At 31.7% G+C, this 248,860-nt stretch overlaps 2 protein-coding genes across 2 annotated transcripts; one reads left to right on the top strand and one right to left on the bottom strand.

The window, feature by feature from the left end:
* Nucleotides 1-11,730: 11,730 nt before the first annotated feature.
* mfr (ferlin family C2 domain-containing myoferlin misfire) lies at nucleotides 11,731-177,759 on the top strand. The gene is made up of 27 exons (XM_088232989.1): nucleotides 11,731-11,800; nucleotides 12,661-12,764; nucleotides 118,454-118,518; nucleotides 130,117-130,302; nucleotides 149,739-149,959; nucleotides 152,329-152,745; nucleotides 153,378-153,567; nucleotides 153,897-153,959; nucleotides 157,868-157,952; nucleotides 159,090-159,246; nucleotides 159,376-159,562; nucleotides 160,233-160,419; nucleotides 162,979-163,102; nucleotides 164,558-164,820; nucleotides 165,789-165,964; nucleotides 167,101-167,289; nucleotides 168,545-168,661; nucleotides 169,053-169,205; nucleotides 169,283-169,483; nucleotides 169,567-170,901; nucleotides 171,025-171,159; nucleotides 171,823-172,256; nucleotides 172,340-172,650; nucleotides 173,048-173,246; nucleotides 173,494-173,732; nucleotides 174,627-174,906; nucleotides 177,459-177,759. The coding sequence occupies exons 2-27, from the start codon at nucleotides 12,695-12,697 to the stop codon at nucleotides 177,637-177,639; spliced, it is 6,165 nt and encodes a 2,054-aa protein (XP_088089115.1). The 5' UTR covers nucleotides 11,731-11,800; nucleotides 12,661-12,694; the 3' UTR covers nucleotides 177,640-177,759.
* Nucleotides 177,760-190,711: 12,952 nt separating this feature from the next.
* LOC148277337 (NPC intracellular cholesterol transporter 1 homolog 1b-like) lies at nucleotides 190,712-241,695 on the bottom strand. The gene is made up of 22 exons (XM_088233004.1): nucleotides 241,374-241,695; nucleotides 237,293-237,481; nucleotides 235,179-235,326; nucleotides 228,865-228,988; nucleotides 226,333-226,501; nucleotides 221,846-221,980; nucleotides 221,280-221,439; nucleotides 219,299-219,356; nucleotides 219,112-219,213; nucleotides 215,203-215,381; nucleotides 214,139-214,312; nucleotides 212,882-213,083; nucleotides 212,682-212,798; nucleotides 211,007-211,223; nucleotides 210,685-210,812; nucleotides 210,470-210,600; nucleotides 207,994-208,293; nucleotides 199,247-199,362; nucleotides 195,886-196,037; nucleotides 194,812-195,005; nucleotides 193,767-193,998; nucleotides 190,712-191,686 (listed from the first exon to the last, which is right to left on the bottom strand). Exons 1-22 carry the CDS (start codon nucleotides 241,597-241,599, stop codon nucleotides 191,372-191,374), a joined length of 3,768 nt encoding a protein of 1,255 aa, XP_088089130.1. The 5' UTR covers nucleotides 241,600-241,695; the 3' UTR covers nucleotides 190,712-191,371.
* Between the last annotated feature and the right edge of the window lie 7,165 nt (nucleotides 241,696-248,860).

Genomic DNA, 248,860 nt, shown 5'->3' with positions numbered 1-248,860 from the left:
ATACAATTATAAATTATGTAACGCTAATCTGCACTTTGCCTTAATAAAAATAATATAAAATCATGCTATCACGCAAAAAAAAAAATGGAATTGACGTGTATTTACTTGTAAATGTTAAATAAAGTATATATATTCATTAATTTGTCTCTTATTTGCATAAACCTACCTAATTAGATTAAAACCTTTGATGAAAAGCGAAATACAAAGCTTTTACCAGTTTTCGACACCTTTTGGTAATTTGGTCCCCCTGTGCGGCGGCGGCATTTAGCCGCTCGCCTAGAAGAGTATGAGACAGCGAAAGATGCTGCCAGATCTGACCAGCCCCGAAGCAGCCATTTTACTGACAAAATCGTGACTGTGGTTGAAGATGTCGCAGATGACCCCGGAGTATCGACTAAACGACGTGCCACGCAATTGGGCATCAATCGGCGGTCTTTAGAGAGAATTTTGGTAAAAAACTTGAAGGTGTTCCTTTACAAAGTGCACACAGTGCATCAACTGCTAGTCGTTGACCGCCAAACGCGTGTAACCTTTGCTCAAGCCATTCTAAATCTCGACCACGAGGAAGACAACTTTTTATCGAAAATCATCTTGAGCGAAGAAACCCATTTCCATCTTTGCGGTAATACGAACAAGCAGAATTATCGCTTCTGGGGCACTAAAAATTCATGTACAACCCACAAAAAGCCATTGAAACAAAAAAAAACATTAAAAGCCACGGAGGCCGCCAAAAAGCATTGGCGGCCTCTTAGGTGTAGTGGTCAAGGACTTGACTCACACACGGAAGATTTCGGGTTCGATTCCCGGTGAGAACACATAAATTAAATGTGATTTTCATCAAGCCTGTGTGTTATGTGATGTAATTTACCACTGTAATTGGGCCTCCTGGCCTGTTGTGGTACAAAAAAAAAAATTCGCTCAAAAATACTGCATGATGTGGTGTTTACGCTGAGGGCGTCTTTAGGCCTATTTTTTTTTAAATTGCCGCGGGCTAAACGACTACTGTGGACGCCATGCCATGGTAAAGAGCAGGCGCGTGAAGTAATTTTTATTAGTAGGGATGCTGACAAAAAATTACCATGTTCTTACTTTTAGTAGATATACTTACTTATATCATACAATTTACCCATCAATCAGTTATGTTGTATTTGTTTATTTATTCGTTTATGAAATTTTGATTTAAATAAATCCTAGGCGTGTGATGACAAAAAAATGTTTTTTTGAAAAGTTTTACTTGAATCTTATGTCAAATTAAATTCAGTATTGCATTTAATCACGTAATCACATAATCACGCGCTTGAGGAATTATATGAAAACGCCATGTAAGTTATCCATCACAATAATAATAATAAATATTTTACGATCAATAAATTGACGGAGCACAGGCGCATCTAGAGATGAAGGTGTATACATTCTTATTTTCTTCTTCTTTTTCATTAATTTATTCCTAAGTGGAGCAAGTGGGCATCACCAGACGCCTCCATAAGACCCCACCATTAGCCAGCACTTTCGCCTCCTCCAGCGTCAATTCTGCGTCCCTTAGTTCAGTTAAATAAAGCTGAAAGACGGTCTACGAGACAAGAAATCTAAAACGTTATGAACCTAAAGCGCGTGCGCAAAAATTTGGACATGTACTATGAGAACTAGACGCAACTCAAAAAACAGCATCCCGCGTATACAACGATAATATCAAGAACAAGATACCTAGATATTCAGTACTAAGTACACACCTTGATGCAAAAAAATGCGCGTACGTAGCTAAATATGTAAACTAAAAATATTAGTTGAATCGCATGCTCCCGAACGTTCAATGTGAGAATTTTAGGAATACATATTTGTAGATTTTATTTCGTATTTATAATGTTTTTTTTTAGTAAAATACATATTTAGTATTTTCAAATTGCTGCGCCGCATCTACAGTATTTTTGAACGGAACGCGCCTAGTACAGAGCCATGATTAACAACTTTTTCCTTCCTTAATTGAATAAATTGGGATTTGAAAACATGTGGTTCCAACGAGATGGAGCAACGGCCCATATTGCACGAGCCGTGACCAATATTCTGAGGGCTGCATTTCCGAGTAGCCTAATCTCTAGTTTTAGTGATTTGCACTTGCCGGCAAGATCGCCCGATTTAACCGTTCCAATCTTCTTTTTCTGGAGTTTCTTGAAGTCATAAGTATACGTTACGAATGCAAGAACCTATTGCCAGAAGTTCTGGAAAGAGTGATGGAAAATGCCATAAATTGGACCCGCATGGTCATCAATTCTGGAGGCGGCCACATGGCTGATATTATTTTATCGGCTTAACTCTCAAAGCCCGATTGTAAAAAATAACGCGAGTGGCGGAGTGGAATAAAAAAGACCCAGTTTAAAAACAGTCACTTTTTGGGCCTGTTCCGTGGTTTTTTTTTATTAAAAAAATACTGAAATGTACATTAAGGCATTAAAATGACATGTCATATGTTTTTTTGTAAGATTTCTTACGTTTCTTCTAATTATAATTAAAAATATCGAAGCGATTCAAATAGCCTACAAATACTGCTGTGCGCAGAGTTTTGCCTTCCAGACTATCGAGTACCAAATACCGTTTCGACTAGTAAAAATCTGACTAGTAACCAGTGGTTTAAGGTTTTTATTCATACATTTTTGATACATGACGGTGAAATGATCAGTCTTACGCTGCAGGTAGATTTTATAATGGTAAACAATTGATACCATAATGCGATTAAAAATTAAAAAAACCGATCCTGGAGCAGATATGGAATCAGACCATAATCCGGTTGTTGCTCAAATACGTTTAAAACTCTAAAAAACAATAAATAGGCAGACCCACAAAAAACTAGACACCGAAGAACTTAAATATGCCGTCACAAGAAATTGACTGTAGATTATATATATATCCTTATTATATATATTCAAGATTGTTATAACCCTAAATAATGGCATTGGAAATATTGATTTAAACATCAGCAATATAGGTGAAACTTGGAACGAACTATCAAAAGTCACTGTCATTACAGGAACCAAAAAACTGAGTAGTAAAAGAAGAAAGAAATTACAAGATTGGATGACAGATCACATACTATACCTAATGATAGAAAGAACAGAAAATGAACAGGATTGCGAAAAATATCATAACCTTTAAATGCTAATTAAATCAGGAATAATTATTTTATTTCATATAAAGCCATAAAACGCCGGCTGAGTATAAAACGTAAGAAAATGGAATTATTGGAGAATTGACACTATCGTTTTAATTTGCATAAGCAAAAAAAGAAAATAAAAGGAATCACGAGACAACCGACGACGGCAAAACTTGTCGATGAACGGCATAACTTAATAATTGATAAAGAGAATCAGGCTGAAGTGTTAAAAGCATACAAGGAAAACCTTTTTTATAATGAAACATTCATAATCGATATATCTGAAGAACAAAATGGTCGAAGTATTATAAAGGAAGAATTAGATAAGGCCATTTCACAAGTAAAACATTGCAAAGCAACATGTCTGGACGTAATTGAGGAAACCATTTTAAAACATTGGATTCAAGCGGCGTTGATCTTCTGCTTGAAATTTTTAACGAAATATTTGACACAGGACAGATACTAATAGAAAGGTCAATATTAACATTTATCACACTGCCTAAAAAATCAAATTCTAAGTCATGTAACGATTGCAGATTGATTAGGTGAATAAATCATCCGCTTAAGATATTTTTACGAATCTTGCACAACAGACTTTGGAAAAAGATTGATATGCACAAAGCCAGACACAATTTGGTTTATGCAATGATTTTGGCACAAGAAAGGCCCCCTTTTCTATTCAAAAGCTGACCCAAAAATGTCTTAACCACCAAAAAGATGTTTTCTTGTTTTATCGACAATGAGAAGGCATTTGATAATGTAGGACACGATAAGTTGATATACCTTCTTTACAAAACTGAATTGAATGGTAAAGATATAAAGATTCTATAACCTCTATTAGAATCAAATTGCACACGTCCGTATAAATGACATTAAAACTAATAACATAAATATCCGGAAAGGGTTTGCATATTTTCGTCCATGTTTTTTTATCTTATACTCCGAATTCGTATTTAGTAAGGCCTTGCAAGATGTTGACAAAGGAATTAAAATAAATGGTAAATTAATCAATAATAGGCTGATGATATTGCCATTATAACTGATACTGCTGATCATTTACGGCAACTTGTCAACGGTTTTAAGCATTATGAAGAAAGAGAGGGAGTTACTGACCACTGTCAAAAGAAAAAAAGCCTCATAATTTGGTCACATATTACGCAATGAGAAGTATGCCCTTATCCAGCTTATTGTGGAAGGAAAGATAGATGCTATTTTATCTTTCATTAATAAATCTTGAAAGTCCTGAATGCTCAAATCGTCAAAATCGCTACGTCGAATCGATTTCGCAAGTTCTTGTGTGCCAACAATTTTATTTTCTGGTGATGTAAAAAGGATATATTTTGTATATGTATTAAAAATATGTTTTTCAAACATTGCATATCAATAGATGTTGTATCAATACATGTATTTTAAATGTAAGTTTTGTCCACTGTTACATACATGCATACATGAAATCTAAATGTACGCCTTGTTTTAGGCAACCTGTACAGCAGCCCTGAAAATAAGCCTGCTTAACAAGTGAGCTCTATAAGGAAGTTATAGCGGCCCGTTTTCAGATAGAATAATTAATTATGGAATCAGGTAACTTGGCTAACTCGTCTGAGAAAATAAGTAAAAATTAAAATTTGTTTGAAAAATTATTAGCGAAATATTGAAATAAATCAGAACCTATATCTCGTGTTGACGGCAGGTAGGTAATCTAAAGTTTAAAAACGCGTGGTGTATCAGAATCCATTATTTCTTTAGAGATTTCCTATTAACAAAAAAAAAAAGATTAGTAAAAAACTTAAAAATATTAACAGATAAAACAATTAATAATAATAGCGGCCTCCGTGGTGTCGTGGTCAAGACGCTTGACTCACAGACGGAAGGTTCCGGGTTCGATTCCCGGTGAGAACACAAAAATTAAAATGTAATTTTTCTGAAGCCTCGGTGTTCTGTGACGTAATTCACCACTGTAATTGGGCCTCCTGGCCTGTTGTGGTACTAAAAAAAAATTCGCTCAAAAATACTGCATGATGTGGTGTTTACGCTGGGGGCGTCTTTAACAGATTGAACAGCCTTATAATTGTTTGAATAGATAACCTACAAATTAGCGAATGCATTTCTTTGTAGTTGTTAGCAAGAAAGTTAGACTAAATTCTTCTTCATACTTCATACAGAGCGTTTCGACAATGAAAAATCATACGCTGCGTTTAGAATAAGCTTTAGACGACAAAATTTTTCGACTCTATTTCATATATAGATAGAGGTCAAATTCCTTTCCGCCAATTAAGTAGATTGTTAAACATGGGACGGCCTAAACAAATAACATATAGTGGGTTTATAAATCATTATTTTTTTTATAATTTCATTTGTCGATTAGCAGGTAAACACACAAAATAGTACACCACGAGGCGGACTAATCTCCACTCGATTTTTTAAGCGAAATTTTTACCCGCGAGTAGAAACTAAATAAATAAAACCAAAAAAGAAAATAATCAATAAATATCCATCCACCTTAATTTTACCGGACCTACTTGATTGGTGCGATATGTGTGAAGTAGGTCCGTACATGACAGATTTAATTAATCATTTAAGGACTATTAATATTATAAATTACAGCTTTTACTAGTTGACAGGTTTTAAACCAAGTAAAAAAATATATTCAAAAAAAAAATTAAGATTATGTTTACAGTAGATAATATACATAAAACTATAGCAATCATAACGGAATATTTACGGAAAAAATATATAGATAACCTTTTTTTCTTTCTTTTGATAGTCGAATCTCAATATTTTATTACTGTGTATTGTCAGTTGTCTTTAAAATTCCTAAAAACATGAAAACAACCGTTGGCTGACGTTTGCAGCTAGAAAAAAGACTGCCCCTAACAAAAGCAACTGCATGACTGGCGTACTGCAGCAGTGGTACAGGTTACTTTACTACTGGCTTGCATGACGCGTGAATTTGACACAGCATTGAGAGTGAGACATAAATAGAGTGAGAGACAACCAAATATTCGTTACTATTATATACCACATACGTCACATCGGTAAACTTTTAAATGTAGTAAATTCATCTCCAATTTGTTACAAAATCCCTTTTCTATGCCTAATAATTATGTATTATTTAGTAATAAATTATTTCAATCACTATGAAAATGTGTAACGGAAGAATACCGAATATCTGAACCCAGTAAATTATATTAAATATAATTAAACTTAAGTAAATATAATACTAAAATTAAATTTTATGTGTTCTAGCTACACACCACCGGGAGAGATAAAGATATAAAGATAAATCATCTTTTTAATCGTTAGTCAAAATCAAAGTTGTTATCGAAAGTAGCTAAATCAATTATTAGTTTTTGAGAGTTTAATTACTAAAAAAATATCTGATTTTTGGTTATGATTGCTTTTTAAAAGTGTGATCGATGTTGACCGTAATCCATTTGATATTACAAAAAAGTTTTCAGATAGTCGTAATCCAATGTAGGAGTTCTTTCAATTTACATATTATATAAGATGAGTGACACCTTAATCTACTAATTTGGAATAATCAGTGATTGTTTTTGGAACATCTTGGAACTGGTAACTTATACCAAAAATCAAAAAAACCTGAAATATAAATGGTTTTCCTTTAGGCTTTAAGGCAAAATTAATTACCCAATTAAACACTTAAATAACAATCTTTTTATGAAATCTAAAATAAAACAAAATAATAAATAAAATGTGAATACCTTTTAATCCAACACCTTCTTATTCCTTTTCTGAAAATCTGTACCCTGGACTTAAAACATTGAACACATCTGTATTTAAGGTATCTACTAGTTATTTGATAATATTACAAATATTATTCAGTGTTCATTTATTTTTAAGTCTTGACAAAGAAACATTCATGTTCTGAAATCGGTTGGCATAGTAAATTGATTTATGTGATTTTTCACGAACAAAATACTTAGTTATATTGTGTGACACGAAAATAAGTAAATAATAATCATAAAAAATAAATGACTGCAAAATTACCAAAGTAGACTGTATTTGTCACCTTGGTGTATATTTAGATAAAAAAATTGACATAAAGAAGAACACAAAGAGAAGACAAAAAATGGACTTTATAATAAGACTCTGTAAACCATTTAACAATCCATTGCGCATTGACACAAAAAATATTATTGTTGAATATTTCTCCACAGTATGGTCTCCTCAATTTTCCAAACACATTTTAAGGATTTAAAGAATCAAAAAAAAAATTAAAGCGTTCAAACTTTTGTCAAAATGTGCATTTTAATTACTATGAAGAAGTTGCTCTACATCACAAAATCGATGCCTTGCAATCTAGAAGAACCATCACTGATACCTTCTTCCTTTACAAAATAGTTAATAACAACTTAGATTACCCTCAACTATTTGAGAGAATTACAATTCGTGTTCTTCAACGTACAACTTGGCTACCACAATTGTTTCATGTCGGTATATCAAGCACAAATAATAATAAGAATGTATCTTTTCTTAGAACCCTAATTTGTTTTCTAAACAACTCCATCTATAGAAAATGCTTGTGCTTTAATTGCAAATAATAATCATAATATAATCTAATTGTACTTCATAAACTTTACATATTCAATGTTATTGTGTACTTTTCATATCTATAATATTAATAGTCTTAAAATGATTGATTGAGTCTGGCATGTACGGGCCCGTTCACACGTATCGAGCAAATTCACTCAGTCCGGTAGAATTAGGGTGGGCGACACATATTTAAAATTTTCCTTTTTGGTTTCATTTAATTAGTTTCTACTCGCGGGTGAAATTTTTGCTAAAAGAAATCGTGTGGAGATCAGTTGACCTCATGGTGTTCTGATTCGTGTTTTTACCTGCCTATTGATAAATGAAATCATTAAAAAAATAATGTTTAATGAATCCACCCAATGCTCTTTCGTCGTTCTTGACAATGTTCATCACGTCAGCAGTAGAAGAAGACATACGTCGTTTGAAAAGGAATACACATGCGTCCATAATTGTTTTGTAAGGCGCTGTCTCTCTCTTGCGTCCGATTGCTGTCTCTCTAGCTGTCATGTCAAACGTTTTTAGGTTAGTTACCGGCAGCGTTGCTATTACTACCGAATTTTTGGTAGATCTACTTATTTTGGGAGCAATCTACCGAACTACCGAATTCTATCTATCTTGTTTTTTTTTCCATTGAACACAATTTCAATACAAACAAACCGAATACTTATTATAATACTTTATTGTTTGTTTGCTTACTTAGGTTGCCATATTATGTTGATTGTTCAAAAACTGCCCATTTTTCGTACATAAGTATATAATGAATGATATATTAATGAAATGAATTGGTGAATAGTGATTCCCGGTAATTTTTAAATTTATAATATTGTATTGTAATAAAACATGACATTAGAATTTCATGACATTATTGAAAAATTTAAATATCACCTTTCATATAAAAAATTATAGAAAAGGTTTTTCTTCAGTTAATTATCTATTTTATATTTAAATTTAGTTGAATCATTGTTTTAGGCAATTTGTTCAGTTCTTTAGTTAATTAATTATTTCTTTGTATGGAAATTTAGTTTGACAACAAAATTTGACTGATGATCATATAAATGACCAGGACTGATAGAGAAACAGAGAAGAGTCATCAATGTTAGGGCCTCTATTCTGCAAGACGCTTTTACCTAAAAAAAAAAACTATTTATACCGAGTCATTGCCAGGCTTACAATACACAATACTTGAATTTCCACAGAACGGCTATTAATATACACCATTGAATATATTTTATAAAAATACATTCAACCGATGTATCTTTGTGCATATTTTTTTTGCATACATAGATAATTTAGTGTGATTTCATTAATTTATTTCACAACATACACTTATATCAAAATATTTATGCCTTAAACCCTTGAAAAGTTTGTATGGTTACACAAAAATACAGTACCGTTGAGATAGAAATTGAAATATCAACATAACCTCAAAGTAATAAAACAAGATTTATCTGTGTTCTGGGCCAGTTTTGCAAGCCGGGATCAATATATTTTGGTGATTCACATATTGTAGTCTTTTCGGTTTTCAATTGTTCATTTATCAAGCGTTTTCAACAACTGTACAATCAACTTTTACCCCCCCCCCCTCTCCCCCCGAATCTACCGAAATCTACCGATTTATTTTTCTGAATCTACCTATTTTCGCTTGATCGAGTCTGGCAACTCTGGTTACCGGTGATGATACTGTAATTTTACTTTATACCGTATCGATATAATATACTGAAGTTTATATTACTTTGCGTTAGTTTGTTTATGACGTAAAAAATGCTGATATTAAGGTATGTATAGTAAACATATTATACAGATAAAATGGGTTGATTTCTGTTCAAACATGTTGAATTTTAATTTGGTAATGTATCCAAAATAAAACAAGTTTATTGGATTATAATTCAACTTTATTTTTTATAAAATATACAAAGTAATAAACTTGTTTTATTTTGGATACATTACCAAATTAAATATGGAATTCTACCAATTGTCTGCGTACACAATAAATATGTCGAATTTTGTTCAGAAGAGCGGTTTGAAGTTGTAAAATAGTTTCAAATGTTTCTTTCGAAGCAAAAACACAACTAATTGCTGTTTTTTTTATTTATTTATAGGCTGTTGATAAGGATATTTAAGAAAAAAACATTTAAAACATGGACTGTTTAAAAAACTGTGGGACTTCAATGTTTGAAGGAAAATATACGCTTACCTTTCTGTGCCTTACATATTTCGATGTGTTTCAACTGATATTTTTTTAACAACAAATGCAAAGAGCTGAAGTCTCAATTCCCAGGAGGGCAATTGCCGAAAACCGTTATAACTTTTGAGTACCAGCGTCTACTGCTTTTTTAAAGGCCAATTCCAACTTTTAAAACTCAATTGACAGCAAAAAAACATAACGAATTCACAGTCTAGAAAGCATGTAAATGGACGTCAGGATATTCAGCTCTAAAGTATTACTGGACTACTGGTGTTTTAGAACTAGCTATTTTAGTAGTGGTATACCGGAGGACTCCAATGTTTTAAGTATTATATAATCTGAAAATATGAACAAAAAGACATTCATAACTCAAATTCGTAAAAAATGACTTCTATCGTTTCAGCTTTAAGGTATAAATATATATAGGCATAAAAAATATAACATAATAGGCGGCCTCCATGGTCAAGTTGTTAAGACGCTTGACTCACAAACGGAAGGTTCCGGGTTCGATTCCCGGTTAGAACACGAAAATTCAAAATGGGATTTTTCTTAAGCCTGACTATTCTGTGTTACAATTCTTCACTGTAATAAGCCTTCCGGCCTGTTTTGGTGTGATTAAAAATAATAAAAAAACAGACAGGCAGAAACAATAGTTTGCTGAGAAAACAGAAAAAAGTGAGTATCGTTTATTCATTGATGATCGGTAGATTTCACCCAAATCGGTAGATTTTGTTGCCAAACTACCATTACTCGGTTTTTTGAGAAAAATCGCCTTTAATTCTTGTGTTCTCACCAGGAATCGAACCCGGAACCATCCATGCGTGAGTCGAGCGTCTTTACCACACTACGGAGGCCGCCGGGATATTCAATATATTATAACTGTGTAGTTTTGGAAGCATTATTTTGAGATTATTATTATGACAGATAATAATTATTTTTTATTTTATTTTTTTAATAAATATTTGTGTTCCTATGATTTACCCAAACTATTTATTTATTAGAAAATGAGAACCAAGTTGTGGTAGAACGGGGTGCGAAATTTGGACCTCTGATTCCTGGGTCCGCGACACTAGCCACGGAACCACACCCCGGCTCATTATATTTAGATTGCTTCTAACATCTAAAAATAAATTGTGAGACTCAAAAAAGTGAAATTTCACAGTGCCCGAGATTCTAATTAATCAACTGAGGCCCGTAGAGCCGATAAACCTAGGCTTGAAGGGCCGAATCTCTTAGCATGTAACAATCGGCGATAGCCGACTGTTGCCTTCTAGTTATATTTATTTTCTCATGTTTTAAAGAGAAGAGAAAAGGTAATTTAAGGTCATTCCGTGTGGATCCGTTGACGGAAAGGGTTTTTAAGACCGATTAAAAAAACTTTTTTCTTTCTGTATCAATTTAACATTGTTAAGCCCGATGAGAAATAATTATTAATTATTATATAATAATATATTCGGAATAAATTTAAATACCATCTTTTACCAACGGATAGAAAAATACAAAAAAACAGTATTAATTTGAAGTTATAAAATTTTTAATTTTGTGTAATTTTCAATAAAGGCTGGGCAAAGGGGCTGCGGCAACACGCGTTTGTTCGTACCATTCATTATACCTGGCAAGTTGTTACGTATTTGATGTTCTCGTTTCATTTCGGGAGATCTTGTCAGCTGTGAGAGAGAAGAGTGGAGATAGAAGGTGGATTTGGGTTTGGGTTGTATAATGCGCTGCGCGATGGTGGTGACGTAGACCTCCTCACACCCCGCTCGGCAAGGCGGGGCGGGGAGGGGAGGGGAGGGGAGGGTTGGAGCTACAGGCTAGCTGGATTCAGGCTTCCGTGCGAGAGGTTAGAGCATTGAGCGCCCGCCGCCAGGACGGGAAGCAGTGTCACTTGTTGATCTTCCGCAGCTTGAGATAAGGTATGCCCAACTTCATAACAAAGCGAACATTTATTCCACATATTAGTATAAAAAAAGGCACAATAGTTTAAAGCAAAAAATTAATGTCTAACAATTAGAGTTAGCGATTATTAATTGATTGATTATTACTTGAAAAAAATAATTCCGTTAGTTAAAATTTCAAGCATTTTCATTTTTTTTTGCTTATTCCATTTACATAAAATAAATTTATATTTTAAATTTTCAAATATTTAAAATTTCAGTTTCGTTTTATTATTTTTTTTAAATATTGATTAAAAAAAATGATTAAAAGTACATATTGTCACATAAAATACTTGTGCACGTTTATAAATTTACTTAATACAATAGTAAATTCACGAAATGAATAACGCCTAAAAGTATAACTTGTAACTTAAATGCTTTATTTACAACCGACTTTATTGATAACAATGAATTTACAACCGCAATGCGGCGCGTAGGAGTTATTTTTCATAAATTTTTATATTTACATGAGTTCCTAAGAGCTGAATATTTTAGACCTTATCACGTTTCCGCGTCAAAATGATTATCATACAACGATATTTATTATTCAGGATAGTAATTAATTAATTGAAAAAGGGAAGTATTGTTTTTTCACTTTATTAATTTAGATTACCGGTGTTCGTTTAATTTATGAGGGTGTACTGTTCACCTTTGTTCGTTCATTTAAGTTTTGTGTATCTTTTATATAATGGAAACGAGGGATTTGTTGGTACCTGTTGAATATGAGATTGACCTATTTTGATATACATACATATTGTATATAAGATACTCTGAACTTAATAAATGATTTCTTCTGTCTATTTTGAGAATTTTAAAATTATTCTTTGATTTTTTTTCAGTAATTGTTGACGGTCAACGATAAACACCGCCGAGATGGCGTTAGAAGTCAAATTAAAAACGCTTAAACTTCCCGGGGCAAAAAAGGTTCGGGTTCAGTTTCGGGGTAAGTATTTTTTTTTACTATGCACTAGACCAAATAAATTTACCGGTTGACGTTTTTGCGGCCTACCAAAGAAATTCCAGCATTCTTCAGAGGCGATATAATCATTTATCTTCATTTTCGACGAACTAAGTTCGAATGTATGCAACGACATGTTGAGAAATGCGAGGGTTTTTCTTGTTACGAGGGAAAATTATAATAATGTATTACAACCTTTCAAAAGGTACCGTACTTTTGATTGATTTCCGATCTCGAAAAATTTAAATAGATGTTTTTTCAATGTATGTTTGAAGTAAAATTATTACATTTTTTATTCACATAATATCTGCGATTTTAATTAAATTAGACTCATTTTTATTAACTAAGCAAAAAAACATGCACGATTTTCCCATGATTTTAAATATTTTATTTATATTTTTGATCTTTGATATTATAAAAGTTTGATAATGTCTTAAAACGTATCTTAATCCAAAATGCGGGAACGCCTTTATTTAAAAAAAATAAATATTATGTGAATCGATTTTTTATCAGAATAGTTACTTTATCGGGGCATTTTCAGTAAGTAAACTTAAAAGGGAAATTTATGTCAATATTATAATACTATTCCAGTAAACGGTCTTGGTATTTTACTATTAGTTTGTTGTTAGTGTGGGAATATTCCAATTTTCTCTACTAAATATATTTTAATCAAAACGGTTCATAGTATTTTGGCGCATTTACTGTAATGAATGTGGTTTAATTATTAAAGGGAATTTAATAATGTAATAATTTACTTGCAAAATACTTCACGCGTTATTTTCAGCTTCATAAATTTACGTTTAAATTATGATCTGTTATTAAAATATTTTACTACGAAATGGATAGATTTTTTAAGTTAGTCACAAACACTTTTTTATGTTAATGAGTTGATAAGTAATTTTTGTCGCTTTGATCAATCCGATTAACCGAGAATAAAGACTCAAATCAAAAATTTTAACGGATATCCAAGGCTTTGCTTTAGAACTTTATTAAGATTTGCATTTTTGTTTGTTTTAAAAAATATTTTTTAATTTTATGTTATGATTGGTAATAGATAATAGATAAATGTTTTGCTAATACTGATTTCTGTTTTCATTTATTGTCATGAAAATGCTAAGTGTATTGAAAAAGATTTTATAATTTTATAAAATTCCAAGTGTAAAAAAGTGCGACTCGAAAACCTTTGTTTCTATATAAATATATTTGATGTTAGCATGAGTTGTGTCCGTTTTTTTCCTAAATTTAAAAATTAGCATTAAAAGATTATACGTCACACTGCTTTACAAAACATTGTGTTTGCTTTTACGATATAAATAAATGATTTCATTCCATTAAAAGCTTTGAAAATATAATGTCAAGTAGACAAATGTGAGCATTTTCAATACATTTTTTTCGCATTCAATCAAAGGGATAAAATTGCCTAAGATCGCGAACAGAAGGACGTGTCGAAAATAATCACTTTTATCTACTTCGCATTCCATTTTAAAGGCATGTAATCAAATAAAATGTATGTAACGTAAAAGCATACAAAATATTTTTTAGCATCGATTTTCTCTCGAATGACGTATACCTTTACCATTTCGTTTTAATTTTGGTGCTCATTTATAAATTTGGGAAAAAATAGACGCAACCTTAACACCTAATGGATTAATGAAATCCTTTAACATAAAATACGTATTATACAAGTATACAGGTAATGAAATATAAAAAAAGTTAAGAATTTAAGTTTTAAGGTCAGAGGTTCTGACCCTACTCAACCTTAACTTGATTCCCATTTTCATTGAGATATTTTCAACTCGTTGAAAGTGGCCCCATAGTTGAAGTATTTTGGTGATCATAAGAATGGAAATATTAATCAATAAAAATATTGGAACGAAAATAACATTTTTTCCCTTGTCCAGGTGGAAAAAAAAATTTTGGTTCTGTGTGCAGAATAAAAGCAGAAACTTGAGCGTTTGCCTTGATGGCAACTCTCAGGAAAAAAATCTGAAAAAGTAAATCTGATTGGAGATTAGTCCGCCTCATACCACTGTATCATTAGTACTGGTTAGTGCATTTTCTTAACAAGCTTGGGGTTCTAGGTTAGATTCCCGGCTAGACTGACATGAAATATTCCTTCTAAACGGTGCGGTGGTTTGAAGCGTAAGGCTTATCTTTATGTAGTAGATGATTGAAATGCGCTGCGTTTGGCAAACCAATGTAGTGCCCTATGCACTACTGGGAGCGGATAGGCGAGTGATAACGATGATGAAACAATCTCGAAGATATGCTTATCATTTTGGATCAGTTCTGAACAGTCTATTTTTTTAAATATTAATAATGTAAAAACATAACAAGGATCCAGTCCGTATTACAATGCAAAGTAAATATTTATATTCAATTTTACCTACAAAGTAAAATTAAGTTATCTGTGTGAAAAATATAATATGCATTAATTTGTTTTCCTAACTTGTTCATTTAAAGTTGCCGACGATGAAATCTTAAATTTTCATACAAATAAACACATTTTCGTACATAAATGTCGATATTAGTTTATACCGTCTCGATATGTACCGATGAAGATAGCATTTATAATCATGCTATTCTGAACCGCACTCGCGGCCGTAGAAAAAACTTTTATCTCTCGTATTTACTTACAAAATACGCAAGAAAAAATTGTTTTCTACGGCCGCGAGAGCGTTTGGAGAATCACCCCTGGTCTCGGGAAAATTTATATATCTATTGAAAAAAAGTCAATACAAATGCTTCTGCGAGCGCTAAATAGTCCAATAAATTTCTGAAGCAAGAGAAAAATACGTTCTCTACGTCCATGATGGGCTTCAGGACACCAGCCCTGGAGCGTAAGCCTGATCATTTTCATATAACAAATACAAATATATATATATATACATTTAAGACGAGCCAAATAAGCCCTATGCACCATCGTGTGTGTAGTAGGTTTGATGATGCTTCGCATTTGATACGACAAAGTCATAAACGTATTGTGTTGATTTATGTCACTGTTTTTACAACGCACTTTACAGATGTTTTTTGTTTCTGGTCTAGCATTATTTTAACTAGCCAAGTCTTTTCAAAATTTTAGATTTTAAAAAAAATGCTGTCTCCATTACTACAGTAGCGAGCACTGAAATCTTTCCAGACTGAAATCATCCGTTCTTTTACAAATTTTTTTTTTGCTGTTATTTCTTGACAGCTTTTCAGTCCAAATTATTAAACATATTTGTTTAAAGATAATATAAAAAAAGTGTCAATTTAGTGATCAAAAATATTTTATTCATAATTTTATAGTAAATTTGTAGATTTTCGATTTTTTCGCACAAAAATGAAAAATGCTCATGTAATTTTAAAAACCATAAATTTATTTAAAATAAAATTACAAATGTACATTATACTAACAATTATCAAAAACCAACAAAATCAGTACTTTGTTGTTCCTCCTTTTTTTTATTACTGCTTCAATACGTTTTGGCATGGATTTCACCAAATTTTAAATATAGTCTTAGGAAAAAAATTCAAACCACCCTTTCTCGATGATGTTTTTAAGGTTTTCCTTTATCAAAGGCTATAGTTTATTTATTTCGATTGTTATTTTATGCCAAACATTCTCGGTAGGGTTTAGGTCAGGACTATTTCCGGGCCAATCCAGTTTTGGAATTCCATGAATTTTCATATATTATTTGACCTAAAAATGATTTTAATAGTGTTATATTTTTAAAATATTTTTTTTGAACAATTTAAATCACAGTGTCAATAATGCAGTAATAAAAAAATAATACCCTTAGTTTTTTGCTCGGTGACACGGTGCAGAGTCATTTTGGAAAATGCACTGAGAAATATAGGAATAGTGCATTTCAATTGACGGGAATAAATACTCTTCCAAATTTTTTTTGCAAACTTCAGCATTCACAGTTCCTTTTATGAATGCTTATTGCCCCACTTAAAAGGAGAAACATCCCCAGACTATTTGTCCTGCAGGATGCTTCACTGTTGGTCTAAGACACTCATCGCTTAAACGTTCTCCAAATTTTTGTCTCACGTACTGAATTCCATCAGAACCAAATAAATTATTTTTTCTCTCATCGGAGAAAATATTTTGTCGCCAATTGATTTCAGTCCAAATTTTATATTTTTAGCCCATTCTAAGCAAGATGTGCCCATTTTTTGGTTAGTAGTGGCTTTTTCCAGGCCTTCTGGCAAAAGTCGTTTTCCCGGATTCTTCGGCGTACGGTCTGAACACCCACTTCAAAACCACCAGCCTTTATGAACTCTGTCCTTATATCCACGGCACTTTTGAATCGATTCTGCAAACAGATTTGCTTCAGCAGTCGATCCTCAGCATGTGTTGTTTTTTATTTATGTCCAGTACCTTTTTTTCGCTCTAGACTTACAGAACCTTTACTTTTTTATACAGTCTAATACTGCAATGTGACTGCATCCAATCTGAACTGTTATATCTCTGGAACTCACCTTTTGCGTCGCCAAAGTTAAAATAGTATTTTTGTGTAAAACGCTTAATTGCTTAAATTTTGACATAATTCACAAAAATATTGATACTTGATGTCAACACGTTAAAAGTCACAATAAAACTGGTCTTATTATTTGAGTAAGATCCTATTCAGGTAAAAAGGGAAGGAGTACTTAGTTCTTAAAACTAATTTATACCTGCACTAGCTCTTTCTAATAGGTGGAAAGATTTCAGTGCTCGCTACTGTACGCTAGAGCGCGTATTTAAAAACATATTGTTATCAAAATAGTTTTATTCGTACATTTAGCGAATTTGCTGGAGTTATCTTTCCAAGTACCAGTATAAAAATATTGTTCAGTTAGCTCGGAGAGATAGCAGTAATTAGAAAGTTCTGTGGTTTTTTCAAATGTTTTTATTTGTTAATAGACTATTAAATTAAGCCAAAAATATTTTTTTATGAGTTGTGTGATTTTTATGAGTTGTGTGACTCGTGTGATTTTTAAAAATTTTGTTATTTTGAAATAACTCCGCCTGAGACGTCACTGGTTCAAGTCGGTGAGTTTTCCTTACATTTGAAAGGAGAACTCAGTACCTTTTCCCCGGAACCTATGGCGTTTTAGAGTAGTTAATTTTTATTTAAACCATCATCATGATTTTTCCCATACATTTTCGAGAAATTTCGCCGCACAAATAAATGCTTTAATTTTTAAATATTGTAAGAAAACATTTTTGTATCCTATTTCCCATAGCACTGATATTCCTCATTACTTCATTTTTAAAAAATGCAGCTTTTATTTTTTAATGTAGTATACGTTTTTTTAAAGGGATAGATCATATGTGTAAATTTTGTGTTTTAGTTCGTAAGACTGTGAACGCATTACGCCTGGACCATAAAAAGTTTAATCTTTTGTTAGGTGAATATTACGATACATTGTAGAAGCGAATATTAATAATGATTACAATATTAATAATAAATCTTTATTAACCATAATATACACAATATGAAAAATAAAATAAAAAAACATAAAAACAACACGGTTAAATGGTGGATTTATTGCCACTAGCAATTTCTCACAGTCACTCAGTCAGGTCAGAACCAAAAACAAATTATTAATTTTTTACATTTTCATTCTTTCAATTTCATCATCCAAATATTCATTTATACTATAGAAACACTTTTGAAAAAAATTTAATACAAATGATTTCTTTTATTTTTTTGGGAAGCTTATTATACATTTTTATGGCATGCATATGGACCCTCTCTGTAAAAATGATTGTTTCATCAATGGAAATTGTAATTTACTTTTATTTCCGGTGTTGTGAAAGTGGCTTTTTTCTTGTGTATTAAAATATTCAGGTCTTGATTTAACAGTAAGATTAAGTTTTATCATATAAATGCTCGTCAGTGTAAATAAATTTTATCCAATAAAACTTGGTCTACATGTTGCCAGGTAGTCGGCATTTACCATTTTCCTAACACATATTTTTTAATTTTAAAAACATCCTGTACATTAGTAGAGTTACTCCAAAAAAGAATACTATTTTAATTTGAATATTGAATATATATATATATATATATATATATATATATATATATATATATATATATATATATGCATAATAAGTGAACATAACACATTCATAATTAGCTATTTCATTCAGTTAACTAAATACAAATGCATAACTGCTTATTTTCGTGACAACAGTCTTCACGTCTTCTTAATAATTTTAGTGGTTATCTAATTTAATGCCTAAAAAAGAACAGTGTGAAGTTGTTTTTATTATTTTAAAATGAATTACTACAGTTTAATTAAATAGGGATGCTTGGTTTGACCGAAAATGTAGATTTTTTGTTTTCTCTGTATTTAAAGATAGGTTTATAGATGCAAACCAATTTGCTACTGATCGACAGTTTTTTACTAATATCTATAGAAATATTATTTTAAACACCTCTGCAGTAAAAAAAAATGCTGTGTTATCCTCAAAAATAGAACAGTGTGTTTTTATAATTTTGGCTAGCTCATTTATGTAAATTATAAATAGTAGAGGTCCTAAAATATTACCTTGAGATACACCCTTTTCCACAATTTTCCAATTAGATTAAAATGTTTTTTGAACACGAGATAGTTAATTTTTTTTTGTACAAAAACTTTTTGCTCTCTATTATGTAAATACGATTCGAATCATTGTAACACAATACCACGTATGTCTATACATTCTAGTTTGTTTTATAGTTGTATGTGATCAACATTATCGAAAGCCTTACTAAGATCCAAAATGACTCCAACTGTTTTTCTATTTTCATTTATTGAGCTAAATATTTCATTTACAAAAGACAGTGGTTGCACGTCCTTTTCTCTATTTGTTGAATTGAGTTGTTTTTTATTGTGTTCAAAATAATTGAAGACAGAATTATTTTTATTTATATCTAAAAAACGTCCTACGCGACTAGCAGTTACGTAGCGCATTTTGAATTGAAAAATTTTGGCCACTTTTCCAAAAAAATCTGGATTTAATTCCAAAATAATGTATGTTATATTGGCTTCTAGTTCTTCAATAGTTATTTGTTTGTTTTTTTAGATCATACTTAGACTTAAAGTTGTCTAATAGGAAAAAAATCCAATAGCGTAAAACCCCAGGATCGTGGAGCCCAATCAACCATTTTTGGAAATAATTTTGCCGCCAAATTTGTCGTTAAGTAATTTCATGGTTTCAAGAAGAGCTCTATACGTCTTACAGACTAAACACTCATTTTAAAAGTTAATTTCTACAACTTGCATGCTTTCTTCGAGTGTAACGCTTTCCAATATAAACTACAGTGTTCATTACAGAGCCCAAATGGAAACAAAAATCTGTCATCGTTAGTTTGACAAGACAGTATTGTTTTTCCACCACATACCGCAGACTGCATCTGAGGACATACGTCTGGTGGTGCCCACATTCACAGAAAAATTGCTCGTTTCCGAACGAGAAAAGCTGCTCGAAAGAGCACTCTGTAATCTGGTAGTCTTGGCATCTTTGTGTTGAAAGAAGGTTATCTAGACGTAAATCATATGCACTTTGTTGGATTAAAAAAAGAGGGAAGTGAATTATTCACGTACTGGGATTAAATTGAAGAGACCGTATTATCAATTAAAAGATCTGTTTCGACAAAAAAAAAAAACATTTGTTACAAATTCATGTCGGCCTCGTGGTGTAGTGGTCAGCGCGTTTGCTTACCATGCAAAAGGTCTCGGGTGTGACTCCAACATGGTTAACATTAAATATTGATAAAAAAGGGTTTTTTGCACTAGAATATTTCATAGTCTCTGGAAGCGTAAAACTAATAATCTTATCTTCATGTAACAAAAATGATCAAGGTATCCGACCGGATAGTCAAATTAGGCCGGATAGGCCGGATAGGCCGGATACCGGATACCGGATATCCGTAGAATTTCAAATACGGAGTTCATAAAAATTAAAAAATATTTTGAGAGCAAAGGAAAACATATTTGTAAATGGACATCTTAGTTTTTATGGATTGTAGACCATATTAGGTATGTTAAGTGATCACTTAACATACCATGTAATATTTTACGTTCTGTTTCTACTAATAAGGTGAGAAAAATAGTAAAATTTTGCATATTTTGATAAAGGTCTTAATCACTTTATTTTTTAGATCACACACCGGTTAATTTTAATTTTCGAACCCGGAACCTTCTGTGCGTGAGTCAAGCATATGAACCACTACACCAAAAAGGTCGCCATATTACACTCGAATTATCTCAATTAAAGCTTCAGTTTGTTTTTTTACAATTATTTAAGCAATAGCCATAAAAAGTTTGACATTAATTATGATTTAAACCTTGTACAATTTTATTTTTCAAATAATTTATGTTCATACACCGGACAAACGCAATAAAACCAAAAAGGTAATTGTGGACACACAATTTGTTATACGACTGTATATTATACTACTGTAAACATAAAACAACCTCGAACCATAAAATAAAGGATTTATTTAGGATAGGTAGCCGACGAGTGCTTGAAATATTTTCACTGAGAACTTTTTGGTAGTGTAAATATGCTCCCTGAATGTGTTACATCTCTCGTAACAAAATGTTTCAAGAAATATTACTTGGAACAATTTTATTCTTTTGTATTTTAATATAAAATACGGAAGAGATGTTGTTTTTGAACAAAAAAAATAAAATTTGTAAAAAAAAACTCTTTAACCTGCCATTATTTTTATTAACGGCTTAAATTTTAAGCACCAAAAGTGTGAAATTAAATAAAACATTTTCATATTCTCAATATTTGTACACAAAGGTTAAATTTTACCCCTAGCATCTGCATTGGCGTACATAATATTAATGTTGTTTTAATATTATTCTGTTCTCTCCTGTGACGAAAACAATATTGGGTATTTGACAAATTGTAATACGGAAGCCGATTTTAAACGCCGCGATATTTTAACATGGGGTAGATTGATTGTATTGTGTTTTTTATTTGCACAACAACAGGCCAGGAGGCTTAATTACAGTTGTGAATTACATCACAGAACACCCAGGCTTGAGAAAAATCACATTTGATTTTTTGTGTTCTCACCGGGAAACGAACCCGGAACCTTCCGTCCGAAGTCAAGCGTCTTGACCACTACACCACGGAGGCCGCGTATGCGTTTATTTAATGGCAGGGAACTCACTAACCAGTAAACCATGAGGCCAACTAATCTTCGTTTAATTTTCTTTGTAGAATTTTAACCAGAGAGTATCAAATAAATGTATTAACAACAAATATATCGATCCACCCTAATTTAACCGTATCGTGTAAATTTTGATGATACATATAAAATAAACCAAACTCTTAAACATGATTTTATATTTTTTTTGTTTAACTGCTAAATCACAAATGTATCACACTTTAAAAAGAATTTATAAGTGTTGAGTTTTTTAACGAAAATATTCTAATATACCAACAATATGTTTATTGTTCATGTACCACTGATTTTCTCAAATTGAACGGTTTGGCCCGCTCTTATGCATATGTTTGTAAACGGTTTGTTTTATAAAAAGTGTTTAAATAAATAATAAAATGTTGGAAGTCGAACATTCAATACCCAAAAACTGTTTTCTCCCTCTTAAATGATTTAAAACGATCACAATCTCGCTAGAGAAAACATTTATTACAGTAATAGAGTAAGTAGTACGAAGAACTTCTATATTTTTTTAGATTGAACAAAAAAAACAAATCAACAACATGTGTGTATTTCTTACCGAAAAATAATATAACTTTAATATTACGTATTAAAAAAAATGCGCCTTGTGTAAGTAACGACAATATCATCATCATTTCTTGTCCGCTTCTTAGTTGAAATGTACGGCATCTACAAACAGCCTCCAAGCCTTTATCAGGGGTCAGTTTCTGTGAATTTTTCTAAGAACGGCCATCACTAGAGCAATACTGACATCCAAGACGTCTTAAATCTGGTTCTTGTAATGCACTCAAAAACAGCTAAGGCTTTCGAAACGTATCCGCCTTAAAAGCAGTAAAAAAATGCATTAATTGTACCAGAAAATTTATTTGTCCAATGCAAAATTAAAAATTATTTAAGCGAAAATTTTTTTTAGTACTTTAGCAACTAGCTATTGAAATATATTTTAGTAAGAATCTCCGGTGGAAATCGAGTCGAGCACAGAAATCGTCAATGAAATATAGCGTTGTAATTTCCAAAGTCATTAACCTCCCCTCTACACCTTCAGGAATATCGAGGGATATTCTTGTGGAGGATGCTGAAAGAATTCCAATTATATTATTTAATTTCTTCATGCTTAGTGCTTTTGAAAGTAGTTTTTTTAAAATTATTTTTTGTGTTCTCAGTATAAATATTCCCATTCACGACATCGTTAAATAACAAGTTTAGATTTGATGAGAAAAGATGTATTGAAATGACAATCTTATTCCTAATATTTTAGATATGTGCCTAAACTTATTTTATCAAATACTGATATCTAGTGAATGAATTTATTAGCAGAATATCTGTTTTATTTGCAAGACATTTAGGAATGTTTTTGAAAACTTAAAAATAGCTATTTAATTATGTAGAAGTTTTTCGGCATTTTTTTCGTAGAATTTTGCAATCGTTAAAGGAGTTAATCAGATATGAAAAGATATTTTAACGTAAAATTGCACACTTTATCTTTATGTGGCTATTATCTCACATGCGTCTACATAGTAAACAAGACTTGAAATATCTCACAGATTAAAAAAAAAATAAGAAGAAAAATTATATCTATGATAATTGAAGCGTCTGATACATTACCTTACCTTTATGTAAAATAAATAACGAACAAGACACGCTGCAATTGGTGAACCAGTACAGTACCCAATGCACTATTCGGGGTGAAAAGGGAATAATGAATAAAAAAAGATATTTATGAATAATGGAAAATAGATTATTAAACAGTATGTCTCTATGTTTTTGTTGAAATATCTATATTTTGATATATCTTGTCTTCTGCTTAATGTAGCATGACGTTACGGCACAGTTTGCAGAGGGATTTATAAACAATGCCTTTTAAGAGTCAACGTGAGTTTCGTTTTTTTGGATTTGTTTTACTAAGTTCAATTTTGTTCATTACAATTGAACACAGGATGAAATTTTTAGTAGTTAACGTTGTAAAACTTTCCAGTGTAAATAATATTAATTTAAACATATCCATGTTGTTCGGAAGCAAAGCTTTCTAACTAAGCCTTTAAAATGAATCTACCCCCGAAGGGTGAATAAAATGTGCAGTATCTGGTGCATACAACAATTAACTCTTTGTAGACGTAATTTATTACAAACAGATTATTTTTAAAGGCATGTCATTGATATTTACGTTTCTGAGAATATTTTGCGAGAGGCATTTACAGTGAATAAAGCCCATTGGTTGCGAATTATGAGTGAATACATTGGTCAAGTATTATCGCAACTTCTACATCCTTTGTATTTACAACCACTGTTTACTTTTTACCACAGTACCCTTTGATCATCCGCCACATTAAGACCTCGTGTCCTAAATTGCGCGTTTATTTCGTTGAACGTGTGCCGCATCATAAACTTGATTTCCACCAACCACCAGTTTTGAGCTCCAGATTGAGGACTTGTTCTTGTGTTTGTGCCACTCACAATTGACTAGTCGGACTACAGCAATTCCATCATGAACGAAGATAAAGTTAGTGGCATCACTCCACTTAATAATATCGTAGAAGCCATAAGGCTTCGCCCCTTGGTATTTTGCGCCACACATCTACGTGGGAATTCACTTCCCACCACTTAAAACACGTCAGTTCACAACAACATTTTTTGGTAATAGTCTTGCTTTTATCTCGCCTTTGAAATTTTAGATGTATTTACTTATATGGGAAGGGATAATTTGTATACAATAGTTGTTTATTACAAAATTGAGAGTGCTTACCTATAAAATGTAATTTTGTATTAAATGTATTAAAAATGAATCTATTTTTACTCTATAAAAACTGAGTACTAAATAAAAGAAATATTGCCCCATATTTATCTTTATTTATTTATTATCATATTCCATAAATAAAATTATACATGTACTCGTATACAAAGTTGCTTTGACTATCTAACAAGGAATATTTACCCCGCTCTAAGCTTGTCAATAAAATATATAAAAAACAGTAGTCAATACGTAAAAATAATAAATAAAGGTTAAAAACGTAGTGAAGGCCATAGTAAAATACATGGCAAAAAAAACCAGTAAAATACGTAGTAAAAATAAAATACATAGTAAAAGACATTAAAAACATGTTCAAATCCCAATTAAATCCGTATTAAAAAAAGAAAAAAAATTATAGTAAGATTATCTACACAGTTTTTTTATTGAAATGGTAGTTGATTTAAGCCATGGCGTTAAAAGTCCTGTGGGCGGCATTTTTACTGACTAGTCGGAGTAAATTTTTTCCCCTTGTTATCCAAATTTTCAACAACTAGAAAACATTTGGAGCAAAGCCCGGCGAGTATGAAGGGTGATGAGGGTGATGGAGGAAAGTTTCCAGTTTAAGCTCTTGCAGTTTAGAGATCGTTAATAGCAAAGAACTATTGACCAGATACGGTTATTTTACTGCGAGCTTCTTAAAAAATATTTTCTTGAATGTGGTAAAAATCTGAGCATTTAATTGCACGCCGAAATTGCTCAAAAATGTATGAAATAAAAAAATAAAAAAATATTTATTGTAAATGAACTACTTTGTAACGTCACAGGTTTCAGTGACCAAACGTAAGCAGTAAATTAAAACGTTTTCATGTTGTTGTGGCATCCGGCAACAGATTTCCGGTTTCCGGCATAGCCATGTTTTTTGACCTGTGAAGTTTTAGAAATTCTCAAACGGTGAAAATAGGCTGATTTTAATATTGATTAATTTTTCTAAGTTCAAAGATATTTTCTATTTTCCCCGTAAGATCGAACTTTAAATATAAAATAGGCTAATTTTAATATTTATTAATTTTTCTAAGTTCAAAGATATTTTCTTTTTTCCCCGTAAGATCGAACTTTAAATATAATAGTGGAAATTAAAAGTTATCCATGGTTTAGTACGACAGTTTTATTTTATGAATAAAGTAACTCCATTTCGTAACTCATTATGATGCACTTTTTCTTATATGCATATTATTTTCTAATCATAGTTCTATTGGGTCACTAGAACTGCATGCAATCACGCATTTAGGCATGGCAAGCTTCTAAACTCTATTGCTTATTGGTACTCGCATTATGAATAAACCTTCGCAATATAACGTATGCCCATCGCACACTTATTTATCATATGAAAACATTTCAATAACAGATCTCACCTTTGTAATAAATGGTTGGTTGCATGATTTATGTGAGTTTTAAAAAAGTATTAAATTATAATATTCACATAAATACCAATTTTCCGGGCAGGCTAAAGTGAAAACAATTTGTAAAATTAATTTAAACTTTGCGTAAATATGAATTTTCATTAACATGTACGAGTACATGCTGTTATTATTGTTCTTCTTCCTCTTCATTTACAACTGTTAATTTGTTCTGGCAGAAATCAGGTGCTCTTGGGACGTTGAGTTCCAACTGTCCCTACATCTTTTAAGCGGTCTTCGAGGAAAACGTTGACAGGGTGAAATTTCATTAGCTGCAATGTAAGGGATTCTGGAGTGTTCTATTCTGTTTCCTTAATTTCTCCAGAATCTTATTCTTGCTCTGCTTTATCGCACAACATCTTCAGTACCACAATTCCGTCTTATTTCTTCATAGGAGATTCGATCTCTAAGCGTTCTCACTGCGAATTCGCTTGAAGTTTACATTTCTGATGTTCTAGCAGATTCTTTGTTCTGGTTGTTTCAGCTCTTACCCTATACGCCATGATTGGCCTGACACACGTCTTGTATATCAGCAATACATACTATGTTCATAAAAAATTCACCCAAAAAAAATTGTTCCACTCGGGGTGCACTGATAAACGTGTTTTCCTACCAACCATTCGTTCTCGGGTTAGATTACTGATATTTTTTAATTTTTATATTTGGTTTATAAACAATGATATGTAATATTTTAAAACAAAAACCTTCAAATAAAAAAAAAACATTTCACATTTTTCATCAACTACACGAAAAAACGCATAAAATACACATTATTAAAAATATTGCTTTTTATTAGAAAATAATATAACGTGTGTTAAATAAACGAATTAGTGATTAAAATTTAATAACTTATCAAATTACTATATTAATATAAAACTGCATCTTAAGTATTATTTCCATTTCTAAATATTATTTATTGTTTCAGCATTTACTCTGTGGTAAAACATTTTGAATTTATTTTAAATGAAACACTTTGTAGTTTTTACCACATAAGAGTTTAATATATTACAACATAACTAGTTTCAGGTATTTTGAATTACCCATCATCATATATACACTTGATTTTTCCTGAACTTTGATTTGAAATTTGATTAGTTGAACTTATAATTCAGAATATCTAAAACTAGTTGTGCCATAATACATTAAAATCTAATGTAGTAAAAATTACAAAATGTTTAATTTAAAATACATTCAGTTCTTAAACGTAAACAATCTGCCGTTAAAAAATCGGTCTCCGTGCTTTCAATATTATTGCATAATCTTATTTATTTTAAAACCGGTTTTTCTGTGCAATATTAAATACCTACAAATAGAGACCCAACGGTTTTAAACAAACGAGGTACGCTGCAAATATGAAGTTGGAATAAGATATTTTTTTTAGTATCTACTACCTTTTTAGTACCTTTAGTACATTTAGTACCTATCTAGGCTCACTGTTTCGCGATGTGGAACTACTTTTTAAAACGATTATTTCACGTACCTTTTGAGGAAACCAACACAGGACCTCAAGCGACTTAGGCGAATATGCCAACTACTTCACGCTATTTTCATTTTAAAGATTTTAAACAGAAAGTCATCGGATAAAGTAGATAGGAAATAATTATTTTATAATATTAAAACAGGTTAAAAAGGCTGCATTAAAAAAATAAAAATAACGTTTAAGAAATACTAATGTCTCGCTTAAGGCAAAATTGTCTTCTTGGGAACACATTTTAGAAGAGACATTTACTTGGCAGGTATTTTAAGTGAAACTGAGCGCTCCGCTTCATACTCCACATGATTCATACCCTTTAGCATTTTGTAAGGGTACAATTTAAAAACGATTTCTTTTGTGAACAAAATGGAACTCAATGTTCATTGTTTTCGTTCGCTTGCGGTGACTGTTTAGCTCGGGCATACTTGATTCAGTTAGAATGTTTATAATATTCTTATCTCACAAAATTTCATTAGCTCGCTGATCATTTTATAAAAGACATTTAACATTATCTTTTGATTTGATTTTGAATGTCTTTTCATCCCTGTGTATCAATTACTCTTAAAAGGTTGTGCTCCGAAATTCCTTTACACGCTGTGATGTATTATCGTGTTACCTCAAGCAAAAGACAGAATATTCCAAAGTTCAGACATTTAAAAAGAACATAGGCATACCGTTTAATAATTCCCTTTCCGCAGTATATAAGAATTGTAGTAAACTTAAGTATACTTTATTTGTTGCGGATGGAGATTCATTTAAGGACTTAAGTCTGGCAAGAAGCAAGCCAAAATCAATCGAGTTAAAAGCTATACTAAAATCAAGTATGATCAAAAGCAATAGACGTTTATTTTTTGTTATTCTAATATCGTCAGTGATTAAAACGGTAGTGGTACTGCGTCCAGCTCGAAAATCAGATTGCAGAGGATCAAGTTGACTCACAGAGTATCAGATAACAATTAATTTGTTTGTAGGCGATGGGTCGATAATTCTTTTTGGATGCCAATGAGCCATTCTTAGGAAGTGGAATGATGTGAGCAGATTTCCATTGGGTTGGAAAGTAACCAGATGCGAGGAAAAAATTAATAATATGAATAATAATGGATAAAGTAAAAGGCAAAATCATCTGAATTATCGAAAAACTTAATTCATCGCTGCCGGAGGATTTAGTTTTGGTAGAAAGCAGAATACACGATACTTCTGTTTCTTCAACGGCGAAAAAACGAAATTGAGAGACTTTGGTATTTTGAGTATTGTTCATATCATAAAGCAAAAAAAAACGTTTTAAAGCTTCGTCAATCACCACTTGAGGGGAAGAAAAATGCAAGTTTAGTTCTTTAAGGTTCGGCAAATCACTTTTATCGCAGTGGCAATAGCTTTTTCCACCTCGTGTAAATGTAGGAAGTTCCAAGAACGTGCGAAAGATAGTGTCTTTAATGTGTCTCAATCATAAAGGTAGATTATTCCATAGACTGAAAGCAACCATTAGCTCATAATCAATGCTTTTGCGGTTATGCTTGAAAAATACTCGTGCATTTACTTACAGTGTTATTGTTTAAATCATGTCAATACTAATTTCTGAGTGTTAAAAACAAATAAAATAATAATAACATACGTTACAACAGCGATTTAGTTTTTTTAGCATTCCTACATAGTTGTTGAGTATTCTAAAATTTTACCAGCCACGGACAGAATTGATTGATTTGAGTTTGGATTTAGTTTAGATCAATTTTAAAATGTCATTGGTTAGCCAAGGAGCTGGGGGTTATTTCAGTTTTAGTTGTCTGATAGGGGCATGGATTTCGAACAAGCCGATAATCGTACTGTTCAAATAGTCGAAAGCAATTATTTTGGCTACTACAGACACAGGTCTATCGCTGATCATTCTATAGTCTCTCGAGAGAATAGAGTCTTCTACGGGATACTATTTATTTATTTATTGAACTTTTTATTTTTTTTGTTAATTGTACATTGGCGGGCTTATTGCCAAATGGCAATTTCTTCCAACCAACCAATAAAATAAAAGTTTTATTTTTATAATTCAAGGTTCAAAACATATTCAATAGAAAATAAAAATAAAAAAGATAAGGAATTGTAAAAATATAAATAACTGTAATTGCATAAAAATAACCTTAAATCGATACTATTACTCAATGGGAAAAAAGAGGAAAGAGAAAAGGCGGAGAGATTAAGGAAGAGAAAAAGAAATTGAAGTAACACCTTTGATGGTGGATGGGAGATGATTCCACAGTCGAGCCGCATATACACTAAATGATTTAGAGAAGAAAGGAAACTATGAACTATACAACGGAAGTGAGGGGGAGTGATAGTCTCTCCGCTGTCTAACTCTGCTCCAGTGTACTATATCTTCTATTTCGCGTGTTTCTCGTATAAAATCATTTCCGACTCGGTCGCGCAGTGTTTCCGGTAATCGATCTGAGGACCCTCATTTCTGATGTTCTTAGCAGGTTCTTCGTTCTCGTGGTGTCCACTCGTGTTTCTACGGAATATGTTAAGATGGATCTCTCACATGTTTTATATATATTAACTTTGCTGTCAATTCGCATGTTTTTATTTCGTCATATTATCCTCTTTTAGACATCCTGACACTTGAGAGGCGTTCTTGACTTGATCTCGGACTTTGTTGTTCAAATTATTATGGCTGGATATATCGATTCGTAAATATCTGAAACTTCCTATTTGTTTTTTTTATTTCATTGTCAATAATCAGTTTACACCTTTTAGGTTGTCTTGCTATAACTAAACTTTTTATTTAGAAACTAAAATAGACATATTGAACCTTTTTGATATAAGATGGAATTTGTATAACATGCGTTGATGGTGGTCTTAAGATTTAGGCACTGTTGCCGCACCATCTGCATAACAGCGGCCTTCGTGGTGTAGTGGTGAAGACGCTTGACTCACACACGGAAGGTTCCGGTTTCGATTCCCGGTGAGAACACAAAAATTAAATGTGATTTTTCTCAAGCCTGGGTGTTCTATGATGTAATTCATCACTGTAATTGCGCCTCCTGGCCTGTTGTGGTGCAAAATAAAAAATAAAATAATGTAAATAAATAACATTTTAGATCAATGATTTTGTTGTCCATTTTGTAACCAAGACGGCTTCCTCTTCTATGTTTTCACCCATTATGCGGTTGAAAAGAGAGAAACTCAAGCTATCTCCCTGCCAAATACCACTATTTGCAGCTTTTGAAAGTATTTCATAATATTAAGGTAAATGTCAAAATCTCTTGATAGGTACCTGGTTTTCAAAATTCGTTATATCTTGTGTAAACAACTTTTCGATAGAAAGGGGAGGGGTTTAAGTCTCCTAACCATCTAAAAGTCTCCAAAACAGTTCTGGCGAAGCCTTAAATCTGTTCGTGGTGACTATGTAACAGACACCTAAGCGATACTGCTACTGATTTTATTTTATTTTATTTATTTATTTTATTTTTTCAAGAATTAACGGTACAAGTACTTTTATATTACACACATACATAAGTATTTACAGTGGCGTATATACAGTAACAACTTTTTCAATGCTTACTTAGAAAGAACATAATTAAAATATTGATTCCACACTAAAATGTTTTACAAGTAATTGTTTATAAGCTGGAAATTTCAATAAAAATATGTCACCTAAATCCGAATGTTTATTACCCAGCGCATGTAGACGATTCAGTACGGAATTGCTAGAATATATTGAGATATGATTGATGCAGTGATAAAGTTGAACTAGCCTAGTCACTCTTACTGGTACTTTAAAACCAATGAGGGCCAAAATTTCAGGGCTGTCCAATACTGAATTAGCGATTTTAAATAGAACTAATAAATCATTAATAGTTCTCCTGTCCCTTAATTTAATCAAATTTAATATATTTAATAAATAATCATAGTAACGAAATTCATCATATATTCAATATATCTCAAAAACTTATTCTGAACTCTTTCTATGGTAATTTGGTGAGAGGCATAATAAGGGCTCCGTATTGTAGAATTATACTCCAAGATGCTTCTCACCAAAGAGGTGTATAAATTTTTTTAAGTGTTTATAATTTTAAAGTCCTTAGTGATGCGCAAAATTAACCCAAGCGTCTTCAAAGATCTACTACTAATATCATTAATGTGACTGATAAAAGACAATTTCTGATCAAAAATCACACCCAAATCCCGCATCTCAGTAACTGAATCCAATTCAGTGTTACCGATTGAGTAGTCAAATAAAATAGGATTTTTATCCTGAAAAATTTCATGATATGGCATTTTTTTATATGAAGGTTGTTAATAGAACACCATACAGATAACTTATCTAAATTATTTTGCAATATAGCACAATCATCAACATTGTTAATAGTCCTAAAAATCTTCATGTCATCTGCAAACAATAGTACTTCGACTTCTTCAAATATGTCAACTATATCATTTATAAATATTAAAAACAGTAATGGGCCCAGGTGCGATCCCTGTAGAACCCCGCTAGTAGCAAGAAAAGGATTTGACAAAGAATCACAAATTTTCACTGTAAGTGTTCTCTCAGTCAAATAATTTTTAAACCATCACAGCATTGGACCACTTACACCAAATATTGATAATTTTTGTATGAGAATCTTATGATCAACCTTATCAAATGCCTTACTGAAATCTGTAAATACAGAATCAACTTGCTTCTGCAATAAAAACGATTTAGAAATATAGTCTTCATATAAAATTAAGTTAGAGAGAGTCGATTTTGACGACATAAAGCCATGTTGGGCAGAACTTATGATATTATTTACATTATGTAATATTTTATATAAAACAATTTTTTCAAAAAGTTTAGGGATAGCTGATTGCATACAAATAGGTCGACAATTAATAACATCAGTTCGATCACCCCTTTTGAATATGGGGGTAATGTAACCAGATTTCCAAAATGTTGGAAATATTCATTCAGAAAGTGACTTATTGAAAATTAAATTAAATAAAGTGGGAAAGTAAGGCAATCAACACAGTTCCTTAAGAATATTGAAGGAATTTTATCTGAACCATAATTGCATTTAGATTCTAGTTTGTTAATGCTCCTCTTTATATCAGACATTTCAACGTAAAGACAGGATAATTGTAAATCGTATTGATGCTGGATTCAGGTAAACGAGTAAATTGATTGTTACTATCATAAACACTGTTGAAGAAGTCACCAAAAAGATTAACTACCTCCACTAAATTTTTTCCAGTCTTTAAACCATAGTGATAGTTTTTGGCAAATCTATTTTATCGCTTCTAAGAGATTTTAAATAGTTAAATTTTTTTTTTACATAATTGTTTACGGAATTTTCGATGCTTTGTATATAATTTAAGTGACAACTAATTGAGAGCTTATTACACTCTTTTCTAAGCTTTTGATACTCATTGTAATCAGACGAATTCCTCGAAATTTTAAAATCTTTGTGTGCTTTTTTTTATAAATAGAGTTAATCAGTTCACCACTAAACCAAATTGGAAATGATTTTTTACTATTACATGTCACAGGTACGTGAGAATCGATAATTTTTGTGAAGATGTTATAAAACATAGCCAGTGTACTTTCTTAGTTACCTTCCTGCAAAAAAGACCAATTAATTTTAAAAGTTTACCACAAATGTTCCGATAATTAGCTTTATTAAAGTCAAGGAACGATTTATTTAAAGTAGCATTACTTGTTTGTTTGCTTATGATCTCTATTTTATTTTTCTGCGTGTCCACCTGTCATAATTGCGTCTCGCCTAGTGTTTTGCCGACTGTCATTTAAAATTTGCTCTACGATTCATGATATCTACAACTCCGGTTCGGCGCCTAATTTATTCATGCCTTATTCTGTCCTTTAGATATGCTATACATACACCGAGCATCTGTCTTCTATAGATCGTAGTCTGCATTTCAGTTTCTGTCTATAATAGTTTAAATAATTTAGTGCCAATCCGAAACCATCCAAAAATAACCAGGTTTTTGGTTGAGTTCGTGATTAAATCCAAGTTATTTCCATTTTGTTTTATTATTTGAGTAATTGAAGATCGTTAACATTACGCATTGTTGCTACTAATTAATTACTTTTTCAATAAACCACTGGAAAATCATTACGCCATTAGAGTTATTTAAGAGGAGGTCGTATATTCGAAACGTAATAATGAGATTTATAGATTTAGCTCATATTAATAACGGATCATTCTGAATAATAAACATTAAATGTTATAACAATGAAAAAACCTTTTATTCGTATCAACTAAAAATAATCATAATTATAATATTCATGACTAAATTAAGCCTTTGCCGGCCTCACGGTAAAGTGGTCGTTTACCTACCATGCAAAAGGTCTCGAGTTCGATTCCCGATATGATTGACATGAAATATTTATTTACACTAGAATACTTCTTAGTTCCTGGACTGGCACCTGAAGAGTATGACTGATTATCTTACCTTCATGTAACAAAAATGATCAAAATACGCTGCGAATGGTGTATTAATGCAGCGGCATATGCACAATTACCTGCAGAAAGGAAATGATGATAGTGACGAAATCCAACCTTTAGGAAGAAGTTTACGTAGCTTCAAAACCGGTGGATAATAAAATAAATATTAAGTGAAGCGTTAGTATTTTTATTATAATTTATTTAGTATTTTAAAAAGTAATTTTTTAGTCTCTAAAAACACACCTTTAATATTGTTATGTTTCAATCGGAGATAAATATTAACAGGTATTTTAACCGATGCTGGAGTATATTTATGAGAATAGAATATGGAACATTTCCTTTCTTTTCTTTATTTTTTCCCCTTTTCCCTCTATCTTTATCCCAATTCGCATGAAAGACTAGTATCGATATTAATTCCTTATTGCTACTTCTATTTTTGTACGTATCTAACTTTGTTTTTTCGCATAACCTTTAAAACTAAAATTGAACAAGAAAAACCTCTTTTATTAGATGGCTCGAAAAAAAATATTTGGCAATAAACTGGTTTTGTTTAAATGCACAAAAAGGTAAATAAATAAAAGAAGGCTCAACATTTGCTTCACAACATTAGGATTTTTAAACCAATGCTAAATGGTGAAAATGAAACAGTATTTAAAATAATTATCAGGCATTGATAAATCTCAAAGATGCCTAACAAAGTAAAGTGATGTTTCGGAAAAAACTTAAAGCCCTGTTTTTCCTGTTCTCCCGTTCTTTAAACCATTTAAAGCATTTGATGACAAAATAGTTTCCAAGTCAAATTAAAATCAGCTTTTATTTTATTACTTTGTAAAGCAACCATTGTAAGTATTACATAATAAAAATGGCGCTAAACAAGTCATACTTAATCATTTTTTCGAAAAAAATATATTCACAAAACCGGTCGACATCATCCCTTAGCTTCGCAATAGATATTAAACAATTCAAACAATTAAAAAAAAAAGTAAAGCTAGCTTATAGACAAAAATAATGGTATGTACTATTATGAAGCAAGAAGCCAGCATTTAAATAAGTAAAATGGTACCTGTGCTAAAGTATAGATATAGACGTTAGCTTAAATACAAATAGTGTGGTATGCTATGGTAAAGTATCGAAGCTAGCTTATAGAAATCATCATCATTCCACTTTGTCGACCCAGTAGCACATAGAGCACTGCAATTGGTTACCAAATTCAGTGTATTTCGATAATCTGTCACATGAAGGAAAGGCGATCAGTCCTACGCTTACTAGTCCAGAAACGACGAAATATCTTAAATAAATGTTTCATATTCACCTTGCCAGGAATAAAAGTCAGGGCCTCAAAAATGGTAGGCGAACGTGCCAACGTCTACAAATCGAGGTGAACTTATCTCCATTCGGTTTCCTTATTCAAAATTTTTGCCTGAGAGCAGCCATCGAGTCGAAAACACTAGTCCATGGTTCTGGTTCTATTTCACACATAGAACTGCATTCTTCATCCGCCGGAACACAGAAAAAAAATGAACCAGTAAATAGATATGGAACACCAAAAAAAAACATAATTGATGATTTAAAATGATGGGAGGGTCCGATGTCTTGCAGGGTACCCGCTGGCACAGCGCGGGTTTAAACTGTGTAACTCGGTTATAAGCTTTAACTTTACCCTGTCTGCGTAATCTATAAGTGTGAAAGCACTACAATTAATGATATGAATCATACATGTATAAAACATGTGAGTCAAGGTCCTCTATCAAACACAGTTTTAACCTTTAACATACTGTATGAAAAAACTTCCTCGAGTCACTGTGTGGTAACCTAACTCAAGATTCTTATGATAAGCTTAAATTATGATTTGAAAAAGTACCGTCGGATCCGTCAAATAATGAGTGTTACTAGCCAAGAAACGCTTCCATGTTGCCAGTCGATAGTGATCACTTGATCGGGTTCCGATTCTCCACAATGATTGTCAATAAATAGGAGATATGCTTATACGAAGTTCCTATAAAACGATCACAAAAGATTTACAGCTAGTCATTTATTAGACTAACAAGGTAAATACTTAGTAGATAAATTGAGATTAAATCTCCATTTCTCCATTAGTAATCTTCTCTAATGTATTTTTATTGGTTCCGCTTTATTATTATTTCTTGTATAAATTGCCTGCCGTAAATAGTTTAGCCGATATCAAGTTGATAAACGTATATTGCTGTAGTATTTTTATTTTATTAAAACAAATAACTGCAAAAGGCATCCACCGCATTCGTACCAATGCACATGAATCACAGCGCTTCTAGATTATTAAATGAATGCAAAATAGTTCAAGCTTATTTTAACTGGGTTGTGGTCCCGTGGCTAGTGTCGCGGACTCACGGATCAGAGGTCCGAGATTCGGACCCCGCTTTATTACAACTTGGTTCCCATTTTCTAGTGAGTGTTTTACAAATCGTTGAAAAAGGGCCCCAAAATCTAAATATTATGTTATATTAGGGTAAATCGTAATAACGCTAATATTTATTATTCATAAAAACATAAATATATATATATCGCTAGTTCAAAGCAACAGTGAGCTATCTCTGAAAAACATATTCTGAGATAATCGGACTTTGAGGATTGCAAAGTGTCTGACTGAATTGAATTATTTGCAGTAAATTATAAATACTATATGTTCACATTAGTCAACTGTCCAACCACAATATTTTTTTATTCAAAAGCATTAATTTATTTAATTTATTAACATATCTGCAGGTGTATCTCAAAATCAGAAATCTCGGGTTTATTTCATTGGTGGGTTTGTGTTTTTTCTTGTTCGTGCGGATCAAGAATACAGTTTTGTGTGAGAAATAGAACCAGAAATACAGGCATTCTAAATAAGTGTTTTTGGCTCGAAGCCTCTATTTCATTTTTTTTTCTTATGTAGATTAATCCTTTATATGATACGTAGAACAAAGTGGTAGGGTAAGTATAGGGTGGGCCTTAAATGTATACCTAGTTTAAATTACTAATAATTTAATAATTGTAAAACTTTCAAATGTTTTATTTATTTTTTCAGAAACTAAAATAAATAGAAATTTTAATAAAATCTAAGTTTTAAAAATTATATTGTCCAAATGAGTTCCACCAACTTGTTTACATTGTTTAAGGCGGATTCGCAAATTCTCAAAAAACACGTCGAAAAGTTGCCCTTGGGATGGCGTTAATTTCCCGTGAAATGTTTTGTTTTAACTGATTTATTGTTTTTTTACATTTTTTTTGCACCACAACAGGCCAGGAGGCCTAATTAAAGTGGTGAATTACATCACAGAGCACCCAGGCTTGAGAAAAATCACATTTTTAATTTTTGTGTTCTCACCGGGAATCGAACCCGGAACCTTCCGTGCGTGAGTCAAGCGTCTTGACCACTACACCACGGGGGCCGCACTGTTGTTGGATTGTCTTCAAAAACTTAAACTCAAAACTTAAGTATCCCTACAAAAAATAATCACACGGGCTGAGATCCGGGCTCCGTGGAGGCCACTCAATGTCTCCTCCTCGTGAAATGAGTTTCTCGGGGAACATCTCCTTCAAACAGTCGAAAATAGGTATCGTTCGGCTTCAATTCTCGCATCAGTTAAACTTTATAGGCATTTAGATGTAAACCGTGGAGTAAAATTATTCGTAAATGGTTCTCTTGTTGTTTAAAGCTTGACTTTTCTTGCGAGTTGATTATTGCGGATTTTCCCTTATTGATTCACTAACACGCTGAATAACTTCTGGTATCCTCGCCGACTTCGGGTGGCCTTCATTCATTATTCTTACTGTTGAGCCGGTTGTCTTAAACATTTTGATCAATTCCCGAATAGACTTTACGTTTGGTGCTTGACTATAATGTCTTGTAAACCGAAGTGAGCCCTGTACATTTGTCTCAAAATCGTCACGGAATAATTGTTGACGTAATATGCGCGAACACAAAACTTGCTTGCTTGCTTTTAAACTCTTAACACAGTTAAGGCCCACCCTGTATTACAGTACATTAATAGGCAGCTCCCGTAATTGTACGTTTCAAATCTAATAGTCAAAATAATTCAATGTAATTCGTTTATTTTAAGAAAAAACAAGCAAAAAAGTCTCAATTTAATGATGGAGATAAATTCTTGGGTTTAATTATTTCTGACCGTTAGATTTGCAGTGTCCAATTACTAAGGCACCCTTCCTACATAAATATACCACTAGCGTTCAGGTATTTATTTTCTGATATTTCATATTAATAAAAAGTCTTATGTCACATCATCATTATCATCGTTCCTTTTCCACACCGAATGATGCATAGGGCATTACATTGATACACCAATCGCAGCGTATCATGATCATTTTTGGTACATTAAGATAAAATAAACAGTTTTACGCTTCAAGCACCAGTCCAAAACCTATGAAATATTCAAGTGTGAAAACATAATTTAAATTAATATTTCATATTAGCCATTTCGGGATTTGAACCCGAGACCTCTGCATGGTAGGGTAGGCAAATGGGTTGACGATTACACAACGAAGCTAATGAATGTTTGTCACAAAAGCATCATTATCACTTGCACTGGTGATCAGTCTCCGTTCTATAGTCTATTAATAAATTATTTTTTTCAAAACCATGGAGCTTCCTCACTGTTGAAATGTATCAAGCATAGTGGTTTTATACTATGTCTAGTTTGTGCAATTAGTTTAAGTGCATTAATTTAATGTAATAACTATATTTAAAAACATTATCTAACATTCCAATAATAACAAATACGAGTCAAAAAGTATTATTTAATCGTTTGAAACAAACAAAAATCGTTTTAACAAAATCAAAAAGCATTGTGAATTTGTTTAGTAACCGCAATTTTTGTAATACTGTCTACAGCGAAATAAGTAAGTAGACATTACAAAATTATTGTAATATAGGTGAAAGTACCACAGTTTTTTTTAATCGCACATCGCCCGTAATAGTGTATAGCGTTAGTGCACCAAATGAAAGTTATTCCGATTATTTGTTTAGTAAAAATAGTCTTATGTTTCAGTGTAGACATGAAATCTACCTCTGAGACAATTGAGTTATAGCTGTTACTTTGATTATCGATAGTCATACTTTATACAAAAGTTATTTTCAACAACACTATTTGAGTATATCTAAAACCCCGATTACAATGAATTAACAGAGTTTCCTAAATTATCCATAAAGTAATATCGATCTGTACGAAAAAATGTATGTTGTTTTTATTTAAAACATTCAATTCATTAATATTACAAATATTATTTTTTTCGTTTAAAAGTTCATATTATTTATTTTAAATATATCCAGATGTAGAGGTTAAATGATTATAATAGAAACATTTAAAAAATATATTGAAATGGTAGTAAATTCAATAACATATATTCACTTAACTGATATGAAATAAAGCGACGATGGTTTGGTTGGACAACGGCCTCGTGGTGTAATGGTCAGCGCATTAGCCTACCATGCAAGAGGTTTTGGGTTCGATTACCGCCATGGTTGATATGAAATATTTAGTTAAAGGGTGTTTTTTCACTAGAATATTTCATAGTACCTGGACTGGTACCTAAAGCGCAAAACTGATCATCTTACCTTCATGTAAAAAAAATGATCAAGAAACGCTGCGATTACTGTAACAATGCAGTGCCCTATGCACCATCAGGTTCGGAAAGGGAATGACGATGATGACTTATACTATTTAGAAAATTAAATAATAAGTAATTGAAACAACGTTATTCAGGTAAATTAAAATAAAAGAAACATAATAAAACAAGAAGATAGTGGCAATAAAATTGATGAGGAGGGTAGGAGGGTGAATGAAGGAAAGTAAATGTGGAAAATCTCTTCTGTACCTAATAGATATCTATATGCTACTTCTGTACCTATATGGAGTGTTCAATATATCTAGACTATTTAAATTCTTATTAAATGTTTCATATATACGAGGGGTGGTAGAATGTTTCCGATTCCGTTTTAATGTTAGGAATATAGAAAATTCCAGACAGTCTAGTTGGTCTGGAGGAAATACGGTACGCAAGTAGATTAATTAGTTCTGGGGAATCATATTTATTATTTACAATTTGGTAAAGCAGGATCGAATCAAAAATATCTCTTCTATGTGTTAATGAATCAAGGTTATGACATTTTAAAGAAGCTATATTTTTTTTTAAATGCAAATAAAATTTGTGTTCTACTTGTTTTAGGATTTTTTTAAAGACTCTCAATTCTATTAATATTAAATTCATAAACAAGAGACCAGATAGCAGCGCAATATTCAAAATATTCAAAATAGAGGCGTACGTATGTTAAGCATTATGAAACATGTATTTTAATTTTTAAAAGATTTACACAGCCGTTTAATAAATCCAGTAATTTTACATGTCATGTTTAATAAAAGTAGAATTGTAATTTAATTTTTAGTCAGAAGAATTCCAAAGCCACGATTTCGTTTGATTCTCTGATTATATTTTTATTTATCATATAGTTATATTTAATTTTACTTTTAGTTCGAGTAAAAGACATTTCGGGACGTTTGGAAACATTTATATGAAGTTAGTTTTCAATACAGTAATTTGATAATGCACAATGATAATCTTGTTCTAATATTGCACAATAATCTCTACACCTAATTTTAAATGAAAAAAAAATATCATTTCATCACAAAGGTAATGGGAATTTTTAAAACATAATTGAATATCATCTCAAGTTGCATTTCCTGTGGTTCACCAGACAGAATGGAGATGAAATCGGATTTATATCCTTCAACCGTAATTGACTGAAGTCTATTATATAAAAAAAAAACATTTAAGTTTGTAAGTGAAAATTCTTGATGGAAGTTCATTGTAATTTATTATATAAATAAAACAGGAGTGATACTTTAATCCACAAATTCGGAATATCCAGTGACCGGTTTCATCGCTTTCGCGACATCTTCGAGACTGGTATCTTTATTAAAAAGTTAAATGTATTTATACAGAACAGAAGTAAGGATACTGTAGTAAAGATTCTGTTCTGTAAAAATACATTTAACTTTTTAATAAAGATACCAGTCTCGAAGATGTCGCGAAATCGATGAAACCGGTCACTGGATATTCCAAATTTGTGGATTAAAGTATCACTCGTGTTTTATTTCTATAATGTATTATATAAGTTTATAAAAAATGAAGGTAACTCTTACCACTGTAATCTAAGCCTTAGGAGATGATTAGAATTGGAAGTAAATAGAGTTATCTTCGACTGTCTATAAAGTAAAATCGATATTTAAAAAGAATGATAGTTTTCCATTGTAATACGGGGCCTGGTGTATACATCATAGGATTTTATCTTGATATTAACAATTCAATAAAGAAGAAGAACCTATGAGAACGAAATGCAGAATCGTGTTCTTTTTACATTTATCAACTTATTTTATTGTCTTATTTTTACTTCAATATGCCAAGATATACAATAACATGAATGTAATATAATATATTTTTTACAGCTAAATACATAAATTTTTATTTCATGGCAGACAAATGAAAATAATTTTGACAAATTCAAAAAGCAACATTTTGAGCTTTTATTACCTACTATTTTGTTTGGTTGTATTCAAATACACAAATCAAAGGTGTTTAAAAAATCAACCTGATCCTTTCTAGGGCTGATATACTAGCTCACTAAAATTAGTCATATATTAATGACGTTAGTAAATAATCGTATTATTTTTCAGTATAGATAATCAAAATTAGCTTCTAAACAATTTTCGACTCATGGATCAGACATTTTTGTATTGAATTTTTTTTAAATATTAATAAATATATAACATGTACACACAGAAGTAAAAAAAAAAAACTACTTTGGGACCGAACGTAATATTTTTTTGTTATGAAAATGTACAATATTAACACAATTTTGAGTTTGTAAAAATTCTTGTAGACATGAAATGTATTCTTACTTATCAATATTTTTTTGCACGTATTACTACGGAAAGGAAATGGAGTTAGCTCAATTCTTTTAAACAGTAAAATCGAATTTTCGGTTTTATTTTATAGAAAAATCAATCCCTTTAAAGGAATACGTTGGTTTTTGGGACATCCTGTATTAGTATCAATATATTTTCGGTAGAATGTGTAGGACAGAGGATTGTCTAATATCGCTCATCCATAGTAAAGTATTTAAGTTTGTTTCTGTGAACGTTGGTATGAAAAACTACTCATAAGCTTTAATAACTTACAGTATACATAGGTTTCCTTTACAAGCCTGATTAAATCCAAACTTTCTATTGAAAATAAGTTATTGATATTTGTTTACAAACAGTATAATTTAATGAGTATTTTGTTGATATAAATTCATTTATTTATTTACGGAACTGAAACTCAGACTTTTATATTACCTTCTTAAAAGGGTTCTCTATTGCTGTTCGAAGATACGAAATAATCTAAATATATTATTACTACTTCATAAATACATAAATTGGTTTTTGAAAGATTGCCTACCAATTATAAGCAGAACTCAATTATTTTATAAACGTATTTGTTAAGGTAGATTACTATTTATTTTTTATCTATTTCGGGATAGCTTTTAAATTTCATGTCAAAAAATATGCTGGAATTAGCGGTATTATAGTGTACGACAAAGATGAAGGCTTGTTTATACAAGTCTTTGTCTTTGTCATTTTTTATAAACGCAACGGAATTATAATGTGCCCGAGGCGATGCCAAAGCGAAATCAAAAGTCGTAATTACTTAATATAATAAATAAAATTGTTTTATTTTGTTAATCCCTCAATTTTTTCTCACCCTTAACTTTCTTTTCAGTGGCTAATATTGTTTTTTCCAGGTTTATTTTCAGTATTATTTATATTGTTCCGTTAATTTTTTGGGAAACATATGTGTCGTTTCATATTCTAGTTACTATGGATCAATTCTTCATAAGTCATTTATACTTATAATTTCGATGAATAAATGTTAAAACGTCATTTTCTTCTTTCATTTCAACTTTCTTTCTGATAATCAAAACAAAAAAATCTAATTTAATATTAACATAAAATATACGAGAAACCTCTTTTAAAATAAAAGTAGTAAACTTTTTGGATATTTAATTTTCATCCAATAATAAATATAAAGTTTTTTGGGGAAATACGCCGCGTTTGATAGACCGTTAGAAATTTAGCCCCCATTTACACATTTTAAAAAATGAAAAATAAATTTAGTGTATTAATGATATTTAAAAAAAAATTATAATATGAATAATAAAAAGGAGTAAGATTACAACACGTCTTGCAGCTACTAAGCGCATAGACGATTGGAATTCTAGACCCCATTTGCAAAATTTAGGTATTTTAAAGTTGATATATGAAAGCTAGATAACCAATCATCGTGCAACTACAAAGCGCATGGACGAGTGGAGTTCTAGAAAAGTTAAAATGATATAAATAAATGTACAAAAAATAGAACATAGTAGTAAGTTTGTCAAGTATTCGTGCCAAGAAGTAAGCAATGAAAAACTAAATAAATAAAGCACTGTATCAACTCCATGGTTAACAAAGGGAGATAGATGTCCCAAGAGAATCTTTTGTAGACAGTCGGTAGATACCGTCACCATGTGGCCCACTGGCTGCTTGATAATTTCTGGAAACGCACGTGTGTAGACTGGGTGTAGACTGGGAAAGTAGTAATATATATTAAAACTGATATTGAGAACATTTTCAAGAAGGGAATATGGCAGACTAGACATTTAAAGGGCTTAAAATCTGCCATAATCGGTATTTTTATTTTTTTGAGAATGAACCTCTCTTACATCCGAAACGCATCTCGTTTTGGTCATTTTTCTTTTAGTTGTAGTAATAAAAGTGACTTTAGAGGGTATAAAAATATTTATTATTTAAATTCGGAGTTGACCGTTCTTTGACTCAACCCACAAAATCTCTCGGATATAGTTTGGCGCTGTTCTACATTAATTTTTGTTTTGCTGATAAGTCTGTAGTTATCAGTAGGAGGTGGTTTAATTACTGAGTTACCTCTATGTCTATCCGTTAAAATGAGTATTTAAAAAATATAGTTAACCAATACCTTAGCAGAAAGTTCAGTAAAAATATTGATTATTATATACATCGGATATCAGTTTTATAAGTCATAATACGTTTAGTACGCGTTCTTCCTAAAACCATAGAAAGTTTTTGATCGGAAATGGAAGAGACAAAGAAACAATAAAAATAAAACGAACCGGAAGCGTTTCCTATAGCGAAATTTCCGCTATAGAATGAAAAAATAAACAATAAATAATTTTCTCTTGAATTTAGTGTTCAAAAATATTATGTGAGCTAGACATAATATATTGACGTAAACATAAAATATTTACACAAAATGTGAGAAACAAATACTCGAGAGGGAATTATAAATTCACGGTTAGGAATTATGTTGAATAATATATCCCACGTTTTTAAGATCGAAATATTTTTTTTTTTTATTTCCCACAAAAACAAAATACGTTCATCAAAATTATTTATTAAATTTTATAAACACATTAGGAATACAAAATATATATCAATCGTTTTGTTATTTTAAAATTTATTGCAAAAGAGAGGGAAAACATTTTTTAAAGGGGAATATGGAAGTCAAGACATAAACGTTTGAGCTCTTTTACTTCATAACAGTCAACAGGTGGAGCAGTTGAGGAAATTTGGATGTGCACACACAAGCATACTGGTGAGTCTTACGGTGTGTAAAGTGGGTACTTAAAACAGCCAATGGCAAATCACGAGCCCTGTAAATGCCTAGACTTCCATATTCCCTTCTCAAAAATGTTTTTCTTCTCTGTTGCGATAATTTTCAATCTTGATAAGTCCGTTGGAAATGAAATCCAGCCTTGTCTAAAAACATTTGGACATACTGGAAATATTGTTGATATATTTTTTGTTACTTATTAATTATTCCCTTTTCACACCTAATAGGCAACTACCCGTATCTTCACTAACTGCATCGTATCTCTTTCTTTTTTGTTACATGAAACTAAGATGATCCGTTTTATGGTTGAGGTGCATGGCCAGGAACTGCGTTAGTATAAAAACATATTTTAAAAGCAATATTTCATATTTTCCATGAACGAAAAAACGCGATGACTACGAGGCTAGCAAAAAAAGAATTGAAATGTATTACAGTTGGTGATTTTAAATTTACGAAATTCAATTTTACATTAAAAGAACGAGAAACGAGTTTCTTGATAATTTCTGCCAACTACCGCATGTTCATAATTTTACTGACTGCATCTGCGCATCCTATACTCATCTGCCCGCATCTTAACATCTTTACATCATCTGACCGCCGCTCCGCCACATTCATCTTTATATTTTGCAAACAGCTATAGTGAAAGTGCCGCGTTCACCAAAAAATGAAAAAACTACCCAGAAGCCAGGACTTGGAGATATCATCCGGATTCCTGTCCCCGATTCCCTTTCTGTCTTTCTAAAGGTAGAATATTTGTTTGGCTGCATACTGTTCTTTTACGCATGTTTCATCTCCGCGCAACGCATCTTTTATTTCCTCGCAAAAATTAACACAGATCAACGATTCAGTCAAATAATATCCACGCAAAATTATAATCGCTACCCCACCCCGTAAGGGTAAACAGATATGATAGAACTTCACACGACTTTTTTTGCACTTCGACTTTGCTTCATATGCATTCATAAGCCGCGGTGGAACAGGTCATGAACAGATGAAGAAAGCATTCACTGTGTCGGGGTGACTGAAAAATGTAATATAGAGGAATGAGGACATGCGTACCGATAGTGAGGTCAGAATATACAAGACATCTGTAAGATCCATCATGACGTATGCTGTAGAAGCACGGAGTGACACTGTTCTTACCAAAGAGCTATTGAGAACTGCTGAAATGAAGGTCTTAAGGTCAATTACTGAAAAAACGCTCCGACACTGAATCTGAAGTATTATAATTAGAGATGCGTGTGAAATAGAGGATATTGTGCATTGGAGCAGATCCAGATGAAGATACTAGAGGAATCACGTGGACAGGATGAGCAGTGACAGACTTGTGTACGCTGCAGCCAACGAAATCCCATCTGGATAACAACTGCCTGGAAGAGCACCCAAGGGATTGGGCCTTATCATCTCAGGAGAACAATTAGTTTTCTGTAACATGGATCTTAGGATCTCTTAAAAGATGAAGAAGAAGAAGTATTTATATATCTTCTCATGCACTCATGCCTGTAATTCCAACTTTTGACATGTTTAACTTTATTTTGTTCAGTATTGGTTGGATTTAATCATGTCATGTACTTCTCGGTCTTCTTAGTTTTATGTATCCATCAACATTGGCAACGTAAATCATTTGGCCGTTCTTTTGGTGTCTATTTGCTCTTCATGTCCGAACCAAGACGGCATGGCACTTATTGTTGATTTTGTGGGTAACGCTTGTCTCAGCCTTTTACTGATTCAACAATATTTTGCGTAGGTACTTCTCTATCCTTGTACATAAACAAATATTGAATTTAACCATTAAGATTGTTATACGTGTACGAGGTCTTATTAAAAAATATACGTAATTTGTGTACATTAAAAAAAACTTTATTTTTTTCTTAATATTAATATTGTTCCCTTCAAAGTATACCGGAAATAATACTCTTATGCTGGCGTTTATAAAAACATACCATTGTTACCAAAAATGACAAGTCTTTTATAATGTCTGTATGAAATGTGTTTGTTCTTCCGTATATTATTTCCAGAAATTATACGAGTATGATATCAATTACCATGACCCACATATAGCGGAGATCTTTGTTCATGGTTCTCGGAAGAAATGCGGTACTGTTGTACCGCTGCCAGGTTATGGTTTTTTAAAATGGGAGTTGCTTATTTTTTGCCTTGTTTATTATGTACAAGGCTTATATAAAGGAATTTGGTAGGATAATCGACTGTGGCCTTGTTAAAAAACTTCTCCGCATTTGTTTTAAGAAGAGCAAACCACAAAAAACTCATTCAGGAGAAGCCAGACTATTAACACACATCAACAGACTTTTAGTTCCACTTTGAGAGTTTTCTCAATAACTTTGACTATTTTTACCATATATGATATAACCTCACGTGATAAATCCTTCTGATTTATTACATTTACGATATCTCTAGGTCCCCATCCAGACTTTTATATCGCGCCTCTAGCTGCATTCGCTCTAAGCCAAAAATGGGACAATGCATCAACAAATGAGGGACATCTTGGGGTGCTTCATCATCACATGGAGAGCTTAAAACGGTAAAGGTAGCTTTTAAAACCACCGAGGCTAGTGAGGGTTTGAGTCAGTACAAAACCAACTTTCTGCGTTTTCCTGAAATCAAAGGCATGAAAAATTGCTGGATATTTTAGTTACCTGTCCAGTAGTCGTGAAAGTGTCGCGTCAATATTCACGAATAATAATAACCCTTGGAATTTTATTAGTGAAGGAGACTAAATGGCAATATTTTCAAATCATGTAAAGTAAAATAAAAACCAACGATGTTTTTTAGTACGACAAAAAGATAAATATGTGTATCAAAAGTATAAAATATATACACAGGGTAGAATAAAAAAGAAGTAGGACTGAATTATTATTTTATTTTTATTGAACGAAGGTAAAAAAAGGAGATGAGCATGGATTTGACCCTTGACTTGTCTTGTTGATGGGCGACCGGCGCGCTGGTCGCCTTTAACGAGATCCCACCCCTTCCGGAACAGCTTGTGCCACTGAAACACCGTTGAGCGGCTCATGGCAGCATCTCCGTAGGCGTCCTTAATAATTTCAAGGGTCTCCATCGCAGTTTTCCCGAGTTAGGTGCAGAATTTGATGGCGTAGCGCTGCTCGATATTTGTCTCCATCTTAAATCGTTTGCCCGTAGGTAAATGGAAAAAAAATCGGTCTCGTTGGAAAGCTCCCCACTACCACGTCCAGGTAGTCCAACCCCCCTTCACCGCTTGGTTCGCGCTGCAGAAATTCAATCCTACTACTTCTTGATCCTAATATGGATATATATTTATCGCTTACCCAAAACAACAGTGAGATATCTCTAAAGAACATGTTTTGAGATAATTGGACTTTGAGGTGTGAAAAGGGTACGAATGAATTAAATTATTTAAGGAAGATAAAACTGTATTTTCATATAGGTTAACTATCTAGCTTCAATATTTTATTTTTCGAAAACATTTATTTATTTAATCAATTCACATATCTGTATGTGTATCTCAGAATTTACAACATTGGGTTTATCTCACTGTTGCTTTGGGCAAGCGATTGCAAAAAAATAATAAATCGACAATATTTAGAGTACATTATGTCCAAATGTTTGTATATTTACTAATACTGGAATTTAGCCCCCATTGGGCTTTACCTATAATACCAATACCTCTAGAGAGATGAATGTAAACTTTTTGACACTAAATGCAGCCAATGACCGGTAGATAAAAAAACATCCTGTAAATGCTTAAACTCTACATATCCCTTTATCTCGATTAAAATGTCTTCGATATTTGTGTCTGTTGAGATTTTGGTCTCTTTAAATTTACTTAAGTTAATAATTTATCATCATCATTTCCCTATCCGCACTCAGTGGTGCATAAGGCACTGAATAAGTACTCCAATTGCGGCGTATCTTGATCATTATTGTTAGATTGAAACGAAGGTGTTCTGTCTTATGCTTCAAGTGGCATGAAACATTGTAGATTAAAAATATAGTTTTGTATGTGAAATAGAACCAGAACCAAGGACGAGTGTTCTCGATTCGATGGCAGCTTTCAGTGAAAAAATCTAAAAACGGAAATCAAGTGGAGATAATTCCGTCTCATAGTGTAGTAGTTAGTGTGTTCGCCTACCATGCTTGAAGTCCTGGGTTCGATTCCTGGGAACATGAAGTTGATAAGCCACGGCAATATTTCATTATCACTAGACTCGAACCTGAAGCGTAAGACAAATCACCCAACTTTCCTGTAACACGTGATCGAGGTACGCGGCATGTACTTTCATGCGTGTAAATATTCAGAAGAATGAATTATTAAACCAGAAATGTTAATGTTGATCACGCGCATTAAAGCGGAATAAACACCGAACAGCACTAACGGCGATGGCCGAACGTGCGCGAGGCGCGGAAGGGGCGGCATTTTCCTCGCCCGTACCTCTTGCCGTGCGAGTCATGGACGCAGACCCCCACGTGATACAAGTGGATTGTGAAACGTGGAGTCTAATGGAATCTAGTGGAGCTCGAATGAAGAGTGATACAAAATTTTTGGCTCAGAATTCTGATTTTATTTTTGCACGTTGCACGGTGCTATGCATAGCATACGTTTCAGACACCTCACATTGCAGACACAACCATGTAAAAATGGAGATATGGAGATATGTAGGTTTCACTTTCATAGTAACAATTCGCTCCCGCTTTAAGAGAAGCCTTAAAACCCTATTGTATTGAACAAAAGCGTTCAAAAGTTTGATAACAAACGGGTAACCGACGGTTTCAGTTTGGGATTGCAATACTCGACCGAGTACATAGTCACAAGTTGACAATGGCAATGGCATAAGCATGTGACTATTTAATGACATTTATCTATCGAGTTTTTTGCCGTCATTGTTGCTGTTTCTTAGTTTTCTCAACTGATTTAAGGCTAACAAAGCACGAAGTAACATAAAACGATTATAGAGATTATCCTTAAAGTCAACGCTGTTTTTTAAGAGGAACGGACAATAAAGGTGTCATTAATTCCCAACGTTTTTGTTGATTTAAGTAACTGGTATGAGAAGATAAAGGTTTAAGCTCTTTTACTTCATAAAAGTCAACACATGATAGAAACATGAACAGAATGTTGAATGTTACACAGTGTGTAAAATGGGCACTTAAACCAGCCAGTGACACACCATCGGCCTAGACTTTCATATTTCTTTATCAAAATTTGTTTTCAACAATTTTATTTTCTTTACCTTTATACTTATAGTCCTTAAAATATAGCTTGATTAGAATGACATTTGTCAGAAAAAGTGACAACATAACTTTGTAGTAACTTTAAAGGAGCTATTTATATTGACACACGAAAAATCATTCGTAACTGGCGTTTGAATTTATTTTTTTAATTCAATGCTTGATACACAAATCAACATTAATATATAAAATCAGCTTTAAAACTAAAAAAACAAAAATAAACCTATTTATTAACAACGTTCTTACAAGGTTACATCATTTTGCAAAAACGTTAGATATGGGAAAAATTGATCAGTGTAAATTGATCGAAAAAAAAAATAGTTCACTTGATGTTGTTCATGAAAAAAGTATAAATGTCTTATTTTTTGGTGAATACTTGTGTTAAACACACTAAAATAGCCTGGTTTTTGCGTTTTTTATATCAACTTTCGGAAACAGAGTTTCATGATTGCATGAAATAACTGATAAAATCTATTTGATCAGTGATCAGGAATTTCCCATCACCAATGAATTTAGTTTGACAGCTGTCATTCTAATCAAGCTATATTTTAAGGACCATAATTTATTTTTTTTAAAATTATTGTTAATTACACATTACATCACGTGAAAAATTATAAAAGGTCACGAGTCTTCCAATATGCTATAATATTTTGTAAGTAATCAATGAATGTCCGTCGAGTTGTTTGTCATTATTTCTTGATAAAATAAATAAAATCTAAAATATCTACCGAGTTTATTCTCGACTGTAATTATTTAAAACACACAAACCTGTATAGTTAGAATTTTGACATATTCACATTATAATTCATTGAAAAAATCACTAGTTTCCCATTTGAGTTCTCATTGAATTTCGATCCTAAGGATCAAAGTATCTCCATTATTAATACTTATTTTCAACACAAAAGGTACCCTCACAAAAGATTTCCTATGAATGTATAATTTATTCACATTTGTATCTACAAGGCATACGTTTATTGTTATCCCTTTTATCATTTTTTAAGTAGGTACCGCAGGTACTCAATTTTATCAAGACTTTAAGATACCATAACAAAGATGAAGAACATTTTTGAGAAGTGAATAACACCAGCCGAAAATTCTGTAAATGCTTTACCATTTATATTCATTTACATTAACAATAGTAAATAATTGTATATCATCACTTACGAACTTTCCAATGTTTACCGGTTTCGAGAGATACCCGTCACTTCGTCAGGACACTAATTACATTAACCCTTAAATCACGGACGTGTCATTCTGTAACACTACTACTGACGTACGAATGACATTCGTCTGTTTCTTTAAAGACCTCTGGGCCCCGATTACAATGGAAAGTTAACATGTATCTTAAATTTTATCTATAAAGTAAAATTAAGTTTTCATATGAAAAGCAGAATACCTATACATTTTTTCATGTTCAATTATAGGTTAACAATAAAAGATACTTTTAATGTTTAAGCAAAAATACTTATTTTCGTATACAAATATCGAATTTTCGTTAAAGACAGTCGAAAATAACTCTGCGAACTTTATTAAATTTAATTATTGTGTTTATTGTTATCACTGTATTTGAGTATTTCAATTGTATTTATGTGGAAAACTTTCTTTTATGTTTTTTTATAATGTTTATGTATTATATTTTGCTATTGTTTTTCTCAATAAACAAAATATAAAAAAATAAGGCAAAACATTTTTTTTAAAGGAAAAACCCGCTAAGCCTCTATTTTAGAGGCTTGTTATCAGGTGGTAACGAGGGAATATGGAAGGAGGTAATGAAAAATACACCATAACACCCAGACCAATTGAGAAAAAAACGTTTCTTGAAATTTTTTTTTAAACAAGTAGGAATCGAACCCGCCACGCCAGTTTCACAGTCGGCCGTCTAACCAACTGCGCCACGACGTCTGTCATATTTACATAATAATATTTATTTATCAATTAACTTAGATGTTATGAAGTAATCACGAAAGTAAAACAATTTCGGGGTCGTACAATATTCGAACGTCAGTGGTTAAGGGTTAAGCAAATCCCACTATACACCTTTACCGTAGTAGTAATAACATATTAATATAAAACCAACGTGGTGACAGGGCCCATGCTGTTACTAGCTATCGGCAATTGGTGGATGGTTTCATATTTTTGTGCAACTAGTACTATGATAGATATGTAAATGGTGGGATTAGCATGTTAATTTACATAGTGTCCTGACGAAGAGACGGTACGTTTCGAAACTGGCAGACACAGAAAACTTGGTAAGTGGCAGTATTAAAATATTAACTAACATTTAATACAATGTTTGACCACGAAGCTAATACATTAAATAATTTTTCATCTTCATTTTGGATATTTTTTTTCCCCTATTTTTCATATATTGTCCTATTTTAATCAAAAAGTTAATCTTTAATCTGATCTTCAGGGTAGTATAATATATTTTTCGATGAATATTCCAGTTATTCTTTAGCGAGCCCCTCTCAGCTTTACCTCTCGTACATTGAAAAAGCGGGAATCAATTCCTCAGTCATAACAAGACAAATTTATGATGAATTCCTGGCATATTTATTCGAAATGATAAGATAATGAATTCGGATTGGAACCTTTTGTTTATATCAACGTTAGCCTGGTTTTTAATTAATAAAAAAACAACATAACATCAACTAATGGAGAAATCAGTAAATATTATTGAAAAAGTATAAGCAAAAAGGTAAATGTTTTAAAGCATCAGAAGTTCCGTAATACCTAGAGCTTCATATTTCTTACTAAATTGTTTTCGTCTCTTGTAAGGTATAACAAAAAAAGTTAGGTTGAATTATGCTGTGAAGTTATTGCCCTGTTTTGTCTTTGCTAGACAGAATGATCATGTGCCGACCTTTATGTTTGAAAGAGAAGTATGGAAATGGAAAAACGAGGATGAAAGTAGACTGCTTACAAAATACGATCTCTCGGTCGAAAGTGTGATAAATTTATGTACGATAGGTGCATGAATGTCGAGATTCGTGCATTATGTAGTGCTGAGATAAGCATTATCAAAATTTTCTGTATTAGTTATGACATGTTAAGCGAATGGACGGCGAAAAAATGGCTAAAAGATTTAAGATGCGTATGTTGATCGATGCACAAAACGAGGAAGGCAGAGAAAGATATGGCATTACCAAATTCAAGTAATACTGAAAAATAAACGTGTAAAAAGTCGGTATAAACTTTCTTTGTATCTTCTACAGGGAAACGACGAGATGGCTTGTTAATTTTCACTATTATCATACATTTAAGAGTTCCGCTGTAATTAAAATAAGTAAAAAAATATTTGTTTGATAAACATTGTATTTATAAACACTGTACATATTTAAAATTGATGAATATTTGGAAGACAAATAAGCTTGATAATGGGTTGATGTTTTTTAGTATTCAATTGTAATTTTTAATTTTATATTGTACAAGTGTAATTGATTGACGTTTGTGGGACATTCTACTATGAATCCTATACTGAAATCAAATGTCTATGTTGAATGTAGAAATTAAAATTGAATCATTATGGTTTAGTCCTTTTGAACATTTTGTTGATAAAACTGCATGCCGATATATCTGGCAAAGTAGACTGGCACTGCGAAGTCCAAGCCTCCCAAGCCCCGAACCCGTGCTGTTTGTAAACTGTTGTGGCGCAGGTAGAAGCTTTTGAGATATTATCCAATAGTAAATCTGAAAACAAAAACAAGACTGCATAAGTATGTCGGTAAATTAATATTTATTTATGGACGTGCCCAGAGACATTCTGGAAATTGGCACCATCAGATGTGCGTATTTTGCTCTGTTCCGGCATTCTCAAATATATTTATCAGAACAGTTGTTTCAGTGTATAAAGCTGTGGAAAATTTTTATCAAAAAATGTATTTACACAATTTTTATCGAACAATATGGAGAGGTCTCGGCAAAATATTACGAGGTTTTCACAGAATATTAAACATGTAATAATCAAATCCTTTATGGTTTTGCTCAGACTCTCTACTCCTTTATCGCTCAGAGACTATTTAATATTTTGGAAGAGCTCACAAAGCAATTAACGAACAAAATTAATTTTCGAGAGAGTTCAGGACTTGGTTTTTCCTGAGGGGAGAGGGGATTTGAGTAAGATTTTGCTTGATGATTTTTCAATGATTTATGTTGATTATTTCATATAAATCAAATGTTTGAAGTTGTTTATTGTTTCTATATATATGTGCCTGTGTGCGTCTGTCTTCTAATAAAGAATACAGTTCTGTATTTGAAATAGAACCAGAACCCTGGGCGACTGTTTTCGACTCGATGACTGTTCTCAAGTAAAAATCTTGAGAAAGGAAATCGAGTGATATTGAAGACAAGTCCGTTTCGTTAAGCAGAGGTTGACGCGTTCGTCTTCTTGAGGTCAATTCCTGGCAGGATGAGCGTGAAGTATTGATTTAAAAGGTTTTTCAAACCGCAATATGTCTTTGTTCTTGGACTGGCATCTGAAGTTTAAGACTGATCACGTTAGCTACGTGTAACAGATGATCTTTCTTAACTACATTTGGTTTACCAATGCAGTACCCTCTTTACTACTGGGTGCGGAAAAGGGTGTTATTGTGGTCTTTACGTACATAGTACATTATTCGTCCCAACTCAACATAGTACTTCGGTCTTTATAAATGTAATTTAGTCAATTAGTTTTGTATGATTGTGATGTTAAACAGTGAAAAATAAAAAAATAGTAAGTATTAAAAAAGCAAGATACATTTATTCCGTTTTAACACACAAAGTCAGTTTGTTTTGAAAGCAAATAGAAAATATTATTTTGGCTTTAAAACAGATAATCAGTTTGTTTTCAAAACAAATAGAGTATACTTTTAGTAATCATATATTTGTTGTTTACATTTTATAGACATAACACGATGATTTGCTATTAGAGTGGAAATGTGATCAAATGTTTTCTCTCATTAAGAGACATTATATCTTTCCGAATGTTTCGGATTACTGCAAAATTCATGAAGATAATGCAAAAACAATGAAATCGGTCATAGGTCATTTAAAATTTGTCGATTTCTATTTCATTTGACTTTCATTTAACTTTCGTGTCATAATCGCTAGTAGTTAAAATTATTTAAGCTAGCCCATCACATTCTTCCACCGTTGTACGTCAATCAATCGCGGTAAATTAGAAAAACTAAGAAAAAAGTACTAAACCTAGGTATGTCTTAGTAAAGAATTAACTTTTAATCTTTTCAATTATCAACTAAAGAATATTCGTCAATATTAAGCAAGCTTAATAAAAACGGAATTTACTTTATGAAAACTGTCAAAGTTTTGATAGAAAGTCAAAAGAAGTAAGTAAAACTGAAGAATTCATCCAAACGTAAAACACTGGATTCCTGGAGAGATCTTTTTAGAAATAATTCTTTAATTTTTCAATAGTAATTTCACAGGCGATAATTCGATTATTAAGACGGGTGACACATTAATCCATGTTCATTTGATAAATAATGAATGCCCGGCTTATTAGCTCTAAAATTTATGATCATGATTATTTTATTAATTTAAGGAGGAATCAAATAGCACATTTAAGAAAAATAAATACGCAATACAATTTGAGAGCCCATTACTGAATTCCACGGTCATATTAATAACATTTACATATTATTTATAAAAAAGATAGGATATTGTAGGTATATAATGTTTGACTCTGTGCGTAAGAGAAAAATAGTGTGTGTATGAATTTATTTTTTTTAGTTAGTTAATATTACATTTATAAATATTTAAATTACTTTACACTTATTTTACTTTATACTTATTAGGAGAAAGGAAAGAAGTTGTTAAGAATTTTAGTCAAAAGTATGTGTGTATAAATTTGTTAAATGCAGACATTACATATTTTCACGAAATATAAAACCAATAGTCCCTCATTTAATGTAACACATGTTTTGATCTTCAATATGTATTAAGTTAAACGTAATATTTTACAACAGCAAGGTCTTATTAGAAGTTAGCATGGAATTGACAGGAGAACTTCTAAAAAATTGAGAATTTGAGAATAAGAATCATGTAATGTTATCATCCCTTGGCTTTTTCGTACCCTCGAGGTGAGATGTATAAAATTAGAAGCTTTATAAGTGTAACCTGCAAGCATATTTGTAGCCAATCAAGTTATTTTGAAATTGTCCAATATCTTATTGTTAAAGATTTCCCCAAGTGTGTAAAATGATTCGAATAAGCTTATTAAATTTTTACTGAGAAGACAAAGAGTTTTTGAGGATAAATGTAAAAAATTACCTCAAAAACAATTATTTATTAAAATGTTGAACTTACCTAAAAGTAATTTAATTAAAATATGAATAATAATAGTTTAATACAAAATAATTTCCAAAATTATCAATAACTGTGTATTTTAATGAAAAAATGTGAAAAATTGTAGATCGATTTTTTTTCATTTGCATCACTGCATCCCTGGCGGCCCAATTATAGTGACGAATCACAGCACAGAACACTCAAGCTTTAAAAAAAATCACATATTATTATATAAAACCCAAAACCCTTGTGCCCAAGACGACGGAAGCCGTCGTTTTACAAAAAATAATTTATAAAAAACGATTTTTTCGTAAAATTACAGTACATTGACGGATCTAAAAATTCTACGAATACATACGTAAAAAGTCAATTGAAAACCAGCCAGGGTAGGCAAAGAGAAAAGAATGCTACGCCAATTTGTATTTACATGCAGATCTCGCTTCCTCCTCATTCATACATCTTCACATGCACCCACGCCGATTATTCCGACTTTTTGTTTGTCGTCTTCAAAATTTTTTTTGTAGGATTCGGTCATAGTGTGTTTTTTTCGATCTTCCTTGTTTTTGCACATATCACTTCACATCTTTGAGAATTTGTTCACTCGCTCATTCTACCTTTGATATAAATTTAAATGAACACTGCTTTCAAATCTACAATATTATATTCTGTCAAGGTTGTTTCTTCTTCCTACTAAGCTTTATCCCATGTCGTGGTACATAGAGTGTATTTAAAATCATTGAAATCCGCTTCTACTTACCCAGATCCAATCTAGAGGTCTTTTCGCTTCTTTTAAGATTCGCTTAATGCAAAAGCAGAGAATAAATAAGAGAATGCCTTTTTAAAAAAATGACTATTTGTTCGCAAAAGATTTTACCAATTGGATTTACTGATTTCAATGTCCCAATCAGCGTTAGTGCACCCCGGTCCATATATAGTACATTTATTTGTCCCCATCAATCTTATTTTCCCAATTGTGGGGGTGATAGAGTTTGTTAGTTAATTAGCTTATTAATCGACTGGGAGAATCAAGCCGAACCGTCGCCACCCTTTCACCAGCCATTACCATATACTAGCAACCGACAGTGACATACAGAGCAACCCTTTCAGGACATTTTGTTTTTTTTTTATGACACAAATTCTAATGAAACCAAAGTGATTGATCTTAGGCTAGTAATATTAAATTTACATTTTTATTTTTTTATTATTTGGTTGTTTTCAGACAAAAATCTTGAATTAAGAGATTGAATTGAACAGCTTCGTAGTGTAATCGTTAGCGCCTTTGACTACTACTATTAAGATCCCAGATTCATTTTTTTCATAGAAAGGTCGACATATAATAGAGATTTAAAAGGAAGAATACGACTGATAATCTTATCGTCATTTAACGGATGTTAAAGATATGCGAAATTTGATGAACTAACGCAGTGCCTAATTCACCATTTAGTGACGATAAAGAAATTTTCGGAAGAAGTTAAATGATCCCTACCTAATTTTTTGAGAGAGTGCTATAATACCTTAAGATCGAAAGTCACCCCTTTATAAGCCTTACAATGTTATCTAATTAACATTACTATTGTTATTATAAATCAAATTTCTCTTTTGAAATTTATATTACTGCTAAAATCGCTTTCATTAAATTTTATCGACTTCTTTTGGTTTAAAATCTTCTCCTGATATTGCTTTTTCAAATTTTAAAGATTACTTGCTATACTTGTTATTCTTTCTTTATTCTTTTTTTTTCTTTGCTGCATTGGCATGTTTTTATACTTTTTAACTACTTTTAATTACTTATATTATATATGTATATAAAATCAATATATTGCTGCTCTTACTATAACGTGTCATAAATTTTGAAGCTGTTTTTTAAATTCACTTGAATTTATGGTCTTATATTTCACTTAAAGATTCTTCTCATCATTTCTTTGAATCCCTTAAAATATGTGTATGTATATTTATGTTTTTACTTTTTTTTTAAAAATGTTCTTACTATTTTATTTTATTTTTACATCTGAGCATGTTTTTCATTCTTTATTTCAATTCTTAACTTTTAATTAATCTTACAAATTTTCTTCATTTTTAATATTATTTCCATTTGTAAATACTCACTACAAACTACAAACTACAAACTTTAAAATATATTTTTTTTACTTAAATTTTAATGTTTAAACAACTTTCATTTATGTTTTTTTTCCCTTCTCTTTTTTATACTTTCATAATAAACCTTACATACAATTGCTTTATAATATGGAAACTTCACTGGTCCATTAGAGTTAAGTCTAATTGTGTAAAATATTAAACTTTGTAACTGTACTGTGTGTTTCCTAAAAAAAAGAAAATAAAAAAAACTAAAAACTACATAGTAAATTGTATTACATTTATTATTGATCGACATTGTTATTTATAACAAAGCACCAGCCAATATACGCCTATATTATGTGGAAAGAACTATCTTTAACTCCCGGCAGGGTCAGAATGAAATATTTATTTGATCAAAGTTTGTAGAAACTCACGGTTATGGCCGTCCTGATGCTGATGAATGATTAACGAGATATTTGACTGTGTGCGTGTGTCAGCTTCATATACTGGCGAAGCTGACGCCCGGCGGCGACGCGTTTTAGTTTTTGCTTAGTTTATCTTGGTATTTGGGAGGAAGGGTGTGAAAAAGACAGATTTTTTGGTAAAATACACGGAGATAGATACGTTTATGGATCTTAAAAAAGTTCCCTTCAACAACACACTAAAATTAAGTTAAACCATGACGCATGAACACTCGTGGCAGGCGGACATATTAACACTTTTTTTTTGTTTGTGTTAAAATGTGTAAATATTTATTTATATATATAAATTTATTAAACAAGTAAACACACGTAATTCATTAAAAATATTTTTTTAATCTTCCAACGTGTGCATATATACAATTTAAATTAGAAATTCAACTCCCGACGTTGTCAGAATAAAATATACATTGGATTTGAATATTAATTTAAAACGTCCACATTTCATCAACTCTTCCATTCAATGACTTTTGTGAAGTAAAAAAGCTGAAATTTTTATCATGTGGGTGAAATTCATCCGACTGAACCATTTGGCAAAAGTGTTTTTTTTCTGTATTACAAAAAAATTATGCCCATCCAGCCTGTCAACGAACATTTAGACTTACTCAAAATATTGTTAAGTTATTTCTGTTTATTTAGAAAAATAATTTTATAAGTTAGTTAAAACAACAGATTATTTTTTTACTAATATTTATTAAAATTTTTATGATTTAATAAACCGTGTATTAATCGGGTTGTGGTCCCATGGTAGTACTGTGGACTCAAGGGCCAAAGGTCCGAGGTTCAAATTCCACTCAACCACAACTCGATTTCCATTTTTCCAGCACAAGTTATTTGCGACTTTTAGGAAATGGTCTGAAAATTGAAGTAATTTAGTAAATAATAAGAACTCGAGTATTTCACTTTTTTATAAAAAAAATAAATTAAAAAAACCATTAAAATCTTATATTTTGTCTACCATTATCTAATAATATGATTATTTATAAAATTTAAAAAAAACGTCATGCCGTTTCTCATATTTTTTGTTGTTTAGTTATAGGATTTTTCTAACCCCGGTCCGTCACTACCGTAACATTATCACCTCACTACCAACGGGTTGAAATATCCTATTTTCCACATAATGGACGACGTATCACTGTTGAAAATGGGTTCTTTGATGTTGGACGCTGCAATGTGGACGCGGCTGTGTATGTATGTGGGCTTGTATTATAAATCTTTGTTTGACTGTTTTAACTTCTAACGTACATAGGTAGGCGGAAAACTTACAATGCAAAATAAATGTAAGTAATAGCTGGTATTAATCAATTATTAATTTATTTCCATAATATACTTGTGTTCACATAGTACAGAAATGTTTTAAAGAAAAATTATTAATGTGTCACTGAGATAAGCCCGAGTTAAGGATGCAGAATTTTTGCTTATTGATGCAGGGAGCTCCGACCCCAGTTGTGTATTGTGTGATGTATATTTATTACACGTTTAATAATAAAGCATGTAATCTGTAATGAAGCGTGAAAGTGATGGCGAGAATTGCAAACTCCTGCATTACTGTGCTAAAAACATTGATCAACTACTTCTCTACTGACTTTGTACAGACTATCACTGACAGCTAGAAGTAAGGCTTTGACGGTTTTTATAGTATTCGTCTTAATTTTACTAACTTCTTTTGAATGAAGAATTTAGGTTTTATTTTATTTCCCTGGATATTTTGGTAGAGATAATATGATTTTTCTGAATTTAAATGAGTAACTTATTAACTAAAGTAAACATAAGCAAAATAGTGAAGCTCGCAAACCATGCAAAGGGATCACTCAAACCAGCCAATGACTGATCATAAGCCCTGTTAATGCCTAGACTTACACACGTATTCACATCTCTGTTGAAATATTTATTCTTTTGATAAAATGTCTGGTTTCGAAATTGTTACCGCTGTACCTACTCGTATAGGAAATTTATTGGGTGTCCTGTTTTTTTATGATATATATTTCGATGAGATATTACTGATAATGTGAGAATATACAAATTTTATAAAACATGTTGAGATTGAGGGAGGTAACTCTAAAATTCGTGTAAAAAGAGAAGAATATTTAGTATAAAATTACAGCCAAACCATGTTTTCTTTTGCAATTTTTACACTAATATAATTGTGTACCGTCAATGTTACTAAAACATGTCTCCACATTTTGTAAAATAAATTATTTTACCTTCATCGTTTGAAATTGCAGATAAGAAATTATGGGTCGATTTATTTATTTTTCATCTTCATAGAGTTTATATTCCTGCTTTCGTATCGTATCTATACATTTCTATTCGAAATCACCATAATCTGAATAAATGTATATTTAAACTGCGGGTGCGTTGATACTACATTTCAAAACGTAAATAGTCCGGATGTTTTCCTTGGAGAAAATTTTTCGAATTTGAATTGATTGCATTTTAAAATAGTGTTTAAGGTTCAATCGATAAAAAAATAATTTTAAATTTTTACCTAGATACATATTTTCAAAAGATTAGTCTATAATTAAAACGGCACGGCCGAAATTATTGTCTGGTTCCAATTTTATATGAGAAATATGCATATAATGTGTCTAACCCCCATGGCTTGAATAATACTTGTAAGTATTATTCATATTAGGGCTGGGTGGGAGTGAATGCAAAGTTCCACGGGGAGAAAGTTCCACTGCAAATTCTTTTAAACGTTACATCTAAACGTGATTGTGAATATCACGTAATGTGGTGATATCCTCTTAGCCCCACTTTTTACTTTTAAAACAAGGAAACGAGCCGACTAAAGGAACAGGCGTCAATAATTACTTTTAGTGCCAGGCGAGTTTTATTTATTTTTTATATCGTGAAGAAACTGTGCTATTGATGATATTGTAGCATCGTATATATGTTTCTTGAAAGTTTCAAGCTGAGAACATTCTTTAAAGCAGCGAATGAGTTTTTGGTCTTACCAATTAATATGTCAATATGTGTTTCCCATCTGAGATTTTAGTCAGTAATTTAATTGCAATGCTCTAATACCGAATTGCTTTTAGATGTCGTATTGATTTACATTTCCATTTACCGTTGCTGTTTATTTCGCATGTATGGATCAGAATGTTAATATTGTAATATCGGTAAATACTTGCATATATCCACTTATCGACTATTTTATGTCTACCAGTTTCAAGACGTACTAGTCTCTTCAAAAGGATACTAATTAATTTGACATTAAATACACCTTCATTATTAGTTGCAGAAAATCATTGATCCATTTATGTATTTATCAAACTGTTTTTACTGCGTACATAGGTTCTTCATTTCAGGTCTCAAGTAGCTATGAATGCAATTCCTTAGAGTATATACATCTTATACTCTTAGGAATTAACGTGTTTAGGGAGGACCTTTTTTGTTACATGATTTTTTTAAATTAATAAAATAAAGATAATGCAAAAATAATTCACATCAGTACTAATAATAATAAAATTTGAAAAATATATATAAATAGGAGTTATAAATGTATATATATGATAAATTAAAAGCTAACACCAAGTGCACGTTGGACTTTCGTGATAGTGTAATTAGTGTACCGATGAAGAGACGGGTACGTCTCATACGAAACCGTAGACATAGAAAAGTCGATAATTACTTAGATACAAATATTTAAAAACATTTATCGAAATGTTTGACTATGTTAATGCTTTAAATATTAAAAAATAAATAAAATATAACACAAACAAAACAAAAGAAGAATGACGATTGTCTTGAATAGATAAAATAATTTGTGTATATAGGAAGCATGTTTTCAAGAGATGAAATATGAGAAAAAAATGTCAAAAAGAGAGCAAATGTGGGCAAAAGGAACGGTGCACTAAGCACAGTAATTGCTAATAAAAAAAATGTCGATCGAAGCTAGACTGGCAGTGCCCAACGGAGTTTTAGTCCCAACACTCATGTATGGAAGTAAAACATCGAATTAGCAGAAGTGGCAGAGGAGAATCAGAGTGAATGCGATCAAAATGCGGTTTCTTAGACAAATGTGTGAGAAATCAATGTATGACATGGTTAATAATGGTGAAGTACAAATCTAATACAGATATAATTAATAAGATTAAGAAAGGGTCACCGAGATGGTTTAGTCATGTTGAATGACGAAAAAATGGTAAAACAGATAAAATAAAAATATGGCGAGAATGAACGGTAACAAAGGACGAGGATGAAAGACGGAATTTGATCAGATAAAGAAAAGTTTTAAGTCTGGAAATGTCAAAAGCAGACAGCCGAAGGGCATGTATGACAAGATAAATGTGAAAGAAGCTAGGATAGACCTGGGTGGCGATTCATCCTCTCTGCCTACCCGGGAAATGGCGTGATGGTAGTAGTAAAAGTAAAATTGAGAAGTGCCATATTTACTGCTTAGACGTTTGATATTTTAATTTATTCATTAAATGCCGACATTTGATAGAAATACAGAATTAATATAAACTTGCTCAAGAAATAAATAAAATATATAAATCTTTTCCGCAGTGCAAGGGAAATAAAATAACCCAGAGGCATAGTAACGATCTCTTCACAAATAACAGACTGGATTAAATTGGCAGAGAAAATTACTTCAGGTACGTAGGCCAATGGGTGGTTCAAATATTAGTTTTCATTCTGATCTCCGATTCCCCGTATACTTGTATACCGTCATGGATCTCTCCTTCGCTTGCTTGAACATCCGATAGCTGATTTCATAGAATTACATCTTATATTTCTAGCTCAATCTATTTATTTTATTGGAACGGAATATAAAATAGGATAACAAAGTTTAGTAATAAATCGTTGCAAAACAGCTTATACACAATTTAATCAGCTGCCAAAATATTCAGAATACTAATCTTCAAATATAGTATGAATAATTTTAAAAAATTGATTTAAAAAAAAAAATCAGTTTAATTTAAAATTATCAACACAGTTATATCGCTAAAAAGGATAAACGACTTATGCTCAATAATTTTAATTTTGGAGCAGAGTCAATTAAATCAATTCCAAAACAATGTAGGTAAAACAGGTGTTATGTTAAACGTTTAGGGCTATGTCAACTTATATCTGTAACCTTAATTATTTTCATTGTTTTTTTTTTAATTTTACGTTTTTTAAAATATAACTGATGGAAAAAAGCGCCTTTTTTCTCTCCACTGCAATACAGGTAAGTATCCTATGTAAACATGTTTTTTCAAAAATAATTGTATATATATTTTTTTCTGAATTCATTTTAATTTGCTACTATTTTGTAAAACCATACATGTCTGACTTCATATCTTTATATTAAAAACATGTAAAAAGCCTTCAAAATGTTTAAATAATTCATCGATCCCTTTCCGCACCGAATGGTGCATACGTGTTGATATACCAATCGTAGCGTATCTTGATCATTTTTGTTACATGAAGGTAAGATGATCAGTCTTACGCTTTGGGTACCAGTCTAGGGACTATGAAATATTCTAGTGTGAAAACACCCTTTTAAATAAATATTTCATATCAACCATGTCGGGAATCGAACCCGAGACCTCTTGCATGGCAGGCTAACTGGAAAAATATTTTCGATGGGATAATATAAAAGTATAATACCTAAAGCAGATCATGCCTTGACAGAGAAACGGGTTATGTTTCAAACCTGACTAGCTCTTGTTGTTTTATTATTAAAATAAAATAAATAAATATGAAGTTAACAGCGATTTGAAGTATTAATACACATTATTTACTTAGTTAACTCAATATAAGTCCAAGGAAGTTGGTTAAACTTTATAAAATACACAAAGTTTAAGCTCGTGCTGTGAATACCAAACTAATAGACTAAGTACAGTATATACAACCCAAATATCCCATTTAGTAAAAACTTTAAAAAACATGAATGTACATACAAAGATAAATAAAATAAGAATTATACTCACATGCTTGCTTTTTTTCTCTATATCTTTCGCTCTCAGTTACAAATAAAAACAGCTCTACAGTTAATTACTACAGAGTAATAGTTCACACCCGCCAATAGAGACACCCTTTCACTCTATTGCATAGAACAAAAGCGCTCTAAATTTTGGGTTCAGTTTTTGGTTTAATAACAAATGTGTAACGGACGTTTCGGTTTGTAAACTGTAACTAACTTCGTGATTGACAATCACATAATAGTTTTTGTCCGTATGGGCGACTCTGTAAGCTAGTGATTTATTATTTTTCCGAGTTTATGTATATTTATTATATAATCTTTATATATATAATTCCTCTGTATGTGTGAAGTCACAGAACTTTTCCTAAACGGCTTAACCGATTTACGTGCAATTTTCAGAGAAAAGTCTTTTCCAAGCAAGCCAACGTTCGAGCAGGACCATGTCTGTCGGGTCCGCTAGTATACAATATAATTTTAAAAATTCTATAGTGAGCAGAAAATCCAGAAATTTGTGAGCAATAAATACTTTTCGGAGTTCATAACATAACTGAGGATAGTGGCATGCACAATGAGCTTGCAATCCACATAGGAATTGCTGAAGCAACTTTTAAAATGATGCGTGCCGTCAGGAACTCCATTCTCTCTCCGAGTATACGAAATGCTGATTTTTCTACTCTTGTATAACGCCAACACTCTAATACGGGTGAGATTTCTGGTATCTAACCAAAACTAAAAACACAATACTTCTGAGTTTTGAGAGTAAGCACTTCAAATCGCCTCTTTTTTACACCTGCGGGCCCAAACATCCGGGAAGGCCGTCGATGTCGATCTTTCAGTTTTATTTGTCGGAACTAAGGGACGCGGGATTGACGCAGGAAGAGGCGAGATTACAGGCTGACGACAGAGTCTCCTGATGGCGTCTGGTGATGTCCACATGCTCTACTTATGAGTGGGTGTGGAAAAGAAGAAGATGTAATTCCCAGCGATGAACGACGGATGAAGCATACATTAATAGTATAAATGCGATAGTGTGTGGGTCTGTTTCACGTCACAACGGAGCCCCCGATCGAATTATTTTTTTGCATGGAAATAGATGAAAAACAGAGAAGTGTAAATCCCGCAAAAAATATTACTCTCTTAGAAAAACTATTAATGTAAAAATGAATAATTTTATAATAAAATAACGGCGCTACGTCGCCATAGATTAACGGATATTTTGTTTTGCATAGCGATAGTCGGAAGACCAGCAATCGATACAGTCTATCATTATCTCTATAAAAATATATCATCCAATCTTTTATTTGCAAATAAGTTACAAATTAAAAATACTTGTTACAATTTCACTTATTTATTTGACCAATAGGTGCTTTCTATAATCACAACAGAATTCTATCAATAATTGTTAATAAATAACATAAATCAAACAGTTACGTGTGTTGAATTGAACCTTAACCCCGGACGAGTATTTTTCGTTCGATGGCTACTAAAAAATCGAACAGGGATAATTCAGCCTTGTGGTGTAAAGTTTGGCGTGTCGCTTACCATACCAAGATTTGATTCTGGTTTATAATATTGGTTTGAAAGGCGATTTCGCGGTGCAGTATTTAATTGTTCCTGCACTGCATGAATCATAAAGATAATAAACCCACTAACTGTCCTAATTGTCTAGTTCTCCCAGGCCGTGTTATCCTTCAGAAAAAAATAAGAGGCAGAAAGCAGAGCTTAGAGCCTTTTGGTATTACTCTGTATCCTAGGGGATTAGTTAGGGGAACATAGTTCTATTTTTTATTAATATCCCTACAGAGATGAGGTAGAATTTTTTTTTTTTTTTTTTCAAATTCAGGATTGTGGATATTCGAGCGTTTACAGGGCTTATGACCTGTCATTGGCTGGGTTAAGTGGCCACTTTACGTACTACAACATTCACCATTCCGCTTATTAGCGAATATCGACACAGGTAACATTTTTTTGATTTTTGTATATATGTTATTAAATGAGAAACCATTCACAAGCGTGTTAGAGTGCCATCTATGTATTGATATTGAAGTTAAGTATTTTTAATTAGCATATTACTTTATAAAGGAACATAGTTCTGTTTGTGAAAAAGAAGCGGAATCCTAGACAAGTGCTTTTGGCTCGATGGCTGATCTAAGGTAAAAAAACCTGAATTAAAAAACAAGTGGAGGTAACTCCACCTCATTGAGTAGTAGTTGGCACGTTCGCCTAAATTCTCAAAATAGATGGAATACGCCCGTGTATTTACAGGACTTATAACATTATGGAAAAACAACGCAACGGTTTACTTTATTATGTAATTATTTTTCTTTCAAGGTAGCGAAATCCAAGGTATCTTCCTATTGTCACGGGCAACAAAAACCATCATCATTCTCTTTGCGTCCCTAATAGTGCATAGGGCACTGCATTTTTTTACACCAATCACAGCGTATTTTGATCATTTTTGTTACACGAACTATGAAATATTTTTACTGTAAAAACACCCTTTTTAAATAAAAAAATCATATCAACCATGCCGGAAATCGAACCCGAGACCTCTTGCATGGTAAGCAAACGCGCTGACCATTACATCACGAGGCCAACAGTACAAATCAATTCAAATATATTATTTCCACCTCATTCAAGCAGATATTTATGCACAGGTTACTAAAATATATCCTGACTAGGAAAACCTGTTCTGACGAGGGCTTTAAGTGTAAAAAAGAAAAATTTTCATGTATTTCGCAAGGCATTCAAATATTTTTTTAATTTGTTTTATCCTAATTATTTTCTTCAGTAAGATTTTGATTTCTTTTTAGGAATATTTTTTGAAATCAATTTCCTTCATTTTATGTGGAAGTATATTAAACAATTTGGCAGAAAAATAATTCTAGCATCTTTGTCCAAATGATGTTTTAAAGAGAGAAATATTGACAACGATAATATTCACTGTCATGGCCTTGTTATATATTTATGTCCCTGAGGAGGGGGGTGACAATGTTCATTTTCAAATCTGTATGGAAAAAGAACTTTAGCGTATATTAGGCATATCTCAGGTACATCAAAGGCTTCAAAGATTTCTGTAGATGGGGTTCATATTGGTACCTCAACAATAACTTTTTGTACATCAATATTTCGTTTAAATGTGTAGCTGCAGCGGGTTTTCATCCTATGAGTCCATATTCTAAATGAAATTGGTTGAAGTTAGGCCTAACACACGCTTAAAAATTATATGACCTGTCAGATACAGTAAACTAAAAAGTTATTTCAATAATTACCCAATTTGAAATCAAAGCATCGTACGCTGAATATGTTTTTTACATTAGGGCTTTTAAATCTAAATTAGTCTAAACTAAATTATTATGAAAACAAAACTTTGTTTTTAGCGTTACACAATTTTTATTCTTTTACAAGAACACTACTACAGTTTCGAGAGAGCACTCCTCCCATCGACGGGTGATATAAAACTAATATAGCAAACACCGAATATTGTTCACAATGTTATAGAATTTAAACAAACAATAAACATCAACAAATTTCAACAGGGATGGAGAATACCTCAAATAAGGGAATATGGAAGTCTAGGCATTTACAGGGCTTATGACCTGTCTTTGGCTAGTTTAAGTGGCCACTTTACACACTGTGTAACATTTACCATTTTTCTATGTTTGAACATCCATATTTCTTCAATTCTTCCATTTGTTGATTTTAGTGAAGTTATAGAGCTAAAACCTGTATTGTTGTGAAGAGATTCATTTGACTGAATTATTTCACATACTAGGCAACGCCTGAAAACAATTTTCCTATTGTTAAACTTCTTCTTGGACCATTTGGTTTCATTACAATATTTGAGTTTGTCCAAATGAATGACTCCCGAGGGGGTGAAATTTAGTCTTTTGTCTACAAACATTTGGCAAACTCAAATATTGTAAAAAATAAACAAATTCATCAGTGAAACTTAGAGCAGGGGGGTTTTACTCCACTTATCTAAGGTGTTTGCAAATGTTATATGCATAATAATTTATAATGAAGTGTTACGAAGTGAATGCCGATTCAATAAAAAATATTAGCCTCAACTAAATTAGTCTAGTCTACACCTAGAGTGTTCCTCGGTTATCTGGTCCTTATATTATGATGTTCACTTCAAGAATATTGAGTAAGTTTAGCATCGATTTTTGAAAAATATAGGCTGGAGGTTGATCTTATCAAGAGACCAATATACGTATAATGAGTTAGCAACTAGCTTATATATCTTCTCTTCAAGACCGTCAAAATAAATTCCACCTTCTAGTCCTATTTAAAATTCTCAACTCACGCCTGAACTACTGAAATCAATAAAATTAAATATCCCAACTAGAAACCTCAGACAAAACTTACTCTTTCATACCGATAACCATTGAATTAACTATAGTTTTCATTCCCCTATGCCCAGAACTCTTAGATCTGCCAACAAACACCAGTCTTGATTTCTTTGATAACAAATTGTCTTCTTTCAAACGATCACTGAATCAAATTCAATTATAAACAACTCTCTCCCGCTTCCACTCCCACAAAGTCTACTATATACCATTGTGTATTTTTACTTTCTTTTATAATAATTTTCTACCTATAAATATATCCTTTAAAATGCCTATTGGGAGTACAAATATTAATAAATTAGACAAGAAGGTATTTTAATAATAATATAAACGCATTTAAGTTGGTTAAAAGAACTTTACGGTCCACGCGTTTCAGCGAAGGGGTTTCCTGATTATTTTATTATGAAAGGTTTATGAAAAATTAGAACAAAATACGATCAAATAAAAAACTAGGGGTTAAACTCTATCTTGTCAGCCATGTTTTTCAGTTAGTTCTTGAATTTTTAGTTTATGGATATTTAAACAAACAACACAATATGTTTTATTTCACGCTTGTTGTTATATTTTTTTTGTGAAATGTGATAATGTTTATTACGGAAGCATTTATCTGGAATACCATTTTACGGCTTTCGTTTTTATGGATTCGATGATTCAATTTGTTTACAAAATGTAACGAGATTATTTCTTACCCTCGCATTTCACTTTGCAAGTTCCGCCGGCCACTCCCGGGGTGCACCAAGTAGGGTTGGCGAGTTGGAAAAGGCCCCAGCGGAATGTTCCGTCAGGTTTGGCCACTTTCAGCGCTGTGTCTCGACCGCTCGAAGCTTCAACCAGACAAACCCCTGGAACGATAATAGGAAATCGTGACAAGAAGCATTTCATCTATCTGAGGAAAACGGACATGATTTAGTTTGATTTTTATATCAGTTTCGTAGAATAAAAAAAGAGGTGCTATATAGGTATAATGTAATGCATTTTGACACTTGTGACAGTTTTAGATGTTCAGAATTCAATTCTAGTTAAAAGCTTCGTTTGCGGAATTATGTACCCACCGTCAAATAATTATTTCATCAAAAAAAAAAACAGCTTTTATCAAAAGGTTTATTTTGTTTTATAAAAAATAATTTCGTTTTACATTTGTAAAATAAGTGCCAGAATGTAATATAAAATCATAAAAAATATAGTGGGTTTAAACCGTGCAACTCGGTTATAAGCGTACACGTGTGAAAGCGCTATAATCAATTATATGAATCAACAATATTTTGAGTTTGTCCAAATTTTTTAGAAAAGGACTGGATTCAACTCCCTGGGGAGCTGTTAAAACAAACATATATATTTCAATTATATAAATCATAAACGTATTATAGACGAATAAAGAACAGCCCAAATAATGCCATTAGAGATACCAAAATCATCGCATATCAAATTATCATACATTTGTATTCGGTTGATTTAATTTTTAAGGCAATAATTTATAATGCCATACCATAAATATTGTAGAACTACACGCTTACCACAAGCCACTAGGTGAAAGGTTTGGCAAACGTCTGATCTACACACTTGAACTTGTCAACGCTTGGCAAGCGTAAGGAGCTGCATATTGAGGAAATACAGTGGTTTTTGTAAAAAAAAGTTGGTTAGTAGACTATTAAAAAAAAAAAAACGTACTTCGTATTATTTTAGCGGAATTATCTATTGGAGTTTTGTAATTTTGAAATTACTCCGCCTGCGACGTCGCAAGTTCTCGACGGTGAGTTATCCTAATTGGTGGGCTGGCTTTCTGGTAACCGGAAATGTATTACAACACTCTATCGTTGTTTGATTTACGAGAACTAGTAACGCTGTTGAAAGAAGTTAATTTTCAATATTTTTTTCATACGTTTTCGAATAACTTTGCTGTACAATTAAATGCTTCAATTTTTACTGCGCGCAAGAAATCATTTTTTTTATCCAATATCCCGTAGCACTGAACTTCTTCTTGATCCTGAATTATTCTGCGCTATACACATTAAAATATTATCCGTTACTAAATAAAGAAGATTCCTCATGGGCGTTGATAGGATACTTTACGGAACTGGGCTTTAAGGGGGAGATTTAGCAAAATGTAAGCTTTTGTCTTCCACACAGTAGGCAGGCTCTTCATACGCCCGGGCTTGGAGGGAGAGAACTATTCACGGGGATCCGTCACGGCAGATATTCACAGGCCGCAGTGACGTCAGTAGCTTGCATAGCACTGACTCCCACCCCTCAGAATAAGAATCAGAATGGGCGTTGATGGTGCGCCTGTCTACTTATATGTTCGTCATAGTATGTTCATTATTATGTGTTGTACTTTTTACAGTATTTTAATATATTTTTTTTACACATTTGTTTAATATATTATATTTTTTTGTAAATTTTTAATTTGCGTCATTTTTTTACATTTTTCACTTTAGTTTTTCTTCAATGTTTTTGTTATTTCTTCATTTAAAATGTTTTCAATTTACTTTGTTCTTCTTTCTTCATCTGTTTATTATTAATTTTTTTACTCTTTATCAACATGATGTAAATGTTTATTTAATTTTACAAATATATATTTAAACACACATATATATATATATATACATCCGAAATTAATAAAGATAAAACAATTTTTCATGTTTAAATTTCATTTAATTAGCATGCATTTATCAGTAAATTCCTATGTGTAATATAATCAATAATTGATATGTGTTGTATTTTCATGATTGCGTTTATCTTCAGATACTGATATGTCTCGGTAAAATTGCATTAAAAATAACTTCAAATAAAAACGCTTCAAATTTGTCATTATTTCATATGATTAAATTTACAATTTAAATCGTAAAACTTTCAGATAATTTAATGCTGTGACTGAAACAAGTGGTAGGTAGTATTTGCGAGGCACCAGCAAACTATTTAATTTTACGCGAATGTGTGCTGTGCATATAATGGCTTCGTGATTTGAGTCGAAAGTCGCAACACGACTCCTATATATGGCGTTGCGACACTTGCCCCAGCCACTCAACATATACCAGTGGTTGCCAACCTGGGGGTTATTACCCAATGAGGGGTAAAATGAGATTTTCTGAAGGGTAAATATTGGATCATCACCCCGTCACAAAATAAATTATATTTATCAAATCTAACTAACTGCCATATAATTAATATTCAAATCGCAACTTTTTTTTTCCATCTGTTGAAGTAAAAGAGCTTCATCTTTAAATTTTCTTTTATGCACTTATTACATACACATATGCACATTATTATTGGCAGGTGTGATATAATGTATATGCAAATTTTTATTTGATAAAAACTGTAAAAAAAGTTACAGTATTTACGGTATATCATTATAAAAAAAATGATCCCTTTAAAAATTATTTACGGTTACTCAAATCTAAAATCAAATCCTTATATAACCCCCTCTTTTTGTTATTACACAAAATAATATATTATTGGAATAATGAACCATAATACGCCAGCTTGATCACATATTATTTTAAAGGATGATTATGATGATTATTATGATATATGAGCAATAATTGTTTGTTTGTTTCCTATATCTTATAAAAACTCACAATATTTTACCCCAGGGACGTGTCTTTTTACAGTATGCTCTCAGAAATCAATATGTTTTGTATCATCTCAATTTCGTAAATAATAATATTAACAAAATTTTTGATTATATTTTAAAAGTGTACAAATTAGTTCGGTCTGTTTTCAATAGATGTCCACGGCTGTTATGGATGTTTCAAGTGACAGCTGATTTAGGTGATTTCAAAAAGGTTAGACATTTGTCAATAATATTTCATTTATATCATTTTGAGTTTCATTCAAAACCTCATTTTTTTCTGTGATGAATATGTCAAATTTTGAATTAATTAAGCAGCATTTGCAGAAGGTTTAATTTTTGAATTAGAAGGAAAGTGCAGCTGAATCCCATCAAAAGCTTGTAGAAGTTTATGATGATAATGCTCCAAATGATAAATCATATAGAGAATGGTCTAGTTTTTTTAAGAATGGTGAATTCAGCGTTAATTCACTCTGGACATCAAGAGAAATTGAATGACAAAGAATTGGAGACATTACTCGATGAAGATCGGAGTGAAGCGCAAGAAAAGCTTGCGGAATCATTGAGAGTTACGTAACAAACAGTTTCCGTGCGTTTAAAATTCATGGAAATGATTTACAAGCAAGGCGATTGGGTGCCTTATGAACTGAAACCAAGAGACGTTGAAAGGCAATTTTTCACTTGCAAGCAGCTGATTCAAAGGCAACAAAGAGAGAATTTTTTATTTAAAATTGTGACTGGGGATGAGAAATGGATATTCTAGGACAATTCCAAGAAGAAAAAATACCTCACTACGACAGTCAATCGTTGCCATTAACACCAAAGCCGAGTATTCATAGTTCGAAAGTCATGCAGTGAATCTGGTGGGGCTAAAAGGGTGTCGTTACTAAGAGATACTACAACCTGGTGATTTCGTTACAAGCGATTGGTACTGACTAGAATTGATTCGTTTTAAAAAACGTTCTAAGACACTATAAGGTGGACATATTTTAACTCAATTTCCCCTTTAAAAATTATACCGGAGAGTAGTTATCAAACCAAAAACACTTGTCTAGGGTTTTGATTAGCTGACTTAGTTCTTGAATGTTCAATAGACCATTTAAAAAAAAAAGAGTTATGAACGCCAATATATTCATTAATTTATTATGCGTTCATGTGGCCAAAGGATAATTTTTTTCCGTTTTTAAATTGTATTTTCAGCATTTTATGAGTGCCAATCTCCACTAACAGATTTTACTTGTTTAATATTATAAGCAAATAAAATGTTTTGTGTACAATTTGCAAAATGGTCGATTGAACGTACAAGAAATAAGGCAGCTGATTGTATTTCACATAAAGAACTGTAGTCTTCATCCACCTAGATACAAACAAATGGTGAATGTTACCCAGTGTGTAAAATGGCAATTTAAACCAGCTAATGCCAACCCCTGAAAATGCCTAGACTTCCATATTTACATCTTTTAAATGTTCTCCATCTCTGTTGTAATTTGTCAATATTCATAACTCCCTGAGGTGAAAAATCAGTCTTTTGTATACAAACATTTGAACAAACTTAAAATATTGTTATAAACGACAATCATTTATTTATATATAACATCAAATTTTAAAATTAGAATACAGGCTAGTGACGAAACACCGACGATTTTTCATTTGTCATCGGTAGTACATTCCATAATCAAATTAATTTTCCTGATTTGGAAAATGGCCAAGTAAATGCTAAGGTACTGAGGCCCTTTTAATTGCGTGGAGAAATATTTCCAGACACTGAAATTCAACCTAAAGCACAATTCCTTGAAGTGAAAATAGCACACTGAAAAAAGATATCGAAAACACACAACTTGCAGAATTTTGGCTAAAGATTGGCGGCGAGTATCCATTATTATCGGAAAAAGATCTTAAAAATTTGTTTGCATTCGCTGCAACTTAGATAGGTTTTTAAAAAAAATGCATTTATTTGTTAATAGACTATTAAACTAAGTTAATTTTTATATTTCATTTTATCGACGCTAGGATTTTTCAAAGTTTTGTGTTTCTTAAATAACTCCGAGCGTGACGCCAGAGGTTCTCTTCCGCTTATTCTCAATCATTTCTTAGCCCAGACGTCGGGTAGTTTTGCCTAGAAATAATTCAAGGAGTTAAACTAACTAGCGTGTTAGATAGAGCTGGGTTTGCTAATAACATGTTCTGTTTGCGACCTTGAATTCTAAGTGTAAGTTTTTTTTTAAAATCAAGATATGTTAAAAATGTTGGTTTTTGTATAAACTTCTTATTAATAAATGTAAAGATAATTTAATTTGAGAATTTGATAATCGTTTTTAGATAAATAGAAGATTTTTATTATTTATTATTAATTTAGCAAAAAGGTTTAAGTTTGTAGGTGAAAATTCTTGATGGAAGTTCATTGTAATTTATTATATAAATAAAACACGAGTGATACTTTAATCCACAAATTTGGAATATCCAGTGACCGGACCAGTGAAGGATGGGACACCAACAATAAAATAAAATACTTAAACTCATTAAAATAACATTATATCCATTCATTTGTTAACCCATAGAAAATTTGTCGATAATGATCCTTAAGATAAAAATAACTTTATTTAATTTACTTACATATAACCTTGAATTATGTATCCTTACCTCTGTTCTGTATAAATACATTTAACTTTTTAATAAATATACCAGTCTCGAAGATGTCGCGAAAGCGATGAAACCGGTCACTGGATATTCCAAATTTGTGGATTAAAGTATCACTCGTGTTTTATTTATATAATAAATTAGCAAAAAGGTGTGTGAGAATGAATTTTAGCTTCAATAGTGCTCTCTATTTTTGTTATTTTCAGTATTTGTCTGGGATAAGCCAGGTTCAAGATGTGTTCAAAAAACTAACATTTCGAGCATATTTTGCATTTAAAAAAGAATTTTACTAAGAGTTCAAAGTCGCAAACAGAATATGTTATTAGCAACTAACAGCTCTACCTAACACACTAGTTGTTAAAACTCCTTCAACTGTTTCCAGCTAGAGTGCAATTTACCAACCTATCTGTCTGGACTATCTGCCCATTGGTCCATTGACAAGAAACAAACCGGAAATCTTCCATAACTCGTAAAAGTAGTCAGTGTTTATTATTTTTTTTTTTTCTCCGTAATTTTTAGGAAACTTTGCCGTACTTTAATGCTCCAATTTTGAATTTGTTAAACATTTTTGGGCTGTACCCACGTTATGCCACAATAATTAACTAGAATAAAAATACATAGTAAAAAAAGTAATGCTCCAATTTTGAATTTCAAAAAAAATTTGGGCTGTACCCACGTTATGCCACAATAATTAACTAGAATAAAAATACATAGCAAAAAAGGTTAAATTATAATGAAATGTAACAGAATAACAAGCAAAAAAACTAAATTACAACTACGAGTATTAAAGAATCAAAAAATAACATTCCAAAAGGTAACATAAATAATGATCAGATATAAACATTTAAATATAATTATACAAATTTAGTTACATACGCAATCAAATATATAAAATAATGGAATAATTGTAATCAATGAAAACTTATACGCAAATATAATTGAAATGGTAATTGATAGCTGAGATATGGTTTATAAAGTATGAAATTAAACTAATAAATTATATATCAAATAATAGTGAATACAAAATTAAATAATACAAAAAGTAAGTAATGAAAAAACATCATAATATTAAGATATTAGATGAGCAAATAAAAGTAAAAAAGGAAAGCAGATTACTAAATTTTCACTAGTCTCGAACTTAAAAACAAGTGACAACCTCGTCCCTATCGAAGTGCAGCAGCCAATTGCAAACATTTTTCTTAAATACATTGGCACTTGTGGAATTATTTATGGCTACCGGAAAATGCTTACAAAGCTCAAGCTAGCTTTGAGTTAATAGTCAGTGGTTATTATCGTTAGAACTATGCATATTAACGATCTCACTGACTTACATTATTTCTCGATTTAATATAAAATTGCTAAAAAACAGGTAATTTCTGTAATTTTAACAAAAAAATGTAAAAAGCTTTTAAACTAAACTTTTTTGTTGGTATTTGTGAATATCTAACTCGTTGTTTGGGTAAATAGCCTCACAATGGTTGGGAACCGACGATATACACTATTCCTTATGGGGTCCTTTGTCATTTCGCTCCCGCCTTTCTTGTTGAAGAACATAAATATATATAAGAATAAAAATATTGTACTAATTAAAAATCATGGGATAAGTTAAAGTAGAATAATGTAGTTCGTTTTTCGGATTTGAAACTGTTATTTGAAAAATAAAGATCGATCGCGAAAAAGCTTATTAAAATAAATGGTTGCATTCGTACAATTAACGCAAATATTGATATTTCGGGAAGGGTTTTTTACCAGCCTTAGTCGAAAAGATTAATTATGTCGCAAGACGCAATCCTCGGAACTCTTATCGTGAGTTTGAAATAAATTCGACACATTTTATCATTTAAAAAACCCAATATTATTATCTATTACCCATGGACAATACAAAAAATAGTAGAATAATGTCTAGTCTCAGCTCCGTGATCAACCTAGAACGCAGGGACAATACAAAAATTCGGCCGCAGTACACGCGTGCGTGCTGCGAAAATGAATACACGACGGCATTTACTACGAGCGAGTTAAGGAAAAATAAAATTTATTTTATACCCTGATGAATTGGAATTGTTAAAAAACTAACTAAATATTACAACGTTTTTTTCTGCCTCACCTAAATTCTCAGAATTCATCTATAGGATTACATTCAGAAAGCCTCTGCGCTACTATTCCGAATGCTCTCGTGGCCGTAGAAAGCACTTGTATGGCGTGTATTTAGCATATTTTTATCTCTTTTGGATAGGCACCATGTTCCGCAGCCGTACATAACCTCGCAGTGATCACAAGCCCTAAAAAAATGTACATATCACTAGCCCAAAGCAACAGTGAGATTAACCCGAAATTTTTAATTTTGAGATACACATGCAGATATGTTCATAAATGAATGTTTTCAAATAATAAAGTATTGAAGTTAGATAACTAACCTATGTGAAAAAAAGTATATAATTTACAATCTAATAAAATAATTTAATTTAGTCAGACCCTTTGCATACCGCAAAGTCTGATTATCTCAAAATATGTTCTTCAGAGATATCCCACTGTTGGTTTAGGCTAGCGATATCCACAATAATTCCTTCTTTTCGGTTGGGAAATTAGTCGCATTTAATTAATTAATTTCAGTCTTTACGTAATGTAGACCGCGAATATCAGGTAGAATGATATTACGGATGAAAAGAAAGATCAGAAGCAGATAACTGCTGAATTGCGTAAATCAAATAACAAATGTCCATTTTATGTGCAGAAGCCGTATTCAGCAAGTAAATCACCCTAGTAATATATGAATTCTGACTTGCATTCGTACGACTTCTGGGTGCGTAAAATGTTGCATGAGATCTTACTCAAGTAAAGACAGACTGATCTCTTTCAGTATATTTGGATTAATACATTTATACTTCCAAAAATCAGCTTAGAAAAAAATATCCCGAAAACAATTTTGGCGACGAGATTCGATCCAGTCAGGACCTTGTTTAAGCTAGAAGGGTCCCAAATTATTAATTATAAATTCAATTAATATATTTCGTTTCCCACTAGGAATAACACATATATAGGTATAATATAATTCATTATTGTAATGATTGTTCTAAGAATAACAATGCCTGCACAGTATTACGTAGTGAGATAGACAATATTCTTTCAGTTGTAAGTAATGACCGACTGTCCTTTTTAATGTATCCACACGCTTTGAACAGGCGTTTTCAATTCTCCCCATCACCGATTTACAATATTTTTTTCCAAACAGATTTGTGAAAAATGTTATTTTAACGGAAGTCTCCCAAATACACCCTACTATTCATGAATTAAAAAAAATTACATAAATTGTATTGTTTTCCATTCAAATCAATAAGTTATTTTATTGCTATCGTCGAACATAAAAAATAAAAACTATAGATGTTGTGACTATAGTATATTTAAAGTCTTTCATATTTTTGTATTTCTTTTATAGTCAAAAAGTTAAACTTTCCATGGCGTACATTAAAGAACCGTTACATATCTTTATATATATAATTACTCTGTACGTGTGATGTCACCGTACTCTTCCTAAACGGCTTAACCGATTTACGTGCGGTTTTCAGATAAATATAGATTTTTGCGCTGTGCGTGTTTGTAAATATTTAAATCTTCAATAGAATGTGTAAAAAAGAAATTGGGAGCATAAATGTTATGTTCATCGATCTACCGGATTAGATTTGAAGAGACAATGCTTACAAAAAAATGGAAAGATGTTGTTTTTTTTGTATGTATTTTTTTTGGTTTTTAATATTTACTAACAACATTTATTTTTTGTAGATCTCAATCAGATTCTTTCCTTAAATTCATTATAATTTCTACCCATTTATTTATTTTTATTGGATTTTTGATAATACAAAAATAATATTAAATTCAAAACATTAATTTAAATCGTATTCCTATATAAGTACACTTCTTTGTTGGTGAGAAGACCGGAGTTTGACGTTTGCAATAAGAAAGCCGTATTTGAAAAAAATATTTATTTTATTAACATATTACAACAGAGATGAAGAAAATTTAAGAGAAGGTAATATAGAAGTCTAGGCATCTACAGGGCTTATGTCCTGTCAATGGCTGGTTGAAGTGGCCACTTTACACTGTGTAACATTCACCATTCTTCCCATATTTGAACATCTATATTCCTTCAATTCTCTCATCTGTTGATGTTTGTGAAGTTAAGCCTATATTACCTAAAAATTTGAACAAACTCAAAATATTATTAATTTTATGTTTTGGAATTCAACCATTAACAAGTACCTCGGTACCTACTCAAATTCAATATTATTTAAATATTAAAAAGTTTTAGTTTTGGAATTTAATCACAAATAAATACCAAGGTACCTACTTATCCATGAAATATCTTTTTCCTAGGTAATAAATAGCAGGCAAGCCAACGTTCGGGCAGGACAACGTCTGTCGGGTTCGCTAGTTGGTTATATTTAGTACATAACAACGAATCAAAGAGCGCTAAAAATAAACCAATTTACTCATTAAATTTATGCCTTTTATTTCATTGTGTATTTTATTTAACATTTATTTTTATAACCTCTGCGTTTTATTTTATTTTATTAACATAAACGCCAAATCTGCCTTTTACAAAAATTTATAACACTAACATATTTGACTTAATATATATTTAAAAAAAAAAAAAACATACATTTCCTTATACCCGAAGATAAATAAATAAAAAATTAACCATAAATCATACAAGATTTATATTTAAAAAATAAACCTAAAAATTATATAGCATATTCAGTAGAAAGTTTAAATAATAAAACATTCTACAGTAATACAACAAAAAAATAAGCACTGTTTCATACAGCTGGGCAAAAATAACAAAAAATTGTATATATTATTTATTTATTTATTTATTTATTTATTCACACTCTTTATCAAAATACAATTCCATATTCACTTTGCCCAGCTAACAAGGGTACATACCCCGTTCCAAGCTAGGCAATTACATTTAAATATATTATAATACTTAACAAATTAATATAGAGCACAGACAAACAAAATATAAACTTATTCGGATACACATAATGAAATGCATGAATAAATAAATATAATAATCATTCACCATCTTTGAAAAAGTTCAAAAGGTTTGTTCTAAAGGAATAATACCCTACACTAAACATATCAGATACGTGAGAATAACTATTGCCAAGTTCATGAAGTCTGTTTCACCCTGAAGTCGATGAGAGATAATAGTTCAGGGCAATCCTGTGAATTGAATTTTGAAGGGACTTTTAAATGATTTAAATAGGTGGCCTTATTCTGTAACCAATTCGTTTCTTAAACTCATTCGTATCGTATCCGAGGGAACGAGAGCAAACTAGGATTTGTATGCGTTAGAGTGAAATGGATCAATGACGAACGAACGAACTTACGTAATGAAATGTTGACAGAATAAGCTTGAAGTTTCGGTTTCCGCCGGAAATCTTGTTTCGGTTGATCGCTAGTTTTAAGAAAGGCAAGTAATTTAGATCTTTGGTATTTTCGTTCCTGATTACCTCTTGACATTATGGCTTTGAATTCATTAATTCTGACTTCATTCTTTTGAGGTCTGCCCTCTCATTTTCTTTATTGAAACCATTAATTTGGCAAAAAAAATCTTCTGTTCACAGAGTAGGTTCACTCATTACATTGTTTTAGAAAGGTTTTTCATTTGAAATTTACTTTGATTATTTATTTAAGGGTCTTTCAACAATTATTTCAAAAGAGTGGAAAGTAAAGTTAGAAAGTAAATTTCCTTTAAATGTTAAAAAATAATATTTACAAATGATAAAAAACATATCGCAACAGAGATGAAAAACATTTTAAAGATGGGAATGTAGATGTCTAGGCATCCACGGGGCTTACGACCTGTAATTGGCTGTTTCTTTTTTTTTTTCAGTGTCAGTGCTGCAGAGCAGCGTTTATTTAATAATTAAAAATTCATATAAAAATTTGTTACCCACTAAATCTGAAAATTTTTCGGTGGGAAACTTTAAGTGGCCGCTTTACACACTGTGTAACATTTACTATTCTGCCTATATTTAAACATCTATATTCCTTCGATTCTTCCATCTGTTGACGTTTGTGAAGTTAAAGAGCTGAAACTTTTTTGTTTAGGGTGAGATTCAAATAAAATAATTATTTCAGCCACACATTAGAAAATTCTTTTTTATTTTTATACTTCTTCTTAGACCAGGTAGATTAATAGAAGAATCAAAAGAATATAGATGTTTAAATATAAGCAGAATGGTGAATGTTACACAATGTGTAAAGTGGCCACTAAAACCAGCCAATAACTGTTGATGCCTAGACTTCTACATTCCCTTCTTTAAAATGTTCTTCATCTATGTTGTATTATGTTAATATTAACAGCTTTCAGGAGGGTAGAATCCAGTTCATGTCTACAAAAAAATTGACACACTCAAGACGTTGTTGATAAAAAATAAACTACATATTTGAAACACATTTTAATTCAATTTTGGAAGAAATGGTCCGTCTCGTGGGTTAGATTTATTTTTAAATAACGCGAGTGGCGAAGTGATCAAAATAGACACAGTTTAAGAAGTTATTTTTTGGGCCTGTTTTGAGGTGTTTTTTTTATTTAAAAAAACATTGAAATGTATTTTAAAGCAATAAAATGACATATCAGGAGGTTATTTGTGAGATTTCACACTTTTTTCTTATAATAATTGTTATTTAGTTTTATATTGCTTACTTCTTGGCATAAACACTTGACCAATTTACTACAATGCTCTATTTTTTATCAATTTATTGATATCATTTTGACTTTGCTAGAATTCTACTCGTCCATGCGCTTTGTAGCTGCACAATGATTGGTTATCTAGCTTTCATATTTCAACTTTAAAATACCTAAATTTTGTAAATGGGGTCTAAAATTCCAATCGTCTATGCGCTTAGTAGCTGCAAGACGTGTTCTAATCATACTTCTTTTTATTATTCACATTCACATTTTTTTTTTTTTAAATATCATTAATACACTAAATTTATTTTTCAATTTTTAAAATGTGTAAATGGGGGCTAAATTTCTAACGGTCTATGCCTCTGTAGCTGCACGACGTCCTGTAATCTAGCTCCTATCTGTTATAATTTTTTATTGATCTTAATTGAAAACGAGGAACTAGAATCCCAACCGTCCATGCGGTCTGTAGCTGCAAGACGTACTGGGATATTTATTAATTGTACAGCGCCCTTGTGGTGATTTTCACAAAAATAACGCTATATAAATTATCCAACTATTTATATATATGTAAAACATACGTGCTATCCGTTGAATTTTGCCTATCGGATTGCCGTCTCTCCGCCCATCTGCCTCGCTCCATGCCGTTCATTTGACAGTAAATGCGTATTAGGTTATCACGTTATCACTTATCATACGAATGTAACGTGATTTGGTGTCCAGTGATAATAAACCTTTTTTTATTGAATAAAAGTTTTTCAGCCTTTTGACCGCGGGCCCCTAAACTTATATATGATTTCAATCATTATTCGCTTTTACTGACTTTTTGTTATGTTGTCTGATTTCAAAGATCCACTTTTTTTCTAAATGAAAAAATATGTTTATTCAATATCACGGACTTGAAGGAACGTAGATGTAAGAACATAGATAAAAACAAGTTAAAGTTATTCCGTAAACCACTAGGTATAATACATGTCATAAGACCTGTAAAGGTCTGTTGGTCTTTTTGAACTCCTGAGAGGGATAAATCCAGTATTTGTTTACAAATATATTTTTATAAAGAATCTTAATGTATACACAATGCTAAAACCTTTGCCATTTTGTTTTTATTTTAATTTTATTTGATTTTATTAGGTAATTCAACAAAGATACATACTAGAAAACAAACAATTTGAAAGTATTTGTCGATACAATTTTACATGTAAATACTCGTATATCTTCAATTATAGAATTACACAAAACAGATTTATACATTAAAATTTAATATTTATATTTATACATACATTTTATCCAAGATACAATGCAATAAAAAATAAGTTGTACGTGTGTTCTTATTAAATAAGATTAACACCTAAGAGATTATTCGCAAAAGCTGAGAGAGGATCAAGAAAAATGACAATTTTATTGTTTTGGGAGTATATATTATGTTCCCGACCCATGCGGGCCATAGGTGTGTAGTATGTAGTATAACTTGAAAACAAAGGCAGTTTAAATATTTTTAGATGTCTGAGTGTTCCCAATCCCGCATTTATTTGTATTTAATTGAGGAGGTAAGTACGAGGGTTTTTTAAGTGATTTTTTTTATTATTAATAAAACATCTAAAACATTAAGTACATATTATACTCCCAGGAGTTATTAATAAAAACTCATTTGGAACCGAACATATAAAAAAAAACATTTTTGTGACAATACATAATATCATACATTCGAAATAGTTGTCTGAAATGTTTCCAACCTCAACATGAAGATGGCAGTTCGTATTCATAGGGTCTGAGAATTCCATTTCCGGTGGGTATGAGTTAATTTGAGTGACAAAGCTTAAAAGCTAGGGTTTCCTAGGACAGCGGTGCCCGTATTTTAACGGCCGTAGTGAACGGTGATGCAGTGGACAGCCGTCGTAAAGGTGACTAGAGTGTGGTTTTCTAGGAAAACGGTGTTATCAACACCATTTAACATCGTTTTCCTAGGAAACCACTCTTTAATCACCTTTACGACGGCTGTCCACTGCATCACCGTTCACTACGGCCGTTAAATTACGGGCACCGCTGTCCTAGGAAACCCTAGCTTTAGACTTACTTTCTTTCCGTAAGTAACGATTTGTGCATCAAAATGACTTTTTTTACAAATAACTCGCATTTGGAAGTCAATCGCTTTAATTTTTATTAATTTACAAAAATAAGTACGCATTATGACTTTCGCACAATTTCATAACTATATTTCACTCAATAAAATTTTAAAATGAGGACAAAAAGTTGACTAATTTGTTGTAAAATAATGAAGAAGAATACATTGTTGACTAATTTGTTAGGATTTTTTTGTTGTTTATTCTTGAAAAAAAACGAACACAACTTATGTTTACATCAAAAAATTAGTCAGTAATGTATTCTTCTTCATTATCTTTCAAAAAAAATACAATAATTCATGGCATCTTCATAATACTCTGCGCAAAATTTCGCAAGCAGTTTTGGCAGATTTATTTCCTCGACAGCACGCGAACAGAAAAAAGTGTTGAAAATGCTCACTTTTGTCTACTTGATATTCCATTAATAATGCATGTCACTTTAAAGTAAACACAATGTCTTGTAGAAAAATAATTGTATCTCCCTTTTTTTTAACTTTTTGTGCTCATTTTTTAATTTAGGAAAAAATCGGACGCAACTTATGGTTACACCTTACACATATTTTTTTAAAGAATTAATTCAGATGGTTGGTAAAAAGTCATGTTACTTTATGAAAAAACAAATCTGTATAATTTGTGCATAAATTGTACGTTAAAACAGTATACGAGAACTAAGTGCCTACTATAATTTTTGAATAAAAATAGAATATCCCAAAAAGGTTTTTCATATTTCATTCTCTTAACACAACCATCTTACTCCATTAAAGAGGTAGAAACATTGAATATAAAATTACGATTTAAAAAAAAAAAGAAGTTATAAGTAGTTAAAGTAGTTAAAGGTAGTTAAGTAGTTATCAACTAAATAATAAAGAAAAATCACCGTTAATTTTTTTTTTAATCTTGTTAAAACCTCTAGTGAGGTACTTAAACTCTTGTTGGTTTATTTGTTAAAAGAAACTATAAATATGAAATTATTATTTTCAATTTTTTTTTAAAATATCATTTGCTAAATCAATACTGAATTCATTAAATCTATTATTTTGTTATTTCCAGGAAAGGAGTATTTTTTTTTTATTCTCTGATCCGATTATTAAATTAAAATAAAATAAATATTTACATATTAACATTTATACCAACCATAGTGAGAGCATGCTAACTTATGACAATAATGATATTTTGATTGGTACATAATTTAAGAAAAGGAGAAATTTTAGTACAAAAAAAAGACGAAAATCAATACTTGTCTACAAAGATTTCGAAATTTTAAAAATATTGCGGGATAAAAGTCCCGGGTTCGATTCATGATAAGTTTAAGACAAAATCGTCAATATTTTGAATTTGTCCAAATGTTTGTGGACAAGAATTGGAGTTCTCCACATAAAGAGTCATTCCAATTATATATCTAACATATATCCTACAACAGAGATGAAGAACATTTTTGAGAAAAGATATAAAAATCACACGGCTTATTAGCTCTCATCGGCTGCTTTTGGTGGTGATTGCACACACTCAATACTTCCATCGGTTGTTTTTTGTAAAATTCTGAAACCTTTATTGATGTAGGTGAGAGTCATCTTTAACTAGCCTGATATGAGCCGCCAAAAGGTTTCATCTCTGTCGTTAAATGTTATAATGAAATGTTAAAAATTATTAACACACGTTTTTAACGGTTACCGTGAATCACCAAACGCACTATTACATATACGCTCAAATAAATATTTGATTGGAAAATATCGCCACATGAAATAAGCCCGCAAGATTACATACATTGTTTTACATACAACTAACAAATAATCAAGATAAATAAAATACAAAAAAAGTGCAACGCAATTTTAAACTTTTTCTTAAATAATTTTATTTGAATATCTCTTTAGATGTATTTAATTTTATGTTTTTAATTGATTGAGACCTTATCTCCATAATCCTTTCGACTAATGTTAACACAAAATCTAAAGCGCATGTATTAAAAATATTTTTGATTCATATTATGTACGCTGAATAGTGTATACGAGTATACTAAGAGAAATGAACATGTTTAAGGCCGATTTAATACAGCTTGCAATCGTTAAAATCTACACGACACTGTAACATTAGTAGTGTGGAATGATTTTCATTATATTCCTTTAAATTATTTTTGTTTATTTAGTTGCAACTTTCTGGTAAAAATCTTGCAAAAGTATATCGATTGTGGATTTTTCAGCCTCATTAAGTAATGGTTTGTGAGTTCACCTGCCATTAAATAAATAAATATAATTTTAAAAATTAAAATCAATTAACCCTATGCAACTTTATCGTGCCGTGCTATTTTTTTTAAATTCATCATTGTTTTTAAATAACATAGCATAGTTAATAAAACATTTTTAAATATCAACAATACTTTAAAAAATCAAACAAAGTTTTATAACTAAAATTGTATTATTTCCTTATATTAAAGAAACATAATAACTAAATGTAATAAATAATATAAATTTTAATGCCTCGCTGTTGCGCCGAGAATAAACAATGAACGCTTTTCTTAGGTGTATGGACAGTTGGACGGCAACTACACAGAACGTAAATATCAATCACTAATAAATTGCTGCTAATTTGAAAAATTTCATTCATATGAATTTTTTCACTATTTTTTTTATGTACTTCCGATAAAATAGTCATGACTGAAAAAAACTAATTATGAGTTAAGCATACATAACGAATTATAAAAAAATCTCATGTACTAAAAAATACACAAAGGTATGTTAGTCTCACTTTACAATTTAACCGCTTTATGACTTTACGAGATAGGTACATTTACGAGTACACTATAACTTTTAGGACGCAGCCATTCTCAAGCATTGTCATTTTTGAACTATTTTCGTAAAGACTATCGAGAATTTAAAAAAAAATCCAAATAAATATTACGCATCGGCATTGCTTAAGAGATAAGAATAAAAATATAAAAAAATTGTAAGCTCTTTTGCGAATTTTGTTTTTTTAAGTGATTGCTTTTTTATTGGATGTCCGATATAAAATTATCTTTTCTTGATATTTTATCGGCATTGCAATACTTTTTTAATTAAATTTACAAATTGTAAGCTTGAGAAGAGACGCCTGCACAATTGCATAGTACAAGATGAAAAAAGTGAGCGGAATAATCAATGTTGCAAAACATGTAAAGATTTCTTCACCTGAACTAGCCAATGAATGGTCACATAAATACCTAGACTTCCGTAATCCCTTCTTTGTTGTTAAACTATCTATCGACCTAAATATTAGTAATTGTTTGTTATAAGTCAATTTGATTTCATTGTTTGTTATACATGATTAATCCATTTATCTAGACATTGTAATCGGATAATACTATAAATATTTAAAATATTGCTTTCTTGGAAACTAATAATTTACAGATTCAACATATTCAGTTCATATTTTGATAGCAAGATGTAAAAAATCTTTAAAAAAATATTTCTTTAAAAAACTAATTTCAGCAATACATATTTAAAGAACGTCTAAATTTTCGTTTAAAAAATAATTTACATGTATTTCAACAGAGATAGATAACCACTTTAACCCCGTTCTTAATGATGTACCCTAGGATACATGTGATTTTTTTTTTTTTCATGAACCAAAACACGAGTAAAACAACATCCGGTTAAAACTGCTTTATTTTATTTTTTACACATAACTCCATTATCATAATTCATTATAAACTTTTATTCAAATTAAAAAATATTTTTCTTTGAGATTCTGAAGCTTTTTTAACTATCAAATGTACATTTAAAAAAATCGTTCCGCCAAGATAAGGGTTACAAAGAGAATAAGGAGTTTTTGGCATTAACAAGACTAATGGCGTTGTGAATTAATCATTAAAAAATATATATACATGTATTTTTTTTGTAAATTGTTCTGCAAGTTACATACATTTTATCAATAAAATACATAATAATACTGGTCGAATTAATCCTTTGTTAACAGAAGAATAGTACAAAAAAGTAATTATACAAACGAAGGTTACTTTTATTTACTTACAATTTCTCATTTGAGCACTAGGAAAACTGTTCTGCAGCAGCACGCTTACTAATTCACATCTCGTAAATTTTATACTATGTACTTTCCCGACCAAGGCAAGTACCACTAAACATACGAATACTTTGGGATCCATTTTGAGGAGGACGGCGTCGCCTAGCTAAAACCTTTTCCATATGAATTACTTTTATCATAATTTTAACTATATTAGGGAAACAGTAAAGAGTAAAAAGCCTAGTAATTAACATGTGACTATTTTTAAATTTTAAATAGTACAAGGATTTGTTTTTTTTGTACCACAAGAGAGCAAAATGATAAATAACTAAAAATTGGTGGCTACAGTTTTGTAATAGCTAAGACGTTTTTCTGACGGACGGGAGTTTGAGGTTTGATTTGGAGGATCACTATAAATGATTATTTTATTATTTTCTCATTCAAATTAAAACTAAATTACATTAAAAATTGGCTGAACAAAAACGAATAAACTCAAAATTTTCAAACACACATGACTTAATTACAATGTAACCATGGTTTGATAATGAGGAACTTTAACCGAATGGAAAATTCAATTCAAAAAATGTTTTCTTATGCGCGGTAAAAATTAGGACATTAAATTGTTCTGAAATCGAGTGGAAATAAGTCTGCCTCGTTGTGAAGGGTTGGTGCGTTTGACTACCATTCTTAAGATCCTAGACTCGATTCCTGGCAGAATCGACATGAAACATTCGATTTAAGGGTTGTTAAAACTGCAATATTTCATTGTTGTTAAACTGGAACCCGAATCGTAAGACTTAGACGATACACTTTGCATGATGCACCATCGGATATTGATATGATGATGATGATGATAATTGTGTATGTACTCTTAATTAAATTGACGCCTTTTTTGCTGAACAAAAACCAACAAAATGTTAAAGTTCTTAAAAAATATGTTTTTTTAATTTCGTAAAATTTCATTGATGTCTTCTCAAACTGGGTGTTTTTACCTATTTAATTTCAGATAAAATAAAGTGATTAAGATATCGAAAAATATGTGTTTCTTATGTGCGTGAAAAATTATAACATTTTAAGAGCATTAAACGGCTGCTACTATTTTATTATTATCACAGAAATCTTTTAGCAGGATTAAAAAAATGTTTTTTTTAAATATAAATATGCAGATAAGATTGGCATAAAATATTGAATTAAAAATATTTTTTAGTGACAAAATTAATTGTGAAATGGCGCCTAAAGCGTGAGACGGATTATATTGCCTTCATCAGAATATGTTAACCTTTGTTGATTATGATGATTTGTTAATACGTAAAATTCATTTCGTAGTAATTTGTCATTTAGATGTGTAGTCTGGTCATCACATAACATAACAAACATTAATTTAATTTAATACGCGCAAAATAAAAATCTTCGTAATCTAACATTTAACTGTAATCTGGGCATAACCTTTTAGTCTCGTTATCAGCGCCTAGAACATTTTGGTCTAGATAAGTCTGAATTTAGGAAACAGATTTTAGATTTGATCAATCTTTATTATATAATCAATTGTTAAATTGATTCTACATTTTGTTTAGAAAATGTACCCCAGAATATCCCCAGTCGGCGATTGAGATCGTACACTAAATTTTATCTTCATACCTTCAATAATAATATGGCGCACTTTAATGGATTATAATAATAATAATTATGGATAACCTATATAGCGCCATTTTCGTAATATAATACCTCAAAGGCGCATTATTCCGTATTTTACGATTATACAATTATGTAGAAAGTAATGCTAATATATATAATACGCGTGTGTTACGTAATTTTTTTCCAAATAAAGCAATGACACATCTTGGAGAACATTCCACCACCGTGGAAAGAAAATTTGACTCTTAAAAGTTGAAGATTTTAAGGTTGGAATTCGTTCATCGAAAGCGCTTGCTTCAATCCTAGCATCACGCTAAATGATATTTGTCTTCGAATTACAAATACTATATACGGAAACACAATCCGATTTATATTAAATATAACGTGAGTTCACGGGGGTGCGAAAAGGTTTAAAAGGAATTAAATTGTGGGGCCTGTTCAAACAGAAAAATCACAAAAAAATATCAGAAAACCGATTTCAAAGTATCGCGTGTTAGAAAAAAAATATATTTCGGACGCCTGACGAGCTGACGAGCTGACGCCCCACGGGTTGGTTGAGCTCACATGTCTGATTAGAGATGCCCTTGTTGTGGTTAGGATTTGGGAGAAAAGTTCACCTGTCCAAAAGTTTTGCTCTTTTTTGAGATTTTCGAGAGGATTTTTCGTCCCGTTTCACCCTTAATTCAGAATGGACAGTTCTGACAACCAGCTAATGCGCCGCGTACCACGTGGCTAGTTGACATGCCTTACCTACGCTTAGGAATTAATTCGTTACAGAATTTGATCCGTCTTAATGATTTTTAAAGTCTGGCAGACCACACAACTTAAGATGTGCATTTTGCAGAAAACAGCTAGCCCTAGTAAAAATCCGATGTGTATTATGATCATATTATTTTATGTTTATATTAGGGTACTTAATTGTAAAGAATTAATAAATTCATTTTTTTAATTACTTTAAAAATAATTTGATTATGTTTCAAAGGAATTTTGTTTTTTTTCTAGTCTGGCTGACCACACCACCTAAAATATGCATTTTGCAGAAAACAGCCAGATCTAATATTGAATGAAACCTTATACAAACTCTGAATATATGAGGTGACATTCATTTTCATGACATTTTGACATCACGGAGTTTTCATTAGGTGATTATTACTGTTTTTTATTTGAAAGCGGCTCGATTGTTTTAAACAGAACATAGCATATTTGTATAAATTTTACTTTCCAAATCATATGTGAAAATGTAAATTTGAATATTACAAAAAATACAACTTTCTCATTTAAATAAATAAGAGAGATATATCAAGTCTTGTATCCTATGAAGACTCGTGTTACGCCACACAAGAGTTGATAATGAAAAATATACTTTTTTTAAATATATATTTTTGGTACATTTTATTGTACTTTTTATTTACGTGTGTAAAATGACTTTAGTTAAGGCTTGCTTAGTGAAAATAATAAGCTTCATATCAAAATTAATCATAACTGAAATAATAATTATTTGTGTGACTTTAAAATATAATTTCAAAAATTGTTTTTTATCCTTTTGTTATAACATAATATATACTAGTTCATTTTTGGAACCGGATGCAATGAGATGACCATAAATTACTATCATATAATCATGCCTAATTAAAAAAATCGCAAAAAGTTTTTTTTTGTAATAACCCAGTTGTTTAAATTTATTTTATTAATTTATTAATATGAAAATGAAATGAATAGGTATATAGCATCCTGATAGTTAACCTTTAACAAACTGTGTGAAAAAAACTCCCTTAAGTCACTGTGTGCTAACCTGAGGTTACCCTAAGCTTACCTTATATAACCTGAGGTAAGGAAATGATAATCACTGTCTTTTTTCATCTTAATTATATTACACGTGTTTCTTGCTTAGCGATTTAATTAGATTACATATTTTTTTCCCAAATAAATATTTAAAATATTTATTTAAGGTTTGGTAATATAAACATTGATATTATGAAAATTAACTAACTAAATAACCCAAACTGGCACTCTTCTAAAATAAACTTTAACTATTAAAAAAATAGTCTCGATTTCTAACTGTCCGTACGCTTTGTAGCTGCACAATATTTTGTTATTTAGAATTTATCTGCAACTTTACTAAACACACGCCAATTACTTTATTCTTTAAGTGTAAATGGAACTAGATTTCTTACCGTCCGTGCGCTCTGTACCTGCAAGACGTATTGTAATTCAGATTCTGTATGTACAAAAAATATATAATCGGAAACGAGAAACTGATTCCCAACTATCCATGCGCTATGTAGCTGCAAGACATGTTGGGACGTTTATTGTACAGCGCCCTAGAGGTGATTTTCACGAAAACGGCGCAATTGAAATTTTCCAGAATAATAATACTACGGATTTGGTCATTTTGGGAGATCCTTATGGACCAAATATTTCATTTAAAATTATTTAATATGCATAAATATGTGATATAGATTTTTCTCATATGTTAATGTTTACTTGAAGACTTGAAAATACTTAAAAAATTGTGCTAACATCCGTAGAGTTGCTGAGATATTAATTAATTAAGTGTAATTTGCAACACTGGTGAAATCACAGGGACAAAAGCCTAATTAATTCGTTTTAAAATGAGAAAGGCGATTTTAACGTTAGCCAACACAAATTTGCATAATTTAATTTGATTGCATATTTTTTTCCACGCCACAACAGGCCAGAAGACCTATTTATATAGGTGAATTACAACACAGAAAACCCAGGCTTAAGAAAATTGCAATTTAATTTTGTATTCTCAACGGGACTCGAACCGAGATCCTTCCGTGTGTGAGTCAATCGACTTAGCAATAAAACTATGGAGGCCACCAATCAATATTAGCAATACATATTTTTTTCGTCGGTGCAGATGCATTCATTTATGTTTGTAAAATAGAACCAGAATTGTTTGGTCCAGTGTTTCGACTCGATGGCTACCTTCAAGAAAAAAAAAGAAATGCTTGAGGTCGCAGTGCCTCGATTATGAACGCTATCTTCATCTGTATATATCGAGGCGGTATCCTTAACTTCTGTACTATCTGTATCTTACCTCGATATGGTTCTACCTACTAGTCATATCGACATCATATGATCGAAACAAGCAAATGGAATGATCACAAACAATTAGTCCACGTTCCTTACTTCATAAACATTTAAAATAGTTCTCATTTATATTTTAAATAGGCTTCTGTAATAAAAAAGTGCTCACTTCAAAGCGATTATAAACTCCAATAAATTCCAATTCAAGCAAATAAAGGTCGCTTAAACATAAATTTTGCATGATTTTTGGAAATCACCTAGACGGTACGCTTAACGATCGTCTGTATGTATCTACCGATCTGTACCGATCGACTTCAAAGCCGGCTCCTATAACGCCTTGATACATACACTTGAAAAGATAGTAAAATAGGATGGAAAAAATATAAAAACCTAATTATCTTTTTAGAGTAGTAACATTCTGACGCATATAATCTGTGTCTGACGCTTTGATACTCTTATTTGTTAATAGGGCAGAATCTAGCCACAGCATTTTCACATCTAAGCGTTTGTTTTATTAAAGTGACCGTTATGTCGGAATTTAATTCGACTTTAAAGCTTACTTATTTCTCTTTCATGTTTTTAATAGACTTTTAAGAAAAAAAGTGCCAACCTCTAAACGATTGAAAATTTAAATCTATATACATAAAATGCGATGTTTGAATGGTTGTCCTCAATGGACTGGATAACTACAGGAGCGATTTATGTGCGGTTTTCAGATAAATGTACACCTTTGTCACGAAAAGGTTTATAGCTCATAAAATCTTCAATTTATTAAGTACAAAAAATTAGGAGAGTAAATGTTTTTTTTATTCATCACCAGGGTTGCATTCGCTGAGAATACGGATACAAAAAAAAATGGACGAAGGTTATTTTTTTGTGTTAAAAAAAAGCTGGTTTTTTAATGTTTACAAACAACATTAGTTTTTTTTATGGATCCCAGTCAGATTATTTCATTGAATTCCTTATAATTTCTACCAATTCATTTCTTTTTACTGGAGTTTTGGTTATACTAAAATAATATCAACTGATATTTGGTTCATTTTTGAAAATCGCATTCCTGACTAAAGTGTATTCCTGAGCAGAGTTTGACGTTTGCTAAAATAATTCTTTATTTGAAAATAGATTATTTTATGTTTTGAATTTTAAACATAAACAAGTTCTTAGGTATCTACTTAAATTCAATCTATTATTTTTAGACTTAAAATTCAATCATAAACAAAAAAAAGGTACCTTCTTGGCAACGAAAAGTTACAACATCTTTTTTACGTTTATCCTAACGTTATTTACTCAAGATTTTTTAGTAAAGTTTTGTAAGTATAGTTAATTATGTTTAACCTTAAGAGGAAGTTTCTTTATACAAACGGATTCAGGTATTTTATCTGTGAATTATAGAATTAGAGAATTTTTTTTCTTCAATGACAACAACAACAAACTATCACGCCGTTTCCCGTTAGGGTAGGGAAAGAGAATAGAACGCCACAACACTCTATCTTTGCATTCAGATCTCGCTTCCTCTAGATTCATAGATCTTCTCATACACGCGCCGATTATTCCGACTTTTGCCATATCCATTATCAAGGATTTGTTGAATTTGGTCATGCCATGTCTTTCTCGGTCTTCCTCTAATTCTGCATCCATGAACATTCGCATTGTAAATATTTTTAGCCGTTATTTTTTTGTCCATTCGCTCTACATGTCCAAACCAGCGCAGAGCTCTTTTTACGCATTATAGATATTTCCAATTGGCGTATCACTATATTGTTTCGTTTTTAAAAATGGTTTACTATAGGAACAAGAAGCATTCAAACTCGTAACAAAAACTGTTTTATCTGCTGTCTTCGGGCGCACGGCGCACGGCGCACGGTATACAAATATAACTATTTTTGAAAAACACAAAACATACCGATACAGAAAATTTTATTTTGATACTCTGTCTAAAAAAATAACAAAATCGGTTTAGTTTTGAGGTGCGGAAAACGGTACAGCGAAACGTCGATTTTGTCTCTTCTAACCAAAGGTCTGACATGCTGTTGTCTTTTTTGCACAGAGTCGGGGAGGCATCTGCAAGACAGTGACAGGAAAACAATGTTTTAACAATTTACATAAGAGGTAAAACAGAGTAGAGACCTTTTCATAACTCTAGTAGAAAAAGAAATGTAATTTAATAATTTAAAATATAAAATATTGCAATTCCTAGGTTTACGGGCCTTTTTTTTTATATTTTTATTTTTACAATGTATTTTAATGGGTTTCTAAATATGTTTTTTATTGTTTCTTTTGCTACATTTTTATTGGTTTTTTTTTACTATGTATTCTACTATGTTTTTGACCGTATTGTTACTATGTCTACTACCCATATATGTATTGATTATTGTTATTTTTCATATATTTTTTACTGTCTTAGAACGAGGTAAATAACCCTAGTTAGACAGTAAAATAAACTTTAAATAAATGTGTATTTTTTTATTGCGTTTTAGTGAGATGGATATATGACGAACGAACAAATTGTGACTGAATACGCCTATAATTTTATTTCGAAAATAAATACATAAAAATTGAAAAAATGTGAAAACTCGATAAAGAACGAGCATGAAATTAAAATTTTGAAAGTAGAGGTATTTTAATTATTAGGGTAATCCAATTTCATTTTGAGATAAAAATTATTCATTTGCCAGGTAAATATTTATGCGACCTTCGGTGCAACGTGAAACAGTGTGTATTCAAAAATCGCAATTGTACAGGTTAGTACCCTAAAATCATTTTGACACCCAATGGTGCAAAAAGCACTGAATCGCTACTCTAAATGCAGCATATCCGGATCAAGGGGAATAGTCTTACGCTTCAGATGTCAGTCCAGGGACAGTTTAATATTTCAGTCTAGAATCACCCTAAAAATAAATATTTCACGTTTACTAAGCTAGAAAACTGGGACATAAAATACACTTATGGGGAAGTTATTTTCTTTTCTCAAAATTTTCACCAGAGAGTAGCCATCGACCCATAAAAACTCATCCAGAGATCTGATTCTATTTCAGACACACAACTGTATTCTTCATTCGTCTTACGTTTGAAAAATTTTCTAAATTTTTCCTACGTTGACTTTTGTAAAGTAAAATACGGTGATTCAGTGCAATTTTTATTGTGGGTTTAAATTATTATTTAAAGCAGCCAAGAACAGATCATAAGCCCTTTGAATGCGTAGATATCTTTCCTTTAAAAGTATTTACATTTATTTTTGCAATTAATTCATTTGAATGAATAAATTAGATTAATAATGAATTAACTTGATTAACTCATTTAGTACGAATGTTTCCATTTGGGACACGTCACTATTTATATAGAATCAATATCTGATTTTTAACAAAACATGCATTTTGCTTGCTCGTTTAATGACAGTTCTAGTTAGTATTTACCTTTATTTACTGTCAAAACCACACGTTTAGTTCTAACAGTAGTAATTTAACAAGCAAAAGAAATGGATATGTTTTTTTTTTCTCGGATAGATAAATTTGGGAAACAATATTTTGTCAAGGTGCCGTGAGTATTATTGTTTTTTTTTAAGAAAATCTCATAAAACAGTACATATTTTACTGAACTATAATCAATAATATAAAAAAAAATTGCGGATTTCATAAATATAAAGATAATTTAATTTAGCTCTGGAACAAGAAAACCATGAAAAGATGACAATTATGAAAATAAAATCTCATTGCTAGAAAATGCTAAATTGAAATCATACATTAAAAAAAATCTTCTTTAAGGTAAACTTTTGATATTTATCATCACGTCTTCTGTGCTCAGTGGTTCATAGGGTGCTTTATTTTTATTTTTTTTTATATGTGAGTTGCTTTATTATTTACCTTGCTTATAATATACAAGGTTTATATATAAAAAGGTGGATTTTTCTGCATTTAAATTTCTTTAAACTTATACAAACTGTTAGGATCAGGAGGGATATACTTATGTGGACCAATCGGGAACTTCTCGGCATTTGCTCATGTGGAGAGGAAACCACTTAAAACTCTTCAGGAGAAGCCGGCCTATTGGCAGTAGTCAACAGGCCTTCCGTTCTACTAGAGGAGTGTTCGGCATTTTGTTCCCTACTTTGGTTTATTTTACCAATTGCCTGCACTATATTGACCATGTATGATACTACCTCTCGTGTGAGTTTTTTATTACCTATCACCGATGGGATGTTGCGTAGATCCTCACCCAGGCTTCTGCATCGTGCCTCCAGCTGTTGCCTTTGAAAGCTGAAAAAGGGGCAATGCATCAACAGGTGAGGGACATTTTGAGGAGTTTCATCGTCGCATGAGCAGCTGTCTATCTCGGAGAGCTTGAAGCGATGCAGGTAGCTTATGATTCCACCATGACCCGTAAGTATCTGGGTGAGCTCGTAGCCAGCATTCTGCATTCTCCTGAAATCAAAGGCATGGAAAATGGTATGGAAAAACATTTTAGTAATACTTCCGGCAATCTCACTCAAATAACGATCGTTCCAGAGTTGAAGGGTCCTGCTTCTTATTTTCTTTTTGGCAAAACTAAGCAGGAAATCGGCAAAATCGGGGGCTGTCTTCTTGAGCGTAGCCTCCCGAGCCTTTTTGTAAGCCTTTTCATTGCCAAAGATTCCGCAGTGTCTCCGTATCCAGCCAATGTACACGTCCTGATGTCTGCATCGTAGCTTCTGGATATCTGTTCTGATGTCCATTACAATAAGGTTGATCGAATTTCGGTCAGTTATTGCATGGACGCCAGTTTTGCAATCTGTAAGGATCGTTATTTTTTTCCATCTATTTGGTGGCTTCTTCAAAACATAGACCAGGGCTTCTCTGATCGCAAAGAGTTCCGCCTGAAACACGGAGCAGAAATCACCGAGTTTTAACTTTCTCGACAGCAGCTCTCTGACGTCAACGTAAAGTACAAAAGCTGCACCCACTTTGCCGTCCAAGAGACTGCCATCTGTGTAGATCCTCAACTCTTTCTGCACCGTCCCAGGCAGAATCTGATCATCGTAGCCGTGATCTATCGGATAGCGCTCTATCTAGAAAGTGAGAAATAGTCTACCACTCCCTGATAAAATCTGTCCTGCGGCAAGTCTTGCTAGGTGAGGCTCTTCTTCACCTCATATGCTTCTGCAAGCTCCCTGATCCTCAGATCAAGTGGCATGAATCCACTCAGAACCTGTGCTGATACCAAGGAGATTTTTCTGTACCCCCTGCATGACCTGATAGCTATTTGTCGTTGGATGGAGTTCAATTTCTTCCGGTTAAATTTCCTGTTGACCGCGTCGACCCATACGCTTGAGACGTACGTAATCAGAGGCTCTACAGCGCCTACGTATATTTGCTGCATAACCTCCAGCGACGCACCCCATGTGGGTTTGGCGGCTCTCACGAGTTTGATTGTAATACCTGCGGCTTTTTTACACACTGTCAACGTGTATGGACCAATTAATGTTACAATCTATGGTAAGACCCAACACCTTAAAGTGGTCCACGTAATTCAACTGGACTCCGTTCATGTGAATGGTTGGCTGGCGGTCCTTTCTTCTGGTTATAAACATTGCGTTGATTTTGTCTTCGGCAAATTGGAGTTTGGCTTTAGAGCCCCATGTTGTTATAATCTTCATAGGGTACTGCATTGTCAAATCAAATGAAGCGTCTTTCAATTGTATGTTTCCTGATGGTAAGTGGATCAGTATTACGCATCAGAAACCGGTTAAGAATTAAAGAAGTATTGCAGTTCAAATAACCTTTTTTTATTTATTTTATTAGAAAAACAAATATTTGCGTTTTTATGATTTACCCAAATATTTCATTTTGAGTTTCAAAGAATTGTAAATAACTCACTATTAGAAAATGGAATCATCAAGTTGGGGTAGAGTGGGATTCGAACGACGGACCTTCGGTCCGTGAGTCCGAGACACTAGACACGGGACCACAACCCGATTAATATACTGGTCCAGTCTGACGATGTTGGTCACGACGAAACCCGGTCACTGGTAAAAATTTATAAATAAAAGTGGAATAAAACTATACGGGTACGCATTTTTATTATTATAATTGATATATTATTACTATAATTTTCTCATTTTTAGCGACAAAAAGTTGTGTTCTAATATTATCAATACAATTTTTTTAACTTTTTGATATCTATCGTATTCTTCCAGAAGACTTATAAAAATGTAAACCCACACACAGGCCATGCCTTTGTGGGATTTTTTGTGTTGATCTAATAGTTTTTTTTTTGTATTTGTTACTTATCTTTGTCCGATTTTTTTGTGTTAATTTTCTGTATTGCGTAGATATTGTAATGAAAAAAATTAAATAAATTTGAAAAATAGCAGAACATTTTTAAAAGCTTAACATTAAAAAGAAATAATACTGTGAAAGGACGAAAAAAGAAGTACTGCAATTACCTTAGAATTCAGTTCTCTGTTCTGTGCACACTAAGTCCTTGCTTCAAAGTTAATTGTCTAAATTCCTGCAGCTGACATTTCAGTGTCTCGTATTTTGTGCGGCATCAAATGTTAAAGCACTGCTATTTAATAGGAAATCCATGGCTGGAGTTAGAATATTATAATTATCCTAGCAGTGAGCTTTGAAATCTAGATTCAAAGTTTTGCTGCGGTATCAGGAATTATCTCTATACATAACTTAAACTATACAAGTGCTTTTTACTTCCGACTTCCGGGTTAAAGTTATGCTCATCTAAATAGACCTTATTCCGTAAAACTTTCTAATTATAGTATGGTTTTACTATTCTTCTCTTTGCCCCTATATTCCGGTTCATCCATGGTCGGGCCCCCTTGCAACCAAGCGCAAGGATCTTCTGTGCTGAGTTGTTACAATTATAATGTTTTGATTGTTATTACTTAATGGAAAAATAATTCTGTTTTTTATAAATTTTCGGGGAACAAATAGTGCTCATAAATATTATTAATTAAACGTTTATTTTCAATAAAAAAACTACCACAAATATGATATTATCATTTTAATTTCCAGAGTTAAAAATAAAACAAAAGTTGTAAAAAAAAAACAACAACAATTAATTCCTTAACAAATACTTAAATATTGACTAAATAACTACTGGAGCGATTTACGTGCGGTTGTTAGCGAAACGATGAGCTTTGCCATTACAGCTCTTAACATCTTTAACCAGTTGTTTAAAAAAGTGTAAGGAGCGTAAATTTATCATTCATCGACCGGTTGCATTTAACGAAAATGCAAATCCTGAAAAATTAGGATGATGCTAAAAAAAGTTTGTTTAATATTTGTTTTATTTGGATCCCAATCAGATTTTTTTCTTAAATTCCTAATAATTTTTACCAATTTTTTAAAGTGGATTTTTGGTATTGTTAAAATAATATTAGGTGAAATTAAAAAAAAAATTTTTAATCGTTTTAAGTATACATTGATTGCACCCCTGTTGAAAAGGGGGCAGAGTTTGACATTTAAAAAATAAATCTAAATTTGAATATGTACTATTTTAAATCTTGAAATCCAATCATAAACAAGTACCTCATACCTACTTACATATGAAAAATGACATATTTTTTTTACGTTAATTCAAACAGTTTTTTACATTCCTTCAAGACACAATCAGCCATATTTATTTCCAATTAAATGTCAAGTTCACGTCAAAACCCGGCGGGCGATTAAATACGCATTGGGCATAACTAATCGTTTGGTCATGACCGATCTTTTAAGCATGAACTAAGTGTCATAATTTTAGAGGGCCTAAGGTGCATTATGTTATTAATAGGTCAATTGTTTTATTTAAAAAAACTGAACCTGTTTTAGTTATTTCGTAAAAGCATTATAAAGCGAAGTTTTGTTAGTATCCTTAAAAATGTTTTATCTTAAGAGAAAACGTGGTCTGACTTTTTTTCATACAAACGTATTCCCGTATTTTCACTCTCGATTGTGGCACTAGAGTACGCCATATAAATATTCTTTATCGGCGAGTCTCAACAGTGTCGATTTTTTGATAAATGGTTTTTTTGGGAACTAGAACCATCAAAAATCACGTAAAATCACCCAGTTGCGGCCTTTGGCGCACAGTAAACAAATATGATAACTATTTTTGAAAAACAAAAAATGCACCAATACAGGAATTTTTATTCTGATACTCGGTCTTAAAAAAATAAGAAAATAGGTTTAGTTTAGAGATGGGGAAAACGGGACATCGATTTTGTCTATTCTAGCAAGAGAGGGAGGCATCTGCAAGGCAGGGACAGAAAAACAATGTTCCAATACTTATTTATCAAACTTCGCTGTCACCGAATATTCCAAACTTTCGATTGTGTTCATATAATCTATATGCAAGTATGTACTCAAATCTAGTAATAGCAAAGCATTGCCGGGTTCGGCTCGCATTATTTATAATATAATTATTTATTCTTAAAAAAAATGTTATTAATTTAGACTTTTTTTATTGACACCCTAGGATATGTATCATCTACAAATATGGATATTTGTTTTTGACGAAAACCATCGCCATTCCACGAAACGATGCTATAGTTCGAGCATCCGTAATCTCTTCCGGCCTCTCATTAAACATCTCGAGTCCTTTATGGCACAGATTGTTCTCAGTTGCCGTGATTCTTGTTTTTGGGAGTCTGAATTTAAATTAATTTCGTCATTTCGCTGAATATAAATGAACGTGCGTTGTATGGTTATAATAATAGTAGATGCACAGATTGCACAGAGTGTAGCGAAATGAGCGTTGTGGTTCGAATTCTTCTTAACTTTTATTTTACACTAATTTATTAATAAATTTGTATAAACCACTTTAACCTTTGAGTTATTCGTTGACCGGTTTTGAGATAACTTCCTTGTCATTAGGATTTGAACTAACTTTGAACTATTCGCATTTCTGTTTATTTTATAAAATATTGTAAGAAAGAAACAGAATAATGAAAGAAGAATAGAGAAAGAGGATAACATGAATCATAACGGGAATATATATAATAGAGAACTCGAAATTAAATTGAATTGATTAAATAGTATATTATGGGGAGATTTTGGTTTATAACATTACTTATTTCTAATCTTTCTAGATTGTTTAAACGAAGACCGTTTTTATTTTTATGTAAAATTGCGACACCCGTTTTTTCAGTAAAATTATGGTTTTTGGCTATAAGATGATCATCGAGTTCTGAGAAGTTATTATTGTTAAGACATTTTATATAGTCATTGATTTTTGTTTTAAATTTACCCGAAGTTTGTCCAAAATAGGAATTGGAGCAATTAAATTAATAATTTTCCTGGTAATTTAATTTGTTATTCTTATTTATATAATCTGATAAGATATACCTTTATTATTACCAGTTTAAAATGCTAGCTTAATGTTGCCAGGCAAAATATGAGCGATATTATATCTAAAATAAGCTAAATGAGATTCTACGCAAATTATTATTATAATTAGAAGTCAGTGGTTACCCACACCCTCTTTTAAATCCATTATCACATAAGCATTCTGTTTTCTACTTTATGCGCAAGAATTAAGGACAACAGACTACCAGCAATGCTTTGATCATCCCATTTATTTTTGGCGAAAAGCAGAAGAAAATCCTAATTGTATCAACATTTTGATAATACATGAATTCCATTTTTTAAAACCAGCTGTGAAAAATCATCAAATCCCTTAAAAAAAAAAAATGGATGCACACTGTGCACAGCGCCTACTGAAAGTAACTCAATGGGCACGTTTAGAGAAATCTTTGGCGAACGCATTATTTCGCGCAGAAACGAGTTCAGTTAGCCTACGCGATTATCCGATTTAATTGCTACTGATTGTTACCTTCGGAAATATTTTAAGGAACGAGTAAACTTCAATAAACCAAGAAACAAATAATAATAATTTGATTTTTTTTATTCTACCTGAGAAGGTACGTAAAAGGCGAACCCTTGTCTTAAGTGTTTGTTTTACCTCAGATATATTCTACTATTTGTATTTTTTTTTATAATGTTTTGTTTTTATTTTATTGCATAATATACTAGACACATCCAAAAAGTAAGAGTACTTAATTTTTCTATTTAAAAAAATTACAATACATTTTTGTAGATAAATATATATATATTACTTATTTTTCCACATAGTCGCCTTCCCGTTCTATACAGGTTGTAAGTCGTGGCACAAGCTTTTTGATGCCCTCCTCATACAACTCAACTCTCTCCTTCATCCACTTCAAGACCTCTTGTTTCACCTCCTCGTCAGCTAGAATTTTTTTTCCACCTATGTGGGTCTTTAAGAAACGAACACGTGCAACGAACACACTCCCTTGTCAACATTCCCCTTTATTCGTTTTAAATTGCTCTTTTGGGCTTTTGCGGGGTTGAACAGTATTGTGCCACAGTAATTGTCTCCCTCTGAGGCAAAAAATCAATCAAAATTATCCCTTTTCGGTCCCAAAACACGGAGGCCACGATTTTTTTGTCCGAAATTGAGGTTTTGAATTTTTGATGTGAACTAGTGTGCCGCCACTGTGATGACTGTGTTTTAAATCTCAGAGGTGTAATAAACCACCTAAGTTTCATCATCAGTCACAACGGAGCTCAGAAAATCCTCACCTTTTAATTCAAATCGCTCAAGGAACTCGCGAGCGCTAGAGGCCTGATTCAATTTATGCTGCTCTGTCAGTTGTTTTAGGACCCATCTTGAGCAAAATTTTCGATATTCCAGCGTTTCTGTAATTGTTTCGTATAAAAAAATCTAGAAATTTTTGGAAACATTGCCAAAATTTCATCTACTGCCAATCGACAGTCTTCACGAACAGTTTCGTCGATTTTTTACACCAACTCAGCGGTCACTATTGAAGGTTTTCCACTCCTTTGCTCCTCATGAATATTCGTTCTTTATTCATTAAAACCACAACACCACTTAAATACGTTTGTTTGGTTCATAGCACATTCGCCATAAACAGTTTAAATCCGTGCAAAAAATTTAGTCAGAGTTTTTCCTTCCGCGAGAGTGACCTTATGACAGCGCGCATCTCGCACTTTGGGGGATTTCTTATTGTCAAGTTTCGGTACTAAAGAAGGTCGCTGGTGCTTGTTGTGTTCAAGAGACCCCCCTGCCAATCAGGGTTGCCAACGTTTGGGAAAAAAAAAAATTCACAGTACGAGAGCCAAACAATACTCTTACTTTCTGGATATGCTTCGTACTTACCTTATTGTTTCAGTTTTATGTACATTTATTACTGATTTCAATATTGTTATTGTACCTTGATTTAATTGGTTTCCGTCCCAAAATGAGTTTGTTTTAACTCCTGGGAGTAAAAAAAAACTGATTTATTAATAAAAAAACGTCCTTTCAATCAAAAAACCAAATTTCGTATTGAATTATAGCCTTTAAATTTAAAAGCTAATGGAAAATGTTTTAAAAAGACGACGTATGTGCTAGCAAAAAATGTGAAAAATAAAAAAAATCCCCATAAATACAGTATTAAAAATTAAAAGAATTGTAGTAATAAGCACTCAAACTAAAAAGTTCTAAATAATTGAAAATATCAGTCCAGAGCTTATTTCTCCCACTCCTTGATTATGCAGATGTCTGTTACCTAGATGCTAATTCTGAACTGCTTGATAAATTGGAACGATTGCGGAATGTTTCCATACGTTTTTAACTTTATTTCAACAGAGAGGGAAGACATTTTAGAGAAGGGTATATGGAAGTCCAGGCATTTACAGAGCTTATGACCTGTCACTGGCCGGTTTAAGTGTCCACTTTACACACTGTGTAACATTCACCATTCTGCCTATGTTTGAACATCCACATTTTCTCAACTCTTCCGTCTGATGACTTTTGTGAAGAAAAGCGAATTTCTTTACGTTATTTTTTTGATCTTCGCAAATTTGACCACACAACCGAATACCGCTCTCAACTATAATGGCTCAGTATCAGGCATAGAAGAAACATTAGCATGATATCACTTCTTCACAATATTTTTAATAATCCCACTTTACCTATGTATCTGAGAGAGCTCTTCCAACTTCTATCACAACACGGACTATCTCTTTGTTTTAGTAACGAGAGAACCCTTTGAAAACCCCTTCACTGCTCTATTTTTCTTGCCTCTTGTTTCACATTTGTAGCTACTTGATTGTGGAATAATCAACCCACTCATGTTAGAGACGCCCCTTCTTTATTTACATTCAAATCAAGATTGAAATGCCACTATCTAAATATTTGAGTTGTTTTTTTTCCTTCCTCTTTCCCCCCTATCACCTCTCCTCTCCGCTCTTCATAGTAAAGTGTAAATTGCTTAGTTGTTTTTGTATAAAATTATAAGTGTAATTTTTCTTATTGATTTTTGGTTTAAATTGTTCTATAATGTAATAAGATTCTGTAAAAATATGTCCATGTAATTGTAATTTTCTCAAACTGAATGGTTTGGGGAGGTAGGATAAAATTGCCTAAAGGCAATATGCCTGCCCTTATGTGTATATAAAGTGTAAAATAAATCAGAAACGCTCATTTTGCGTCATTCTGTATGTGTAGTATGTGTGTCCATGTAAACATGTACACGTAGATTTGTGCTTGTCGGTGTCGGAATGTGCACGTTGTCGTGTGCCTGTCCGTGTAAGAGTACTCGTATTTAGTATTCTTATTAACAGCTGCTCGAGTGTGCGTAATTAGGCAAAAGAAGGAAATGCAGGTGCTCCGGGAGTATTATAAATAGGCTCATGCATGTATGCCTAACTCTGAATCTGAAAACTTTTATGTCGCGAAATAATATATTTATGTATCCATTATTTTATTTTTTTACTTATATTTATTTGTGTTTTGTTTTCAACACAGCGATACAAAATAAGACAATGCATAGAAATAACTATACCAATTTCACATAGGAACATTAATATAAAGCATTGCAAACAGTTCACCAGGAGTAAAATGAAATGGAACAAAAACATAACCAACCAAGAGTCTTTATTTTAAGCTATGCGCTTTTTTCATGCCTATTACGTATAGCTGTTATTTATTAAATATTTGCTTAGTTAGCACTTACTAGGTTAACGAAAATGGAACGATATTTCCTTGTACCACGCAATCAATGAGGAAATTCAGTGGTTTACTCACATTTTTTTTATTTGTTAATAGACTATTAAACTAAGACAAAATATATTCTATAAATTTTTAATGCCTAGCACTTAGATTTTTTCCAACTTTTGTTTTTTTTTAAAAATAACTCCACACATGTGATGTCTCAAGTTCTCTTCTCCTTCTTCTCCGTGGGTTTTGATGGTCGTCGTAATATGTTTTTTGCTATACATTAAAATGTCTTTCACTATGTATTGAGTTTTTTAATACATACGTTATTAAATATGTTTTTTACTATGTTTCATAATATGTACGAGTATTTTGTTTTTATATTGTATTTTTACGGGTTTTTAAAAACGTTTTTTTACTATATTATTTACTACATTTTCGACTTTGTTTTCTACTACATTTTTTACAACGCCTATTTAATTATTTATTTTTCTCTGTTTTTCAATATACTTTTTACTATTACTGATCACTATTTTTTATATATTTTTTGACTGGCTTAGAACCGGGTAAATAACCCGAGTTAGATATTCAAAGAAACTTTGTATAAATGTATAATTTTATGTTTACAATTAAAAAAAAAACTGTATATCATGGGTTTATTTGGAAGAACTAGTGACGTCGCTCAAAATAGTTTATTTTTATTCTTTTTTTCATTAATTTTCAAGAAATTTCGACGGACAATAAAATGTTTAAATGTTTACAGCGCGTAAGAAAATATTTTTTGATCATTTGTCCCGTAGCCCTGCCCTCGCTCATTGATGAATATTGACTACACAAATTCGGATTTATTTACCAGGACCAGTGTTTAATGCCACAAAGGTTGTGAAACAATCGGCTCTGTCGCAAGATAAATACTTTGGTTGGGTGATTTCGCGAAACGCAGACATAATTTGGCCTGTAGTTCTTTTACTGGCGGCATGCGTCGGCCCGTGGTGTAGTGGCCAGCGCATTTGCCTGCCACGCAAAAGATCTCGGGTTCAATTCCCGACACATTTGACATGAAATATTTATTTAAAAAAGAGTTTTTAGACTGAAATATTTCATAGTCTCTGGACTAGCGCCTGAGGCGTAAGACTGATCATCTCACCTATATTTAACAAAGAAAACATGACACACTGCGATTGGTGTACGAATGCAGTGCCCTATGCACCATTAGGGGTGGAAAGGGAATGATAATGATGATGATGATGATAATGATGATGTCGATGTTAAGGATAAGGTTAACACTGACGCGACAGTTCAACAGCATTTTTAAAGCCAAAAGATGGCTAAATACAATAAGGAGATATTCGTGACAAGCCCAGAAATGTGCGAAAATGCGGAAAAAATCCCGAGAGAATGATAATTTGCGAGAAAAACAGGGCGGCTTGAATGGCGCGGAGATTGTTCTTTATATTGAAATATAAATACGATCACGTTTTCAGAAATAAATCGTTTAAATAAAATGAGTTTTTAAATTTAAAAAAAAGATTCTGATAAGTTGACAATAAGTTGAAAATGCCCAATTTAGACGATCTGCTATATACCGATAATCGGTGTATATCAGTTATTTTAAACATGTTTTTCACCCCGCGACTAGTTTATTATATTGTACACAGCTTAATATATTTGTGATACTAGCCATTACATTTGTGTATCACGTAGAATGAATGGACGACGAAAGAATAGTAAAACAAGTATATATGGCGAAAATGAACGGTAACGTGAGACGAGGACGACCAAGGAAGACGTGGCATGATCAGATAAACCAAAATCAAAAGTTTGGTCATGTCAAAAGCGGACAGAACCGAAGGGCATGTATGACAAGATGTATGAATTTGGAAGAAGCTAGGAATGTATGCCAGGATAGACGTGTGTGGCGGTCCATTCTCTCTGCCTACCCCTACGAGGAAATGGCGTGATGGTAGTAGTAGTAGTAATATTTTATTTTAAAAAGTCGCCACCGGCGTAAAATTTTTGTATATTTTTTTTCAAACAAAAAGTCAGTTGCACATATTCTCTCAAAAGTGTAGTTTAGCTAAAGTTCAATAATTGTTTCGGCAACTTTCAAAGATTTTTCCGCAAAGATTTTCATAAGAATCGTTATTTCTTGTTTCCCTTACATTCTTGTATTTTTAAAATATTTTAATGCCCGATATATCATATTGTTCACATTTTATAGTATTTATTTTTTTTATCAAAAGAATACAAAAAATAAAATATAAATTATCGAGTCCTACTGAACTGCATCAAATGCAGTTCGTCAGCAAGTGCTTACAGTTAAGTTCTAATATATACACATAATCTTTTTTATAAATCCTAAAACGCCCAGTATCGTGCAAGTATAATACGTTGAATTACATTCCCAGGAGTTACAGAAACTCAATTCGGGACATAAATAATATTAACATTTAAAAAATAACACACATTGATAGAACAACAAAGAAACAAAGCAAGTTTAGCACCTTTATAACTTAATATAGCACAACAATATGTTCGCCAAAAACCTTTTCTTACACAAGCAGAATAAATATATTAAAAAAAACGCTTTTAAGAATGAAAAAAGGAGTGAATTTACAAAGGAAGATAAGGTCATTACCATCACATGCCACGCAAATGATGCAGCCATAGTGAAGATGAGAATATATCCATCTCCGTTAGTAAACATCAGAATGCCTAAGAAATGTCGTATAGTACAATGAACACATGATTATTGGAAACATAATTCGGTTATACAAAACGTGTGTCAGACCAATCATAGTGTATACAGTAGAGGCGAGGATAGAGAGAGAGAAAATAAAAATACGAAAAACCAAGTTAAAAAACTAAATAGAAAAACCAAATAACTGCTCAGAACGTCAAGGATGAAAGTACTTAAGGCAATCGCAGGGAAACTCCAAAGAGGCATATATACATAATGTTATCCCTTAAATTCTATAAACATATACGAACTCTTATTACTATGGAAAAAAAAATATTTATTCTCATGTACATCGAAAATAAAAAAATTGTCTTAATAAAAAAGAGAAACACAAAAAAATTTGAATATAAAAACTACTTTCTAAAAGCCAGATTTTCAGTAGACGCATTTCTCTTGAACCAGATAAGAATTTTTGATTTTTTATATTTAATGGGAACACATTTTTGGTATATTATACTCTAGTGTTCTTTTCTTGTATTTATTATTGAATTTAGAAAGAGCTAGTTCATCTACACTAGTGAACCGAGTATTATATGCATGCTCCAATTTATTTCTATATTTAGATAGAGACGCATGCTGATAAACCAGCTTGGACCATAATTGGAGCTCTAACGGATAAAATATTTATAGATTGATACAAGGATATCGTGTCGCGGACAGTACATTTTTTTAAAATATTGATTTGATTTGAAATATTATTGCATTTGACCATTGAATTCTGTAAGTTCTAAACAAGGTTTATGTTTGTATTACTGGAAAAAGCCCATAATTTTTATATTTTATTTTATTATTAAAGAAAGTAAAAACATGAACAGAAAATACTTAAAACGAAAAATAATGAAACCCACTAAACCGCGAAACCGGCTTGTCAGCTGGTTTCTTATTTTTCCTTTACAAAGAGAAACGTTAAAGAAATTATATAAATGTAAAAAGTAATAAAAAAAGAACTAAAAGCATACCAAATTTTCAAACAAAATTTATTTATAAAAATTAAAATAGATGACATTAAATGATAATCAATATAAAGCTCTGTTATACATAAACCATTTAATTATTTTTTTCTTAAATTAAAATATGGAAATACAACTAAGAAAAATTACCTTTAAAAAAAAGAATCCCACTATTTAAATAAAAAAACATACATAAAAATATGTTTTTCGGGTTAAGAATTGATATTTTTTAGCATCATTAGGTGTAGAAATAATTATTATAGTAACCTACTGGATTACAAACCAATAGAGTTTTCATCATCATCATCATCATTCCCCTTTCGCACCTAATGGTGCATAGGCCACTGCATTGGTACAACAATCGCAGCTTATCTTGATCATTTTTGTTACATGAAGGTAAGATGATCAGTTTTACGCTTCGGGTGCCAGTCCAGGGACTATTAAATATTTAAGTGTAAAAACACATTTTCAAATAAATATTTCGTGTCAACCATATCGGGAATCGAACCCGAGATCTTTTGCATGGTAGGCAAACGCGACAAACTGACCACTACAGCACGAGGTCGACTAGATGAATTTTACCACCTTAAAAAACTGTACTAGATGAAGATCAAAAAAGGTATGATATCGGGGTATGATCTTAAATAATAATCACATTTTTCGTAATAATACTCTTTTACTTCACAAAAAAATAACGATATTATGTTACTCTGTGTGTAAAGTGATCAAATAACATAGCCAAGTCGTTGGTCCTGTAAATGCATTTACTCCACCTGTTTATAATATATTATGTTAATAATATTTAAAGTAGTAGCGCGCTATGACTTTAAAAATAATTTCTTGATAAGATCCGGAGAAAATAAATTTCTTATTATCTTTCAACACCGATAATTATGTTTTTAAAAAATATTATTTATATATTATCTAACATCTTCAAACGAATCAATCAAACGTTCTTATATTTTATTATACCAATTTGCGATTGCAGTATTTTAATGTTATCTCGGCTACTTCGATAATGCTAATCATAACATACGTATTTTCCTTTTTTTGTGTCTTGAAAAATTATGTTTCATAAGAATAAAGCTGTTGTTGTAATTAAAATTTATTTGTATTTTTAGTCAAGGTCCAATTAAAATAGTTTTACAAATTTTTTAACAAGTTCGAATACTACTGAAATTAAGTTTTTGGATTCAGGATAAATGTGGCTAATGTCGCAAACTCACGGATCAATATTTCTAGGTTCGAATCCCACTCTACCATAACTTGATTCTATCTAAAAGTGAGTTATTTACAATACGTCGAAAATAGCCCTCAAAATTAAAATATTTGAGTAAATCATAGAAACGCGAATATTTTTTTCTTCATTCAATAATAATAATAAATAATAAAGTTACAAAGTGGTAAACGGATGTAATGGGAGGGCGCTGTGATTTATTTTTGTTTTTTTTTTTTCAAATTTCTGTATTTCATGGCAATTTTTTATTTAACTTTTTTTTATTTATAAATAATATTTTTTTTGGAAAATTTGAATACAATTAAATTTAATTCTCTGGAGTTATTTTTACTTAATTCGAGACTCAAATAGTATAAATATTTTTTAAAGGCACAAGTTCAGAACAACAAAGAAACAAAGTAAGTTTAAAATCTTTACAGCTAAATATATCAAAACAATGTATAAACCACAAACAAAATTAATTAAGAAAACGCTTTCAAAAATGAAGGAAGTGGTAAATCTAGGACTAAGCGAGATAAGGTCGTTAACCTCACTTGTTGCGCAGACGATGAAACCATAGTGGCAGCAATATTGTTTTAACCTTGTTTTCACAAGCTTTATCGAATAGTTTTGTATGTGAACATATTTTGTTAAACAAATAGTTTTGTTTTTAATACTTATATCCCAAAATGTCTCCCCTTTTGCTAAGAGAAACACAAGATCAAACCGTTTGCAGAATGTATTTGTTTTGCAATCTTTTAAAGGTTAAGAAATAACTTTCATGGGTAATAATTTTTATTGAGTTGCTCTGGGCTGCTTTTCCTTCGGTAACGATCTATAGCCCAAACGATGAAATACAGTGTCCTTGAAAAAATAAACAATGGTACATACTTTTGAAAATAATATAACTGATTGTAAATTACTTATAAATTTTCTGGATTTGACAACACATATCTGTGTAACACGTGCATCCACTCGGTCAAATGAAATTACTGGCACTTTTAATATCCATTCCTCTTGACGAAACATTTTTACTTTGAGAATACTCTCTCCTTTACTGACTTAAATATATCCGCAGTGTTCATTTCAAATAGGTTTTGAAAATACGGAAACCACACAGCAACGACAACAGCAGAAAATGTGCATATTTTGTGTTTAAGAAAATATTATGTTTCCATTGACAGAATATTTACTAGACAAACACATTGTATAAAGAATAATGCTCAATCGAAGAAATATTACTGAGTTTATATAAGTTCATAATTATTATGTTATTTTGGCTTTAAGCGCGTTATTATGTATTATTTATTAACTATTTTTTTTTTCCAGAAAACATACAGTCTTAAGTATTCAAAACAACGATTTTCTAACATAAAAATACCAATTAAGTTTTCATAAATTATGCAAAAGATTTAAACACTAAATGTTACAAAAAATAAATCAATAAGAAACTCAAGTGAGAAAAGAATAATTGTTAACATTTGCGTTTTCCATGGAGGTTATCATTGGTAATAAATAAAAATACCGAATGCACACCCCGTGTCATTCACGCACACACACATGAACGCACATATAAAACTTACACAAACATATACATTACATGCGGCACATATACAAAGCACAAACCACTCAAGATGTACAATTAACAACTATCCCAAATAATCAACTCTATGAAGAAATTTTCTGTACAAATGCAACGTGCAGATAAAATGTCTACATCAATACTGAGTCCATTATTCTACAGGTACGTCTAATGAATGAATTCGTGGTATAATTGTGTTTACAAGTTGGTTTATAAAAAAGGGAATTTAATCTGGTATAGCGAAGAGGACAACGGAAACTAATATTTTTGAGAAGGTACGTCGAACAAACCATATTATTTAGAATTTTGGAAATAAAAAATAAATCACGTGTAAGACGCCTTTTTGCAGTGATTTAATATTAAAATTAGTCAAAAATGCGCCGTAATCATTGTCAATGTCAACCTAAACGATATTCCAGGCTCCTTATTATATAAGTAGTCTGTCTAGCAGCACTTTCTGAGAAATATTACATTGTAGCTCGTTTTGAAATGGTGATTACTCGTATTCTAGCATACGGAAAATTCTCAGATTACAGATCTACGTAGAATCAGTAAATAAAGATAAATCTTATTAGGAGGTAATGAAAACAAGAAGTCTTTTGTGTACATCTATTTGTTTATCTTGGTAGTTACGTTTCACCGCACCTCGATACATTAGACGTATACTAAGATTGTTATTTTCTCTTAAATGAATTAAGTATGGGTTTTATTAAAACAAGTATCACCACAAATAGTGCAATTTTTGAATAATAATCCGCCTAGAATAAGTTAGATTATTATAAGTAATTCTGGAAAATAAGACTTTTTGCGATAATTACCGGAGTTTAAAAACATGGCGAATGTTATTTCTTAAAGTTTCCTGTATAAGTCCTCGATGGAGGGGTTGCGCTGGGGGAGATGACTCCCTTTTCGGCAAGTATCTACCAAAAAAAATTCGATCGATCAATCTATTTTGTATTATTTGCCCTTATTTTAAAATCACCCGATTATTCCTGACAAGAACATTGTTACGTTGTTTTTTTAAATTTTTTATGCAACAAAATATTATGTCCGTTTTCTTAATGATTTATTCAATGGTTGTTTTTTCATAATATGATTGTTAATTTTATGAAAATAACGAATTACGCTGATTTCAGCGATTAGAACGTTTTCGTAAAAAATGAAGTAAACGCGTTGTGCAGTTATAAATTAATAGCTATATTATAAATTGAACTCAAAGAATCATAAACAACTGAAACAAGATGTAACTTTTTTTTAATTTAAAAAAAAAACATCGTTTTTAAATGTTTAAAACTATTACATTTTTTTTATATTTGTTTTGAAATATTATAAATATTTTTCAGTTACTAAGCGGATGGACAATTAAAATTCAAAATCTGTTTTCAAATCGGTCGCACAAATCCTCAAGACACGGTAAAATTATAGGGGATCGAATCAGATTATATTATTTTTTATTATCTCTATTTCATTAATGTCTACAATCAGGTAAAACTCCTGCAAAAGGAAATCGGGAAATGTGTAGATTAATCAGCCTCATGGTATACTGGTTAGTGAGTTTGCATACAGTGGAAATCAATCCACTTTCAATGTAATTTTATCATACCTCGTGGATTTCTAAGTTTTAATCCTCTATTTTCAATAGATCAAATTCAAGATAAAATGGAAAAGGTTATATTTCCATCAAGATCACATATATATATCAGATTTTGAGGCAGCTTTCATATTTGTGTTCTAACTTAATATTAATAAGACCTTTTAACCTTGTCGTAGAGCAAAATGTTTTTTGTTAAAAATCTATAATACAATATCCTAACTCAGTTTTGGCAGAAAACCCCAACAATTAAATGAATTAAAATTGTCCATGGTTGTGTTTATTTCAGAGCCCTTTTGTTCTCACGGATTACATAGTCATAAAAAGAGCTCATTACTAATTTTTGACTTAAGATTGGTCACGTAAAAACTCAACCAGATACAATAAAAACACTGCATCTTGGTTCCTTTTGTGCTAGAACATGGGGTTTACTACATAGTTAATTCCAAGTTGTTTATTCTCCCTAAACCTTTGTTCTCCAGAAGTGGTAGGTTATCTCCTCCTCACATCGTTTTCCGTCATGTGTAACGATACCATAATTCCATGTCCACTCCCTAGTTGGAGTATATGGTGTCCACAAAGAGCCTCCGTGCATCTCTATCGGATGCATTTTCCTGTGCATCCTCCCAAATCAGGTTCACGTCCCACAGTTCTTATATAAACTCCCAACGAACAGTCGGCAGTGGACGTCCAGGACGTCGAGAATCTAATGCCTTGTAAAGTAGGCAAGCGTGATTAAGGCTCTCAAGGGGCATCCACAGTATATGGCCAAGCTAACCGTATCGCCTCCGCTTGACGACAGTTGTCACCGGAGTTTGAGTTTTGAATTACCGTAGAAACGGTCATTACATTGGTCACGCCCCTAATACGTCACGATTCATGTTTATTTGTTCCTGCACTTTTAAATTTGTTAAGGACTTTATCACAAATCTCAACGTCACAACGGCCAAGGCCAAATATGTTGCTTTTTCTAGCAACAAATTTCTTTTTGTATGTTTGTAATTGACTTTTATGTATAAAAACATTTTTACAAAATATCCATATTGATTTCTAAAATACAATTTATTATTCTAAATCCATATCATATAGTTTTATCAGTATTCGCAGTATGTGATATTTCCCTATTACTCTAGTGAGAACTGAGAAGGTTACTCAGTCCTTGAGGAACCGGGTAAATGGTTTCGTTTAGGTATGATAGGTAAATTTGTGCCCCACAAATTATCGCCCTAGACAAAAGACCAGGATAGTTCTTAAATTCGTTTATATTTTTAGCATAGAACAAACTATGGCCTAAATTATCCAATGACCCGCCTTTGTCGTATTGTTAACTCAAGACAGGATCTGGACTTTTTTGGTTTAAGTTTACAACGATTTAAACGAGCACTAAATAAAAAGTCCAGATCTTGTCTCGATGTCCCTTATGTTTGTCAATGCTTCTTTCTTTTTTCTTTAAATGTTTTAAACTACTCTTTTATTGTAATATTTAAACCTTATAAATTGTAAACATGGACAATGTCCGTTAATAAATAAATAAATAAATAAATATTAAAAGGGTTATCTTGAATATGATAATGATTCTAATTTTATATCAACTAAAGAACTCTAAAAAAAAACTAAATAATTAAATGTAACTTAACTTTTTTAAGAAGAAATTTATTTTTTTTTCACAAATTACGCACATATGTAATTGTTGACAAAAAACTTTAACTAGGGAAAAAAAATGGAATACACGCTATTAACGAAAAGGCGGACTGTAAATGAAAATCGAATTTCATTCAGTTTTGTGATTGGGAAATATTTGAGAAAGGATAGGAGCATAGAATGGATACCTATCTTTAATTTAATCTGAATGTTCTTCAATTTCTGGCACTGGATCACAAAATGAACTTTAAAATATAACAATGTTTTCCACGACGCGTGACGATTCCAACCACTTTTTATCCGATTTTATGTGAAGTCAAAATGTTGTTTGGTTTTTGTTATAAATCCGAATCTTCTAATTTTGAATATATTCTATCTTGTTGTTAGGTAGGTACCATAAGGATGGGTCAAAGGAAGGATGGGAACGAAAGGTAATCGGCCAGGAATAGTATCGATAAATGCTGTTATTTACTTAACACACGCCGACACAATACTAGAATATAAGAACAATATTACATTCAACATACTATCTAGACGAATAAATCAGCGAATAAAATTATACAATAAACTACCAGATGAAAATGAGGCCCTAACTACAGAATATGAATTAAAAATGAAAAATGAAATTGAATTGAATAAAAAATTATCCGTTAGGGTTTAAAATAATTTAAAATAAATAAAATTATTCGAACAATTAATAGGACAGATGGCGAAATTTCTCCCAAAGCTTTTAATTGAGCATACGTCTACCACGTTTCATGACGTCACCAATCATAGCGCTCAGTGGGTCTCCAATTATAAATTTTAAACAAAGATGAAAATGCGAAACTCGAAAATGCCTTTAAAATAAAAAGTTAAATGAATATTTATTTGGTGAGTGTGACATCATTCTTAAGATAACGTTTAATTTATATTCAATCAAACAAAATAAGTAACAAACCACGGTATATCCTAGATAACAATGTATTATTTATGAGTCATTTCTGCCTTTGAATCGGTTTTCATTTTTCACTCACATTACGAGCATAAATAGACTTACATAAGTAATTGGAAAATATTATCGTACAATCGCAATTATTGATAAATAATTTATTTTTATTTTTTCAATAATATATTTTATTGAAATCTAGTCATATACATAATAACAGTAAACACAGTTTTAAATAACAGTAATCACAGAGGGAGTTAACTGGAACTCAGTAAATTTAGTAGCTAATGACGTTATAAATAAATTGAAATTATGGTTTGACAAAAATATAATATCTTTAAATACATTTAACTTTGTTTTGGCGGCTTTCATGATGTAGTTGTCAAGACGCTTGACTCACACACGGAAGGTTTCGGGTTCGATTTCCCGGTGAGAGCACATAAATCAAATGTATTTTTTATCAAGCCTCGGTATTCTGTGATGTAATTCACCATTTAATATTATTTTAGTATTACCTAAAATCCAGTAAGAAGTAAAGTAAGGCACAGTGATCCTACAAATTATACTGTGTGTGGTTTGCTGGAATCATTCTTCCCCATTGCTAGATATATATCAACATATGATCAAGAATCCTTTTGCGAAGTATGTAAACTATAGGAGCATTTACAGCTTGTATGACCCGGCATTAGTTGGTTTATAAGATCACTTGACACTGTGTAACATTCACCATTATGCACATATTCGAAAATCCATTATTCTTAACAATGTAAAAGAGCTAAAACCGTATTGACGTGAGTAAAAGTTCCACCAAATTATTTCACCAATTATCAATATGACTATTGCTTCAATCAGGCCCTTCTGGTGTTTCTGTTTCACACGAATAATATTCTGGCATTATTGATTTTTCAGCAATTTAATTCCCGTAAGTTAAAACTGGAAGAAAGGATGGTTAAATAAAGGGTGTAGTCAAAAAAATTCAAACTTGAGTTAAAAAGTTCGAAAGATGTGTTATTGTTGTTCATATTATCCTTAATTTTTACCTCTAAATTTATGTCCATTATGATATTCAGTCTAAATTTTTTTTTTACCATGCCGCGAGAATATTTTTTAATAACTTTAAGAAAAGGTTGAGTTTTTCTACTGACGTTTCTTGGTGAAACTGTATTTCAATTGTAATAATAACTTTAAATTTATTATTAAATTTTCGATCATAACTCACATTAAGCAATTTTCTGTATTTGACTTAATATGTATTTTATTATTGTTTTTGTTATAATTATGGATAAATTATAAGGCGCAAAGATTCACGAATGTTGATTTTAATTTGTATTGTGGATAACTAATATAGCGCATCCCTAAGAGCCGGCCGACTGAGACCCGTAGGATTAAGTGAGGCCCGAAAGGCCGAATTTACTAGCATGTACACCTAGCAAAAGCTGACTGATATTATTTTAAATATCAGATTTTTCTGTTTTCACTGAAATCTTTATCAATCGAAGTCCGCCGGACTGATCAACTGAGGCCGTAGGGCCGATGAAACCAGGCTCGAGAGGCTGATTACATGAGGGCCAAAAGATCGTATTTTTTAGGATGTAACAGTCAATTGTTTTTTTAAAAAGATCTACAATTATTTTTAAGTCTTACTAAAAAATAAATATGGATCTATTTAAGAAGGTTATTTCATTGGGTTCCCTTTTAATTCTTTTTTTCATTTTATGTACTGTTTAAAAATTTTAATTATGCTTTAATTTGCTTATTTACTTTTAAATATGTTTTTTAAACTCATGGCTGAATCAGTCTGACGATGTTGCGAGAAATAAATGTGTCACCTTGCCATTAATTAAAATGTTTTTTTTTTTTATTTCAATCAACTTTCACCTAATTTTAATATGTTCCACTTGTCTTGAGATTAAATTAATGTTTGAATTTACTTTGTATATTTGCGAAATTTAAAATGTATTTTCTTGTGTAATTAAAAAAAAACATTTTATATTACCATATATTTACTATAATTCTTCAATGTCGAATGTTTTATTTTGTTACAGGTGTCTATTACTTCACGAAAATCATTAAATCGGAAGAGTCAAATCACGATGCATTCTCAGAAAACGTAAGTTGTATAATTTTCCAATACTTAACATTAGAAAATAACTTTAAACCATAAACATGTTTTAAAAGGGCTGCAATAGTAGGTTTTGCAATGATTAACCACTAAGATTACAAAGGCATTTTTTCATATAATAGTATTTGTAAATTAGAAATAAACTAAGTATTAATGTACGTATTTTTTTCTTATTTTAACAAGTTTGTTTTAAGGAAAAAGCAATGTTCTAAGGCTCTAATGACATAAAAAAAACTACATTTTAGCGGTAAACCTGCATTTTTCATTATAGTGCTTTGTTTGCATTCCCAAATTAAAAAAAAAAAAAAATTATAGAAATATTGTCATAAGCATAATTGTATTTTACTTATATTCATTGCCTATGATTATATTTTGTTTGATTTTAGAATAATCTAAAATGGTATAAAATAGCGTTGCGATTGCTTTTATTCACATTTTGATTGCGATTTTCTGTTATATTATTTATACATTAAATTAATATTAATTGATAAAAATGCGAAACGATAAATAAATACTGCACATTTAAGATGTTAAGATTAAAACGCGATTTTGTTTTTCTTTTAATTGTTTAATTTCAACTGTTTTATCATAAGAAGGGATGCTTCGGCAAAAGAATCATTTAAGCTGGGCAACAAATTAAAATATTTATTTTTGCTGAAGTTTATCATACTCTAAGTATTATTTTTAAACATTTTTTAGTTCAAATTAGAAAAACATATTCTAAACTGACTAAAGTGAAATTATTACTGCGCCTATTAAAAACCCTTTACGTGTTTTTTTAAATGTTGAATGTCGTGTTAAAGCACCTTCTACTTCTAACACGTATAATTTTTACTTTCTCATACATGCAGAATATAAATAATGGTTTTGGTCCAGAACGAAATTGTGGTTTATAATCTTGATGTTTGTTTTTTAAGTAATATATCCACATCAAAACTATTTCATGGAGTCTACTCAGAAATATACTGGTACGCAGGTTAACGCCTATCTGAGTACTATTAACAACATGCATGCGTGCAAAAAAGAATTTTCGTGTGCACAGGGAAAAATACAAGTCACGCACGCGGTGTTGAACACTCTTTTAATTCTTTTTTTAAATGAAGGGATGTTGACTAGTTCTTCGAATAACCTGTAAAAATTAATTACTTTATAAAAAGTTACACAATGTAAAAAGCCGTTTCGTTTTAATGTTACGTTTGTTTTGCTATGTGCCATATTATTTTCGTTTTGAGCTGGTTAGTTAGTAGTTTGATTCATTAAATTGAGAGGAGATCGGTGCTGTTTTGCATAAACATACTTTATGAAATTGAGAACTCTATAGTTTGAAAGGAAGGCTGAAGTTAGCACGTTTGCGTTGTAATAAAAACTTAATTTGTTTTATACGAAGCATTTTAGTACTCGAAACATAAGTTCAATATGAACATTTTCTCAACCATTTTTTACATGAAATCAAAATGATCACATTTACGCTACAGATGCCTTTTCAGAAACAATATAATATATATTTGAAAGACAAAAATAAATTTGTGTCTAAATTTGTTTCCGGCTTATCTGGGTTCGAACCCCGGACATTTTTACTAGTCGGATAAGTTTAGCTTATATGATTTAATATAAAATTAGTTTTCTGTGTCCATACGAATTAAGAACACAGTTCTGTGTGTGAAATAGAGTTAGAACTCTGGACGAGTGTTTTCGACTCGATGGCTGCTCTCAGGTAAAAATCCTGAACATGGATATCAAAAGGATATAAGTTCGCCGCATTGTATAGTGGTTGGGGCATTCGCCTACCATTCTTTAGGTTTCAGGTTCGATTCCTGTAGTGTGGACATTAAATAATTATATTAAGGTTGTTTAAACTTCAATATTTCACTGTCCCTGGACTGGCACCTGAAGCGTAGGACAAATCACATCATTTCTTTTCCGCACCTAATGGTGCAAAGGGCACTGCATTGGTACACCAATCACTTGGTCATTTTTGTTACATAAAGGTAAGATGATCAGGCTTACCCTTCAGATACCAGCCGATTATTCCTACTTTTGACATGTCCATATTCGAGTATTTGATGGACTTGATAGTGCCATGTATTTCTCGGTCGTCTTCGTTTTCTGCATCCATCAACATTCGCATCGCAGATCCTTTTAGCCTTTCTTTAGCTAATACAGCGTTCTAAATTATTACATTGATATTTATTTCATTCATTAATGGTTCTTTGCATAGGTTTTAGTAGCCAGTAGATCTAGATTATGTTTATAGGGGTTGGACGATAAAACTGCTCGTGTTCTGGGTACCAAAGTAAGTAAGGTTAGATTCTGAAATCCGGACCACTTAGTATTCCTTCTTCAGAACCTTTTTTCTTTTCCCTTTAGAGCTGATTCATAGTAATGAAGGAACGATGTGACTTTTTATATAGATCACAATTTTATCAATAAAATGTCCATGTACTCTACATACCCAATAATTTAATTAAACGTGGACACAATACACGAGCACTACTTCGCGGTCAAGTATTTTAACAAATTTATTTAGGGCATTTATTTTACTGAGCTGCAAATGAAATTTTAATATTTAAATCAAACAATGAATTGCATAAAAAAATAACTTTATTTTTTATTTTTACAAACAAACAAACAACAAACAAACCATCGCGCCGTTTCCCCGTAGGGGTAGGCAGAGAGGACAGAACGCCATATCACTCTATCTTGGCATACAGACCTCGCTTCGTCTACATTTATACATATTTTCCTGCACGCACGCCGATTATTCCTACTTTTGACATGTCCATCTTCAAGTATTTGATAGACTTGATCGTGCCATGTCTTTCTTTTATTTGTTCGAAAATACCCTAACGGGGCGATACAATTGACGTAGTAGCTTAAACTGCTCAAAGTTGGTACACAATGATAAAGTGTATAGATAAGTGGTCATTCATCATGCCCCGACTTAACACGGATTTTCTAGCAAGTCGGGGCAAGTTTACAGGCATAGGTCGTTCGGGTTGTGTCAGTGAAAACTGTGTATCTGTACTCAATAAAAATGAAATTTAAAAATATAAAAATCGCAATTTCCGTACTCATTGGTGCATAGAGTACCGCATTCATAAATCAAATGCAGTATATTTTTCTTACTCGCTACATTGCTCGTGGTGTAATGTTCAGCGCATGTGCTTACCGTGCGAGAGGTTTCTGCTTCGATTCCCGACATATTTGAAATGAAACATTTATCTAAAAAGGTGTTTTCACATTAGAGTATTTCATAGTCATAGATGATGTATGAATGTAGAGAAAGAGTCTGTATGCCAAGATAGTGTTATGGCGTTCTATCCTCTCTGCCTATCTCTACGGAGAAACGGCGTGAAGGTTTGTTTGTTTCTTTTATTAGTGTCCTTGTTTAATATCAATAAAAACTGAATGTTCGTGAGATGGAAATTCATTTCACTGTTGGCAATTTAACGCGAATCTGACTTGACCTAATGTATTTTTATTTATTAATCATACTTCGAAATGCATTCACCTACACCCAGAATACATAGGTATGGAAATAAATTCGAAATAATATTTGATATTTTTAATACAAACTCTGTAAATGCTTTGAAATGTAATCTAACTCGTTATTTTTTAGAAAAGAAATGAATTTATTTAAAAATATATTATTAAAGTTTACTATATTTTTTTGGATACGTATTTTTGTTTATTTCTTTATGTAAAAATTAAACATTTGTGGATTTATTGCCAAATTCCAACTTCCTTCAACCAACTGATAAAATAAAGGTGTTTTTAGGATTATTTAAGCTTTCATATTGATCCAAAAAACGTATTATTTATAAAATCTTATTGTAGCGTTATCTTTATTTTCATTATTACCTAGCTAAATACTAATTACTTTATGTTTATGTAAATTATTATCAATTTTAATTTGTTATATTTATGTTTAGGGCATAAGGTTTTCTCACTTTAATTGTTTTAACACAAAAAACTGGACAAACTCAATTTTTTTTTGATAAATCTATCCGTTCCAAAAAGAAGAAAAAAAAATATTTTCTGACGTTGCTTAGTATGTGGGTGAAATAATTCAATCAAATGAATCTCACCCGCACCAATAAAGATTTCAGCTCTTTAACTTCACAAACGTCAACAGATGGAAGAATCGAAAGAAATATAGATGTTCAAATATCAGCAGAATGGTGAATGTTACACAGTGTAAAAAGTGCCTAAAACTGATCACCTTACCTTTCCGTAGCAGATAATCAAGATACCTTGCATTTAGTTTAACAATGTGAAAGTACACGCGGTAAAAATAAAAGCATTTTATTATATTGAGAAGTTTCTCGAAAGTTTATGAAAAATTTAATTGAAATGACCTTTTTTGAACTATTTCACGAGTAAAATCGGGTAAATCAATTAAAGGGTGCTGTGATTGATTTCTGGTTTCGGGAAGCCAAATAACCAATCAGTAGAACTCTCCGACTAGAACTTGTGACGTCATGTGCGGAGTAAAGTCAAAATTAGGAAACTTTAAAAATTGCAGCGCAAATAATACGATACATGAAAATTCTAAAAAATATTTTTTGGTTTAGTTTGTTTGATGGCTCAGTTGTATATAGGTATAACAATTTTTTTTTTAGTTATACTATTCGTTGTATTTAAAAACATCCTTATTAATTTTACAAATGTCTAACTGTCAAAAAATATCGGTTTTCTCTTGTTATGCATGTTTTCATATGGAAATAAATTAAGTAAACAATCTCTCAGCCCCATATCTAATAAAAACGTTGTGATAGTTTGTATGATAAATTTAATTCTAAAACTTGTAACTATTGTTTACATATTTCACAAACCCTAGGCTCCATAGATATGGCAATCAGTATGAGGACAAGGCTAATATATTTGGTTCTGGACTTGATAGTTATAAATGAGTCTGATTTCTTTTTTCTCTCGCAATATTATTCCTCAACTTTTCTTTTTATTTAAAAATATTTTTCCTCTTTTTGTTTTTTTATATTTATGTATTTATTTCGTCAATATTTTTGGTTGCTTGTGTGTATTTACCTACTTGTTACTATTGTTATACTTATGCAATTTTATATTTTTTTGTTATGTATTATAATAAATTGAAAATAAATGGATTCTGCAAATAAATCATGTTTTCGGAATATCGGCATATGTTCATTTAGTTTTTTTTTCTTTATCTTTTCTTTTTTTCATGTTCATATCATACCATATATGTGTGCTATTAACTTTTAATAATTAATAAAGGAATGGCCCACGCTCAGACGTTTAAGTATTTGTGGGCATTTTTTCCAATTCATGTTATAGCTTAATTTTAAGATGTATTTTTCTTAAGTGTATTTTTGTGATTATATCTCTTTGTAAATAGTATGTGTATGGAAAAATTAAAAAATAAAGGAAAAAAAAAAAAAAAAAATTTTATTTTATTTTATTTTATTTTATTTTATTTTATTTATTTGGATAACCAACAGCTATAATTATATCATATTTTTATAACAAAACAAATAACAAATAAGCCAATTACAGGTTTTCACAAGTAGCATCACAATAAGTTAAAAAAGATTCTCGAACATAAAATGAATAGTAATTAAATGTAAATTTAAAAGAAAAGAAAAAAAATACTACGAGTTATTTTGAAAGCAAACGCCGCACGTTATTAAGATTATTTTCAAATAAATCTATGTTAAATGATTTATTTAGTACATTAAAATTATTAAAAGTTCGCCATAAATATAAATATTTATGTTCAATATATGTTAAAGACAATTTATGCCGTTTATGTAAAAATAAATAAACAAACTTCATTTAAGGTGATGTAAACAATCATTTTTTTTACAAATCAATGTAGGTCTGTCAACATTTCGGTCAACCATTACTTAAAAGAAATTATTTCAAGTTATCTTTGTATGTAACTGAGCAACCGTTTTAACAAACAAATAAATGGAAAAACCATTTTACTTAACCACTTAACTTCCGACATATTCATTTTTTTCATGTCTCTACGGCTTACCGTTCAAAATAAAAATAAATAAGTCGACAGGGTGAAATGGGGACGCGGATAAAGGTTTGATAATGAAAACTTCATACGATGTAGAAAGAAGGGGTAAAAATGCAATGGAAATGGAAAGGAAAGGAAGAAATCAATTATAAAAATTATAACATTTCAACCGTCTTTTGAATCTCGGAAGACTACGAAGAAGGCATTTCATCTGCACAGCTATATTATATTCGGTACAAGTAACTGCTGCTCATCATTAGCTGGATTACAGTGCAGCTTGCTAGACTCGTGAAGCAACATTTACAGTTATTGGTTAATTACAATAATTAATATTTCGGTTGATTCATTTCCATTTTTGTAAAAAAAATCATCTCGAAAGAAATGAGACAAGTTATGGTCCTGTGGGTTGTGTCGTGGACTCCGGATCAGTAGGTCCGATGTTCAAACCTCACTCCACCACAACTTTTTTCTTATTTTCTAACAAAGCTATTTATGTATATAATTTCTAACACATTCGATTATTTTTTTAATGAAATATTACCGTTCTTAAAATAACTCACAATTCGAAAACAGAAATCAAATTGGGGTAGATTGAGCTTCGATCCTCGGACCTTTGATCCATGAGCCCGCAACACTAGCCACAGAACCGCAACCCGATTATTTTTATTACGTAGAACTTAAAATTTATCCTAATTTAAAAAAATATATTAAGAATTAGCATACTGTCGAAATCACTCGTCCAAGGTTCTAGTTCTATATTTTACACAAAATTGTATTCATAGCTCTCTCGAATATGGCATAATATAATTCGTGTCCTTTAAATTTGCATATGAAGGATACAAGAGTAAAACATATTTATCGACATTTTAACAAAAAATGTTCATAAGGTTTGTCAGTTATTTTTTATTAAATTTTCCTCTATGGATCCTCTGTGCTTTGTATTTTGTATTTCAATGATAAAAAAATAATAAAAAGCTGTTGGTAGAACTGCAAAATCGAAGAGAAAAAACAAGTTTAGGCACAAAACATCGCAGCTTTTAATTATTCAGTTTTTATATTTTCTTTTTACTTTCCTAAATTGCGCCGTTAACTTTTGCAGTTAAACCTTCGTAAAATAATAACTACTGCGACTAACAATTGCTTTACTTTGTACAACGTCAGACAAGGTTACACATACTCGTATTATTAAATAGACATTTTGTATAGTTCGACGGTTTGATGTGGGATTGGGATTTTTTTTCGTGGCTACGCAAGATTTACATATTCTGTAATGTTAAATAGCATTTAACTTATCAGTAAATTTGTACGGCTTGCCTATATAAATTAGACGAATAAGTAGTACTTATTTACTTATTTTTAGTAAGTACTTATTTTTTTACAATTGAAGATTTTAGATAAATAATCTAACAAGACATCTTACCTGTTATTTTTCAAGTTAGTTTTTTTATGATAATTAAAACATCTAATTCTATCGTTTTATGAAACACGAGCATCGTAAGCTTTGCTCGTCCGGGATTTCCAGCCAGTCAGAGATTCAGACGTCATGCTGTATGGGCCAGGAGACAAGGCAAGATCGCCTGAAGTTAGCGCCGACACACGTACAATTCGTTTCGCCTCCAAAACTAGTGTCCGACCGAAGATCAGTTTTTTCCCGAAGCCGATGTTCGGTTTTTGCCCTCAATCATACCTTCAAAACACTTCAATCATACCTTCAAAACACTGAAAAGTGTATAGTATTACACTGCAAATTCAGTACTGCTAAGTTTTATAATAATATTTTTTTTTTTTTTATTTGGGAAAAAAACAACAGTTTTAACATATATTGTATACAAAAAATAAGAATAAATATAAACGAGAATTGTGAAAACAGTCAATATAAATTGTCCACTGTGGTGTAAGCTATTGATTATGTACATTATCGGCATAAAAATAAAAGTAATTTAACAATTGAGAAATGTTAGGCACTTAGAAGTTGCAAATACAATAAAAATACATATATTTGTATACAGTAATTCAAATAAAATAAATAGAAATAAGATAAATTTAAATTTAAAGAATAAAAAATGGTTTCGTCAAAAAAATTCGTTGATTGTAATCGTTGGAACACAATTTCCCAGTGCAAAATACATTGCGTTATTTTTAAAACCACGAAATACCTACTAAATAAGGATATGTTTGTGATGTACAAATAACAGAAAAATCCTTTTCCGAGACGTGTCAGCATTTTAATTCATTAAAATGAAAATTGAAATTTATCGCGTAAACATTTTTAAGCTGGGAATAGAACAAAGCAGAACAAAACAAAAATAGAAAAGTTTCTTTTTTTTAAACTAATTTTTTTATTTTTTTTTTGCAGGTACACAAACTATGAACATAATTAAACATTTGTTAATAAATATTACTGCTTTCCAAATGTAAGCAAACGGTATTCGGTATATTTTTTTAATAAACAGATCAAACTTAGTTTCAGTTTTTATTATTTTTGATGAATTAACCAATCATATTGTGCCAGAGCACAAGATAGATACATAAAGCATACAACAAATATTTGTAAAGCTGGGAGTTTCATTTTATGATCCTTCAATCCCACAATAATATTCAATTTTGATTTAATGGATTTACTGATCAAACATGATCAGAAGAATACTGTCCCTCTTACATAAGTAAGAAATATCTTTGATTTCGACGTGAAGTTTGCTCTATTTCTGTAAATTGGTTTCAGTTTAACAACAGTATTGAAATTTATTTTCTGCGTTATTTTTATATTTATATTGAAATTGTCATAGAAACTCTCGCTGTTATTTGTTATTTCAATAACTTTTCTTTGTAAGATTTTCATATGCTCCCAACGGTACAACAAGTGTTTCTGAATACAAAAGGGGTAATATATATATATATATTTAATTAATTTTTCACGCCCATAAGGCTTTTACATACATGAAAGTTATATAAAATATGAGTAAATAAACAACATTAAATTTAAAATATACAATATAAAGCAACAAAAGATAGAACAGTGTTTAGAAGTAAAGTTGGTATAAAAAAGAAAATGAGTATATAAACAACATAAATTTAAAAAAAAAAAACAATATAAAGAAATAAAATATAGGAACAGTGTTATCAAGTATAGTTGGTATAAAAATAAAAAAAAAAAAATGAGTGTATTAACAACATAAATTTTAAAAAATACAATATAAAGTAATAAAATATAGAACTGTGTTATCCTAACCCTATCCAAACCCTAATCTACACGTAATGATGCTATTAATTGTTCTTTCATTGGAGACATGAGAGATTTCAAATTTCGAGTCTTTTTAAAATCGAGATGCTAGTACCGAAATTTTAAAACTTCGAAATTTCCATCCAAAAATTTCGGTCCTCAAGCCTCGTTTCATTGACCATTCAGGCTTCAGTTGATTAATTAGAATCTCGGGCGCTGTGAAATTTCACCCCTTTGAGCCTCACAGTTTATATTTTGCTGTTAGGATCTTAATATGAGAATGAACGGAGTTGTAGTCCTGTGGCTAGTGTTGCAGAATTACGGATTAGAGGTACGAGGTTTGTACTCCGCTCTAGCACAACTCGGTTCCCATTTTTTTATATTTAGTTGCTTACAAATAGTTGAAAATGGTTCCCAAAATTGAAATATTTAGATAAATCATAAAAACGCAAAAATTAAAAAAAAAAAAAAAAATGCTTGAGCCTTAATTGCAAATAACAATTATAACTTAGTCTTATTTTAACTAGACACTCTAAGGGTGAAGTCCATAAGGGTCATAAAAAAGAACGGTGCAAGGATGAAACCTTGGTGAACTCCGATGGTGACCTCAAAACCAATCTGTGACAACATCGATCATTGTCAATTCTTATTCTGCATTCGCTACTTAAGTGAAAGGCTTTAATAAGTTCGATAAGTTTTATCGGCATTTTTCAGAGAGGTCTATGCGGACTATCAAACGCTTTTTTGTTATTCATAAAGCACATAGCCAAGGAACTATTAACTAAATTATCCTGATACCCATAACCATCTCTACGGGTGCCCACTTGGTTAAGATTATCTTCAGTATATATATCTCACTGCTTTACGTTTGTCACGTTCCATTATTTTATCCCAGTACTGTCCGAAATCCAAATGGGTCTTCTTTCCTGTTTAGGGCCAAGTATATCATTCATGGAAGAAACAGGTGCTGGTTTGAGATATCCCCTCTCCATTTCAAAAAGGTCTATAGTAGGTGGTTTGTCATTGACTTGCCCGAAGCCATGCCTTCTCATCACCAATGGGTTTCTTTTATTTCTTTAATTTCAGCATTACAAAGTCAAATACTTTTTATGTTTAAATATGACCACAGTTCACTATATTTTCACAGAAAACAAAATAACACAAAGGAAACGGGCAATCATAGCGCGTTTACTGGTTTTTTTATTTATGTTATAAGTCAATCAGCAAGTGATGTAATGTTTTTATTTTTTTGATATTTATTATTATTGGTTTGGTTGTAACAAATATTTTAGAAAACAAGTATTGCCAATGATTTTAATTGTAGCAACAGAAAGAGAAAACATTTTGAGAAGGAAATATGGAAGTCCAGTGAAACTCGTGTGAACTTCTGGAAGTATTTACAGGGCTTATGACCTATCATTGGCTGGTTTGAGCGACTACTATACACAATGTGTAACATTCATCATTCTGCCTATGTTCAAAGATTAACAGTTCCTTAACTCTTTCATTTGTTGACTTTTGTGGAGTAAAAGAGCTGAATACATTATCATGTGGGTAAGATTCATCCGGCTGAACCAATTCACCTACTAGGCAACGTTTGTTCTTAGATCGTTTAGATCTAAATAAGGGTGGAAATCCAGTCAATACATATTTGGACAAACCCAAAACATTGTTGATTTAAAATAATGTTTATAATTAACAATAAGAGCAATTCCGTAAATATTAAACGTCTACATGCGTGCGTTATATTTTTCGGTTTTCAGGACAATGTAGGAAATATGAACACACATTTAAATAATGTTATGAGTATAGGTTGTATATAACATAAGTAATATATTTACTAACGGATAGTCCAATTTCTAAAGGGTGATACGAAACATAAAAAAAATAGAAACAATTCAATAAGATCAAAAAACAAATAGCGACGACATGGCCGTATGACTAATACACGTAAAAATACATGTTATTAACCATGACCAGCTGTTTGATGATAAAACGAAAAGTTGAGATGTTTTCATGCTTTCTAAGATAAAACTGACTGAAACTCAAAGCAACCAGTTTTATAAAGGTTTAAAATGTTAACTGAACTAATCAAACACTTTCTTTAGAAAGTCTCAGGAAGTTTCGAATCATTTCTTAATTTAGAACACAATAAAAACATTCATAAATAATTAAAAACATGGTTTATTTCGATGAAATAAACATCATCATCATCATTCTATATCCACTCCCTATTAGGAGCATACTGTTTCCACAAGGAGTTTCCAGGCATATCTGTCGGCTGTCAACTCCTTTGCCAAAATAAACCTAACATAATATAAACAGTTTTAAGGATAATTCAGACGCTGACTTTCTTATGCAGGCCTTCGAGTGGCTTCTGGCCTCCCCTCTTTGTACGGATGAACGCCTCGGCATACAAGTGCACGGAGGCTGGGCGAGGCGACCCACTGCCCACCTTTTGATTCCCCTGGCCTCTGCAGTCAGAGCCCCCCAAACTGTTGTCAGCTTAACTCAACATCTGTTGGACGATCGTCAGCATCCTATTAAGGTAAGTACATTATTTTTATTATTCATAAAGTGCCATGATAGTTCTTTTCGTAATATTTTGAAAGGAGGCGCGAACCATGAAGGACGATTAAATTAAAATTAATAAACTACTCATCATACGGCTTGTTGAAAAGAGCCGCCAAAAACCGAAATCAATGGTAAAGGACATGCGAGTGTATTCTGCAAACATATCTCAAGGATTAAAAACTAGAGAAACATTACTTGGTTTTGGTTTTTAGTAAAAACTTATTTAATCGTACCGGGCCCTGGCTTTTTTTTCACATAAATGACTCTGATTCGTCACGCTTTGAGGTGAAACGTTCATTCAATAATATAAAGTTGGGAAGCAGAGTTTAGCGCAGCGAGAAAACGTTTCTTCTTCAACGCCAGTTTTTTTAGTAAAAAAACAAATTTCTGTGAATACTATTTCTTAAATTTTGCAACTCATTTTTGTTGTATTTTTTGTTTTTATCACAATGTTTACGCCAATATATTAACACCCTGAGGGTCGCATCGGATCTTGAAGATCAAGCAAGTGTTATTTTGGCTGTCCTTGAATGCTTGGGTGGATGGGGCGTTTCTTGGCCGATTACGGATGTGTGTTGCATACATCGTGGATCTGTCAGGACCCCGTATTGATTTAATATGTAAGTTTGATGATTTGTCGTATTATTTTTTATTTCGCGTATTTAAAAAAAACGTCGTTAATGAATTATTTTTGTATAAATCAATTTGCTTTAGTATTATAAACTTCTAAAGTAATTTACTGGATCTCACAGATCCAACGCGACCGTTTTTTGGATTATTTTTTTTCGTTTTTCATACAAACTGACTTCATCGAATGATTTATTCATCTATTATATGTTACCGAGAAAGTATGGAATTAAAAAAAGAAGTTCAACCTGAATAATCCGGAGGTTATTACGTGAATCCACGAATATTTACTTGACAACGATAATGGGTAATCTACCCACTCTAGGCATTTTTCAAATATAGGAATAAAACCTGGATATGACTTTGATATACCTAGTACGAAATTAAGGCTCTAATTGGAATACAACCAAAATGTCATCATACCTGAGAATTATTTTCACCACCTGTTGTTTTAAAATGTTTGTTTTGTTGTATTCTGTTGCCTTTATAAAACAATTTTTTTGCGGTGCCTTGTCAGGTACCCCCGACGTTGGCGATCACTTCAGCGAAAGCATCTCGGTTCTGCACCGGTCTTATATTCCGCAGCCAGCACAACTGCTATTGGATGTACTTGCCATAGTGATTCCTGGGAAAAGATGACCAGAGTGGTTTCTCGTTGTCTTCTCTGGTGAATTTTTCCGTCGGGGTTGCCTTCCCTTAGCTGGTTGGTTTTGGTTTGGAGGCGTCAGAAACTCGTCTTTCATCCTTTCGCTATCTGCTGTGATCACACCGTTATGAGTGTGATCCCATTGCCCAGGGTTCACGACGTGAACGCTAACGAGTAGGACTAGTCAGTAGTGTTGCTGGTGGAATTCAACTGGGCGTTTGCAGAATTTTATAGAATCACACCCTCCGGCAAGATGTGACTCACTGCGACCCTACTGACGGTTTGAACCTCTATTAAATCATGATAAAATAAAATAAAAATAAAATAATATGACTTTAATTATAAAGAATATGCCTCGGAACAAACAGAAGATCAAGGTGGAAACTCAAACGCAAAGTAGAGTGACACAGAATCAGATGTTAATAAAAAGAAAGAAGACAACTATTTCAATAATTGTTACCGGCAAGAAAAATCAATGAGGCAAATACCAGTTTTAAATTTACTTTTAATCATTCGGATGAGAATTCCAAATCTATTAGCAGAACACCGACACCTGCTGGCAGCGATCAACTGCAAATCAATCTGCCGATGATAAATAGTATGGCCAGTACCTGTCTCTTCAGTATTGCTTGTTTGGATATCCTGGTAAGGGTCTATCACGAAAATTTCTTTTTGGAAATTCAAAATTTCAAGTTGATAAAAAATTGACGGTCGCGTCATGCTTACCAAAAAATATCAGTCGAACTGAAAAATATTTACGTCTCCCCGAATGAGCCTAAAGTTTGATGTTTTAGTCAAAAACATAGATTTTAATTTTTTTTTGTTCATAAACACAAATATTTTTTGTTTTATTTTCAATCATGCTTCGAATATTTAATAACAGTAATAAAATTAATATAACTGTGATGTAACATTTAGGTCTCCCGCATTAGACGTAAAAATATATATTTTTCACAAAATTTTGGTCAATTGTTGACGGTTCGAACTCGCACCTTACATTATGTTTTGATGGTTGAAAAGGTGAAACAATACGGAACAAAATTGTAAGCCCATTTGTCCCGATAAATATACAAGAAGAACACCTATCATTGGTTAAAGAAACAGATTCAATAAGTTTTGGAAAGGAAACTCCAGACTCTGGAAAACACATAAGTACATTATATCATCATTACCAAAATTTGATGAAAAAAACATAAAAGCTGTTGATTGTGATGGTACCGCATCTAATATATGGAGTTTTTAATGAAACCATTTTATTTTTGAAAGTGCTTAAAACTGCCAGAACAAGCGGTGGTGTACTTGATTCATATAAACGAGTAGCTTTTTAAGAAAACTATGGTGCCTTCGATAGTTCAACATCTGGACCTACTTTTTTTAGTGGTTTTATAAGCAATATCTTCCAGCTAGTTGAAAACGGACTGGTGTAGGTTTGTCGGGAGTATTTAATCTTGCCGATTGTTTTACAGCCGTTTGTAAGTGGGCAGCTAGTGCTTAGCCACAAAAGACGGATTACTTAGAAATAAAGCTTTAACATTTTATATGATAACGTAAGCGATGCATAAGACGTGGGATTAGGTAAGAAGTTTAGAAGGAGGCAGGGAGAGGATCTTAGGAAAAAGAGAAATGATATGGAAAACTCCACTTCTAAGAATACATAGATGTAATGTTTCAGACGTTTCTTAAAGGTTATTAAAGAAGATAAACTTTTCACATGGGTAGTTCATTACAACAACAAAACAACTCTACGAAGTAAACAGGTAATGCTTGAATACCTCAATACTAAAAGAAATGTATGATCTCTTATTTGACAAAGAAAAAACATTTTCCCAAAAATATCAAAACCTCATAATAGAAGTTCTCAACTTTAAATAACTTGTGAATGAATTCGAAAATCGGATTACGAATACAAAATATCGAAGATAGGTATTTCAATAAACAATCTTTTTTTTCTAAAGGGAATACATAAGAACGGGTATCGATAAAGTTTTAAGCATATTTTTCATTATTTTAAGTAATAACTTTATTATTTACATTCGAAAATAATAATATTCAATAGTTATCCGCATCAGATCGCTGCATTCATCAAATGTAACGTAACTTGATCATCCGTTAAAGGAAGGCAAGGTGATCAATCTTACGCTTTAGGTACCAGTCTAAGAACGTTATTAGTTCGCGTCTAAATGCCTGGACGCTTCTGGCTTGGGAGAATGCACCTGGAGAGAAATTATGGCTTACATGTTCCACATAGGTATCAAATATGGATTAATTATGTATGGTCCTTGAAGTAGCGTGTTAGCGGTACGTGGAAATCTATGAAATACGAAACCCGCATGATTATCAGAAAACCCCTAATTTATCTATAATAAAATAGTCTTGGCGATGAAATGTCATTTATAACGAGAAATCATATCAAAAGTGCATTACTAACCTGCATTGAGAAGGCCATTGAGGAAAGGATATTTACTATAGAATTATTTAATACCCATTCCGTGTACTGCAACGGTAATGTAAAAGCTGAATTGCTTTCCGATATGGTTAGGTAGGTGTTTAAAGAATATTTCATTCTTGAAACGCTTTGTGCTATGGGACAGCGTTATGATTTCGCAACTGAGGCACTGCAGTTAGGAAAAACAATGAAAACTGAGATGGAACCTATTAATAGAACTCAACTAGTTTCGAGCAAAGAAGCAAACAGTTAAAGGACTTCCTCATCGAAAATCAAAACTTTCAAGTGTAAAAATGTGTGAACTTGATTTCTCCTTTTTTATAAATTCACCATATTACTTTTTACATTTTCAGAACTTACAGTTTTATTTTTTTGTTTATTCGTTTTTTTATGAGAATTTCCAGTTATTTTATTTGTATTAGAAACGCGCCGATAAACTTTTATAGCGATCTTGATATTGATAATTTGTTAACAAATTTGAATAAATAAAATAATAAAAAAATAAGTAAAAATAAATAAATGAGATATTATATTTTGATATAATGATATTTTGAAAATACAGAACACAATTGAATGGGCCATAGCAAAATAAAAGACTTCTTAGGGGCACATAATAATTATGTTCACGTGTATATCTTTGCCTTAGCAGTCCGTAGACTAAAACGAAGTCTCTTTGTTTATTTATCAAAAAGGGTTCTCTCTACATTAAAGCTTAAACTGGAATGTCTGATCTTCACCCGTTCTCGACAGCGGACCGGTAATTTTAAATAACCCTTTGTCGTAATGTACTTCGCTGTTTTAACTTGAAAACTTACGCACAGTTGCTCACACATAAATTTGAAAAAATAAGTGAAGTATATTTTTTTCTTTGTCTGAATCACTATTTAAATACTAATTGCTAAATTCCATAAAAAAATGTACTTCCCAAAATTTATACTCAATTTCTAGGGTCAAACTTAAGTTAAATAAATAGTTTAATCTAAGTTTTAACACATTTCTAGTCGCTTAGGAATATAATCTAATAAAAGATATTTGTATCATCGTAAAAAATATATTTTCAATAAATATGTCCCATATGTTCCTGTCACATTCAGCGTGTGCTTGTGATGGCATATTATACGTGACGATAATACGATATTCCATTATTTGTTCCATGATTGTGCAATATTGCGATGAACTAGATAGTTGTCTACTGCAACTGCTCGAAATAGAAAATCCCGTTTACAAAGTAATATTATTTTATTATGGTATGAACTATTATATTATCAGGAGCATTGAAAAGTGGTTAGATCATTAATATATATTGGCAGCGAGCGGTTTGATAAACACGTTCAATGCTCACGCAAAAAAAACGATAATATTAACTCAGACACAGCAATTTAAATAAACAGAATGTTCTTTAAACTTTGTCACATCCGAAACCACGATGATCAGTATGAGCAAGAAAATTTACTAAAATAAAATATTTCAAAAAACAAATGGTTGCTTTATTCTGCAGGGGAGAAACGAGAGGGAGGGGGGAGTCTGATATCAACCGCGTAACTGCGCCCCCCTCGCTTCTCCCCTGCAGAAGTAAGCAACCATTTGTTTTTTTTTAAATTTTATTTTCAAAAAAATTCTTCATTCTAAATATAAAAAATAATATGCTAATATGTCTTCTTGCCCATACTGATCATCTTGATTTCAGATGTGACAGGGTTTAAAGAACACCATGTATAAAGAAAAATATAAATAACACTTACGGCGAGTAAAAAAAACCCGCTAAAAATTTAATGAACGAGTATTGAAACTAGAAGAAGAAAATGAATTTGGACAAGGTTATTAATATATAAAGCATTTACTTTGTGGTCAAACATTTTAATTATTACTAGCAGACCCGACATATGTTGTCCTTCCCGAACGTTGGCTTGCCTGCTATTTGCTTGGAAAAAGACTTTTCATTGATAATTATTTACCTAGTTACTCGTTTATGATTGAATTCCAAAACTTAAAATTATGAATATTCAAATATTGAACATAAGAAGGTACATGGGAACTTTTTTATGGTTGAGTTCCAAAACACAACAGCACCATAGACAATTTAAAAAATAAATTATGTGAACATCAATAAAAACAACGATTGTTTAAATTTCTCCTAACAAATAAATAATTACCGTAATTTATTTATATTTTACACTTAACTTGCATATTTTGAGCATTTTTTATGCATTCTGCATGTTCATTTGAGCCTTTTAATGTTTTATTTAATTCGATTCCTATTTATAAAGTAGACGGAATAATAAATCACAGTGAAAAAGGATTATTAAAACTAGCTTAAAACAGGTCTGAATTTCTAAATACCCTTCTTTAAACTTTTCTCTGCTAACTGTTTCCTAGGCTCCGATAATGCCCCTAGACTTATATAATTATTATAATATTATTTCTCAAATAATTTTCCCCTTATCTGTTTAGATATCATCTGTCAACCCAGATTAACCCGTTCAACCATCTTAACTTTATATTTATTTGACGACACTAATTTAGTGATTTAAATTCAATAAATAGTTTAATTGGTTAAATTCCGTTTTACATTGGGCATAAAATGGTACAAGATCTTGTGCAAGTTCTTGCGCAGTTTTTTGAACAATAATCATTGTACCAAATCTTGGACCATTTTATTTGCTGTTTTACATTGGGCAGTTTCTTGCGCGTAAGCATACGCAGTACGTAGTATTCGACGCCATTTGCTGTTTGACATTTGACAGTTCGCAAATCGAGCTATTTGGTGACGACGCCGTTACTGACAACTAACAAAATAGTATTATTTTTGCGATCAACAACCAACCCAAGGCCTCTAAACCAACATAAATTGTGAACATTTGCTCTTAGCAGCTTTTGCAATATTTTCAGTCTGCAGTGTACCTAAAATGTTCTTCCTAAAAAAATGACAAAAAAACTCAATGCCAAAAAAAGGTTTGATCTCAACTATTTTAACTGTTTCCTTCGATTATTGAAGGCATAATTTAAGAAAAATTGATTTTTAAAAAAAAAATAACTTTCCTCTTAAATTCATTATCTTCAAAATCATAGTTTTAGTATATTTTATTTAAATGCTTTGTCTTTATATTTGGTAAAAAATATCTTTAAAAAATACATAATTATCTAATTTTTATTTATGTTATTTTAATTTTACAAAATTTGAAAAGATCCGCGTTTTAAAATAGCAAAGTCGTATTATATTCTTACTTTTCATCAGACCACAGGCGTAACATTTGTATCGTTGGGTGCGCGCGCAGATATTGGTTCAAATATTGGTTTAAAAAAATGCTTTCTATCTTTTTCTGAATTTGACCACAGATTTATTTTATTTTACATAGATACTAGAAAAACATACAATTTGTAGATATTGAATTCTACGATATAATTATCTCCTCAGTGTTTCTCTTTACAAAAGTAATAAATGTCTATTTTAAAAAATATATATAATGGCTTTGTATATTCAATTTAATGCTTTTGCCAGTAATTTGTTTTTTTTTACGAATTTAAACAAAGCATTATTTTTTGTTTATGATCTCTTCAATTGCCTTTTAAATAAAACGCATTCAAAGAAAAATGCCGTGAACTTTTACTTATATAAATAAATAAAATTAATTCAGTTCGGCAATTCAAGTCAGAACTAAGAGACGCGAAACTTATTCGGGAGGACGCGCAAGAACTGGCAGCTGACTGAGAGATGCATACAGGCTTTTTGTGGATACCATATGATCCAACAAGGGAGCGGTAGAATGATGATGAATAACATTATTTAGCACAGCGTTTTTAAATCACGGTTAAAAAATTTTAGAAGAAGTAAGTAGTAAGAAGTAAATTAATTATTATCTCATTAGTTTTGGTTAATATCTCTAAAAAATAATAAAATTTTAAAAACATACAAAAAAACTTTATGTACTTATATCTCTCTACTTATTTATTAAGTTTTTTCTTAAATAAATCGTTAATTTGTTCTTTAATAGTTTTTTCTCAATTTGTGCATTGGATAAAAAACATAACACAAGCAACCACAAATAATTTAATGGGCCTTTAAAATTGAAGTTGACAGGTGACAATATGTTTCTTTTTTGGGTGATAACGTGTGTGTTGGATTTGTTCCGACGTTTCAGCTACCATTGCAAGAGCCATCTTCGGGGTAAACACGGCATCACCCAAAAAAGAAACATATTGATAACTGTGACCGTAAAAACCTTCGCACCTATTTGACAGATGACAGTTAACAATATAACAGTGAAATGCGGGAGCAGATATTGGCTCAAATATTGTTTGAAAAATAGGACGTGTTGTACATTTTTGGAATTTGACCACAAATTTCATTAAATTTGTGTATTTAAGACACAACATTTATGTGTCCGAATTCTGCACAAGATCTTGTACCATTTACTGACTAATATAAAACAGGCTTATGTCGGAATATCACACAATGCTATGATCGATCTAAATAATGGTCTAAGAAGAAATGAAAACATTGAACTTTACGGGTGTTTTCAGGCGTAGGTGTTGCCTATTATATTAAACAGGCCCAAATTAATAAAGTTTTATGCTATAATATTTATTATTTGTGTCACACAGATATGTGCTACAAATATTAAGACAGAAGTACTGATCAGAATTGTATAATATATAATACCCAGTTCGTAATGTAGAAGATTTAATTTCACACAAAAACCAATGGGTAAATTTTCTTAAACATACCAAATATTATTAAATAAACTATTGATTATGGAATAAATATTATTGTTATCTTATTTTACGATGTTATACATAAAGTTTAGTAAGTATAATGTTTTTTATTTTCTGAAAATTATCGATAAAAACAGACTGGCAAATATTATTTTGTAAATTATTTATTAAAGACACTTAATTAAAACAGAAAAAGCTTTTTAAATACGTATAACTTTTGATCGGTTATTTTTTATTTCCTTACTTCGTTACGGTGTGAATTATGGGTTTAATGTCGTAACAACGTTCATCATAACATTTCTGAGTTTTAAAAAATACTTTCGAATCACAACTTTTGCAATTATGGTAGCTATCCAAAAAAAACCAATACACTTTAACGAGAAAATTAATTATTAATTCCTTATGAACGGCTTCTTTTCGATTAAAAATTATGTGGCTTGGATCTTAAGGGTGAATATCGTAAATTGAACTTTACAGAAAGTTAAGATGTGAGTAATGGCGTAAAGTAAGTCCAGAGATTGCATAAAATGTATTAACAGTTGCAAACGATTTTTGTCCTTATATTGTTTTGCCGTATACATAAGTGACGTTTTTACTAGATCAATTTTATTTTAATAATCTAATAATTTCAAATGTAGATATTAAAATATTTATTTAAATTAACATTTCCTACATTCATATTTAAATGTATTTTTAAAAAATAGACAACAATCTTTGTGTAAATCTTGTAAAAAAAATAACAATTCTGATATTCGCCCTTTGAGATCGAAGCCACAGAAATATTGATCAAGTTAAGAATTTTTCCTTTTATAAGATGGCAGGTTTCATGAGAAGAGAAAAATAAGCACCAACCATTCAAAATATTAGGAAATTATAACTTATTATTTGAATCATTTTAAATAGTAATTTGGAAAGAATATTAAAGAAATGAATCCTCAGGCGTATTACCTTTTTTACCACCGGGCCAAGAAGGTTGGGTGTTCAGATCACGTCGGAATCAAAACTGTAGGATTTTGCTGGTTGTTAGAGATGCAGCGCAGCTCCTACCCCAGTTAATTGTGTGCGAATTTATTACACAGCAAATAATATACAGCACTTTGTTACGAATCGCGGGGGAAACGGTGACGATGGATGGACTGGAACCCGAAGCGTAATACTGATCACATTTATTTCTATTTTTATTCATTTGCTTTTTTAACATTATTTTCTATTGAATATGTTTTAACTTGAATTATAAAAATAAAACTTTTATTTCATTGGTTGGTTGGAAGAAATTGCCAATTGATAATAAGCCGGCTATTTACAATTAACATTATGTACACAAAGTTAAATAAAAAAATAAAAATACATTCATGTAACAGATAATCGATAAACGCTGCATTTGGTTTGCCAATTCAGTGCCCAATACACTACTAGGTTCTGTAAGGGGAATGATGGCGATCTTTATTACTACAATATCATCGGTTTATATCGATTTTAGTGAATTATGAATTTAATGATTTTTAGGTCAAAAAATGAGTCTACGCTCATTCCGATGACTTATTTAATTAGTTAGATTTATCCTTTGCTAAAGCTTCATGTTTTTTTTTTATCACACGAGATCGGTAACATTAAGTACCTGAATTCAACAGTGATTCTTCCAAAATTTGTCAGTATCAGTATCTACCCTATTACGCAATCATTTGATTTAATACTTTTTAATTCGTCTAACCCAAAACTTTAACTCTGTTGATTTTTACCTGCTTCATGCCAAACTTTAGTCCTTCCCATTTCTATCCGCGATAAATTAGTTTTCAGCATATTTACGTGACCGTCAGCATTGCGTTAAAATGTCAGATTTCCTTCCAGATTGGATTGATCTTACCGCCGCCGCCGGTGTATCACAGGGGTGGTACTATCTCAACTTTTAATTTTCCATTTTATCAATCAAATAACTTAAAATCTCCCCTGTTCGTACCATTTATATGCCAATGATCTATTAATTTTGAACCCTATGACACTAATCAAGCTCACACAGTTATGTCACACGAGCTCGAGCATATCTTCTCGTGGACTAAAAATAATTAATTTCTCTAAATTTCAACAAAAACCAAAATTGTACTTGTCGGTTGTAAAAAATATACTCTTAAGTCAATGTTCCCGCACTTCCTCTTTTCAAGATAAATGGCACAGAAATTCATTTATTAACAGTTGAATCAAGATTTAAATGTCTAATGTCTATTTGATTATCTAAATGTTTGAGTTGTTCCTTTATCCTTCTTCTTTCCTTTCCATCTCCTCTCCACTCAACATAGTTTGGTGTAAACTTTTTGATCAATTTTCGTTTTAAACTTAGTATAAAATTATAAAATTCTGTGAAGAATAGAATATGTCCATGTATTTGTAATTTTCTCAAACTGAACAGTTTAGGTAGGTAGAGAGAAATCGCTTTTAGGCAACATGCCCGCCCTTCAAAGTAGCTGTATAAAAGGTTCAATAAATAAAACTTCAAAAACAATAAATATTTGTCATTGAAGTTAATATTTTAAAAAACGCAGACTTAAAATATGGTCAACATCAGCTGGATTTCATTTTTATTGGGACATGTTTTCAATCTCTCTATTTTTTTTATTCAGGCCTCCGTCGGTCATTCGCTGGGTTATTTCAAACTAACTTTACATTAGATTTAACTCTCCTTAGCTCTCGGCTAATGCGTAGCTCTCTTGTTAATAATTTATTTCACTCGTAGCTCAAAGGTAAGCCGAGTAAATAACAATGCAAAAATATCGCTTTACGCAAATAATTTAACCGTCGCACAGTGGTCCCTTACTCAAAAAAAAAGATACAAAATATTATTTGATAATCTCTTACTAAAAATTTGTTCAAAATGTTATTGCATTCGTTTTACAGGTTCTATCGTAAAAATAGGCAACAAATGTTAGCAAAAATACGATATTTTTAGTTATGTAAATTTAACGTCATTGATATTGTTTTAAATATTTCAACATCCCTATTTCTCTCGCTTTTGGCTCTTTGCGGACGACAACAAAATTCTCAAAATAATTTCAACTTTACAAGACTGTTTCTTCTTCAATAAGACATTAACTTTTTTAACCAATGATGTACAGTCAATAAATTAGAACTTAATATTAAAAAATGCAAGATAATGTCATTTCATAGAACCTAATAGAAAACTCCAAAATTGATGTAGTTAGGTCCATCAGAGATTAAGGAGTTGTTTTGGACTATAAACTAACATACAACGAGCATGTAATAATACAGTAAATAAATCACTGAAATTACTTGGCTTCATTAACAGAATATCCTCTGATTTCACTAATGTCCGTACAATCAAAACTCTTTATTAGAGAGAGGTAATTATTCTTATGCTGATATAGAGTCAATGTTAAATATTTCTAGTCTACAAAAACGTAGAACTAATTTTGATTCCATATATATGTTCGGCATACTAAATGGTATACTCGATGTTCCATCATTACTGGGACAAGTAAAATTCAATATTCCGACTCGTAGGTTGAGAAACAATGAAGTACTGTTCATCGATCAGCATAGAACAAACTATGGCCCTAATTCTCCAATAACCCGTCTTTGTGGTATTGTTAACTCAAGACAAGATATGGACTTTTTTGGATTAAGTTTACAACGATTTAAACGAGCACTAAATAAATAGTTCAGATATTGTCTCGATGTCCCTTTTGTTTGTCAATCCTTCTTTTCTTCTTTTTTTAATTTTTTAAACTATTTTTTTATTGTAATATTTAAACCCTATAAATCGTATACATGGACAATGTCCGTTAATAAATAAATTTTAAAAATTAATTATTTACGTGTTTTTAATCATATTAACTGCATATTGTGCCCCTTCTCTACAACTCTCTATTGTATTTCTAAAATATGGAAGTATAGACAATCCTGGCGCCTCTGATGATAACTATCTCTTTGATTAATCTGAAAGTGAAAGTACATAGAAATCCAATGATTTACGAGTAAAAAACACATTCAATATATCATCGTCGGTATTTCGAGGATTTATTCGCAAAGCTTCAACAAAACGATTCACTTCTTTATTTCTTGCTTCTTCTGAAAGTTTTCCGATTGGTAATAAAGCTGATTCTATGACTTCAGGACCATGAAAAAATATGGCGGATAAAAAAGAAAAAGAAGAATCCTATAAAACCAAGAATTTAAATTCAAAATATTTTGGCATCCTTAAGCATGTCTTTTTTTTGTTTTTTTTTTTTTTAAAACACCTTTAAATAAATATTTCATATCAACCATGGCGGGAATCGAACCTCTTGCATGGTAGGCAAACGCGGTGACCATTACGCCGCGAGGCATTTGCGCTACATGACATGTACGGTATATTCACGAGTAGGCCAATTATGTAACATTAATTGCCAAATTTAAGGAACTTACCAGAAATAACGAAATAAACGCTGATAATTGCAAACAAGCTATGGCCAAAGTCTACAGAGAAAGCACTCCAAAGATAAAAGCGAGTGACGATAGTAAAATGGTCATTAGAAATCCAAGAGCAAACAAAAATTGTAAATATAGAAAGACAATCATATCAAATATATCTGAATCTTAGACTGACCAAACAAAAAAATCCACAAAGATTTGAAGACCTATCTAGGAAAAAAGATAGCTGCATCTAAAAGGAAATGATGCGATTCACTTTGTGAAAACTTAAACGAGGACGTATTTGGTGAAGCGTACCAAATCATTAAAAACAATTAATGATACCAAGTCTATGATGCGACTTATCTTTGGATAAAAGAAAAAAAGTGTTAGGACATCTATTTATTACCTCTAGGGACAGCAAGTTGCAAAAGGTGCAGGGAGCGGAGATGCGCAGTGATTGGGATACAGTCAGTTAGTTCGAAATTAGGAAGGCACTACGCAGAGTAAAGATTGGAAAATCACCAGGACTCGATACTGTTCCACCTGATGCAGAGAAGAGTATGGTAGAAGAAAACTTGGCTTAGTTTGAAGCATTTTGTAGCAGGCTTATTATAGTGTAGAGTTTTTTGTTACACGGAAGAACGTAAAATTGGTTCTCATAGAGAAACCAGAGAAAAATACCAATAATAAAAAAAAATATAGGTCCATATGTCTTTTAAATGTGATTGCCAAGCTGTATGAAACAATAATAAACGGGAGATTAATTATTGAACTAGAAAAAAATCAGGACTTAATTCAAACCAATATAGCTTCAGAAAGAACAAATCGACAGTAGACGCGATAGAGATGGCTGTTTCCTTGGCTAGAAAGGCAAAAAGGAAAGGACGGCTAAATGCCTTAGTTTGAGTCGATGTCAAAAACGTTTTTAATACTGCATCTTGGCCTATCACTATGGAAAAGTTTTAAAAAAAGTAGGTGAGCAACCATCTGGTAAATGTCATATACTACTTAACGGACAGAAGAGTGTGGATTAAAAGAGGTATTGGAATGAACACATATGGAAGTGTCCCATGGTCTTGGGTCCAACCCTGTAGAACATTTTGTATGACTACGTGATGTCGGTGGAAGTTCTTGATTGAGTAAGGCTTGTATGTTATGCGAACGATCTTGCGGTTTTGGTAAAAGCAAAAGCTGAGACAGAATTGATCGTCGAGACGGCAACATGATGCAATAGTAATTATGATGAGTGGCAATAAAAGAACATAAAACATTGTTTTTGAGATCGGAGAAGCTAAAGTAAAGCCATTAAAAGAGGCAATGTACTTGGAAGTGACTTTGAACCCCGTTTTAAGCTTTATAAAACACATTAAACGAGCATGCAAAAAGGCTCAAAGGTCAGCAAGAGCATTAGTGGACCAAAACAAATGAAAAAAAAGATTCTGGCAATGGCAGTACAGTCGATTATCATGTATGCGGCACTGATTTGACAGAGTGCACTCAGTCGAGAGTACTGCAGAGAGATCATAAGGAGTGGACAGAGAGTATTGACTCTAAGAGTATGCTGCACATTTAAACACTGCCCTCGGTCCATATCAATGTACTAACCTCAAAACTTGTAGATACAAGATCGGTAGTTATCTTCGTAATTACTCGAAAAAAAAATACCTTCAACCATAACGTCATAGTGAAGGTATGTCGCTTTAGCGTATAGATATGTGTACCGTGGGGTATGCGTCCCCTTGGTACGTATCGATGTCCCTACCCATAACTTAAACATATAGGTAGGTCGGTAGTGTGTCTTCGCAATCGTTCGGAAAAATTTATCCGAATCTATAGTTTCCATATCTTTCGATTGTAATTGCCTCCCAGGGCCTGTATTACAATGAGAAGTTATTATTTATGTTTAATTTTATCTACAAATTAAAATTAAGTCTTCTCTATGGAAAATATGAAATGAACACATTTTTTTTCTAAACGTATTTAATAACTGATTACCGGGAAAGACACCATAAATGTCCATAGAAATATACACATTTACCAACATAAATATCGATTTCACTTTATACAGTCTCGATATGTACCGACAAAGTCCGTATTACAATGGGAAGTTAATAGAGTTATCTTTAATTTTATTGTTTATAAAGTAAAACGGAATTTTGTGTGTGAAAAATAGAATATTTATTAAATATTCGTAAACTATATTTTGAGACATTGTAGGATACTTTCAATTTTCATACAAATGTACTCTTTTTCGGATGGAAAATTTGGTTATAATAAATAGGTAATTGAAGATATCGTTAACTTCCAATTGTAATCGGGGCACAAATCCTTAAAATATCGGGCTATTTGGAAGGAAGTGAGTGCTTTTACACCCCCAGGTGGTGTACCAGTGGTCCTATGAAGAAGCATAGCATTTCAATATAATGTGTACAGGTGTTTCATTATCTGCACTGAAGAACCTATTTATTTTATTTTTTATTTATAAATTTATTGCAAAAAATAATATACATACTTAATAACAGGAAATCAATATAAAACAAATTAATGTAAAATGAAAACAGAGTGTTCTCTGTTTATGATAGTCTCCATCCAACATGGCACAGCCTGTTCTAAGATGGATTTTCTATCTTTAGAGCATAAATAGTCTTATACTAATAAAACAATAACATAAAAAAGAAAAACTAAAACTACTTAATTATAAATGCCTAGCTAACCAAATGTAAGAAATTAAAAATAATTATTATACAAATATTAAGTATATATATGTGCCAAAAATATATGTTACTTAAAAATAAATAATATAGTATAATATATAATAAAATAAATATGAAGCAATGAAATTCATAAAATTATAAATAATATGTGTACCAATTTTATAAAGTACTACGTTTTTTGAATTACATATATTTTTCAAAAAAATCTCTCGCTACACTATTTATATGTGCAGTTATTTTTATTTTAAAATTTGTTTTACATTTTGAGTCTTTTATATTTGGCAATAAATCATTAAATATTTTTGGAGCAATTACATTGTATTGCTTTTTACCAAAGGCGGTTGATCCAAATGGGACAATACAGTTAATTTGTGTTGCTGAACGAGTGTTTATATTTTGATGGGTTCTTTTGACCTCACTTAATATATTCATAAGTATTATACTTATATTCATAAGTTTCAAAAGGTTTATGATAGCAAGATGTTTAAAGATATTTCACCAGTAGTGCCCTTAGTACGTTGTTTGTAGTAATTCAACTGATTTTAAAAAACGCATTATGTTGTGAAAATGCTCGCTTCGCAATTTTGAACGTATGTATGTAAAACTTGCTTTTCCTTAGAATTTTAAGCCGCTGGTTGGGATAAGTAACTTTGAGTAGGGATCTTTAAGTTTTGGCAGTAATATTAACGAGTTCCTACTTCTAAACATTTATGAAAGCAATATAAACTTTGAGAAATATCACGGTTTATTTTTGAACACTTGTACAAGTTTTCTGTCTGATGTTAGAAATAAAAAAGAATTGAGTGTTTAGTAAAACCTACTCTTTAATAAAAAAATCTGAGTAATCAAATGGAATATTATTTATCTTGAACTTTAACAGGATACTTGATTTCTAACATTTTCTCTGTCATGCCCTATCTGCACCCGATGGTAAATACGACACTTCACCAGTTCATCAAATACGGCGTATCTCGATAATCTATTCCATGAAGTAAGTAAGGTGATTAGTCTTGCGCTTCAGGTGCCAGTCCAGAGAGAGAAATATAACAGTTAAACCACTTCCTCCGTGTATAAGAAAACCCCTTTAAAGATCGAAATACTTCTAACTGGTTTTGCTCATACTCATTTTTTTAACAATAGCAAAAGTTTTTTATTTTTTGTTACACTGCACGACATAAGGAAAAAAATATATAAATATGAAAATGGTTCTAGTCTATCAAACAGGGTTTAGTCCCTGGCACACTTATCAGATGGAACATTTTTCGTTTATTACGCGTTGGCACAGGAAGCTAGATTTAATGGGTTTTTACCTGCAGAAAAACAGAAAAATTGCGGAATTAATTCGTGTAAAATCAGGTAGGTAAAAATATAATCTGTTTTAATTTCTTCCAATAGAGCACGTCAGGCTCAACCGCAAAGTGCAAATTCCAGGTACCTTGAAAGAGGAATTTGATATGGTCGTTCAAAGTGGAGGTTTTGGAGTCAGGTGTCCTTTTCCAGGCTGAATTTTAATTTACAGTTTTAAGAAATGTATGAAAATTTTAATGTAAAATATATATGCATTTTTATACCGAATTTTTGATAATTAAAAAAGATGGTCGTTTGTGAAGGCCGCAGCCCTTTTTAACATTCACCATTTCGCCTTTATTTCATAATCATCATCGTCATTCCCTTTCCGCACCTAATGGTGCATAGAGCGCTTCGTTTTTTCACCAATCGCAGCGTATCTTCATCATTTTTGTTACATTAAGGTAATATGATCAGTCTTTTGCTTCAGGTACCAGTCTAAGGACTACGAAATATTATTGTGTAAATACACCGTTTTTAAAATAAACAATTTATATCAACCATGCCGGGAATCGAACCCGAGACCTCTCGCATGGTAGGCAAACGCGCTGACCATTGCACCACGAGGCTGACAAATGCCTGCATATATTTACACATCCATATTTTAACCCTTTTGTCTGCTGACTTTTGTGAAAATAATGAGCTAAAACCTTAATCATGTGGGTGAGATTCATCCGGCAGAACTAATAATTCACCTACTAGGCAACGCCGGACAAACAATTTTTCCATTTTTATACCTCTTCTTTACATCGTAATCTAAATTTACTCTAGGGAGGAAATCCAGCTTATCTACGAACATTTTGACATACTTTATTGAAATTATTGCATTTATCGTCTGCGGAATCTTAAATGCTCTAAAAGTTAGTCTTTGAAGAAGGGAAAATAAAATTACAATATTTGTTTTTTGTTAATATCTCCTTAGAAAGCCCTTTATTAAGATTTGTTTTTTTTTTGAAATTTCAACTGTGACGTAGAACCTTTTCGAGAAGGAAAGTTATCATTTATAGTGCGTCTACCATTATGCCTATGTTTGAAAGCTCACATTTTCAAAACATAAATCCAATCAGTTCTTCAATCTGTTGATTTTTCTGATGTAAAAAATCTAAAGTATAAATGTTTTACATGTAAAAAATACACTAGGTAAAATATAAAATAAGAAGGGAATACATATAAGCGCACATATAAAACAACCGTGCAAATATCATAAATTAGGACAATAAGTGTAAATATATCCTAGTATTAGTGTTAGTATAACTATGAATGTTTTTTTTTTTTTTAATTAAAGAAAAATCAATATTTGCGTTCTTATCATTTACCCAAATATTTCATTTTGAGGGCCATTTTCAACGAGCTGTAAAAAACTCACTCTTAGAAAATGGGAATCAAGTTGGGGTAGAGTAGGATTCAAACCATGGACCTTTGAGCCGTGAGTCCGAGATCCTAGCCACGGGACCACAACCCGATGAATGTTTATAAGGGTGCACACGTGTGTGTGTGTGTATGTATATGGAGATATATAACTAAACATATATTAGTCTGCCTTAGCACGAGTCTACTCCTACTAGAAATTACTTTATAATATAAAAAAAATATAAAAAAGGAAACATTTCGGAATAAAGATGTCGGCGAGTTTCCACCGAATTATTTCACCCGAGATATAAACAAACATAATGTATTCAAAATATTCCTTTTATTATTATTATTATTATGGATAACTTATATAGCGCCATTTTCGTAATAAAATACCTCAAGGGCGCTTTACATGGTGATTCTTTTAAATTTGTAATTTAATCAAAACAATTTATTTTGTTGTCACATGCTACGGATTAATTCAAATGATTTAGAAAACAAGTGGGTTTTAAGGTTTTTCCGAAACATCACTTCACTTTCACAGCCTCGCACCTCTGCTAAGAGAGCAACTTTTACTTTTAGTATTCTTTTTTCTGTCAACATTCAACATAATTGTTTTAAAATTATTATTTTAATAACAATACATAACTTTGTAATATCACACTATGTCTAACTATACTGCAATTCGATGTGTATTGTTTATATTTTTATGTATTTCATTGCTTTACATTTGTTTTATTATATATTATTTATGTTTAAGTAACATTTATTCTGGGCACATATATATATATATACTTTATATTTGTATTATAACGATTTTTAATTTCTTACATTTGATTAGCTAGGCATTTATAATTAAGTAGTTTTAGTTTTTCTTTTTTATGTTGTTGTTTTATTAGTATAGGACTACTTATGCTCTAAAGATAGAAAATCTCCATCTTAGAACAAGCTGTGCCATGTTAGATGGAGACTATTATAAACAAAGAACACTCCGTTTTCATTTTACATTAATTAGTTTTATATAGATTCCCTATATAAAAGTATGTAGATTATTTTTTGCGATAAATTTATAAATAAATAAATTGTAATTCTTATATGGAAATTTCACAGCTCCATTAGAATATAATACAATTTAACAATTTTCATAATTTTACTCCTTTCAGGCCACAATAACGGTTGAACTTCTGTACACAGCACCAAAAATGAGTGACTCTTTCTTAGGGCCTGACGAAGGTGATCTTTTGTACCAAGATAAAGAGGAGGGATTCGACAAGTATATGTTAAGCTCAGTCAAAAGGAACATATTTATCCTAGAGCGAGGAATATCAACATCAGACCCTGAGGCCGCTCATTGCTCTAAGACAATAGTTACGGATATTCCCAGGTGATGTATAATTTTAATTTACGTTTGTAAATGAACGACTACTAACTAATAGCCGCTGGTTCACTATTTGTACAATGCTGCGCCCAACTGAACAAGGGAATTATAGTGAATTTGTCTTGAACAAAAAACATAAATCATATTGCAAATTGAGTTTGTCCCGTGTGTTATCTGTCAACTTAAATCATTCTTATACCTTATAACAATACATTCATGGCCCCAAGAGTGTTCGATGTCCTGGATGAACATACATAACAAGTTCTCAAAAAAGTAAGACGTTTTCAGGAGAAGTGTCCAAGCTTGGATTTTGTCTAAGGGAAGATACCATTGCAGGAGACTACTGCGATAGAATTATAAACTTTTAATCGTGTTGTCCAGATGTTTATTGAAATACATGTTTGTGGAATAATCTTTAATCTTTATTTTTGCTATTATTTAATAATGTACATGCTTTCACTTTCTATTAGGTTGTATCCTAACTCAAAACAGTGCTCTTGGCCTCTTAGAGTTAGGGATACGTTATTATTTATTTTTGTAATGTGTATTTGCATTAATAAATAAATAAATTTATTACAGAAAGGCGAAAACTGTGATTCAATATAGATTTCACATTAAATAATCTGCAAATTTAATGATAAGGAGAAAACAAGAAAATTTGTTCAAATGGCTAATCTCATATTATATTATAAACAGAAACGTAATAGACAGTACCTGCTCTAGGAGTTAAGATAAATAGTATCTTTATTCCCTCTGGGATTCTCCAAGGATCTTATTTAGGATTTATATTATTCACAATTTTTTTAAACAAAATCAGCAAATTTATTAAGATAACTTACTTTCTCACGTTTATTGAAGACACCAAAATATTTTTTTAAATTTAAGTCGGAAAAAAAATATTTGAAGTAACAAAGCAACCTTAAAAACCAAGCCTATTTCTGTTGCTGTGAGCAGCTAAACTTGCATTAATGAGTGTTTTATAATTTTACTCTATAGATATGAAAATAAAAATACATTTTTGAAATTAACGGTTAATGTGATCTCAAGAAAAATAATCTAAGAGATCCCGGTGTGATTATATATATAAAAACTCTTGGTTGATTGCGCCACTTGCCTGTTGGCAGATGAACGCTCGAAATTGGTCTGTTTTGCGGAATGTGTTATCTTTTTCTACTTTGCCACTGAACCCTAATACAGTGAATGCAATTTCCTACCTTGTACTGGAATTCTGACACTTTATTGTTTGGAACTTCTCTCGTGGCAGTCAAGATCAGATTAGATCCTGTGGTCACAAAAGAGGGGCACCTGACGTGGTTCCCTGATTATTACACGACACAGTGGATTAAGTGAGTTATTGACTTCAAAAATAACTTATTTGCGATTGCGATGAGAATATCAAAAGCACATGCACAATGACAGTTCATTTGCACAGACGATAGGTTATTTTATTTTGTTCTTTTCTTCTATGCATTTAAATATTGTTGAATATTGAACGTGTTAGGTCGTAGACAAAAATGTAGTACCTACTCACAGTAAAAATTGCAACATTTTAACCAGAGCCCAGTAGGCAGCAAATAAATCCAACAAAGTAAATGTGGCGTAACCACTTAGTAAATTCACATAATAATATAAATGACTAATTATTCACACCACTAGATGATTCAGAACAACCGCTTCTCTCAAAATATTATAAAATGCGTAATGGTTGCAGCCATCTTGAGTTTGAACCTGTTTAGAATCTTCGGTATATTATTTATGAATTTGTATACATTCTCGAATATTTATATGCGTATGTAATTCATTTCATCAACTGAAGCACAGTGTAATTAAAATTGGTTGCAAAATAGATCTTTTAAATTTCTGTATCGTTATTCAATCCCACATTTATTTTGACTCATACAAGTCATCTATTTCATAGTTGAATTTACCTTACTTAACGTAAGAGCACTTCTGAATTATCTTTTTTGTGCAAAATTTCGAACAATTCTGTCTATATCCCTATTTTTTATAACACTTTTTTATCATTAAATCAACAAGACGGGTTTTTTTTTATAATCCATTGACAAAAATAAACAATGTGTAATTTAATTTATTCATCGTACTCGTTCCAAGTTTAACATACCCATTTAAAATGCAGGAGAGTCAAAAATACTATATTAGACTTAACGATGTATTGGGCATAATTTTTACTGTCCTGCATTTGTCCTTCAATAGTTTTAAACAAAAGTCAACACAAATCACATCAACTCTGATGATGGACTAAACTACGATCGAAATTGTTGGAAAAGAGTGCAAACAACGCACGGTACAGTGACCCGAAAAAAATCCATTTGCATCTAAACTGCCTCAATTTTCTTGTTTATGCTTATCGACAGCCGACCCTCCAGCAACAAGCGATCTCATACATTTCGAAGCATGAGGAACCTGATTAAGATTGGCAAACGTCGTCCGTCTAATGGTAGTAGTACTGATGAAGAGGGAAAGTCCCTTCTCAACGAGGCTAATCCTGGAGTGACAGCTGCATCAAGCAGTGCTGGAGATACGGGAGATGAAGCGGCTTCTGAAACTAAGGTGGTTTTTGGAGCTGAAGTGGCTTCTGGAGTTGATGTGACATTTGAAGCTAAAGTAAAAAGCGAGGAAGTTGAAGACGGCAAAGAGAATGCCCAGGCAGTTGAAAGGGATGGAGCAGCCGTTAACGACCAAGAAGAGGTTACGGACCAAGGCAATTCTCGTAATCTTGATACGAAGGCACTCGTGCGTTCAGTGACCGCACCAGAATCCGTCGTCAGAAAGTAAGTCAAAATCCTTTGAAATATATCATGATTATGAAACATTTTATTAGAATCCCGTTTAAAATGTAGGACAACGTAATAACTACGTGTATAAGTATTGTTTATTAACTTGTAATGCATTAAAATACCTTTAAAATTCGATAATAATTTTGTAAGGTTGACGGGACAAATGATGTTTCGCCCCAACAATAAACTCAAATTCATGTAACTATGTTACTTTTTAAAAATTCCGTGTCGTAAATGAACTGTAATTCAAATATTGTAAACAAAGAAAAGGTTTTTGCTTAAGAATAATTATTTGTTTTAATTATTAAGTGATATCGAATGAACGTTTTAAGCAAGACGTATTTTATAATTATTTTACTTGCTCTCTTATCTCACAAAAACTTGTACATTAAATGTTTTCTTTTGTTTAAATTACAAATCCCAATACATATTTGATTTAAAACTTTTACTGAGACTGATTATTTTCAGTCACATTCAATTAAAAAGTTTTTTATTTAAAATGTAAACACTACCCTAATTCTATAGCCCTTTAAAAGCACTTTGTTAAATAATAAAATACAAATTAAAATCAAATATTCAATTCGTCGAATAGAATACGCTTTCATTAAAATTTGTTTATATTTTAGACCAATTCCAAATATGCACACAGTGAGCCAGTCTCATTTGAAGGCTCAGGACTTTCAGGTCTGCCTCACAATTCTAGAGGCTCGTCAACTAGCAGGACTTAACATGGACCCGGTCGTATGTATACAAGTTGGCGACCAAAAGCGATATACCAGTGTTAAAGAGAGCACCAATTGTCCATACTACAACGAGGTTAGTCTTCACTTAGCTTTTGTTTGTGTAAGAACATTATAAAATGTCATCAAATAACCAAATAAAATAATTCCATTGAACCAACCAGGTTACCGGGGTGCAATTTTAATATTTATCTAGGAAATGTCTAGTTGTGAAAAGTTGTTCATTAGGAAATTTAAATACAAATTTCCAACTTATGCACTTATGCATATGCTTAATAATTTAGGTAGTTAATTCTAGATAGATATTATTTTATTTTATTATCCTTTTATTTAACATCCAAATAAATTTACTAATCATTATTATGTCGATCAATCATTTGCCAAAATAAGTTTTTTTTGTTTCAGTACTTCGTTTTTGATTTCCATATCCCTCCAGTCATGCTGTTTGACAAAATCATAACGCTGTCGGTAAGTTTTATATTCGATGTTTTTATCAAGGCAATTTTATTTTAAAATAAAGGGGCATAGAGGTGACTTTACTCAGACAATTCCCTTCATGGAATTAGACAAAGGTATGAATGTGATCGTTGTATGTTATAGGTGTTGCATAGCAGGAGCATACTACGCACGGGAACTCCAATAGGAAGCTTCAAGGTCGACTTGAAGACCGTTTACGAAGCTCTCGGTATAATTAATCAAAGCATAATTCATATTTTATCGGTTTTGATGTTTTATGTGGTCGTCTGTTATTGTGACATGTAACTTAAATAGTCTAAAGTTACGCGTTAGCTTGTTTGAAGTAATCAACTAAATCTTGATTATTCTTTAGTAAACACCCTCGAAATCACTAATTTAACAATTTATTGTTTTCCGAAAAAAACATTGAAAAAACATGGAGGGTAAGATGATTAGTCTTCCTCTTCATTTGACAGTCTAGGGATTGTGAAATATGCCGGTGTACATTTAATTATATTTACTGTAAACCATTCTCGAGACCGATAGACAAACAATAGACAACCACGCTAAACTATGGACTTGTTTTTATTTCATATTTTAGTTCATATTTAAATATCAAGTAAAATTTGAAAACTTTTTAATTTCAATATCTTTTGTAAGTTGTCTTCAATATAAACGTTGAAATTTCATCAGATACAACAAGTTATTATCGTATCTGTTAAAGTAGCTTCAGTTATTAATATTATACTTCTGAATAAAGAATACTCGTTCATATTTTTGAGACAAGTTATATATATTGATTTCCTTCGGTATTGAACTGATGGCTTACTTAAAAATAACTTTACAAAAATATCAAAAAATATGCCCTCAAAATACTAAAAAACCAGTGTTTCAAAATGTCACAATAGCATTGGCCTTTTTGTCTACTTACCACATTCGCCATACAAAGTCTTTGCAACACCTCTCGCACTTCTTACTGTTTTTGATCTGCTAATTTTATTAATTTCCAATGCGGCTTTCAGATTCTGTTCTCAACGTAAATGATTTATTATGCTAGTTTTTCAATCTTCTATTTCTCTATTTACCTATTATGTATTAGTTTTTTTCAGCAAACATGAGTTAACAGGAATATAATAAAATACGGCGTACTTTCAAAATACATAAGATTGCTTAAAAAATTAAGCGAGAACTTGTTTGAAACACTCGTAGGTAGCGTTCACAACAAAATTTAAATAATTCTGTCTATTTTTAAAAATCATATAGGTACTCATATTACGATAATCTTCAGGAACTTAATTTTTAAAATAAATTATTGGTATTTTATGACAGACCTCAGTTGTCAACAAGAAAATTTAGTGCTAGCATAAATCGGATACAAAAAATGTTTTGTTTTTACGTGCCGTAAAAATTAGATAATTTAATTGTAGGGCGAAAAATAATTAATAAAAATGAACTTCTTTGAATGTCGTCACAAATTCTTGTGAATCAACCAATAATATAGTGTTGTGATAGATTTTCGGTTTACGGGAAGCCAATCTACCTCACCGTAGAGAACTTGTGACGTCTCAGGCAGAGTAATTTCAAAATTGCAGAACCATAAAAAATCATGTCGCTGATAATACAATATGTATTTTTTTATTGGCTCAGTTTGATAGCCTATTAACAAATATTTTTTTTTAAAACCACTAAACTTCCTCATTGGGATGGGAAAAAATAGTTTAGACCAGAATAACTGGTACCTTTAAAAATTATCATATCAATTATTTTTGCAAATGTCAAATTTTGGTCTTCTTGCCAACAGGGGTGCACTTTATGAAAGAATACGATTTTCAAAAATGTATTAAATATCAGATAATATCATTCAACATTACCAAAAATCAAAGAATTATAATAATTCAGAAACCGCGTACAAACGATGTCGACCAAACTGCTCATAAAGGAGTAGTTTTACGTTTTGGCCATTGTTACTATATAGACGTCGCTTAGTACGCAACTTCCGATTTAAATTAAATAATGCCGTGTTGTGTCATTTGTGTGTGTCAAAATACTGCTGGGATTAAAAGAGAATACGGTAGGATCTCATTTCATGTGTAAGTAGCAAATTCACGAATAATTTTATTTAATTCGATTATTTTACTGTCCGTCAGATTATTAAATAAGACAATTTTAATGTTTGTATTGCAAAAGTAGTCGAATATTTTACCCGGATTTCTATTAATAGTCCTTAGAATAATATTAAACGGTAGATATTAATTTACGTAATTAATTTCTAAATGATTATTTTTTTACGTTCGCCTACTTAAGAGTACCTGTTTTTTTTATTGTCCAGTCAGTAAAATATTTTTTGTGGTAAAAGAAAACATAACATAACACATAATTATCTTAAATTTATGTGATGATTATATATTGTTCACGGTCTGGCAACATTATGTGGCCATTTCGAGTGTGCGCGCAGTTGGGATGTCGAGTAGGTGGGAGGAGGGCGTGGCAGACTTTTGGTCACAGTATGAAGTATGTAAACTTGGTTCTACGCACCTTCTGCCATATTATAATTCTATTTCTTATATATTCTAAATAACATGCCCCACAGAATGCTAAAATAATACAGTAATTTAAGAACAGTTGAAATAAACATGCATCGTATATTGATACATCATCATTGTTGATACAAAAATGAAGAAATTACCTTTGTACATGAAAATTGCTTATGTGTTGTTTACGAGGGTATTTTATTTTCGTAAAAACGATTACTTCAGTTTTTATTTTTCCAAATATTGAAATTTTTTAGACAATTTCCTAAAAAGTCTGGTACCGTAAAAGTGCTTAAAGTACCAGTCCAGGACTATGAAACCTACTAGTGTAAAACCACCATTTAAAATTAATATTTCATGTCAACCATGTCGGAAAATTGAACCTGAGACCTCTTACTGGTAGGCAAACGCGCTGACCAATTGACATTTATAGAGAAACAAAAATAGATAATTTATAGTTGGCACGCAACGGTGACCAAATATTTCGTTGTTAAATGTAGTAAGTAGCTACTTAATGAAAAATTGTTCTTTATTTTCTTTTTTCATTGAAAACCACGATTTCCTCAGACTTTCATTGTAAAATATTTGTTAGAAACTGTCAGAATATTTTTTAAAGCGATGGTATAAAAAAATATATGAACTTAAATACATACTATTCACGAGCCCCGTATCAATGCAGCCAATTCAATACAGTGCACGCGTTTCATTGAAACAGCTTTGATATAATTTTGTAAATTTTCCGTTATTTTGCTTAGGTGCAACCATAGAAAATAACGTTCCTAAACCCATTTTTGGACATTCTTTTGTATCTTCTCTGTATTTCTTTAGAGGTAATGGCGATTGAAAAAACATATTTTAGATTAGGCAATATTTTTTGAATTCGTAACATCAAATATTAATATCGGATACTTGAATCTGAAGTCTATTTAGATATAAATACCACAAAGGATTTTTTTCGTATCTGAATGTAGTAAAAATGAGCACAGTTCTTGCTTCATTCGTGTTTGTATATGGTCATAAAAAAAATTGACAATATCCGACATAAGCTATTCATATAGTTTGCCAAAATCACAGTTAAAGGGAAAATGAAAGCAATAAAGTTAAATTAAATTGAAATCACGGTTTGTGTTTTGTTTACAAATGTTTTGGGACACCCACAGTCCTTAAATCGGTTTTTGGATATGTGAAGGGAGTGCTTTCGTATTCAGATATGAGGGTGAATAATTGTGTAACAACCGAATATATATAACGAAAATTAAAGATAAATAGAGAAATAATAGAGAAATGCGGTATGTGTGATAACAGAAATCAAGTTTTGGGGGATTCAAATCTTAATTGTTGAATCTCGGAATTGAGCAGCTTGTCTTCTAACAAGTATGAGTGTCACAGGTGCAGCAGGCGAGGAACATGTTGAGGTCAAACAAAGTGTTGGGCTGCTTTAAGTTAGACGTGGCTACCGTATGGGCACAGCCAGGTAATGGTCCTACCCCTTCCTTGCACCTGAAGGAACTCCCTGCAGAACAAACACCCTCGCAGATACCATTTTCTGTTACTGTCTCCTCAGTTATTCCTCTGTACACAGAATCAAACCCATGTGTGTGTCAGCTATTATTACACACAAGCACATGACAGAAATAATATTACAGAGACACGATACTGCAAGCGTGTAAACCAGATTCTAATTTCTTATATACATACATTTGGCAAAAAATTATCATAAATACAATTATTATTACAAACATTTACTGAACGCTTTATATTTTAAAATTAAATTCAATCTTTTAGCGAAAAAACTCTGACATTACATCAATTTGTTCAATCCTCCCAGAAACGCCCGTTTTAAAACGATTTTTCTAATTTATATCTAAATGAAAATGATACTCAAAAATATTTACATATATATATAAATACATAGGTCGCTTGGCTTCTTGCATAATTAAAAGCATCAAACATTACAATAAGTACTTGATAAAATTTACGTATTTATTTTTCACACAACCGATAAAACTTAACTCATTGAAAGCATAATTCATCACTAAGTCAATCATATATGCTTTTCTTGCTAAACTTTGTTTTTTACTCTGCTTTTAAATCGCTTTTCTTTTATTAATTGATGATCTCTTGAGAATGATTCTAAAATATATTTCAACGCCTGCCTCACCCAACGCATGTTTCATTTCTACTTAAAAGTTTTTGTATTCCTAAAACCCTCTCACATAATTACGAAGGATTTCCTCATCTTCAGCGCTTAATGTATTCCATTTTGCTTTCCCATTTCCAATGTGTTTTCTGTGTCTTGAAAGTTGAACGTTTTATAACACGAGCTGTGTTATGCGTCACTTCGTAAGATGACTTTGAAAAAATGTCAAACCCAAAATTCGTATGGTTATTTTGCTTAATTGGCTAGGATACCTCGCGGGAAATTATTTGAAATATAAGCAAAGTGGGGCATAACAGCAGTACAACTCTGAATTTGAATATTTTTATTAATTTTTCATGTAAATGTGTGCACGGTTTGTAATTTTTAAAGTGAATATTTTTGTATTCATATTTATCTATCATTTTTTGCACAATCCCCGGTACTCATTTGTAACTTCTGTAATGGTTTTAGGCCACCAATTTTATCACAAATGGGCTGTCCTAATAGACCCATCCGACGCAGGAGCTGGTCCCAAAGGATATTTAAAATGTGACATTAGCGTCATTGGCAAAGGAGATGTGGTAAAAATTCCTCCAAAAACTGAGAAAGATGAAGACGATATAGAAGCGTAAGAATTCAAAATTTATTTCATAAATGACGTTGACATCTGATTCGTTCATTCATTAATCATTTATCATTATAGACGTTGACATTTGATTCATTCATTTATTGACCTTACGTATTACAAAAATTCCAGAAATTTATTATTGCCCGATGGTGTATCTACTGAAAGACAAAGGGCTAAATATGTAGTCTACGTCCACAGAGCTGATGGATTACCTAAAATGAATTTATCCATAATGGCTAATGTTAAGAAAGCGCTGACAGGAGAGAACAAAGACTTGGTCGATCCTTACGTACAAGTCAGTTTCGCAGGATTAAGAGTAAGTTCAAACACGGTCATTTTTAAATTTAGACAATAAAACAACATTACACCATAGAACTGCAAAATTGACAATCAAATATCAATAAACACATTTAAAAAGATTTATACAACTGCTATTGGTGAAAACGAAACAAGTCCCCTTTTAGGCCCAGTCGATATTTATAAACTTAATTGTAGTGTATGAATATTTTATGTATTTATAAAATTATTCGTTTAATATTTAAGAATATTTTTTTTTTGTGGTTGTAAAATGAATTTTTTAAATATTGTCAACTTATTGAATATTTTAAATTAATAATATTAAAATAAATTAAATTAAGTGAACATTCAGTTTTAAAGAGATAATACATTTGTAATTCTTGTAAAATGTTTTCAATCCTTACTCACCGATCTATTTTTCATTTGTAATGTTTACACAACAAATATAACGCTGCTACCCCTCCAACAAAGCCATGTTTGAAATAATTTATTTACTCCCAATTCTTATCTGAAATACCTCGTGTAGTTACCATGTGGTATTGTTTAATTTTAATAATTAAATTATTCTGAAATGAAGTATTTCTTTTCAGTAAAATTATTTTTAGCACAGGCGTCGTACTTTTCAATAAATTGTTTTAATTTTACTATAAATGATAATACAGTTCTATAAGACATGTTTTTTTTTGCAGGGTGCAACAAGTGTAAAGCGTAATAGTTACAGCCCAGTATGGAACGAACAGATCGTTTTCACTGACATGTTTCCCCCATTATGTCAGAGAATAAGAATTCAGTTGATGGATCAAGACCCCGTTAAGCCTACCGTGATTGGCACTCACTTTATCGACCTCAAGACTATTTCTAATGATGGCGAGAAAGGTAAAAATAAATTTCTTTAATTGACTTACTAATTGTCATCTAATTGCCTTCTGGTACCTTCGTCCTCATCAACTACTGTGCTGACGACGTACTGTCAGCAGTAGACGTCCAGGATAAGAGAACCGGATGCGTTGTTAAGTCAAAAATATACCATTTTTAATAAAACACGCGGTTCAGTATTCCGTTTCATAGAAACTAGACGCTTAAAAAATCTAAGATATACTCGTATTCCATCCTTCCGTGAAGAAAATTCGCGTTGAACGCGATTATTTTATTAAAAAAAAAAATTATATGATAATAAAGAATTTTAAAAAAATTGAAATCCATCTATGAACGTGTTCAACGAATAACGTTTTAGGTTTGTTTAATTCAAATTTATTCATTAAACTTTGATACACTCCCAAAAACTTATCTTGCTTCGATATACTCTTCCATGTTGAAGAAATCTCTGGTCAGAAAATTATGTAATTGCTGTCAGAAAAAAATGATGCAGTGAGTTGCGACAAAAATCCTTAAGTGAATTTAATAAAGCATTAGTTGTTTTACAAACGATTTTAAAAATCAACACGTAATTTAAAATTATTGAAAAAAAAGGTGTTTTAAAAAATCCACCATAAACTTAACTAAATCCACCATAACATTACTAGCTTCATTATTGTTTTATGGGAACACTTTAACATGTTCAATCCAAGCACGTACTGTAAATTTAATTAAACAGCCATTTAGCGAGAAAATCAAAAAGGTTAGACGGCATGCTTCGAACATTTTGTCAAATAAATTCGTGTGAGACGAGCCAATAATACGAGAATGTAGTCCGTAAAAGTTCAAGGCGTCCACTTTGACGCCTTGGCGATTAGTCTTTGTCAGACTAAGTCCCTACCATCCTTTTTTATCAATTTACGACAGACTGGAGAAAGCATCCATATAATATATTTATCAAAAAGAATTATAATATATTAGACAGTAACGAGATTTGTAGGGAGAAAAATGTAGTCGATTTGAGGTAAAACTCCGCTCCTTGAAAGTTGTCGAGACACGCACAAAGGCACGACTGCAAAATGTTTTGAAACGGTTCCTGACGCGACTTTCCAAGAATTCAGAAGAGGATTGTCTACTCCAAATCCATTCAGGATGCAGGACAATCTCGAGGAAGTCATTTGATGGACGAACTTCTACAAGTTCTCGACACAGCGAACATTTCACTTTTCCATTTTGCCATTAAGAGTAGAAGCAAATTTAATCCTACGATTTGAGAAATTTTTATATTTAATTTATTTTGTACTTAATTTTCAAATTAATTTAATTTCGTTAAGACTACCACCACCAGTGTTTATTGAATTCAAATCATTCTTTTTTGTAATATTCATCATTTTTTAAATAAATTCGGTGGTAACATTTTATGTATAAGGTAGTTTATTTTTATGGGAATTTAAAAAATGGGTTGTGCAATTCACTAGTATGTTTTAATGTAATTTACTCTTTTGTTTGATGGCAATTAACTTTTATTTTAATGCTCTGATGAGTAAATTTCTCTGCAAAATTGTCTTTAAAATCGTCTCAAAATTGTCAGGAATATAATTTAATATTGCATGTTGCGGGTAATTTTTTTAGCAGGTAATAGTGGGCGATAGAGTTAAAGTCATAACCTCAGTACCTTCTTTGATTATTTAATTTTTTATCCAAATTAATTCCTATTACTCAACCTGGCCGGAGCATCACAGGTTTTTTTATTTTGATAATTTATTTAAACGGATTGGTCTTTAAATTTAATAATGTAAATAGACAAGCATAAATGTATACAACATTAAGATTTAAATTTGTTGTAAAAGAGAAGTAAAATATTTTTGAGAAGAAAATATGGAGGTCCTGGCATTTACTGTGCTTATGACCTGTGGCCACTGCGTAGCATTTATCATCTCTACAAACATTTTACATATTCAAAACATTATTGATTAAACTGACTGTTAAAATCAATATATAACAACAGAGATGATGAACGTTTCAGAGAAGAAAAAATAGATAAGATGGTATAAGATGAAGTATAAAAATTTAAAAAGTTTTTTCAAGTGAAATAATTTACTCAGATAAATTTTACCCATGTCAATATAAGTTTCAGATCTTTTACTTCATAAAATTCAACAGACGGTTGGGTTGAGGAAATGAGGTTGTTTAAATATAGGTAGAATGTCGAATTTCACACGGTGCGTAAAATGGCCACTTAAACCAGCCAATGACAGGGCATAAGCCCTGTAAATGCCTAGACATCCAAGTCCCTTCTCAAACATATTTTTCTTCCCTATTACTACTTATATATATCTTAACAACTTGGGAGTAAATCTAGCCTAACTACAAATATTTGGACATACTAAAAACATTGTTGATAGTAATTTCAATTAAATAATGTTGTTTATGATTTTCAAATAGGATTGGTGATTAATCGTTTTATTCAATTTTGACATACCCGGATACTCATTTTTAATTATCAAATCATTTAACGTTAAAAGCTTATATGTAAACCGATATCAAATTTATTGAACTGATATTTAAATCTTTTTACAGGATTTCTCCCAACATTCGGCCCGTCTTACGTATATTTGTACGGATCCCCGAGAGACTATACCCTATTAGATCAACATTCTGCCCTTAACGCTGGATTAGGAGAAGGAGTTTCGTATAGAGCAAGGTAGGCAAAAAAAAAAAATATTATTTGTGATATGTTATTTCAAGAAACATATTACTTTATATTATTTACATATTCCGTCGTAAGGTTTGAAATAAGAAAAATTGGCATCTCAAAAGCTTTTTTAAATGTATTTTCGAATGAAAATCATAAAACAAGCGTACAAAAGTGAACTTGTTCATATAGTCATAAAGCCACTGCATTTTTGTATTTAAAAAAAAATAGTTTTTCTTTGTACAGATAATTTGTTTATTATTATTCATATTTTATGCATCAATTTTGGAGTCAAACCTTTTAGTAAATGTTATTTGATATTTGTACATAATCACTTACCAACTTTTCTATGTCTACCCGTTTCGAGATGTCCCCGACTCTTCGTCAAGACACAAATTAAACTAACAGCAGCTTACCCACCACATACCGCACACCGCATCTGAGGACATAAGTCTCCTTGGCGGTGCCCACATACACGGAAAATTTGCTCGTTGTCAAACGAGAAAAGCTGCCCGAAGGAGCTCTCTGAAATCTGGTAGCCTTAGCATCTTTGTGCTGAAAGAAAGTAATCCAGAAGTACATAATATGTACTTCATTGGATTGAGAAGAGAGGGAAGTGAATTCTTCACTGACTGGGATTAAATTGATTGGACATGATCAATTCGCCGAAATGATTACAAAACTTTTTAAAAGCCTTGAAATTCTTTTTAGAAGCCACCAGATCTGTATATCCGACCGGACCTATAACAGGGCCACGGATAGTAGCGAGAAGCTCCATTCGGTAATCATAGAGAAGGGGAAAGGGACAAGACCACAGGATGTGTTCAGAAGATTGGTTAGGATATCCGCAGCAGCACGAAGGGGAGTCAACAATATTAAAAACAAATAATTTTTGATTAAATTTACCATGACCTGATAAAAACGGCGTGATAAAAACAAATTAAACTAACATGCAAAACCCACTATACACTTTCACCATCCTTGTGACTTTAAAATATAAAACCAATGTTTGAAACCACATGCTTTCAATAGGCAACCGTTACACGCACTGATCATAATTAAAGCAACAACTGCTCGGTGGAACTAAATTTTTGTCACTACGTGAGGTACTAGACCTGTCGGTACAAACCGATGTACTTACATCAAAACTTGAAGGTCGGCAGTTTATCTTCGTAATCTTTTGGGATAATTAATCTTTACTTTGACTGTCGTTATTAGGTATGTCACTTTTTTTCGTGGATATGTGTACCGTGGCGTACGCTACCCCTTGTTACATCACACACTATGTACAAAGGTTGTGTAAAAAATAAGGTTCCCAACGCTGTAAACTCGCCGCGCGAAATGCTAGACGAAATCCGGCAACACCGCTGTGTGCACTGGTTCCCCCACTCTAGATCTCGCCTCAGTAAAACTCGCAAATCCCGTAAAAGTTGATTTGGGTGATTTTTAAAATATTTTTTCCAGAATTCTAATTTCTATTAGAACGGAGGTAATCGATAGCTCTGAAGCGATTCCATCAGCAGTGGAAGTTATACCATGTGTTGTACCATCAGAAGTCTGCTGCAGTGTTGAAGAAAACTTTCTCCTTTTTGGAATTATACTCGATGCTACTATGATTGACAAGAGAATCTGCGAAAAGCCCATAAGCTTCGAGCTAAGTATTGGCAATTCTGGCAACGCGCTTGATGGCTTGAACGAACCTTCTGTCCCGTCCCGTGCAATACTGCGTGAGTAGAAAAATACTTATTGGAAATAAAGTCTATAATTTTATATGAATTACATAAAATAAAAACCATCTCATCCACTTATTTAAATATTTGAGTATCAAGGTTTCCCTAACAAAATGAATTATTTTTCACGGAAAGAGAAAAGCTCAGTTACAAGCACGAATCAAGCGTAAAAAAATGTATAAAATATTTATTTGTATTGGAAATTATGTAAATAGATACGTATATACAATTTTTAGTGGACAATTTTGTTATATTTCAGATACATGGAATTCAGATTATTTTGAAAACTAGTACTTAAAGAGAACCATTCTCACATCGCACTTATGTTGACACATTGAGTATATTTTAATTAAATCTCAAGTTTTGTAAGTTTATCAATATTTGTGAGGAAACTTCTGAGAAACGTGTATCTTAAAATACACTTTTCTACCAACTTTTTTTTAAGTGTTAAAAATTTAGAAACTGTTTGTGGTACCATGGTAGTTAGCTGATTTACAAATTCATGGATCAGAGGTCCTAGATTCGAATAGCGTTTTAACGCAACTAAATTTCCATATTTGTCTTGGTATTTTAACAGGACCTCGACTCACATGTTTTATACGTGTATGATTCATATCATTAATTGTAGTGCTTTCACACTTATAGATTACGCAGACAGGGTAAAGTCTAAGCTTATAACTGAGTTACACAGTTTTAACCCTCGCTGTGCCAGCGGGTACCCTGCAAGACATCGGACCCTCCTAAAACACAGTTATTTCTGAGTTATTGGAAATGGTCCCAAAATCTTAATATTTGGGTACCTAAATTACATAAAAGCTCTTTCGAAATAAAACATTTAATAAGTAATTATAATACAAAAAGGGTCTCCAAAATGAACAACAAACTATGGTTTAACATTTCGAAGTTGTGTTTTTTGGTTGGTGGACAAAACTTTTAATGGGAATTACATAAATATTTTTTTGCAGCTTTAAATCGCGTTCAGAGTACGACCACACCCATGAAAGCTTTATCTAACGATAAAGTCCATTACTTTCTTCCTTTATGGGATTCAAAACCCTGTTTACATGTGAACTCCTCCTGGCCAGACCACAGACGGCGGATGTTTGTTTCAAACATGATCGAGAAAATCAGTGATAGCTTGGTAAGAAACTGCATTTATATCGATAATACAAATTTCGTCGTTTTTTCCAGTGAATTTATACAAAAAAAAAACGGTTCAAAAATGTCAAACTACTTGTTTGTGGAAGGAACTGGAAACAGAAAAGTGTTTGCACCTGAAAGTTGATTGGTATTATTTGTTTTCTTAGTAAAAATCCTAATAATAATTTTACAATTAGATGAAATTCTAAATATTTTTTTTATTACTTGTGTCACTAATAAATGGATTGTATATTGTATACTATGTCATATTTAATAATTTTACCCCTAACTACTCGTACTGTCAGCGCGCGAGTTGAATGCAGAGCTATGGAATGCGATAGTGCTGTGACCTTATTTGAATTATTGATATCGATAATAATAATAATTTCAGCGTTGTTTTAAACTAAACAATTTACATCTTGATTTACATAATAAAAATGTAAAGTGACACACATTTTTTATTAAACATTTTACAAAAAGAAATCAAACTTGCGTGCGACGTGCGAACGGTGGCGGCGTAGGAAGATGCTCCCGCTCTTCACCTCAGAGCCCCGTTTAAAATGGAAAGTAACAGAGTAATCTTCGACTGTCTGTAAAGTTAAATCAAAGTTGATGTACAAAATTGTGTATATTTGTACGATTTTTTTATGTCTTCATCGGTAACATGTAATTGAACATTTTTAATTTGCACATTCTAATTTTCATACGGAAAAAATAATTTTACTCTGTAGATAAAATTTGAGATAACTGTTAACTTCCCATTGTAATCGGAGCCCAGGCCCCAATTGCATTTAACTCGCGCGTTATCTATGCCTTAATTCTTCACCAACGAAGTTATTAATTTCACATCTTTTGGAGTATTTTTTTTTACTTGGATGTTTCTAATCACATTCATTTGAATACGATGAATCAGATAATAATAATATTTTGGTTAAATCGTATTTAAAATTTGGTGTTGAATAAGTACTAATTAAAACATTCTCGAATTAAAAAAGTAAATTATGTATCCGACGAATGAACCGTGAGCTGTTGTCACGGGTCGTGGCTGAAAATGTCGACTTGGATGGATCGGATTTTAAGAATATTTATATTGTTTTTAAAGTCTTAAAGTCTGACGGTGAGTTCTGGTTTGTCTAGGAGGAAGGACTGAGATTGGCCGGTGATAAGACCGGCGATGATGCAGTAGGAGCACTGAGAACTGTTCTTACATCTCTACACAACTCATGTCGGAAGTTTGTGGAGAGCCGACGGGCCTCCCCTTCACTGGCGCACGCCGCCACCACCGAACTAGATCGACGCCGGAACCAACTATGCCTCGGGGAAATCGTAAGAAGAACATACATTTCTTTCACATTTTATTCAGAATATACATTCAGCCCCTATACATTTCATTAAAAATTTACGTTAATCCAGTAGTGAACTACTACCTACGTATATTATTTTTTTTAGTTTTTATTTTTTATTTATTATGGCTTTTACCATTCTTGATAATACTAGACAGGATTATTTATTATCTATATTCGCCCAGAGGACTATCACATGACAGGTTTAAAATTTAAATAAAGAGTTTTATGGTATAACAATTTCATTTGTAGCTTCTTTTATAATAAACAACAATAATAATATGAATAAAGTTTCACATTATGTTTTAGAAATATTTAGATAGATATTTAGATATTTACAATACTGCATATAAGTTGGTAGGTACATAATTAAATGTGTTGAAAAATAACAAGTTTTGGGGAAAAAAATTAGCTAACGGTAAATATTATTTAAGGGTCGGCGTTGTGGTGTTATAGTCAGCGCGTTTGCCTGCCATAAGAGGTCTCGGGTTTGATTTTCCGACATGGTTGATATGAAATATCTATTTAAAAGGGTGTTTTCACACCAGAATATTTCATAGTTTTTTGGCTGGTACCTGAAACGTAAGACTGATTATCTTACCATCATGTAACAAAAATGATCATGATACACAATGATTGGTGTACCGATGCAGTGCCCTATGCACCAAAAATGGTGTGGAAATGGAATAATGATGATGATTATTTCAGTGTAGATAGTTAAAACAGAAAAATTAACAACACTAACAATCAATCAAAGAATTGGTTTCCAGTAAGTTTTAACGCCATTTCAAAAAAATCATCCACAACATTAGGACAAAACAAATTTATACTGTGGGAAGAGGCGATATCTGCTGTGTAGAACAATAATGAAATAGAAACAATTAACGAGATCTAATTACAAACAGATTAACCACTTTATTTATAAATTCGTAAGGCTGTAGTTGTTAATATAGTTGAACAAAGTAACCTTATTAAGGTGATTCTTGATTAAAAAAATAAATTAATGGAGAAAAACTAAATTATAAGTGCCAGAAAAAATAATTCCTTCCAAAAAAACAAAGTGGTAATCCTAATTTGAAACAATATTTTTCGTGTTTTTTTATTTGCAAATTTTATGAGTTTTTGAAAGGTGTATAGTTTTTTGAGATTTGTTTTATTTTATACATAAATATGCGTTTGAAATTCACATGGATACGTGTTTTTCTAATTTAAATAAATAATAATATTTCATTTTTTAGGAGGTCATTGGATCTAAAAGTCGACATCTGAAAGCAATTGTTACAAAAAGTTCATTTAAGGAAAGATATAGAACGGCCCAATCTATTTTGAATAAATTAAAATTTTTGGTTGAAGACGTAAGTATAAATAAGAAAAAGGTCTTTTATTTATTTTGTAGATCTAGAAAATTTATGTTTTTCTGTTGAGTCATAATATAATTATTTCTATGAGATATGTTGGTTAAAAAAATACCAAAACTATAGATATGAAAAAACTTTGTTATGTTACTATTTAATATTGTGTACTTATATAACTATTTGATCATTATGTTAATCCAGTAGGTACCTACATGTTCACATATGTATTTTACGTTACAAATAAATGTTAGAGAGAATCGGTAATAGGTAACTAACATTTAATTAAACCTTTTTCTTCATTTTAATACTTTTTGGATATTTTTTGTAGCATTTTTTTTTGCATAAATGTCATTGAGTCTGAAAATGGAAAGTGTTATGATGTTGTTTGTAGCCTCAAGGAGCACTACCTGACGTAGTATTGTGGGCTATCGGTGGGGGTCGTAGGCTGGCTTATCAACGGGTTCTAGCCAGACACCTCATATATTCTCCGGTTCCCGAGGAAAGGGGTAAACTTTGTGGCAAAACCCACACCTTGTTTTTAAAGGTATAAATAAACCTTTATTTATTACTCACACTACAGAAATTTTGCCACAAAATACTACATTACTTTTTTTTTTAAAGCTCCCCGGAAAAAAAGCTGAAGGTGCCGGAGGCTGGTCTATTCCAGCAAAGTTAAATGTCAACTTTTGGCTTGGTTTGCATAAAGAAAAGGAGCACTTTATTGATGGTCTCCCAGGAGGTTACGATTCCTGCAGAGAAATTTCTAACATAAAACGGATGGAAGTTTCTCCGCCTTTTACATTACGTTATCTAAAGCAGCATGTACGTTTTAATAACGATTATATCTTAATTTATTGGTCACCACAATTGATTTATGTGAAACTTTAAATAACTTGTTTTTTCAGAACTTTCAATTGAGAGCTTATATTTACCAGGCAAGGTCATTAATTGGATCAGACGCTTCGGGTCTATCAGACCCCTTTGCCAGAGTTATTGCCGGAGAGTATTGTCGAACGACTCGCGTTATCGACGAAACTCTCAGTCCCACTTGGGATCAGACTCTCGTTTGTGAGGACATCACCCTATTTGGATCTATTGACCAAATAAAAGAAGACCCTTCTACAATAACCATTGAAATATTCGATCAAGATCAAGTAGGTAAATCTGAGTTTATCGGAAGAGCTATTGCAAAACCGCACGTTAAAACTCACGATGAACCGTATACAAAACCATCATTGGAATGGTACGAAATTACGCGTGGTCTAGATCATGCCGGAGAATTATTGGCTGCATTCGAATTATTGCAAACATTTAGAGGAAATGCTGGAGAACTCTTACCTCCATCAAATGTTCCTGCATTACCCGAAGTCATTGAAGGCACAAATTACATGCCAGTTCCTAATGAGATTCGTCCAACATTAGCAAATTATCGAATCGAGGTATTATTTTGGGGACTGAGGAATTTGAAACGAGTTCATCTTCTTTCAGTGGATAGACCAAGGGTTGATATTGAATGTGCAGGAAATATTTTGTCATCTTCAGTAATTCAAAATGCTCAAAAAAATCCTAATTTTTGTAGTTCTGTAAAAATAATGGATGTCGAATTACCTAAAGAAGAATTGTACCGCCCGCCGTTAACAATTAGAGCTTTAGACTGTAGAAGTTTCGGGCGCTTTACACTTGTTGGAACACATATGATTAATTCCATCCACAAATATATGGCCACTTCAAATAATGAAAAGAAAACAGAATGTCGAAAAAGATCTAATCAAAGATCTCAAGATCAAGAACCTGAACGTTTTGGAAACTCGATAACAGAAACCAAGATACAAATCGAAGAAGATCAAGAACGGAGCCCATTACTATTTCGTGAATTTCCATTTTCTCATAGTTATGGTACTGGACTATTGGGAAAGAAGAAAGGTAAAGCAGATGTTAAGAAAAAACGTAGGCAGTCAAATGATGTGGACGAAGATGATGACGGTTCGAAAGATTGGTGGACTAAATATTTTGCCTCTGTTGATGAAATGATAGAAGAGGGAAAATTTGAAAAATATTCTAAAAATCGGAAGAACGATTCTATTTCAGGGTTCTCAGATGTCGAGAGTAATGATGGACGAAGCCACGGACTAGAAAGGAAACGAAAACTCAAGGTGCTCGGTAACACTACAAAAGTTGTGATGAAAATTAGTCCCGTTAGCGACAAGAAGAAATTTTTACAATCTGTAGGACTCTGTAAAGTAAGACATATTTTCTTATTTATCTTGGACAGTGGTTTACCATATTTAATAACGAATATTTTTTGCTGTAAATCATGCCAATAAACAAAATTATATTAAATAGACTTGATGCATATTTTTCAGGTATATCCCAATGAACTTGAAGCTCAGCCAATATTTGATGAATTCAAAGATTGGTTGTTGACGTTTGAGTTATTTAGAGGGAAAAAATCATGGGACGATACAGAAAATGACAATAGGATAGTTGGAGCTTTTAAGGTTAAAATAGTATAAGTTAGAATAAGTGCGTTTCGACCATTATAAATCAGGTTTATTTGGACGATGCAGCATATAAATTTATCATTTATTATCACGAAAGTTAATATTCGAGATTGGGTAACTCAAATATTTTACATAAAAAGGTACAAAATCCACTAGATTTGATAAGACAATTTATGGAAGAAATATGAAAAATCCAAAGGTCTAATATTTTTTTTATATGAAAATATTACATTCTGATTTCAAAATAATTTCCAAATATTTTTTTTTGTTTTATCTTTTTCTATCCTGTTAAGAATATCGTTATTGTAATAAATATATTTATTTGAAGAAACTTGGATTATGTTCTAAAAAATTAAATGCTCAACTAAAACATAAAGACACAATTGAGTTATGTAAACGAAATAATATTCAAGATTACCATAGAATTTCAACAGAGATGGAGAATTTTTTTGGGAAAGAAATATGAACGTAGCCATTTACAGGGCTTATTATATAAAATAAGTGTTTAAGTATTTTCTTTACACACTATGTAGCATGCACCGTTCTGTCTATGTTTAAAACAAACGCTTGTCTACAACAATTTAGGGATACGCAAAATACAGTTGAAATAATATCTCATTGTGGACTACCTATAAACTTAAAAGTTACATATCTTTTTAGGGAGCGATAAAAGTTTATGAATGGCCGTTACCAAAAACTGTAGAAAATATTGGATTTGACCCACAATATGGGTACTTTCAAGGCATGCCATCCAACGACCCTTTGAGGGTTCTGGTCAGAGTTTATGTAATTAAAGCAAATGATCTTCATCCCATGGATCTTAATGGTAAAGCAGATCCGTACGTTGTATTACAATTGGGTCCAAAGAAAATATGCGATAAGGATAATTATATTTCTAAACAATTAAACCCAGTTTTCGGAAAATGCTTTGAACTTGAAGCAACATTTCCTAGAGACGCTATTCTCTCCATTAAAATACAAGATTGGGATCTTGTCGGATCTGATGATGTAATTGGTGAAACTAAAATCGATTTGGAAAATAGATTCTATAGTAAACATAGAGCTACGTGTGGACTTTCAAGGACATATGAAGAGTAAGTATAACTTTATTGTTGTTTTCATTTAAAAAAAATCTCAATTCAAACACCAGATACGATAGTAAATACACCTGTTTTAGACAAGGTAACAATCGTTGGAGGGATTCCATCAAACCCACGCAAATATTAGCGAGACTTTGCAAAGAAGGTAAACTTGAAGCCCCTTGTTATGAACCTTGCAAAGTACGCATCGGAAGGCAATTATTTGAGTTAGATGAAAATTTGCTTAACTTGCCGGGAACGTCCACAGAAGATGGAAACAGGAACAAACTTTGGGAGGAGCGGTCAGCATTACAGGTCCTACACCGCTGGGATGAAGTTTCTCGAGTCGGGTGCCATTTGGTACCCGAGCATATTGAAACACGTCCCTTGTATAACCCCGATAAGCCAGGTAAATAATTTGTTTATTCATAATAATCACTCCCTCTTCCACGTCTGAAGGTGCAAAAGCCACCGCTTTGATGCATACGTTCGATACATTATACAGATATTATAATCGTTTTACGATTCAGGTGCCAGTCCAGAGATGATTGATAATTAAGTGAACACGCCAATCACTACACCACGAGGCAGATTAATCTCCACTCGATTTTTGTTTTCAAGATTTTCGCCTTATAATAGTTACAGAGTGGAAAACATTTATCCAGGTTTTTGGTTCTTTCGCTAGCACAGAAATGATGTATTTTATATAAGAACGGACGCGAATATATTTATAATTATTTTATGAACTAAATATGTAATCAGTTTTTAAAATAATAATAATAATAATACTTAACTTATTGATTAAGGCATTGAACGAGGAAAATTGGAATTGTGGATAGACATGTTCCCAATGGATTTACCTCCACCGGGGCCCCCAGTCGATATATCTCCAAGAAAGCCGAATTCATATGAACTACGTATAATCATATGGAATACTGATGATGTTGTCCTTGAAGACGACGCTTTCTTCACTGGAGAAAAGATGTCGGACATTTATGTCAAAGGGTATACTTTTTTATTTACTATTTTTTACGATTCTCAAAATAGTGTATCTGATACCCATTGAAATAATTATTATAGACTACACTAATTTACTTTCAATAACTTTGTATTCCTTACTACGGTCTTATGTACGTTGGAACCTATTTTAAAGGGGGTAAATTCCACTCGGAACCGTGTAAAACAAAGAATACTGAATAAAGAAAAGTGCTTGATAAGTTTCTTTGTATAAAAATCAAACATTCTTTTGCAGCTGGCTAAAGGGGCAGGAGGATTGTCAAAGTACTGATATTCACTACAGATCTCTAACGGGAGAAGGGAATTTCAACTGGAGATTCATATATCCATTTGATTACTTGGTTGCAGAAGAAAAAATTGTTATTTCGAAGAAAGAGTCCATGTTCTCATGGGATGAAACCCAATCCAAAATTCCGGCGAGGTTAGAACTGCAAGTATGGGACGCTGATCACTTTTCGGCTGATGATTTCCTGGGTATGTTTTACATCTGATTAATAACTGTCGCTCAATGTACATTGAATGAGGAACTTTAGCCCTACGGGAAATTGGAGTAAAAAGATGTTTTCTTGCGCGCGGTAAAATTAGAGCATTAAGTTGTACCGCAAACTTTCTTGAAAAAGTACGAAAAAAAATAAATATATATATATAAAAAGAAACTTCATAGCGCTGATAATACGAAAAGTAAAAAAAAAACTAGCTTAGTTTAATAGACTATTAACAAATAAGAATAAAAAAGAGACACCGATCTTCCTCATTAGATCTGGTATTTTAGGACCATGTGTTTAAATATTTGTAGACAGCTCTTTTACTTTATTATTGAAGACATGATGTTCAAACACAGTCAGAATAATTAAATGTTATCACTTAACCCACCAATAGGTCATAAATTCTGTAAGCGCCTAGACTCGCATATTACATCTCCGTCACTGTTGTAATATGTTATAAACTTATAAATATATTTGTAAAATACATATTGAATTATTAAGCGATTTTATGTTTATTTCTAAAGTGCTACATTGCATTTATATTTGTGATTAAAGGAATTCCTTGCAAAAAAAACACTTCATGAAGGAGTATTCAAGAATGTGCATATAATACATTTTTGTTATGTAATATTATTAGATTTCCGTTTTATAAAATACTTCAATATTAAGCCAGGGCATGTAAGTCCCTCTCCATTCTTTCATTTCAAAATGTAATAATATTATTTAATTGTTATAAATATACTTACATCTGATATAATATGTTAAAGAAATGAAAAGAACTCTCTAGGTGATGAAATCTTGTCCCTGTCTACTTAAATTTGGAAAAATTGTAAAAATATATTTATATCAATTTTGGTTGACATTGTATTATTTTCTATAATAGGTGCCATCACTTTGGATTTAAACCGTTTTCCCAGAGGCGCAAAATCTTCAAAACTATGCACTTTAGATATGTTAAAAACAGATGGTTCGGTTCCTATGGTAAACATTTTCAAGCAAAGAAGGATCAAAGGGTGGTGGCCGTTCTACATAAAAAGAGAGAACGAAGAAATTGAGCTTACTGGAAAGGTTGAAGCGGAAATTCATCTTTTGACGAAAGAAGAGGCAGAAAAAAATCCGGCAGGGATAGGAAGAAGCGATCCTGATGCTCTAGACAGGCCAAAGTAAGAACAATAATTATTATTTACCTATCCACACCTCTTCCGCTTTCTGACACAAGTTGATAACCACAAATTGTCGAAAAATGAGATTTCTTCATGGCTGGCATTAAATAATCTTTATTAAAAAATTAAAAAGAAATATTTTGTAAATATTTTGTAAATACAAATATTAACGTTTTATATTATATTTTAATTATGTTTTTATTTGAAATGTGGATTTGGAATAAGTTTTTAACTTTAAAAGTGCAATATCTCACAACTAGTGAAATGTTAGTTACCAACATGTACCAAAAACCCAATGACCAAATTTTTTGTATTTATTACGAAAATCATACAGTATTTTTCATAAAAACAAGTTATAAGAAAACAATTTTAAGAAATCAGACCATTTACAGACTTTACATTGATATTTATTAAAAATACAGAAGAAGACCGTAAGAAAATGAAACGCCTTTTCCTCACTAAGCATTAAGCATCCGAACATTACACATGATCTGAACGGCCTACCGTCAGGAGAATAAAACGTTGGAAGTGTTTATGACGGTGCAATAATTTATTCGTGTATACACGTACACATATTTTACTCATTCGTGTATTTTATTATTTTTTGTTATTTTTGCCGAATGCTAATGTACATACATAAAGTGAAATCGACCCTTGTATTATTTACGTCTTTTTTTTGTTTTTGTTTTTGAACGATTTAATTTTTTTTTTAAAAAAACAGAAAAATGTTTTTTTCTGTTATTTTCACGATTCCAAAAAATATTGGGCAAATAGCTTTAATAATACTTGAATTAAAATCGAATTTATCGAATGTTAATCGAATAAACGAAGTTATCGAATTAAAATCGGTCTATCGGGGATTTGAATACCGCCTGAGGTAGTCTGTATTTTTTGAAAGCTGCTATTTTTAATATAATTAGTCTGTGAACGTGGAATGTCGAAAGTGTCGATAACGGTGTCGATAACGGTGTCGCGAACGGTGTCGAGAACGGTGTCGAGAATGTCGATAATGATCCATAGGGAAGTGCTTTCATACTCCAAATGTACTTTATCTCTATAAAGTTTATGTTTGAAGCACTTACTTTAAACTTTAAAGTCGTTAAAAAAATGTCTGAAATTTTCATTTGTGCATATTTCACAAAATACTTTACCATAGCTTACCTAGTTTTCTCATAAAGGTAGTTAATGTGGATATAATGCTATTTCAACCAACCGGTATTGAAAAAAAATCTGGATGTGACCTTTTTTTCTTGTTTTAACCGTTTGAACACCAGGCAAATTCAACAAATTTTGGAATGTTTTTGGGAAAGAAAAATACTGTTAATAGAGATGAGTTTCGCTACAGAATTTTTTGCGAAATCAAAAGTGGAATGATCTCTCTATTTAAGTTAGGTAGTGTGTTCAACTGGCGGTAAAACATATTCTAGATATTCATACGCAAATGTTACAATGTACCATGCGCGAGATATCTCGCTTGTCTGTTTTATATTATTATATTTATTTACTCTTGCGTAGCTGTGATGTCACACTAGTCTACATACGATACAGGACTTGAAAAATCTCTCTTATTTTTTTACATTATAAAATTGTATTTTTTGTAATCTTCAAATTGACATTTTCACACCGGATTTGGAAAGTAAACTTTGTATAACTCTGCTGGATATTAATACAAAAATGTTTATCTTGGCTACGCGAATGAACGTGACTCCAATACAGCAATAAATATGTGTAAGAGAAAATACGAAGATAGAACTCGTAACAAGGAAAACAGAGTGCCTGATATCTGAGAGAAATAGATTCAGTCGGTTATTGACAATGATGAATAACGCATGCATCTGAGATAACTGGCGTATTAATGATTTTTAATTTATTTTGCTATAACAGCGCTTTATAATATAATATAAAATATTATTTTTATAAATTACTAGCCGACCCGACAGACGTTGTCTTGCCCGAACGATGGCTTTTCTGCTATTAGCTGGTTGAGCAAACTTTTCGGACTTTTTTGAGCCATTTATATATTCGTAATAAGGGTTAGTTTTTCGTTTTATCTCCTCATATGATTGGCTAAGAGTCCTCGTTTTGCTTAAATCAAAGTTGTGCAAAAAACATTGCTTTAGTACTATAATCCCGGGAGAAAATACGGGAATACGTGTTTATGAAGAAAAGTCAAACCGCGTTTTACTCTGAGCCTTTTAAAATTATCTCACTTAATTCATGCTCAACGTTAATTTAGTCATTCTTTAACCGCCAGCCGTGTTTTGACGTGAGCTTAACATTCAGTTCGAACCCAAAGTGAATGAAAAAAAAATGCCTTATTGTGTAGAGAAAGTGGCAAAAACTGTTCGTATATGAGGAAAAATACCTTTTATTGATAAGTAGGTACCCAGGTACTCGTTTATTAAACAGTGTGTCTCAATGATTTTTTTAAAATTCTTAACTTAAGAATATTCTTTCTTTTGCTTGTGGTAACGCGATGTTATGTCACTGCGCGCAAAACAATTATTTACCACAGTCTTTCAAGAGTTAATTTTTTATTTATTTTGTTTTAGCCGCCCCGATGCATCATTTATGTGGTTCCTGAATCCATTAAAATCTATCCGATACATTATATGGCACAACTACAAGTGGAGAGTCCTCAAGGCAATATTATTTATTGCTCTCGTCTTTATGATTCTACTATTCGTGTATGCCGTACCGGGGTATACCATTAAACGCATGCTCGGAGCTTAAACAGATTAATAATGAAATATAACTTATTTTATTTTGTACGTAATATAATGTGAAGGTACTAAAAACCATATTGAGTATTATTTAGGTTATTTAAATAAATAAATCTTGAAACAATTTTTACTATGATAGATGATATTGACTGGGTAGTATATTTTTAATACATATCTATTGTGAAAAGTTTATTCTTAATTACTGATCATTTACTTCAAGCATAGAAATGGATATCCTGAGAGAGTTTTTAATTTGTATTTGTTTTATGGTTAGTTAATTATAAACATGTGTGTAGATTGCAGATGCATAGGTTGATTTTTATATTTGTATTTACGATAAGTATAAGTAGATATTATATTATCAAATAATTTTAGTATATTTATACAGTACCTAAAATAAGAGTAACGTTCATTGGTCATCATCATATTTTTGAAGTATCGTTCGTCTTTTATTTCTATACTAAATTACCATGAACTTCCACCAAGAATGTTTACTATCAAACATGAGTGTTTTTTTAAACTCAATCAGATAATTCCTCAGAGTAATGATGCGCCATTGACGCATTATTACTCTGAGGATAATTCCAATATAATAATGTTTCAGTCAATAATTATTCATCTCATCTATCAGCCAATATAAAGATTTCTAAACTAAAATAAAAATGGCCCTTTCCAACAACTATACGCATTGTCATACAGCCATGTATGTCCACTGCTGGACATAAACCTTCTCCATTCTTCTCCATATATTCTTGTCTTACGTTTTCTGCATCCAATCACCGGCAATTCTTATCATCTGATTATCGTATGGGAAGTATCCCTTCTTCTTTTGTCTCCGAAAGTTGTCCACTCGACTACCCTTTTAATCCATGTTTGGCCTTTAATTCTGGCAACATTGCATTGTAACTGGCCAGCGGCCACATTATTCTCGTGTGGATATGTGCAAACGGGACTTTGTGACAATAGCTAATGCGCTCTGTAGCTGCTGGATGCATTGTAATCCAGCTCTTGTGTGTACAATTTTGAAAATATAATCAGAAACACCAAAGTTCAATTTTTAAATAATCTAAAGCTTCATACCCTCCATGAGCTCTGTAGCTGCAAGAAATGATGTAATCTAGCTCCTGTCTGTTATGTGTTATTAAATTAAATTTTAATTGGAAACGGGGAACTTGAATCCTAACCGTCAATGCGCTATGTAGCTGCAAGACGTGTTGGGATATTGTACAGCTCCCTTGAGGTGATTTTCAAAACAATAGCGCTTTATAAATTACCCACAATAATAATAATAATAGAAACTTGCTTGACATGAATGTGTCGCTCCTAAAAAAAATCTGTAACATATTGATAAAAAATTAATAATTCTATTCGCGAATTTACTCGTGAAAAATATCGTCATTTATTTATTTTCGCAGCGCTCACGTGTGACCTGTGGCAGAATTTTCATATTGTCCCAGCGCAGCGGTCGAGGCTCACGGAGATAGGACAAGACAGTATTGTCATTCTATTGAATTATCCACATGTAAACGCCTCTAATACGAAACTGTGATGCAATAATAATCACAATGATTTAGAGATTCATTTAAATCAAATTTAAAAAAAAGATTAGCCACCTAAGCGATTTTATGATTTTTCGACATCTGAAATAACAGTTGAATTGTTTCATTCATATGTGAATTTTGGCACGTGATATTTCTACCGATTTTAAAATATTGACGCTTCTTTGCTCTTGAATACATTTATATTTGTTATAAACCACTTTTATTTCAATCTTGACTAAACCATTTAATATGTCATATCATGTAAATGTTGTAATCAAATTATTTGGTTTTATTATTAATGTAAATACTTTTATTTTTAAATGGTAAAGCTGAACATCTAAATTTTATATAATACTAGTTTTATAAATAATTAAATAAATTATGTAAAGTGTACAGCCGTTAAAAAAACGGAATTATTTTTAGACTTATTTGTATATACGAGTAAGATCTATGTTTGTACACAGTTGATTGATTTGGCGTTAAGTCTGTGGAATGATATTATAAATATTTTCATTTAAGAGTTTTACTTATTTTATTTTTAAGTATATAAATATACTTACAGATAAATCGAATACTAATAAATAAAAAAAATATTATATCCTTTTTTCCAAGAGTGGGTCATGATATTTTTTCAGCTTACAATGAAAATTACTAATGTTTTCATGGAATCTCTTGTAATAAGTTGTAATTAAAATATTTGACAAATAATCTATGTTCTACACAAAAAATTAAGTTGATATTAAGTATGTTAGAAACATTTAAATGCTCTCTGTCTGCCACATGTATTAGCTTAAAATATTTTTGAAGAAACCTTTGAATTTTTTTGTTTACTAAAACATATTCGCTTTCGTTGGTCGTTTATAAGAAATAAACCAAATGTATCCAGCATTGAAATCTTGGTGACGAAATTTTAAATTCTGTTGTTTGTTAATAAACCAATTTTATATAATTTAAAAGCTAAATTTATTATCATAATCAGATTTTAAAAATACGTACAAGTCTTGATTTCAAAAAAATAAAAAATTATTTCAGTGCATAAATTTATTTTAAGTGTTCAATTTTTTTAATATGGTCCAAAAACTCGTTTTTTACATTAAATTTGCATTGAGTTCTTAATAAACATAGACTATATTCATTTAATTCAAATTTGTGAGTCTTGATAATATTTGCACCCTTGGAGATATGTAGACTTTTGTAAAAAATTAATAATAAAGGGTTGCTTTTGGTTATTGTTGCAAAAGGTTGAATAATTAAATATTTCTTAATTCGTTTAATTGAATACAATAAGCGGTTCCTTTGTAAAATAATTCGATAATAATGATGTTGCTAAGATGCATTATAAGATAATTTATAATATATTATTAGAAACTAAATAATTATAAAAAAAACCATCATAACATACAGATTTTTCAAAAAAATGTATTTGCTTGCTACACCATCATGCAAAATGCAAAATTCAGAATTGACTTAAATAAAAAATGTTTGATTGATTACCTTTTGGTATAAAAAATCAATTATGAAATACATTCCTATATTGACAATTCAATATTTTTATTCATGACACGGGTCAATTTACCCTATACAACTAGAATATGTGAATTTAACGTTTTTTGGAACAAAATAACATTGACATATTTAACAATGTGTAAAAAAATGTTTAATTTAAAAGTATTAACGACTTTAAACGTTTTTCAAATCATAATGATTAAAATCCCCGCAGCTTAAAAAAATCCACCTATTGTGACTTGATATCGGCCCGGACAAAAAATATTTTAAATGCTTGTATTCTGTTTTTGAGAAGTATTTTTCTGTACAAAAGAAAACTGTTGGTACGAAATTAAACGAAAAACAATTAAAAGAAATAACGATTGTTTAAACGCATGTTTACAAATACTTATATTATGTGGTAAAGATTTAAGATTGTGTATGGCTAAAAGCGAAATGATTTATAATAGATACATGCATATTTGAGATTGTAGTGGAATGAACGCATGCCTTTTACAGTAAAACTATGGTGTATATAATGTTGTATTAAGTTCTTTATCAGAGAAATATAAAAATTTTATTTGGTAGTTGGTTATATTATCTCGTTTAAATTTTAAAATAATGAGAAATCCCTCGCGCTTTAAAATTAAAACGAGAATCGGCACTAATATAACGATGATGAAATTCTTGACGATCTGTATTCCACTCGCCCAGCAAGATACTTTTACCAACGCAATACTCAAAATACAATACTCGTGAATTGTATCAACTTCGACTTTCAATTAAAAACAACGGAGCGATCGACTATTTTGCAATCTTTGCCACACAACGGACACGACATTCCCGGAAAGACAAATTGCCAATTGATTTATCTTCAGGCATTGAATTATTATCACAAGTATTAACCATTAATGTTTTAGGATAAATTATGCATGTTATATTTAGTATTCAGGGACGGATTGCAGTTGGTAAGTAGAAAAAATCTTATGATTGGCCAAAAATTACTAAACTTAACAATTACATTATTATTTAGAAGCGCTATTTCTAAATGACCCTAGCCTTTAGAAGATTTATCTTCATTGACTTGAGGGGCTATAAAACCTGTTCTTAATTTTTGTATTTTTTTTTTTTTTTAATTATGTTTATCGTTTGTTTGGTGCCTTTTAAAATATATTTTTTTAATAAGATCAATTTGAATATTAATATCCAAATATATAACGGTGTTTCCGAAAGTCTTATTTGAATCGTGACAATATATATTTTTAAATCTCTTTATTATTGTTACAAAAGTTTGTGTTGTACCATTCAATACTATTTGAGGTTCTCTTTTTTTTATTTGAATTTATTTTTGTGGGTTTTTTTTATTTTAAGCAAATATTGGGAACATGAGTAAGCAATTCATTTATTTTCTTTGCCCAGTATGAAACTGCTTTTCATCTTAGGCAAAGATAATCATAAAATTTGTACATTAATTCAAAAATATTTTTGAATATTTAAATAAAACGAGGATTGTTGAAAGACTGAAAACTATTATGGGCATATTTAGGTATGTAAGTCAAATCCGTCTCTGGTGCACGAATCCTATATTATTATATATTAATGTGTGTTTCACGTTTAAGATATAGATAACTTCTACATAATTAACAAGATTATTGAATGTTGTAACAATTTTAAAGTTTCTTTATTATTGATGTTGCTTGTAGGAGCAAAATCACCTTGGCGGTTTGAATATTTTTATCCATAGGTTGAGTGTGTCCTTTTTTTGTAGGGCTAATACTGAAATTATAAGGCACTTGGGAATAATATTTTTATATAGATCTATATCCAAACAGATACGTAGAAATTATAGTATTATGGATATGTAAATAGAGGTAAAGAAAAAATGAAACGTGGAAGTCTAGGCATTTACATTGTTTATGAACTATCATTAGCCACTGTAAAAAACACACACTAACAATTACGCGAACGTTATTATCGACCCGCCACAGAGGAGAAAAGCCATTTTGATTTCAAGTTGTGCATGGGAGAAAATAAAGGAACGCGCCAAACTTTAAACGCTGAGGGATAGTGAAGATGATCTTAACCAAATGAACACCCGTAGAGATGACTATAGGCACTGGGATCGTTTAGTTTAACGTTTTGCAAGACTAGATAAACGCCGTCATCTTGACTCAATAGTCTTAACTGTGGAACAAGCGGCTCGAAGAAATGATATATGGATTTTTTTTAACCACGCGTAAGATCTGTGGTAAACGCACGATCACCCCAGAAGTTGTAAAAAAACTCTGACAGAGTGTTCGAATCAGACACATACCGCGTGAAGGAAATATGGCGTGGTCATTTCCAGTGAGTACACAATTGTCCCCCTCCTCTTTCCACTCTCGAGGAAGTCGATTCCACTAGCTCGAGGAATATCTATCTCCTCCTTCCAAAAACTCTGCGACCTAGAGTATGCCGATGATGCGGTTATAATTGGTCTTCAGGTCAATGTTTAAAAATCAATTTTGCAAAAACCCATATGCTGAGTAACACTTCATGCCTTGATGCTCGAAATCCCCTGACCCCGTCAAACCAAATCATCGAAAGTGTTGAAAATTTCGAATTCCTGGCAGTATATGCTACAGAAAATGGGAGCTTTCAAAAAGAACTGGGGGTGCGGTTAGAAGTGCAGGCGCCACATTCAACAGTATGAGGGCTGTCTGGAGATCGGATATTTAATCATTGAAAACCAAATGCTACCTGTATAACGCGTGCATAACACCTATTCTTCCTGTGGATGCAAATCGTGGTACCTGACTAGGACCAAATACTGAGTTTTGAGAATAGGTGTTTCAGAAAAATCTAGGGTGTGCGATGGTTTGATTTTGTAAGTAATGAAGTAATAAGAGAACGGACGTAACAAACTCCAGTGATAACTGACATCAAGCGCAGGCGATACAGTTAGCTGGGCCATATACTGCGGATGCCTCCTGAGAGCCTTAATCACGCATGCCTAGTTTATATGACATCAGATTCTCGTCCGCTGCTGACTTCATCGGCAGTTTATGCCAGAACTACGGAACGTGAATCTGACTTGGGAAGACGCACAGGAGCATGCAGGCGATAAATATGCATGGAGGTTTTTTATGAACACCATATGCTCCAACCAGGGAGCGGACATGGAATGATGAAAAATCATTCTTTTTTTATTTAAACTGAATCTACTCCCATAACACGTACCATACTCTACACACCGCACTACAAAAATGGTAATTTCTTCGTGTCTGTTGAAATATAGGATTTTTTATTTATTTTAACATTTATTATATTTTTAGTATTAAGTGCTTTTAGTCTCGCAAATTGTTGGCATATTCTGCATAGTACATTTGTGCTCTTTCCATTACCTTTCTTAGGTGTGTCACTGATTTCATTCCTAATGGCTTTGGCTTTCATTATATTCTCATACGACATGCGTGACTTAAAAACAACTAAATTGAAAAAATAATGAAACAAACTAAATATAAAATATAAAGGTCATTTTGTGCCACCCTTCAATGAAACAATGTTTACATTGAAACATCTACTAAATATCCAGTTATTTTGATTATTTTATGATAATATTTTCCGTAGTTATCTTTGCCAGTAGGTAATAGTTAGTGCTAAAAATGTTTTTTCCGTAGTTATAAGAACAGCGGCGAGTTTTTTTACTTCAGTAAATTTGGTTAACTATTTAAATTCCATTAAACTGTTTTTTTTTTATTTCTTGTTATTATTTTTTATTGTTTAACTTATTTCAACTTTTTGGAAACTTTTCGGTTATTTTTGTTTTTTGTAGGCATAAAAACATCGGTGTGTTTATTTGCTAAAAAAAGTTTGTTTATCTACTTAAATATAAATTATTCCGTGTTGTACTTTAAAAAAAGATTTATAAATATGCATAAAGTAACTTAATCAAACTGAATTTTAAATAAAATTATATACTTACTCGTATATCCTTTACAAAAATAAAAATATCGCGTTGTATGTAGGTACACGCAGGGGTTTTATTTTTCTAAAAATGTGAAAAAACATATATCATATAAAATATACGCATATCATATGCTAACTTTTCACATAAAATTTGAATAAAAATATTTACTTTATTATCTATATGAGAAGTTAGTTAATTAGTTATCTCCAATTATCCATAAAGTAAAATCAAATTTTCTGGACCAAATTGTATATATATATATATGTATGAACATTTAAAGTATTTTCTACACTTTCGTGTTATTGAATATCTCACATAAAAGATTTTATGTGACTGTTAATGTTTTTACATGGAGATTTACTTTACAGACTCATGAAAAATAACTGTTACCTTTCGATTGTAATATGGGCCCTGAAAGCATTAAATCTATAGTCTAATAAAAAAAAAGTGAATTAATTTCAATACTATTATTATACAAATGTGCATATTTTTAAATCTTTGACTATGTTTAATTGTTAAAGTAATTGTTTTATTAGTATTATCTGATTATTTATTATATTCAACTAATATACCCATTAAATATGTATACACTGAATGGGGTCTCATTTAAATAACAGAAAGTTCATTTTGTAATAATTAATAATTAATAATTATTTATAATAGATATGTGATTCGGGATTTTTAATACGAGTGCCGTTTATTAAAAAAATTCTATCACATACCAAATGAAGAAGATATAGTTGTACATTTTTTTTGTGTTCTTGACGCAGTTGTTATTTTTTTTAAACTGCGTTCTGTCATATTGTAGTTGTATCAAATTAAAAATGATATGACGTGTTCTTTTGGAAAATCTTTCATACATTTATCATTTCAATGCTTACTTGTACTTATGTTAATGAATGAATGACTTTAGCAACTGTTTTTGGGATAACTATCAAATTAGTATAGGGACAAATAATATATTTTGACATCAGTCCCGTTACTTTTTATAGCCTTTTTCTATCATTCAAAGAACTGAAATTATTCATTCACTAGTGTAAATAATTTATAATTAAAATCGTTTTTAACATCATGTTCTGTGAAAAGATTTATAAATGTAAATTTGAAATATTCGACTCAAATACTATAAAAGCACAACATTAACTGCATTACGAGTCTATGATTTAAATGAGTGATTTTGAATATTGCCTAAATTGACAAACGAAAATTTCAGACCCCATTGTAAATTATCAAAAAAATATTATATGTCATACTCACAAATATATTTGATGTTGAAACACTAATATTTATTTTATTTCCCAAACACATCCCATTTATATAAAATGAATACAAATAAAACACGTTAACCAAAATAATTTTTTTTTTTTACGAGATCCGCAATGAGTACATCAGAGGGTCGTTTAAAGTGACACTGATAGCTGAAAAACTGAAAAAAAGCTGCATGAGATGGTATTATCACGTCATGCGTTGAGATGAGGAATATTCAGTAAGTAGAGCGCTCAATATTCCAGCTAAACCTAGAGGTAGAGACAGACCCCCAGCAACACGGTGGTCTACTATTAAGGAGTTGGCAGCACTAAATTTTCCCATTGTGACAACCCAGGACAGAAGACTCTGGCGCTTGCGTACAAGGAGGTCTCACCCTGGATGAACCGGGGTATAACGGCAGCGAGAAGACAAAATACTGCCACAATTTTTTCGTTTGAAAAATTGATATTCATTTCATAATTTACATATTTTTTATATTTCTTATGTCGCATCCAATTTAGCGTTAAACCATTAAGGGCTTAAATTAAATAAACTTACATTATATAACTAAGTAACAAGAAAAAAACTTGCAATAAATACCTTTTTGAGACATATTATCATCATATTCCTGGCCGTTCCTGTGACGTCACCTGCCGCGCCGCGGTATAATTGCAATGAGTTAGTTAATATCTCGGTAACTACTCGTACTGAGAATATTACCACTATTTTTTTAAATCTAGAATAAACCTTAACATACAAGAAAACAATTATTTTTCATATTTAGGTATATTAGATAATTTTTGACTAAATATTTTTTTCATCAGAATTACCGAATATGAGAAAATATCGAGTTCTCTTGGACAAATATAATGTATGATATTAATTTGAGAGAAGGTGTAATCTAATTAGATCACTAAGCAAGACATGCATGTATTTTCGATAAGATGAAAAGAGACGGTGGTTATCAGGCGATCATTTTCTAGTCTAAGGTGACCTAAGGTTAACCTAAGGTAATCTCAGGTTACCGCACACAGTGACTAAAGGGAGTTTTTTTATACAGTATGTAAACGGTTAACCTCTAGGCGCGTACCGCCTCACGTATGGGGCAAGAAAAATCCTACTGAAAAAGCGTATGGCCCCACGGTTGGTACCAAGTACTTATTTCTTTATAAAACCCAGTTACTGTCTATAATTTGATTACTATTGACATCTATGGACGATTCGACAAAGATAAATAAATCGTTTTTAAAACATTTATTTGACCGACCGAGTTACAGTCATTTTAAAATGTCAATAATATCTTTCTACTGTGGAGGTTTATTATATATACCTCAATTGATAACACTGCTAAAAACCATTCTATTTATTGTTTATATAATTTTATCACCTGTTCTCCGTCTCTGCTGTAATAGCTACCTAGGGGGTTGAATCCATTTTTTGTCAACAAAAAATGGACAATTAAAAATATTGTTGATAAATCAACCTGGTCCAAGAAGAAATATAAAAATTAAAAAATGTTTTCAGGCGTAGCCTAGTATGTGGGAGAAATAACTCAATTAGATGAATCTCACCAACATCAATAAAAGTTTCAGCTCTTTAACTTCACAAACATCAACAGATGGAAGAACAGATGGAACCAACGACAGGTCATAAGCCCTGTAAATGCCTAGAACTCTACACTCCGTTCTCTAAAATATTCTCCATCTTTTTTGTAATATATTTGTAAATCTTTATTTTTTCATTTATTTTATTAATAAATTTCATAAAAGGTACATGTTTTTTAAAAATTCTATACATATCTACTTTTACACATCTAGGAAATGTAATCACTGTAACTCTCCAAAAAAGAGACTAACTCTTGTGCTTGGACTTACACTTTTGTAGTTGTTTATTGTTTATTATAAAAGTTTATATAATTTTAAATACGAGTACATGAAAAAAAAATAAAAACAGAGGATATATGAAGAAAAAAAATAAAACAATCATACAATTACATTCATACTAATTAAATTTAATGTAGTTTTTACACGTGTTCTTTCAAAATTCAAAATTCTTTAGATTTACTTTAAATTTATTTATTGATATATTATATTTAATAGTTTTAAGTTCATAGGTAAGATTATTATAAATATTTACCTATATGTAAAATTGTTATTTTTCAGTGGTATTTCAATGTATTGGGTTCGATTTTTTAAACGCGTTGGACCCTGACATAAAAACTTCCGTTAGTTGCAATGCACATAAAATGGTGGTAAGCAGGTTTTTAAAATGTCAACCTTTATTAACATCCCATTGAATTGTTTCATTGACATAATAATTTTTTTGGTGTAAGTTTTAATTATATTCCGTTATTTTTTATTTTTTTTATTGTTTCTTCAGTTTTATTTTTTATTAAAAACTATTCATTTTAATTGTTTTTGCATTATCCGTCTCGAAAATATGTGTAACAAAAAAGTACCTGCCAAAATTTAGGAAATTTTTAACTACTCGTAGTTATCTCATGAAACGAACCTCTGTACATTGTAAACACAGAAAAAAATAAAATTAATCTCAAAAATAAATGTTTACTTCGAACAAATTCATAATATGTGAAGAAATAAAATAATGGACGAAGGAACTATCGTTAATAACAAATAAATTGCAATGGTGGCAGTGCACAGCGGATTTTTAGTCTCAACACTTATGTATGGAAGTGAAACATGGAACTGGTAGAGGAAAGATAAAAGCCGAGTAAACGCGGTTGAAATGCGATCTCTTAGACGAATGTGTGGGAATTAATGTATGACAGGGTTACGAATGATTAAATCACGCGAGAGTGTAAATCAGAGTCAAGAATAATTGATAAGATGACATCTCTGAGATGGTTTGGTCATGGAAAACGAATGGATGACGAAAAAATGGTAAGTATATTTCGTGAAAATGAACTGTAGCGTGAGACGAGGACGACCAAGGAAGATGTGGCTTGATCAGATAAACCAAAGTCTGGTCATGTCAAAAGCAGACAAAACCGAAGAGCATGCATGACAAGATGTATGAATGTGGAAGAAGCTAGGAATATATGCCAAGATAGATGTGTATGGCGGTTCATTATCTCTGCCTACCCCAACGGGGAAATGGTGTGATGTTGGTAGTAGTAGTAGTGTATGGATGAGTGCGCGTGAATTGATTTGAGGTTAAATGAGAAAGATGGATTAAAATTGAAGTTATTTATTGAGTAGATACACACGAGTTACATCCTTACAATTTTGTACAGAAGGAATTTACAATAGCGAACACTGGCGAGGAGCCGGTGGACGGGCGACACGAAATGCCAAGATGAAATGTACATATTCTTTTGCTGCGCGACGTTTAATTACTTGTCCGAGCTGACGTTGCGTCTGGTTACGCGTTACGAGCCAAAACGGTGTTCGTTCCTGTCAACTTTACGGCTTGATGGTGTTAACGTCCACAGTAGTAGTAGCATGTAGCGGAGATGATTCGGTTGGTCGAGCTACGTACTGCAAATGCCTCCCGCAGCCTTTTACTTTACTTGGCATCAATCTCTAATCCTCGCGCTGCGTCTGAACTACGGGACGCGGATCTGACATGAGAGGACGCACAATAATGTTGTCGACAGAGAAGCCTGTAGGCCATTTGAGCCGTAGTTATGCAGAAAGCGGCCGGTCATAAAAAAGTTAAACTGAAATAATAGTACCTTCGTTAAAAGAGTGAATAATCAAATCTACGCAATAGCTGGAATGTTTTTGACTTTGACGAATGATAAACAATGAATAAATTAGTTTTTTTGTATTATAAACGAGAATCTAATTACGTATTTAGACAGTTTTTATGATTTTTTACGTACCGTATGATTTTTCTAGTGCAGTGGGGGCTTTTTGCAAATTTAGAAATGCTGTCTTTGTGATCGACACTATTTTCAGAAGGTGATTATTATAGTTTTTTTTATTTGAAAGTGGTCTTACTGTTTTTAGCAGAACATAGAATTGACTTTACTGCACCCGATGACATCCGTAGATATTACATTTTTTTCAAAATTTGGACTGACTGCTTTCTGCAAAACTTCGTTGATTTGTGAACACAATATCATGTTCAGGTAGAGACACTTACTTACAAGGGAGTGGAATTATTTGTGTTTAAGTAGTATTATATTTTCTTAGCACATAAATTCTTTATTTATAATAATAAAAATACTTTATTGTTTTATTCTACTTTTATTTATAATTATACCAGTCTGACGATGTCGGTCACGACGAAACCCGATCACTGGTAAAAAATTTATTGAATAATTATAAATAAAAGTCTAAAAAAACTATGAAGTATTTTTGTTATTATAATTAAAATGCAGTTCCATAAAAAATGATAGTAGAAAAACTCAATAAATACATTATATTTACACAAAAATTATTATTAAAGTCATACATTTGATTAGCTTTGTAAATATAATTAAGTAGTTTTTTAAGCAAATTACAACAGAGGTGAAGAACATTTTAGAGGCTTGTGACCTGTCGTTGGCTGGTTTAAGTGACCACTTGACACACTGTATAACATTCACCATTCTGCCCAGATTTGAGCATCTTTATTCCTTCAATTATTTTTTTTGTTGATGTTTGTGAAGTTCAAGAGCTGAAACCTTTATTTATGTGGGTGAGATTCATCTACTTGAATTATTTCACCTACATACTAGGCAACGCCTGAAAAAATATTTCTTTTCAATTTCTATACTTCTTGATGGACCAGATGGATTTATCAACAATATTTTGAGTTTGTCCGAATTATCGTAGATAAGAAATAAACAGAACTCCCTGGATAGCTGTTAATATTAACATATTACAACAGAGATGAAGTACATTTTAGAGAAGGTAATAAAGAAAAGTCTAATCATCTACAGGGCTTTACGACCTGTCATTGGCTAGTTTAAGTAGCCACTTTACACACTTTTTTCACAATGTTCTTCATTTACGTTGTAATATGATAATATTAACATCTCCTCAGGGAGTTGAATTCAGTCATTGTCTACTCGAAATATTGTTTTATGTAGTTTTAGTTCATTTTTAGTTTGGTTGTTGTTGTTGTAATGTATTAGTATATGCTTTAAAACACTGAAAATTTCCATCATAGAACAGGCTGATCCATGTCAGATGGAGACTATTCTAACCACAGGAAGGTTAAGAATAAGACCCGTGTTCATTTACAAACGTGTATATTCACTTCCCTTATCAGTAAGTGACGGGGCGGTAGCGCCTCTTAGATCTGGCGCTGCTGAAGAGCTGACATGGAATGTATTAAATATTTAACATTAAATAACAAAAACATCTCATACGCAAAAAATATTTATTAAACTATAATTTCATGTTCCAAATAACATCTTCAACGCAACGTTTAGGGTTATAATATAAAAAGCAACAAATAAAATATTAGGAAACGCATCGCTCTGAAAACAGTGGATATTAGAAGCAACTTAGAGGCACATTCGCGTTAAAATAAAATATTCTTAAATAAAAAGTACTTAAATACATTTATTATTGTTTATATTTGCCTCTTAATAGTAAAGACACATTTGTTAAATAATCTAATAATATTGGTAAAAATATGAGGCCGTGAGCTGCCCCAATTAAAACAATGCATAAGAACATTCTAAAGTAAAATATGAGGAATATCTCGGATTGTGAGAAGCCCAGTACTGCTATCCCGGCGAACTTCGTCAGAGTAATTCCGCTGAAAACGTTGCTCCCCATTTCCACCAGGGCGTCATTCACCCTGTGTTCTAGCGGCGCTTTACTTATAGCGAAGGAGTGGACTATGTGGCTACAAAACTCGACCCCAATGCCAACACACTGAAAGAATAAAAAAATAGAAAATCCAAATTGACAAAAATATATGTATTTTTTAACATCATCATTATTTCCTTTCCCCGCCTAATCGTGCATGGAACACCGTATTGGTAGACCAACCACAACTCTTCCTGGTCATTTTTGTTGCATTCTGTTGTAAAAACACATTTTTAAAATAAATATTCCGTTTCAACCATATCAGGAGTTGAACCTGAGACTTCTAGCATGGTAGGCAGATGCGCTGACCACGAGGCACTTTGAGAAGGGAATATGGATGTCGAGACATTGTACAGCTTATGTACCATTCAGGCGATTTAAGTGATCGCTTTACATACAGCGTAATTTTCGTCAATCTGTCAATATATTGGGGACTAATTTTCGAAGAAAATTAATTTCTTTTTTTTTTATTAAGAACATGTCATCTAAAGTATTGTCCATAATGTCCATCGCTATCGAATACTTTCTCTCATCTTTCTGGCTAAATTTGAATACCATATCGAAAGAACAACTTATCTTTGCCATCAGGCCAAGAGTCATCGCTCGGAACAAGTAGTAATCGAAAGTAACAATGTCCGGTGAATACGGCGGGTGGGGTAGGACTTCCGATTTGAGCGTTTCGTATGTTTTGACTGGCTTTGCAACATGTGGCCCAGCGCTGTCATGCTGCAAAATTACCTCGTCATGTCTCTCTTTATATTGCGGCCGTTTTTCCTCCAATGCTTGGCTCAAACGCATCAATTATAGGCGATGGTTTCGTTGGGTTTGAGGAGCTCATTATACACAACACCCAGCCTATCATGGTGCACAGCAGAGATAATGATGTTAATGTTGTTCATTTGTATTCTGACAAAGGATGGTCACCAAGTCTTCACGAGAATTCTATGTGCTTCTGCTACAGATTTTTTTTTAAAAAGTAATTCAGTAGAATTTCCCCAAATACTATTTTTTGACACGAAATTGGGTATGTTTAGCGCTAAGAAAAATATGTTGTTTACACTTCGGTGGAATAACATATGCTGTCATTTCCAGACTAATGGAGCTAGAGAAAGAAGTTGGGTGTTGTATTGCCTGATGTAAAAATGCTAAGATATTACACCATCTATCGGGAAACAGCGAGAATATTCAACTCCCTATTGCAATTACATAACGTTATGAAGACCTTTCCTGGACTAGACTAAGACTCTCAGTGAGTTGAACAAGATGGTGTTATTTTACGTACACAGTATATGGTAAGATTGTTCAAATTTGACGTGGTAGTGTTGTGGTCTCATGGATCAATGTTCCAATATTCAAATATGACTTTACATACCACGGCGTTTTTTTTTTCCAGCACAAGTTACGACTTTTAGGAAAAAAACTAAAAAAATGAGTAAATAATACGAAATCAAATATATATTTATTTCAAACTCAAGCCTTTGTCGTCCATATTTCCATCTCAGAAAGATTAACTTTTTGTTATAAATGTCATTCTCAATATTATTTTAGTTCATTTAATTTCAATTGAATTAACATTTTGCTTTCCATAAACCAGTTTTATTTGTTTCAGTAGACATAGTAGTTCAGTAAACTACAAGCATATTTCATAATAATTCATTATTTTTATCGTGCTATAATTTTTAGATTTTAATAATCTTTATGCATTATATTTCTTTACTAACTTTGTACAATTTGTAGAACCTGTTATTGTTTCTGATTTAACGAAATATGTCTGTCGTTTACTTTTAATTAATATGTGTGTAGAAATGATGGTTTTCCAAACAAAATAAAAGAAAATATTTTTTTTTTAAATTCACAAAAAAATCTCAATTCAAATTTCTCTGACAATGAGAACGATTCTTGTTATTTAAATGTAAATATTGAAAAAACAGCATTATTAAAAAATATATGCTTCCTATTTGAATGCATTATTTTAGTATTATAACATTTCACTATTATATATTCCGATCTAATGTTTTTGTTTTTTTGTTTTTTCATATTCAAGGTAATTTAAAGGTGGTTATTTTAAAATTTTATTTTTATATTGTCTAGACTTCCTTCTCTATTAATTTTATGTTAAATTAGCCAAAATATCATTTTCACTTACCATTACAAGATTAACTAATGATACAGCATTTAGGTTGATATTCCACCAGTACATTAATCCCATGAGGTCGACGAGAATCATAGTTACTGATACCAGGATTACAGAAGAAGAGAAAATATCAAATCCAGTTAAGACAAAGCTTACAACAAATATCACAAGAAGAGAGTACCCCAGGGAAGCTAATGTGTCCTCCCACATTGTTAAATACTGCTCATAAAATACGTAGTGGATACTGAAAAAATAAAGGAAAACAATTTATCTAGTGGGACACATCGTATGGACGATAAGAGACCTTTTAACAAACAAAACATTCAAGTTACAAAGAAAACCAACTGCTCAAATGGTTGAATTAGCAATGCAAAATAAACTAAGACGCGATTGTGTTGCTACTACTGTATCATTCTCATTCCTTTTTCATACCCAGTAGTTAAAAGAGCACTGCATTATTAAACTTAATACACCGTATTTCAATCAGGTGCCAGTCCATGAACAAATAGTTATTGAACTTTAAACCACGTCAAAAATAAAACATTTCATGTCCAACCCGTCAGGAATCGAACCAAAGACCTCAAAAATGGTAGACAAACGCGCCAACCTCCTCGAGAGCAGCCAGCGATTCAAAAATATTCGTCTTTGGTTCTTGTTCTATTTCACACACGGAACTGTTTTCGATCGATTACGATTTGAACTGTACCAATTGTATGATCAATCAAATACACACGGTATGTACATTCGCATTATTTTAGTTACTCTGTAAGACAGTGAAAGAATACAGTGTTTGGTGAAAATTGGGACAGAACGGAAAAATAACGTGGTAGTACATAATTAGTATGTCTGTGCAGGTACCAGTCCAGGGACACTAAAATACTTTAGTGAAAAACCACAATTGAAATAAATATGAATTTTATGTCGGCCTAAAAGCGAATCTTAAACATAGAAGGCAAACACGCTGAAGTTTTTATCTCGAGCCTGACAATGCTCTTGATAAGGACCACTTGGTGGGCCACATAGATTCAGAAACTAGACAAAATATTTTTTCTCTTACCTGTATGGAAACACAGTTATTTTATTGTTCCCTGTCTTTTGGCGAATGGTATCAGTCAATCTAAGAGCAAAGTTTTTGACATATCTATATGATTCGTAAAAATCTTTAGATCCCTTCAATGTTTTGTGATATCCCATGAAGTATGAATCTTTTACAATGGTGTTTCCTTTTTCATCCAAAATGTAGTTAAGACCCTAAAAAAACACAAACAATAATCGTAAATTAAATAGGGACATCGCGGTTTTCTCGCACATGCTGTTCTTTTCGTTTTTTTTCCATCGGACAATACTACAGCCAACTTCGTCGTGAAACTCCACTATTTGGCTTGAAATGACTGTATATGTTTTTTTTTTGTTATAGTTGCAAATTATTTGTACTCTGCTTTTCATTTATGCAGGGTTCTATCAAATACATTTATCTTGAAATTGTATTCAGTTGACCTTAACTTTCTTCCACCGAAGATAACAATAGTAAAAATGAAAACGAAATAACATTTTGAAATATTACATTAACAAAAAAAAATATCTATATACATAAAAAATTGTAGTAAATGTTGACACAGAAAAAAAAGCTATCTGAGCTTCTGAACTACAATCATACACGAAAAGAGACTGTTCGATTCATTAGAGGGATGATCAAGCAGGCTAAGTTATTTAATGGTGGTTTTCTGACTGTGTAGCATGTTATTCCTCCAAAGTGTACACAACATATTTTTTCATAGCGTTTAACAAGTCAGACTTAGTGTCAAAATAAGAGTATTTTCGGAAAATTTTACTATAATACTATTTTCGAAAAAAATCTGTAGCTGAAGGGTATAGAATTCTTATTGAGACTTACGGCGACCATGCTCTGGTTTCAACGCTTTTATAATAATGATTTTGATTTTTAAAATGAAGAACGCTCTGGCGCACCGCTCGCTCTGTGCATTTGAAAAAAACAAAAAAACAATTTCTAAATAAGAGACTAAACACTTAATATTTTTTTTCCTTTTCTTATTACTGCTTACTTTAACTGTTAAGTTAAGTTTTTTTTTTTATTTTAGAGAGGTTTTTTATTGCATAAATGAATACTCACGGGACTATAACTCGCATGACCCCCTTTGGCACATTGTGCATCAGGATTATCTTGTAGAAAATAAGTTATATATTTCTGAAAATCTTCAACTGATGGGCGAATATCGTAATATTCCATGTCTACAGAGCATACGTCACAAAGTCCACTTTTATCTAGAACAAGGAAAATCAGATACTGAAAAAATTATACGTTTTAAAATATACATGATATTTTTTCCTCTTTCCTTATTATTTCGCTCTTTCCTCTCTTCAATCTTTCGGTCAATCTTTATTAGTATTTTGTTCTTTGATTAAATTATTAATATAACAACAATATGTTCATATACTACTGATTTTCAAATACATAAAACTAAACGGTTTAGGCAGGTAAGGAGAAATTGCCTTAAGACAATATGCCCGCCATTGTGTAAGCTGTATATGTGTATAAAGTGTTTGAATAAATAAAATAAACAAGACAATTAGTACAAAATTAATATATTTCGTAGTGTCTAGTTATCCTCAAGAATGTTTTGAGTATGTCCAAATATTTGCAAACATTTGTCTGGATTTGCTCCCTGGGGAAATATTTAGATATGAATTTGTTTCAACAGATAGGGAAAACATTTATGAGAAGGGCATATAGAAGTCTTGGCATTTACAGGGCTTATAACCTGTCATTGAATGGTTTGAGCGGCTACTTTATACATTACAATATAACATTCATTCACCATTTACCATTCTGCCTTTGTTTCAACATCTGTGTTTCCTCAACTATTCAATCTGTTAACCTTTATCATATGAGTGAGATTCATACTACTGAACCTGCTTACCTACTAGACAACGCCTGAAATATTTTTCTAATTTTCGTACTTCTTCTTTTACCAGTTGGTAAATTCAACAACGTTTTGAATATGCCCAACAAAGAGGGAAAACATTATTCCAATTGTCGTACTTCTTCTTTTACCAGTTGGTTAATTCAACAACGTTTTGAATATGTCCAACAAAGAGGGAAAACATTATTCCAATTGTCGTACTTCTTCTTTTACCAGTTGGTTAATTCAACAACGTTTTGAATATGTCCAACAAAGAGGGAAAACATTATTCCAATTGTCGTACTTCTTCTTTTACCAGTTGGTTAATTCAACAACGTTTTGAATATGTCCAACAAAGAGGGAAAACATTATTCCAATTGTCGTACTTCTTCTTTTACCAGTTGGTTAATTCAACAACGTTTCGAATATGTCCAATAAAGTGGGAAAACATTATTCCAATTGTCGTATTTCTTCTTTTACCAGTTGGTTAATTCAACAACGTTTCGAATATGTCCAACAAAGAGGGAAAACATTATTCCAATTGTCGACTTCTTCTTTTACCAGTTGGTTAATTCAACAACGTTTCGAATATGTCCAACAAAGAGGGAAAACATTATTCCAATTGTCGACTTCTTCTTTTACCAGTTGGTTAATTCAACAACGTTTCGAATATGTCCAACAAAGAGGGAAAACATTATTCAAACTGTCGTACTTCTTCTTTTACCAGTTGGTTAATTAAACAACGTTTTGAGTATGTCCACCAGAGAGCGAAAACATTATTCTAATTCTCGTACTTCTTATTTTTCTTATTCAACAATGTTTCGTGTATGTTCAACAAAAAGGGAAAACATTTTTGACAAGGGAACATGGAAGTCTAGGCATTTACAAGGCTAATGACCTGTCAACAGATGGAAGAATTGAGGAAATATACTTCTAGCTAAACTTCTTCTTCATTCCCTTTCGCACCTACACCATAACTAAACTGTTTTCTTATAATCATAATACTTTTGCAATAATGTTTTGAGTGTGTCCAAATGTTTGAAGACAGTTTAAATAACCTCTCTAAGGAGTTATTCTGATCTAAATTTGTTGCAACAGAGGGAAACCATTTTTGAGAAGAAAATATGGAAGCCTAGGCATTGCAGCCTGTCTGCAAATATTTGAACATACTCAAAACATTATTAAATCAACTGACTGGTAAAAGAAAAAGTATAAAAATAAGACAATTGTTTTCAGGCGTTGCCTAGTTGCTAAATCGGCTCAGCCGGATAAATCTCACTATCATGATAAAGCGTTCAGCTCTTTCACTTCACAAAGAATGCGGCCTCCGTGGTGTAGTGGTCAAGACGCTTGACTCACAGACGGAAGGTTCCGGGTTCGATTCCCGGTGAGAACATAAAAATTAAATATGATTTTTCTCAAGCCTGGGTGTTCTGTGATGTAATTCACCGCTGTAATTGGGCCTCCTGGCCTGTTGTGGTGCAAAAAAAAAAAAAAATAATAAAAAAAAAATAAAAGTCAACATATAGAAGAGATGAAGAAATGGGAATATTTAAACATAGGCAGAATGGTTAATGTTTTACGGTGTATAAAGTGGTCACGTAAACCGGCCAACGACAGGTCATAAGCCCTTTAAATGCCTAGACATCCATATTTCCTTCTCAAAAATATTTTCCCTCTCCGTTGCAACAAATTTACATCATGTCACCCTGCTTTTATTTGATTTAATCACCAAATGCACAGACAAGATAGAATACTATGTTTTATTATGTAGTCTGATTTAACACTCAAACTGAATATATATTTATTGATAGCATTTTACCATCTTTTGATTCCGGTTGGGCACATAGTAAAGAAAGAGTATTATCTTAATTTGTTGCAACAGAGAGAAAAACATTTTTGAGAAAGGAATATGAAAGTCTCGGCATTTACAGGGCTTATGACCTGTCGTTGAATAGTTTAAGTGGCCACTTTACACGAACGTTGGTAAGTGGTTATATACAAATATTTAATTACATTTAGTAAATATTGTATTGTTATATAATAGTTTGTTTGTTACATTTTGAGGTTTTCCGTTAAAATATGGAAAATCATCATTTTCCATAACTTCCTTCGCTTAACTAGTGATAAATATTAATTCACAGAAGTTATCGGCTAGTACTCATACTGGTTATTGGTGGCATTTTCAAACCAACTAAACAAATCATATTATGGACGATTATAATATATTATACTTATTTGTTTATAAATAAATATAATAAATATAAAATAAATCATAAATAAATTAAAGTGTATGAACCACTTTAATTTTTTTAATTACACTTTGACCGGTTTCGAGGTAACTACCCCATTGTCAGGAATTTAACTAACTTATAATTACACGCGTTGCTATTTATATAATAAAATATTGTATAAAAGACAGAAAATTGAAAGAAAGAGAGAGAAAGAAGATAAAATAAATCATAAATAAAGTAAAGTGGTTTATACAACTTTATAAACAAATAAGTGTAAAATGTCATACCACAAAGTGAAAAATGTTTTGATAACAATAATGAAATATATTATATTTACCTGAATGTGGACAAAATGAGTCATTTGAACGGAAATATTGGCAACACGTATCACTAGAGCTAGACCAATCAAAGAAGTCATCCATCCAAGAACTGGGAGTCCTGGTCAAATATGTGCTGAAAACAAAAATGAATTCTTTGGTTTTGGATACAGTGATTTATAAAACGTAAATCCGCTTTTACTTCATCAGCGCATATCTATAACGCAAAAAATCATGTGATGTGTATTCCTCGCACGGAATTCCCCAGTGAAAGATATATTATTTACAAATTAATTTGCATTTAGAGATAGAAAATAAAATAAAAAAGGCTCGGGGAAATTTGAGGCGTGTTTTGACTTGAATAAAACAAATAAAACTTCGTATTTAATCAATAAGTGATGGAACCAACAAAGCAGCCTAGGTGACATATCACTAAGTAGAGACTATTATTTGTTGAGTGGGCTACATAATATAGTGTACAGTAAATGCAACCAGAGATAATAAACCATGCTTCTGTATACTTGAATGCTTCTTCACATCGATGGGGACGAGATTGTCACGTTATTCAAGATTTATGAATACTGAAAATTTTCTCGCACGCATTGATTTATTATATAAAATAATTTATTTTATTTATTTAAATCTCAAAGTAGGGCACATATATCATACATATTGTTATGTGTGTTCTAATAATAACATTGCAAATATATTTAATTTATAAATTGTTTTTCACATATGTCTTGACCATTATTTTAAATTTTGATATGTTTTTTTCTTCATAAATATTTTTTTCCATTTCGTAATACTTTTTAATTGCTTTAAATAAAATTGAATTTTGTGACTTTGCCTTTTTCCTAAATGGAAGTCTAATTTTGTTCTTTTCTCTAGTATTGTGATCGTGTTCATGCTGGTTCCGGTCAATTTTTTTCCAAAATTCTGTTTTTTTATTAGAGTTTATAATTTTATGAACAAATATCATTGTATTGTAAAATATTCTTTGTTTATATGTTAATAATTTCATTTCATTTACCATCGACTTTACCTTCGTATATCTGTTTTTTTTTCAAAATGATTCTAAAGGCTTTATTTTGTAATACAGTAAGTTTATCTATGTTTTCTTTGTTTGATAAAAATAAAATGGTACTACAGTAGTCAACGTGTGGTTCAATAATTGCTTTGTAAATAGTTTTGCAAGAGTCCTTATCAATAAATCTTCTGATCCTTCCCAAAATTGATATTTTTTTGCAATCTTATTTATTACCATCTTAGCGTTTTGGTGAAATGTAAGTTTTGAATCCAACATTACGCCTAAATATTTAATTTCAGTGACTTCATTAAGTTTTTCATTTTCTATTACAATTGATGGTGTAATTTCTATTCTTTTGTTTCCTATATTCATATATTTAGTTTTGTTAACATTATTATATCCCTTTTTGCTTTCCTCCCTTCCTTACACTTATCCTTTTTCCACTTTGTATATTCCGATGTTTCGTTCTATTTTTTTATTCTCGTTTAACCCGTTATTTTGTTGCATTTCAAAGATAAAACCAACTGGTCCAAGTGGAAGTTTAAAAATCGGAATTTGTTTTCAGGCGTTGCCTAGTGGGTATGTGAAATGATTGGATTAGATAAATCTCTTCACAACAATAGAGGTTTCAGGTCTTCATTATTTAAATCAACAGAAAGAAGAATTGAAGAAATATGGATATTCCAATTTTTTTTTCCACGCCCATAAGGCTTTTACATACATGAAAGTTTTACAAAATATAAGTATATAAACAACATTAAATTTAAAAAATACAATATAAAGCAACAAAAAATAAAACAGTGTTAAGAAGTAAAGTTGGTATAAAAAAAGAAGATGAGTATATAAACAACATAGATTTAAAAAAAAACACAATATAAAGAAATAAAATATGGGAACAGTGTTAAGAAGTATAGTTGGTATAAAAATAAAAAGATGAGTGTATTAACAATATAATTTTTTTTAAAATACAATATAAAGTAATAAAATATAAAACTGTGTTTAAAAGTTAAGTTAGTTTTAAAAAAAATAAATTAAAACAATATATATTTATATATTTATTTTTTAATTCTTTTTTTTAATAAGCTAAAGAAATACAGTTAAAGGTTTAAAGCAGCTAGGTACACAATGTTATAAAATACAATATGAACAGAATATAATACATATGAACAAATATAGGAAAAATAGTTAATGTTACACAGTGTGTAAAGTGGCTACTTAAACCAGCTAATGACAGGTTGTAAGCCCTGGAAATACCAAGACTTCTATATTCCCTTTTTCTTTTTTCCCTTCTAAAATGTTCTCCATCTCTGTTATAGTTTGTTTACATTCTATTTATTTTAATGATTTATCTTGTATTTGTATTGTTTTATTTTTTAATATACGGTTTCACACTTTGTTGTTATTAATTATTATGGCTTAACTCGGGCACAGTCTAAAAAGCCAGAATATGTTAGTTAATACTAACAAATTACAACAGGGATGGAGAATACCTTAAATAAGGGAATATGGAAGTCAAGGCATTTACAGGGCTTATTTCCTGTCATTGGCTGGTTTAAGTGGCCACTTTACAAACTGTGTAACATTCACCATTTTGCCTATGTTTAAACATCCATATTTCTTCAATTCTTCCATTAGTTGATTTTAGTGAAGTTAAAGAGCTGAAATCTTTATTGTTGTGAAGAGATTCATCTGACTGAATTATTTCACATACTAGGCAACGCCTGAAAACAATTTTTCAATTTTTAAACTTCTTCTTGGACCAGTTGGTTTCATTACAATATTTGAGTTTGTCCAAATATTCCTAGACAAAAGACTGGATTTCACCCCCTTTGTTAATCTTAATGAACCCCGAGGGTGTGAAATCCAGTCTTTTGTATACGAACATTTGGACAAACTCAAATATTGTCAGTTAATACTTATACAAATGTAATTTTAAATAAATAAAAACGCATCCGCTTTTCCAGTAGCGAGCGTACACTAATGACAGGTCGTCAGTAGTTAATTTCTAAACTAATGGTATATGTAGCCGTTTATAGTTTTTTTTTTTTTTTTTAAGAATTAACGGTACAAGTACCTTTTACATTACATACATACATAAGTATTTACAGTGGAGTATACACAGTAACAACTTTTTCAATGCTTACTTAGAAAGAACATAATTAAAATATTGATTCCACACTAAAATGTTTTACAAGTAATTGTTTATAAGCTGGAAATTTCAATAAAAATACGTCTCCCAAATCCGAATGTTTATTACCCAGCGCATATAGACGATTCAGTACTGAATTGCTAGAATATATTGAGATATGATTGTTGCAGTGATAAAGTTGAACTAGCCTAGTCACTCTAACTGGTACTTTAAAACCAATGAGGGCCAACATTTCAGGGCTGTCCAATACTGAATTAACGATTTTAAATAGAACTAATAAATCATTAATAGTTCTCCTGTCCCTTAATTTAATTGAATTTAATATGTTTAATAAATAATCATAGTTACAAAATTCATTACGTATTCCTAATTTAAAATTAACATATCTCAAAAACTTATTCTGAACTCTTTCTGTGGTAATTTGGTGAGAGGCATAATAAGGGCTCCATATTGTAGAATTATACTCCAAGATGCTTCTCACCAAGGAGGCGTATAACATTTTTAAAGTGTTTATATTTTTAAAGTCCTTAGTGATGCGCAAAATAAACCCAAGCATCTTCGAAGATCTACTACTAATATCATTAATGTGACTGATAAAAGACAATTTCTGATCAAAAATCTTTCAAAAAGATTGAGTAGTCAAATAAAATAGTACTTTTTATTCTGAAAAATCTCATGATATGGCATTTTTTATATGCAATTGAAGGTTGTTAATAGAGCACCATACAAATAACTTATCTAAATTATTTTTCAATATAGCACAATCATCAACATTGTTAATAGTATTAAAAATCTTCATGTCATCTGCAAACAATAATACTTCGACTCCTTCAAATATGTCAACTATATCATTTATAAATATTAAAAACAATAAAGGGCCGAGGATGCGATCTCTGTGGAACCCCGCTAGTAGCAAGAAAAGGATTTGACAAAGTATCACAAATTTTCACTGTAAGTGTTCTCTCAGTCAAATAATTTTTAAATCAACACAGCATTGGACCACTTACACCAAACATTAATAATTTTGATGTATGAGGATCTTATGATCCACCTTATCAAATGCCTTACTGAAATCTGTATATACAGAATCAGCTTGCTTCTGCAATAAAAACGATTAAGAAATATAGTCTTCATATACAATTAAGTAAGAGAGAGTCGATTTTGACGACATGAAGCCATGTTGGGCAGAACTTACGATATTATTTACATTATGTGATATTTTATGGATGTATGGATGAAATATTTGCTTTACGAAACATGACAGAAAAATTTCTTGCTAAAAACCAAAAGCTTTTCTGCGCATTTGTCGATCTGCAAAAAGCGTTTGATAGAGTTGACAGAGAAAAATTATGGAAGGTGTTATCGGAGTACGGAGTAAGCGGAAATCTAACACGTGCTATTGCTTCTCTGTATAAAGACAGCACAGCATGTGTTAGGGTAAATGGATCATACACATCGTGGTTTGACATTCATAAAGGAGTGAAGCAGGGATGTGTTATGTCACCATGGCTGTTCAACGTGTATATCGATAACTGCATGAAAGAACTGAGAGGCTTAAGAATGGGAGCAAAAATGGGTGATTTAAAAGTCAATTGTCTTTTGTATGCTGACGATGCTGTACTCCTTGCTAATAACAAAGAGGAACTGCAATTCTTGGTAACAAAGGTCTACGATGTATGCAAGAGAAGCGATTTGCTGATGAATGTCGATAAATCGACTCTCTCTTACTTAATTGTATATGAAGACTATATTTCTTAATCGTTTTTATTGCAGAAGCAAGCTGATTCTGTGTCGAATGTCGAAAAATGAAAGTATGACTAAATGTGAAATCACTGTGAATGGAGTTATACTAAAACAAGTAGAGGAATTTGTGTATCTGGGAAGTATGTTCACTAGGGATGGAATGACTGAGAAAGATATTGAAAGGAGGGTGAGTGCCGGGAACAGAGTGAACGGTGCACTTAAATCGACCTTGGCAAATAAATGCTTGTCACAAGAGGCAAAATTGGCAGTTCACAACGGAGTCCTGGTCCCATCCCTGATGTATGGGAGCGAAGTATGGACTTGGAAAAACAGGGATGAAAGTAAGCTGAATGCTGTCGAAATGCGATCTCTCAGGCGAATGTGTGGTAAAACTATGTACGATAAATGCACAAATGTTGAGATCCGTACATTATGTAAGGCTGAGACAAGCATTATCGACAAAATCAAGAAAGGAGCTCTGCGCTGGTTTGGACATGTAGAACGAATGGACAGCGAGAGAACGGCTAAGAATATTTACAATGCGAATGTTGATGGATGCAGAAATAGAGGAAGACCGAGAAAGACATGGCATGACCAAATCCAACAAATACTTAAAGATGGACATGTCAAAAGTCGGAATAATCGGCGCGCGTGCATGATAAGATGTATGAATGTAGAGGAAGCGAGATCTGTATGCAAAGATAGAGTGTTGTGGCGTTCTATCCTCTCTGCCTACCCTTACGGGGAAACGGCGTGATGGTTTGTTTGTTTGTTTATGTGATATTTTATATAAAACATTTTTTTCAAAAATTTTAGGGATAGCTGATTGCATACAAATAGGTCGATAATTAGTAATATCAGTCTGATCACCCTTTTTGAATATGGGGGTAATGCAACCAGATTTCCAAAATGTTGGAAATATTCCTTCAGAAAGTGACTTATTGAAAATGAAATAAAGTGGGAAAGTAAGGCAATCAACACAGTTCCTTAAGAATAATGAAGGAATTTTATCTGGACCATAATTGCATTTAGATTCTAGTTGGTCAATACTTCTCTTTATATCAGACATTTCAACGTAAAGACGGGATAATTGTAAATTCGTATTGATGCTGGATTCAGGTAAATGAGTAAATTAATTGTTACTATCATAAACACTGTTAAAGAAGTCACCAAAAAGATTAACTACCCCCACTAAATTATTTCCAGTCTTTAAACCATAGTGCATAGTTTTTGGCAAATCTATTTTATCGCTTCTAAGAGATTTTAAATATTAAAAAAAAAAAAAAACATTATTGTTTACGGAATTTTCGATGCTTTGTGTATAATTTAAGTGAAAAATAATTGAGAGCTTATTACACTCTTTTCTAAGCTTTTGATACTAATTGTAATCAGACGAATTCCTCAAAGTTTTAAAATCTTTGTGTGCTTTTTTTTTTTTTCATATATAGAGTTAATCAATTTCAAACTAAACCAATTAGGAAACATGTATATCATGCATACTTATATCAAGAACCGGGTGATAATCATCCGGAGCGAAAACAATATCAAGCGATTCACTTACAATTGTAGATGCATCATTGCAAAAAACTAGGTCCAAAACACGATTATTTTTATTTTTAATTAAATTTAGTTGATTAAGGTTTAAAAAAAGGGACATTTCAACAATTTCTCGGTCTATATTGGTTAAATGACTGAAATTGATGGCATTGGATAATTCAATACCAATCGAGTCCCACATAATGTTTGGAAGATTGTAATCCCCAACAATAAGAAATTTAGCATCTGGATATGCAAATTTTAAACTGTCTATTTCTTCAATATGACTCTGGTACACAATTAAATCTGATAATGGTGGAATATAAACACATCCAACTACAATTTTCAACTTATTTGTTTTGATTAAAATAAAGATATTCTCAACATTCTTGTGCACTGTTTTAAGTTTAATGGACACTAAATTATTTTTTACGGCCACCAATACACCACCTCCTTTTGTTTTTTGACTGGTTCTTGAATTCCTATCAAGCCGGTAAATGTTATGGTTGAATAATCCACGTTCAGCAGAGTTGATATCCGGATGAAGCCAAGTTTCAGTAAACATCAAAACATTATGTAGTCGTGTAGGAGTGATTCTCAAAAACTCATGTAGTTTAGTGCACACTCCTCTTAAATTTTGGTACAAAAAATGGAGTTTTGAAAGCGTTTTCAGTTTTTTGGAATAGTTGACACAATTTTAGGAATCGAGTTGATATATTTTATGGTGATGTTTGTTTCACCAGCTGAATTTCTTGCTTCCAGTTCCTTACGCAGGTCCATTAGCTGATTTCGCTGTACAAAGGTAAGGTCATTGTTAGCTTCAATTCCATTTCGAAATTTGACTTTCTTTGACAAGATCTCCCTCGCTCTACTGAAATCTTTAAATTCAACTTTTACAGGCCGAATTTTGCCGTCTTTAAAAACACCTAATCTGTATAACTTAGCTTCTTCAAATTCAAAGTCAGGGATTACGTCTTTGATTGCAGATTTAGTTTTATTCTTGTCCTCTTCCATCCTAACCAAGCCTAAGTTTGAATTGCTCTCCGGAATATTGTATAAAATTATATTATTTGAGCGATGCTTTCGCTCTTCCATCTCCGCAATCATATCGCAGATATTACTCTGTGGCTGTTGCGATGATTGGGAAGATGACTGATTCTTTTCAAAAAAAAAATCGTATGTAGCAAGTTTGCCTTCCAAAATGCCAACATGAACACCTAAATCGATCATTGTACTTGTTAGGTCTGATGTTTTGGGTGAAAACTTTCCAATTTGTTCCTTTGTAAATTTAGTTGAAGGATCTATAATTGCTTTTTGGAGACTAAGCAACAGCTCTTTAGCTTTGTTTATAAGATACATCGTATCTCTATTGTTTTCCATAATTTTATTTTATTTATTACGAAATAACAACAATAGTAAATAAATTATTAAAAATTAATAAGATATTTTATTTAAATTAGAAAATATTAATGTGTTGATTTGACAGCCCTGATTCTATGCTAGCTAGCTGTACACGCAGGAGCTATGTATGCAAGTATGTAGGTGCACTGTTTGTACTCCGTTAGCTAGCGACAGCGGCCAAATAGATGGGATAGGTACTCACAGCAGGTTGCTTTATGATGTATTATTGATTTTGATGCACTAATAGAAAAGATTATGACAGTTTTAAAACATAAAGCACACTTAAGACATTGAAAAAACACAAAAAACTGGGGAGATCTTTGACAGATGTCAACCACTGTACAATGTTATTGTTGTATGTTGTATTTCACGAGTATTTATAAAAATAAAATAAAATAAAAATTTAAATTTATTTCAACAGAGGGGGAAAAAGTTTTCGAGAAGGGAATATGGAAGTCTAGGCATACAGGTTTCAGCTCTTTCACTTCACAAAAGTCAACAGATGGAAGAGTTGAGGAAATGTGGATGTTCAAACATGGGCAGAATGGTGAATGTTACACAGTGTGTAAAGTGGCCACTTAAACCAGCCAATGACAGGTCATAAGCCCTGTAAATGCCTAGACTTCCATATTCCCTTCTCGAAAACTTTTTCCCTCTCTGTTAAAATAAATTTAAATATGAACAACTCCCTAGGGAGGAAATCCAGCCAGTCTGCAAGCATTTGGACATAATCAAACATTGTTAAAATAAAAATCATGGATAATTTATATGTATAATAAAATAATAAGATAGAGCGAAATCTAAACAATGTCTAAGGGCTGCATCGGAGGTTAGGGATAAAAAAGGTAATTGAATATAAATTATGGCAATGAAATGGACCATCTGGAATTTAAAAACATTTTGTTTCTCACCTGTTCGAATATTTAGAAGCACTGTATAGCAGAGTGATCATAGAATCATTATTACAGAAGACTCCTCCACAGAGAAGATCTTGATGCGATGTATCGGAGTAGTTCAGACCCTCAGTGACTACCCAGTACACCGGAGGACCCACCTGCAGCAAGCTTCCAACATTCAACAAATACTTCCTGACGAAGGAATCATATGGCATAGCGATCTCCTGTTCCAAGCCAATTTCAATGCTTGGTATTACGCTAATACTTAAGCATAACCAAAATAGAAACATCAATGCCAAAATCGGTTTCACAGCCCTAAAAATACAGACGTTGTATTAACATACATTGCTACGGGCATAATAAATTCGCATAGTCTGAGATACTTTGAAGGCGAGATTTGAAAAACGAGTATATATAACGATTTCTAGTAACTATTGCTGATAAATGTATGCTGTAGCAAATTGCGTTTTTATATTAAAATACGAGTAAATCTTAAAAACTGAAGGTTAAAGGTAACCAAAGGTATCATTTGTATTATACATATTTAAAGCATTAACTTTGTAGTCAAACATTTAACTAAATGTTATTAAATATTCGTATATATTTATTTACCGACTTTTCTATGTCTACCGGTTTCGAGACGTACCCGTCTCATCGTCAGGAAACCAATCAAACCAACATGCAAAACCAACTATACACCTTCACCCTTTTGTTGCACAAATATATAAAACCAACGCGACATGCATTTCAATAAGCATATGCACTGTTTAGGACAAACATGCACTGCTTAGATAATGGAAATATTTTATGTTTTTTTTATTTAATTTTTTTTATTGGGGATATCAACAGTAATACATGTAATAAAAATATAACAAATAAAATATACAGAGAATAAAACCAATGACAGATATCCACAGAAATACATAAAATACATGTACAATACAAACTAGTGTGTTTGTTTGAGTGTAAGTGAGTGAGAGGGTGGGTGAGTGGGTGTTATATTGGAATGAGGGTGGACATGTGTGTAAATATTGCACAAGTGTCAAGTGTCGAAAATATAAATATATATAAAATATTAAGAATTACAGATAAAATAAAATAAAATAAAATAAAATAAAATAAAATAAAATAAAATAAAATAAAATAAAATAAAATAAAATAAAATAAAATAAAATAAAATAAAATAAAATAAAATAAAATAAAATAAAATAAAATAAAATAAAATAAAATAAAATAAAATAAAATAAAATAAAATAAAATAAAATAAAATAAAATAAAATAAAATAAAATAAAATAAAATAAAATAAAATAAAATAATTGAAATTGAAACTAAGTATAAGACAAAAAAAGTATGTTTTAAGACGCGCATTTTAAATGTTATTTTTTTACAATCAAATGGATCAATAAAGGGAAAGTACAAATTATATTCAAGAGCAAAGCGTACAAGTGGAGAGTTCTGGACATAGTTCGTACGAACTGCTGGCACATGAAATAGAGAGCTCGACGTGTGACGGGTGCGGTAGCCGGGGACATTTGTGTGAGAAATAGTTTTTAAAAGGAGGGTATGGAAGGAGGAGCTTGAGTTTAATAGGTTTAGGGGGACCATAACAATGAAACATCGTATAACGGGCTGTATTGAAAGGTTGTTTGATTATTGAAAAAAAAAATTAAAAGGATAATAACCAGAGAAGAATTCTTTACGTAAATACTATTTCCAGAAATGTATCCAAATTTTTACCAAATAATATCAAACCTGTTTTTTATACGAATAACAATATTGGAAAAATATTTCTCAATAATAAATAAAAAAATAGTTTAGTAATCAGGTGTTTACCAATAAAAATCCAATTCTTGTCTTTCTGTTTACGTTGAAAGAACATAAATAACTTTTAATGAACATATGAGGTGTCTTCAAAATAACAGTTTCTCCGAATTCGCGAATCAATTTTAATCATGACTTTAATAAAAATACAGGAGTTTAAATATTACAAACAAATAATAGAAAAATAATGTTTTTTCAATAAATAATCTGATAACCTTTCAATACAGCCCATTATACGATGTTCCATTGTAATGGTCACCCTAAACCTATTAAACTCAAGCCCCTGCTTTCAGCCCCTCTCCTTTATTTTAACTATTTCTCATACAATATAAAATATTTTCGTAATCTAATCAGTGCATGTTTGTCCTAATCAGTGCATGTGCTTACTGAAATGCATGTCGTGTTGGTTTTATATTTTTGTGCAACAACTATGGTGAATGTGTATAGTGGTTTAATTGGTATCCTGACGAAGAGACGGGCACGTCTCGAAACCGGTAGACATGAAAAAGTCGGTAAGTGGTTTTGTACAAATATTTAATAGCATTTGGTGTCTTTTGTTTTTGTCTTCAAGATATATTAACAATTTCAATTCAACAGAATTGTCTTTTAAATACTAGCTTTTCAATATAACCTAATAAGTTACTTTGAGATGTAAGAGTTTATTTTTACCAGTGAAATAGAGCTGGAGCGTAGAATTTTTTGATTAATTTATACAATAACCCTTTACTGTAAGTTGGTTCATCGGCATGTCCACTACATTGCTTCTGTTTCACACAACACAACACATCGAATCTTCCAGACTGAATCAAAGTAAACACGTACATGTTGAAAACTGAATAAATTAAATCTTAAATATTTTCGTATAAATTGATTTTTTTTCATACCTGGAATCGATCACTGTCAAGCGATAAAAATGCCACAAATGCCGTTATTTGGAAAACAAAATCTAAAAATATTGCTACTGTAGCGTATAAGGCAAAAGTATTTACAGCCGGCATTCCGGAGAGTGAACCTAAAATGTTAATGTTTAGTGATATTTTAAAGTGTGTCGTGTAGAATTACCAGAAAGTTATGCACTTCAGAGAGTTTTTTTTTTAAAGTCCATAATCGCCTTTTGTTTCATTATTGACTGATAAATTTATTTAAATATTGCCACCAAAACATCAGAATAAAATAAAAATTAATTAAGAAATTATTCATTTTTACCTATTCCAAAACAAACGCACTGAGAGGTTGTTGTCAAGACCATAGAAGGTCCAGCTTTTGAGAGACTTTTTCCAAATATGTATTTTTTCCTATACGCTTTGCTTTTGTCTTCAAGTTCAATGGCTCCATCTTGTAGAGCGATACAAATATCATTATATGCTGCCACAATAATAAAAATATTATCAACCCCAATGGCGAGCACTAAAAAGGGTAAAACCTAAAATCACAAATGTCGATAAAGTTATATTGGTTTGATCATTACGAAAACATTTTTTTTTTACGATTGCGTCGTTGCCTTGAAATAAATTTAAAAAAAATTTAAAGACCTTATAAGTTATCGAAATATTTTAATTTTGGCGGTCATTTTTAACGAGTTTCACTGTTAGAAAATAGGAATTGAGTTGCGGTAGAATGCGGTTCGAACAGCGGACCTTTGATTTGCGAGTCCGCCACACTAGCCACGGGACCACAACCTATTTTTTAATAATATTTCTCAGTAGAATCGCATTTTAAAGGGTAATTTTATTTATTTTATGCTTTTTAAGGTCAGAAAGTCATCGACCATACAATAAAATCGCATTTTTTTTTATTTATGTAATTATTTCGATATATTTTATGCAGGCACGGTCTCTTAGAGCCTCTTTGTATAATTTAGAACTGTCTTTAATTTCATTGAATTCTCTGCAAGATTGAGTAAAGTAGAGAAATAAACAAATTAAATTTGTTGAATTGGGTTGTGGTCTAGGGTCTCGGACTCACGGACCAAAGGTCCGTGGTTCGGATCCTACTCTACCCCAACTCGATTCCCATTTTCTAATAGTGAGTTATTTGCAACTCGTTAAAAATGGCCCTCAAAATTAAATATTTATATAATATAAGGCTAATTTTTATTTTTAAAAATATTAATAAAAAAAAAAACTATTTATATGAGATATCTCCTCGCAATATGCCATATTTTTACACGAGATGTTAAACAAAAAACAAAAAAAACATCACTTAGTTTATAAATATTGACATTACATTGTTTAAAAACTGAAAATAAATAACAGGGTGAGTAAAAAAAACTATGTTATGGGCATATAAAATTTTTGAAAAAGAGTTACTTAAGCAGCGATTTTTTTCATTTTACCCTTTACTATATTACGTCATCATCATTTCCTTCCTGCACCTAATGGTGCATAGGGCACTGGATTGGTACACCAATCGCAGCATACCTCGATCAATTTTGTCACATGAAGGTAAGGTAATCAGCCTTACGCTTCAGGTACCAGTCCCGGGACTATGAAATATTCTAGTGCGAAAAGACCCTTTTAAATAAATATTATTTTTTTTTTTTCATTTTTTTTGTTTTTTTACAATAAACATAATAATAAAACAGAGTTTTAAAAAAAAAAGTTAAAAGAAAAATAGCAAACAAAAAAATCCCACAAAGGCATGGCCTATTCGTGGGTATACAAGAAAATGTTAATGAATTTTTTCTCCTATAATAAATACTGGACAGTTATAATATTTTTGTATAGTAACATAAAAAAGAAAGAATAAAATATTCTGTAAAAGATAATATGGTATTTTTTCATATCAAACATGTCGGGAATCGAACCCGAGACCTCTTGCACGGTAGGCAAATGCGCTGAACATTACTAATGTGAATCTGAAATTCATGTTCAATACTTACTTCGACAATTAAAAGAGTAGTTGGAACACCTAAGTATCCAAAAAATCCCAATGAACATCCAACCGACGACAAAACAATAAGGATTCCGACAACGCCAAGAGATATCTTACTATCGAGCTGAAAATGATCGTAAGTAAACAACATATTTTATCAAAATAATTGAAATGCTCATTTTATGACAAACTGATGAACTCATTTACCAAAATCGTCTTGAACGATCTTATATTCCCGAGAGAAATGGCAATGTATATGAACATCACCACATAACTGATAACCGCCGTACCGATTTCCCCTTGAGATACTCTAACTAACTCATCTTGGATCGAACGCTCCGAATTGAATGAAACTGTCATAAAACTTGGCCTTTTTTTTGCATCATAATTTTTCATAAATGTAATAAACCTAAAAAAAGTAAACAAAACATATTGATTACAAATATTCTGAGAAAATCTAGCTCTTCATACTATAAATTTCAACAAAATTTCTTAGAAAGCCATTTTTTTAACAGTGTCCCTGTACACAATCGAAAAAAAATATGTTTGTTTATAAGGTATTTTGCAGTTATGAACTTCATATGATTTTTTATAATGTATTCGTCACTGGGAAATCCCGTGCTAAAGAATACAAATTGACAGTTTTATTATCAACAATGTTTTGCGTATGTACAAATATTTGCAGACCTGCTGGATTTCCTCCCTAGGGAGTTATTTAGATCTAAATTTGATGCAACATAGATGGAAACACATTTTTTAGAAGGGAATATAGAAGTCTAGACTTTTACAGGGCTTAGTTCCTGTCATTGGCTGGTTTAAGTGGCCACTTTACACACTGTGTAACATTCGCCATTCGGCCTATGTTTAAACATCAACATTTCCTCAACTCTTTGACTTTAGTAAAGTAAAAGAGCTGAAACCTTTATCACGTGGGTGAGATTCATCCGACTAATTTTATACTACCAATTTTTATGCTTTTTCTTTTACTAGTTCAACCATATTTTGAGCATGTCCAAATGTTTGCAGACTGGATTTCCTCTCTAGAGAGTTACTTAGATCTTAATGTATTGCACTTGTTGAATGTTACACGGTGTGTAAAGAGGCAAATTAAGCCATAAACCCTGTCAATGCCTAGACTTCCATATACCCTAGTCAAAAATGTTTTCTCTATCTGTTGGAACAAATTTTGTTTCATTACCATTTATTTCATTTTTACAAAAATTGTTTTTTGATATTATAAATATACAGCCATAAATAACCTATTCTTGAAATTGCACAGTGGTTGTGTATAGTACTGTCAAAATATTCAGTTTCCAAAAGATATTTATTTATTTTTAAAAATTACAATGTCGTTTCACTTTAAAAAAAAAAAAATTTGCGGTTGATGTAGTTATATTAATGTTTGAAATTAAATTGGAAATAAACATTTTAAAAAATAATAAATATTGTGGCAGCCGTTCTTACTTTTCTTCCCATTCCATGGCTGGCTGAAGGCTTTCTTCGTCCAAGTAATTTTTAAGCAAGATCGTTAAAACAACAGTGTCTAAATCTTTAACTGGCCCAGAGCCTCCTCCAAAGGCTAAATTTGGTTCCACCCCTCCACCCCAAGGTGCGAGACAAGTTGGACCATAGGGGTTTCTGTAAATAAATTATTTAAAATTTAATCATTAGAAATTTCTTCCACTATACCTTGGTATAACTTTATTCCGAGTTTATAAGTAAGGGAGTCATTGTTGTTGGTAAAACTACCTTTCTTCACGCCGACTCAATTCCAAAACTTCTACGTGATCTCTAAATTAATTATAAAACTAAAAATACCAAAACAAATATAATATTTCCATTGATATTATGTTTGAAATGAGGATATACTATTTTGGTGGTGGGACTATCTCAATATATTTAGTTCTTGGAACCTCAATCAAAAGGTCATCTAAATTTAACAATATTAAAGGTATTTTTTTATTTGCACAACAGGTCAGGAGGCCCAACACCAACGGTGAATCACTGCACAAAATACACAGGCTTGAAAAATATCACTTTTAATTTTTGTGTTCTCACCGAGATTCAAACCCGGAACCTTCTGTGTGTGAGTCAAATATCTTAACCACTACACCACGGAAGCCGCCAAGACAGTATTCGAAATATAAATGTAGGATTTGATGCATGTGGATACATGAGAGCTCCTACCCGGTTTGAGGTGAAAGAAGAAAATTATGTTGTTCGTTGGTGGTGTATTTATTACATATTGAATAAACTGAGAAATTGAGAAAGTAACTGCGTAAATGTCTTACTTGAGTAACTAACTGATGAACTGAGTAGGTACTGACCATCTGACTAAAGTTACAAAGGATGCTATTTACATAATAATATAGTAATGGTTCAGTGTTCACAGGCCAGATAATATATTAAAATCATTTTGTTAAATGTTCCGTAAACAGAAAACTTTTTTACAGTTCAACATGTTCGTAAGTATTTTTTTCCTCCCTGTTTTGTATGGGTCATTTAATAAAATAAGCAACAGCATTTACCCAAAACAGTTGTTTATAATTTTCAAGTAATCTGAGTTGTTAAAATTATTTAAGTCATCCCCAAAATATCCAAAGAATGACATCACAGTGCATTCAGATTTGCTTATAGGTCCCGTGTAAGGTGATCTTAGAGGTGCGAAACAGATTTTTTCCAAACCAGCATCGTTATCTACCCCTATCTGAAATTAAAAAAATCATTTACCAAAGTGGACTCCAGAATAATCAAGAATCAAATATTAATAATTAATAACCCCTTAGAGAAGGAAAAATGGAAGTCAGTGCTTTATGGTGCTTATAATATGTCAGTGCTTTAAAAATATATATAGAGCTTCTTCTTTGCAATCTCAATCCTGAGGTTTGGCTTGCAGCAAAGTCCTGCATCTCGTCCTCCATTGGTCTCTTTTCTCTGCAGCCCTCTTCAGCTCGACATATGAGGCGGAGTTTAAATCTTCGCACACTTGCTCCAAATATTCCCGTCAGGGGCGCCCTCTATAATTTGTCTCCTCAGCCATTCCCTCTATGATGTCGTGCAGGAGGCCCTCATGTCGCATAATGTGGACAGCTAGCACGCATTAATCGACCTTCTGGTCTTCAGTGGTCAGCTGTTTAGTGGCAACGCGTTTGCCTATCATGTGTCGGATCCGATTTCTATCACGGTTGACATGAAATATTTATTTATAAATATTATTTTACACTAGAATATTTTACAGTCTTTGGACTGACACCTGAAGCGTAAAAATCTTACCTTCATGTAACGAAAACGATATTAATACGCTGCTATTGGTGTACCAGTACAGTGCCCTATACACTTTGAGGTGCGGAAAGAGAATGATGATAATGTAATGCAACTACTTTTATTAACGGACTTGAAAATAAAATAATAATTATCAATCAAAAAAACAATTTCACGAGGTATGTGCGTGGTTCTTCTAAATATAAATTGTTCACGTGAATGTACGTAAAAAAAAAATTAACAACATTTTTATATTTTCTTCTTCTATATTTATAAAGAGTAATGTTTGTATTTGTGTACTCGATAGAGTTAATAACTAGTGGACCGATTCACGTGCGGTTTTTCGCAAAATGATGGGCTGTGCTCTGGGTTTGTTTATCGCTCTTAAAATCGTCGTAGTAAAAAGTTAGGAGCGTAAATGTCTTATTCAGCGATCACCAGGACTGCATTCGATGAGAATGTGTATACTAAAAAATCGGAAGAATGTTATTTTTTGTTTTTGTAAAAAGTTTGTGTTTGAATGTTCACAAACAACATCATTTTTTTATAGATCGCAATCAAATTCTTTCCTTATATTTCTATTAATTTCTACCCATTTATTGCTTTTTACTGGATTTTTGACATAGAATTAAAACATACCAGAAGGCGCGTAGAATCAAGTTTGCATTATTCTTACTCTTATTTTTAGAGGTGGGTGTCAGTGCTATGCAAGCTCTTGACGTCACTGCGACTTGTGAAGATCAATTGTGACGGATCTCCGTTAATAGTTTGTGCCCACTAAGCCCAGGTCTATAAAGAACCTGGCTACTGTGTGGAAGGCGAGAGTTTATTTTTTGGCTAAATCTCCTTTTTCAAGCCCAGGTCTATAAAGGGCCTGGCTACTGTCTGGAAGTCGAAAGTTTATATTTCAATATATCTTCCCCTCCAAGCCCAGATCCGTATCGGGCTATTAGGTAGGAGGCGAGCACTTTAATATCCTCAGGTTTATCCAGTGGTACCCCGAGGATAAGGCTCCTTTTATGATGTAAAGCATTACATTCACATGTAATGTGTTTAGGTGTTTCCTCATCTGCACTGCAGAACCTACATCTAGAAGTTTCGGAAAGGTTCATTCTAGCAACGTGTTTGTTTAATCTGCAGTGCCCTATAAGGCTCGAGTGATAACCCTCACTTGATTTTGGCTGAGCTTTATTAGGCCGAAAGCAAACCTTTGCGAGTCCCCTTTTGTCAGTTCTTTCGCATGGTGCTGACCAGGTACTTTTTGCAAGTGCATAACGCGGTGCTTCTTGGCACATGACCTAAGCTCGTTACGAGGCGCACATTTGGGCAACCCAATCAAGTTTGCATACATCGCACTGTGTTCAAAAATTGCCAAATGCCTTCCCTTTGCAAGACATCTGACCTGCATGCATTCGTAAAGTGGTCACGTTATGTTGCTAAACCGCGAACAATATAATATCAGAACACAAATATAAAACAATTTTGTGTTATGTTTTACCATAAAAAATATTTTACTGACTGGTCTGTAACACAATTTCTCTAAATTATAATAATAATAGTAATTATGGATAACTTATAAAGCGCCATTTTAGTCATATCAAGGGCGCTTTAGAAAGTGATTATATTAAGATATAAATTTAATTTTAACTTTTTAATTTAAGAAAAATAATGTACTTTTTCACCACATGCTAAAAATTTATTCAAATGATTTAGAGAACAAGTGGGTTTTAAGTTTTTTCCGAAACATCACTTCACTCTCACAGTTTCGGACCTCTGCCTGGAGAGCATTCCATGCCGTAGGGCCTGCGACTGGGTGATATAATAATTTAGTAACTATGTTAGTAAAATTAATACAGTTTAATATTATACTTAGGCTTATTAATAGAAAGCCGGGTAAGAAATTCGACTACCCTAGCAATACCAACAAAATGTGCAACCTTGTTTTATTTAACACTCTGAAAGACGGTAAAATAATCAAATTCTAAAATAACGTTATTGTAAATCCACCACTTACACATGAAATGTGATCCCACCCTATTCCCTTTTAATCCCAGCAGTATTTTGACAGTTAAAAACAACTTATCACGGCGTAATTGAATTCAAATCGGCATTTGCGAACTAAGTGACGTCTACTGATTACTACTGATTTATGGGTAGTTTTATCGGCTTCAGTTTGATTATTATAATTCTACGATTTTTGGTAGTGTTAAAATAATATTAACTGATATTTAGCACATTTTTAAAAATCGTATTCTAACATGAAGTGCACCCCTGTTGGTAAGAATATCAAAGTTTGACATTTGCAAAAATGATTATATTTTAAAAAAAGACTTATTTTGAGTTTTTGGAATGTTATCATAAACATAAACTTCGGTATCTACTTACCAATGAAAGGTTACACCATCTTTTTTAAGTTTATCCGAAAGTTTTTTACACGCTTTCACGACACAATCAGGCATTTTGGTTTTGAATAAAATGTCAAGCTCACGTCAAAACCCGGCTAGACTAATCGAACATTGAGGAAATCGAAAATGGCGTTTTAACATAATTTAAGTGTCATTATTTTAAATATAGGGATAGAAAATTTCTTTCTGATACTGTCTAAAAAAATAAAAAAATAGGTTCAGTTTTGAGGTGCGGCAAATAGGACAACGAAACGTCGATTTTGTCTGTTCTAACAAAAGGTCTGACATGCAGTTGTCTTTTTCACACAGTAATGGGGAGGCATCTGCAAGACAGTGACGAAAAAATGATGTTCGAATACCTATTTTTCAAAATTCCCTGTCAGCGAATATCCTAATCATTTATGAAATCCAGAACACCCGATGAGGCACTGCGTCGGTACAATTAGTGCAGCGTATCTTGATCATCTGTTACAGGAAGTAAGGTAATCAGTCTCACGCTTCAGGCGCCAGTCCAGGTACAGCAAAATATTGCAGTGTAAACCACCTTATAAATAAATGTTTTATGTTCATACTTCCAGGAATGGAATATTCCCAAGGGAGGAAATTCAGCTTGTATTATCCACAAACATTTGGATGTTCTTAAAACATTGTAGAGTATTCTCTTCTCAAAGGGGATATCCATTTTTTTATGTTTTTAGTAAGCCTAATAGTTTTGATTTATAATTTTTTCAATGTTTTTTTAATATCGCGGAAATGTTTTAACAACCATACCTCTAAAATTTGTTTTTCCAAATTGATGACTTCCAATAATAATTTCTTGTTAAACGCGGGGCCATAAGTGATCGTTTCGTTTTTATCAGTCACATAGTCAACCTGAAATATAAATTAAACAGTTGAATATTTTGCATTCCCATCACCGAATTACAACTACTTAATTTTTCAAAATAATTCATCTCACTCTTGGCAATCCTTCGGCTTGGATAAATATCTGCGCAGTGCGATAAAACGGACCGAATCTGTGGAAAAAATGTATTATTTTGAGTATTATAAGTAAATATTAATATCCGCATATTTATTTATTAACACTTTCTATTTTATTGCAAGCGACTGTTGTTTGGTAATTAATTGAAACATGAAAAATCCACTAATTAAAATATTATTTTAACTTAAATAACACCTTTTTTATTTATTGATTGGTTGTAAGAATTTGGCAATAAGCCCGCCAACCTACAAATATGCATAACGTTGGTGATACTGCAATACCGCGTAACCTGTTTTTTTGACGACAATGTTTTACTGAAATATTTTTTTTATCGGGACTAAGAGTCGTTAGTTTTGAATTATTGCTATTTTTACTCTAAATAATGAAAGTTATTCTGATACTCAGCGGTATTTTTGGTTGATAACAATTGTAAGTAATATACATTATGAATAGAACGCTTTTTAGGAACCCCCGCTAAAAAACAAATTGATTGCAGTATAACCGACGATATATAAAAAAATACATAATTAAATAAATGCACACATGAACATAATATAAAACATACGTATTAATAATAAAAAATATATTTATAGTCGTATATCCTCTATTTGGTGACATGCCGGTTACGCGGTTTAGCTGTGTTTTCGATTGATTTATTTTTTAATAACAGTATCTATTCTAATAAATAAATTAACAATAATACAAGAAATCTAATTGATTACTTTATTTATTACATAAATAAACATATATTTATAATTTTTTTATATAGTATTCATCATTTTTTTGTGTGTGTATGTTTGTGCCTGTATGCTTATGAAGGCATCACAAGTGCTCTGAATACACACGGAACTTCTAGCAAGTCGATGTAAGTTCACAGACATGAGTTGTTCCTGGTTGTGTCACTGAAAACCGTGTATTTATATTTAAGCAATTTGTGTACTTTCACACTACCAGCAGTCAAACAAGAAGATGGGTCATGGGGCCTACCACAAACTCTAAATTCGGGCAAAGAAATTTCAGGTTGTTGAGACCCAAATTTTTTAAATTAAAAGGTATATGTACTATCCGAACATTGTTAAACCATGACCCGGATTCAATTGAAAAAGAACAAACATATTTTTTAATATTATAAAGAGTATGTATTCATGCTTTATTATTATTTTGTATTCATGCTTTATTAACTGCATATAAAAATGTCTACCTTAAAACAAGTTGTACCTAATTGGGCAGACTACACGTAATCCAGAAAAATCTACGGCCATAAAATGTTGTAGATTATACAAATTGTTACTTTAATATGATTATTATGTTCTGATCATGTTTTTAATATTTTATTTTTATTTATTTGGGAAAAAAACTTATTACTCATTTATATGAAATACAAAAATAGTGCATACATCCTGTTAAAGTTTTTTAAAGACATAATGAGAGAACATGTTACTCAGTAAAGAGAAAAAATAATATAATATATAAGACAAAAGAGAAGAGCAACAAACGATGGTGAAAAACAGTGGAGAAGAGGAGAAAGGGGATTTTCATAATATAGTTGATCGATTCAAAATTTTTGTATAATAATAACATGAACATAATTAAAGGAAAATAAATTTATTACACACTGACAGGGTTTCATTTTACAGTGTTTCAAAACCTTGTTTTTAAGTCACAAAATTTTGTATTAAAAATATCTAAATGGGGACAAAATAAGTTAAATTTGGAGCAGCTACGATGAATAAACGAGTTTCAGACGTAATTTTTTTGGGAAATGGATTATAAATAAATATAAAAAAAATGTTTTGACTTTACAGAACAGTTTAATGAAATACGCTCTAAGAGATATGGACTGATTAATTTAAATAAAATAATTATTAAAAATTACTTCAGATTAATGCAGTGCCACGTGGTGACACTTTTTGATACACAAAAGTTCAAATTACGATTTGATTTAGTTTTTGTATACCTTGAGTCGAAATAGTCTTTCTGTTGTCTTACTTCCGAAGTAGGTGAAGACCATAGTTCAACAGGGTCTGTAGTAACTTCAAGGTAAAAAATTCCAAAACAGAGACCAATAATGACCCAAGAAATGACCATTAAAAATGTAATTGGTCGCTTCGCACACGCTGTAATAAAAAAAACGCAATTGATACTTCAATAAATCATTGCTATAAAATATCAGAATTTCTGTTTCCACACCCAGTGGTGCATAGGGCATTACATTAATACTGCAATTGCAATGAATCCCGATCATTTTTAAGGTAAGTGTAAGGTTATTAGAAATGAAATATTGCAATGCAAAACCACTTTTAAAACTAATATTTTACGTTGAAGCCATCAGGAATCGAACCCAGGACCTCAAGCATGGTTCACTTTGTCGGGATTTTTACCCGAGTGCATCCATCTAGATGAAAACGCTCGTCTGGGGACCTGATTCAATTGTCCACGCCGAACTGTATTCTGTTTCCGCCCGGACATGTTATTTGATTTACATAATTAAATCGGTGGTTACATTTTGAATATAATACATACCAGCTCCAAGTGAAAAGAACATGCTTTCTAGTAATCTATTTACGCCACTGTAATAACACCTTCTGTCGTCATTATCTTCGTGGCTTTCTTTGGTCAAATTAGTACGAGATCGTCTTTTGTTGATGCAATACAGTCCTAAAATAAAATAAAAGTATTTATATTTTCCTGAAGCAGCTTTATCTTACTTTTTTTGTTGGAAATTTATTTAGAAACCCTTACGGATTATTATCAAACATTCATTTAAAAAATTAATTTTCCATATTTTCATTCAAACTCTTTTCTTAATGATAATATTTTAAACATATTTTAGGAAGGTTGTCTGAGTCTTTTGTTTAGTTTTGTCTGGTAGTTAATTGTATAGTTTCAGTCCCTGATTTATTAGTCACGACTGTCCTTGTCTCGTTTTAAAGTGTTGTATGTGATATTGTTTTGATATTCTCGTATGGTGTCCGTGTTTCTCTACAAATACCTTGATTGCTAATCTATTATGAATAAATTTTAAGATTCAAGTTAGAAAGGAAAAGTTGCATTTAATTGTTTAAGAGTTCTTAAGTTGGTGTGCGATAAAAGAGGTCATATACTAACTTCAATATTTTATTTTGCCTTCTTTGTAGTCTGTTGTGGTTCCCCACAGAACGATTCAGGAAAAATAAGGCTAACTAAGGAAAAATAAGAACAATTCAGATTGACTTTGCCAAATAAGAGTAAGGCTTTTATGTTTGGCAAGTGTGAATTGTGATTATTATGATAGTGTTTACGAGTATAAGACTATTTCCATAATATTTCTAATGTCATGAGAAATTCATACATTTTTTTCATAAATACTGTTGCTATAGGGTGGGTGAAGGAATGCGTGAAAAATGCTATCCAAAAGTAATCCTTGACAAACGGTTTAAATAAAGTACATACAACTCACCCCGAATTCCCTAAATAAAAAAGGACTTATTTAATTTTTTACTTAGAGTCTAGACCATTGTTTTTCAACCTGTGGGTCGCGACCCCCTGGGGGGTCGCGGAGCCTCTGTAGGGGAGAGGTCGAAAAAACCTCCGTTTTTTTATACAACATATAATTTGTGAGACTTAAATAAAAAGTCGATAAGAATTAAAATTATTATATTTAACAAAATTTCCCTATAATCAATCATACAAGTCAGCAAAATGCTAGTTTAAAACATGTTATTACAAAGAAAATAAATATTAAAAATGTGTTAAAATAGAAAACAATTACATCTGTGCTTGCTTATCTTCGTTCATTTTTATGTGAAGGTTGCGCTTGAGTTTGTTCAATTCATTCATCCCGTCGTGGATCCGTTTTTGCCACATTAAGTATTAAATCGTTTTCCAAATTTAAGCGATTTCTTAGTTGACATTTTATTCGCGCCATTGATGAAAATGCCAACTCGCATAAGTACGGGGTAGAAAATGGAATCAAACACTTCAAAGCCTCGGTTGTTAACTCCGGGTATTCTGTTTTTCTTTTTAACAAAACGTATCCAAATTTTCAGACTTGAATTCCAAGTGTAACATCCTATCGGCAGATAGTTCCAGCAGATTCTCTTTGAGCTAAGTTGCTAAATTTGCCCCGTTTATAGCTGCATTTAAAAACGGATTTAAGATCCATCTTTGCCCAGTGTTATCTGATATCTCTTGCAGTGAGAAGTAATAGTACAATTCTTTCTTCAAATTATGTAACACCATTTTCATACCAGATATATATATATATATAGAGTTGATGTTGATCTCGCTTCCGACTTCTTCAATGAAAGACTGTGTGGATGAAAATGAATCAAAGTTGTTTTGATTAATAGATGATGACCACAATTCAATTTTTTTTATAAAGCCATGGAGTTTGTCTTTTATTGTAATGACATTTTCATCACGCCCTTAAAGACTTTTATTCAAGTTATTTAAATGTTCAAATAAGTCAGAAAGAAAAGCCAATTTTAAAAGAAATTCTGGGTCAGAAATGAATTCAGAGTAATGTGACTTGGCTTGCTGTAAATATACTAATAGTTCAGCGCGAAGTTCCATAACTCTGGTCAGTACTTTGCCTTTTGATAACCACCTATCTTCTGTATGGTAAAGCAAATTACGGTGTAGTGTCCCCATATCTTCACAAATGATTTGAAACAATCGAGTCTGCATCGCTTTTCCTTTAATAGAATTTTCAATGTTAATAATAATATTAAGAACTTGACTGCATTCTTGCGGTAAGGATTTAGCTGCAAGAGCTTGGCGATGGAGAAAGCAATGCATCTAACAAGCGTTTGGCATCTGTTTTTTCAGTTTTGCAATTAATCCACTCTTCGCACCAGTCATGGCTTTTGCTCCGTCACTACAAATAGCAAAGCATTTTTGTGCCCAGTCGATATGTATATCTTGCGTAGCTTCAAGGAATATGTCATGCAAGCATTGACCTATAGTATTTTTGGGAATTGTCTTGCAAAGTAGTATTTCTTCCATTATTATTTCATTGGATTCAAAACGCACAAAAGCTACAAATTGCGAACACGAACATCAGTCGCCATATTGCTTATCTTGCGTTGAATGGTATTGTCAGAGAAAGGTATATTTTTAAGCTTTTCGACCTCTTGCTTGCCAAACATAATCTCTGCTATATCTAAAGCCGCTGGTAAAATCAAATTTTCGGCAATAACGTGAGATTTCCCTGATTTCCCCACACGAAAAGCTACTCGATAACTAGCGAGCAACGCTTTCTCATTCAGATTGGACATTTGTCCCATAACAGTTTTTTGTCGTTCAAGAGCTTTTAATTTTCGCTCAAAAAATTCCACGGGTTTATTTTTTTCATTAGAATGTTTTGTGTTTAAGTGGCCTACCAACTTCGATGGCTTCATGTTTTCTCTTGACAAAATTTCAAAGCAAAATACGCACTGCAGTTTACTGTCAATCACAGTAAACCCAAATTTTAAATAAATGTCGTCATAAAGACGTTTTTTTTTTATTCCACTACTCCCGCTAGACGTTGATGGTTCTGATGATCTTTTCAGGAATTTATCAATTTTCAATTATAACAACTTAAATAAATGCGTACCGTAAAACGAGTGGTTCGCGCTCTTCAAACAATTAAACGGCAGACATGACCACGCGTGACTTACGCTCACAAATCAGTATATAATTACTCCAACTCCAAGGCACCTTACAGTCCACATAACACCGAATTTACACTTTTGAATCATTTCCACTTATCGGGATTGCTTCTGATTCCACTTGCTTCGCTGTTTTGCATCAAACTGCCATGGCCGCAGTCGACCACTGTATTTATAGGCCAGCGTGTTCTAGCGAGAATTATTTCGAAGCGTAAAGAAACGTCTCGTAGCTTGTGGATCTTTTGAACTACCAGCGTCATCTGTTGCAAACATCCGGAACTTGCACTAGTTCCTAGTGTTACCAACAGATGGCGCTGGGAGTCTAACCCTAACGATATATTTTATTTATTTATATACATCTAATGTGTTTGTATTTGTTTGTTAGTTATCAATTGGCCACATACTCAATTTGAAATAATATGTTTTACGTACTCAATACTTAATTATATGTTTATATCAGATTGCAAATAACGCAAACGCCTAAAATTTTTGTAAGTATTATATATTTTTAACATACATGGAAAAAAGGGTTGGGGGGTCACGAAATATTTTTTGATACTAGGGGGGTCGTATCATGAAAAAGGTTGAAAAACGCTGGCCTAGACCATAGACGCGACAGCCAATGAGATGCGCAACATGCGATGGAATTCACGCCAAAATCCTTTGTCTTGAAAGCTCAGATCACGTTACTTCCCGACACAAAAGTAGAGGGAGCAAACAAAGGAAACTCCAAAACTATAAATAGCCCAGTCACGCGCTCCGGACATGCACTTTTACCAAATCTTCGGAACCAAATCAACGCGGACGGTCATCTCGAAAAGACACGCAAATAAGTTTGAAGCAAAAATGAATCTCACAAGGTTCTAGTGCTCAATCGTTTCAAGATTGAGAAAAGTCGGCACCCGAAAACACTGGGCCAACACCATTATTTGAACTCAGGTATATAAATTGAAGGGAAAGCAGAGAAGAAATCGGCAAGAAAACATTTTAATAATTTTAAAGGAAAGTATAGTTGGAGCTATACAATGTCTTCTATTCTACTGTTAATTTAATATTTATATTTTTGTATATGTATATTTTTTTAGAATTTTTTTTCCCTCTCCTGCATTCATAATAAATAAGTGTGATATCTGTAATTGGTTTTACTTTTTTTAATTGTTATTTTGTACCTTGTATTTACAAAAAGACTGTATGATTTCCTTAATAAATAAATAAATGTTGGTTTATTTTTAACATTATAGGGTAGGAATATGTATCCCAAAAATGAATCAATTTGATGATTAATAAAAAAGTGATTAAAAAAATAAGTACCCAGTGAAATCCTAGATACCGCCCTTAGGCTTGGAAGGGTTAAATATATTTTAAAGTATGACATACCAATTGAAAATCCAACGATGATGGCTCCTAGGACGATGAACAGACAAAGAGCTACAATAAAACTAATGCAGTTGACTCCAGCGACTAGACAGGCTTCTTCTATCTCAAGAGGAACAAGGTTTGTTGGACAACTAGCTTCACAGTCAACACAACTGCATGGAAAATATCCCTGTAATAAATAAATCAATTTTTAAATCAGCATTTATTCGCCTTTTTTACCATCATACCCCCCTCCCCCTGTACGCATCCGATGGTGCGTAGAGCACCCCTATTGCAACACTAAATGAAGCGTAAATCGATTATCTTTTACATGATCGGCCTTACGCTTCAGGCGCCGGTCCAAGAAGATGATATTCCTTCGTTGAAAGACCTTCCCAGGAATCGAACCCAGGATTTCAAGCATGGTAAGCGTATGCGCCAACCACTACACTTTGAGGTAGATTTAAATCAAAATTTATTAGACCAACAAGATACAAAAAGTGGCTTGGTGGGATTTTAGTTTGAGTAAAAATATAACAAGTGAAATATTTTTTGAATTGTAAAAATGTATAATTATGCTATTAAATAAAAAAATAAAAATTATCTCAATTCGATTTCCGTATTCGGAATTTTTACTTGGTAGTTGCCTTCGATTCAAAGTCACTCTTCCAGGATTCTGGTTCTATTTCACTCACAGAACTGTATTCTCAAACCCGGACATCTTTGTCTAGAAAAACTCGCATTTTTACGATAGCAAATATTTTAGTGATAAATAACCGTATCTTTAAATACAGGAAGAATGATAAATATTACACAGTGAGTAAAATGGTTACTTAAACCAGCTAATGTCAGGTCATAAATCCTGTGAATGTCTAGACTCCATATTAACATCTGTAAAATTTTATCCAAATCTGTGAATCACTGTTGGAAAATAGAATTCAAGTTGTGGTAAAGAGGAGTTTGAACTTTGGACCTCTGATCCGTGACCACAACCCGGTTTATTTATTTTGAGTAAATTATCTTAATACAAGTATTGTTATTATAAACAAAATATTTAGTTTGTACAAATTTTTGAAGACAAGAACTAGATTCAACCCCCTTAGGAGTTATTAACAACGTACGCGTTGCGCAGTGTGTGGGTGAAATAGTTCGGTCAAATTCTCACCCGCATCAATAAAAGTTTAAGCTCTTTAACTTTACAAAATCAACAGATGGAATAATTGATAGAATAAAGATTTTTGAACATAAGCAGAACGGTGAATGTTACAGAGAGTGTAAAGTGGCTTCTTAAACCAGTTTATAATAATATAATGTTCAGTTGATTTACAAGCTATTATTATTAATTAATGTTTAAATTTTATTAGGTATGTTCTAGGACAAACAGGATTTGTGCTTTTGGATTTTATTTCTAGCATATCGCAACCTGTAGGTATTTATTGTAAGTAACTTAGATAAATTACAAATTGATTACCGACTTACAAATTACTTCGGAGAACGAACATTAAATTGCGTTTTTCCAAGGTTGTTCAATGATCTTCCATAAACCATTATTAAAATGAAACATCTTCAAATGAAAAAAAACAGAATTGAAGAAATATCATCTCAATACTTTATAGTGCCTGTTAATATATAAATTTATATAATATAAATAAAATAATATAAAATAAACCTGTCATGAAAATAAAAAAAGTCTTTAGACTTAGTGGGTTACAAATTGAGGGCATTGAAGCAAAAAAAGCAACCTCCAAAAAAATATTTTTCCTGGTTGTGATGTCATTCTGTAGTAAACTTTATTTTTATTAAAATCATAAGTTGAGTTGCAAATGTAGTTTAAAATCATACTTCTGATGGTTTGAAAATCGTGTTTGGAAGCATAGCAATATCCATCAGCCATTTTATTCGACCAATGACAGGCTTGAGATTTAAATTTTCAAAATGGCCGTGCCATACAAATATTTAGGAAGTTTTTTGAATTCATGTTTCTATTAAAGCTAATTTATTAGTATCTTAAATATGTTAGTTATGTGGTCAAATTTGCGAAGATCAAAGATATAACGTATACAAATATTCTACAATCGTTCTAACTTATCAAGTAATTCAGAGTTAGCATCTGGATAACATACACCCGCGCAGTTAAGGAATGGAAGAAGTAAGCTCTGGACTAATGTTTGCTTAACATTAATTGGCCAGAAATTCTGTAATCTTTTAAGCGAGTGCAAACTGTTATAAAGTTTACGACTAACTTCGTTAACCTTTATTGGCTGGTTTAACTTAATACTTTTTTTGTTTCAGTTGTTTGGTCTAGAACATATTTAATCAGTCGAAGAAGAAGAATATAAATAAGTAAAAAACAATTTTAAGCGTGAAATAATTTTATAGAATCTCACACACGTGAATAAAGATTTCAGATTTTTTCCTTTGCAAAACTTCGTAAGCGCCTAGACTTCCATATTCAGAACTCTTTAGCTTTGTCTACCAGTGCTTATCTACAAACATTTGAACACACTCTAAACATTTCGATAAAACAAACATTAGCGTAAATTTTAGACTTACGTCATAAGTCTCATTACATCCTATGACTTTCGGATTTAACGCATTTTCAGTCTCATCTACAATGAAATTAATTTGAAATGGGACGAATATGTTTTCATCAACGTCGCCCATGTACTTGAACCATCTGAAAAACAGAAAATAATAATTATTTATGGCACAATTTAGTGTAAAATATTTCAAGCTAAATGTTGGTAAATTTTTGATATAACCACTTACCAATTTTTAAATTACTTCGTCTTCTCACTATTAACGAGACGTACCCGTATCTTCATCAGGACACTTATTATACTAAAATATATATCTATACACCTTCACCATAGTAGATACACAAACATATAAATATGCCAGCACATTGGTTTTATATGTTTGTGCAACTACTACATATGGTGTGCAGTTATTTACTAACATTTATTTAACCTTTCCTTTACTGCCCTAAAAACATCCGTGCATTACGGTGCTGTGTAGTCACTACCCAAGCAAAAATCATTTTTTGCTTGGGTAGTGACTACACAGCACCGTAATGCACGGATGTTTTTAGGGCAGTAAAGGAAAGGTTAAATAAATGTTAGTAAATAACTGCACACCATATGTAGTAGTTGCACAAACATATAAAACCAATGTGCTGGCATATTTATATGTTTGTGTATCTACTATGGTGAAGGTGTATAGATATATATTTTAGTATAATAAGTGTCCTGATGAAGATACGGGTACGTCTCGTTAATAGTAGAGAAGTAATTTAAAAATTGGTAAGTGGTTATATCAAAAATTTACCAACATTTGTTGAAATATTTTACCACTAAATTGACGCCATAAATTCTAAGTAAAAACATAAACTATGTATGCCAAATAATTTGATCATATGAATCTATTCACAACAAAAAAGGTTTCAGCTATTTAACTTCTGAACATCAACCGATGGAAGAATTGAAGAAATATGTATGTTCAAACATAGGCAAAATTGTTAATGTTACACAGTGTGTAAAGTGGCTACTTAAACCAGCCAACGACAGGTCATAAGCCCTGTAATATATTCATATCCCTGCTGTAATTTGTTAATCTACTATTTACATAAATGTACATTTAACAATCACCCACATCTTTAACCCGTAAAAGGCATCAAATTTCTTCAATTCTTACAACCCCTTTATCATTACATTACAAGAACAGTGAAAGTAGTAGTAAGATTTTTTTTAAACTTTATTATTTGTTTTTTAGGGGGTCTCTGTACATGTATTTGTTTAACTTTTGTACATAGTATTATTTGTACATTGGCGGGCTTATTGCCAAATGGCAATTTCTTCCAACCAACCAATAAAATAAAAGTTTTATTTTTATTTTTATAATTCAAGTTACAGAACACATTCAATAGAAAAAAAAAAAAAAGTTTAAAATATATAAAAATAGAAATAAACGTATTTGTTTATAGATTACCTTAAATCAAAACTATTACTCAATGGGAAAAAGGAAAAAAGAGGAAAGAGGAAAAAGGTAAGGAGGAGAGATTAAGGAAGAGAAAGGAGATGTTTCTTAAGACGTGATTTAATCAGAGATAATGTAGTAACATCTTTGATGGTGGATGGGAGATGATTCCACAGTCGAGCCGCATGGACACTATATGAGTTAGAGAAGAAAGAGGAATTGTGTATGGGTATTAAGAGAGTGCCTTGAGAATGAGAACGAAGAGGTAAACCATGAACTGATAAGCGTTGAAATTTTTCACGCAGGTATATAGGAGCGTTAGGACCATGAAGTACATTGAACAGAAGTGAGAGGGAGTGATAGTCTCTCCGCTGTCTAATTTTGAGCCATTTCAGTTGCCTACGATAATCAAAAATGTGGTCATATTTCCTAAGACCAAAAATGTACCTTATGCATGTATTCTGAAGTCGTTCAAGTTTATCGAGTTGCTCACAGCTTAAATCAGTCATGGAAACATCAGCGTAATCTAGAATGGGTAGTAGTAATGCTTGTACAAGAGTGCATTTAGTACTAATGGGTAAGAATTTTTGCAACCTTCTAAGTGAGTGTAGACTGAAAAATATTTTGCGGCTTAATTCATAAGTATGAGTTCGCCAGCAGAGATGTTCATCCATTTGTACTCCTAGATTTTTTACGGATTTCCTATATTGAATATTGGTACCATTGACAATAAGAGGATTAATAAGAGGATTAAGTGAAGGTATTTCTAGCTTACTAAGCAATCTTTGACTACCTGCAAACATAATTTGTGTTTTAGATGGGTTTATTAGTAAACCATACTCTTTTGTCCATGTTGACACGCAATTTAGTGTATTAGACATCGATTCTATTGCTTCGCTGGTGTTTTCAGGTCTGCAAGGTACTCGTATAAAGATAAATTATGATCTAGAAATACTAATACTAATTATGCTACACAAATTATTAGTATTGTGCAAATATTTTTTTTTATTTATTTATTTATTTCATCAATTAAAATATAAAACAAGCTTTAACTAGTTATATTCCAGATCAATCTATTGCATTGGACTTAAATATGTTTTAAACATGTGTTAAACTATAAAATCATGTATTAGTAGACTGTTATCTTTTTTTATTGATTAAAAACGTTATTTTCATAATTATTATTTAAGTGACGAAACAAATTTTCCTGTCTAATAATTCTCCGGCTTGGATCTAAAAGGGCCAAAGTCAGATAACGTTTTTTGCCAACATTTAGACAAGGATCATCGTTAATTAAATTCAAAAAAATTAATAAAAATATTTGTGTTTACCTACTTCAAAAAAAATAAACTTCAAACTGTAAATAAAAACTTAATAATATACTTTAAAAATAACTATTTAAATTTATTTTGAAATTTATTGCTTATATATTTATTACCTGCGAAGCTATATAGCGAAGCTAGAATATGAACGAGTAATGCCCTCTGGGCTGGTATTATGAACGCAACTTTAACATGTTATAGCGGGTGTTTAGTGCGTAAATACGCACTTTGACGCGTTAAAATTACGTTCATAATACGAACCTTGGTCAAGTTAGTCTCCATCTAATACGGCTCAGCCTGTTCTAAAGTGGAGATTTTTTTGTTTTAAATTATAAGTAATTGTTTATCAATATTGAACAAACATTATGACTGCTTTACTATAAATTAAAACTAACTAAATATAATAATTAAAAAATAATTATTTGATAAGTATAAAGTAGTTACTTAAATCAGGTAGGTAAAAATCATAATATTTATTTATTTATTTATTAACGGACATTGTCCATGTATACAATTTATAAGGTTTAAATATTACAATAAAAGAGTAGTTTAAAACATTTAAAGAAAAAAGAAAGAAGCATTGACAAACATAAGGGACATCGAGACAAGATCTGGACTATTTATTTAGTGCTCGTTTAAATCGTTGTAAACTTAAACCAAAAAAGTCCAGATCCTGTCTTGAGTTAACAATACGACAAAGGCGGGTCATTGGAGAATTTAGGCCATAGTTTGTTCTATGCTGATCGATGAACAGTACTTCATTGTTTCTCAATCTACGAGTCCGAATATTGAATTTTACTTGTCCCAGTAATGATGAAACATCGATTATACCATTTAGTATGCCGAACATATATATGGAGTCAATATTAGTTCTACGTTTTTGTAGACTAGAAATATTTAACATTGAATCTATTTCAGCATAAGAATAATTATCTCTCTCTAGTCCAAACATCCACGCTATTTTTCGAAGCAAGCGATGTTGGACTGATTCAATGTGATTTATGCGATTGACATAGAATGGAGACCAGACCACTGAGGCATATTCAAGAAGAGGGCGAACAGTTGAGCAATAAAGAGTTTTGATTGTACGGACATTAGTAAAATCAGAGGATATTCTGTTAATGAAGCCAAGTAATTTCAGTGATTTATTTACTGTATTATCTATACGCTCGTTGTATGTTAGTTTATAGTCCAAAACAACTCCTAAATCTCTGATGGACTTGACTACATCAATTTTGGAGTTTTCTAATAGGTACTCGAAGGAAATTGGTTGTTTTGTTCTATGAAATGACATTATTTTGCATTTTTTAATATTTAGTTCTAATTTATTGACTTTACACCATCGGTTAAAAGAGTTAATGTCTGATTGAAGAAGAAAGCAGTCTTGTAAAGTTTGAATTATTTTGAGAATTTTGTTGTCGTCCGCGAAGAGCCAAAAACGAGAGTAAGAGAATGATTTAGCAACATCATTAATAAACAAATTGAAAAGCAGGGGTGCCAAATGAGCACCCTGAGGTACACCCGATGTAACATCAATACTGGTTGATAAATAGTTATTTATCCGAACATTTTGTGTCCTACTAGTTAGATACGATTTAATAAATGATAGTAATGGATCTCTTATTCCCAAGGCATGTAATTTATACATGAGAATTTTATGATCTACTTTGTCAAATGCCTTAGAAAAATCTGTATAAAGAACATCAATCTGCTGACCATTTTCGAGTGCTTTGACAATAACCTGGGTATAATCTACCAGGTTAGAGGTGGTTGATCTGGCAGATCTAAATCCATGCTGTTCATCGATCAGTATATTCTTAAACATGGGCGTGATTTTGCTAGCAATTATAGCTTCAAACATTTTAGGGATACAAGATAATGTTGAGATAGGCCTATAATTGCTAACATTAGATTTATCGCCTGATTTAAAAATAGGCCTTATATAACTTATCTTCCATAAGGATGGAAACTCACCAGATGACAGAGAGAGATTAAACATGAATGAAATTGGTTTAGAGAGAGTGTAGCTACAATTTTTTAATAATAAATCTGGAATACCATCAGGCCCAGTGGTCTTTTTACTAGTTAATTTGTTCATAGAACGGAAAAAATCATTATTAGAAATTGTGCAACTGTTTAAATCTATAGTATTTGAATATTGTAAAGGGATAGCGCAGCATGAGGAATTATTATTTGCAAAAACGGATGAAAAATGAGTTGCAAAAAGATTTGCAATGTCGGCACCATTAGTTGCTCGTCCGTCATTGAGGAACATAATTGACGGTATATGGTGATCGCTACGCTTATCCGAAACAAATCTCCAAAACTTTTTGGGTCATCGTTTATCATCTGCTCAGTATTGCTAATAAAGACACTGTAACAGATTTTTGTCTCTGCTTTTACCATTTCTCTCAATTGGGAAAATATTTGGTAATTTATTAGGTTGCCAGTTGATTTATATAATTTGTGATTTCTTTTTTTTTCAAATATTAAGTTTTTTAAATACGGACTGAACCATTTTGGAAACTTTGGTCGGATAAAGTTAGCTTTGGGGATGAACATATTTATTGCTTCATTCAAACATTGGTTAAAGTTAATTACAGCCTCATTAATATCAGTATAAGAAAAAATAGTGCTCCAGTCATAGGACAAGAAATATAAGTTTAACCCATCATAATCACCTTTATCAAACTTGGATATTAATACAAACAAATTAATTAATACAAACTTAATATCACTTGGACATAAGTAATTTAATATAATAAAAACAAATTTATAAATTAAACAATGGTTTATTAAGTGAAAGGCAAACATACTAACCAATACACCATGAGGCCGACTAATCTCCACTCGAATTCCTTTTGCAGGATTTTTACCTAAGAGTACTCGCTAAATAAATAAAAATTACCCAAAACCCACCCTTATTTTACTGTGTCGCGTGGATTCGTACGACCGGCGTGAAATTGATTTATTTTTGTATTTCACGGTTTTAAAATGTACAGAGTTTTTTTGTTTTAGGTCTCGACTAGCTAAAAAATTCATGTGTTTGGGAAGGACCTTCTTTTTTTTCTTTTTTTTATTTCATTCAATGATGAATAAATTCAAATAATAATATTTAAAAAAACAAAAACAAAATTCAAAATAAACATAAATTAGAAAATATTCACGTAATATTAATAAAAATTGAATCACAAATATAAATCCGAATAATAATTAAATAAAAAATTAAACATTAATGTAAATTTTAAAACATACCGATAATAATAAAAATTGAAGCATAAATATAAATTAGAAAACAAACAGATAATAACAAAAATTGAAGCATAAATATAAATTATAAAATATAGCATTAGTAATTAAGAAACGAGACATAAATATAAAGTGGAAAACATAGCGACAATAATATAAATTTGAAAATATACCGATAATAATAATAATTGAAGAACAAATATAGATTAGAAAATATACTATTTATAATTAAAAAATGAAAAATTCGTGTAAATACTGGTAAATAAGCCTTACAGATAAGTAAAACAAATTAAACACCAGTATTATATCAATTGTATTTACCTTTCAGGTGTGCATTCAGCTGCCCCAACTCCACATAAAACGTCAATAGCCAGATTTCCAGATTGTGGCATTACAACCCCTGAACACGACGTATACGTTTTCTCCATGTATTCATACGATATATTTACATTAAGGACTTCAACATAATCTAAAAAAAAAAGCAAACAATGCATGAATATTTAAAAAAAAACATGTTTTTTGGGCGCGGGTGCAATTCTGATCATCTTACATTCATGTTACATAATTGTACCTGTTTGTGTATCAATGCTGTCCCCTATTCGCCATTGGGTAAGGAAAGGTAATGAGGATGACCCGTGACCTGTTGCATAATAGACAAACGCTATGACCATTCGACGGACAAGCTATAATATAAAAGCCTACAAATGAGGATACTCAGTTTTTAATCAAGCTGCATCAAATAATCGAACTTTAAAATGAAATCACCGTGTTTATAAAATACATTCTTCTTTTTTAGAACGCATAACTTTTTTTTCCTTCTTTATTTCATGGTCTCTTGACTCGCTAGCGTAAAACTGATCATCATACCTTCATGTTACCGAAACGTTCAAGATACGCTGCAGTTGGTGTACCAATGCAGTGTCCTATGCACCATTATGTGTGGAAAGGGAACAATAATAACAATGATGATTTTATTTTTGTGTTTTCGAAATAAAAGTGTTATTGTTACATCTGTAAAATATTACATAATACATCACTTGACTTAGAAACTAGTGGTCTTTCTACTCTGTGTCCAAACGTGAATAAAATACTCCTTAAACTAGCGATTATTTGAAATTAATATATGATAAATAATATGATAAAACCTGCTAAAAATTGTAGGAGTGCATTCCTATATTGAAATTGAAAGAAAACATTCCTATATTTTAAAAATAAGGAATAGCAAATAGTGTCTAGTGGTTTCGAGACGTCCCCGTCTCTTCGTCAATGATGCTAACACGCAAATTCCACTATACACCTTCACCATAATTGTTGCTCAAACATACAAACCTAACTTGCTGATGGAACACGTGGTATAATAGAAACGAACAAAGTAGGACATTTATTAAAACTAGCAGGGAACAGTCGGCTATCGTCAACTGTTCTATGCTAGGGTATTCAGCCCTACGGGCCTTAAATATAGTTATATGGATACACATTCACGAGCTCAGATATATCGACAGCCGTATAGATATGTTTATAACCTTAAAATTGACACACATTACGTTTTGTATATTAAGTAATTCAATAAATCAAGAAACATTATTGAATTTAGAGGTTGAAATTTTACAATATCGCATTTAAACGGTGCGATGTGTAATCACAAATTAAAACAACATATTATAAAAAAAAACCAAATATTGTGATTTTTTCAACATGTTTTGACATTTCAATGAATTTCATTGAAGTTGTTAGCCAGAAATTTAAAATCATTTTTCCCTCATCCAAGCGTTTAGACAGTGCTATACTGAATGAGCTTTAAATGACAAATTTTGTCAGACGAAAATGAGTCTTATTTATAAAAATAATAGAGCTCAAATTCCTGTCCGCTAAAAAAGTTGATTGTTGAACATAGCACGGCACCATACAATAATATAGGGTGGATTTATAAATCTGCATTTGTTTATAATTTAATTTATAAATTGGCAGGTGGACACACGAATCATTACACCATGAGGCCGACTTATCTCCACTCGATTTTTCAGCAAAAATTTCACCCGCGAGTAGAAACTCAATAAATAAAACCAAAAAATAAAACAATAAATAAGTATCTACTCACCCTTATTTTACAGGACCGAGTGGGTTGGCGCGATGCGTGTGAAACGGGCCCATAAATAACAGACACTATCAATCACTTTTAGAATAATAATATTTAAGATTTTCGGTCACAAATTTTATTCTTTAAATATTGATAATAGTAAATGCGTATCAAATCACAATTTTAATAACCAATTGTTAATGAGTATAAACTGAAATGATTCTAAAAATTGAAAGTATATCGCGGATTTAAATTATGTTTATTTCCGCTTAAATTCCTCTCCTCCTGTCCTCAATTTTCGTCTTAATGTCAATTAGTACGTTTTTGCCTTATACGCCTTAAAATAATAATATATCACCTCCTTTTTCTGCCACAACTGTAGAAGTGAAGGAAGACTGGTTACTGGAACATGTGAACTGGCAAATATGAGCAATGAAATTCTTCATACAGGTGGGACATCTCGATATAAGTCCTTCTGCCAACTTAATATTTTCATCCATAGTCCTCACTTGCTTAGACGAACAGCAGGTTGTGATATCTTTAGTAACTGAAACAGTAAACAAATAACTCCGTATTATTCGACAGCAACAATAATAACGCATCATTTCATTAATAGCAGCAAGATGGCGTACAATAATAGTGCAGTGCAACAATGCAATAAAGTATTTAAAAAATCAGGAATAACGTAGAAAATACATCAAACATTTATACTGGACTCTAGCAATTCTAATGCTATTACTATCAATGTATAAAAAAGTTTTCAAAACGGCTCTCAGTTGGCGTCATGTCACTTTGACGTCACACGTCATGCCCGCCAAGTACGCTTCTAACAAACGCTGAGAGAGAGAAATATAACATTACTAGATCTATAATATTTCTTAAATAACCTTAAAAGGTTTTTAAAAACAAAAATAAACAGTAAAAAAAATGCGCACAAGTGTGGCGTTTTAACTTAATACATGCCGTTTGTCCCATAGGGCGCAAAACGTCCTGTTTACAGGTATGCGTATTTTAAACCATTGTAGAAAGTTAATTAGACGACCAACGTATTTTTTTGCTTATTTAAACAAATAACGAACTGTTTACTAGAGTTGTGTGATGTGGTATGTCTGATCTCTCGGGAATAAACTCCTTAATTAATCGTCAAGTGAATTTAAAAAGCTAATGTATTTATATTTCATCTTAAAAGTATTTGATTATTTTCATTTGTATTTCATACATTCCCGGGGCTGTATCAGTTTTCATACTAAAAACCAAATAAAATGAAAACTGATATTACATAAATATAACGCTCTGTATATTCCTTTTACTTATGGGGTTTAGTCAACAATTAGTTGTCATTCGTTGTCCTGTAAAATCTTATAACGCTGTTAGTTCCATTTCTGCGAGGCTTTTTATAATCGCTCTCTTTTTTATTTCATATTTTAAGTCTAAAACAAAGCTATTGTCATCAGATGGGGTTTCTTTAAATTACCATGTTTTTTTAACTTCTGTTAATTTTTTTCTAGTTTGTCTATTTTGACTTTTTTGTTTTCTCCAACTGTAAATAAATGTAAGTCATAAACTTGGAAAATAACTCTTTATGCACAGTATGCTTAGACTTTGAACGAGACAGTGTATCTGTTGATATAATCAACTTATTTATTTATTTATTTATTAAAAGAAAATAACAGCCACCATGACAAAAAAATATATAATATTTACAAATAAACCAAAATTAGAGACCAGTTATTGTTTTTTATATATTTTATGCCAAAAAATAATAAAAATAGCGTACCCGCGAAAAACAACTCTGTATTATTAAAACACATGTAAAAAAAAATAATAATAATGAAATCGAAGATTTGAATATACTTTTTTTGTTTACTAAGTCTTAAAAAATCTTTTTGCCAGCGGATCCATACAAAGTAACCTCAAATCAGCCTTCCCTCCTTTCTTCTTTCAAACAAGGGAAAATAAATATAATATGAAAGTATTCGAAAAAATAAAGTATGTTATAACTTTTTAAAAAGGTACAGTTAGATTAAATAATAATTATTATTTGCAATTAACGTTCTTGCATTTATATTTATTTTTTAATACAACTTATTTTTATTAGTGTACACGGCACAAATCCCTTTCATAAACATAATCATAAATACATTTAAACATAACAGCTGTTACAAAATTATGAAATAATTAAAAAACAATACATACTATGCAGTTGTTTTATATATTGTACTTTATTATAATGCTATGCGATACATTTTACTTATCATACTTAAATATAAAGATAAAGCAGTAAATTGGAAAAGGCAAAAATTATCAATTCTTAATTTGTTGGTATTGTTGCAATATATAATACAATCTGTCAAGTGCTAAGATCTCAGGGGTTGATAATAATCAAAAAAATAAATTCTCATTAAAATCTAAAACCTAAATAATAAACCAAAAAAAAAAAATTAAGGGTAGAAAACAAATATAATGAAAAATTTATAATCAAAAATCAAGTCATACGTATATATCGCACCTTCGATGCAACAAAGTCAAGATTCAGGACACTTTTTTTTTCTTACGTCTTTTATTAGCATGTTTTTAATAATTCAGAATAAGCTTTTAACGTGAAACTATAGAAAAAACAATTTAAATCAAGATTTAAAACCATTTCCAAATATGAATCCTGTAATACGACAATAAATGCGAAAAAAACTTAAAAGTCCTCTCTTGTAAAATTGAAAAATGAGCTGTTGTGACTTTGTTGCACCGAAGGTGCAATATATTTTACATCTGCTTATTTAAACATTTTTTTTTTTTACAAATTAACATCAATAATGAATCAACCGCTAACCATTGATTAAATGACCAATACTGAATCAACTGCTCCACAAGTGTATAGCTTATGTTAGGTTTTTGTTATTTTCATTGTGTGTTTTGTAACATAAATAATATAGATGTACATAAATACCTCGTTTTTAAAACTGTCTGAATATTTGTTAATTATCTTTGTTTTTTTAAGTTAGTTTTCTCAAATGTAATTTTAAAATAGTATATTGTTAAGTGTCCTCGGCACGGGAAACCCCAGTGAGGTCACATTATTTTTATTAGTTTGTAAGCAAAAAATATGAATAAAGAAATAAATGAATATTTAAACAGCAGTCAGAATCCTAAAGTATTTGTTCAATATCAAGTTTAAAGTTGATTGAAACTTATTGGCACCCTACTGTTATGGTCTGCCCAATTGCACTCAAATTGCTACTATTTATTTTGACCGAAAATAATATTTCACTTTGTTCAGAACCACTTTGTTCAGAACCACGTTTTAGTGAAGAATTATTATTTTATGTATAGATTTACTCAATTTAATAACGTTAATAATATTTTTGTGAGCACAGTTAATGTAAGTACTAAATACTTTATGCATGGGGGGCGGCTGTAATGTTTCAGGAAAAGAAATATAAAAAGAAATAAATATATAAAAAGGAAGAGGAAATATGAATTCTAGGCTTTTACAAGACTTCCATATTCTCTTCTCAAACTGTTTTGCCTCTCTGTTGAAACTAATTTAGATCTATATAACTACCTAGGGAAGAAATCCAGTTTGTCTACAAATATTTGGATCTACTCAAAACATTGTTGATTCACCATTCAACCTGTTTATTGTTCATCTTTTTCAATAGGGAAGTTCTAATGTTTTTTTTCAAATGATTTATCAATAAACAATAAAATTAAGTTTTTTTTTTTAAAATACATATTTATATGTACCGCATCATCATTGCTTTGAATTTGTCATCAGTGAGCTGTGCTGACATTTAATTTTAGAGTCTCGTAGTGTCAAAAAACACTAAACCTTGTAAAAAATGGCTACCTGGAAACCGGAAATCTGTCACACCACATACAACGCAGGAATTGATTGGTTGATTCTTAAAAACTTTTTACGTAGTTCAAAGTACTTTATTTTAATTAAAACCACTTATATAATATTTTTCTTACATTTCCGAGAAACTTCACAGTACAATATGAAAATGGTTTTCTAATTTGTAATCGAAGGACATAATATGCGGTGAAGAGTTTTTTTTAAAATCAAAATCACAGCTGTAGTACCATAATCCGGAGAGAAATTACGGGGAAACGTTTGTATGAAGAAAAGTCGGTCCACGCATCCTCTTTAGTAGGAACATTCAGCGCCGTAGCTAGGGGCTGGCTAGGCGGGAGGCTGCTAGGGGCGCAACCCTCAAGGGGGCACACTTTGCAGACCCACAGCCTTCTTTTCTCTTTCTCTTCCTATCTTGCCAGGGGCGCTCATGACTCTAGCTACGACGCTGGGTACATATGTCACTATTTCCTGTGAAAAATGGTGTCATTCAAACACGATAGACATATTTAATTAATAATCCTTCGAATCGTGAGGACATTGGATAATTTCACCAAAACGTGTTACATTAAAATATTTTTTAACTTACTGTTTGGTAATATCTCCGGACATCTTTTGTTCAGAAGACCCTTGACTTCATCGGTCCAATCGACTCCATCCGTTGGCTTAGCTGGACCAGTATAGTCACAATTTAAAAAATGATTTCTATCTGCATCGTAGTAGCACTCATCATACATAACACATCCCGAATCGGATACAATAATATCCAGTGAACACAGAAGGAAAAACACCGAAAAATACAAAAACAACTTCATTTTAACTTTTGAAAATATACAGTTTATTTAAATATTCATTGTAGGTTTTATTGTGAGATTCTGAAAATAATACAGTCTAGCCGGTACACTAACACACTGCGTAATGATTTTCCTTTTACGTTATTACACTATTAGTTTGAAAATCATATTATCTTCAATGCCCACCTGGCGTATAATCAATCGCTTATCAAATTCCACACCTGTTTGTATTTATTAGAATCTGATAAGTTGATTGGACACGAAGTAACAAAAAAAATCTTCTGTATTCTATGTGTTAAAAAGAACATACAATGTAAACGATTACATTGTAAAACAAATGACTACTTATGTGAACAGAATTTTGAATTTGTCCAAATTTTTGCAGTCGAGGATTGGAGTCAACCTTCTAGGTAGTTAATAAGATGGGCATACTGCAACAGAGATGGAGAAAAGTTTCTTGGAGTGCAGTCCTGATTACCTTGACTGATGCGTTAAGAGCATCTTCTGTTGATTTCTGGGGTGTAAATCCGTTTTGCTTCTGACTCAACTTACCTTTGTGATGAAAATGCCAGTTGATCGGATTGATCATCAACGTCTCGAGTACTTTACCAAATACCGAGATGAGTCCGATCGGTATACAGGACTCGATGTCTTGAAGGTCATCTTTTCCCGGTTTGGGTATGACAATCACCCTCGCTATTTTCCATTGAGCTGGAAAGTGGCTCACTCTGAGACATGCATCATACATACCCAGTACAAGCGACCTATCCACGTTGAAGAAGTGAAGGCAAAAGCCCGCGATGAAATGGTCTTCCCCGGGCGTCTTTTCTGGATCAATATTTGATATTATAGAAAAGCCACCGGGTTAGGTTAGGATAAGTAAGGTTAAGTATAATAATCGGCCTCGTGGTGTAATGGTCAGAGCGTTTGCCTACCATTCAAGAGGTCTCAGGTTCGATTCCCGACGCTGACATAAAATATTTATTTTGATAAAAGGTGTTATTACACTAGAATATTTCATAGTCCCTGGACTGGTACCTGAAGCATAAGACTGATCATATTACCTTCATGTAACAAAATTATCAAGATACACTGCAATTTGTACCAATGCAGTGCCCTATGCACCATTAGGTGCGGAAAGGGAATCATGATGATGGTGATAAAATTTATTTCCATACTGTTAATAAAAACTTATATAAATTCATACATATTTTAGGTTGATTCTGGTCTGCAAATGCAAAGGAGAAGCAGCGAAGGATCATCATTCAGGGGATCAGTCTTCTCTATAAAGACCTTGAGTCGTGTGTACCACCTGGCGGCAGATAGCGTTACAGAGATGGAAAAGTGGGTAGAAGTTATATGCCATGTCTGTGGAATGACATTGAAGAATGACAAATGTAAGTAAACAATTGATGAAGTATAATAATGGAAAAAAAAAATTTTCACTTAACTTTTAAAGTTAAGTTAACTATTAGGTTAAGTAAAAAAAAATTTTTTTTATTAATAATCTTAACCCAACCTATCTTCACCTAACCTAACTTCACAAGACAAAATAAATAATATAATTGTTCTTGTTGCATTAAAATTAAACAGTCTAAGTGACGTCCAGCCCTTTGGCCAAAAGTTGCTTTCAATATCAGCAGCGGCCGTTAGCCATTCAATTGGATGCTGGCAATTATTTAATTAATTTGGTGGCCTCCGTGGTGTAGTGATCACGACACTTGACACACACGGAAGGTTCCGGGTTCGATCCCCGGTGATAACACAAAAATTACTGGGTGTTTGGTGATGTAATTCACCACTGTAATTGGGCCTCCTGACCTGTTGTAGTGCAAAAAAGAAAGACTGACCATCTTACCCTCATGTAATAAAAATCCGATTGGTGTGCCGATGCAGTGTTCTATTTACCGATAAAAGCTATCCAAATATTCATCACTCTTTTGGATGCGACTTTGTCTTGTCAGATAACTGAATGCACGACTGACGTTAAAAACAATAAGTAGAAGAAAGTGCAAAAGTAAAGTGAGTACTTTAAGTTTCACAAAATTTTTTTTTTTTACTTTTCTGCTTAGTTATCAAAATATAAAAACAATATTCATATTACGTCAAAGATGTCGCGTTCTACATTAAATCAAATGAATAAAAAAACTGGGGGTCATATTATGTTAACCGTATTCTGTAAAGGTTCTAGTTGCGATACGATCCCATTTGCTATTTAATGATGCTCACACTTACACACACCTGAACACTTACTCCCACATACACACAAAACACCTATATACTTACTCTCATACAAATACACATAAACACACCCTTTTGTTCCACGACTATTTAGTATGTATAATTTTTATTTAGATACTTCGCTGGTCTATTCTTAAGCCGTATCTTTTTTTATGTTATTATATCACTGTCGACTGTTTTTTTCTGTAAAATAACTAAATAAATAAAGGGAAACTAGTCATTAATATTTTAATGCTCAAGTGAATTGAATAAAGTTACTTTTTTGTTCGGAGAAATATCGCTGTAATCGGCTAGTTTCTTATTTTACTAGGAACGTGCTGGACACGCTTTATCGACACTTGTATTTATTTTTCGAGTGAAATACAATTGCTGGCGATTGTGTTTTTCTATTTCCATAAATACGATTAGTATAAAACATTAATTATCGATAGTAAAATATAATAGTAAGCTGTGCATAATCGCTTGTATTTGCCAATGGATAGAAGCCCCGGGTTGAATTCCTGGGATAGTCAACATGAAACAATTTATTGCTTAAAGGGTCGTATCACACGTTTTCATTATTATTTCGTATCAATATTTTATAAGTAATCAAGCTATACGAGTTGAAACTGTTCGTGATCTTGGTGTGATTCTAAATAAAAAAACTTACGTATGAAAACCACATCGAAAATATAGTGAACCGGGCATACAGAAACTTAGATTTTGTTATCCGCACTTGCCAAATTTTTAATGATATTGGTAGTATCAAATCGATTTACTTCGCTTACGTTCACAGTCTCCTTTAATATGCTTCCTTTGTGTGGTCTCCTCAGTATTCCACACACAAGGTAAGGATTGAAAATATTCAGCAAACATTATTGAGACATCTCAATTGGAGATCCAGATTTACGGACCTTAACTATAAAACTTCTTGTCATAAACATAATATACTTAGTCTTAAAATTCGTCGTTTGGTATAAGATATGGGGATTTTACATGACATTCTTAATGGACGTCTTGATAGTCCTGTTCTGGTTTATGAGTTGGCCCCCTAATGTACCTGGCTACCGCACTCGTCACACGAATCTATCTCTTTTCCATGTACCTTCAGTTCACACCAACTATGCACAGAACTTTCCTCCGATTCGCGTAATTATAATGTATTTTTCAATACATTGATATATTTAACTGCAGTAAACCCAGTTTTAAAATAAGAATTTAAAAACAATGCATTGAAAAAAAATCTGTTTCTTTATTAAAAAAAAATGTTTTTTGCAAAATAAATATGTTTTAAATTTAAGGTGTTTATATTTACTCCTATCAAACACACACTCACCCTGTCCATAAACCCACCCTCGCACCCATATACACACAGACATATTCACATACCTACCAAAACCACACTCCACTCACTTACTCACGCATCCTCACTCACAAAAACTCGCACACATGCACAATTGTATTTATGTGGAAAACTGATTTGGCTTTATTTAATGTTTTTTTAAGATGTATATTTTTTTGTATTGCTGTTGTTTTTTTGAATAAACAAAAATTGGAAAAATTAAAATTAATATTAAAAAAATAAAATTAAAACTAGCTCCTGAAGCGTGAGACCGTTCATCTTACTTCACACTAAATACTTTCTATTAGCAGCAATTATTATATTTTACAGCGCTTTATGTTCCATCAGGTGCAGATATTGATTGGCGGCCTCCGTGGTGTAGTGGTCAAGACGCTTGACTCACGCACCGAAGGTTCTGGGTTCGATTCCCGGTGAGAACACAAAAATTAAAAATGTGATTTTTCTCAAGCCTGGGTGCTCTGTGATGTAATTCACCACTGTAATTAGGCCTCCTGGCCTGTTGTGGTGCAAAAAAAAAAGAAAAAAAGAAATGATAATAAAATACGTTCGAAATCAACAGTTTGTTGCTGATTTTTTATTTCAAATGTATAATAGGTATGTAGAAAAGATGCTTGAATAAAATAGTTTAAAATATTTAAGCGGTATGGCGTTCTATCTTCCCTGTTTACTCTTTTGTAGAAAAATTATGATGACAATATACTTAATTAGTTGTTTGAGCCTTATTTTGTAAAAGTATGTATTCGGCAAAATTATTAAATATTGATATTTTTAAATAAACAAAAATGTAGGTTTGCAGTTATTGCATTGGGAAAATAACAATGTTTGTTGTTTATTTAAAACTTACAGTTTTCATAATTTAATTTATTTCCAGTCATTAGGATATTTTCAAAATCGATATTACACACTTAGCTAAATCTGTAAAACTGTCTCTCTTTATCTTGTTTGCAGGTGTTCATTTTGCAGCCGGTTTAGACTCGGGACTTATTTATTATTTCGTAACAAAAAATAAGCCGTAAGGGTAGACAGAGAATAGAATGCCACACCACTCTGTCTGCCTACAAACAATGTGTTAACAAGTGTATAACTAACTAATAATAAATGTTTTTCTAATAAATAAAAAAAAAATTATATAATGGTGCTTATTATTTTCTTATCCGCACTCTGTAATGCATGGGGCACCGAATCGATAATATAATTGCAGCGTAACTTCATCATTCTTGTTACATGGGAGTTAAGTGATCATTCTTGCGCTTCAGGGCTGGTATTCCAAACGCTCTTGCGGCCGTATTATCTCGCGTATTTACATAAAACTGAAAAACTGTTTTCTCGTGCCGCGAGAACGATTCAGAATAGCACCCCAGGTGCCAATCCAAAACATGTACAACTACTGGAAAAGGGAATCAAGTGCAGATAAGTATACATAATACTGGATATAACTAGTGTAGTGATTGGTGGGTTTGCCTACCACGCTTTATGTTCCAGGTTCAATCCCTGTCAGATTAGATATGTAATATAGATTTCAATGGTCATTCTAGACTGTAATATTTTTGGAACCATAAGACGCACTTTTTTACTCTGAAAATTCAACTGAAAACTAGGGTGCCCTTTATGGTCCGCTGCGTCTTATGGTTTAAAATATATTTTCTTTCCAAAAATAGATACATAAACTTTGGGGTGCGTCTTATGGTCCGGTGCTTCTTATTGTCCGCAAAATACGGTAAATCGGACTGACACCTAAATTTATTTTTAAAATGAATATTTGATTTCTTAACATTTTTCCAAATCCTTACATTTTTAAAACCGTTTTTTTTATTATTTTATTTATTATTTTAATCATTATTATTTATTATTTTCATTATTTTATTTATTATTAAAAAGATGGAATCGAGTTGTAGTCTATTGGTATTTTAACTTAGACTTGCACCATAGATTCGTAAGCCCACCACGAATTATTTCCTTATATGTTTTTTTTTTTACCTTGTGCAGCTTTTTTTGTTAATTTATGCAAAAATTTAACACGCACTGGGCTCGTGGCGCGCACGCGTAAAGCGGTCTAGTCTAGATGCGCGTAAATGGTTCGACATATATATCGAGTCAACATTTACCTACAACTCTCTAAAGATCTTGGCCTCTCTGTGACTCTGGCATAAGGATTAATTTACATGTACGAATATATTATATCTAAAAAAATTGTCATAGCCATTCATTATTGATTTCCCCCAACCAATGTGCTTGTCACTGACACGGATAAATAGTATTTCAATGTTTATGTTGGTTAATGATATGTGCCCTCAGGTAAAAATTCTGAAGAGGGAAAAGTAGTGGGGATGTGCCCGCCTCGTAATGTAATAGTTGACACATTCGCATACCATGAGGTCCCGAGCTCGATTCCTGACAGGGTAGAGGTTAAATATTAATTTTTTAGTCGGTTCTACACTACAATATTTTGTTGTCACTGGACTGGCATCTGAATCGTGAGATTGATCCCCTTGCTTTGTTTCTGTAACAAAAATGATCCAGATTCGCTGTAATTGGATATTCATTTTTATATTCGCACACTACTGGGTGCGAATAGAAAAATGATGAATAAGATTTGTACATTTCTAAATATTAACATATTACAACAAAGATGTAGAACATTTTAGAGAAGGTAATATAGAAGTCTATACATCTACAGGGCTTATGACCTGTCATTGTCTGGTTTAAGTGGCACTTTACACACTGTGTAACATTCAACATTCTGCCCATATTTGAACATATATTTCTCTTCAATTATTTCATCTGTTGATGTTTGTGAAGTTAAAGAGCTGAAACCTTTATTTATGCGGGTGAGATTCATCTAATTCAATTATTTAACTTACATACTAGGCAACAACGTCTTAAAACTTTGTTTTTTAAATTTCTATATTTCTTCATGGACCTGGTAGATTTATCAACAAATATTTATCTAAATATTTTATAAAAATAATTTTTCTCTACTAATAACATTGAAAAAGATTAAATTATATCTGTATGCGATCTCCAATATTCTATTGCCCAGATACAAAAACAGTACTAAGGACATGAAATGACAATAAACTATAATGTCAAATCACTCATAGTTATTAGGTGCTTACCTATAAAATTGCTATTTTATATAAAAAGTCAAACAATTTTTTGTATAAGAATTAATCGAAATATTTTCCTGTATTATCTATATAGTTTTGTAGTTTTACTGGTGTTGATTGATGCCTGTGCTGTAAAAGTCCTGTGGGCGGCACTCAACAAATGCCATAAAGGCATTTTACACCGACTCTGGAGTAAAAATTTTCTATTGTAAAAAATTACCCAATAAAAAAAACATGGCATATTAAAGCTGACTTTATCTAAATAACTTAATAATGTTTTGTCACTTACGTTAAAAGCTACAGCTAGCTCAGTCGTAGTTTGAGACGGGTCTGCTTCCACCGTCTCGTCGCTTTCAATTCCTTATCAAACATATTTTTCTCTTCTTCCGCGGAGTTCATTGGTGTGGTCGAAATTCAATGCGTTCGCTTGTGGTTAAGTCCGTATTTCCAACATATCCATAATTTATCGTACCCCTATCTACATCTGATGCTGCATCGAAACACCAAATGCATCGTATTTTAATCATCTGTTACATGAAGTTAAGTTGAACAGTCTTACGCTGTACATACCAGTCAGGGACATCGAAATGTT

Source organism: Micrasema longulum, unplaced genomic scaffold, assembly GCF_059751315.1.
Source record: "Micrasema longulum isolate JH-2025_06_02 unplaced genomic scaffold, ASM5975131v1 h1tg001048l, whole genome shotgun sequence".
Taxonomy (NCBI): Eukaryota; Metazoa; Arthropoda; class Insecta; order Trichoptera; family Brachycentridae; genus Micrasema; species Micrasema longulum.
Note: the sequence above shows the minus strand (reverse complement) of the source record. Positions and strands in the feature narration are given on the sequence as shown.

Coding starts and splice junctions, on each gene's coding strand:
- mfr (XM_088232989.1), top strand. CDS start 12,695: ATGGCGTTAGAAGTCAAATTAAAAACGCTTAAACTTCCCGGGGCAAAA. Junction 171,160..171,822: donor GGATAGTTGGAGCTTTTAAG/GTTAAAATAGTA, acceptor ATATCTTTTTAG/GGAGCGATAAAAGTTTATGA. Junction 174,907..177,458: donor GATGCTCTAGACAGGCCAAA/GTAAGAACAATA, acceptor ATTTTGTTTTAG/CCGCCCCGATGCATCATTTA.
- LOC148277337 (XM_088233004.1), bottom strand. CDS start 241,599: ATGAAGTTGTTTTTGTATTTTTCGGTGTTTTTCCTTCTGTGTTCACTG. Junction 221,981..226,332: donor CATCGTTGGATTTTCAATTG/GTATGTCATACT, acceptor ATTTTATTTTAG/GACTGTATTGCATCAACAAA. Junction 191,687..193,766: donor CATTAGTTAATCTTGTAATG/GTAAGTGAAAAT, acceptor TTATTCTTTCAG/TGTGTTGGCATTGGGGTCGA.